Below are 288,358 nucleotides of genomic sequence, written 5' to 3'. Positions count from 1 at the left end.
AAATAGTAAAATAATTAAAAAAATATAGAAAAAAAGGTGTCAAGTGTTTTAAAATTTTAGGGAATTTTAAGGATTTATGTCATAACCAAACTACTGTATTTTTTGGACTATAAGATTTCCCTAACTACAAGCTGCAGTCCAGATTGAGTCATCAAAAATGGGGGGAAATTATTTCACAAGTATAGCACTGCTTCATACACTCAGCTCTGTGACATACATTCACTCACAGAACTATGCTACATCGATCCAATTAATTACACAGCCCTTCTACATCCATCTTCTCTCACACACATAGCTGTGTTACATTAATCCATTCACACACATATTTCTGCTACATTAATTCACACACAGCACTGCGACACTCATTCATTAATTCACACAGGCGTGCTACGTCCATTCACTCTCACACAGCTTTGCTACATCAACCCATTCACTCACACACAGCTCTGCTACATCCATCCATTCACCCAGCTCTGCTATATCCATAAATTCACACACATCTTTTATACATAGCTAGTCCCAGTTTTTTTTCTTCCCAACTGCTGGCTTCATATTGACCAGCATCATGAAAGGGTTTAACCGGTTCGCGACCGCCCGGCGTGTAATGAATGAGGAGGAAAATCCCCATATACTGCCATACAGTAGTATGGCAGTACATGATAGGATCAATCAGACAACCTAGGGTTAAAGTACCCTAGGGAGTCTGAAAAATAGTAAAAAGAAAAATAAAAAAAAGTTAAAAAAAAAAATTATAAAAAAACCCCCTAAAATTTCAAATCACCCCCTTTCCCTAGAACCGACATAAATATAAATAAACAGTAAAAATCATAAACACATTAGGTATCGAAGCGTCTGAAAATGCCCGATCTATCAAAATATGATAACGGTTTTTCAATGCATTTAACCCCGTAATGGATAATAGCGCCCAAATTTGAAAATGGCACTTTTTTTACCATTTTGAAAAATATAAAAAAATCTATAAAAAGTGATCAAAAGGCCGTACAGTCCTAAAAATGATATCATTGCAAATATTATCAAATTTTGCAAAAAATGACACCACCCACAGCTCCGTACACCAAAGTATAAAAAAGTTATTAGCGCCAGAAGATGGCAAAATCAAAAAAATAATTTTTGTAAATGTATTAAAACATTATAAAACCTATACAAATTTGGTATCCCCTTAATCATACCGACCCAAAGAATAAAGTAGACATGTCATTTGGGGTGCTCAGTGAAAGACGTAATATCCAAGCCCACAAGAAAATGGCGCAAATGCGTTTTTTCACCATTTTCACTGCATTTGGATTTTTTTTCCCGCTTCTGAGTACATGGCATGGAATATTCAATACCATCACTATGAAGTGCAATTTGTTTAGCAGAAAACAAGCCATCACACAGCTCTTTACATGTAAAAATAAAAAAGTTATAGATTTTTGAAGGTGGGGAGTGAAAAATGGACATGAAAAAACAGGAAAGGGTCCTTAACCGGTTAAGGAACTTACAGGGATGAAGCATGTGATCAGTCACATGCTTGTGACATCACTCTTGGGTTCTGCAGTTATTTCTCGCCTTGGGACAGGCAGGACAAGGGAGAGAGTGGTGCAGAAGTACTTTTCTCTTAACCCCTTAAGGACGGAGGGTTTTTCGGCTCATTTCTCGCTCTCCAACTTCAAAAATTCATAACTTTTTCATTTTTCCGTGTACAGACCTGTGTGAGGGCTTATTTTGTGCGTAACAAATTTTACTTTCCCTTAATGTTATTTATTTTAACATGCCGTGTACTGCGAAGCTGAAAAAAAATTCCAAATGTGGAAAAATTGAAAAAAAACCGCACGTGCGTCACGTTCTTGTGGGCTCAGTTTTTACGACTTTCACTCTTCGCTCCAAATAACATGCCTACTTTATTCTTTGGTTTGGTGCGATCGCGGTGATACCAAATTTATATAGGTTTTATTGTGTTTTAATACATTTTCAAAAATTAAACGAATGTGCATAAAAAAGAAAAAAAATTTTTTGCCATCTTTTGACGCTAATAACTTTTTCATACTTTGGCGCACGGAAATGGGTGAGGGGTAATTTTTGCGAAATGAAGCGACGTTTTCATTGCTACCATTTTGAGGTCTGTGCGACATTTTGATCATTTTTTATTTCATTTTTTATGTTATGTAAAAAGGTGTTTATATTTTGATAGATCGGGCATTTTGGGACGCGGCGATACCTAATATGTTTGTGATTTTTACTGTTTATTATGTTTTATATCAGTTCTAGGGAAAGGGGGGTGATTTGAACTTTTAATATTTTATTAATTTTTTTATTTTTTAAACTTTTTTTTTTCACTATCTTTTAGACCATCTAGGGTACATTAACCCTAGATGGTCAGATCGCTGCTACCATATTCTGCAATACTTCTGTATTGCAATATATGGCATTTTTGCAGCACATTCATTACAATGAGCCACTGGCTCATTGTAACGAATCTGCAGCTGCCAGATAGCCTCGTGTCAAAAGAAGACACGAGGCTACCATGGCAACCGATCGCTGCCTCCCGATGACGTTCGGGGGCGTGGTGATCGAAAAACATTTAAAACATCTTTTAAATGCCGCCGGCGACTTTGCCGGCGGCAACGGGGGGATTAATAGCCGCGATCGGTGCTAGCACCGACCGCGGTTATTAGCGGTGGGGGTTTTATGCATTATGCAAAAACCCCCACCTTTGTATGAAGAGGACTCAGCCCGTGAGCCCTCTTCATACATCCCTTACACCTCTGCGCCGTAGAGCTACGGCGCAGAGCGTTAAGGGGTTAAAGATAGGGTGGAGGGTTGATATTTTTCACTTCGCTGCATTTGTTTTGGCTCAACTTCCTCTTACCATCCAGACCCTTTTTCGTTTTTGCATTTCCATTTTTCACTCCCCACCTTCACAAATCTTAAGATAATAGTATAGAAAAGAAGTATAGTATAGAAAATAGTATAGAGAGAGGATGTTAAAAAACAAAAATCCCACGCAATGTAATCTTTATTGTACAAACAATGGTTAAAAACAGCTAAAAGCACACAAAATATGCATACAGATACAATAAATCCCTCATAAACGTACGTATGTGCACAAATATGGTACAATATAAAGGTAATGTATGGAAAACCAATACACAGATCTGTATGATTTTTACAGTTCTAGGGAAAGGGGGGTGATTTTAATTTTTATGTTTCCTTTATTTATTTAATTTTTTATTATTATTTCTTGTTTTAACTATTTTTCAGACCCCCTAGGATACTTTAACCTTGTCTGATTGATCCTACCACATACTGCCATACTACAGCATAGCAGAATATGGGGATTTTAATGATCGAGTATTACAATATGCCACTGGCATATTGTAACAAATGATCAGAAACTATACAACCTGGGGCTGTCATAGCAACAGATGGTCAATCCCTAATGACGTCAAGGGGCGGAATAATCTAAGCCTAGATGGCGGCGCCTACACAAACACTGATCACTGATGTCACTGGTGGTTGTTTGCTGCAATATGCAGCAAACACTTACCTTGTTTGGAGAGGGCTCAATCTGTGAGGGCTCTATCCCTATAAAGGGATGTGTAATTACTGTCAGTCAGTAATGTTTGGTAGGGAAAAACTTTCTAATGCATATTTATTGAGGCCACTCTTTATAGAAGAGATCATGGCAGAACCTTGGGAACTTCACAGTAGCAGCTTGGATGTAACTTGGAGCCATTGGTACTTAGGATGGAATTAATTAATAATGTTGCTTTCATTTGTCTAAGTTTTTTTAATTTAGTGGGTGTGTCTTAAGAAGAAATTTTAATTGCAAGTAAAGGTGGATTTTGGAGAATTAGGTCCAGCAGTTTCATTACTTTTGTTTTGTAGGTTCTGCTATTGAGTAGATCAACTTTCAAGATTTTATGTGTGCTATATTAGGATCTAACAACCTTACACATATTTTTGGGTATGTTGAATTTATATATGAATAATCTTAATTTTTACTTCTGGAGATAAGCTGCTGCCGGAGGTGATTGGCAGTGACGTAAACCCACACATTAGAGAAAAATCTATTGATTCACCTGGTTTAGCCAACCATGAAATCTGTGTGTAACCTCTGGCATTACACCATTGGAAAATCAATTGCCTGATACTTTTGTGTATGAAGGTCTGGGAGAGGTGAGTGAATTCAGTGGATATTATTACTTCATTTGATTATTACATATTGATGTGCTATTTATGTTTCTTCTAAAGTATTCTCCATCAGCTTACTAATCAGGATTACTGTAAGGATTGTAAAATTCTCAAGATTGTCTTGAAGTTTTAACATAGCAATATCAGAACAATATTTGTAATTCTGTGTAACATCCAGGACCCATATTTGCCTCCGTCACATCATATGCAATGAGTATTCTGTTTTTTAGAAAGCAAACTAAGTCAGCAGGCGCCCAGCTACGACAGTGGAGCTGAGTCCATCTCTAGTAAGATTTTGGCTCTCCCGCTGTCAGACGAGTCAGTAGGGGTCCTGCTGAGAGGGAAGATTTAAAACAGGTAATGATTGAACCAGCCTGCAAAATAAGTCAATATGAGACACTCTCATGTTTTCAAATGGTAAAAAAATCTGAAAAATGGATGTAAGGAGTAAGTCATGGATATAAAAAATATAAAATATTCTCCCAAAACAGAAAGATCTTTATTTTGTGTATATGGCCACAAATCAAAATTATGATTGCTATACAAGGGAACATTATTTTATATCTTATTTGTACGGGCTAAATTCTATAGATTTTAATGACTCACATCATAAACTTACTATTCCCATTGGATCTCCCAACTGCAATGAAACTAGAGTGGAAGACACCAGTGCAATGGAAATAAACACACACAAGTAACTGGGAGAACATACAAACTATGTGTATCCAGTGCCAACTAACTAAGCCAAATTAGATAAATAAATTTATAAAGGTTCTAAAAAATTCAACACTTTTCTTTGAACCGGAGTACAAGTTGACGCATGTACAAGTACAGGCGGTCCCCTGCTTAAGGACACCCGACTTACAGACGAACCTAGTTAAAGACGGACCCATCTGCCCACTGTGACCTCTGGTGAACCTTTCTGGAAGCCTTACTTTAGGCCCAGGCTGCAAATAACAGCTTTCAATTGTCTGTAATGAAGCTTTATTCATAAGCCTTGGTCCAAATACTGCAAAAATTTTAAAAACCCTGGGGTTAAAAACACTGGGGCAAAAAAAAAATTCTGGATCTACAATTATAAAAGATACGGTTTCGACTTACATACAAATTCAACTTAAGAACAAATCTATGGAACCTATTTTGTATGTAATCCAGGGACTGTATGTACAAGCAAACAGGTACTGTATAAAAACTACTTATTTTACTGAAGATCCACAGAATACAATAAAGGTGATAATTGGCCATGTATTTGGATTATTTAAGAGAATCTTTTTGCATTTGGTTGAAATAAAGTTTTTTGACCACCCTTTCCCCTTTTTCCCCAACATTTAACATTGCATATTGTCACACAGGTACGGACCTATCACGTAAGGTAAATTTAGGAAATGTGCTGTACATGGAACCTGAGCCAAGATCTCAGGTATTATGGTTGGAGATCCTAACGTCTAATTTGCTGATTTTCTTTAAACAAAATGTATTATTCAAAAATCAGCTTTATCTCACATGAAAAGAATGTTCTTCTACTCCTTTGCGGTGGTGGACTGCTCCTCTGTAGCCACTCCCAGGGGACAAGTGCCTAGTCACACAGCACATGGCATTGAAAGGTAATATATAACATATCTTTTTTTCTGTAAAACCTATTATTACTATTATTACAAATTCGGCAGTGTATGTGCAGCACCCTCCATGTACTGTGCATATACCTTTAATTGTTATATGTTGAATAAAGAAAGGGGGCTGGCCTACCAAGGTGAGAGAACAGCACAGGATTACGGGAAGAAGAAGGGAGAAGTTAAGAGTCAGTCAGAGTTAGTCAGTCTGAAGAGTTCAGAAGGAGTCTGAAGCAGCATGTCCTAGAGGAGACAGACAGGAGAGTCACCGAGGAACTAAGCTAAGCAGACACAGAAGCAGAGTGTATCAGCACAGCAAGCAGAGGTTGTGCTTATGAGGAGCAAAGCGCAGTGCAGCTGAGGAGCATATTGAGGAGCACATGGAGAATCATATTGAGGAGGATACCTCACCAAGATGGCCGACATTCCTACAGTTCAAGTTCAAATACAAGTATGCAAGTGTTTATTTGGCACCGCTATCATCATAAGGCAAGTGCTATATACCTCCTCCTCCATTCACCCCCTGAGAGCCAGCCCTAGTCAGGAAGGGTTCATAACAACGCGCGAATATTATCCCGACTGGCGTCACAAACATTTCCCTACAAGTCATTTCCTTCCCCCTTTTCAGGGAGCATAGTGGTGGCCTCTGGTCCCCCGTCAGTACCCTCGGCCTAAGGGGACAGGGAGCAACATATGTACTATACTCGGGGAGTGCTAAAAATGGGTCTCCTAGTGACAGGTTCCCTTTGAATCGAGTAGACATTAAAAAGATAAATAAGCATCTGTGTTTCATGTATGCATGGAGCAGGATGGCATGCAGGTGATATGTCACCTCTATTAGTCTGCTAGAGATAGCTAAGCTGTATCCAGCTACAGTATTTCCAGCATTCATGATGAACACAAGAGAACACACCTATACCTACACACAAGATGTTTTCCAGGGTAAGTCAGGATATTCATCACAATATTTTACCACATTTACAGATGATGGCTAGTTGAGCAAGATATGGCTGGCTCAACATGGCCAAATTGAGAATGTCTGCTTGTCAGCCTCATTCAGCTGGTAGAGGGGGTCTCAAATTGGAAAGTGCATACATATTTTGGAGAGACAGCTCATTTCAGACTCACATAACTATTTAAAATCTCATATCAACTGAGTCAAATCCTGCTCAGTTTTGCCAAATGTCTGTATCTTCAAACAATAGTTCTGTAGTCTTCAAAGCTGCTGAAATGCTATACACAGGACTAAGAGATTCTCTATTTAACTTGGTTATAGGAAATGGAAAAAAAAGAACCATTTTATTATGATAACCAAATCAGCTTCAAAGGCTCCTCTAGCGATGGGTGTACAAATTAGACATGGCAATCAGAAAACCATAGGGGACTGACTGGGCCTTCTTATGTCTGGCTGAGCGCTAACCCTGCTTTCCTTAATAATCTTCAACAATTCCGCCAGAGGACAGATAAAACACAGTCAGCAGCGGGTACACCTCATTGTCCCATGAGGAGAGAAGAAAGAAGAAGGAGTGGAAAGTTCAAGTGTAATTCTCTCTGTTTTCCATACAAAAAGAAGTCTGCTTTTAAATTTTTTAGAAAACTTTTACATTTTACTTATTGTTCAGGGACAGCTGTTGTCGTACATAAAGGAATGATTCAAGAAATAATTCTAAATAGTTTGAATGGAGCCCTGCATAAATCAGCCACCAAACAAGCCCCATAAATCCAGCCCTAGATCATTACCCTAAATCCGGCACAAAACATCAAAGAAGCTTGAGAAAGATGATGGGGCACATTTACCAAGGGCCGTGTGCCAGTTTCCTGTTGGATTTTGCACATTCTTTTAGTTGCAAACTGCTTGTACAGGTATTTAAGAAGTGTTTGCACCACATTTGTGTCACTTGCAACCTTTCTATGGTGCTGCTGCACTATTCTCCACCCAAAACAAATTTCTGCACTGAAGAGGGTGTTCCGGTGCTCAGTCGGACCGTGCACCACATTTATCAAGCAGTTTCAGAAAGGATTGTGTTGCACACCCCATGTTAAAGGCGCACCAAAAAAAGTTGGTGCACTCTGTCGGGGCAGTGCAGGGAGCACCAGATTCATGAAGAACGGGCACCAGAAATCTAGCATTTGGCACCCCCTCCACACTGCACAGGCAAACTGCATATAGTACAGACTGAAATGTTCTTAGTAAATATGGGCCAATATGTTGAAACCTTGCATCATTCTTTGAATAAAGGACACCTCACTTTTGGATTAAAATTCTAATGAGTCATGCACCTTTTTTGTTTTGCCTAAATCAAGCACTTCACCCCTTAGCTGGTATAAGTCAATATATTCAATATACAGGCGGTCCCCTACTTAAGAACACCTGACTTACATACGACCCCTAGTTACAAACGGACCACTGGATTTTGGTAATTTGCTGTACTTAAGTCCTAGGCTACAATAAACAGCTATACCAGTTATCAGAGGTGTCTGTAATTCAGATGTATTGTTTATCCTGGATCTTATGACAATCCAACATTTTTAAAATCCAATTGTCACAAAGACCAAAAAAGTTTGACTGGGTTTACAATAATAAAGTATACAGTTCCGACTTACATACAAACTCAACTTAAGAACAAACCTACAGACCCTATCTTGTACGTAACCCGGGGACTGCCTGTATATAACTTTGTTTTGACCGTCACATTCAAAAGATAAACAGTTTATGTTTTGAAAACACAGCAAAATGAATTGCAAAATTATTCATATGGCTTGAAGTTTTGAATGTTTGAATGACATATGCTTTTCCCATTGTCAATGTTGTGTTTTTTTCTTCATAACCAGCTGCTTCTTTCATATGTGTAATTTTGATTATTACATGAGTTTTCATTTTACACCATTCACTGCATAGAGTAAATGATGATTATTTGGCATTTTTTTTTCCATATACCGGCTGCCCCCCACTTAACCGGTTCGCGCTGCATGGAGAGGGCTCACGGGCTGCGGCGATCCATCTCCATGGTAGCCTCGGGTCTTCCGAAGACCCGAGGCTATTTCGTTTTAACCCCTTCATTACAATGTGCTGATAGCACATTGTAATGAATGAGGAGGAAAATCCCCATATACTGCCATACTTTAGTATGGCAGTATATGATAGGATCGATCAGACAACCTAGGGTTAAAGTACCCTAGGGAGTCGGAAAAGTAGTATAAATAAAAATAAAAAAAAGTTTAAAAAAAATAAATTATAATAAAAAAACCCCTAAAATTTCAAATCACCCCCCTTTCCCTAGAACTGACCTAAATATAAATAAACAGTAAAAATCATAAACACATCAGGTATCGACGCGTCCGAAAATGCCCGATCTATCAAAATATGATAACGGTTTTTCAATGCTTTTAACCCCGTAACGCAAAATAGCGCCCAAAAAATCTATAAAAAGTGATCAAAAGGTCGTACAGTCCTAAAAATTATATCATTGAAAATATTATCAAATTTAGCAAAAAATGACACCACCCACAGCTCCGTACACCAAAGTATAAAAAAGTTATTAGCGCCAGAAGTTGGCAAAATAAAAAAAATTATTATTGTACAGGAGGTTTTAATTTTTGTAAATGTATGAAAACATTATAAAACCTATACAAAATTTGGTATCCCCTTAATCATACCGACCCAAAGAATAAAGTAGACATGTCATTTGGGGCGCTCAGTGAAAGACGTAATATCCAAGCCCACAAGAAAATGGCGCAAATGCGTTTTTTCCCCATTTTCATTGCATTTGGAATTTTTTTCCCGCTTCTGAGTACATGGCATGGAATATTTAATACCATCACTATGAAGTGCAATTTGTTACGCAGAAAACAAGCCGTCACACAGCTCTTTACGTGTAAGAATAAAAAAGTTATAGATTTTTGAAGGTGGGGAGTGAAAAATGGACATGAAAAAACAGGAAAGGGCCCGGTCCTTAACCGATTAAGGACACCCGACCCACAGACAACCCCTAGTTACAGACGGACCTCTCTGCCCCCTGTGACCTCTAGTGATGCTCTCTGGATGTTTTACTATACTCCCAGATTGCAATGATCATTTGTTAGGTGTCTGCAATAAAGTTTTATTGATAATCCTTGTTCCCATCACAGCAAAAAATTTTGAAAATCCAATTGTCACTGGGGCAAAAATAAAAAACTTTGTCTGGAGCTAGAATTATAAAAAATACTGTTCCAACTTACAAACAAATTCAACTTAAGTACAAACCCAAAGGACCTATCTTGTATGTAACCCGTGGACGCCTGTATTTTAGGTAGAGGTTTTGTGATTAATCAATGGAATAAGTACACATACTGGGGCTCATTTACTAAAGCCCCTTCCACACTGGCGTTTTTCACGCGCGAGTTCTGCACGTGCATTTGACGCGCAGAACTTGCATTGCACTCTGTCCCATTGTATTCAATGGGTCTTTCTTCATTAGCGTTGTTTTGCACGCGCGTGCTTGCGTTCGTTTTCACGCGCGTCAAAATCGCAGCATGCTCTACTTTTGCGAGTCACGCGCGTTTTTCACGCCCCATTCAAGTCTGTGGAGATGCATCAAGAACGCATTGCACTCGCAATCATTGCAAGTGCAATGCGAGTGCAATGCGTTTTAAACGTAAGGGTTGCTAGGTGACCAGAATAACAGTATTTCCCCTGCTCGCGAATGATCATTTAATTAAAAAAACACAATGAAGAACAGTGAAGAATAGAATAAAACCAGTGAACACAGTGAAAACAGTGACCACAGGATCATTTAAGAGAAAAACACAGTGCAGAACACAGTGCAGAATAGATTACAGATGTTCGGCACATCTGCTTACTTGTCGGGAGATACACGTGGAACGGTGCGAACAAAATAGCATGTGAAGAACAATATATATGTGTGAAGAACACATTGCAGATGTATTTAAACATCTGCAATGTGTTCTTCACACACATATATATTGTTCTTCACATGCTATTTTGGGCGCACCGTTCCGCGCGTATCTCCCGACAAGTAAGCAGATGTGCCGAACATCTGTAATCTATTCTGCACTGTGTTCTGCACTGTGTTTTTCTCTTAAATGATCCTGTGTTCACTGTGTTCACTGTTTTTATTCTATTCTTCACTGTTCTTCACATCTGCTAACTTGTCGGGAGATAATATACACGGGGAACAGTGAAGAATAGATCGCAGATGTTTGCAACTTATCAGAAGACATTCTTTTTCAATTAAATAACACATTTTAATCCCAAACCATGGTCCCTTTGAAAAATGCTCGAGTCTCCCATTGACTCGCGCGTGAAAAATGTGCCGAAAACGCAAAAAAAACGCTAACAACACGCGCGTGAAAAACGCAAAAACGCTAATTACTCCAAGGAAAAATGGAACAAAAACGCAGCCAAAAACGTCAGTTTTTCACGCATTGCACCCTGACGTGAAACGCAACGCTAGTGTGGAAGGGGCCTAAGGGTCGCGTATCGCACTTTCGCCAGACTTTGCACCTTTTTCGTGGGATTGCACAGCTTGGACAGGTATTTACCAGGTGTCTGGGGTGGGATTTGTGGCACACGCAATCGGATTTTGGCGCAGCTGCGCTGGCTTCCATGCAACACAAATTAGGGGGCGTGGTGTCGGACGATCTGCGGAATTTAACGTTCAAATTGTGTCGCAATCCAAGCACTTACATGCACCAGGAAGAAGAAGGTGAACTCCGGCAGACCGGAGCGGGGAAGCGACACATGCAGGATATCGGACGCACAATCTTAGTGAATCGCGGCACAGTGCATTATAAACGGACAATGTACTTTCTGTGAACTCCGTGGACTGGGTAAGTAAATGAGCCCCACTGTTGTTGATAGAAGCTCTTACTGCTTTCCACGGTGCTGAAATCACTAGAGCTGTACAAAACAACTATAGCTATTATTATTATTATTATTATTTTTTAATTATGGTGCTATCCAATCTTATAACCAACTAATTATGACCTTCAAGATTATTTCCTTACATTTCAGTTTTAATTATTCAGGAAATAATCATATGAAATGTGCTCTTTGGGTCACATGAAGGTTGTGAAAGGTGGCAGGGGTATATCTTGCCCCAGTTTTTCCCTTCTCTGATGTTGTCTGCTTTAAATGAACTGCATATATGGCTGAGCTATTTTGCATCTTATATCAACCATTGTAAACCATCCTTAGTTCATGTAGTTCATGTACCAAATGCTGTAACTGTAAAAGCAGGGATGTTGTAGGTGCAATCGTAGTGTAGGCAATCCATTAGATGTGATCTTTTGTAGAAAGGAAAACACCCATCTTTATTAATTAACCAAAGCAAATCCTTTTAGAACTTTTAGGGGTAAAAATAGTTATGGTTAATATGGTAAAACAAAAACAAATTAGATTATAAAGAAATATGTTTTCTTGTGCAAAAATACATATCATAAATCTATACTAACATATAATTCATAATATTCATACCCCACAAATTAATAACAATTTTTAATTATATTATATGTGCATTCCATGATCAAATTCTCCATAGAGCAAGTTGTCTGAAAATTTCAGTTGTTTTAGCACTTGAAATTTGAAGGCTTGGTCACTGATACGAAACTTTACTAGGGTAAGTTCTAGACCCTTAGAGGGTTACCCATGTAGTATTTACCCCAGTAAAATCTCTCTGTTGCTGGTTGTAGCTGTGGGTGGTGAGACCCACTGGCAGCAGGTCTCTGGACTTCCTGTGATATATTGTGTCCTGCTGGACATCCACACTCCCCATCAACCACTGTTATGGGAGTGGTTTTCATGAAGGGGGCAGACCACCGGAAGTCTGCAGGACACAGTATGTCACAGGAAGTCCCAAGTCCTGCTGCCAGCCCACGGCTACTACCAGCAACAGAGAGACTTTACTGGGGTAAATACAATATGGGCAATGTGACCCCCGGCTAGCACCAGCAACATTTTCCTGGGGTCAGTACAATATTGGTGACCATACAAGTATTGTACTTACCATGGTAAAGTTTCTTATTAGTGGCCATCCCCGTGTACCTTTAACCCAGTATACTAGAAAGTGGGACTGAAGACTACAGTAATAAATGTAAAGCGCTAAACACATGAAAAACCCCTATGTATAGAGTCTACACAAAACCATGTGTCAGGTAGCAAAAAAGTATATCTTTATTAATGAATCACATATATACAACAACTGATCAGTCAAAAAATAAAAACAATTATAAAAAGGAAAAAAGCCAAGCTGTGACCCTATAGTAAAAAATTCAGGAGAGACAAAGGCACCTGATAATGCTGTGTTCCTTTAGAGCCCTGTTCAGACCACTGTCCTGTAATCGATACTAGCATATGCATACACAGAAACATGCATAGAGCAAGTGAATAGGTAGGGGATGAAAAAATACAACAAAGAGTATTACTTGTGTGATACACTCAAAAATGGCCTATACAAACGCCAAAGAGGCTCCTATGCACGTCCACGGCGTACAAATATAAGTATTGGAATCAAAAATACAAAATAAGCCTTGTTCGTGGATGAAATTACCATATACTCTCGGAGTATATGGAGTGCACAATCAGTAATGTGCCTGTGCAAAAGTACCTGTGTAATTGATGACATCGCACCGGCAGCAGGGACGTGCCGGACTTCAAACATGGCGGCGCCCATGTTTGTAACGTTGTCTATGACATCTCGTGTGAAGTGACATAACGTCACTTTCCATCTGACTGAATCACGTTTGCGCAGTGATGGCAAACCTTTTAGTGGCCAAGTGCCCAAACTGCAACCCAAAATCCCCCATATTTATTGCGAGGTGCCAACCAAAAATTAAAGCAGTAATTTATTGCTCCCTGTTCTTCAACATGTTCGATCATATTGGCCTCTTGAGGACAAGATGGAAAATTTACATCATTTTAGCTTCTTTCCAGTGTCCCTCTGTACACAGAATTGTGGGGCCAGCAGAAGGTCTTCCAACGATAATTTGGCCCTGTCTAATCATTCTCCCTCTTCCTATATACCCAGGTAGTGAAGTAAGTATCACTTAAATATATGACTGAAAGCAGCATCTTTTAAGTTGCTTGGAACTGCCGGAAGATTCTTTGAGTTGTGTCTGGTGTGCTGGGGTGATGGCCTGGGTGCCCACAGAAAGGGCTTTGAGTGCCGCCTCTGGCACCCGTGCCATAGGTTCGCCACCACTGATTTAGCGCATGTGCATTAGTGTCCTGTATGGTTAACGATGTGTGACATGTTAGTACATCACACTTCAGGATGAGCATTCTCCATAAAGCTTGGGGTCTTATAAAGGGCCGGTCGCTGGTTGAGATGGGGTGATGATCTTTTGACAAGACAGCCTTTGGTCTTTATAAGGCCCAAAGCCGTATGGTTTCTGAAGATCTGTTACAGTTATATATATAAATATATTTAGATATAGATTATGTGTATAATCCCCATATATTGCCTAATGGCAGTATATGGTAGGGTCAAAAATAGTAAAAAAAAAAAAAAAAATTAAAAGTAATAAAAAAAAAATACAATAAAAATTCAAATGACCCCTTTTTCCTACAAGTGATATGAAAGTAAATAAACAGTAAAAATCATAAACATGTTATGTATTCCCCATGTCCAAAATGCCAGATCTATCAAAATATAATCACGGTTATTCCCTGCATTGAATCTTGTAATGGAAAATACTATATAAACATTTATCAAGGTCACTGTATTTTGAAATGATTTCCTACTTCCCAGTACATGGCATGGAGCATTAAATATAATCACTACAAAGAAAACAATCCCACCTGCACCCACCTGCAGCTCTTTACATGGGAAAAGATTTTTGGAGGCTCTCCATACAGGGCATGTGTCCGTTTTATTATACATGGCCTGAAAATGGAGTGAAACTGTAATCAAATATTTAAAAACTAAAAAATATTTAATATTTCGTTTAAAAACTAAAACTTTTTAAATTATCGTCACCTCTGCTGATTGCTATAATGGAAAAAAGCATCCAGATGTCCAAATTGTCCCCCTTAAAATTTGGAATTTAAAGCAATCCAAAGGTTGTACAGTTCTCAAATTAGTATCAATATAAATATCTGCTTGTCCTGAAAGAAAATGTATTAAGCTGTATAAGTGTAAGTATTAAAAAGCTATGTTATGTACAGTTTTTCCCACATACATCCTGATATGGATCTCCAAATGGAAAACAGACACACAGCATAAATATTTGGTCCATGTCCAGTTGTGGTAATGATTGGACCTACATTCAATGTATGGAAAATGCCTCAGCATTGCCTGTAATGTGCAGTATTAGGGTTTGTCTGTACACTCTGGGCACATGACTGTGAATGTAGAGAGCTTCCTCATTAAAAGCCCTCCAGTGTACACGTATACAAGTATATATAGGAAGGCAACCTTCTGAATAAAACATCTTTTGCTAATATAACTCATTTAATACAGAAAGCTCAGCGTGAGAACATCACAGTTGTAATGAATTATGCTCTCTAATATTTCCTGCCATTTAACCATTTCTATCGGGAGCTCACACTGGACCCTGTGCACACTGCTATTAACTTATATTGGCTGGAGATATTGCTTAGTCTTGTGCTGAAGACTATGGAGAGATTCATTAAAAGGGGCTGCTAAAATGTCAGCCTCCTATTTGTCCATGCTTGTAAAAAAAACACACAATCACAGAAAAAGAAGAAGAAAATAAAAAGCCCATAATACTAAACTTTTAATTTATTATCTAAAACTGGGTTGCAGAAGGTGTTCCAAAATAATTTACTAAATACTAACTGGGAGTACGCTAGGCTATGACTGACTATCCCTTAAAAAGAATTGCCACTCTGAAATTTTAATATCTTTCTTCTGATCAGCTGAACTTCATCGCCCTTTGGTAGACATTGGTGTCTCAAGTTGGTGGAATGTGGTCATGGCCCCAAAATAGTTGGGGCACTTTGAGTGACAGAGGTAGGATGTTGTAGGAAAGCATTATATAAGCAATATTTATATATTATTATTTAATGAGGAGGGTCTCAACGGATTAGGGAGCAATAGATTATAATTTAGTGTGAGGGATTACGTTATTTATACATTTGTATCGAGTCATTAGCAATTAATTATAATTACGGAGCATAAAATGAATAATATACCATATATTCTCAAGTATAACCCGAGTTTTTCAGCACAATTTTAGTGAAAACCCCCCACTTGGCTTTTACTTGAGTATAAAAAAATCCTTACCAGCTAACCCCGGCATCCACTCTTCCTAGAGGCTCATCTTCTTCCTGCATTTTCCAGCTTCCCGGCAGTGTGGACGGAGGCACGTCTATGCTCTCTGCCCACACAATGTCACCGCCTGATTATGTCATAGTAGGTGCATGACGTGCCTCTGCCCGCACTGCTGGGAAGCTGGTATATGCAGGTAGAAGATGATTCGCTGGAAGAAGAGGACGTCGGGGTGAGAGCTGGAGGTGAGTACTAAGTTTGTTATTTTATTATGTGGGGCTCTGCTGGACATTTTATTATAGAGGGGGCTCTGCTGGACATTTATCTATAAAAGGCAGGTTTTGCTTGACATTTAATCATTAAAGAGAGGCTCTTCTGGACATTTAATCATTAAAGGGAGGCTCTGATGGACATTTTATCATAATTAATGGCGCAAAGTGTAGGAGACTGCCTGAGCGATCACCCAGCCGAATGTCAAATCCCACACTGCAGACCACTGCAGGAGACCCTTGTACTAACCACTTTTGTATTCTCCTTTTCTCATACACAGCCTTTGATTGAGTAGTATACAGAGGATAGAGTCAGCCGCTGGTCTGCTGCCTCTTTGCATCCTTGTGGTCACGTGACTGAAGACATGATTGTCGGGATGCCTGTTGGGGCTGTCCAGTAGTAATTGTCCCTGGAGTTTGATGGTAGATTTTTTTTCAATACTATTATAATGTTTGATTTAGGGTAACACTTTGTTACAGTCAGAAAAAATTTCTAGAATATAAAAAAACATTGGCTAACACTGGGGAACATGTATCTTAGTCTTTTTTGTGTATAATTAAAACTTTTGGAAGGTCTTTTTTTGTGCCTTATGTATGATCATGTCTTTTTACTTGTGATACATGTTTAGTTTTTCCTATTCTAGCAGGTGCAACTTTTGACTGTTTTTGGAGACTTTGTTGCAAATGTCTCAAATTATATGCAGGAGTGGACACTACTGTAAATTTTGAATTTGAGGCCATGGCCTGCATTTTTAAGCACTCTAGTCACAGCCCAGGGAGATGACAACATATGCAGGCCTGGTCACACATGGCATTTGTGATGTTTTTTTTAAAGCATTGCAGAAACGCATGCGTTTTACAATTTACCATGCCTTTGGTTGGTTTGAAAGCATTCATTGTTAGAAGTGTAAGGACATGTGGTAACATTTTCACAGCTGCTTACACTTCCAGCAATGAAGAAAAACTGCTTCCTAACCAGCCAAACGTATGGTAAAATGTAAAACCCTTAGATGTAACCAATACATTTCAATAAACTGTGAATGCAAAATTTATCAATTAAAAAAGAAAAAACAGCCCAACCTTTCAATGTCCAGCAGGTTCATGTCCAAAATGTTATACATTTAAGGTATGTGAATTAATTCCAATTTAAATGTTGAAACAGGGTCCTAGAAAAAGAATCCTTCCAGACAAAGGTGTACTTGAGAAACCACAGCAAAAGTTGCACTGAAATGTTGCAAAAAAAACTAAAAGTCGCAAAAAAAGAAAAAAACAAGCAGAAATAAAGATACATGTACAGATACAGTAAAAAATGATAGAATTTATAAAATGCTGCTAAAATGTGTAAAAAATGTTTTCCTATTTTATAAGCTTTTAATACAAAAATTAATAATAATATATTAATAATAATAAAATGAGAATCCTGTATTTCTCCGCAAAAAACACCAAATGAATCTCATCGCTAGTCCAAAAATGAACCATTAAAAGAACACATGCAAAAAAACGGAGAATTGTGTTGGAGGTGCAAATTACCCTGGTTATGAACCAGTTAATGGAAAGGAGGCAATGTATACATTACGATTCATTGGACAGCTTTACAATCATATATCATATCATACAAATTCAGTCGCAATAAGTCATGTCTGGGAGAAGTTGTCATGAAGGTCTGGACCTGAAACAGCACCTGAAGAAGTTAATAAAATCCTAACCCTTTTAGTGCCTGTCAGAATTATATGAAGCACATTGAGAAAATGTAATGTACACTGGGATGGGGAAAGGTAGGGGGCACAAAATTTGCCTATATGGTCGCCGAAATTTTCCAGTGGCAGCCATAACCATAAATAAACATTTCACACTGTGCCATATTTTCTAATACAGACATATCCTTTAAATATTGAGGCTACTATGTAACTCGGACCTGACCCTCTTCCCCTTGTCAACATGTCAATAGAACATAAAGCAGTACATTCCAAATAGTTTCAGATTTTACCCTGTATTTTCCTTTGTAATAAGATAAGTTAAAAGTTAATGAAAACATGGTGAACATCTGGATATCTCACTAAGGACTTCCCCAATGAGAACTGATAAAAGAATGTAACAAATGTAAAAGTAGGTAAAAAATGCAGATGTTCTGTATCAGACATGAAAAAGATCTTCCTGAGTTATAGGTTCTGAAGATGAATTGGAGCAAAAGGTAAATTCTGAAGCTTTGATCTTCTTGGAGCACTACTGAGAATTAATTTACATGCTTGATTTCCCCATTCCCCGATCTTCTCCTCTCCCTCATGTACAGGTGAATCATAATACATTATGGCATATTCAGGCTTTCACATGATAACAATTGCACTGGAAGTTAAAGATCTTTAGATGTGATACTTGTGTTTTCTTTGTAAAAATGGTAATGATAAAAAACTTGTATAAGAACATCAGCAAAATTTAAAGTCATGCAACAAAATGTCTGTTATGGATGTTTCCATCAATTTCCTCTATTTTTATATATTATTCTATAGCCCAGGCCAATGTATTATCTCTATATGATACATGTAGACTTACATAAATTAAATGAAAATAGGATATTCTAAAATTCCATAACATTTGACAAGATATTCTTTATTTTTTTCTTTTACAGTATTTCATAACTGAGCATAATTTATTCCATGGTGCTGTATATTCAATAAGGGGTTCACATACATTACATTAAGACAAATGCAAGTACAAAATAAAAAAACTACTGAGATCTGGAACAAGTGGAAGGAGTTTAAAGAAAATGATAGCAGATGTAGTGTGGAATTCATACACAATGGGGCTCATTTACTAAGGGTCCGCGGACCGCATTTTCGTTGGGTTTCCCGCATTTAACACAAATCGGTGGGCAGGCCGTCGGATGATCAGACGGATTCGGACAACGCACTGGATTTAACATTGCAAATTGTGTCGCAAGACGCGCACTCACATACACCGGGAAGAAGAAGGTGAACTCCGGCGGACCTCAGCGGGGAAGCGACACATGCAGGATATCGGGCGCACAATATTGGAGAAATGCGCCAGACTTCATCTTCATCGGACAGTCTGGATCAGGGATCGCGACAGACGGGGTAAGTAAATGTGCCCCAATGACCATAAACTGGCAGGCTTCTATATAACAAAAACATTCATCCGGTTCTTACCTGTTTGCGACACTATTAATACTACTATGACTTGCTCTTGGATTCAATTTTATGCATTGGGAATTATATTGGTAATAAGTAAGGGGTGAGCGAACCTGAACCATAATGTTTGGGTATGTGCTGAAGATTGTGGTTTCGGGACCCTGAAGCAGGACTTCAGACAGAAGTTCAGGTCCGGCTTTCAGGCTCATCTCCGCTGACTACATACACGTTCGGTGCCATCATCATGTATTTTGAAATTTAAATGGTTTACCAGTGGTGTAAGATAGTGATTAGCAATCCTGTACCTTTAAATGCCGCTGGCATTTTAAAGATTAGCATCTGCGATCAGTGCCAGCCAGTGGTGTAATAAAATCCCAGTGGGCCCTAGTGCGAACTTAATATTGGGCCCCCATATACCTAAACCCTCGCTGCCGCCCCATCCTGCTCGTTATACTTTAGAATACATGTATACCGTATATACACTCCACAGACATTAGAACACTTACACTATCTATTCATTATAATCATTTATATAAAATCAGCACCATATGTACTCTTCACACACTATATTTACACTATACATTCAAATACACACACCATATAAGAGAAACACTCAAGTATAGATGCACATAAATATATATCCCCACACCAACACCCACATACCTGAAAAATACAAATAATATTGCAGAAATGAATACACCAGATACATAAATATATACCAGCTTAAAATACTCGTATACTGCACATTACTATATAGCACCAAAAAATGACTGCACACCAGGGCTGCCATAAGGCTGATATAGAGATCGTTTACTGTAAAACTCAGTCGTAGCTCCGGCCTTCTACCTCTGATCTGTCTTAGTCTTCATCTTTGTGGCTCCTCACAGATGACTATTCTTCTCTACCAGTTATAGAACTTTGATAACTTCTCCCTGGACTCATCGCTACAGAATTCACCACAAGTCATCTTCAGCTATGGGCAGCACATCTCAAAACCTCCCACCTAAAACACCACAGTCACTTACAGTATAATGTCACATAGATAAAAACCATGTCCTAACATACTTCCCCCAAAGGTCGTTCAAATGAGCCCTTTCCAAGTGACTCCCCCACCAACACGGTGGTCAGCTCTAAGACCACTAGCTGGGTTAGGAGTGTTTGACTCCCTCTACTCTTTGGGACTCTGCAGTATCAGTATTTCCAGCACACCGATGCTGCCTATAATGCGTCAGGAGACAGGACAGGCAGGAAGGTTGAGGCACCCTCCTTCTGGTAGAGGACCCGGGACTCGCACCCTGGATGGCCACTCTATAATCTGGCCCTGGCTCTAGTGGATGGTGAAATATGGAGCCTGAAAGTCAAAAGTTCAAATATTACTGTATTACTTGTCACTGTTTATGGGGTCACGCTTTGTATTTAATGGGATAATGGGTGACTGTATATATTTCATGGTATATGGGGGCAGTGTATATATAATTTCTGTTATATGAGGGCAGTGTATATGTTTCACCTTATATGTAGGCACTGTAAATATTTAATCTTATATGTGAGCACTATATATTGCATGTTATATGGGGCACTCTACACTCACCGGCCACTTTATTAGGTACACCATGCTAGTAACGGGTTGGACCCCCTTTTGCCTTCAGAACTGCCTCAATTCTATGTGGCATAGATTCAACAAGGTGCTGGAAGCATTCCTCAGAGATTTTGGTCCATATTGACATGATGGCATCACACAGTTGCCGCAGATTTGTCGGCTGCACATCCATAATGCGAATCTCCCGTTCCACATATCCCAAAGATGCTCTTTTGGATTGAGATCTGGTGACTGTGGAGGCTATTTGAGTACAGTGAACTCATTGTCATGTTCAAGAAACCAGTCTGAGATGATTCCAGCTTTATGACATGGACCATAATCCTGCTGAAAGTAGCCATCAGATGTTGGGTACCTTGTGGTCATAAAGGGATGGACATGGTCAGCAACAATACTCAGGTAGGCTGTGGCGTTGCAACGATGCTCAATTGGTACCAAGGGGCCCAAAGAGTGCCAAGAAATTATTCCCCACACCATGACACCACCACCACCAGCCTGAACCGTTGATACAAGGCAGGATGGATCCATGCTTTCATGTTGTTGACGCCAAATTCTGACCCTACCATCCGAATGTCGCAGCAGAAATCGAGACTCATCAGACCAGGCAATGTTTTTCCAATCTTCTACTGTCCAATTTCGATGAGCTTGTGCAAATTGTAGCCTCAGTTTCCTGTTCTTAGCTGAAAGGAGTGGCACCCGGTGTGGTCTTCTGCTGCTGTAGCCCATCTGCCTCAAAGTTCGATGTACTGTGCGTTCAGAGATGCTCTTCTGCCTACCTTGGTTGTAATGGGTGGCAATTTGAGTCACTGTTGCCTTTCTATCAGCTCGAACCAGTCTGCCCATTCTCCTCTGACCTCTGGCATCAACAAGGCATTTCCGCCCACAGAACTGCCGCTCACTGGATGTTTTTTCTTTTTCGGACCATTCTCTGTAAACCCTAGAGATGGTTGTGCGTGAAAATCCCAGTCGATCAGCAGTTTCTGAAATACTCAGACCAGCCCTTTGGCACCAACAACCATGCCACATTCAAAGGCACTCAAATCACCTTTCTTCCCCATACTGATGCTCGGTTTGAACTGCAGGAGATTGTCTTGACCATGTCTACATGCCTTAATGCACTGAGTTGCCGCCATGTGATTGGCTGATTAGGAATTAAGTGCTAACGTTACCTAATAAAGTGGCCGGTGAGTGTATATATTGCATGTTATATGGGGGCACTCTATATATTGCATGTTATATGGGGCACTCTATATATTATATGTTATATGGGGGACTCTATATATTGCATGTTATATGGGGGACTCTATATATTGAATGTTATATGGGGGCACTGTATATATTCCTGTTATATTTGTGTATGTATGTATGTATATATTTTACCTTATATGTGGGTACTGTAAATATTTAATCTTATATATGAGCATGGTATATATTGCATGCTATAAGGGAGCACTCTATATATTACTTTTTATATTAGGGTACTGTGTACATATAATGGGCTACTGTCTCTCCCTGCATGTGTGTGGGTGGGAGCCCAGCTAAAATTTTGGTATGGGACTGGTCATTACTAGCGACACCGGTGATAAATAGTGTACACAGAATTCTGGCAATCACTACAAATAGACGGTATAATCAGTACTCTCACTGTCTCTCCTATAAGTCCTGTCAGGATTTACTATGCTTTTACCTCAGACATAATATAACCCAGTGTACGTGACCCAGCTAAATGGCCTGCCAGGTTCTTTTGTATCAGGAAGACTTTTCTATGAGCTTTGGCATTTAAAATAATTACCACGAATAACAACAAACGTTTTTAATGTTCCCTGGATCTGAACTAATTATAAGGAGCTAGTAAGTTATAATTCAATTCTGGTAACTTGCTCTGGATGGCACAGCATGCCTGGATCTACAACCTGGCATGGGCATACACAGCACCTTGGATATGGCTTCACTAGCTGCCAAGAGAGCAGAGGCTGGGCAATATAGTGGATATAGTTATAAAGAATCAGAAACTGGGAGGATTCGAAGGGAACAGTGGAAACTGGATATGTTTTTTTTACATGACAAGAGCTATTGATTTAGTTTGTGCACCAGACATGTAGACTTCCTTTAACTCATATTAGGTTGAAGTGAGTTTTGTGACATTTTTTAGCACATATGCACTTTTGCGACTTTTTTGCGCCTAACACAACCTCCATTCAAAGTTCACCATGGTTTCTATTACAGATGTGGAAGTTGCGACTTTTTGAACGAAAACCACAAAAATTTGCAAATTCACTTCTCAGATGTATTAAAAGGACAAAACATGCTAAGACACATCTGAGCAGGAGAAAAGCAGAAAAAAAAACTAAGCCAAAACTAAGATACAAGTGCCCTATGATGTCTTATGACAGGAAATTTATAGAACACTAAGTAAAACACTAAGAAAAAGCCAGCCGTGCCCCCCTTCATACCTCTCAACGTCCCCCGGTGTAGAGATGGGGGAATCATTGCAAGTGATAGCAAATTGCTAGCATTTGCGATTATTTCAGGGCTTCTAGGTCACTTTTGTGGTGTAGAATTCCTGATAAATACACCACATTCTTTTTATGTTGAAGTATACCGAAGACTTTGCTTCACTTGTATGATAAAATGAGGTAATGTAATTTACTAGGCTTGGAAATGTTTTGCAGTTAGAGTGCTGCCATCTTGTGGTTAAATATGCATCTAACATATAAAATCAGACATGTCCTACTCAAAAGCCTCATCTACAGTTGGGAATCTGTTAGTTCTGGAATAGTTCTACTGGTTTGGCTTTTATCCCACAACATGACTTTAGGCTTTCTGAAAGTCATGCTTGATGGTAAGGGGGCGGTCTTACAGGGTAGCTAAAAGAGGCATGGTTTTCCTTTTCCCATCCTGTAAAACTTATTTGAATATTTCCAGAATGTAGAATATACAAAAAATAAGGCAGCCTGATAAAGGTGATAATCCACCAAAAACGGGCCCCCGGATCAATTGTACCAGTGTCAATTCCCGGAGGAAGGGGAGGGCAGTGTAGCCGGAAGGGGGAGGGGGAAGTGTAGCTGGAGGGGGAGGGGGGCAGTCTGTCTACAGGGGGAGGGGAACCTCAGAGATTCAAGTACCTAAACAGGAGAGAAATGGGTTGGATTATTTATATATATATTATATATATATATGTACATATATATATATATATATATATATATATATATATATATACACTCACCGGCCACTTTATTAGGTACACCATGCTAGTAACGGGTTGGACCCCCTTTTGCCTTCAGAACTGCCTCAATTCTTCTTGGCGTAGATTCAACAAGGTGCTGGAAGCATTCCTCAGAGATTTTGGTCCATATTGACATGATGGCATCACACAGTTGCCGCAGATTTGTCGGCTGCACATCCATGATGCGAATCTCCCTTTCCACCACATCCCAAAGATGCTCTATTGGATTGAGATCTGGTGACTGTGGAGGCCACTTGAGTACAGTGAACTCATTGTCATTGTCAAATTCTGACCCTACCATCCGAATGTCGCAGCAGAAATTGAGACTCATCAGACCAGGCAACGTTTTTCCAATCTTCTACTGTCCAATTTTGATGAGCTTGTGCAAATTGTAGCCTCAGTTTCCTGTTCTTAGCTGAAAGGAGTGGCACCCGGTGTGGTCTTCTGCTGCTGTAGCCCATCTGCCTCAAAGTTCGACGTACTGTGCGTTCAGAGATGCTCTTCTGCCTACCTTGGTTGTAACGGGTGGCGATTTGAGTCACTGTTGCCTTTCTATCAGCTCGAACCAGTCTGCCCATTCTCCTCTGACCTCTGGCATCAACAAGGCATTTCCGCCCACAGAACTGCCGCTCACTGGATGGTTTTTTTTTCAGACCATTCTCTGTAAACCCTAGAGATGGTTGTGCGTTAAAATCCCAGTAGATCAGCAGTTTCTGAAATACTCAGACCAGCCCTTCTGGCACCAACAACCATGCCACATTCAAAGGCACTCAAATCACCTTTCTTCCCCATACTGATGCTCGGTTTGAACTGCAGGAGATTGTCTTGACCATGTCTACATGCCTAAATGCACTGAGTTGCCGCAACTTGATTGGCTGATTAGAAATTAAGTCTTACCAAGCAGTTGGACAGGTGTACCTAATAAAGTGGCCGGTGAGTGTGTGTATATATATATATATATATATATATATATATATATATATATATATTCTATACATTTCTTTTATTCTTATTTATGTCTATTTAATTTATGTCTATTGCTAATTGCTTGTTATACATGTGACACATATGTACCATCTTTTAATCTGATATTGACCGCATCTAATATGGGTTATTATAATACTCACATTGATCCAGTCCCTCTGGTTCCAGCACAGTACTAGTGTTCCCTGTCCCCATGGCTATGTCTGAAACATCATTCAAGGTAAGGTGAGGTAAGCAAGAGGGGAGGAGTGAAAACACATCTTAAAGGCACAGCTCACAAACCCTATTAAAGTACAATAGTACCCAAACTTTTACCCCTTTGCATCTAATAACGTCAGCCCCCAGTCTAGGGGTACGTTCCTTAAACAGTCAGGTGTACCCCACAAACGTGTTCCAATAAAAGTGAAAAGTCCATCCCATATAAAATACTTGCCTTGAGACTTTAAAGAACCTCTGGTTAATGTGTAGATTGTTCATTTGTAATATATCTGTTACCACTGTAGATAAATATTTCCAGATATGGGGGGAGATTTAGGTTTCATAAAATCCCTGAAATAATCACGATTCCTAGCGCAGAGCATGGTATAACAATTATTTACCCCGTATTTGCCATGTTGGGTGGCAGAGTGGGCTGACCCCGTGCATGTGCACATGCTGCAGCCTGCACCCATTTTTCCCTTTTTCAGTCTTAATCAGCAAAAGAAAGTGAGAAGGTTCCGGTATGGCCAGTACTGGTGTGGTTGCAGTAGATTCATACAGCCACTAGATGGTAGTGCTGCCCCATTATTAATGAAAGTTCGACACTAAGGGGCACATTTACTTACCCGATCCTGCGGAGTTCACGAAAGTGCACTGTGCCGCAATTCACTAGGATCATGCGCCCGATATCCTTCATGTGTCGCTTCCACGCTCAGGTCCGATGGAGCTCACTTTCTTCTTCCTGTTGCATGTAAGTGCAATTTGAAACTTAAATCCCGGACTCAGTCCGAATCAGTCGATCGCCCGGTGGCTCGCCCCCCGATTTCTGTCACATGAAAGTCGGTGCAGCTGCGCCACAATCCAATTGCGTGCAACACAATCCCAGCCCAAACTCCTGTTAAATACCTGTTAAAGCTCCACAAATCCCGAAAACCGCGAACAATCCGACGAAAGTGCGATCCGCCACCCATAGTAAATAAGCCCCTAAGTGTTGGTGAATAGACCAGTGCAGTGAGTTAGACTCCATGAGGGTTATTTATCTTTATTTTTCTTCCTGCCTTTTCTGTCTTTTTTTAAATATTTTTCAGGCGCATTTCAATTTTTGCACCTTTTTGAGGACATTTTGAAATGTCCGTCGAACATTTATTTTTAGTTAGTAAGACACATTTATCTTCTATTCCAGAGGTGCTAAATGTCACAAATGGCATTTATCATTTCAAATTGTCAAAAATTTCCGCCATTTTTTGGAAAAAAAAAGCCTAAATGTTCTAGTTGCCCATGGCAACAAATCAAAGCTCAGATTTCATTTTACCACAGCTGTTGCGAATCAACTAAGCTTTGATTGGTTCCCATGGCCAACTACAACAATTTACCTTAGACACTTCTGATAAATCTACCCCACGGTTGTATTCTGCACAAGATAAATCAAGCTGGGTGATGTATCTTTTAGTTGGTTTAGTTTATCTCTGATATTTTGATGCTCAGTATGAATATTCTACCACCCGGGTCAGGCCACACCCTTTTCCCAGAGGCCATGCCCCTTTGTCAGACAAGTCAGAAAACGTCCCAAAAATGGTCTAAAACCCTCAGTAAATGCAGCACACAGGTGGAAATTATTCCAGAATTCTGGTGTAGACAGGTTGATGAACTAAGTACTTTCTGGATAGTTTCAGCCCTTGTGACTAGAAAACAGGAGTTATGCAAAAACACGCAATAGCAAATACAGCAGGGGCGGACTGAGAATTTAAGTGACCCCGGCAAAAACTCTTTCTATGGGCGGGATCAAAACAAGTAGGCGTGATCATGTGATGTGGGTGGAGTTATCAAACTCCACAGAAACCCAGCTTTCCCACTACAATAGTATATTTAATTTTTTACAGTATACTGTATATGGTTATGAAAGGTACGGTATTCTTCATCAATTTCCTTTAGATTCAGTTCTGGTTTAATACATTGATATCAGTACAATACAACCGGACTGGTGCTGGAAATCTGGTCTTGGAAAATATCCCCCACAGTTAAAAATAAATACGTGCCCACAGAACATCTGACGCCATTCAGGTGAAAGGTTTTTTCTCAGAAGAAGCGAAGGGCATGTTTTTGTTCCAACTATTTTGCATTTTATTCTATTTGTTATTTAATTAATTAATTGTTTCTCTAAAAATAAAAGCATGGTGTAGTGTCCATTGATGACTGGTTATGTTTTGCGGGGACTTAAAAACTCTGGGTCAAGAGCCTAAATATTCTAGGCTTAGTTTACAAGTCCCTGTAGTCTATATTGTACTATCATATACCATTTGTATTTTAGTAATACATATTTATACTATAGGTGATTGTTGGGGTCTGCTACCTGGCAGTACCTGTTGTCTCATCTGGGATATACTATTTTATTATTTTTATTATATGAATTTTTAATCATGTATTTCTAATAAAGTTTATTTCTTTGATACAAACTGTGATTATATTTCAGGCTATATTCACATGAACGTATGGGTGACGTATGTACGCCACAAGTTACGTCCCCCATAGACAGCAATGGCCACACGGAGCAATACCGTAATACTCCGTACACTGGAAAAAGATAGGACATGCCTTATCTTTCCCTGTGTTTACAGCCCGTACGCCGTGCATCTTTATGGAGAGGGGAGGGGTCACCCCTCCTCCTCTCCATCGCGGCGGACTTATCCCCGCCGGGCTGCAGCCGTATGGGCTTTCGCTCGTCTTCATGCAGCCTTAAGTGGGATGTTTTGGCAAAAGGGATTAATGAATTGGCACACGAACTAAAGGGTTTAAAACTCTCTAGACTTGTTTTTGGCTGCACCCTTTTTGTGCCACAAATTGAACCAGAAAATGAGTCTGAAAAATAGAGGCGCCAGAAAACTGTTGGATTCACATGCGGCACCCCAACTTCGCACCCAAAAAAAGAAAAGGGGGAGAGTGTCGGCAAACCGACACTTCATAATTAGAGATGAGCGAGCACTAAAATGCTCGGGTACTCGTTATTCGAGACGAACTTTTCCCGATGCTCGAGTGCTCGTTTCGAGTAACGAGCCCCATTGAAGTCAATGGGAGACTCAAGCATTTTTCAAGGGGACCAAGGCTCTGCACAGGGAAGCTTGGCCAAACACCTGGGAACCTCAGAAAAGGATGGAAACACCACGGAAATGGACAGGAAACAGCAGGGGCAGCATGCATGGATGCCTCTGAGGCTGCTTAATCGCACCATTATGCCAAAATTATGGGCAACAGCATGGCCATGACAGAGTGACCGAATGAGGCTAGATAGCATCTAAAACATCAAATAATTGACCCTGACACTATAGGGGATGGCATGCAGAGGCAGCGGCAGCGGCAGCAGCGGCAGGCTAGAGAGTGTCATGGCAACATACCCTAAATGGACTCAGGCTTCAAACCAATGGGTGGCAGAGAGGAACCAAAGGAGGTGAGCAAGAAGCACTCAAATAATATCGGTACATGATAAAAGTTTGCCAGTATATTTTGTGGATTACACAGCAGGGTGGCGACAAAGTTAACATGGAAGCCATGAAAACAATCCAAAATTCTGCCTGACACAGCTCGTTTGATAAGGGGACCATGTATGGAGGCAGTGAACTAGTAGTAGATTAAAGGTGCTGCAGTTAAAACTATGTTAGTTGGATCTTGGCATGGAGCTGGCGCTCCGCTGCCAGGCGAGCTTTCGCCAATCCAAGCCCCTGTCTCTAGGTTACTCCCCAAACAGCACTTCTAAGAACCTTTTGTATAAGATCAAGTGTAGTAGCGTTCTTATAAGTTTGGGATATGGCGGGTGAGGGGAATGTAAACATCTGCGCAAGAAGCGCTGAAATAATATCCGTAAATGAAAAAAGTTTTCCAGTATATTTTGTGGCTTACACAGCACGGTGGCGACAAAGTTAACAAGTTTGATGTGGAATGCCCTGTAATAGCTCTTGGGCGGTGTGCCTTTTATCACCTAGGCTCAGCAGTTTGAGCACCGCCTGCTGTCGCTTAGCGACGGCACTGCTGCTGTGCCTAGAGCTACCGACTGATGGCGCCATGCCCACGGATGGTAACTCGGAGGAGGAGGAGGTGGAGGAGGGGTGGGAGGAGGAGGAGGAGGCATAGTAGGCCTGAAACACCTGGACCGAGGTAGGCCCCGCAATCCTCTGCGTCGGCAGTATATGACCAGCCCCAGGGTCAGACTCGGTCCCAGCCTGCACCAAGTTAAGTGTAGTAGCGTTCTTATAAGTTTGGAATATGGCGGGTGAGGGGAATGTAAACAGATGCGCAAGAAGCGCTGAAATAATATCCGTAAATGGTAAAAGTTTGCCAGTATATTTTGAGGATTACACAGCAGGGTGGCGACAGTTTGTTGTGGAAGCCATGAAAACAACCCAAAATTCTGCCTGACACAGCTCGTTTGATAAGGGGACCATGTATGGAGGCAGTGAACTAGTAGTAGATTAAAGGTGCTGCAGTTAAAACTATGTTAGTTAGTTCTTGGCATGGAGCTGGCGCTCCGCTGCCAGGCGAGCTTTCGCCAATCCAAGCCCCTGTCTCTAGGCTACTCCCCAAACAGCACTTCTAAGAACCTTTTGTATAAGATCAAGTGTAGTAGCGTTCTTATAAGTTTAGGATATGGCGGGTGAGGGGAATGTAAACAGATGCGCAAGAAGCGCTGAAATAATATCCGTAAATGGTAAAAGTTTGCCAGTGTATTTTGTGGATAACACAGCAGGGTTGCGACAAAGTTAACAACTTTGATGTGGAATCCATGAAAACAACCCAAATTTCGACCTGACACACCTCGTTTGATAAAGGGACGATGTATGGAGGTAGCTATATGGACGACTTTTGGAGGTAGCAATGGAGACAACGTGTGGAGGCTGCTATGGAGACAATTCAATTTGGATAGTGCCTGTATGTGGCAGTCCAAAAAAGTTTTCAAACCAGAGGAGCAGGTAGGTGGCCCTCCAGAAAAATTTAATAGATTGAGTGCCTGTATGTGGCAGTCCAAAAAAGTTTTCAAATCAGAGGAGCAGGTAGGTGGCCCTCCAGAAAAATGGAATAGATTGAGTGCCTGTATGTGGCAGTCCAAAAAAGTTTTCAAACCAGAGGAGCAGGTAGGTGGCCCTCCAGAAAAATTGAATAGATTGAGTGCCTGTATGTGGCAGTCCAAAAAAGTTTTCAAACCAGAGGAGCAGGTAGGTGGCCCTCCAGAAAAATTGAATAGATTGAGTGCCTGTATGTGGCACTCCCAAAAATTGTTTAAAACAGAGGACCGGGTCGGTGGCCCTCCTGAAAAATTAAATGCATAAAGTACTATAGCTAGAGCCAGTGGGCCCTGTCAAAAAATAGCCAGTTTCCTCTGCTTTACTGTACAAAGAGGAGGAGAAGGAGGAAAATGAGGAGGAGGAGGAGTGGATAAATTATTCAGGTTGAGCTTCCTTCACCTGGTGGAGATTGGAAATTAGGAGAAATCCAGGCTTTATTCATCTTGATAAGCGTCAGCCTGTCAACGCTGTCAGTTGACAGGCGTGTACGCTTATCGGTGATGATGCCACCAGCTGCACTGAAAACCCGCTTGGACAAGACGCTAGCGGCAGGGCAGGCAAGAACCTCCAAGGCGTACAGCGCCAGTTCGTGCCACATGTCCAGCTTTGAAACCCAGTAGTTGTAGGGAGCTGTGTGATCATTTAGGACGATGGTATGGTCAGCTACGTACTCCCTCACCATCTTTCTGTAAAGATCAGCCCTACTCTGCTGAGACTGGGGACAGGTGACAGTGTCTTGCTGGGGTGACATAAAGCTGGCAAAAGCCTTGTAAAGCGTACCCTTGCCAGTGCTGGACAAGCTGCCTGCTCGCCTACTCTCCCTCGCTACTTGTCCCGCAGAACTACGCACTCTGCCGCTAGCGCTGTCAGAAGGGAAATACTGTTTCAGCTTGTGCACCAGGGCCTGCTGGTATTCATGCATTCTCACACTCCTTTCCTCTCCAGGGATGAGAGTGGAAAGATTTTGCATGTACCGTGGGTCCAGGAGAGTGAACACCCAGTAATCGGTGCTGGAATAAATTCTTTGAACGCGAGGGTCACGGGATAGGCAGCCTAGCATGAAATCTGCCATATGCGCCAGAGTACCAACGCGTAAGAATTCACTCCCCTCACTGGCCTGACTGTCCATTTCCTCCTCCTCCAACTCCTCCAACTCCTCTTCTTCTGCCCATACACGCTCAACAGTGAAGGACTCAACAATGGTCCCCACTTGTGTCTCGCCAACATTCTCCTCCTCTTCCTCCTCATCCTCCTCCACCTCCACCTCCTCCGATATGCGCTGAGAAACAGACCTAAGGGTGCTTTGGCTATCAACAAGGGAATCTTCTTCCCCCGTCTCTTGTGAGGAGCGCAAAGCTTCCGACTTCATGCTGACCAGAGAGTTTTTCAACAGGCCAAGCAGCGGGATGGTGAGGCTGATGATGGCGGCATCGCCACTGACCATCTGTGTTGACTCCTCAAAGTTACTCAGCACCTGACAGATATCAGACATCCACGTCCAATCCTCATTGTAGACTTGAGGAAGCTGACTGACCTGACTACCAGTTCTGGTGGAAGTTGACATCTGGCAGTCTACAATCGCTCTGCGCTGCTGGTAAACTCTGGATAACATGGTCAGTGTTGAATTCCACCTCGTGGGCACGTCGCACAACAGTCGGTGAGCGGGCAGTTGGAGGCGGCGCTGCGCTGCCCTGAGAGTGGCAGCATCTGTGCTGGACTTCCTGAAATGCGCACAGATGCGGCGCACCTTCGTGAGCAAATCAGACAGATTGGGGTATGTCTTGAGGAAACGCTGAACTATCAGATTTAACACATGGGCCAGGCATGGCACATGTGTCAGTCTGCCGAGTTGCAGAGCCGCCACCAGGTTACGGCCGTTGTCACACACAACCATGCCTGGCTTCAGGTTCAGCGGTGCCAGCCACAGATCAGTCTGCGCCGTGATGCCCTGTAATAGTTCTTGGGCGGTGTGCCTTTTATCGCCTAGGCTCAGCAGTTTGAGCACCGCCTGCTGTCGCTTAGCGACGGCACTGCTGCTGTGCCCAGAGCTACCGACTGATGGCGCCATGCCCACGGATGGTCTTTCGGAGGAGGAGGTGGAGGAGGGGTGGGAGGAGGAGGAGGCATAGTAGGCCTGAAACACCTGGACCGAGGTAGGCCCCGCAATCCTCGGCGTCGGCAGTATATGACCAGCCGCAAGGTCAGACTCGGTCCCAGCCTCCACCAAGTTAACCCAATGTGCCGTCAGCGATATATAGTGGCCCTGCCCGGCAGCACTCGTCCACGTGTCCGTGGTCAGGTGGACCTTGTCAGAAACGGCGTTGGTCAGGGCATGGATTATGTTGTCTGACACGTGCTGGTGCAGGGCTGGGACGGCACATCGGGAAAAGTAGTGGCGGCTGGGGACCGAATACCGAGGGGCGGCCGCCGCCGTGAGGCTGCGAAAGGCCTCGGTCTCTACTAGCCTATAGGGCAGCATCTCCAGGCTTAGCAATCTGGAGATGTGCACATTAAGGGCTTGGGCGTGCGGGTGGGTTGCACTATATTTGCGTTTTCGCTCCAGCGTCTGGGGTATGGAGAGCTGAACGCTGGTGGATGCTGTGGAGGATCGTGGAGGCGACGATGGGGTTTTTGTGGCAGGGGGCTGACTATGCTGACACAGGGGAAGGAGCAGTGGTGTGCACGGCCGGAGGTGAACGCGCTTGTTGCCACTGAGTGGGGTGTTTAGCATTCATATGCCTGCGCATACTGGTGGTAGTTAAGCTATTAGTGGTGGAACCCCTGCTGATCCTGGTTTGGCAAATGTGGCACACCACAGTCCGTCAGTCATCCGGTGTTTCCTTAAAGAACCTCTAGACTTCTGAAAATCTAGCCCTCGCCGCAGGAGCCCTCGCCACGGGAGCTTCACTAGTTGACACATTTGGCGCTGATGCACCAGCTCTGGCCCTGCCTCTCCGTCTGGCCCCACCACTGCCTCTTCCAACCTGTTCTGGTCGAGGACTCTCCTCCGTCTCAGAAGCACTGTGTTCACCCGGCCTCTCAACCCAGCTTGGGTCTGTCACCTCATCATCCTCCGATCCCTCAGTCTGCTCCCCCCTCGGACTTCCTGCCCTGACAACAACTTCCCCACTGTCTGACAACCGTGTCTCCTCATCGTCGGACACCTCTTTACACACTTCTTCCAGTACGTCAACAAGTTCATCATCACCCACAGACTGCGACTGGTGGAAAACCAGGGCATCGGAAAATTGCTCATCAGCAACCGGACAAGTGGTTTGTGACTGTGGGAAGGGTCCAGAAAACAGTTCCTCAGAGTATGCCGGTTCAAATGGCAAATTTTGCTGGGAGGGGGCAGACTGGGGGGGAGGAGGTTGAGGTGCAGGAGCTGGAGGAGTGCCGATTTCGGTGACATGGGTGGACTGCGTGGAAGACTGACTGGTGGACAAATTGCTCGAAGCATTGTCGGTAGAGATGAGCGAACATACTCGTCCGAGCTTGATGCTCGATCGAGCATTAGCGTACTCGTAACTGCTCGTTGCTCGGACGAGTATTTCGCCCGCTCGAGAAAATGGCAGCTCCCGCCGTTTTGCTTTTTGGCGGCCAGAAACAGAGCCAATCACAAGCCAGGAGACTCTGCACTCCACCCAGCATGACGTGGTACCCTTACACGTAGATAGCAGTGGTTGGCTGGCCAGATCAGGTGACCCTGGGATAGACTAGCCGCTGCCCGCGCTGCTCGGGTCATTCTCTGTCTGGATGCCGCTAGGGAGAGAGATGCTGCTGCTCAGGGAAAGCGTTAGGGTGTTCTATTAGCTTACTGTTAGGCAGGAGTGATTCTAAAAGAACCCAACAGCCCTTCTTAGGGCTACAATAACGTTATAATTTTTTTTTTTTTTTATTTGCAGCTAGTACCATATTGTGAGGAATTAGCAGGGGGACTTGCTACCGTTGTGTTTAGCTCTTAGTGACACACATATCCACCTCAAACACCAAAGTGGGAAAATTTATTAGGGGTTTGAGTAGAATTAGGCACAGTCTGCCAGTTTCTTTTTATTTTACGTTTATTTTTTTCATAACTCAGCGTCATCTCATCTGGCATAGTAGTGTGCTGTAATACTTGGCTAGAAAATAGCCATAGGAGAATACAAACGTCTTAATTACGCCTACAGTAGCGTTATATATATTTGATTTCTGGTTGATCTGCTGGTGGCTGTACTTGCTGCAGTGCATCTACTATCAAATTGGGAGCAATTTGGAGTCAGACTTGCGACCACTGTGTTTTAGTGACGCACATATCCATCGCAAAGACCGAAGTGGGAAAATTTATTAGGGCCCGGGGTTGTATTTCAATTAGGCACAGTCTGCCAGTTTCTTTTTATTTTACGTTTATTTTTTTCATAACTCAGCGTCATCTCATCTGGCATAGTAGTGTGCTGTAATACTTGGCTAGAAAATAGCCATAGGAGAATACAAACGTCTTAATTACGCCTACAGTAGCGTTATATATATTTGATTTCTGGTTGATCTGCTGGTGGCTGTACTTGCTGCAGTGCATCTACTATCAAATTGGGAGCAATTTGGAGTCAGACTTGCGACCACTGTGTTTTAGTGACGCACATATCCATCGCAAAGACCGAAGTGGGAAAATTTATTAGGGCCCGGGGTTGTATTTCAACTAGGCACAGTCTGCCATTTCCTTTTTTATTTTACGTTTATTTTTTTCATAACTCAGCGTCATCTCATCTGGCATAGTAGTGTGCTGTAATACTTGGCTAGAAAATAGCCATAGCAATAGGATAGCATCGTTTGGTTTTAAAAACTAAAAAACACAAAAAAAAAAACAAAACAAAAAAAAAAAGTTAAAAAAAAAATACAAGTTATAACTCTCATTTTCAAAATGTTTAACCCGAGGGCTAGGGGTAGAGGACGAGGGCGGGGACGTGGGCGTCCAACTACTGCAGGGGTCAGAGGCCGTGGTCCTGGGCGGGGTGAGACACCACCTGCTTATGAGGGAGCAGGGGAACGCCGCAGAGCTACACTCCCTAGGTTCATGTCTGAAGTTACTGGGAATCGTGGTAGAGCACTGTTGAGGCCAGAACAGTGCGAACAGGTGATGTCGTGGATTGCCGACAATGCTTCGAGCAATTTGTCCACCAGTCAGTCTTCCACGCAGTCCACCCATGTCACCGAAATCGGCACTCCTCCAGCTCCTGCACCTCAGCCTCCTCCCCCCCAGTCTGCCCCCTCCCAGCAAAATTTGCCATTTGAACCGGCATACTCTGAGGAACTGTTTTCTGGACCCTTCCCACAGTCACAAACCACTTGTCCGGTTGCTGATGAGCAATTTTCCGATGCCCAGGTTTTCCACCAGTCGCAGTCTGTGGGTGATGATGACCTTGTTGACGTAGTGGAAGAAGTGTGTAAAGAGGTGTCCGACGATGAGGAGACACGGTTGTCAGACAGTGGGGAAGTTGTTGTCAGGGCAGGAAGTCCGAGGGGGGAGCAGACTGAGGGATCGGAGGATGATGAGGTGACAGACCCAAGCTGGGTTGAGAGGCCGGGTGAACACAGTGCTTCTGAGACGGAGGAGAGTCCTCGACCAGAACAGGTTGGAAGAGGCAGTGGTGGGGCCAGACGGAGAGGCAGGGCCAGAGCTGGTGCATCAGCGCCAAATGTGTCAACTAGTGAAGCTCCCGTGGCGAGGGCTCCTGCGGCGAGGGCTAGATTTTCAGAAGTCTGGAGGTTCTTTAAGGAAACACCGGATGACCGACGGACTGTGGTGTGCCACATTTGCCAAACCAGGATCAGCAGGGGTTCCACCACTACTAGCTTAACTACCACCAGTATGCGCAGGCATATGAATGCTAAACACCCCACTCAGTGGCAACAAACGCGTTCACCTCCGGCCGTGCACACCACTGCTCCTTCCCCTGTGTCAGCTGATAGTCAGCCCCCTGCCCAGGACCCTGCCACAAAAACCCCATCGTCACCTCCACGATCCTCCACAGCATCCACCAGCGTTCAGCTCTCCATACCCCAGACGCTGGAGCGGAAACGCAAATATAGTGCAACCCACCCGCACGCCCAAGCCCTTAATGTGCACATCTCCAGATTGCTAAGCCTGGAGATGCTGCCCTATAGGCTAGTAGAGACCGAGGCCTTTCGCAGCCTCATGGCGGCGGCCGCCCCTCGGTATTCGGTCCCCAGCCGCCACTACTTTTCCCGATGTGCCGTCCCAGCCCTGCACCAGCACGTGTCAGACAACATAATCCGTGCCCTGACCAACGCCGTTTCTGACAAGGTCCACCTGACCACGGACACGTGGACGAGTGCTGCCGGGCAGGGCCACTATATATCTCTGACGGCACATTGGGTTAACTTGGTGGAGGCTGGGACCGAGTGTGACCCTGCGGCTGGTCATATACTGCCGACGCCGAGGATTGCGGGGCCTACCTCGGTCCAGGTGTTTGAGGCCTACTATGCCTCCTCCTCCTCCCACCCCTCCTCCACCTCCTCCTCCGAACGACCATCCGTGGGCATGGCGCCATCAGTCGGTAGCTCTAGGCACAGCAGCAGTGCCGTCGCTAAGCGACAGCAGGCGGTGCTCAAACTGCTGAGCCTAGGCGATAAAAGGCACACCGCCCAAGAACTATTACAGGGCATCACGGCGCAGACTGATCTGTGGCTGGCACCGCTGAACCTGAAGCCAGGCATGGTTGTGTGTGACAACGGCCGTAACCTGGTGGCGGCTCTGCAACTCGGCAGACTGACACATGTGCCATGCCTGGCCCATGTGTTAAATCTGATAGTTCAGCGTTTCCTCAAGACATACCCCAATCTGTCTGATTTGCTCACGAAGGTGCGCCGCATCTGTGCGCATTTCAGGAAGTCCAGCACAGATGCTGCCACTCTCAGGGCAGCGCAGCGCCGCCTCCAACTGCCCGCTCACCGACTGTTGTGCGACGTGCCCACGAGGTGGAATTCAACACTGACCATGTTATCCAGAGTTTACCAGCAGCGCCGAGCGATTGTAGACTGCCAGATGTCAACTTCCACCAGAACTGGTAGTCAGGTCAGTCAGCTTCCTCAAGTCTACAATGAGGAGTGGACGTGGATGTCTGATATCTGTCAGGTGCTGAGTAACTTTGAGGAGTCAACACAGATGGTCAGTGGCGATGCCGCCATCATCAGCCTCACCATCCCGCTGCTTGGCCTGTTGAAAAACTCTCTGGTCAGCATGAAGTCGGAAGCTTTGCGCTCCTCACAAGAGACAGGGGAAGAAGATTCCCTTGTTGATAGCCAAAGCACCCTTAGGTCTGTTTCTCAGCGCATATCGGAGGAGGTGGAGGTGGAGGAGGATGAGGAGGAAGAGGAGGAGAATGTTGGCAAGACACAAGAGGGGACCATTGTTGAGTCCTACACTGTTGAGCGTGTATGGGCAGAAGAAGAGGAGTTGGAGGAGTTGGAGGAGGAGGAAATGGACAGTCAGGCCAGTGAGGGGAGTGAATTCTTACGCGTTGGTACTCTGGCGCATATGGCAGATTTCATGCTAGGCTGCCTATCCCGTGACCCTCGCGTTCAAAGAATTTATTCCAGCACCGATTACTGGGTGTTCACTCTCCTGGACCCACGGTACAAGCAAAATCTTTCCACTCTCATCCCTGGAGAGGAAAGGAGTGTGAGAATGCATGAATACCAGCAGGCCCTGGTGCACAAGCTGAAACAGTATTTCCCTTCTGACAGCGCTAGCGGCAGAGTGCGTAGTTCTGCGGGACAAGTAGTGAGGGAGAGTAGGCGAGCAGGCAGCTTGTCCAGCACTGGCAAGGGTACGCTTTACAAGGCTTTTGCCAGCTTTATGTCACCCCAGCAAGACACTGTCACCTGTCCCCAGTCTCGGCAGAGTAGGGCTGATCTTTACAGAAAGATGGTGAGGGAGTACGTAGCTGACCATACCATCGTCCTAAATGATCACACAGCTCCCTACAACTACTGGGTTTCAAAGCTGGACATGTGGCACGAACTGGCGCTCTACGCCTTGGAGGTTCTTGCCTGCCCTGCCGCTAGCGTCTTGTCAGAGCGGGTTTTCAGTGCAGCTGGTGGCATCATCACCGATAAGCGTACACGCCTGTCGACTGACAGCGCTGACAGGCTGACGCTTATCAAGATGAATAAAGCATGGATTTCTCCTAATTTCAAATCTCCAGCAGGTGAAGGAAGCTCAACCTGAATAATTTATCCACTCCTCCTCCTCCTCATTTTCCTCCTTCTCCTCCTCTTTCTACAGTAAAGCAGAGGAAACTGGCTGTTTTTTGACAGGGCCCACTGGCTCTAGGTATAGTACTTTATGCATTTAATTTTTCTGGAGGGCCACCGACACGGTCCTCTGTTTTAAACAATTTTTGGGAGTGCCACATACAGGCACTCAATCTATTCAATTTTTCTGGAGGGCCACCTTTCCGGTCCTCTGTTTTAAACAATTTTTTGGGACTGCCACATACAGGCACTCAATCTATTCCATTTTTCTGCAGGGCCACCTACCTGCTCCTCTGGTTTAAAAACTTTTTTGGACTGCCACATACAGGCACTCAATCTATTCCATTTTTCTGGAGGGCCACCTACCTGCTCCTCTGGTTTGAAAACTTTTTTGGACTGCCACATACAGGCACTCAATCTATTCCATTTTTCTGGAGGGCCACCTACCTGCTCCTCTGGTTTGAAAAATTTTTTGGACTGCCACATACAGGCACTCAATCTATTCCATTTTTCTGGAGGGCCACCTACCTGCTCCTCTGGTTTGAAAAATTTTTTGGACTGCCACATACAGGCACTATCCAAATTGAATTGTCTCCATAGCAGCCTCCACACGTTGTCTCCATTGCTACCTCCAAAAGTCGTCCATATAGCTGCCTCCATACATCGTCCCTTTATCAAACGAGGTTTGTCAGGCCGAAATTTGGGTTGTTTTCATGGATTCCACATGAAAGTTGTTAACTTTGTCGCCACCCTGCTGTGTTATCCACAAAATACACTGGCAAACTTTTACCATTTACGGATATTATTTCAGCGCTTCTTGCGCATCTGTTTACATTCCCCTCACCCGCCATATCCTAAACTTATAAGAACGCTACTACACTTGATCTTATACAAAAGGTTCTTAGAAGTGCTGTTTGGGGAGTAGCCTAGAGACAGGGGCTTGGATTGGCGAAAGCTCGCCTAGCAGCGGAGCGCCAGCTCCATGCGCATCATGCGCTTCTTGCGCATCTGTTTACATTCCCCTCACCCGCCATATCCCAAACTTATAAGAACGCTACTACACTTAACTTGGTGCAGGCTGGGACCGAGTCTGACCCTGGGGCTGGTCATATACTGCCGACGCAGAGGATTGCGGGGCCTACCTCGGTCCAGGTCTCAAAGGCCTACTATACCTCCAAATCCTCCCACCCCTCCTCCACCTCCTCCTCCTCCGAATTACCATCCGTGGGCATGGCGCCATCAGTCGGTAGCTCTAGGCACAGCAGCAGTGCCGTTGCTAAGCGACAGCAGGCGGTGCTCAAACTGCTGAGCCTAGGTGATAAAAGGCACACTGCCCAAGAGCTATTGCAGGGCATTCCACATCAAACTTGTTAACTTTGTCGCCACCCTGCTGTGTAAGCCACAAAATATACTGGAAAACTTTTTTCATTTACGGATATTATTTCAGCGCTTCTTGCGCAGATGTTTACATTCCCCTCACCCGCCATATCCCAAACTTATAAGAACGCTACTACACTTGATCTTATCCGAAAGGTTCTTAGAAGTGCTGTTTGGGGAGTAGCCTAGAGACAGGGGCTTGGATTGGCGAAAGCTCGCCTGGCAGCGGAGCGCCAGCTCCATGCCAAGAACCAACTAACATAGTTTTAACTGCAGCACCTTTAATCTACTACTAGTTCACTGCCTCCATACATCGTCCCCTTATCAAACGAGCTGTGTCAGGCAGAATTTTGGATTGTTTTCATGGCTTCCATGTTAACTTTGTCGCCACCCTGCTGTGTAATCCACAAAATATACTGGCAAACTTTTATCATGTACCAATATTATTTGAGCGCTTCTTGCTCACCTCCTTTGGTTCCTCTCTGCTACCCATTGGTTTGAAGCCTGAGTCCATTTAGGGTATGTCGCCATGCCACTCTCTAGCCTTCCGCTGCTGCCGCTGCCTCTGCATGCCGTCCCCTATAGTGTCAGGGTCAATTATTGGATGTTTTAGATGCTATCTAGCTTCATTCTGTCACTCTGTCATGGCCATGCTGTTGCCCATAATTTTGGCATAATGGTGCATTTAAGCAGCCTCAGAGGCATCCATGCATGCTGCCCCTGCTGTTTCCTGTCCATTTCCGTGGTGTTTCCATCCTTTTCTGAGGTTCCCAGGTGTTTGGCCAAGCTTCCCTGTGCAGAGCCTTGGTCCCCTTGAAAAATGCTCGAGTCTCCCATTGACTTCAATGGGGCTCGTTACTCGAAACGAGCACTCGAGCATCGGGAAAAGTTCGTCTCGAATAACGAGTACCCGAGCATTTTAGTGCTCGCTCATCTCTAATTGTCGGCAATCCACGACATCACCTGTTCGCACTGTTCTGGCCTCAACAGTGCTCTACCACGAGTCCCAGTAACTTCAGACATGAACCTAGGGAGTGTAGCTCTGCGGCGTTCCCCTGCTCCCTCATAAGCAGGTGGTGTCTCACCCCGCCCAGGACCACGGCCTTGACCCCTGCAGTAGTTGGACGCCCACGTCCCCGCCCTCGTCCTCTACCCCTAGCCCTCGGGTTAAACATTCTGAAAATGAGAGTTATAACTTTAATTTTTTTTTAAACTTTTTTTTGTGTTTTTTTTTTTTTTGTGTGTTTTTTAGTTTTTAAAACCAAACGATGCTATCCTATTGCTATGGCTATTTTCTAGCCAAGTATTAAAGCACACTACTATGCCAGATGAGATGACGCTGAGTTATGAAAAAAATAAACGTAAAATAAAAAAGGAAATGGCAGACTGTGCCTAATTGAAATACAACCCCTAATAAATTTTCCCACTTCGGTCTTTGCGATGGATATGTGCGTCACTAAGCGCAAAACACAGTGGTCGCAAGTCTCACTCCAAATAGCTCACAACTTGCTAGTAGATGCACTGCAGCAACTACAGCCACCAGCAGATCAACCAGAAATCAAATATATATAACGCTACTGTAGGCGTAAGTAAGCCGTTTGGATTCTCCTATGGCTATTTTCTAGCCAAGTATTAAAGCACACTACTATGCCAGATGAGATGACGCTGAGTTACGAAAAAAATAAACGTAAAATAAAAAAGGAAATGGCAGACTGTGCCTAATTGAAATACAACCCCTAATAAATTTTCCCACTTCGGTCTTTGCGATGGATATGTGCGTCACTAAGTGCAAAACACAGTGGTCGCAAGTCTCACTCCAAATAGCTCACAATTTGCTAGTAGATGCACTGCAGCAACTACAGCCACCAGCAGATCAACCAGAAATCAAATATATATAACGCTACTGTAGGCGTAAGTAAGCCGTTTGGATTCTCCTATGGCTATTTTCTAGCCAAGTATTAAAGCACACTACTATGCCAGATGAGATGACGCTGAGTTATGAAAAAAATAAACGTAAAATAAAAAAGGAAATGGCAGACTGTGCCTAATTGAAATACAACCCCGGGCCCTAATAAATTTTCCCACTTCGGTCTTTGCGATGGATATGTGCGTCACTAAGCGCAAAACACAGTGGTCGCAAGTCTCACTCCAAATTGCTCACAATTTGCTAGTAGATGCACTGCAGCAAGGACAGCCACCAGCAGATCAACCAGAAATCAAATATATATAACGCTACTGTAGGCGTAAGTAAGCCGTTTGGATTCTCCTATGGCTATTTTCTAGCCAAGTATTAAAGCACACTACTATGCCAGATGAGATGACGCTGAGTTATGAAAAAAATAAACGTAAAATAAAAAAGGAAATGGCAGACTGTGCCTAATTGAAATACAACCCCTAATAAATTTTCCCACTTCGGTCTTTGCGATGGATATGTGCGTCACTAAGCGCAAAACACAGTGGTCGCAAGTCTCACTCCAAATTGCTCACAATTTGCTAGTAGATGCACTGCAGCAACTACAGCCACCAGCAGATCAACCAGAAATCAAATATATATAACGCTACTGTAGGCGTAAGTAAGCCGTTTGGATTCTCCTATGGCTATTTTCTAGCCAAGTATTAAAGCACACTACTATGCCAGATGAGATGACGCTGAGTTATGAAAAAAATCAACGTAAAATAAAAAAGGAAATGGCAGACTGTGCCTAATTGAAATACAACCCCGGGCCCTAATAAATTTTCCCACTTCGGTCTTTGCGATGGATATGTGCGTCACTAAGCGCAAAACACAGTGGTCGCAAGTCTCACTCCAAATTGCTCACAATTTGCTAGTAGATGCACTGCAGCAAGGACAGCCACCAGCAGATCAACCAGAAATCAAATATATATAACGCTACTGTAGGCGTAAGTAAGCCGTTTGGATTCTCCTATGGCTATTTTCTAGCCAAGTATTAAAGCACACTACTATGCAAGATGAGATGACACTGAGTTATTAAAAAAATAAACGTAAAATAAAAAGAAACTGGCAGACTGTGCCTAATTGAAATACAACCCCGGGCCCTAATAAATTTTCCCACTTCGGTCTTTGCGATGGATATGTGCGTCACTAAGCGCAAAACACAGTGGTCGCAAGTCTCACTCCAAATTGCTCACAATTTGCTAGTAGATGCACTGCAGCAAGGACAGCCACCAGCAGATCAACCAGAAATCAAATATATATAACGCTACTGTAGGCGTAAGTAAGCCGTTTGGATTCTCCTATGGCTATTTTCTAGCCAAGTATTAAAGCACACTACTATGCAAGATGAGATGACACTGAGTTATTAAAAAAATAAACGTAAAATAAAAAGAAACTGGCAGACTGTGCCTAATTGAAATCAAACCCCTAATAAATTTTCCCACTTTGGTGTTTGAGGTGGATATGTGTGTCACTAAGAGCTAAACACAACGGTAGCAAGTCCCCCTGCTAATTCCTCACAATATGGTACTAGCTGCACTACTAGTGCCAGCAAGCCCAGCCACAAGCAAATAAAAAAAAAAAGTATAACGTTATTGTAGCCCTAAGAAGGGCTGTTGGGTTGTTGTAGAATCACTCCTGCCTAACACTATTCTAATAGAACAGCCTAACGCTTTCCCTGACCAGCAGCAGCTCTCTCCCTAGTGGCATCCAGACAGAGAATGATCCGAGCAGCGCGGGCAGCGGCTAGTCTATCCCAGGGTCACCTGATCTGGCCAGCCAACCACTGCTATCGACGTGTAAGGGTACCACGTCATGCTGGGTGGAGTGCAGAGTCTCCTGGCTTGTGATTGGCTCTGTTTCTGGCCGCCAAAAAGCAAAACGGCGGGAGCTGCCATTTTCTCGAGCGGGCGAAATACTCGTCCGAGCAACGAGCAGTTACGAGTACGCTAATGCTCGATCGAGCATCAAGCTCGGACGAGTATGTTCGCTCATCTCTATTCATAATTTAAGGTGCAAGAGGCACAGAAAGTTTTCCAAAATACTATAATAATTGACCCCTATTGAGTTTTTTGGCAAATGATGATAATCTCCATTGTCAGCACTTCAGGAACACTACAGTTTTTAGAACAGCTCAGTCTTTGAAGCGTGGACAAGGCTTGATGTTAAGGACTGAGTGTGGTTACTTATTAGATACAAGTGGCATAAACAGGGCATGAGCAGAAAATCATTATTCACTGAGCAGCACAAATATAAAACAGAAACACAACCACTGCATAATAGTACAGTATAGAAAAAATATTATATTGGAGCAGGCATAGCTACATTACAAGTAGAACAATTGTGCATCGGTGGTGAAAAGGACATATCCTCCACCCCTGCTAGGTTCTTCCTGTTTGTTAAAATTTGTGTAACAGAAAGCAAGAAGAGCTGCAGGGTGATTTGCAGGTCTATGTAGCGAAAATGAAATGGGTCATTATAATATAAGTTAATATGTAATTAGTTGTTATGTAATACTTGCTCCCCATAGCAGAAAAATGTTGTGGACATAAACTATAATGAAGAATTAAAATTCTGTGTCTTCTTTAATCAGTCGACACAGACACTGGACAGAAGATGACCGCTGGTCACATGTCCACATCACATGTCCTGCACCTGCCTGTGCAGGTCATGTGATCATCACCATGTTTGGCTGTGGTCGGTTGATTGCAGTGGGTTTTATGTCACTGAGGGGGCAGGGCCTATCATGATTAATGGACAGAACGATCGCCAATGAGAAGAGAAGCTTAAAGGGGTTGTCCAAGGCTTATTAAAAATACAAAAGGGAACTTGAGAAGATCTGCAAGAAAGAATGGCAGAGGATCCCAGGTGTGAAACATTTCTTGCATCATTCCCAAGAAGACTCATGGCTAGCTACTAGCTCAAAAGCTGCTTCTACTCAATACTGAGCAAAGGGGCTGAATACTTATGACCATGTGATATTTCTGGATAATGGAACCATGCTGAGCCATGAAAAAAAATGATTTGGAGGGTGTGAAGCTACTAAGTAATATACTGGTAATAGCTTATTAGGCCAATTTCTGATGACAGGTTAAGGGGCAGAATCCAAATAAAAATACTGCCGAAGAAACCCCCCACCATTCAATGTATTTTCACAATTGAGGCTTCTACTAAGTCCATTTCAAAGAATTATGTCAATTTGGATAGAAAAACAGCATGGGATGAAGGCTCAACGGTGACCAAATCCTGGAAGTAAGCTGTGCCAATTGCAGCCGATACCTCATACAAAAACTTCTTTGAGCCTTTACTACAATAAAATATTCTACACTTTCATACACTATATGAAGGTGCCAAGCAGGAAGGTTATACCAAGCATCTTGGAGAAATAACCACAGATCTTCCGTATAACTTGCTCAAATCCTTTTACCTTTTCATTTAATTTCATTTAAAAGGGCAATTAATGACAAAAAGAGGGCATTTAAAAAATATAAATCAATCAACGGAGAAGACAGTAGTCTGGCACCATCCGACCACAATAATACATGGATCCCAATAACAGTCCGGCAGGGGTCTTGACAGGGTGGTAAGGCCTTCTTGCACAACTCGGAATACGGTGGTGCTCAGCAAGAGCAAAGATAATCCAAAATAGAAAAATATAAAAGAGTTCAGCGGCACTCACCAAAACGGTGCGAAGAGTACTTTATTGAGGTGTGTACAGGTACAGAGCGGGGCCAGGCGACGGGCCGTTTCACGCTAATCTAGCGCATTATCAAGCCAATCTAAGCTCAATAAAATCAATGTGTACAAAGCTTCTGGACCAGATGGGTTACACCCCAGAGTTCTTAAAGAACTCAGTTCTGTTATTGCTGTACCACTGTCTAAAATCTTCAGGGATTCCGTAATGTCTGGTGTGGTGCCAAGTGACTGGCGCAAGGCAAATGTGGTGCCAATATATAAAAAGGGCTCTAGAACTTCGCCTGGCAATTAGAGGCCTGTAAGCTTAACTTCCATTGTGGGGAAAGTATTGGAAGGGTTAGTAAAAGACTACATACTGGAGTATGTGACATCAAATAGAATAATAAGTGATAGCCAGCATGGGTTTACTAAGAATAGAAGTTGTCAAACTAACCTTATCTGCTTTTATGAAGAGGTGAGCAGATGCCTGGATGGAGGAGCAGCTGTGGATATTGTGTTCTTGGACTTTGCAAAGGCATTTGACACTGTCCCTCATAGACGCCTGATTGGTAAAATTAGGGCTATTGGTTTGGCAGAAATCATTTGCAATTGGATTGAAAACTGGCTGAAGGATCGTATCCAGAGAGTTGTGGTCAATGATTCATACTCTGAATGGTCAACAGTTATGAGTGGTGTACCTCAGGGTTCTGTGCTTGGCCCACTACTATTTAATATATTTATTAATGATATAGAGGTAGGAATTAATAGCACTGTGTCTATTTTTGCAGATGACACCAAACTGTGTAGTGTAATACAGTCTATGGAGGATGTTCATAGGCTGCAGGGTGACTTGGACAAACTGAATGTTTGGTCATCCACTTGGCAAATGAGGTTTAATGTGGATAAATGTAATGTTATGCACCTGGGGGCCAATAATCCAAAGGCAAAATATGTCCTTGGGGGAGTAAATCTGGGAGAGTCCCTTGTTGAGAAGGACCTGGGGGTACTAATAGATCATAAATTGAATAACAGCATGCAATGTCAATCAGCTGCCTCTAAAGCTAGTAGGATCCTGTCATATATCAAAAGTGGTATGGACTCTCGTGATAGGGATGTAATATTACCACTATACAAGGCACTGGTTTGGCCCTACCTGGAATATGCTGTCCAGTTCTGGGCACCGGTCCATAAAAAGGATGCCCTGGAGCTGGAGAGGGTTCAACGTAGAGCCACAAAAATGATAAGGGGTATGGAGGGTCTTAGTTATGAGGAAAGATTAAAACAACTAGATTTATTTAGTCTGGAAAAGAGACAACTGCGAGGGGACATGATTAATTTATTTAAATATATGAATGGTCCATACAAAAAATATGGTGGTAAGTTGTTTCAGATTAGATCAAATCAAAAGACGAGGGGCACTGTCTCCGTTTGGAGAAATCAAGGTTTGAGAACTGTCACTCTGTGGAATAGCCTGCCTCAGGCGCTGGTCACAGCAGGGACAGCAGAGAGCTTCAAGAAGGGTCTAGATGCCTTTTTACACCTAAATAACATTGATGGTTATGTTATACAGAATTGTTTCCCCTAAATCCCTTCCTCATCCAATCCCTTCCCTTCCTTGGTTGAACTTGATGGACAAGTGTCTTTTTTCAACCGTATAAACTATGAAACTAAACTATGAATCCCAGACAAACCAGATGTTGTTGAGATCAGGGCTCTGTCGGAGCCATTTATCACCTTTAGGACTGCTTGTCCTTCTTTATCCCAGCTGTTATGAGCCATACCATTATGACACCACATCCAAAATAATAGGATTTGAGGCATCTACAGCTAATGTTTTTTCTGATGGTTTTGGCACCACATTTGGTTCCAGATAATACAGAACCTCCTAAAATGCTTTGTATAGTCAATGCCTGGATGGTTCTCTTTCAATTGTTGTTTCATCATGAGAAGGGCAAAGAAAGTTGGGGCCCTGGTCAAAACTGAAAGTGGGCCCCCAAAATAAAACTATTTTATGAATGGTCACATTCAGTAAGAGGGTCCTTTAGCCCTTCACAATAATAACACTTTGTAGGTTACATACAGTAGAAAGGTAAGTATCTGTAATATGGGACTGTAGGGGAATTTTATAGGAGATAGACAAATGAGAGGTAGATTGATGATAGATACATAGATAAATAATAGATAGATTTTTAGATGCAGAAATATTAAGTAGATTATATATAGATAGATATGAGAAATATATACAGTAAAAGAGACCTATAAGATCATGTGATAGTTAGATGGATAGATAATAGATAGGAGATAGAAAGGTGGATGGATGATATACAGGCAGTTCCCTACTTAAAGGGAACCTGTCACCAGGGACCTCATTTTTCACTAAAGACAGATTGTAAAAGCCCGTGACACCTGCAGTGCAAAACTGCCTCTCTGCCTTTTCTAAGCATTTGCTTTACAATATAATTGTGTGTTATAACTTACCTTGCTCCCTGACAAAATCCTGGGGTAGTCACAGGGGCTGGGCTTTGGTTTGGATGCATTTCAAAAAACAACATGTGGCTTGTCTGTGTTACCCACTCCTCAGAGCTTGACCCCCACCTTTGTGCTCCTGTACAGCTCCTCCTCCTGCTTCTTCTCAGAGGTTACAGCCTGGTCATCCTGACATCAGTGGGGGAGGGACAAGCTGTACAGGAGCACAAACATGGAGACAGCCTGCAGCTCAAACAGGTCACATGTTGTTTTTTGAAATGCATGGAAACTAAAGTCCAGCCCCTGTAACTACCCAAGGATTTTGTTAGGTTGCCAGAGTAAGTTATAACACACAATTATATTGTAATGCAAATGCTTAGAAAAGGCAGAAAGGCAGATTTGCACTGCAGGTGTCATGGGCTTTTACAATCTGTCTTTAGTGAAAAATGAGGTCCCTGGTGACAGGTTCCCTTTAAGGACACCCGACTTACAGACGACCCCTAGTTAACCCCTTCCCGCACCTTGACGTGATACTATGTCATAGGATGCGGGTCGTTCCCGCACCTTGACGTAGTATCACGTCATGGCGATCACCCGGGCACAGAAGCTGAGCCCTTGCGATCGCCGCGGGATCCCAGCGGTACGCGGTAGCTGGGATCCCGCAGTAACAGCCGGGATCGCGACTATCGCGATCCCGACTGTTTAACCCTATAGACGCCGCGGTCATAGTGACCGCGGCGTCTATGGTGCATCGGCGCGACGATCGGCACCCTCTGTGCAGGGCACGGAGGTGCTGATCGTTGCCATGGCAACCCTGAGGCCCAATCAGGTCCCCTGGGTTGCCTATGGCAGCTGCCTGCTAGGATTGTGCACTGTGCACGATCTAACAGTGCAGCTGTCAGCCTATGCAGAATGCATAGGCTGACTATGTAATATGCTGCAATACATTAGTATTGCAGCATATTACAATGAACAAGTGATCAAATGATCACTTGTTCATGTCCCACCCTGGGACAAAATAAAACAGTAAAAAAAAAGTTTAAAAAAAATGTGCAACTAAAAAAAAATTATTTAAAAAGAATAAAAGTCCCCTTAAGTCCCGTCCCATGCAGTAATCAAATAAAACATAAAAAAAATGAAAATCACCAAAAAAACATAACATATTGGGTATCACAACGTCCGTAACAACCCGTACAATAAAATAAAATGGTCACTGAACCCGTACGGTGAACGCCGTAAAAAAAACACAAAAAAAACTCACAAAAATTATTAAATTTTCACATCTGACCGCATAAAAAGTGCATAAAAAGTGATAAAAAAAGTAAAATGTACCCCAACATGATACCAAGAAAAAGTACAGCTTGTCACGCAAAAAATAAGCTCTAAACCAGCGCTGTAAACAAAAAATATAAATGTTCTGCCCGTTGTTACATGGCGATACAAAAACAAGCAAATTTCTCACAAAATCAGTTCTATATTCTGCAAAACAAGTTAACCATAAAAAAGCCATATAAATGGGGTATCGACGTAATCGTGATGACCCGTAGAATAAAGATAACACATTATTTTTATGGTATGGTGAACGTCGGGGGGATAAATGCTAAAAACCGTAAACAAGAATGATTTTTTTAACCACCACCAAGAAAGAGTTAATAAAATCTGATTATTAGCTATTCGCCCCCCCCCCCCCCAGTAAATGATGTACCTGAAAAGTGGATCTCATCCACAAAAAAATAATCTCCTATATGTCCAAATTACAAAAAAATAAACATTTTATAGCCTGTAAGATGTGACATTGCAGATCTGCTCTGAATGGTGCCTCCTTCCGTTCTATGCCCGGCCGTGCGGCCGTACAGCAATCACCACCACATATGGGGCATCCTCTGACTCGGGAGACATTGGGTATCAAACTTTGTGGAGTTTTTTGTCATTTAATACTTTGTGACGGTTTAATTTTTGGCCAAAATTAATATATTGTCTAAAAAAAATGATAGCTTGTAAATTAGACCTCCATTTTGTTTTAACCACTGTGAAGCATCTAAAGGATTAACATACTTCTTAAAGTTGATTTTTTTACACATTGAGGGGTGTAGTTTCTAAAATGGCGTGATACATGGGGTTTTACTGCTGTTTAGGCCTCTCAAAAGTCAGTTAAAGCTGAGGAGGTGCCTCTAAATAAGGGTTTTGGCGTTTTTCCTAAAAATGAGAAAAATTGCTCCCAAAATTCTGATTCTCCTAACAACCTAGAAAAGAGAGAAGATGCATAAAACCCTCCGCCAATATACAGCAGACATTCGGGAAATGTTAGTTATAAAGTTACTTGGGTGCTATGACTATCTGCCTGAAAAGCAGAACATTTTGAACTATGAAAATGAAGAATTTTTTGAATTTTTTGCCAAATTTCAATTTTTTTCATAACTAAACACAAAAGATATCATCAAAATTTTAATATTACTTTGAAGTACAATGTGTGACGGTAAAACTATCTCAAAATCCCCTGGATATGTTAAAGTGTCAAAAAGTTATAACCTCCTATAATGACACAGGGCAAATTTTAAAAATCAGGCCTGGTCCTAAATGTCTAATATGGCATAGACACGAAGGGGTTAAAAGCGGACCCCTCTGCCCACTGTGACCTCTGGTGAAGCTTTCTGAATGCTTTACTATAGTCCCAGACTGCAATGATCAGCTGTAAGGTGTCTGTAATGAAGCTATATTCATAATCATTGGTCCCATTACATCAAAAAATGTGAAACTCCAATTGTCATGGGGGCAAAAAAAAAAAAAATGTCTAGAACTACAATTATAAAATATACAGTTTTGATTTACATACAAATTCACCTTAAGAACAAACCTATGAACCCTATCTTGTACGTAACCTGGGGACTGCCTGTAAAGATAAATAGATAGATGAACATGACATAGACAAATTAAAGAAGATAGGAAACTCTATGGATAGATGACAGATATATATATACAGGAGATATGTGATAAGCATCTTCACCCAGGCATTCAACCAAGGGGCATCAAAAGAGTAATACATCCTCTGCTCACAAAAGTCCACATGCAGGGGGGCCCTTTAGGATAGGGGACCCAGGGCAAATGGCCAGTTGGCTGCCCCCTAACGCCGATGCCCCCTATGTTCAATATATGATAAGAATGCTTCATTTCTAAGGCAATGTTTCAAGATTTTACCACTTTCAACTCTAAGTTCACATTGCGTGCTATGTGTTGTGAATACGAGATGTCATTGCATAGATTACATGACCTTGTGCTATGGATGGTATCATCTTAAAATCAATCAAGGGAATATTTTAATAGAGTTGTCATGTTCTCTATCTGCGTGGAAGTTGTTATGGAGTGTTTGAAGGAAACCTCCCTTCCTGAAAACGAAGCGAAGGGTTCAGAAGACTGAGCATCAGGAAATGAAAAACGACAACAGAGCAGATTCAGCCTTCTCCAAACTGGAATAAACTGGACCATATTCAACTTGAACTGACCTGCAGTCTCTGCACACAACCAAACTAAATCTCTGTAAAACAAATCCATCTAGTATTATTAGGATGAGAATCATAGGGCTTCTCTACAAATAGATACACTACATGGACAAGTGCACTGGGACATCCATTTTATTCATTTCTTGTATCTCAAGAAACTCTATGGAGTGATGGATCATGCCTCTCCATCTATGAGTCTGATGGTTCAGTCCAGTTTTGGGAAATACCAGGAGGTTTGGTTGGACGAGTTTCCCGTAGAACAACTTGACTTGTCCACACAGACCCTGGATCTCATCTCCATTACGGTTTTGTCCTATTTGGACACTAGTAACTTTTTCATACTTCAGAACTTTATAAAGTGTAATTTTCTGCACTACATCATGTCGTTTACATTGCTTCCATTTTGGGGACAATATAACTTTATGATAACTTTTTATTACCTTTTTTGCTGTTGCAAAATGGTGAAAAAGTGGTGATTTAGATATGGGTCCGTTATTTTGCGTTACGGGGTTCACTGCCAGGAATAACTGTTTTTATATGTTGACAGATCGGAACTTGTGGGATTGCAACAATACCTAACATGTTTATGATTTTATTTGTTTATTTATTTTATATCAGTTTTAGGGAAGGGGGATGATTTGAATTTTTAGGTATTTTTAAACTTTTTTATTCTTATTACTACTTTTTAGACCCCCAAGGGTTAAAGTACCTGATCATTCCTACCACATATTGCAATACTACAGTGCCTCAGGCACAGTGTTATAGATCCTGCCATGACACGCCATCTTCATACATCCTTAATGGCATTAGGACATATATAAGTATAATTTTTTTTAATTTTTACATTTTGTACCCCCTGAAACCCAAATTAAAAAAATCCTTAGCAACCCCTTTAAGTTGAAAATCAAAAGTTCTACCCAGTACAATAAAGTGCAATTCGATGCCAAAATTTTATTCAACCTTTATAGTCAGAGGTTGGAAGTGGCTCAAGGATAAGAAAACATTTTTAGAAATTCTGCATTTCTGGGATTTGTTTTAGTGTCTCCATTTTAAGTGTGCTTTGTAGTATTTCCATAATAGGAGAGCCTGGGAAGTGGCAAATAAAGTTCAAAAATCTTTTGTCTATTGTTCTAATGAGATAAAATCATGAAGTGCTTGGTTTTATGTATTGTTACCATAGAGATTCTAAAACCAGAGACTAAAAGGTAACACGACCCATAAAAAATACTGGCCCATGTTAATTAAAGTGTTTATGTCAGTTTTCTGTCTTACTCTGCATTTAAAAGAATGTGCAAACCGTTTGTACATGTATTTCATAGTATCATAGTTTATACGGTTAGAAAAAGACATCGGGGCACATTTACGTTCCCACTGGAGTCCACCGAAAGTGCATTGTCCAACGATAATGCATGGTGCCGCGATTTACTAAGATTGTGCACTCCTATATCCTGCATGTGTCGCTTCCCCGCTCAGGTCCGACAGAGTTCACCATCTTTTAAGTGGTGCGTGTAAGTGCATTATCTTGTGACACAATTTGAAAGTTAAATCCTTAGACCGAATCAGTCGGATCATCCAACAGCACCCCCTCCCAATTTGTGGTGCATGGAAGCCAGTGCAGCTGTGTCAAAAACGATCACGTGCGGCACAATACCAGCACAGACACCTGTTGAATACCTGTCCAAGCCGTGCAGTCCCCAAAAAAGGTGCAAAGTCCGATGAAGGTGAGCAGTGCGACCCTTAGGAAATGAGCCACATCAAGTTCAAGCAAGGGAGGGAAAGAAGGGAAGAGTTTGGATGAGGGAGGGATTTAGGGAGTACAATTTATGATATGTCTGTGCCAGTTTTATGTCGCAGCTACACAAAATTCTGGATCATTCCGGTGCCGATTCGGACCATGCGCCACATATATTATAGCAATTTGACAGAATTGTGTTGCATGCTAAATGTTAACGGTGCACCTAATAAAAGTTGGTGCACACTTTCCAAGCAGTGCAGGGAGCACCAGATTAATGAACATTGTGCGCCAGTATTCATCTTTCTGCCGCACACCACAAATTAATGAGGCACTACTTTTGATAAACATGGGCGATTGTTGATCCTGATCACACTTTCATTAGACAATGTAATCACTGGAAAAAACAAATAAAAAAGATGGTCATTGTAAAACAAAATATCAGCAGGTTTAACTAATATAAAGTAGCGTCACTTCCAAGTTCTTCTGGGCACCCTCAGCATTTTCATATCTTTTTGCTCTTTATGGGCTTGTTTTTGTAAAAATCAACTAATGAATATTTTAAAATATGATAATGACCATAAACAAAATAAATCACTTGGCTAGCCACACAGCACTAACACTTCGGGTCTCGAAACCATTGCTTGTGAAAATATGTGACCCAGCACCCCTTATTCCACTCCTCCTTTGTCCCCTGGTCCAGCCAGAGAGCCAGTGACATCAAAAAGGCTACAGGGGCATGTGCAGTCGGCTCTTCTTTGCTCACCCAGCTGCTATTCTGTAAGTGAAGCCACTTTCATGTTCTCTTGCGCAGTTGCACTGTGGAGCAGCCCACCAGCATGTATGGGAATTGACAAGATCCTGGTGACATCATCGGCTCTATGGCTGAGGCGACGACGATGGAGAAGGGAAATGTGGACTGCTGGGGGCATGCATTAATGTGAAGCCTACATTTGTGGGCTCCACTTTAAGATGCTTTGAACTGTTGTTTAGCTTATATGATTTGACCCATTTCAATTTCTCAGTTGACAACTTTGGAGGAAACTCCAATTTCACAAAGTATTCCCTTTTTAAGTATTCATGACATTACCACAAAATATGTCATGGATATCTGATGCGTTCAGGATCTTTGCTCTCATCCCTTACTCATACCTATGTATCAATGATTTATAAAAGTCCGGTACATATTTTCTGTGTTACGGTAAAGTGCTGCTATAGCCCTCACGTTTAATCAGGACAAGTTCCCTTTTTTCTCAGCCCAATCAAAGTTTATAGAGGAAGGGCATGAATGGCATTTTATAAAGTATGCAATTTGAATTCTTTGCACAACTATATAATTGGTGTTGCGTGCAAAGCAGAAAACCGGTTCCATCAAATTTAATATAGGACATTTCTCCATTAGTCAATGTTGGAATGATTCGGCAACATATAAATGAGAATAATCCTGGAAACAAGTTCTGTTCCCTGCTTTATGTGTAATATTTCATATTGACATAGTAATTAGATCTGCACTGTAGATCCCAATTTTCCTTTCCACTCCACAAGTATATGAAAAGGTCAAATTTTAGGATATCCTTGATTGTGGTCAGGAAAATTATTCAATATGCCTAGGTGATGATAATAATAATGGCTTTACATGTTCCCATAGATGTTATCCCTTCGTAGGATCTGCAGGGGTAAGCTGAGGACTGCAAGAGTCAAATCCAAAATCAATCATAGTTAAGTTTCTAAAGTGTAATAATGTATTCTCTAGGGCTACTAGACAATGCTGCTGCTTTCAGCCACATTCCTGTAATGTTATATCTGCATATCTTAGGACTGCAGGAACCGCTATAATGAATGTTGATTATCAAAAATACTGCTGTTAATTCCCTGCTTCATTTCACACAGTCATAAAGATCAAAGATGAAACTGTGGCTTCTTGTAGTCACCACTAGGGGGAGCACACCGCATATAGATTTATAAGGCAACTACTGTGGAGTAAGTAGAGCTATGCAGGGAGAATTCCAGTAAATATGTTTTCGTTTATATACTTTTCCAATATGCTTTTTGTATCAATTCCTCACTGTTCTCTAGATCTCAGCTTCATTGTTTATTTCCAGTGGACATAAATCTGACCATGGTCACACAGGTGCACGGCTTGTCATATCACACAGCTCTGATTACTCTCTGTGATATAATGAGCCGTGCACCTGTGTGACCATGGACAGATTTATGTCCACTGGATGTAAACTTAGAATCTTTCTATAGAATGACAGCAAGCAGAGATTTATAAAACTGCTAGGAATTGATACTAAAAGTATATTGGAAAATCATATAATTTTTCATCATACAAACAATAACATTAATTTGTTGAAGTAGGAACACCCCTTTAACTCTATGGGAAGATTAATAAAAAAAATTAATTGCATTTCTTTAAAAAGCATAGTCTAAGCATAGACAAAACTGTGAAATGAATATTTGTGCATGCTGATTTTTGTTTGATTATTTAAGGCTAATGGGTGACAAATCAGTCACACATACGTTCTAAATGACTCTTTCCATGGTAGAATATCCTACTGTAGAGATTCATTGTATTTCTCTGCGTAGCTTTAGCATTTCTTCCCACCTTTTGTTTATCACAAACAGAAAAATATAGACAGCGTACCAGGAAAAGTAAAGAAAGTGAGTGAGGAGGTGCTTAGGGATCCATTCACATTCCAAAAAAGGTCTAAAACCACTGTAAAGGATAAGGTGAAAATCCACAATGGGGCACATTTAATTACCCGTCCGGTTGCACCGCCGATCCGGACAGTCTGACGAGGATTCGGAGCTGCCGCGATTCACTAAGATCGTGCGTCCAATTTCCTGCATGTGTCGCTTCCCCGCTGAGGTCCGCCGGAGTTCACCTTCTTCTTCCCGGTGCATGTGAGTGCTCATCTTGCGACACAATTTGGTTTTTAACCCCTTAGCGACATGTGAAGTAATAGTACGCCACATGTCGGGTCCTGGTACATGGAGAGGGCTCGCGGGCCCTATAATACAGAATATTATAGGATCGTACAGACACCCTAGGGTTAAAGTACCCTAGGGAGTCTGAAAAATAGTAAAAATAAAATTTAAAAAAAGTTAAAATAAAAAAATTATAATAAAAAAACCTAAAAATTCAAATCACCCCCCCTTTCCCTAGAATTGATATAAATATAAATAAACAGTAAAAATCATAAACACATTAGGTATTGCCGTGTCCGAAAATGACGATCTATCAAAATATGATAACGTTTTTTCACTGCGTTTAACCCCGTATCGGAAAATCGCGCCCAAAGTCGAAAATGGCACTTTTTTGCCATTTAAAAAAAAAATTTAAATTCTATGAAAAGTGATCAAAAGGTTGTACAGTCCTAAAAATGATAACATTGTAAACATCATCAAAATCCGCAAAAAACAACACCACACACAGCTCCATACAAATTTTGTACAGGAGGTTTTAATTTTTTTAAATGTATGAAAACATTATAAAACCTATACAAATTTGGTATCCCCGTAATCGTACCGACCCAAAGAATAAAGTAGACATGTCATTTGGGGTGCACAGTGAAATCCGTAAAATCCAAGCCCACAAGAATACGGCACAAATGCAATTTTTTACCAATTTCACTGCATTTGGAATTTTTTTCCTGCTTCCCGGTACACGGCATGGAATATTAAATACCACCATTTTGAAGTGTAATTTTTTACGCAGAAAATAAGCCATCACACAGCTCTGTACATGGAAAAATTAAAAAGTTACAGATTTTTGAATTTGGGGAGTGAAAAATGAAAACGCAAAATCGAAAAAGGGCCGCGGCGGGAAGGGGTTAAATTCTGCCGTTTGTCCGAATCAGTCGGCTTATCCGACGCCAACTTGTTGCATGCAAGTCGGCGACGATGTTCCACAATCCGATGGCGTGCGCCAAAAACCCAGGGAAATTCAGGGCAAATCGGAAAAAAATGCAAAAGCCGACAGAAATGTGTTAGGCGGACCCTTATTAAATGTGCCCCAGTGTCTTTATTCAGTACACAGAAACGTTCCAAACTACTGTACCATGTAGTCTTTGTCGAGCCTCTTTGCTGTGGTTTTTCTACCTCTTCACCTTTTGGTTATGCTAGGTTTATCTCCTCTCACAAGAATGACGGCAGAATGAAGCAACATCTTGTAAAAATACTACCTACAGGTCCCATACAGTACATAAGGAATGATCTGGTGGCCGCTGTGAGATAGACGCCAAACCAGCAGCTAGCTCACGGCTGCCATAGACATGCATTGCATATGGGCACGGTGCAGTGAGCACACATTTGTCTCACTGCACCATGTTTGAGCCGGGCGGTTGCTCCGCAAAAGATGGGGCAGGTCCTATTCCTGCCTGGATTACAGCGTGGCTGCTCAGATTCTCTATGATGAGGAGAGGGGTGAGCAGCACTCATCCACTCCTTGTCCAGCTGACCAGCTGGCTAATGGCTCAGGGCACACATCTGCTCATGTGGACGTGTGCAGAAGCCTAAGGTATAGATATGTGGGGACATTTACTTTCAACTTACGGAAACAATGGAAAACTGGCAGAATATTTTGTCCCGTGCTGTGCCTCTTGCGGCCTCTTGCGGAATTGTGCCGTTGCTTTTGAAATGGGCTTTCCAGTGCTCAGTTGGAGTGTGTGCCACATTTAACATGCAGAAACCAGCCCACAGACCTGAACTAAACCCAATAGGAAACCTCTGGAAAATCGTTGGTGACAAAGTAATGGCCAAGAAACGGTCACAAAACTGTGTAAGAGACTTGATGAAGGGTAGACCAAAAACACAAACAGAGCAGTGTTAGAGACTAGTGATGTCCTGCGGCTGCAGATGTGCAAAAGTCATTGAAAGTAAAGACATTTCCTACTGATTGGTGACTGTTGTAACCCAACAGAAAAAAAAATTATTATAATTAGAGATGGGCGAATTTCAGAAAAACTTCGGTTCAGCACAAATCCGAAGTTTACGGTGATTTGTGGGAATTTTTTCCCCCTTTATTAGCAAAATTGCCGCGAGCACGTGTTACATGGGGCAGAGAACTTTGGGAAGAAGAAAGGAACACCCTCGATCACATGTGCAGACACGTAAGGCAATCAGCGACTGCTGTGATGTCACTGCACTATAAAAACAGACGGCCATTTGCAATCTTGTCATGTCACACCGCATGTGCTGTCTCTGGTGTCTATGTGCTTGTACTCAGTAGCTGATGGAGTAATTTTTTCTCAAAGTCCAGGGTGTCAGTTTTTGGGGGTTCTGTATTCCACAAATTTCAATTCTTTTTTGTTGCTAAAGTAGATATTAAGAAATCCGTGTCGAATCCACATAGTTGGTGGATTATTTTTTTCTTAAAGTCCAGAGTGTCAGTTTATGGGGTTCTGTATTCCCCAAATTTCAATTCTTTTTTGTTGCTAAAGTAGATATCAAGAAAGCAGTGTCAAATCAACATAGTTGATGGAGTGATGTTAGCTCAAAGTCCAGGGTGCCAGTTTTTGGGGTTTTGTATTCCCCAAATTTCAATTATTTTGTGTTGCTAAAGTTGATATCAAGAAATCTGTGTCAAATCAACAGAGTTGATTAACCAATATGTCAGACAGAGAGGTAGCAGGTGGACAGGCACAGGTCGCAGCACAGTATGGAGACGTCGCAGCAGGGGTGACTCTGTGAGGCCAGAACTGCCATTGTCATCTAGCAGCAGTGTGTCGATGAACAACCCAAAGGTTCTCGATTGGTTGACTAGGTCATCCACTTCCTCCCAAATTACATCTGACAACCCCTGCCAAGAGTCTGTGGGTTCGTCAGATACAACCCTTAGTTGGCATGGCCCAGGAGCAGGTCAGCGGGCTCTACCTGTCCTCAACCAGCCTCAGTCCTGTTCATTTCCCTCAGCCAGAGATCTACTTGGTGGTCTGGGTTCAGCGCCACTATACAGCGAGGACGAAGTGTTTGAGGACAGTCAGCAGCTGCTTGGCAGTGAAGAGGTGTGCAGACTTCTGCTGCTTTGTGCAGTAGGCGGGAAAGTAGGGATGTGGAGAGTGGCACGGTAGGTTATGTTGCACTTGCAAGTAGTCAGGCTGTGCATACTGAGACCGTTGAGGAGAATAGCAGTGACAGGGAAACACAAATCGATGATGATGTAGCCAGGTGAAGCAAGGGTTTCATCATCATCGTCAAGAGAACAGGGAAAGAGGGTGTCAGGCAGCGAAGCAGGCAGCAGGTAGCTTCTGTGGCTGTGTGGCAGGGTGGCAGCAGTGCAAAGATGGGAGCCAAACGGCCGCGGGGTACAAAACCCACTTCGCAGGTTCAAGTAAGCAGTGGCACAGAGGTTCATTGAGGCAGCGGCGTTAGTAGTCACTCAGTGCAGAGTGTTAGCGGTAAAATCACCAACTCGGCAGTGTGGCTGCTATTCTCATGCCATTCTGATGCTGCCACCCGCCTGATGCCACACATCTGCTGCCAGTTGCTCTATCTGCCTCCCACAATCTTTACCAGGGACTGATTTGTCACCCACCTCCACACTCTGTCATTGTGCCATTTTCTGACCTCCTGCTGCTGCTACTGCTGCCGCCCACCTCCACACTCTGTCACTGTGCCACACTGTGGCCTACCATGTTGCTGCCTCCTCCACACTCTGTCATTGTGCCACTCTGTGGCCTACCATATTGCTTCCACCTCCAGAATTTGCCAATGCTCCGCCATGCGCTGCCATCTAATACACAGATTAGACTGAATAACCAGCACCCAATGAAGGGCTGGGCAGAATATGAGGCAGTAATGGACACTACCTCCAGCACTGACTGGTTCAGCCATCCATCACTCAAACCGCAACTGTTGACAAAACAAGTTCAAAGGCACACCCAGCTTTCCCTAGATCAGAAATGGAGCTGTCAATCACAAGCAGCTCTGGGTGTGGTTTTCCGGCAAGAAACCTGAAACCAGATCCCATCAGAACAATTTGCGACCTCTGACAATATCATCCAAATTTTTCCACTAATTTGAAGTACAATGTGTGACAAGAAAACATTCTCAACCTTATCTGGATATGTTAAAGCATTCCAAGATAATAAGCAGTTATAGTGACACAAGGCTGATTTAAAAATCGGGCTTGGTCCAAAAGACCTAAAGTGACATGGTCTTTAAGAGGTTAAAGAACTTATTTGCAAATCATGGTGGAAAAATAAGTATTTGATACATAAAAAAAGTTGATCTCAATACTTTATTATATCTTTTGTTGGCAATGACAGAGGTAAAATGTTTTCTGTAAGTCTTCATAAGGTTGGCAGATACAGTTGCCGGTATGGTGGCCCATTCCTCCATGCAGATCTCCTCTAGAACAGTGATGGTTTGGCACTGTTGTAAGGCAACACAGACTTTCAACTCCCTCCAAAGGTTTTCTGTGGGGTTGAGATTTGGAGTCTGGCTAGGCCACTCTGGGCCCTTGAAATACTTTTTATGAAGCGGCTCCTTCATTGTTCTGGTGATGTGCTTGGGATCATTGTAATGCTGAAGGAACCAGCCATGTTTCATCTTCAATGTCATTGCTGATGGAAGGAGGTTAACACTCAAAATACACAATACATGTCCCCATTCATTCTGTTTTTTACACCGATAAGTCTTTCTGGTCCGTTTACAGGGAAACATGATGTGGTCACCCCATGCTTCACAGTAGGAATGGTGTTCGGCATCCACTCTCCTCTAAACACGATAAGTTGTGTTTCTACCAAACTTTGGTTGACCATAAGGTCATTTATGGAAAGTGCTTTTACTAAACATGAGAGATTGGGGCCAATGATTGTAATAGAAATGGAGTCACAAAAAATACAGCATGAAATTCAGAGTTTGGAGAGTTATAAGGATGTTAGAAAAGTAGATTTTTTGTTCAACGATAAATGTAAATTCTTGTTTATGGAAAAATAAGACATCCCCTGAAAATAAGACCTAGTGCCTCTTTAGGAGCAAAAATTAATACACTGGGGGTCATTTACTAAGGGCCCAATTCGCGTTTTCCCGATGTTTTAGCCGAATATTTCTGATTTGCGCCGATTTCCCCTGAATTGCCCTGGGATTTTGGCGCCCACGATCAGATTGTGGTGCATCGGCGCCGGCATGCACGCAACAGAAATAAGGGGGCGTGGCCGAACGAAAACCTGACGGATTCGGAAAAACCGCCGCATTAAAAAAAAAAAATCTGTTGCGGAGCTTGCACTTACCTTCACTCAGCCCGGCTCGGTGAACTCCAGCACGTTCCGATGCTTTTCAGCACAGCAGCGCCACCTGGTGGACGGCGGAGGAACAACCTTAATGAATCCCGGCCGGACCCGAATCCGGCGCAGAGAACGCACCGCTGGATAGCGAATGGACCGGGTAAATAAATCTGCCCCATTATCTTATTTTCAGGGGAAACAGGGTAGATAGATATGAGATAAATAGATAGATAGATAACGAATGGAAAAGGCAGGCAGCACTCCAAGGTTCAAATCAAACGTGAGTGATTTTTATTGAAACGGGTAGCGACGTTTCGGTGTTGGACACCTTTTTCAACAACGAAGGATCAAGCCGAAATCCTTGGAGGCATTGCACCCCTCCTTCTCAGGAGTCACTTTACTGTGCGGACTTGAACTTTTTCCATTTTAGATAGATAGATAGATAGATATTCAAAGTTCTTTTATAATTTGAAGTCAATTTTTAGGAATATTTTAGGAAAATTTGATTTTGAAAGTGACCTCACATGAACTTAAAGAACACACTTACTTTAAGCCTTTTCAGAGCAGCTTGGTCAGTGTCATGAATCAGAGACTTGGGAAGTAAAGCATGGATTCTCATTTAAGAGGCTGTCGTTTTGAAGACTAAACGGTTTGTCTGATACTGATGTATGCTCTCTTGTTGAAAACAGGTTGTTTTTTAACAGATGTCAGCATTTATTATTACACGTTAATAGGTCACTACAGAATAGCTATTATAATAATACATTTTAATAAATAATTAATAAATGTTTTTGGATAGTGTTATAATTTATATAGTCCTAGGATATGACTGTGGTGTTGGAGACAAGCTGCCAGCTTCTACACTATGGTAGATTGATATGGAGCACAGACATAATATATTTGGCACACTGCTGTAGTATATGTGTCCCAAAAAAGAAAAAGTATTATTTTGGTGCACAAGATAAAACATGAGATGGAAAGTCCAGGTTGTTGGTGTTTATGTCATTTTGGTCAGTAAGCAATATTAAATCCCTCTCACTGAGTGGTGTTAGTGAGAGCACCATGGGGTTTCTGTGCTACATATTAATGAATGAGGGGTTGCTGTATTATATATTAAAGAGGAAGGGAGCCACTGTATTACATATTAAGTAAATAACCTGGGGTGCTGCATTGCCACATATTACGTACTGTGAAGGGTTGTTGGTGCTGCATATAAATTAGGAGGGGCTGCATATAAATTAGGAGGGGCTGCATATAAATTAGGATGGGCTGCATATAAATTAGGAGGGGCTGTTTGTAAATTTGATGCACTGGTGTGTTTAATGTAATGCTGCCCTTCCCCTCTGTGTAATTTCTGCAGAATTTGGACGCCTTTTACAGCAAGAGCATCATTAAACAGGCAAAAGACGCAGCCTGTGTAACTGCTGGCTATTGAGGGCTGTATGACTATTGGCTACCAGGGTCTGTGACTGTTTCACTACCAAAATGGACTAGGATCTGCATTTTGCAACAATGCACTGTGATGGAAACACACATTTACTCTCAGAGTGCCTAAAAATGTGAATGAAATCAAACTTTTGGGGAAAATTTGTCAAACTGGCTGAATAAAATTTTTGAAAGTTTGGCTCCTCTCTAGTGACCGCTTATTAATATAACTTTTAGGAATTAAAGAAATATAATGAGGGTTCAAATTGGGCTCTTATGCAACATGCTAAAACTTAGCGCCTACAATAACATGAGTTGTAAATACTGCCCTGCCCCGTGCCTTGTGTTTTGGCCCAAGCAATTCTCGTCTATTCTTACGTCTAGTCTCCTTTGAGCAGTGGAAGTTGAGATGTGTCTGCCACCGCTTTCTTGTAAATGATATATCTGATCTGAGGTTGTTTTAATTTGTGGTTTGCTAGGCTGAATGTATCCTGTGCAGTAGAGGCAACTCCTCATGATCCCTTTCTCCTGAGACAGACCACATGGGAGCCAGTTTCATGATAGCATTTCATTCTCTATATGGATGCACTTGAGGATATATATTTAGGCTGCATTCATGCGAAAGAATGCATATGTCCACCACGATGGAGAGGAAGAGTGGTGACCCCTTCTCCATTGCGATGCACGTCGCACGTAACACAGGAAAAGATGGGACATGTCCTATCTTATCCCTGCGTACGAAGCGGTACAGTTCCGCAAGCTTGCGGCCGTATATATACGTTACCCTACGGCCGTGTGAATTCAGACTTACTTGGTTTCAATTTAAAAGGGGAAGAATACTTTTTTTACATACTTGTATAGTTGCAAAGTGTCGATTACTTCCAAACCCTGCTGCATTTTAAGTGGTCAAACTCCAGAGTTTTAGTTTACTTTCACTTATTTCATCATTATTTTAAAAAAACTAATTTAAATTACACAATACTATTCGTCTTTCTAAAGCAATTTGCATGCAAAAGTCCATATTGTTTTCAAGGAAGTCGTAAAGCTCACTGAAACGTGAACAATACTTTCTCTGCAGGATACACTGGCAGACACACTATAAATAGAGAGTCCTTTTGTTTGTCGATGAATTCTTGGGTCGAAATGGAATGCAAATTATGCAAAAAATCAGACATGGTCTGGAAAGGGGTAGAAAAGACCCCAAATGTTGTTTTTTTTATACAGACAATAACATTTGTGCTTAAAAAAATTGACTACCTCTATTAGCAGCTTCCTGTTTAAATCACACCTATAAGTCTTTATTATCTCAAGTTTTCTCTTTCCTAGATTTAGGATGCTATGATCTTTTCTGTATAACTGTCCATTCCAAGGCTGGAATGGAATATAACTATTTTCAGTACTATGGAAAGTTTGTTCTTTGATGTGAACAGGATGCCAGACACGCAGAAAGTAGAGGAAGGCTGGGCAGTTGTGTGTGACTATAGGTTATGCCTAAATCTCACAGGTCATGAAGAATTATGCAAGATGACAGGATTACCAGGAAAGCGGGTCACATTTAATGCTTGGGCACAGCTTTCATTTTTTTTTTCCAGACCAGACACAGGAACTGCCAACTGTTGAGCTGGCGTCGTGGGCTTCCCCATGTCTTTTGTAATTTGAGAATAAATCACGAGAGGAAGGTGATATAAGGATATATAGTGATAAGAGTGATAAGTAGTAAGTTGTTATCCGAACCTCCATAAAGGTTGCACACTCATACATCAACCTTCAGAATAAAGAAATTAAGACAAGTTGTAAATATTCCTTACAATCAATCTAGTGGGGTTGCCGGCTGGTTGCATAATGCATTTACTGTATATGTTGGATCCTGTAGACCAGGGGGGCAGTTTTTCTATCCACTCTTTCTAGATAAGGTACCTGCTACTTTTACCTCTTAAAATATTTCATAATAGGGTAACCTTTTGGCGCACCACAAAGTAACTGTGCATGGCAGTGGCTGCAGGGCCGATTCCAGGCTTGGAAGCCTTCTCCTGATCCCCTGCTACATTTGGCCTACTCAATTATTAGACAAATCTTTAAACAGCACCCTGAAAAAAAATTATGACAACATTACTACACAGGCTAACACTGTCTCACACTAGTAGTCAGTCAGTTACACAGACATTAGTGACATATAGTACCTTACAGGTGCCGAACAGCTTGCAGTCATGGTTTATCACTGTTGCATTCATGGTCAGATGTCTTCAGCTCTGTGCAGCATATTTCCACACTGCACTCTAAAAATACCAGTTACTTACAGTATAATGTCACCTGGATAATACAGTACTTACGTACATTCAAAAATCCCTAATTTTTTATTATTATATATGCATTGAGATATGTTTTGAAACTCGGTGCAATCACACAAGGCATATGCATCATCGAACACATATGTGTAAATTATTTATTTAAGTAACAACATGGGTTTTATGTTTTAACATTAATAATAAGGATTATCAATGTAAAACATATTTTAATACTAATATAACAAGTATGCATTTGATGATGCGTTTCTATCAATGCATTCCAAATCAAAATAGAAACACATCATGTGAACTCAACCTTTATAGTCTATATACAGTCCCCAACCCACAGTCTATATATATCGCCCCCCACACAGTGACTATATAAAACCCCCACATACAAACTATATACAGCTCCCCACACAGTGACTACATACAAACCCCCACACACAGACTATATACAGCCCACACACACATTATATACAACCCCCACACAGTGACCATATGCAGCCCCCCTAGTTTATATACAGCCCCTCAGTTAACATACAGCCCCCACACAAAGACTATATACAGCCCCCCACACAGTTTATATACAGCCCCCACACAGTTTATATACAACCTTCCACACACAAACTATTTACAGCCCCCCACCGAGTTTATATATAGCCCTCCCCATGCACAGACTATATACAGCCCCCCCACACACTTATATATAGACCCCTCCTCCCCACACACACAGTTTATATACAGGGTCTGCGCTGCTCTGCAAATCAATGGCATCTGTGAGACACAGATACTTTTTGTAGAGTTTGGACTTTCCAGTGGCAGGTTCATACTTGTGGTGGGTGATTCAAGTGGCTGTCCAGATCACTCACATTACCAGGGGCAATTCTTCTGCCTCCTGCAGGGCTCGTTCATCTGCCACCTGAGGCGGGATTTTCATGCTTCCTCATGGCAGATGTGGCCCTGAGTGGCTAGTATATTACTGCACATAACATGTTGTTACATGACATATAGTTACATGCTTGCCTGGGTTCAGAAACTGACCCATGGAATCTCACAAGTATTATTGGGTTGTTTCATCTTATGCAGAAAGAGTTAGTAAAATCAGTCCATAGGTTATGGGAACCCCAAATGGACACTACTAAACAAGTACAACTTACGTTGTAAAAGACGAAAAAAAAAAAAGGAAAAATAAAAATGGCTTTTAGAACATGACTAAAAAAAAGGAAAACGTGGCTGGGCCAAACCTTGCTATTCCCTCTAGGGGTTAAAGCAAAACACAAACAAAACAAAAAATGACCACCTATAGAATATAAAACCAAGAAATGAAATAATATAAAAAGAACAAATAAATACATCTACCGTAGAAGGCACGTTCTCATGGGAGTTACCATTCCCCTTGTCCAGATCAAGTGTCACATCCTATTAATAGGGACAACATTGATGGAGTTTTTTCCACTATGCACACTTAACCCTATCCATAAAATAATAATATGCAACTTATCGATGTGGGACGTAATACTGGGACTCCAATATGGGGCATACGAGTCCAGTTGCGTGGAGCACTGTCACACATTCTCCTCAGGTCTGCCAGGACCACTGTCTAATATAGTCCCAAAATAGGGACAGCTCAAGTAAGCAAGGGCTTGTGAACACAGGGGATCCCAGTGGTGGGATACCTACAATAATGCAATTAATACCTTTATTATCCAACATTATTATGCAATAGGAATGCAAACAGTTAAGTCTTTTTAATGTGTTATGGCCAGTCCCTATCTCTCATTTCATCCATCTCCATTATTCTTTTCCTTGTAGGTCCACTTAGTGTTTCCCCATTCTGGACTTTAGAACAGCATTGTCAGCATTTGATTGCCAATATGTTCTGTGTAGAAGCTGTGAATATCACTTAGGTTTGCTGCTTCTGCTGATGGAGCTGCTTCCTGCTACTAAACAATGGGATTTCTTACACATAAAGAGAAAGATTTCACTCTGTTAAGACAGACACAAAAGCATTAACAATGACCACATCACCCCAGCTCTCACTGCCAACTGGCAGACAGCCAGGGATACTCCTGAGAGTCTAATATAGTCCGAGCCCATCGTTCTATGATCCCTTCTTCCTCCAGAACAATCTGATACTTAAGAGGAACAGCTCCCAGAGGTTCAACAAGCCTCACAGGACACTAGGACAAGGCAGCCAACCTCTGAGATAAGACGCCATGCGAACAATGGAAGGAATTGGATGGGACCTTGCTGTATTCAACACCACCCAAACGTGAAAGAATAGGGACGAGTAAGAGAGCTGAGACTTAACCAGCAATAACAGGTTCAGATATGAACTAGACGTAGAGTCTTTTCCAAGTTTACGTCTAACTAAAGTAAACAGTTAGATATATATTGAGTGAAGCCGTACCAGACTATCTGATGTTTATGGGGTAGTACATCTGTAAGTTTGGAGATCAAAATATTGCTTTATGCATTTTGTGAACAAAGCAAGACCGTGTGGCAGCACCAGATTAATGAAGGTGAATCATGAACGTGGCACCTCCTGCACACTACACATAGTGCAGTTTGCACTGTTCTTAGTAAATGTGCCCCTCTAATCTTTCAATGATAGTGCAAACTAGTGGTCAGATATAGTGATGGAAATTCCGGCTCTTCTTAGTGAGCTGGCTCATTAGGCTCCGCTTACTGAGAAGAGCCAGATCTTCTGGCTCCTGAATGGCTCCCTATTAAATATAGGCCAGTCAATCAGGCCAGTCAATCACCAGACACCACTCCACTTTTAACCCGATTGAATTGCCGGTTAGGGGCAGGGCTAAGGAAGCCACTGAGGGGAGCCGGCTCGCGTCATGTGCGAACAAGTGCCGGCTCATCGCAAACGACACATCACTTGTCAGATAGAAAGAAGTAACAAATTATGGCAACATCATGAATAATCACCATAGTTTCATAATTTATACGGTTGAAAAAAGACACTTGTCCATCAAGTTAAACCAAGGAAGGGTAGGGATTGGATGAGGAAGGGATTTAGGGGAAACAATTCTATATAGCATAACAATCAATGTTATTTAGGTGTAAAAAGGCATCTAGACCCTTCTTGAAGCTCTCTGCTGTCCCTGCTGTGACCAGCGCCTGAGGCAGGCTATTCCACAGATTGACAGTTCTCATAGTAAAAAAGCTCTGTCGTCTCTGGTGATTAAACCTTGATTTCTCCAAACGGAGGCAGTGCCCCCTCGTCTTTTGATTTGATTTAATCTGAAACAACTTACCACCATATTTTTTGTATGGACCATTCATATATTTATATAAATTAATCATGTCTCCTCGTAGTCGTCTCTTTTCAGACTAAATAAATCTAGTTGTTTTAATCTTTTCTCATAACTAAGACCCTCCATACCCCTTATCATTTTTGTGGCTCTACGTTGAACCCTCGGTGTGGCCGAACCAGTGCCTAGTATTGTGGTAATATTACATCCCTATCACGAGAGTCCATACCACTTTTAAGACATGACAAGATCCTACTAGCTTTAGAGGCAGCTGCTTGACATTGCATGCTGTTATTCAATTTATGATCTACTATGATCATTCAGTTTGTCCAAGTCACCCTGCAGCCTATGAACATCCTCCATAGACTGTATTACACTACACAGTTTGGTGTCATCTGCAAAAATAGACACAGTGCTATTAATTCCTACCTCTATATCATTAATAAATATATTGAATAGTAGTGGGCCAAGCACAGAACCCTGAGGTACACCACTCATAACTGGTGACCATTCCGAGTAGGAATCATTGACCACAACTCTCTGGATATGATCCTTCAGCCAGTTTTCAATCCAATTGCAAATGATTTCTGCCAAACCAATAGACCTTATTTTACCCATCAGGCGTCTATGAGGGACAGTGCCATATGCCTTTGCAAAGTCCAAGAACACAATATCCACAGCAGTTCCTCCATCCAGGCATCTGCTCACCTCTTCATAGAAGCAGATCAGGTTAATCTGACAACTTCTATTCTTAGTAAACCCATGCTGGCTGTTACTTATTATTCTATTTGATGTCACATACTCCAGTATATAGTCTTTTAGTAGCCCTTCCAATATTTTCCCCACAATGGAAGTTAAGCTTACAGGCCTGTAATTGCCTGGTGAAGTTCTAGAGCCCTTTTTATATATTGGCACCACATTTGCCTTGCGCCAGTCACTTGGCACCACACCAGAAATTACGGAATCCCTGAAGATTTTAGACAGTGGTACAGCAATAACAGAATTGAGTTCTTTAAGAACTCTGGGGTGTAACCCATCTGGTCCAGGAGCTTTGTACACATTGATTTTATTGAGCTAAGATTGGATCATGTCTACATTCAGCCAGTCTAATATATTACAGGATGCATGACCCGCACTGGCACCACCCACGTCAGAAGTTCTCTCTTCTATTGTATAAACGGAGCTAAAAAACGTATTAAGAATCTCCGCCTTCTCTTGGTCTCCAGTCACCGATGGCCCATTTTCAGAATAAAGGGGTCCAACCTGTTCTGACCCATATTTTTTTTGCATTGATATACCTAAAAAATTTCTTGGGATTACCATGTAATATAGAACGTGTAGGCAAAAACTCAAGAGTGTTTTAATTAAGACTGTGTTTAAAGTGACCACTATCCAGGAAACAAAATTTTATTATATACTAGAGAGCACACACAGCATTTGTATTATGGTTAATATCTCTGTTCTTATTTCAACAGAGTAGTAGTAACATCTATCTTAATATTTTATATGACTACTACCCATGTGGAATGATCAGGACAGTAGGCAATCTTATTCCATCCGCCTTGAACAATCATTTCTGTGTTTACTTTAAAAAAGCCAAAAAACAGAGCACTTCGAAGGGGATCACCCACCAGCAGATGATGAGCTTCTTCCTGTGCATGTATTTTTATGAGGACTTGGCAGTCGGTCTGCACTTCCCTAGGAGGGTCCTGTTTATAATAAAGAGATCCCATATACAGATAAAATGAGTGGACTTACAGGGGATCCTACCAAGTGGGAAGGACAGTATAGCGGGCACTTCCTTACTTTATTAAGCATTCTAATACAATGGCAGTTTATGCAGGCTGCATCCTTCTGTAGACTGAACACGTGGATTCATGTTGAATTATTATAAGTTGTGTGTCAGGTTAAAAAGACACTTAGCTAGTTAATGCAATATTATTTCAATAGAAGGTACAAAAGATTACTCCATATTTTATTACATTTACAAAGGAACTCACACTACCCTCATAAGCTCAATATCTTTGCATCACTGGTTCCTAAACATTTTTTCTCTAGCCTAATATCAGATATGTGTTCACAGCATGGGATGACTGTTTTGATATTTTGATAGCTCGGACATGTTTGAACACAGGAATACCTGACATGTTTATGATTTATTTCAGGCCCCGTGGTACCCTTGAACCCTGGGGGATCTGATCACTCATACAGTATACTGCAATACACATGACTCTAATGGAGCCTTCTGGACCAAAGCTATGGGAGCCCCTTACAGGCTCCCAACTATCATATCAACAGATTGGTGTTCTCCGATAAAGTTACAGGGTGTGCCGATCAGTGCCCAATATGGCGGTGCCCAGAATGTATGGATAGAGCCCACCAAAGGAACTCTTGTTTGGGGCCACCCTTTATGTTAAAAGAATGCCAGACTACTCCTAAATGAAATGTAACACATACAAATGATAACGCACAACACGTTGGGCCAGAAACATCTTACATTAGACAGTGCAGTTATACCAGACAGTCTTCTACTGCACCAGATTTATCACAGTGTCTGATAATGGATAATAAATTTGACCTAGTATGAGGTTATCTCAGGGCTGTACATAAGGAATCCATGGGGGTGAAAGGGGCCGTATTTAATAAATCATGGCTGTTTGGTATGATAACATTTAGGGAACAGGAGACTTTTTTAGTTTCTGGATTTTTAATGACGCCACATGCGTTCACTACAAAGGAGCCTTCTGAGGGTCACCCAGGGGTCTACTGAAACCTGGAGCCGACCCTGGGTTGTCTATTCTAACTTTGCACATCCTATTATTTGGTTTAGTTAATACCAGAAAATATGTCTGACTTTGGGGCACTGTTGAAACCCTTGTTATACAAGACACCAAAGCATCTAAAATCTGTATTGTCAAGCTCAGTACACAACTGCAACATCAGGGCTGAGGCCTTTGCTCTGGGTGTTCTGTAAACAGGCTCGGGCCTACTCAGGTGGGCCTCTGCCCTGTGGTGACTGTGACCCAGCAGTCACCTGACTACATCAGCAGTTAGCGGCAGGTGTCAGTTGTATAATTCAGCAGATTCAATGTCTATTGCCCTGAAACATTATTGATAATTATTATATAACCTGGTAACAATATATGTCCCAATACATAAACTTTTTATCATTGTCAGTTGCTATATTATATTTGCATAATGAAAGGAGGGTACAAGAAGCAAAAAGGTGGGTTGATCATTACAGTCGGTCACTGGGTTACATACAAGATAACTGTTATAGATGTTTATTGTAGCCTGGTGCTAAAGTACCGTAAATTAACAATTACCAGAGGTTTGTTTGTAACTAGGGATCATCTGTGTCAGGTGTTCTTAAGCAGGGGACTGCCTGTACATAGTTAATATTTTACACAATGGTCTTTAATGCATTTCTCTTCCTCCACAGACATATGTCATAATATTGGGTGTAGTTTTCTCCACTGATCACGTTATAGTTGCTGGAATAACATGGTCTGCACCACGTACACTGAAACCTATTTGTACCTGCTTAGCTATAAAAAATGTCGAATGAATGAAAACTAAGAAAACTAGGAGTCAGAATGCATGAAAACACACAGGAAAACACGTCTTAGAACTGATAAGAGAAACAATTGCAATGTCCAATCCCATTTTGTGGCAGTTTAGGTTATGTAGTCTTTAAATGCTTAATACATTTTTTAAGACTAAAGTACAAGTAAGTTTATATCTTTTAGAGGAAAGTGCATCTTAATTGCCTTACTTGGCCCTTATTATGCTCTCTTCCCACTGTAAAAGTGGTGCTGAAGTCCATCTTGCTAGCAAGATAAAAGGAAGCACATAGAGGTGTCTCATTACAGTTTTATGCAGAGAGGAGGGATAAGGAGTTAGTTCAAGTTAACTCCTTGCTTCAAACTGATATAATAGTACGTTGGTGTGCGGCAAAGGTTTTATAGAGATGGCTCACAGGCTCAGCTCTCTCGATACAGACCAGGTGTTAACTGATATTTTCTGGCACAGATCGCAGGTGTTAACCCTTTACATGCCATTGGCAAAGCTACCAGTGGCATGTAACAGCCAGCAGCACACGCGCACCTTCAATTTACCTGTGAAGTCATTGGGGAACAACGATCCATCGTTATGATAGCCTTGGGTATTTATTTGACACATGGTTACAGATCATACAAAAACGCCATATACTGCTATACTGTAGAATAGCAGTATATAGTAAGATCGATCAGACCCCCTAGGGATAAAATATCCTAGTGGGTCTAAAAAAATGTAAAAGAAAGTAAGAAAGAATTATTAAAAAAAAAAACTTAAAAAAAAAAACTCAAATCACCCCCCTTTCTCTAGAATAATGTAAAAATAAATAAAAAATAAAAATCATATTGTCACATACTAATAGTCCCAATCTTTCAATGTATAAAATTTGTTATTCACAGCGGTGAACCCCGTAATGAAAATAGTACCCAAATGCCACTTTTTTGCCATTTTGCACAAATTTTTTTTAAATAAAAAGTGATCAAAAAGTTATACAGTCCAAAAATGAATGTAGACGTCATCATGTACTGAAAAAAATGAGACCTTACACAGCTCCATACTTCAAAGTATGAAAAATTTAGGGTCAAAATATGGCAAAGTGAAGAAATGTTTTTTTGTACAAAGGTTTTTATTTTTTTAACACCTATATGACTTTAGTATCAGCGTAATTTCACTGACCCAAAGAATAAAGGGGAGTTGTGATTTGAAGAGCACGGTAAAAGCCATAAAACAGAGCCCACATGGAAATGGCACAAAATTTGGAATTTTAAATATAAAGTTAAATATTGCCACTAGGAAGTACAATTTGTTATGCAGAAAACAAGCCCTTATAAAGCTTTGTACATGAGAAATAAAAAGTTTGGGATTTTTCAAGAAGTGGAGCAAAAAATGGAGACTCAAAAATGAAAAAGGGGAATTGGTTGGAAGGGGTTAAGTAACAGCAGCTATCTCTAAGGCCCCTTTCACACTAGTGTTTTTCATTGCATGTGTTCTGCACTTGTTTTTGACATGCAAAACTCCCTTTGCACTTTGACCTATTGGGGGTCATTTATCTTTAGGACATATCGTTAGGACATTTGATTTGTGCGTGTCTGTTCTTGTTTTTTTCTGGGTTTTGTACATTATTATTATTGTACATTCACACGAAGGTATGGGGGACATATATACGGCCGACATATGGATGGCTGACTAGTGGCTAGCTGACAAAATGCACCTCCCACTTGTTCTGGATACTGCACATATATACGGCAACATAGGGTGCACAACGTATGCAGCACATATTTAGCTCATATTTCGTACATTCTCATTGACTTCTATGGGGCGTACGGAACAGAATGAGTGGAGTTCTGTAAACGGTCCTGACATTTCTGATGGCAGCCCTCCATTAAGGGGTTGCTGTTGGAATAGCACACAGTGGGGCAGATTTATCAAGCTGTCTGAAAGTCAGAATATTTCCATTTACCAATCACAGCTCAGCTTTCATTTTACCAGTGCTCATGAATATTTTAAAGGGGAGCTGTGATTGGTTGCCAGGGGCAACTAGAAATATTCTGACTTTCAGACACTTGATAAATCTGCCCCAGTATGTCTAAGAACAAATCTAAACCACTCACCACTTTCAAGTCAGAACAATCATGACATCACAATAATTAGAACAAAATGACTGACCTATTGTACTACTAAATACACTGCATAGGATCTATGGCAATGCCACAATATTTCACAGGCCTTAGCTTAATTGGAAAGCCAGTTATCTCTATATTTTGCAAGGGAAGGGAATGATACAGGAGAATAACCAGGTTATAAGTAGAGCCAATGTGACCAGGAGAAAGGACCCATCATAGATAGATCCATTCAAATGTGAGCAATAAAGTTTATTATTTTAATTATTTTGTAAAATAAAAATATAACAAAATATTGTACCGCCCTGTTCTGACAACCCTAGACTTCTATAGTTGCTTCAAATACCTATAAACAATACCAAGCAAACCAAGACTTGTATTGTAATGCTGTATCTGCATACCCATGTTCTCTGTCTGTATCTGCCGGAACCCAACATCATTCTTAACATAATCTAATGGCATGCAACCATTTCTGTTTATTTTCAGTGAAATAGGACTATTATGCCGAGACGTGGTAAAAAAAACACAATTACATAATGGCGTGAAGGAAGACATGTACAATGACTGCACACTTAGTATTGTTACTTTCAGGGTGAAGTAAAGGCTGGCTGCTATGTATAATTTTCCATGTCTGTGACTGCAGTATTTGCGCTCCGATCACCTGGGGACTGACACATGTGTGAGAACGTGGGAAATTTTTTTTCGATTTTGAACTTTTATTTAATATGGACTTGACAAAGTATGGTAAATATACCAAGAAAGCATATGGTGTGCTTATTTGTGTAATTATAAGTAGAGATGAGCGAACATACTCGTCCGAGCTTGATGCTCGTTCGAGCATTAGCGTACTCGAAACTGCTCGTTGCTCGGACGAATACTTCGCCCGCTCGAGAAAATGGCAGCTCCCGCCGTTTTGCTTTTTGGCGGCCAGAAACAGAGCCAATCACAAGCCAGGAGACTCTGCACTCCACCCAGCATGACGTGGTACCCTTACACGTCGATAGCAGTGGTTGGCTGGCCAGATCAGGTGACCCTGGGATAGACTAGCTGCTGCCCGCGCTGCTCGGATCATTCTGTGTCTGGATTCTGCTAGGGAGAGAGCTGCTGCTGGTCAGGGAAAGCGTTAGGGTGTTCTATTAGAATAGTGTTAGGCAGGAGTGATTCAACAAGAACCCAACAGCCCTTCTTAGAGCTACAATAACGTTATACTTTTTTTTTTTTTGTTTGCTTGTGGCTGGGCTTGCTGGCACTAGTAGTGCAGCTAGTACCATATTGTGAGGAATTTGCAGGGGGACTTGCTACCGTTGTGTTTAGCTCTTAGTGACACACATATCCACCTCAAACACCAAAGTGGGAAAATTTATTAGGGGTTTGATTTCAATTAGGCACAGTCTGCCAGTTTCTTTTTATTTTACGTTTATTTTTTCATAACTCAGCGTCATCTCATCAGTGTGCTTTCATACTTGGCTAGAAAATAGCCAAAGGAGAATCCAAACGGCTTACTTACGCCTACAATAGCGCTATATATATTTTATTTCTGGTTGATCTGCTGGTGGCTGTCCTTGCTGCAGTGCATATACTAGCCAATTGTGAGGAATTTGGAGTGAGACTTGCGACCGCTGTGTTTAGCGCTTAGTGACGCACATATCCATCGCAAAGACCGAAGTGGGAAAATTTATTAGGGGTTGGATTTCAATTAGGCACAGTCTGGCAGTTTCTTTTTATTTTACGTTTATTTTTTCATAACTCAGCGTCATCTCATCAGTGTGCTTTCATACTTGGCTAGAAAATAGCCAAAGGAGATAGGAGAATCCAAACGGCTTACTTACGCCTACAATAGCGTTATATATATTTTATTTCTGGTTGATCTGCTAGTGGCTGTCCTTGCTGCAGTGCATATACTAGCCAATTGTGAGGAATTTGGAGTGAGACTTGCGACCGCTGTGTTTAGCGCTTAGTGACGCACATATCCATCGCAAAGACCGAAGTGGGAAAATTTATTAGGGGTTGGATTTCAATTAGGCACAGTCTGGCAGTTTCTTTTTATTTTACGTTTATTTTTTCATAACTCAGCGTCATCTCATCAGTGTGCTTTCATACTTGGCTAGAAAATAGCCAAAGGAGATAGGAGAATCCAAACGGCTTACTTACGCCTACAATAGCGTTATATATATTTTATTTCTGGTTGATCTGCTAGTGGCTGTCCTTGCTGCAGTGCATATACTAGCCAATTGTGAGGAATTTGGAGTGAGACTTGCGACCGCTGTGTTTAGCGCTTAGTGACGCACATATCCATCGCAAAGACCGAAGTGGGAAAATTTATTAGGGGTTTGATTTCAATTAGGCACAGTCTGCCAGTTTCTTTTTATTTTACGTTTATTTTTTCATAACTCAGCGTCATCTCATCAGTGTGCTTTCATACTTGGCTAGAAAATAGCCAAAGGAGAATCCAAACGGCTTACTTACGCCTACAATAGCGCTATATATATTTTATTTCTGGTTGATCTGCTGGTGGCTGTCCTTGCTGCAGTGCATATACTAGCCAATTGTGAGGAATTTGGAGTGAGACTTGCGACCGCTGTGTTTAGCGCTTAGTGACGCACATATCCATCGCAAAGACCGAAGTGGGAAAATTTATTAGGGGTTGGATTTCAATTAGGCACAGTCTGGCAGTTTCTTTTTATTTTACGTTTATTTTTTCATAACTCAGCGTCATCTCATCAGTGTGCTTTCATACTTGGCTAGAAAATAGCCAAAGGAGATAGGAGAATCCAAACGGCTTACTTACGCCTACAATAGCGTTATATATATTTTATTTCTGGTTGATCTGCTAGTGGCTGTCCTTGCTGCAGTGCATATACTAGCCAATTGTGAGGAATTTGGAGTGAGACTTGCGACCGCTGTGTTTAGCGCTTAGTGACGCACATATCCATCGCAAAGACCGAAGTGGGAAAATTTATTAGGGGTTGGATTTCAATTAGGCACAGTCTGGCAGTTTCTTTTTATTTTACGTTTATTTTTTCATAACTCAGCGTCATCTCATCAGTGTGCTTTCATACTTGGCTAGAAAATAGCCAAAGGAGATAGGAGAATCCAAACGGCTTACTTACGCCTACAATAGCGTTATATATATTTTATTTCTGGTTGATCTGCTAGTGGCTGTCCTTGCTGCAGTGCATATACTAGCCAATTGTGAGGAATTTGGAGTGAGACTTGCGACCGCTGTGTTTAGCGCTTAGTGACGCACATATCCATCGCAAAGACCGAAGTGGGAAAATTTATTAGGGGTTGGATTTCAATTAGGCACAGTCTGCCATTTCCTTTTTATTTTACGTTTATTTTTTCATAACTCAGCGTCATCTCATCTGGCATAGCAGTGTGCTTTCATACTTGGCTAGAAAATAGCCATAGCAATAGGATAGCATTGTTTGGTTTTAAAAACTAAAAAACACAAAAAAAAACTAAAAAACACAAAAAAACACAAAAAAAAAGTTAAAAAAAAATTAAAGTTATAACTTTCATTTTCAAAATGTTTAACCCGAGGGCTAGGGGTAGAGGACGAGGATGAGGGCGGGGACGTGGGCGTCCAACTACTGCAGGGGTCAGAGGCCGTGGTCCTGGGTGGGGTGAGACACCACCTGCTGATGAGGGAGCAGGGGAACGCCGCAGAGCTACACTCCCTAGGTTCATGTCTGAAGTTACTGGGACTCGTGGTAGAGCACTGTTGAGGCCAGAACAGTGCGAACAGGTGATGTCGTGGATTGCCGACAATGCTTCGAGCTATTTGTCCACCAGTCAGTCTTCCACGCAGTGCACCCATGTCACCGAAATAGGCACTCCTCCAGCTCCTGCACCTCAGCCTCCTCCCCCCCCATCCCATGAAAATTTGGCATTTGAACCGGCATACTCTGAGGAACTTTTTTCTGGACCCTTCCCACAGTCACAGACCACTTGTCCGGTTGCTGCAGAGCAATTTTCCGATGCCCAGGTTTTCCACCAGTCGCAGTCTGTGGGTGATGATGACCTTGTTGACGTACTGGAAGAAGTGTGTAAAGAGGTGTCCGACGATGAGGAGACACGGTTGTCAGACAGTGGTGAAGTTGTTGTCAGGGCAGGAAGTCTGAGGGGGGAGCAGACTGAGGGATCGGAGGATGATGAGGTGACAGACCCAAGCTGGGTTGAGAGGCCGGGTGAACACAGTGCTTCTGAGACGGAGGAGAGTCCTCGACCAGAACAGGTTGGAAGAGGCAGTGGTGGGGCCAGACGGAGAGGCAGGGCCAGAGCAGGTGCATCAGCGCCAAATGTGTCACGTAGTGAAGCTCCCGTGGCGAGGGCTCCCGCGGCGAGGGCTAGCTTTTCAGAAGTCTGGAGGTTCTTTAAGGAAACACCGGATGACCGACGGACTGTGGTGTGCAACCTTTGCCAAACCAGGATCATCAGGGGTTCCACCACTACTAGCTTAACTACCACCAAAATTGCGCAGGCATATGAATGCTAAACACCCCACTCAGTGGCACCAAGCCCGTTCACCTCCGGCCGTGCACACCACTGCTCCTTCCCCTGTGTCAGCTGATAGTCAGCCCCCTGCCCAGGACCCTGGCACAAAAACCCCATCGTCGCCTCCACGATCCTCCACAGCATCCACCAGCGTTCAGCTCTCCATACCCCAGACGCTGGAGCGGAAACGGAAATATAGTGCAACCCACCCGCACGCCCAAGCCCTTAATGTCCACATCTGCAGATTGCTTAGCCTGGAGATGCTGCCCTATAGGCTAGTAGAGACCGAAGCCTTTCGCAACCTCATGGCGGCGACCGCCCCTCGGTATTTGGTCCCCAGCCGCCACTACTTTTCCCGATGTGCCGTCCCAGCCCTGCACCAGCACGTGTCAGACAACATCATCCGTGCCCTGACCAATGCCGTTTCTGACAAGGTCCACCTGACCACGGACACGTGGAGGCTAGGACCGAGTCTGACCCTGCGGCTGGTCATATACTGCCGACGCCGAGGATTGCGGGGCCTACCTCGGTCCAGGTCTTTCAGGCCTACTATGCCTCCTCCTCCTCCCACCCCTCCTCCACCTCCTCCTCCGAACTACCATCCGTGGGCATGGCGCCATGAGTCGGTAGCTCTAGGCACAGCAGCAGTGCCGTCGCTAAGCGACAGCAGGCGGTGCTCAAACTGCTGAGCCTAGGCGATAAAAGGCACACCGCCCAAGAGCTATTACAGGGCATCACGGCGCAGACTGATCTGTGGCTGGCACCGCTGAACCTGAAGCCAGGCATGGTTGTGTGTGACAACGGCCGTAACCTGGTGGCGGCTCTGCAACTCGGCAGACTGATACATGTGCCATGCCTGGCCCATGTGTTAAATCTGATAGTTCAGCGTTTCCTCAAGACATACCCCAATCTGTCTGATTTGCTCACGAAGGTGCGCCGCATCTGTGCGCATTTCAGAAAGTCCAGCACAGATGCTGCCACTCTCAGGGCAGCGCAGCGCCGCCTCCAACTGCCCGCTCACCGACTGTTGTGCGACGTGCCCACGAGGTGGAATTCAACATTAACCATGTTATCCAGAGTTTACCAGCAGCGCAGAGCGATTGTAGACTGCCAGATGTCAACTTCCACCAGAACTGGTAGTCAGGTCAGTCAGCTTCCTCAAGTCTACAATGAGGAGTGGACGTGGATGTCTGATATCTGTCAGGTGCTGAGTAACTTTGAGGAGTCAACACAGATGGTCAGTGGCGATGCCGCCATCATCAGCCTCACCATCCCGCTGCTTGGCCTGTTGAAAAACTCTCTGATCAGCATGAAGTCGGAAGCTTTGCGCTCGTCACAAGAGACGGGGGAAGAAGATTCCCTTGTTGATAGCCAAAGCACCCTTAGGTCTGTTTCTCAGCGCATATCGGAGGAGGTGGAGGTGGAGGAGGATGAGGAGGAAGAGGAGGAGAATGTTGGCGAGACACAAGAGGGGACCATTGTTGAGTCCTTCACTGTTCAGCGTGTATGGGCAGAAGAAGAGGAGTTGGAGGAGTTGGAGGAGGAGGAAATGGACAGTCAGGCCAGTGAGGGGAGTGAATTCTTACGCGTTGGTACTCTGGCGCATATGGCAGATTTCATGCTAGGCTGCCTATCCCGTGACCCTCGCGTTCAAAGAATTTATTCCAGCACCGATTACTGGGTATTCACTCTCCTGGACCCACGGTACAAGCAAAATCTTTCCACTGTCATCCCTGGAGAGGAAAGGAGTGTGAGAATGCATGAATACCAGCAGGGCCTGGTGCACAAGCTGAAACACTATTTCCCTTCTGACAGCGCTAGCGGCAGAGTGCGTAGTTCTGCGGGACAAGTAGCGAGGGAGAGTAGGCGAGCAGGCAGCTTGTCCAGCACTGGCAAGGGTACGCTTTACAAGGCTTTTGCCAGCTTTATGTCACCCCAGCAAGACACTGTCACCTGTCCCCAGTCTCGGCAGAGTAGGGCTGATCTTTACAGAAAGATGGTGAGGAAGTACGTAGCTGACCATACCATCGTCCTAAATGATCACACAGCTCCCTACAACTACTGGGTTTCAAAGCTGGACATGTGGCACGAACTGGCGCTGTACGCCTTGGAGGTTCTTGCCTGCCGTGCCGCTAGCGTCTTCTCTGAGCGGGTTTTCAGTGCAGCTGGTGGCATCATCACCGATAAGCGTACACGCCTGTCGACTGACAGCGCTGACAGGCTGACGCTTATTAAGATGAATAAAGCCTGGATTTCTCATAATTTCCAATCTCCACCAGGTGAAGGAAGCTCAACCTGAATAATTTATCCACTCCTCCTCCTCCTCATTTTCCTCCTTCTCCTCCTCTTTGTACACTAAAGCAGAGGAAACTGGCTATTTTTTGACAGGGCCCACTGGCTCTAGCTATAGTACTTTATGCATTTAATTTTTCTGGAGGGCCACCTACCCGGTCCTCTGTTTTAAACAATTTTTGGGAGTGCCACATACAGGCACTCAATCTATTCAATTTTTCTGGAGGGCCACCTACCTGCTCCTCTGGTTTGAAAACTTTTTTGGACTGCCACATACAGGCACTCAATCTATTTCATTTTTCTGGAGGGCCACCTACCTGCTCCTCTGGTTTGAAAACTTTTTTGGACTGCCACATACAGGCACTCAATCTATTTCATTTTTCTGGAGGGCCACCTACCTGCTCCTCTGGTTTGAAAACTTTTTTGGACTGCCACATACAGGCACTCAATCTATTTCATTTTTCTGGAGGGCCACCTACCTGCTCCTCTGGTTTGAAAACTTTTTTGGACTGCCACATACAGGCACTCAATCTATTTCATTTTTCTGGAGGGCCACCTACCTGCTCCTCTGGTTTGAAAACTTTTTTGGACTGCCACATACAGGCACTATCCAAATTAAATTGTCTCCATAGCAGCCTCCACACGTTGTCTCCATTGCTACCTCCAAAAGTCGTCCATATAGCTGCCTCCATACATCGTCCCCTTATCAAACGAGGTGTGTCAGGCAGAAATTTGGGTTGTTTTCATGGATTCCACATCAAAGTTGTTAACTTTGTCGCCACCCTGCTGTGTTATCCACAAAATATACTGGCAAACTTTTACCATTTACGGATATTATTTCAGCGCTTCTTGCGCATCTGTTTACATTCCCCTCACCCGCCATATCCCAAACTTATAAGAACGCTACTACACTTAACTTGGTGCAGGCTGGGACCGAGTTTGACCCTGGGGCTGGTCATATACTGCCGACGCAGAGCATTGCGGGGCCTACCTCGGTCCAGGTCTCAAAGGCCTACTATACCTCCTCCTCCTCCCACCCCTCCTCCACCTCCTCCTCCTCCGAATTACCATCCGTGGCCATGGCGCCATCAGTCGGTAGCTCTAGGCACAGCAGCAGTGCCGTCGCTAAGCGACAGCAGGCGGTGCTCAAACTGCTGAGCCTAGGCGATAAAAGGCACACCGCCCAAGAGCTATTACAGGCCATTCCACATCAAACTTGTTAACTTTGTCGCCACCCTGCTGTGTAATCCACAAAATATACTGGCAAACTTTTATCATTTACCGATATTATTTCAGCGCTTCTTGCGCATCTGTTTACATTCCCCTCACCCGCCATATCCCAAACTTATAAGAACGCTACTACACTTGATCTTATACAAAAGGTTCTTAGAAGTGCTGTTTGGGGAGTAGCCTAGAGACAGGGGCTTGGATTGGCGAAAGCTCGCCTGGAAGCGGAGCGCCAGCTCCATGCCAAGATCCAACTAACATAGTTTTAACTGCAGCACCTTTAATCTACTACTAGTTCACTGCCTCCATACATGGTCCCCTTATCAAACGAGCTGTGTCAGGCAGAATTTTGGGTTGTTTTCATGGCTTCCATGTTAACTTTGTCGCCAGCCTGCTGTGTAATCCACAAAATATACTGGCAAACTTTTATCATGTACCGATATTATTTGAGCGCTTCTTGCTCACCTCCTTTGGTTCCTCTCTGCCACCCATTGGTTTGAAGCCTGAGTCCATTTAGGGTATGTCGCCATGCCACTCTCTAGCCTGCCGCTGCTGCCGCTGCCTCTGCATGCCGTCCCCTATAGTGTCAGGGTCAATTATTGGATGTTTTAGATGCTATCTAGCTTCATTCTGTCACTCTGTCATGGCCATGCTGTTGCCCATAATTTTGGCATAATGGTGCGATTAAGCAGCCTCAGAGACATCCATGCATGCTGCCCCTGCTGTTTCCTGTCCATTTCCGTGGTGTTTCCATCCTTTTCTGAGGTTCCCAGGTGTTTGGCCAAGCTTCCCTGTGCAGAGCCTTGGTCCCCTTGAAAAATGCTCGAGTCTCCCATTGACTTCAATGGGGCTCGTTATTCGAGACGAGCACTCGAGCATCGGGAAAAGTTTGTCTCGAATAACGAGTACCCGAGCATTTTAGTGCTCGCTCATCTCTAATTATAAGCTGCCCTCATCTCATATGGTGCTTTGTATTCTCTCAAGTAATGAAGTAATGTAGCAGCAAATCCAGTGATATTACTCCAAGTAAACCCCCTGAACACTGCATAGTGTGAGTATACAGGACTATATTGAGTAGCCTGGCAGCTTTCATCCCATTTAGGAGCATTCAGCATTTAATAGGTAAACCAGAAGTGAAGCAGTTCTGTGCAGTCTCTGCACTAATGTTTTATTATTTAAAGGGGTATTTCGGGAATATCAACGTCTCACATAAAAACCCTTGATGATATAAATAAATGAATACAACAATACTCAATGTCATTAGGCACAAAACTGAGCTTAAATAATTTGATTTTATGATTTACAAAATTTAAGGCCTCTCTAAAGAAGGTGGAGTTATCACCAAGATGGCCGCCACTGGAAACTACAAGTTCCATGATCCTTTAGTTCTCAGTAACTCTTCCTGCCTCTTATGCTCTGCTCCCAGTGATGATCTAACAGGTTTTCTTGCTCTGTTACCATAGTAATGATGTGTAACTGCCATCACCACAAAACCGGCCATACTGGGTGCACTGCAACCAACAGACTACAGCCAAACATAGTGGTGATCACATGACCTGCCCAGGAAGGTGCAGGACATGTGATGTGGACATGTGACCAGCCGCCATCTTCAGTCCTGCAACGGACCGTGCGGAGGAAATTAACGGACTGATTAAAGGGCCAGTAGCATTTTAATTCTTCATTACAGTGTATGTCATCAGCATTTTTCTGCTAACGGAAGCAAAATTTTAAATAACAACTAATTACACATTAGCTTACATTTTGAGTGCCCATTTGTATTTGAATTATGCTGATTCCTGGAATACCCCTTTAAAAAAATCTATAGGTCATATCTTTATTAAAGTAGATGGCACCTTGCCAGGAGACTCACCGAGTTACAAGGAGTGTGTTTTGTCTTCTCCAATACATCCCTCAGCTCCCTCAGGGACCAGTCTCTCTCAACCTCCTTATTACCCCCACCCTGATCTGGGGTTTTTTTTTGTGTTATTTATTAAAATTCATATTTTGAGCTCTTCAGTACAGACCTGTGGTGCCAGATTGCACAACAAGTTTAAACCGGATGTAGCAGAAATACTTCCCCTAGCATCCACTGAGCATGTACATGGATCAGCACTATAGCATACTGCAGGATATGTATGTGCATACGTTATAAGAACATGCCAAGAATGAGGGGATAATAGATGGAGGAGACATGACTTCAAATATGGACATCGGGCACACGACCTTAATGAATCGCCGAGAGACCCGAACCCTTGTCAGAGAACGCACTGCTGGATCGTGACAGGACCGGGTAAGTAAATGAGCCCCTATATGTGTAAACTTACCTAGTGATGGATATAATAGAAGCTAAATGAGTAAATACTGAACCTTTGTTCATAACCTAGGGACATCCATTTTCTTCAGCTATCCAGTGTCAAACTGCTTGTATTAGCAAGATGGCAGAGACATGTTCTGTGGACATGTCCTTTCTTTGATATCCATACATTGTTTCTGGTTAGGCTGCTACTATCAGATCAGCACAAGGATAGTATGAATGGTGCCAGAGCTATAACAATGAGGTTACTCAGTGTCTTTGGCATCTTTGCAAATATGCTAAAAACTAAGTTTGTGCTGCACCTTGAAAAAGGTGGTGTATTCGTGATGTTAGGCTAAGAAGACTTTAAAAATGCCAATTAAATGGAGTTTCAGGCAGACTGAAAAGTAGTTTTAAAAAAACATAATCTGAGATTCCATGTGATTGGTCGTAGGCATTCCCAGCCATTACTTCCCGCATTGAGACAGAAACAGGAATTGAAAATCATCTGGGACCTAACAGATCTTACTCCATATTATATGGAAGTTATAATATTCAACCATCCATGTGTATGACAATATGACAAGTTTAGTTGGTTTTAAGTCCCCATAAATCACTAATAAACAGTACAGTTCAGCGTTATTTTGCATGAAGAAATTTGTACTTACAAGTTTTAGTGCAGTCGGGATGATCTTATGATCCTTGGAGTTTAATGATGTCATCTCAACAAAGAAAGGGTTAAAAGTGCTATTAGAATCTAATATTGTTCTTTGTCGCACGTAGCTAGCGCAGACAATAAGGCTCTGGGGAATGCCTCACCCAACATCCAGGGCAGGTTTTGTTTAAAAGTTTCCTGAGACATCTATTAACCCTCATACTGCCAAAGATATGACTATAAGTATTTTATAGCTGTGTTTATATTTGCATAGAATTGATTTATGTGAATATGTGACAACATCAGGACACTATTAGTTATATAAGATTTCCAGGGGGTGGAAGAAGAGGCTGTATTCCTCTATATAATTTATGTAGATTGCCTCATTGATTGTAATTTTTATGTATTTTTAAGAATAATGTAAAAAAGTTCTCCATTTAATCGATTAATGGAGACCTTTTGATTGGTTTGTGCTTATTTAAGGCAACCGAAGTAAGGAAGTAGAGCTCCAGTGTACATCATCAGCTAGAGCATCTAATGAGACGTAAGGAATATGTTAGACTACTACTGTCTACCATTAGATTATGCAAGTGGTGGTGGTAAATAAAACTATGACTTGTATGCACAGGCTGTTTATAAATACTTGCATATGATTGTAAGTTAGATTCTGGATAAATGTCTATATTTCAATATTTTACCTCATTTCACATGGGGCCCATATACAGTTGGAGTGATTTTTATTGCATATTCTACAAGTTGGGTTGGTTTTGAATATTCTGAATCTTTGAGTTTTATAAATGTCATCCACATTTTTTTTGTGATATTGCAGTTTTGTATGTTTATTCGGAAACAAAAATGCATGATGCATTTGTTAAAGAGATTTCAATTGTTTACTGTTTCTAATGTTGCAAATTTTTTTGATTAAAGGAAACCAACCACAAGGAATCTACCATCTGAAGTAGATCTTACCTAATCTTTAATTTGGTAATCCCAGAGTTATATGTAAATTAGCTGCAGAGGCTGCTGGGGCGTGGAGTAGCCATGCAGGCACAGGATAATAATGTTAGGTTAGGGGCCAGGATTAGAAAACTAAAAGGTTATGTTAGAGCCCGGCAGGAGGAATCTACCATCAGATCTACTTCTGATGGTAGATTCCTCATGGTAGGTTTATTTAAAAATACCCCACTATCTGTCTGCATGGTTACAAATTTTAAGCAAAACTTTATGTACTGATAGTTAAATCTTGCAGTTGTGCCCTGTAGCATGCTCACATCACTTCTAAGACTTTATTCTCTACATGCAACAAAAGAATCTGACTTATGCCACTGTATAACCACATAGCGGGATGTATTGCCAATAGGCTCCCACATTGAAAAACTTAAGTCTTGCAATTATCAGGGACAACTGTTCCTAGGAAAGGTTATTCCCAATAATTGGCCAATGTAAATGTGTAAAGGATTCATTGACAGATGAGCAATCCCTCATTTGTCAGTACATTCACTTCCATGATAATTCCAGGATGGTTACATCTTCATTAATTGTTCCCCCTTCTGCTTATTGTTGCGTTGCAAGTATTTGTTACCCCAGTGATCAAACCTCTAGGAAATAAGTGTCCTATGAGGTGCAAACCCTTTCAAAATTTTGTACACTTTTAGTTTTTAAAGTTTCATGTTCAGTTTGTTGGATAATACCAATTTATTTCACCATTTTTCTCTATTTTTAAAGTCTGTGCTATCTAAGTAAATTAAATGCAATGACATTAATCTTCTGTCATTTTTTTTAAAGATTGTATAGGAAATGCTTTCATCAATGTCCTAAAACTCCAATAAAAGTTCATCTCCGATGGATGTTTGTTTAACGACTGAACAAAAAGTGAAATTTCCAGTGAAATAATACTTTTTCTTCCGGTGACATTAGGTGATACTTTTCTCTAGTTCTTTGATGTTTAGTCCCATAGGCTTAAATAGAGGATGTCATCCTTTTCCTGAAATGTGCCTTTTTAAACATAAGTGGTTAATAAAGGATGTTTCCAGGGAGGATATTCCCAACACAGACGAATGTATGATTGGCCCACCTCTTCAGGCAGGAAAGCAAGCAAAGATTACAGACAAATATATAAGGGCTTCCCTCCCTGCTATCCCCAGTGATCTCAGGTTACATTGGCAGCATTCACAATGAGTACACTGGCAGTGTACAGGAACGTCTATACGGAAGAGCAGTTTCAAAAGGTCTATGGCACATCTAAGGATTTGGAAAGGCCTCCGCTGACTTTAAAGGAGAAATTAGCCAGGAGCTGTAAATGCTCAACTCATAGTCTCCATACTTTGCTTAAGCACAGGATCCCTATTGTAGGCTGGTTACCCAGGTACAAACTGAAGAAATGGATTCTAGGAGATCTTATTGCAGGCCTGACTGTTGGCATAGTGCATATCCCACAAGGTAAGTACTAAGCTTCCTTCATTACTATCACAAGATATACATCTTTTGACTTGTTTCTGACATTTGGACAACCATCCTTGGTCAATCTGCCTTACAGCAAATCTATAATAAGTTTCTACATAAAAATAAAAAAATGGGAAATTAAGATTTTTTTATTGCCCAATTTCATATCTCTCCATCTATCATTTATATACTAAACAACAAGAACTGGAGCTTTCCCTAGTTTTATAATCACATTTCCTTTTATTTATGATTTTGATATTAATCTAAGTCGGTCAGTGGTTTTACACTGGGTCATATTATGACCAAACAACAAAATAATTTATAATTTAGCTTAATTTTGTATTGGATTATTTCAGCTAGATGTAATAGTATGATGTTCTTACACCTGAGATGGTCCATTAATGTGCAGTATTTTTATAAGGAAAAAGACTTTGGGGGGATATATATGATCTTAGAAGCTTTAATAAACTGTCCATCTACTTCTCAGTTCCTATTATGGTAGAAATGTATCATAAAAGTATCAAAAGCTATTTTTAAAAATACAATTTGTGTAATTCTAGATCCTAAAGCTTTATTCAACTTTTTATAAAGCAATTTTATATCACATATACAAACTTTTATATTTTAATTTTAACTTTGCCCTACTAACATGGATATCTCTACTAATTAATAGTAAATCTCTGAGTGGTCATGGAAATTAAGCTTAAAGTGGAAATCTATTCTAGAAATCTTCATCTTTTGTGCTTTACTAGAGCATCTGAAAGCATTCTTGAACCTTCCTTAGGTTAGAAAATGCTAAACACTTACAGCTTAAAGCCAAAGATATACTGGAGAATAGTCAACTACTTCCTTCAGTGCTATAGACAGTGAGTGGAGTGGTAGCACGTGTGGCCTTCCTACCACTCCATTTATATGAGGTACAATGGACCCAAGGACATAGAGGAGACTGTGCCCCTTTCTCCTTACACCAGTCATAAGGATTTCACAGACAGAACAGAACCACAGTACAGAAGACAGGACTCATTATAGTAATATATGAGGCAAGAGATACTCGCATACATGCTACTCCAAATCGTGATTAAGTGGGGAAATAGGGACTCCATACTCCATCCCATTCTCTGTACTATGGTCAATTCATTAAATCTGAACACTGACTAAACTACATACAGTAATTTATACACACATATACACACATATGGTACATTATGCATGCATACATATGGCTATAGATTATCATACACCCATATATAAATCACATAATATACCAATATTTAGTACATTATACACCCATATTCACTCATACGTATACATGCCTATGCTAAACTATACATCATAATACACTTATATGGTACATTATACACCAATAAACACACAAATGGTGCATTATACACTGATTGACCCCTGTGCAGATCTTATGACTGCTTGTAGTTATGTCCCTGAATGGACCCCGTTCCCATGATCTGCGAGATCTGCACCACTAGTAACTCAACTAATCAAAAATTGAAGGACAGGGTTACTCAACAACTCACAGAAACCTTGCAACTTCACTCTCCACCATGTCCAATCCTTCCTTCTAACCATTTTAATCATACTGTCAGAAGTGCACTAGATGAGAAGGCACTGATTTCTATCAGAAATTTTCAACACAGATGCAGTCAACTTTGGCACATAGACATTTTCTTTGGCAGTGCTCTGGGAGTGCTGAATGTCTGTGGAGAAAATTGTGCTCAGAACCTATAGCTCTGCCCTTCACCTTGCTAAACAGGTTTATTTCACTATAAGGCTCTTCGATACTCTTCACAACTTACTAACATCAAAGGTGCAGCCACAGGCCTTGGGGATGAAGATCTGGCCGCTATCTCCATTAATTCCCCTTCCCTCCTGTTCCTCACCATGTTCCTCTTCTTTTGAGTCAGTCACAGAGGAGAAAGTGTCTAGGCTCGTTTTCTCTGCTCGCCCCACTACCGGCATCACTGTCCCCATCCTTTCACACCTTGTACAGTACCTTTCCGCTGCAGTCACTTCTCCACTCACTAAAATCTTTAACCTCTCTATTCTGGTGTTGTCTCCTCTTCTTTCAAGCGTGCGGTTGTTACACCATTACTAAAGAGACCTTCTACTAACTACCAACCTGTCTCTAATCTCCCTTTCATCTTCAAACTCCTGGAAAGTTTGGTCTATTCTTTACTAAACCGCTATCTCTCAGCTAACTGCCTCCTTGATCCCATACAATCTGATTTTCACACAATGTATTCCACTGAAACTGCTCTAAAGTCTAAATGATCTCCTCACTACTAAATCCAAAGGTGGCTTTTCTCTCCTCATTCTTCTGGATATTTCAGAAGTGTCTGACACAGTGGACCACCAGCTCCTCCTCAGGATGCTTCGCACTATTGGCCTAAAGGACACTCTTTTTTTCCCCTATCCTATCTCTCTGAATGCACTTTCAGTGTATCATTTTAAGGATCTCTCTTTTCTCCTCTTCCACTCATCTGCAGGTTTCCAGTCTCATCTTTATGCTGATGATATCCAGCTAAATTCTCCATGTAACATCTCCACTTACTTCAGAACACTAGTGATTGTCTCTCTGCCATCTCTAATATCATGTCCTCTTACTTCTTGAAACTTAATCTTTCTAAGACTGTCTGTGGGGTCACTATAACAGAGAGGTAGCAGGCCCGCTGTTTTGGGGTTGTGCTGGACTCTGACCTCTCCTTTGCACTGCATATTGAATCTCTTGCTCGTTCTTATCGCATGAATCTCAGAAACATCTCTAGAATCTGCTGATTTCTTACAATTGAAACCTCCTTAATTGTTGCTCTGATTCACTCTTGACTAAACTACTGTAACTGCCTACTAATCGGTCTTCGACTCACTAAACTCTCCTCTATACAATCTATTCTTAACACTTATTGTGTCCCCCAATGACATTGAGAGACATGATGTCAAAACAAAAACAAAAATTTGTATAAAAGGTACAGGTGCAGGATAGCGTAAAAATGGTAATTGTAATAAAAAAGTATAAATTACATACCAATACAGGTTAAAATTATATATATAGTCAGTCCATAGGGTAATACAGTGTACTGATGTAGTGTAGTCTGTCACATTTCCACTAGCTAGAGTACAAGTAGCATAAGAACTAGAAATGAAGTGGTAAAAGGTCTACACTCCTGCTCCAGGAATAACGCCGTCCCCTAGGCACGTTTCGGCTTGAATCGTCTTCGTCTGGCCCAGACTAAGACAATTTAAGCCGAAATGTGCGTCACTGTGTAAAACTCTGGAACACTGTAAAACTGCAAATTGCATATTGGAATAAATAACTACGCTCTTTAGAATTTTCTTTCTTTTTTGAAAAATTCAGAAAAAAGTTAATTAAAAAAATTAAATATATACATAAAGATAAAATGCCATATATTAACAATTCATTAATTATTAATAATTAATGATTAAGGAAATCAATTGCCCACTCATATTATTGTTTTTATTTGACAGGAGCTGTTTTATAAAAGTTGTTTTATTTGTACCATTGGGTTTGTCATGTAATACTTTCATTATGCTCATGTATAGACACTTGATAAATTTGTCATAAAGGTGTAAATGTATTTCAAGGATGGATTTACTGCGCATTGAACTCTTTGCATAAAAATAATATACATCTAAAAGCAATAACAAATCAAGGACAAAAAAAGACCAAAAATATCAGGCATGAATGTGCCTCTCTGTATTTATACAAAACTGGGCAAACCCTATAATACACGTGGCAACAAATGTCATAGACCTGAGTTCTTAGACATAGCGGAAACCATGCAAAAGCACCTCTTGTATACTATGGAGGGATAAGTAATGTTTCTGATTGCAGGAAGCTGTTGTATACACACCCATTGATAATAATACACAATAGTATTACTCTTTTACAAGGCTTTGAATTGTGTTAGTAGTATGGTTCCCATATTTCCGATGGAAAGCAGCATTACCATATCTATAAAAAAAAAACAATAAACTACATGTAACAGGTGTAACAGAAAATCTAAATCTTTTGGCATTTTTAACCACCTCCTCCACTTTTGAAAAGCAATAAGTAAAGTGAGTGTTACCTGGTTATTTATCAATGAGCCTTTTTGTAAAGTATCAAGATTCTCACTCCATTAGGAATGCGACATAGAAAGAGGAACTACATCTCTAGGACAGAAGTTTGAGAGCTAAATATGCCTTAAATGTATCAGACACTGTGCAACATTGTAAATTTGGCAAAAATTACTGCAACACAGAGGCTGATATATTGATGTATTACCACTGTCCATGTAACTGTGGGGGTCTGATCAGTTATCCCTCTCTTATTGTGACTGATGATGAAACCTGTTGAATGGATCTCTCCTAGGAATGGCATTTGCGCTGTTGACATCAGTGGCTCCTGTGTATGGACTTTATACATCTTTCTTTCCTGTTCTGTTGTACATGTTACTTGGGACTGGACATCATGTTTCCACTGGTGAGAAAACTTCTTAACTTCAGTTTATTAAATGTTTTGTTATTAGCACTAAATATCTTGGGGTTTCTTAAACTAAATAAAACCAGTAAAAAGTGATACATAAAGTATGTGGGTAAAGGCAAGGACTTTCACTACACCATAAATTTACACCATAAAACGTTTATATGTTTTAGTGACATATAAAGCATGTACTGATGAGAGACCAGGATAGTTACCTGTACAAACCCATATCAAAATACCTAAGTATATGTTGTTTTCCGATGTTGACCCCCAGGTACCTTTGCTGTGGTAAGTCTCATGACTGGCTCAATCATTGATGAACATCTTCATGAAAACCCATTGAACAGAAACCTCACCAGTGAAGAACAATCAGAAATATATGCTCGTAGAATAGGAATGGCGGCTGCTATTGCCTTTCTAATGGGACTTGTCATGGTAAATTTTATACTGCCATCTAATTATATATATATTTTGTACTTACAAGTATGTTCTTTAGTTATTTCCAGCTTTGACATAAAAATATAAAAGATCATTCTCAGATAATGTAGTAATACCACAAGAAATTATTGTTCTTCAATAAAAACCAAATAAATAATTGTACAGAAATATAAAGTACTAATTGAGTACAATAAAGAAGGCTCCGTCTTGGCTAACTCTGCTTTCTTCTCTCCAGGTCATCATGTTTGTTCTGCAGTTAGGCTTCCTGTCCACATACCTGTCTGAACCTATAGTAAAAGCTTTCACCAACGCTGCCGCTTTTCATGTGACCGTTTCTCAGATCCAGAACATGATGGGACTCCCCCTCCCTCGTGCTACTGGATCCTTCACAATTTTCAAGGTGAGCTCTGTACAGTATCATGGCTTCCTCCATAAGTAACATAATTAGGAGCTTCTCAAAAATGAAAGATCACTGGGAAACAAGCATACAATGTCTGGAAAGCTTATAAAAACCCCCGAAACATATTAAGGTTTAAGTCAATAAACTTTTCTTTTCTTTACAGACACTGGTTTCAGTCTTTACAGCTGCCCATATGACGAATGTTGCAGAATTGGTGATATCCATGCTTTGCTTAGCCGTGCTTATCCCAATCAAAGAACTTAATGTGCGTTTCCGAACAAAGCTCCGGACACCAATACCAGGGGAGATTATTATGGTAAGTGATTGATGGTAGATGTCCCAAACTTACTTGCTTGTGTTTTTGTTTAGGGGATGACATCGCTTTTTGTACGTTCAGGAACAGATAGATTATCGTAAAAAACAAACAAAAATATTTTAATGAGTTGGAAGTACTCTGGTCTATGTAACTGCAGCTCCTCTTGGCTTCACCACATTATAATGTATGCCCGCCCCCTATGTATTCATTGCAGCCCACTCCTGCCTGCCAATCGTGATGTCTGCGGATCGGCGGCGGCGAGACCAGGCTGTAAAGAACACAGAGGAAGCTTGCATACATTATAAGTTGGTGGCGCCGAGAGGTGCTCCGGTGATGTAGAACGGAGTGCCTAGGGGTTATTTTAATATATTTATAAAGTCTTTTTTATGATATGTCCGTTCCCAGGCATATAAAAAAACAATATCATCCCCTAGACAAAATAACGAGCAAGTAATTTTGGGACATCTACTGTCAGTAAATCTGATGGTAGATGTTGTTAAAGGATAAACATCTAAACATGCCAAAGCCAAATTGTAGTAGAATTGAAAACTGTGGAGCAGTGGAGGGATCAAATCCCTAAATAATTATAAAGCTTTCTCTTGTATTAAGAGGGTTCTCAAAGCAGATCATGTCTATACCAGTAGTTGTGGATCTCTGATGAGCAGTTTGGTAGCTTTATGTCTCATTCTATCATAAATAGATTAATATTCTTTAATACATCAGCCATGAATGTACTTGATTGAAGAATTATACAGAGCATGCGCAGGTCTGTTTATATTATAGAGTAAACTTTGTTGTTATACCTGTAGATACAGGAAACATACTCAAGAAGAATTAATAGGTTATTTGGGAATCAGCCCTCAAGAAAAAGACCCTTAATGGCAAGTTCTTAGGGACTAAGAAGAATAATTATTGTGTTGGTCCCAATGTGAGGTTTTCTGGTTGTGTGATGGACCTGTTCAATCCTATCTACATATCATTACTTGAGTAAAGTTGAAATATGTCTATTTTATTTATTTTAATATTTAGTATGGTATTTTCTACCATGGTGCGGAGCCTTATGTCCATTGGATATATTAGAATCTTGCTAACATATAATGGAACTATCTGTAACCAATATTTTATACAAAAGTGCTAACCACTACAATTTAGCAAAGCACACCTGCCTTTAAGGGAGGAAGTTATAATGACTGTGATTTGTTTTAATGGTTTATGAGAATGAGAATCCTATCCATAGAAATGTTCAACAGAAAAAGAGTTACACAAAGCACAATAATACAAAATTATTAAACTTTAGTATCAAAGTACAAATCCTTACAATATTCAAAAACGCAATATATATTTCTATGTATTTCAGGTTCTTGTAGCTACTGGAATAACATTTGCTTCCTCTCTGGACAATCGATATAACGTGCAGATAGTTGGCAGTATACCAGCAGGGTAATAACTACAAATATCAAATTTTTTATATTTTACATGTATTTACTGCATAAACACCCAGAGTATAAATAAAAGAAGCCAACACTTCAGACAGTTATTTCTTCTGGTTTCCCTATGTACCTTCATATGCAGTTTGGTGATCTAACATGCGAGAGAGTACAATACAATACAATACAATAGAACTTTATTGATCCCCTGGAGGAAATTGTTTTGTACTTAGTGTTCCGGCAGTTGTTACACACAGAGACAGGCTTAACGTTACAGTTACTTACATACACTACGAGAGGCATGTTCTTACATATTGCTAGTTCCTTAGTTGCAAACAAACACTTACAAGATAGTACAGTTTCACAAAACCACACTGTCCGTAGCTCTAATTCTGCAAAGTACCTCTGCTTGAGATGCCTGGTTTTGGCTCCTACCAGAACCATGGTGGAACAGGGTACCTCCTGACTTGCAGTAAGGCACTGGTTTTGATAATTTACATTTCAGATGCTCCGATGATGCCATTACTGGTGCTCTTGACCGCCAGGATCCAGTTCCGGCGGCTCTGTTGCACCAAATCATGTGACATGGAGCCCCTGCTGATCGACTGGGTACTGAAATGGGGGTTACAGGCTAATTGCCAAGCTAGTGTCACAAGGCAGAGAGTGGAGGGGGTAGAGCCAGAGCAGATGAACAGGCAGCCACCTACCTGCCATTCTTGACAATACATTCTACTAAGTACAACTGCAAGTCCACCAGATTTTGATTAGGTTAGTCGGAGGACAGAGTTGAATGATGTAACTTTACTTTTTGCAAGAGGGTAAAGTAAATTGTGTTTGACAAGTACTTGCAAGTACCTTTTGTTCACTTTTGGTTCAATTCTGGTCTAATTTTTTGTGCACTTAAAAATATGCACTGTTGAACAAGGTCTGAGAAGGTCTTTTCCACAGAAAAAATTGGGTATGTTAAACTCCAACTTTCCAAATTTCCCCAGCATCCTCCTCATAGATTGTAAACTCTTATTCATATTGTATCATCTGACCATTTTATTACTCTGTAATATTTTGTATGTATATGTTCCCCATGATCTGTAAAGAATTGTCTAATAGATTGTAACTATATCAATAACAATTTATTTTTATAATCTGCTTTTGGGAAAGAGTCAAGAGGCCCTCATAAGAAAGTGATGAAAGCAAGAGGTGTCTGACAGTGGTCAGTGAAACAAATGATGACCAGGGCTGTAACTTAAGGGGGTGCTGTAGCCATTGGGCCCAAAAAGCTTAGGGGGCCCATAAGGTGTCATTTTTCCATATGAGAAAACTAGTACAGTAAACCATATATTTTAGTCAGGGGCCTGGCACAGACTTTGCAGTAGGGCCCTTCATTTTCAAGTTACGCCGATCATGATGGCTGCCCAGTTTGAAAATGTAGTTGAGTTTCTTATCTTGCATAATAAATGGCAACATTAATGGGCTAATTCCTATGTATACCCTGAAGCATATATTATATCACATATACAGTAGATACATTATAAATCCTTCCTGCTACATTACTCCTTTACATATTAAAAAGATGTATATTATACATAATAAACTCTCATGAGAAGCGAAAGCTAATTGTGACGTTATTATAAAGTGATTTATTCAAAATATTGACCTAAGTGTTTTTAACAGTTTCCCAGCCCCCAAGCTTCCTGCACTGGATATTATTCCTAATGTTATTGGAGACACGATTGCCATCACATTCGTGGGTTATGCTGTGTCTGTCTCACTTGCTATGATCTACGCAGAGAAACACAGATATAGCATTGACCCCAACCAGGTAAAGCCATGGTATTATTTGCTTAATTGTATAACTTTTATAACTTTAAAAAAATTCCTCCCTTTTGAGGGCTTTTTTCAAATACAGTAAGCTTCTCTGAGTGTATACAAGTAGACCAATAATTGGTCATTCCATAACTTGTATACGGAATTTATCACCCTCTTTGCAGGTGCAATGTATAATTATTAGTTTTCCCTGAGGTGGTGAAGGGAGGTGTAAACTTGCTTCCATGTCGTAACCCCATACCAAGCAGAGAGATTAAAGGAGATCCTGCTCCTCTTATCCAATTGCACACTCATAAAGAGAAGCAGCAGCAGTACATTGGTGAAGTACACCACTCTCTAGAATCTGGAGAACTGTCTCAATTCATCTTTCTGCCCCTTTCTCCAGCAGCAGTATTCCATCTACATAGACTTTTTTTGGGCAGCTTTTAACTTGACCCCTTTTGTAAGATTTAGAAGTTCATTCAGAGTTCATTCAGTTTAAGAAGTGGGGTAGAATATTGGAGTTTGTTAAATATTAAAGGTGTCTCAAAATGACATACTTCCGTAGATTTGCTTATTATTTAGATTTATGCAGTTTGTAGAAGGTACTATGGCCCACATTTTTCTGTCTGATTTTGCACTTGAAAGAACGTGAAAACTGCTTGCACTTGTATTAATAAAGTGTCTGCGCCAGTTTTGTGTCGCGGCTGCACTGTGTCCGACAAAGGGGTGTTTGTGCTTAGTGCTTAGACCATGCTCCACAATTCTGCAGCATGAACAAAGTGTGCCAAAAAAAAAGGTGCACACTGGTGCAGGGGGGAACCAGAAAAACGAAGATTGTGCGCCAGAATTCATGAATTTGGCGCACCCTGCACACTTTACAGGCGAATTGCACATAGTGTAGTTTGCACTGTTTTTAAAAATGTGGGCCAGTGACTATCTAACGAGATTTTCCCACAAAACAAGTCGGTGGAGGTCTCAGTAACTGATCCCCGAGATGACCGGAGGAGGCGCTTGTCCATGGTCTGACTGCCCCATTCATCTCTATGGAACTGCCGGAGATTGCCGAGCGCCACGCAGTCCAACCATGTGCAACTGACTGATTCGGTCATCTCAGGGAGTGACGAAGGATCCGACTGGGTACATCAGACCCCCGTTCATCTGTTCTTGTCAACTCCCATCACTGATACCCCCAACCGATCCACAGGATAGGGCCTAACATGTTTTGTGGGAAATCCCCTTTATGTTAAATTCAGATCCTGGTATGAGATACCATCTACGTATCTGGGGTAGATATGTGTTTTATGAATTTAATGCATTTTTTTATCACAAATAGCAGTATGTTTGTTAACACCTGTGTGTTACACCGTACAACTGTATATACCAGCATTAGAGAAGCGACAACTTACTTCTATATTTTCATTGTCAAAGGCATGATGATGATATTTTTTTTACCATTTAGTGAAGGATTTTTTCCTGATAACATGATATTTATTTAGGAATAGAGGATGTCCTTGGCTGGATTCACAGATGTGTCCTTACAACGTAGGGCACAGATATATGCCACTGTATACACAAACAGCCTGGCATCGATGTTCAGACTGTCTCCCGAGTGATGTCACTGACCTTATATGGACAGTGACATCGCTGGAAAACCTCCCTGAGCGTACACTGAGCAGAGGCCAGGGGGATACAGCACTGCTGCATCTGTCCCCATATGCTTCTATGGCCACCCCTGAGCATATGTAAGTAGCTCAGCAGGGGGAATAGGATGGAAAATTGTATCATTAAAATGGGGTGTGAATTTAACCACCTGATAGTATTAAAGGAAAACATGAAAAAGTATTGCATTCTTTAAAGCATCTTTACATTTGTAGGAGCTGCTGGCTCATGGAATATCAAACATGGTTTCTTCCTTGTTTAACTGCTTCCCCAGCTCTGCTACATTGGCTACGACAAATATTCTTGAAAGTGCTGGAGGGCACACTCAGGTAATGTTACATGTATCTACAGCTCTTAAAGGGGATGAATACAACATGATATATGTCTGATTCAAGTAGAATAAAGCCAAATATTTTAAATTAAATAATACTGTGATAGTCTAGATACGGTCTAATAGATGCTTTGCTGTCTGACTTTCAACGTCCTAATAAATCAAATATTTGGGTTAGAATGTAAGACACTAACACATTAATTTATCTATATTTTATTATTTTAGCTATCGGGGTTGTTTACCAGTGGTGTGGTGTTTGTTGTTTTGATGTGGGTTGGCCCACTGTTCAACTACTTACCAAAGGTAAGAAAGAAAGAAATCTTGTTAATTTGTTAAGTTAATTTGTTCTATTACCTTTACAGCTTCTGTTTAATGATGAATGCATGAACAATTATGATTCAATAAAAACTTAATTTTAAAAGGAGCCTGGCACTTCCAAAATATTTGACAGTCTGTCCTTCCTATAGCTGTAAGACAGAGAATGGATAAAAATGTCAATCCCGGCTAAAGGAGAAGTTATTCCAGATAAGAGAAGCTACTTTAAGTTCATAAAAATGCATATGAAAAGGCACCTGTCACCAGATTTTCACTAAAAAAAAAAGAAAAATAGCCCCTATTCCCATAAAATAAAGTTTGTAAACCTATCTGGCTCCCTGCCAAAAACAGCAGGGGGTCCCAAGGGCATGTGTCAGGGCATGTGTTATTCATGCACTCCCTGTGGCAGTTTTGAGCAGAGGATGACATCAACAGAAAGGAGAGTGGATAAGGGACTTGCTGGCACACATGAGCTAAGAGAAACACTCCCTTGCATGAATAAGACACAACCTTGGGACTCGCTGCTCATTGTGTCAGGGATATGAACTATGTCAATTTTAGCTAAAACTGTGTGCACAAGAGTTAGTATAATGCTATGGTAACCAATTATTAGGTTTATTTGTGAAAATCTGGTGACAGGTTCCCTTCAAATGCAGGTTGATTTCCAGTAGTGCTGTCCCAACCACAGCTGCATGCCTGCTACAGACTGAAACTCCTGCTATAGGAGGCGTATGGTTGTGTTCAACTCATCAGCACAGAGGCTGGTAGTGACCTACTGCATAGCGGTGAGGGATGAGAGAGGTAAGTATTAGGCTACATTCACACGAACGTATGGGGGACGTATATACGGCCGACGAATATACGGCCGATATACGTCCCCCATACACTCCTATGGGCGCACGGCACCCTACGGGAGCGGTACGGTGCAGCACACGTGCGGCACCGTACCGTTCCGTACCCGGGAAAAAGATAGGACCTGTCCTATCTTTTCCCGTAATACGGGGCCGTGCGCCATAGGTTGCTATGGAGAGGGGCGGGGGTGAGCTGCGCTCACCTCCTCCTCCTCTCCCCGTACACTGCCGTTGCCCGCTACGGTACGGTACGGGCGGGCAACGGCAGTGTGAATATAGCCTTAGAAGTTTATTATTTTTACAACCCCTCCAGAAAAATATACTTAGAAAAATATGTTATTTCAGCATTTTTTAATTGGTATCTGATGACCAGATATTTTTTGTTCATTTAAAAAAAAAATTTATATGAAATATGTACAACAAATAATTTGAAATAATAATTCAACCTTCTACTTAAATAAGCATAATTTAAGTGAAATAGATATTAAATCAATTCCTCAAATGTAATGAATGTCTACATACATGTTCTATCACTATACTGTGTATGATATCTCCCCTATTTTTCCAGGCAGTGCTTGCATGTATAAATGTCGTGAGCCTCAGACAGATGTTCCTACAGTTCCAGGAGCTTCCAGAATTGTGGAAAATTAGTAAAACTGACTTTGTGAGTATTCTTTAATATTTCCATATCATTGAGGCAGGATAACATGCCCATAATAATTTACAGCAGATTTTGGTATTAAAAGAATAAAATCAGCACCAACTTTCATGGCTGCCATCAGGAATTTCAGCGCTCTAAACAGGAAATTTATATGCACCACCAAATCACAATTTACTATACAAATGTCATTGTTACACACTCTAGAAAGTTATTGACACATGAATAGATGGCATCTAGAAGATTACAGGTGACTTGTGTTTCTTCAGATCCAGACCTCCATGGCTGCTGAATGTGTCATCTGAAAGTCTCTTCAGGTCCTTGTTGCACATCTCCACACTGCACACCTAAAAATATCACAGTCACTTAGAGTATAATGCCAACTGGATAATAACTATGTACCCCACTATGCTCATAAATAATGTATTCTTCCAGCAACTGACCATTTTGGGCCCCAGCACGTATCATATGTATATAAGTATGTCCCTAACAGCACATTGTGCCCTCTTCATAAGTCAAATATGCACTATGACCTCTCCATAAATTATAATAGACAATCTGCCCATTAAACAAATTATATGGAAACCCCTGACTAAAATTATATACTGTGGCCACTAAATAAATAATTTCATATATAGTCCTCCTTCCATTATTTGAGGGAACTTAAAGGTCCCCATAAAATTGTATACAGTAATCCCTGGATTTGTTACATTATATACAAAGCCCTATTCAGAATGAATTACCGTATATCATATGCATCTCGCTGCTCCTACCGTAAATATATATAAAACACCTAACAACTGACAACACCTAAATTAATTATAATATATATCATACCTCTCCATACTAAATATATAATATAATAATAATGTAAACTGACTGTCATAATATTTTTGGATGCCCCTGACAAAATGATAATACTAAAATATAATTGTAACCCTAAATAATAAGTAATAAAACTACCTGACTACAGGTGCTGCCCCATATTCCTTTAGACATCCTGCCACTTGCATCTATTGAAAGCACAAGATGCTGGGGAAATACCCTGCCACACTGTTAACCTAATCAATGGTACCATTGTTTTAAAGGGGTTGTCCACATTACAGCAAATGATTAATATTGTTTGTGTAACAAAAGGTTATTTTGTAATTTTGTGAATTCTTCACGGTTTTGTTATATTGTGAATTCTTCACGGTTTTCTCGATCTCTGCTTGCTGTCTTCTTGCTGTCATGCAACAGGAAGCTTCATTGTTACTTCCTGTAGATAAACACCAGTCCATGGTCATGTGTTGTCTCACAGGTACACTGTGTTATAAAGAGCAGTGCACCTGTGTGACACCACATGACCATGGACTGGTGTTTATCTACAGGAAGTAAACAATGAAGCTTCCTGTTGCTTGACAGCAAGAAAACAGCAAGCAGAGATCGAGAAAAACCATGAAGAATTGATACAAGAAGTATATTGGAAAAGTTTTATAACTTTTCATTATACCAACGATATCAATTATTTGCACAAATGCGCTTAAAGTGGAGAACCCCTTTAAAGTTACCAGAACAATTGATTGTTTCCAGAACTATTAGTTTAAATCCCCACTCCCCTGTTTTGGCCAAATCAAAGAACTATAGGAAATAGTCATATTGATTTGACAATTTTCTTGATTATTTAAGTGTTCAGTAATTTATATGAATTTTTGTTTTGTAGTCTGTTTGGGTGGTCACGTGGTTGGCTGTTGTCATTCTCAATGTGGAAATGGGCCTCGCTGTTGGTGTGGTTTTCTCTATGATGACTGTAGTTTGCAGAACACAAAGGTAAGCTTCTCAAAAATCAAATACTTATATAGAAGGGGTTCTCCCGAGGTTGAAAAATATGGCTACTTTCTTCCAAAAACAGCGCCACACCTGACCATGGCTGGTATTGCAACTAAGCTCCATTCATATCTATACAGCTGAGCTGCAGCACCTGTAATTTTGGTATATATTGTGCTTTCTATGGTGTGGCGTGTGTCACAAAGGCAACAGGTACTGTAAATGATTTATTAATTTCTGATATATGAATGTGTGTATCCTTGTTGAAATAAAGTAAATCCGAATCTGAAAATCAATCCTATAAACTTGAAAAGAGACTTTAAAAGTCACATTCAGAAGTGTTCAGAAGTGTTTTAACCCCTTAAGGACGCAGGGTTTTTCGGCTGATTTCTTGCTCTCCAACTTCAAAAATCCATAACTTTTTCATTTTTACGTGTACAGACCTGTGTGAGGGCTTATTTTGTGCGTAACAAATTTTACTTTCCCGTGATGTTATTTATTTTAACATGTCGTGTACTGCGAAGCTGAAAAAAAATGAGGAAAATGTGGAAAAATTGAAAAAAAAACGCACGTGCGTCACGTTCTTGTGGGCTCAGTTTTTACGACTTTCACTCTTCGCTCCAAATAACATGCCTACTTTATTCTCTGGTTCGGTGCGATCGCGGTGATACCAAATTTATATAGGTTTTATTGTGTTTTAATACATTTTCAAAAATTAAACGAATGTGTACAAAAAAGAAAAAAAATGTTTTGCCATCTTCTGACGCTAATAACTTTTTCATACTTTGGCGCACGGAGATGTGTGAGGGGTCATTTTTTGCGAAATGAGGCGACGTTTTCATTGCTACCATTTTGAGGTCTGTGCGACATTTTGATCATTTTTTATTTCATTTTTTATGTTATGTAAAAAGCTGTAAAAGTCGCATTTCGGACATTTGGGCGCCATTTCCCGCCTCGGAGGTCACCGCCGGCCGTAACCGTTTTTATATTTTGATAGATCGGGCATTTTGGGATGCGGCGATACCTAATATGTCTGTGATTTTTACTGTTTGTTATGTTTTATATCCGTTCTAGGGAAAGGGGGGTGATTTGAACTTTTAATATTTTATTAATTTTTTTTATTTTTTAAACTTATTTTTTCTTTTTTTTTTCACTATTTTTTAGACCATCTAGGGTACATTAACCCTAGATGGTCAGATCGCTCCTACCATATACTGCAATACTACAGTATTGCAATATATGGCATTTTTGCAGGTCATACATTACAACGAGCCACTGGCTCATTGTAACGAACCTGCATAAACCATGTAGCCTCGTGTCAAAAGAAGACCCGAGGCTACCATGGTAACCGATCGCCGCCCCCCGATGACGTTCGGGGGCGTGGCGATCGAAAAAAAGATGGCGGCGCCCGCGCGCCGCCATCTTTTAAACGCCGCCAGCGACTTTGCCGGCGGCGTTTAGAGGGTTAATAGCCGCGATCGGTGCAAGCACCGACCGCGGTTATTAGCGGTGGGGGTTTTGTGCAAAATGCAAAAGCCCGTGAGCCCTCTTCATACATCCCTTATACCTCTGCGCCGTAGAGCTACGGCGCAGAGCGTTAAGGGGTTAAAGTAAAAGTAAAATTTTATGTGACAATCAAATTCCTAACTTCTTTTTCCAATGCCCTATGGCTAAAAATGTAAAAAATGTGTGCCTACAATCAACTTATGGTAAGACTGGGCGGGAAGTGAATTAGAAAAAGCTATTGTTCTCTTATATAACTTACTAGTGAAAGGTTGTCAACTTGGCAACTAGCCTAAGCATTGCTAAGGCCCCTTCCACACTTGCGTTTTTCACTCGCAGAAAGCATTGCACTCTGACCCATTGGGGGTCATTTACTAAGGGCCCGTTTCGCGTTTTCCCGACGTGTTACCCGAATATTTCCGATTTGCCCCGATTTTTCCCTGTATTGCCCCGGGATTTTGGCGCACGTGATCGGATTGTGGCACATCGGCGCTGGCATGCACGCAACGGAAATCGGGGGCGTGGCCGAACGAAAACCAGATGGATTCGGAAAAACCACTGCATTTAAAAAAAAAAAAAGTGATGCGGGACTCGCGCTTACCTTCACCAGGAATAGGCCAGTGAACTTCAGTGCATTCCGGAGGGCCTCGGCGGACTTCAGCGCAGCGCCACCTGGTGTATGTCGGAGGAACTACCTTAGTGAATCCCGGCCGGACCCGAATCCACCTCAGAGAACACGCCGCTGGATCGCGAATGGACCGGGTAAGTAAATCTGCCCCATTGTAATCAATGGCCTTTTTCACACTTGCATTTTTTTTCACGCATCTTTGGAGATGCATCAAAAACGCATTGCACTCTGAGAGACATGTTTTTCAAGCATCAATTGCCATAGAAAAGATAGAGCTCAGCCCTGAGTCCTTTTCATGAGCGCTATCTGCATGTAAAAGAAGCACTGAAAATGCATTGAAAACGCGTGTGTAAAACTGAGACACTGAACAAACTCTGACTGAAAACTGACTGAACTCTGATGCAAAATGTCAGTTTTTCACTGACTAAACCCTGATCGCACCCTGATCAGACTCCTACATGATCTGCAACGCAAGTGTGGAAGGGGCCTTCAAGGAACCTTTCTTCAGTGTGTATGGATTACAGTTAGGCTGCATTTACACAGACGTATGGGGGATGTATGTATGGCTGCAAGCTTGCGGGCGTAGACACATTCCCTGTAGACGACAATGGGCACACCGAGCGATTTTACACTGCTCTGTACACAGGGAAAAGATAGGACATGATATGCTGTACGCCGTGTATCTCTACGTAGGGGGGAGGGGTCACTCCTCCTCCTCTCCAGCGCGCCAGACGTACGGACGGGCAGGCATACGTTTGTGTGAATTTAGCCTTAGGCTACATTCACACGATGTATGCCTGCTGTAGCGCAGTACGGCGGGCATACATCGGCGCTGCGGACAGGAGCAGGGGACATGTCCTATCTTTCTACGGGCTACGGAACAGTACGGTGCCGCACGTGTGTATATACCTCCCCCATACATTTGTGTGAATGTAGCCTAACATGGAAAGGTAGGCTTCCTTTCTCTCTTGCACAGAGCTGTATGAGGGCTGGATTTCTGTACAACAAATTGTACTACCTAGTGTCAGTATTTAATATTTCATGCTGTGTACAGGAAGATCCAAATGAGATGAATTTGACTAAATAAACGCATTTATCTAAATTTTTTGTGACCACTTTTTTTACAACTGCCCTTAATTCTTTGGGAAGGTACGATCACAGAAATACCAAATGTATATACGGTACATATGTATTTGTTAATATTTATTAATATTTATAATATTTGTCCAGAAAGATTCAAACAATTCAGATCAATCACTTTTTCATACTACAGTGTATGGATTGGTGTATGGTGCCATTTTTTACAGAACAAGTATTTTCATTGCTACCATTTTGCACAACCTTTTTTATATTAATTCTTACATTTTTGGTTTTTGTATTTTGATCGGGAATTTTGTGAAACAGTGATACCTAACAATTGTACGATTTTATTTGTTTATATTTATATCAGTTATACGAAAAGGACGTTGGTATGGATGAAAGAATGTATGCAAATGAGCCTGAGGGGCTCCAGGCTCCATTAACACCTAACTCCAGGCTCATTTGCATGCAGCCCTTCATCCTGTTGGTAGATGCTCTTTAAAAAAAATTTGAAAAAAAGGTATCAATTTTATATATTTTTTGTAATTTTCACTTAAGTATCATTTTATCATATCATTTCAGAGCACAATGTTCCGTTCTAGGAAGGGCTGTCAATACAGAAATATATCGACCTATTGAACAAAATGACAAGGTACATACCTTAATACTACAAAGAACACATGTCCCATCATTCAGTGTTGATATTTATTTAGTGAAACAGTTAGACTATTTAGAGCCGAAATCACTGTTCTTGTGTAATGTTCATTAGTTGAGTGTCAAATAATAAACTAACATAATACTGACCTTTTACATTAGACTAGACCAGTGATGGCAAACCTTTTAGACACTGAGTGCCCAAACTTCAACCAAAACCCACATATTTTTCGCAAAGTGCCAATGTGACAATTTAAGCAGTAACTTATTACTCCCTGCTATTTCACAGGATTAAATTGTATAGGCACCTGAGGGCACCAATACAGTAGAAAGAAGGAGAAGAAGTCTGGATTATCATTGTAGCTTCCTTCTAGGGTCCTGGGCTGCCTGGGACTGCAAGAGGCCTTGAATCCTGTCTGGCGAACCCTCCCCTAGGGTGATGCTGAGGGTGCCCATAGAGAGGGCTCTGAGTGCCACCTCTGGCACCCGTGCCATAGGTTCGCCACCACTGGACTAGACTGTATTACAATGTCCCATAGTGGCTGATACTGGTTTACATATCTGGCTGATCGTAAGACTGACTATCCTGACTATCCTATCCTGACCCCTCTGTCAGATAAGCAGGAGATTTGCCATGTGGAAAGCATGTACCAACTTTGGGAGTGGAGTAGCTAAGCTGTGAATATGGTGTTGCTGATGCTGAGGAAATGCCCCAGGTACACAACTGCCTCATTATACTGGGAATATCTGGAAAATTGCATTATACACAGAAATGATGAAGTGCAGTATGATGGAAATCACAGAGCAAATTAGCAAATTATTACTCGTGGGGCAGTTGCTGATTGTGGTGGTATCACCACTGTGAACCCCTCTAATCACAAAAATGGAGGTCCCTTGTTCCCCCGAATAACTGCAGCAGCGGATCATGCCTGTATGATGCCAGAGATGTCTGAGCACTGAATTAAATACTCCTTTGATATAGTGTCTGAACACAATGGGGGGCATGTATCTTTATATAAGCTTGTTTTTTTTTCTTTTTTTCAACTTTTCACTGCAACTTTTGCTTTTTTCAAGTACACCTTTGTCTGCACCTTGTGCAGTGCACCTTATGTGTCTTTATTTTCCAGATGTTCAGTGCGACTTTTCACTTATGTATCACTTTTTTTTTGCTTACTTTTGTAACTTTTTAGGTGCAAATCTGCACGTGGTCCAGGGCAGGTGCAGAGGAAGGTTTTTTTGTTTTCTTCAACCCTGTTTTAACATGTAAATTGCAATTAATTGATATGCTTTATGCTGCGTTCACATGTGGCGTTTACATGGATTTTTAAACGCGTTAACATGGTTGTGGCGTTTACATGGATTTTTAAGCGCATTGCAGAAACACATACATTTTACCATGTGTTTAGATGTGTCTTTTAGATACATACCATATACACTGGAATATAAGCCAAAAGGGCAACCCTACCTGAGCTAAAATCCCGGGGTGTTACTACATAACCCATGTGACAAAGATAAGGTATGGCAGCTAAAATTACTGCCATACTAGAACTTTTTACGCATTAGTATGAGAATACACTCATAAGATTTTAATGAATTAACAAAAGTTAATTTTTACTACTACACTCATATCTTTTTTTTCTAATTTTTTTTTCCCGTGCCCCCCCCCCCCCTTGTTTTGTCATTTAAAAAGGAGTGAACAAGTAAGGTAGCTGCCAAGTGCGTTCTTGGGCCATTATTAAATGGACTGAAAACTTGTTTTTACACGCATGCATTTTGTATGTTTACCATGCATTTAGCTGGTTTGATCCTGTTTGTCTTGACTTCTAGAAGTGTAGGCAGCCGTGAAATTAAAAGCAGAAAAACGCATGGTAAATATACAAAAACGCAACGTATTGCATTTAAAACGGTCCAAGAATGCCCCGTGTGGCAGCACCCTCAACCAAGGATCATCTGGCAGGTAGACAGTGATAGGAAATCCATGGGGGAGATTTATCAACGCTTCTATGCCAGATTTTGGCGTAGAAGTGCGTATATAATCGTAAATTCCTGCACACTGCTAGAAATTGTGATTATAATAGTAACTACACCATCTCCAGGCCATGAGGGCATGGAGGGGATGTAGAGGGGCACAGTGGCTGGTGGAGTGGACAGGCATGTATTGGCAGGTTTTTTGCTTGCAGGTTTTTCAATAAAACTATGCCGGGTTGGACTTGGTGTAGTTTTACCTGGTCTAAGCCTGATGTATCCAGTGGGACACGTGGGGGCGCATGATAAATTTCCCCCATGTCTTTGGATGGAGTTTCTGTCTGGTATCCTCATTGCCTTCAGCCAGAATATACAGGGACATATTCCTCTGCACAAGGAGGAGGACTTGTTCCAAGCCATAATTATAGCAATACATAAATCACACCAGGAATAATGCGTTCAGCTAGAGGGCGTTCCTCTAACAATGGCATGCTCCAGCTATAAATGTCCAGTTTCTTAAGACAAAAGAAAAAACTGCTTCCAAGATCCACTGCCAAAAATGATAGACCCTTTGTCTGCGTTCTTGTTTTTAGTGTTTTGAAATCCCAGGCGTGAAGATCCTGTCTTATAACTCCCCCATTTACTACGGCAACAGGGACATCTTTAAGGAAACAATGAGCAGGATCGTGGGGCTGACGCAGGAAAAGATAAGGAGGAGAGAGAAAGCATTAAAAGCCATGGAGCAAGGCAGGAAGATGAGTGTCTCCGTTGTGGTAAGGTTCAATCTATGTACACACAGTAGTCTGTACTCGACTTTGTCCCCTAGCTAAGGTAACTTTTACATGGTCATTTTTTTGCACCAGTATTTCTATGCCAAAACCAAAAATTTGGTCGGAATGGCAAAGTTAATACCATCATAAATAAAGAACCCACCCCCATGTACAAATAAAAAATAGAATTTTAGTGATTTTTAACAGTATTTTATTTTATAGGATACAGGAATTGCAAATCCAGTTTATCATCCTGGTGGGAGCAGCATAAAATTAGAACAAGGTACATTAAAGTTTATTCATATACATTGAGAAATATTGCCGTAAAATAGAATACACAATGGGAAATACAATGTTGTTTTGGATAAAAACCATTGGTAAATTCACTGGTGACTTGCAGAGCCTGTGCACATTATTGTGATTGTCAATATCTTCATTTTTATCATTCACTTTTGGTTTTAAAATTAGTTCTTAACATCACAGACTGAATGTGAAAATTTGGCTACATTTTCATAAAAAATCTAAACAAAATTGGTCACCTTTATGCTTAGCCATGTTTTGTTTTTCTTTTTTTATAACTCATACTCATCCTGTCACTCCCAATAAGGAAAATTTGCTAAATGAATTAAAGGTCAGGCATCATGGTTGCCAACTAGTATGTAATGCTGCTGTAAGGGAACAGCTTGAATAGACAGAAAAGAAAGAGCACAAGATCTTTTACCAGCTATCCCTACCTAATTGCCAAGTCTACCCTAAGCGGCAGATGACAACTGGTCGACTTTCCTTTCTTGTGCCAAAGTGGAAATACAGACACAAGACAATACAAACATCAAAAAGAAATTGAGAAGATACAAATCAGAACCAAGAGGACACATGCTGTACAAAAACAATAGGCAAACTGGCAAAGGGTCAATACTAACCAAAGTATATCCATATATAAATCACAAATCAGAACATCAAATGTAAAAAAATATACCGTATATGAAAAATCTTTATTTAATCTACATTAAGGCAATCAATGCAATATTGTACTGATGGCCTCAATATGGATTAAATAAAGATTTTTCTTGTTTTTGCTTTAATAAGATTTGATGTTCTGATTTGTGATTTATGTATGGATATCCCATGTACTTTGGTTGGTATTTATTGTTTAGTGCAGTATGTACAATTTGAGCTAATAGTTTATTTAGTATAGGGTCAGAGATAGATGTTACGGTACTATTCATCTTTTTAAGTTTGGGTTCTCATCACACTGCCTCCATGAACACTGATTGAATCATTTCAGACTATGAAGGGGCATTCCCCAAAGTGGTAGCATCCAGTCGTCGACTAATGTTTGATTTATCCTAACTGCATTGGTAGCATATTAATCCTAATGCAGTGGACTTTTAGCCAACTATTTATTTAATCAAAAAGTACCATTTTTTATATGCAGACACTGAAATCAAGTCACTAATCATTGACTGCAGTGGGATTATATTTATTGATATTGCTGGAGCTCGTCTTTTTATACAGGTAAGTGGATGATTGATCAATTTAATCAAATTGTGTAATTTAGTATATTTGCCTAAAATACGTGAAGCAAGAAGCTTTAGTAAGCAAGAATAGTACTAGTAAATTGGTAGCACCTTATAGTATTGGAGTGAATAATGAAAAGAACATGAACGTGACTAACTAAGGATTTCTGGACAAAAAGTGCACATAGAAAAATAAAAAAAAAAAGTTTCAACAATATTCCAATGTTTTTTGGGATTAGGGAAATTGTGCTTTGATACATAAGAATTGCCCCACTGTGTCCATGTTATATAAACTACTGTGGGATTTTTTGTATTTTGGCTGCAAATCCCCTTATGACCCCAACCTTAATGATCTTCAAGGAAATATACCAATTGTTTTTATGCATTGTGAGCCAAACATACCTTGAGAATTCTGTAGCTACACTGATGCAGAAACATATTTTGTTTAATCCCTGAACCGAGTGGTTTTGCTAAAAAAAACAATTATTAAATTCAGGACCTTGGGAAAGCTGGGTGCCTTCATAAACACAATACACATGTAGCTGCCTGAACTGTCCAGACAAGACTAATCAACCTGAGCTGGATGGCTCAAACACAGCAGCTGGTGGATGCAATGATTGATTACTTCTGCTTGTCAGGGACAACACAGTGATGACATATTCTCGGCTTATGCTGGGCAGGAGCAGGACAAGGCTGGAACAGTGCATAATTAAACAAGATATGTCTCTGCATCAGTGTAGCTACAGCATTCTCAAAGTATGTTTGGTTCATAATGGTAGATTTCCTTTAAGTATGGGCATTGTAGGGATTTATGAAGGGTGACTTCAATTACATAGGAAGTTATCTCAACTGCAAGTTCATGATACAAACATTATTCAGAACACATCCATTTAGGAATCAACAACTTTCCTGCCAATTCTATGTATTTTCTGTATGAAAATATGAATGTACACATAGAGTACAGAGGGTACAGGTGCTCCACAAGTTGTCTTTTCCCATATTAAAATACCACTACTATAAATGATACATCATAGTTGGGGGCCTCATATGGATGTTGCATTGGGACTCCAAAGCTTTAAGTTACGCATCTGAACACACTCTTATGGCACATTTAGATGTGATGTTTGGTTATGGTTAAAATCCACAAATTACGGTGGTGTTTAACATGATTTATTGGTATTTGCAATATTCTAAATAGAAATGTCTTGTATGAAATGTAATATTGTGTGCTTCTCATGTTATTCAGATGTGTGTTGAGTGTCAGAAGGGTGGCATGCATCTTCTTCTAGCTGGATGCAATGGTAAGTATCTACTCACTCTTTATCCCTACCACTTTTAATGTAATAATTTATTATGTTACATGATGTTAGTGAACTGGAAATCAGATATGGTGTCATGTTATTACATAGATGATTTGGTCAACCATATACCGTATATAGTACTTTTCAGGACTACAGCGACAGAACTATGTAACCATTGCTGAAGTCACACAAATTATGTAGACTGTGGTATAGATACCAACATTTGGTGTGAACAAGGACATGCATTCACCCCTGTACTGGGGGTCGTAATCTGGTCGCATGATTTGCGACCAGATCACGGACCCATAGACCTCCATGGCTCCTGGTTATGGTGTGGTGAGCCCACAATGCATCACCGCACCGTGACCGAGTTGGGAGGCTGTGCCGCAAAGTATAGGACTTGTCCTATACTTTGGTATATATGCGGTGCGGCCACTTGTTTACCTATGGGGGGAGGAGGGGTGAAGATTCACAGCAGTGGGAATGAAGCTTAAAGGGGTATTCTCACCTGGGCATTCACATTCAGTTTCATTAATCTGCCATATATAAACATTTCTTCAATTAGATTTTATTTAAAAAATGTTCCTGCTCTAGAGGCTCCCTTTACTACGGAAGAACTGGCTCATGTCATTAAACACCTCCCCTCAGGCAAAAGCCCAGGCCCGGATGGATATACGGCCCCGTTTTACAAAGTGTTACAAGACACCATTGCACCATGCCTACTCAAAGCATTTAACTCGATATCTAGCACTGTTTCCTTCCTCCCACCTCTGCTTAGAGCTCATATCACGGTTATACCTAAAGAGGGTAAGGACCCTCAGTTGTGCCCCAGCTATAGGCCTATATCACTCATCAATGTAGATGCAAAGATTTATGCCAAACTTATCGCGAATCGTCTGGCACCGCTCCTGGGATCCCCAGTCCGCCCGGACCAGGTTGGATTTATCCCCTCCAGGGAGGCTAGGGATAACACACTAAAAACCTTCTCCCTCATAAGTTACGCTAAGAAAGCCAACATTCCCGCACTCTTGCTTTCCCTTGACGCAGAGAAGGCCTTTGACCGGGTGGACTGGGGATTCCTTGAGGCCACTCTGTCAGAGCTGGGGCTGGGCCCTTCAATGATAAACCGTATTAAAGCTCTATACGACCACCCGCAGGCCCAAGTCAGGGTAAATGGCACCTTATCCCCACAATTCACCATCAACAATGGGACAAGGCAGGGATGCCCGCTCTCCCCTCTCCTCTATGCCCTAGTCATAGAACACCTTTTAATCGCATTCCGATCTAACCCGGGTATAGAAGGCATCCGAATTGGGGGCAGACAACACAAATGTTCAGCGTTTGCAGATGACGTCCTACTATATGTCACAAACCCATCTTCCTCCATCCCCCATATTATGACTACACTCTCAACCTTCGGACATTTCAGCAACCATAAAATAAACATGTCAAAATCAGTAGCAATGAGCATAGGACTACAACCAGCCCTTGTAAAATCAATCAAAGATCAGTTTCCCTTTACCTGGCAGACCGAAGCCATTACCTACCTGGGCACAGCGATCCCTGCGGATTTTGATCATATTTTCCCCCTTAATTATGGCAAATTCCTCCGCACTCTCCAAATAGATCTCTCCAAATGGAAATCCAAAAAATATCTTGGATAGGTAGACTAAATTGTCTAAAGATGACTGTCCTCCCTCGGCTGCTATTTCTCTACCAAACCATCCCTTTGGCACTCAAGTCCTCTTTCTTCAATAATTTGTCTAGTATTCTGAGTCGTTTCCTTTGGTCCTCCTCTCCCCCGAGAATAGCGAAAAACACGCTTTTCCGTCAGAAGTTGCAGGGTGGTCTCGGCCTCCCCGACTGTAAAGGATACTATTATGCCACAGTCTATGCTCGTGTACTAGACATGTTTCACCATAAAAAAGAGAAATTATGGATTAGAATAGAAACGGCCCAAACACCTACTCCACTTCAATCCCTCCCTTGGATAAACACTTACGCTACCCACGAACACCACTTCGCGAAAATGCCGTATGTCACGGAACAGATCTTAAGAACCCTTAACAAAGCTCCCAAGGACTATCGTCTTTTTGACTGCAATGGTCCTCTCACACCGGTCACTGACAATCCGGAGTTCCCCCCAGGGGAATCTACTGCTTTTCTTGCACCCTTAAGGTCAGACAACCCACTTCTCTTTAAAAACATACTGAATGACACAGGTATCTCCCCCTTAGAAGACTTACTCCCACAACAACAACTAACCAGTCGCTCCAAATGGGAATATACCCAACTGAAACACTTTTATCAGACTACTAAACCTAGTATGCAACTGCATAGAGGGACAACCCCCTTTGAACAATTGTGCTTAGCTCCAGCCCCCATCCTTAGACCAATCTCCGCAATATATGCACTATACTTGAACAAAACGGCCGACGACACACTTCCATTTATAGAAGCATGGCACAGGGAGTTGGACACGACTTATAGTACAGAGGACTGGGAAAAATCCTTTGAACTATGCCACAAACTCTCCATTTCCAACAGGGCTCAGGAGACTAACTACAAAATTATCTCCAGATGGTATTGGGTTCCGACCCGACTTCACGCAATCCATCACTCCTGCCCAGCCGAGTGTTGGAGATGTAAACAGGCAACTGGCACCATGACACACATCTGGTGGGAATGTCCAATTCTTCAACCCTTCTGGCAGATGGTCATTAGATTGATCCTCAAGGTCACAGGTCTCAATCTACAAAATGATCCGTCCCATCTGCTCTTCTCCATGATCCCCTCCAAATCCCGCACAACCAAACGTCCCCTGTGGGGTTTTCTACTCATTGCAGCACGGGCCCTGATCCCGAGGCTATGGAAGTCTGGGCGAATCCCTACAGCAACTGACCTCCTACAGAAGATACTGTCGATCCAGAGGATGGAGGAGCTTACTGCTGATTCCCATCTCACAGTTGAGAAATACCTCCAAACCTGGGGACCATGGCTAGACTTCCACCGCTCCCCTGACTTCTCCGCCTTTCAGTGAGAGGAGGCCCTAACCCCTAAAGGGTCATAATGTGGTCACGCCACACCTGGCTGTCTTGCACCTCCCTTCCATTGTTCCCACCCCCTTTTCCCCTCCCCCCACCCAGTGTGCCCCCTTTGCCCCTCCTAGTTTATATAAACTGTTACTTTGTTTCTGTCTCGCAATGACATATGTTGAACCGACCGCACAGCGGTTTTAATAAGTTAATACGGGTATCTCCCACCTTCTGCTAAAACTTCCCATTCAGGAGGAGATGAGATACCCCTCTTTGATGTTGTCCATTGACTCTCTGACTTTCAGTTTCTCTAAGTAAGCATTTATGTGATCATTTCGACCGCATATTTTTGTTCTGGTTTTCAATAAAAACCGTTTAATGATAAAAAAAAAAATGTTCCTGTGTGAAGATAATTTCTCATAAATGTAGTTATATGGTCCCTTAGAAACAAGACTGTGTTCCTTAGATACGGCCACCTCTGTTGGAGGGATTGTACAAAGATACAAAAGGTTATTGTATATGAAATGTCCGAGGAGTTACTGCAGGTCCCACAGCCGTCCTGTGGTAATGATCGCTGAATCCAGGGGGTCCGGCAGGACTCAATAGTGCATGTCTGGCCACCGCTGCCAAAATGTGAAGTGGTCGTATCCGAGGAAGCTATCTCGTTTCTAAGGGACAACATGGCTACATATATGAGAAATTATCTTCACACAGGAAAATTTTCTTTAATAACACCCAATTGAAGAAATGTTTAACTATGGCAAATGAATTAATTTAAATGTAAAGGCCCAGTTGGGAATACCCCTTAAGGCTGATCTCACACACTACATAGATCTACTGTACACTTGGCCGATCAACATAGAACTGTATGTAATATAACACCGACATAATGGAAGAAGTTCATAAAAGAGGTTCATAAACCAGACACACCTAGCCAAAATAACAACACCTATTACTATGAAATTGCCAGATCCCATAATTGCAGCATTTTTAGCATCCAGCATCCACCGTGTTAAATTTGGTGCATAATTCACTGTGTAGTCTAAATTTACAGGGCAAGACTTATTTGAAGTGTCTAAGAGCAAACCTAATCTAGCTGCCAATCAGAGCTCATATTTAATTTTACCACAGCAGTTTATAAAATGAAAGCTGAGCTCAGATTGTTCTGAATCTTTTCAATTGCCCCAATGTGATATGCATTTTCCTTTAGCCATATAGTGTTCCTGTATGTGTAACTAATGTTATATCCTGCAGTAACAGATAATAATAGCTTATTTCTTAATATTTTCACATTGGGAGACTTTTACTTTTTCTATTGATTTACTTCACAGTTTTATTTTGGTATTTACATCAGTATTTGGAAACCAAAACCAGTATAATTTAAAGATTTGCATAACTTTCATGTTTAGAAGCCCATCCTAGTTTATTTTTTTTTCTTACAAACACAAGTGAAAATAATGATAAAATACTGGAACGTGCATATTACATTACACTTGGTTTTTCATGTTAGCTTTTATTAAATCTAAATGTCTGATTTGTGTTTTTGCTGTCTAGCAAAGGTGCTTCGAACATTAGTTTCTATTGGGATCATGGATCATCTGAGTGAACAGCAAGTCTTTGTGACTGTACACGATGCTGCGTGTTATGCCGAGCAGAACATGGTAAGGAATATTTAAAATTATGAATTAATTATAGATATTTAATAGGCTTCACAGAGTCTAAGATTGAAAGTATATTATTACAGCATGTAACCCTAAATAAATTCTATATCATTGCCAAACATGATGGTACCAATCTATATGTACAAGGAAAGGATAGCTAACATAATAACTAAAAAAAACTATTCAATTTCCTATGTCTGGTAAAATTTGGAAATTCTGTAATACAGTGATACAAGGTAAGGGAGATTACACAGAGGTGAGTTTGGCCCATAATATTTGGTCCTTGCATGGCTGGATTTATGGCCCCAAACCTAGTGCAGCTGTAAAGTAGAGAGACATGGACATGAAACAGATTGAGGCCCCATGCACACGGCCATATGCATTTTGTGGTTCTGTTTTTGTGTCGATTTTCCAGTCGCAAAAATGGGCAACGTGTCACCTGTTTGTGGCATGTTCTATTTTTTACATTGTGGTCTGACAGTTGACAGTGTGGTGAGACCAGATACATAGCCTCGTTTCCCCTTTTAAAGTCAATGGGGGCGTTTTTTCACCTTTTTTTATGTAAACGTGTGTATGAGGCCTGATTGGGTCAAACTTGCACATCCCTGTGCAATGAGCCTAACAATGTCCAAGCAACAAATGACATTTCCCTGATACCACTTGTGTAGTCGTACTTGCAGAGTGAATGCCTTATCCAAGTGGACCCTGAGTAGACATGAAAAAATGGAAGGAGTTTATCAATCCCAACAGCAGCATTTTACATTGTTGATTTATTCAATATAGGGTTTTGAGAAAATTTACTGACTATTACTGCTCACCCCCGCCCCTCCATAGGGAAATATGTTGCACTGCGCCGGAGCCGAGAAAAGATAAGACATGTCCTATCTTTTCACAGCTACGGAACGGTACGGTTCCACACCGTACCACTTCTGTACTGTACCGTGCGCCCATTGCCGTCCTATGGAGGACATACATCCGACATATATAGTTCCCCCATACCGCCGTGTGAATGAGACCTTAATGGGGAAACAGTATAGACAAAACACAGCGGAGTAAATACTATAGTACAAAATACCTATGTATGTTATGTATGATTAGCCATAAAGTATAACTTTGTTCTGCGGCTAACACCCTTATATATGGTACTATATTCAGGCCAATTACAGGGGAGCGCCATTTATAGGAAAAGTCCTTCTTGATAATGTACTTGCAAATGTGAAAACAATCTCCAGACAAGCAAACCATCACTTATTTGTCAGATGATTGCATCTGCTGTGGAATATACTAGACTGTCAATGTTAACTGTATAGAGATGGTATCTAATTTCATTACAAATTTCCATTAGTCGACCTCAAGGGGATTTCTTCCTGTGTCATGTCTGATTTATTACTTTATGCGATTCCCAACAGGATAACCTGACTGCCAAGAGCCCCATGGTTTGGGTGTGAGAACCTTCTTTTATGAAAATCCGGATTGAAGTTACACAAATCTACTCAAATAATGAAAAGTCCTAAATATGTGGGACATTCGTTAAGGAATTGGATTCTAGGTTTTATCGCATAACCATGGGATGAAGGATAATGAGACTGAGTGTTATGGAGAAAGTTATTGTTCTCAACGGGAACAAGTGACACCCAAACGCCTCTGTTAGGTTATAAAAGACTTTTTTTTATAAAAGACATGAACTGAACAATGATGTCCAACATCATCTGCAAGGTTTGGCACTTGGCAAGAGAAATCTTTCACTTCCAAGCTGGAGCATCCATTCATGATACTTGTAGTACACCTTGGATGACAATAAATCTTTAGCAGGTTATTGGACTTTATCTTATATAGTCATCAGGATATGCCCCTACTTTATGATAGGTTGGGGCCTGACCACTGGAACTATCCTGAGAATAAAGGAGCCACAGTGCTGTGCAGATGGGTAGAACCCTTTAATATGAAGCTTTTCACAATCATTTTAGGTTTTAAAATGTGCTAACCAATAAGGAAATATTCCCAAACCACTGTTGTATTATAAAGGGGGACAAAGTTGTTGTGTCATATTGCATCTGAATACTGTATGTGCTAAGTTTTTCATGATTGTTTATTGAAGCCAAAGAGCACTTGAAGATTTAGGATTATTGAGGCATTGCATTTAGAATAAAAATTATTTCAAGATAATTCCTGTTTTGTGTCCACAGTCTTTATACTATACCACCCTCTGTGGTCCTATCCTGCTGCTATGGGTTATTCTCATATCCCAGCCTCCCAATGGCTAATCCATAGACAACATATGAACAGCCTTATAGATCTGCATAGGTTTTGTATACAATAAATGAAAGATTTAGCATTTCTGTTATGTCTGTAGAGGGAAGGTCAAAGTTTAAACATAATTTTGAAGGAATTCTATCCTATCCACTTAATGGGGTTGTCCACTTTCAGCAAATATTTGATATGGTTTGTTTAAGGAAAAGTTATCCAATTTTCCAATATACTTTCTGTATCAATTCCTTAGGGTTTCTGCTTATTGTCCTGCTAAAAAAGCGTCATGTTTTGGCTCATAGTAACAAATCTTCAGAAACCATGCAGGCTGTCACGGCAACTATTCGCCGCTCCCCGATGACACTGGCAGCAATCAAGGGGTTTACACCTGTGGATGTTAGCAATGGGTATTTGCTGCAATATGCAGCAAACCCCATGTCTTATCAAAAGGGCTCACCTAGTAAGCACCCTTCATACATGATTCATAGCTCACTGACGGATATATCCGTCAATGAGCGTGAAGGAGTTTATGAAACCTATTTTACAAAAATAATTTTAGACAAAATGAAGTTCAGTTATTGCCACCTAATATAGTTATTTTAGTGAACTGTGTGAAGTCACTATTCTGATCACTGTGCCATTCAAAAGGAGAAGACGCTCAGATCATTATGCCTGTCCGAGAGAGGGGGGGTTCAATGCCACAATATCGCACCCCTTTTTCAAACTAGGAGGAAATGTCTAAAAACTGTTTAAAACCCTTAATGGAAGTGGCTCAAGCATTTCAGGAAGTTTATTGGTGGCAGTTACTCCAGGATTCTGGTATAGCTTGATACATTCCTACCATTGTGTCAACGAATTTACTTGTATAAATATAATTACCCATAAAAGAAGTAATATAGTCCCTTGGTTATGGAGTTGTCCTAGGCTATGACCGTCGCTGCTGCAGTAATTGTACCAAGACACAAATAGTTTTACACATAAAAAAGTGAGTAGTTACAGCATGTCCCACAGCCGTCATATAATGAATCCTTAATCCTGGTGGCCAGGATAGTCAATAGTGCAGTCTCAGCCACCATTACCAGTTCATGGGGGGAGGGGGGTCATATCCAAGGACAGCTATATTGTTTATAAAATAACAAACATATGGGGAATGTGTGAAGTGTACTTCTTTCTACCCATGGCCCATGTAAGGTACTCCTGTTCTGTCCTCTTCTTGAAGTATGTGAACTGCACTGTTATCCGCCTGATCTTCATCCCTGTGAACCCCTCAGCTTATACCCCTAGCCTGGAACTAGAACAAGTGGGATGAGGTGCAGTAAGCCCCTTAACGACTTGGCCTTTTTTAGTTTTTTCACTTCTATTTTTCACTCACCAACTTCAAAAATCTATAACTTTTTTATTTTTCCACATAAAGAGCTGTGTGATGGCTTATTTTCTGCGTAACAAATTGCACTTCATAGTGACGGTATTTAATATTCTATGGCGTGTACTGGGAAGCGGGAAAAAAATTCCAAATGCAGTGAAAATGGTGAAAAACCACATTTGTGACGTTTTCTTGTGGGCTTGGATTTTATAGCTTTCACTCTGCGTCCCAAATGACATGTCTACTTTATTCTTTGGGTTGGTACGATCACGTGGATACCAAATTTGTATAGGTTTTATAATGTTTTCATACATTTAAAAAAATTAAAACCTCCTGTGCAAAATATTTTTTTTTGATTTTGCCGTCTTCTGGGGCCAATAACTTTTTCATACTTTGGTGTACGGAGCTGTGGATAGTGTCATTTTTTGCGAATTTTGATGGCGTTTTCATTACTATAATTTTTGGGACTGTGCAACCTTTTGATCACTTTTTATTAATTTTTTTATATTTTTCAAAATGGCAAAAAAATGCCATTTTCAACTTTGGACGCTATTTTCCGTTACGGGGTTAAACATAGTGAAAAAACATTATCATATTTTGATAGATCGGGCATTTTCGGACGCGGCGATACCTAATGTGTTTATGATTTTTACTGTTTATTTATTTTTATATCAGTTCTAGGGAAAGGGGGTGATTTGAATTTTTAGGTTTTTTTATTATAATTTTTTTTTTTTAACTTTTTTTTATTTTTACTTTTACTATTTTTCAGACTCCCCAGGGTACTCTAACCCTAGGTAGTCTGATCGATCCTATCATATACTGTACTGCCATACTACAGTATGGCAGTATATGTGGATTTTACTCCCCATGCATTACAATGTGCAATTAGCACATTGTAATGCATGGGTTAAAACGAAGTAGCCTCGGGTATTCGGAACACCCGAGGTTACCATGGCGACGGATCGCCACTCCCCGTGACGTCATCGGGGAGCAGCGATCCACGACAAGATGGCGGCGCCCATGCGGCGCCATCTCTTTGAAGCCGCCGGCAGCATTGCCGGCGGCGATCGAGGTGAAAACACCCGCGATCGGTGCTAGCACCGATCGTGGGTGTTACCGGTAAGCCTTTGCTGCAATATGCAGCAAAGACTTACCGGCTATGGAGAGGGCTCGGCCCGCGAGCCCTCTCCATGCACCGGGACCCGGCACGCGCCGTACTAGTACTAGTTAAGACCTCCCAATGCTACAGCATTTGTCAAAGTAGAATTAGCAAGAACAAAACCAAATTTATTTTACTACATTATGAGACTGTAGTTAATCAGATATATCATAGAAAGAAAAACATTACAAATAATAGCCCACAAACTAAAAAGACAGACCAATAAGGCAAACGTCATGACATCAATGGTGCAATTATTTAATAAAAAAATTATAATGTACAATAAATATCAAAACATAAATATATACAACATTGGATACAATGATAAATCTTTCATAAAGCAAATAAAATTGCACAATCACTTAGTAAACAAAAAAATCGATTCAGTCTCCCTTGCTGTAAATGAATGCAGAGGAATTATGATGAATATACAATCACTGGTTGCTCAGTAAATCCGATAAGAAACCAAGACTGTGCAGTTACTCATAGATTTAGTATTTTACATTAACCAAGACAATTTACTCTAGGCAACCGCAACGCTGAACGTTCCATCTGTGGTAAACAAGAATCCAAATGTTAAGATGACTCCAGCCATCTTAATGGTTGACTTTCATAGTTTACACTATTGTATTACAGTATGTGGGTAGAACTTATGACACAATTGGCCCGGAGTACTATGCCTTGGGCATCAGTGCAAGATACAGAAAAGTAGCATTTTCTGGCAAAAGACCTTCTGGCCCTTTTAGTAGTTTCTTCCACCAGCCATGGAAGGAGATTCTTTCCACCTGGTACCAGCATCTGAAAAATGAACTCATTACTCAACTTCCAGTGGCCCCTGTGGCTCCTCTTCTCCCCTCTATTTCAGCAGTAGCTGAAGTCCATGCACTCTGCTCGCATACACACTACGCCTCACAACATAATTTTGTGAAAGCAGCAGAGCGCAAGGATTTGCCTCTTTCCACGCTACTGCTGAAGAAGAGGAGCTGCGCGGACCACCGGATGGGGAGGTTAATATTTTTTTATGTGCGGAATATCTATTAACTGAGGGGGGTGGGGTGCAATGTGCTAGATAGCGATATAATGGTGTGGGGGCAGTGTGCTTGCTACCTATATAATGGGGGGCAGTGTGCTGGATCCCTTTTATACTGAGGGGCAGTGTTCTGGATACATATACTGGGGGCAGTGTGCTGAATACATATATACTGGGGGCAGGGTGCTAGATACATATAAGTAGGGGGCCCGTTTGCTGGATCCCTTTATGCTGGGCTCATACCGCTGGATACATATATACTGGGGGACTATGTGTTGGATAGCTATATACGAGGGGGAAGTTCAGTGTGCTGGCTACCTATATACTGTGGGGCGAGCAGTGGGCTGGCTACCTATATAATGGGGGCAGTGTGCTGGATACAGTATAACCTGTGCCAGAAAACTAGCCTGGGACTGGCTAACATTTATATTCTGATTTCTGACCCAATCTGCCCAGTAACTACTATGTTTCAGTGCAAACAGAAGGAAGCGACAAGTGAAAACTGGTGACAAGTCTGATACATAGAATCAAGCATAAATCATATGCAGTTGTGACTTTATAGACTGTAAACGTGACTCTCCAAAAACATGACATAGATTTTGAGATTACAAGAGATTTTGGAGCAAAAAGGTAATTTCGGTGAATTTCCATGATTCATAGTATTGACAGCACAGATGAGGTAAGAATACCGGATATATGGTTTTATTTAAACCCGGATAAAGCCTTTAAATAAAGGTGAATGATATTTACATGTTTACATGAGGATTTGATGGAAAATAAGAGTTACTTCATTCGGCCCATTTAAAAGGGCTATTTTTGATATCCGCAGGATAGGTCAGTGTCATTTTAGTGAAGGTCCCGCAACAGAACCCCACATAAGTCAACTGTTCCAGACATACATAGCAGTATCTAAAATAAAATGAGAAACCAAAAACTGAAAATATGGAATGCAATGATAATTGTAAACCTATTAATATGAATTTCAAGTGTAACATTATAAACAAATATGCCAATTGTCCTCTCAATTAGAGCAAAGTAGCTGTGAAATTGGACTGCTCTACAAAGCAGTGGACTCAAGTAGTGGACTAAGGTGGGTTCACATGGGTCGGCACCTGTAATCCCAGTACCATATATGAGAACTATGCTGGCTGCTTCTACATGCAGTTTCTTACATACTTTTTACCATTAATGTTATAGAGGTTCTGTCCAATGAGAAAGCTTTCTTTCCACCATTTAGCATCATTCAGTTCTCAGCAAAACTGGTGAAAGATGGTAATCCATAATTTATGACCACACAATCTTAAAAAACATTGTGCATGGCACAAAATTCATTTAGGACAGATCACCGGGGTTGTATGACACGTTTTAATGCTTTATCCACTGCAGGTTTGGTGTACCGTACATCAAAAAATTTGCCACAAAAAGAGGACAATCTAACATTGACACATTTGTATCTACCGCTACTCATACCCCTTAATTAAAACTTTGATGTCAAACACACAATAAGAGTAACAGGAGCCCTGTTCCCCTTTGGGATCCCCCTTTTTGGCTGTGGAATGTCCCTTTGATATAAATTGCACCATTTGTAAAGCGTAAATGACAATATCTCTAACTATCATTGTGATATAGATAAGACATGTGTTATTAACCTTTTCTGTTTTAATTATATTAAAATATCATTATTCCCAAAAAATAAAATTATGGGCTTCCAAAGGTTTACATGATCTAAATAGGCAGAAAGTAAAGACACATAAAGGGTGTGTATCAAAACGGCTTTAAAGTAGAATTTTCCTTGTTGTGCTGTAATTGGTTGCTTTGGGCAACAACTGCTGTTTATTTTTAGACAGTTCTGATTAATTTTCTCCATAATTTGTCAACCTTGTTGTCATTAGAGTAACTACGGCCTAACAATTATTAATGAACAAAAGACATTTGTTTGATATTTAAAAAAAAAATGTTCCTGTACAGAAGACTGAAGCGCAGTAGACTTGAATTGACTCTTTATGCATCCAGAAACACTGGATGCACAATCCATAATCTGTGACGGATTCCACCACAATCCTCTATCCCCAGGGTAAGTGTCTTTTGTCTTTAAAATCAAGAGTCATGAGTAACAGAAGTGTCACTAAACTAAACATGTCCTAAGCATATCCGAAAACCGAGAAATACAAGTAATTTTATACAACTCTTCCAAAATGATAAGAAGAATGAGTGCAATGGCTGAAGCAGACAACTAGGAATCAGTCACTAACGCCTTGTCTTTTCCAGTGTAACTACCATCAAGGCCCACATAGGAAACAAAAACAGTCCAAAGGGTCACAATTAAGACCAAATTCTTCCAATGTGAACCAATCACACCTCAGCATTGATTTTCTCAACATCAATGATTGATTACAGGTAATGAAGGCAATAATAAATAACATAAAGAAGAAATTAGGGAAAATGGAGACAGCCTGCTGCCCCCCAGACTTCTCATACCTGGTCTATGTAACCAAGCTGAAAGAACTACCATATATGCTACATAGGCCATTAAGCGATCATGAAAAATGCCAACAACTAGATTGAAGGTTTTATATTATATACCTGGTGTCTGAAGCTCCTCTGTCCCCATGACAACACTTCCGACCTGTAATTGAGTTTTGCTAGTCACATAATAGATTTGCTGCACAACAGGATCAACAAAGTGGGTCATTTAATTTGGATCCAACTTTTTTATCCAATGGGAAGAGTGTCATGTAACACATCAAGCTTATTGAAAATTTCACATGAAAAAAAAAAAGGTGGATTTAAATGTATTATTTCCTAAATGATTTACAAGTTTATGACCACTTATAAAATGTGTTCAAAGTGCTGCTCATTGTGTAGGATTGTCAATGCAACCCTCTTCTTCCACTCCTGACACACTGATAGCAACAGCGCAGAAGAAATGCTAGCACAGGCTTTCAGAAGCTGCACATCTCGTATCTTCACAGCATATTGTGACACAGACAATTGCTTCAGATGACCCCAAAGGTTAGAGCTTTCCCACATAAACAGCTGCCTAGAAAGGTGTCGTGGGCCAGTTGAAGGTCACCAAGGTTGCCCGATCTGTCCCCCGTAGACATTTATCTTTGGAGTTACCTGAAGGCAATAGTCTATGCTGTGAAGATATGAGATGTGCAGCATCTGAAACAACGGATAATGGAAGCCCGTGCTAGCATTTCTTCTGCGGTGTTGCTATCAGTGTGTGCAAGAAGAGGATTGCATTGACAAACCAACACAATGGGCAGCACTTTTAATACATTTTATAAGTGGAAATAAACTTGCAAGTAACTCAGGAAAGAAAAAAGTTAAGTTAAAACCAAGCACAACATTGTGCGAATTTCTCCATAGGTTTGATATGTTACATGGCCCTTTTCCGATTGGAAAAAAAAGTTGGATCCAAAATGGCCGACTTCAAAATGGCCTCCAATGGTCAGCATCCAGCTTGAAAGGTTTTCCTGCTCTTATACACTAATGTACCAAGAACAGGAAGTTGATATCACTACCCATTCCCATTTTATTTAGGTGTATCCATATAAACATCCCACCCTGAAGAAGTATCTGGATGCTACTTGCATGCCTAATACAATGATGGTAGATAGGAATGTATTGGACAATAAGATTAGCAGCCTCCATTCAAGAAGATTAAAGCACTGATTGTAAATCATATTAAAAGTGGCAACTTGTTTCTGGAGAAGATCTCGTTCCTGAGAATTGCTATGATTTGCCTCCTAATTTCTTATTTGTTGTCTTATATAAGAGGAACCATTGCTAATGTGATCATTGCTCACCATTTATTGTATTGGTCTGGGTAAAGGGTGATTGAAACTGAAGTCTATTAAACAGGATCTAGAGGCAATTATCCCCCCCCCCCTCCTCCCCCATTGGTCTGGGTAAAGAGCGATAGAAACAGGATCTATCAAGTAATCAACTGGATCCTAAAGTCAACAGGATCCAGAAGTGATTGCTGATCATTGATCTTCTGCCCCCTTTTTGGCCTGGGGAAGTGGTGGTACAAACAAGCCCTTTTTTTAAGCTACTGTACAAAATGTACAGCAACAAGATATGCATTGTATTTTTGTCTATAAGTCTGAATAAAGTTGTAACACAGAGCAGAAGTGTTGCCATAGGAGCAGACTGCTTACTGTCATATCATACGTCAGTGCTCCCCACAAATGTATTACTAAGTTTCTATATAATCCAAATCTATAGCAACTATGGACTGGCATATAGTTCAGTTATAGCAGTATATAACAGTCTCCTGTCTAAAAGTAAAATGGAAAGGGTGATGGAAATATAAAACATCAAAAAGTTACTTATTATTTGCACAAATGAGGTTTTTGACCAGACTGCAACTTTTTGATGTCCGGCGAGACTTTTAAACGGTGCATACAGCTGATAAAACATTTCTCATATCGCGTAAACTCTCATATAATACTTGTTGTAGTTCTTTAAACACACATATAAAATCTACAAATGTAGCAAAGTTGATCTTGCATACGACCAAACATTTGACATTAAAAGACCATCGGGACGGTCAGGGCGAGGTTTGCTGCAACTAGTGACTTAGCTTCCATTTAACCTTTGCTTGAATAAAGCAAAATCTTGAAACAACATCTATCAGTGCAAAACTTTCTCCTACGTATTTAACATTGCAGTTACACAAGAGTCATGCTAAGTCATTGCCATAGGCCGTCCCAAATTGTTAAGCATCACTTTCTAGTTGGAAAAATACAGGTGCAATGTAATTGGGTATTGGCATCTTGTACGATAGGAGTGGGGATGGCGGTTTCATGCTAGAAGCAGTTGTATCACTATTTATCTATACTGAGTATGCACACAGTGATGTAGACTCGGTGACGCTCACACAAGTGCAGCGCTTCTGTCATTGGTCCTTAGCAAAGGACCAGATTTCAGCATCAGCCTGGCCAAATGTATCTTCATCATTCAAATTCTCATTAACTGGAAGTCACATGACCCGGAACGCGATCAGTTCCACGAAAAGAGCTGCTGGATTGCAGACGCTAAAAACCAAATGTCCCATTATTCTCAAACAATGTATGTCAGAGCACTATCTACGTGCTGGGCATTAATTCCTCAAGCCCATACTGTATGTTCCTTTGTTGAATATGTTGGTAGAAATATTCTACAGAAATATCACTAATTTGATTCTGAATGCAGCATTTGTAGTAAATCGGGAACAGCCAGTTCCTTCAAGGTGTCAGAAATAAAATAAAACATCACTTTTCCTTCCCTGAGTTCTCTAGTTGCCAGTCATGCATTTTAGGCGGTTCTTGAAGTAAAAGAGTTTATGTTGAGAAGTGACGGCATGTGAAGATTTGGGATATCGGAATTTCGAATATTCCTTATCAGTTTTTGTCTTAGACCACGGGAGTTGTATTTTGGAGGCATGGTCAACAACAACGTCATCACAGGAGCCCACATGAAGAGCGCCGAGGCCATCTATAAAGAATTCTAGAAAAAAGACAAAATTAATAAGTGTTACACAGCGTAGAGAAAACACACTTATAGAAACTACTGGGGCAGATTCATCAGTTTAAAAAAAGTAGACTTTTGGATCTACTTGATTTACAAGATATAGACCTAGGAAAGCAGGAAGATCAAACACCCAATGGGGCAGATTTATCAAGCAGTCTGAATGTCAGAATATTTCCAATTGCCCATGGCAACCAATCACAGCTCCCCTTTAAAATATTCAAGAGCACTGGTCAAATGAAAGCTGAGCTGTGATTGGTTGCCATGGGCAACTGGAAATATTCTGACATTCAGACTGCTTGATAAATCTACCCCAATGTGTTTCGTCAACAAGACCTAGTCCATAATAGCAGTCTCATTACTGCTCGGTATCAGTAATCTGTATAAGACCACCTAAGTATAGCGAGTGGTATCTTACAAATTGGTCACAACCTCAAATACGGCCCAAATTTTCCCTGATGAAGGAGGATGTATGTGTCTACCACAACACAGTGAACAGAACTATACAGGTCAGGGATATTATTTAAGTAAATAACACCTAAAATCAGTGGGTTAATGCGACCGGGCCCGACAAAGGACGGCTGGCGGACTGTGGGCCCTGTCAGATGTGAGGAGGATACAATTGATTACAATAGCGGCGCATGCAGGCAGATGCACTCCTATGCATCATGCCCGTGACATCATCAGAAGCGCTAACACCACATCATACAGTGTGTGCGTGGCAGCCATACCGATGGACGTGCATCTGCCTGCACTGCTGCCAGGGGAAGCCGTAGGATCGCTGGGTGTGGTTTGTTAGGGGGCCCCTGCTCACATCTCATTAAGGGGGCCTCTGCTGCCATTTCGTTAAGGGGGTGTCTGCTGACAATTAGGGGGGCATCTGCAATATTTATTAAATGGATATTCTCATGATTAATTATTTGGACATATCCACAGGATATGGTCCCTTCTCTAAGAACCGAACCAATTTGGAGGAATAAAAATACCTATCCACACATAGACAGTATTCTGAGACCAGTTGTAGGGCCAACCATCAAGGGCAGTAGACAAGCCAGCGGAAGCTGTGTACGAAAGCCAGCATCTTTCAGTATGTAGTCACCAAAACTTACCTAAATGTGCAACAACCGACAACTGAGGATCAAAACCAACTTTTAAAATCTTGTCTGTCCTTCCCAGGAAAAAGTTGACTACACCATCTGCCACCACGCAGTTAGGGAAGCCCTCGATGACATGATGGTAGCCCTGAAGGGTCTTAAGACAGTCTCCTTCCTTGTCTCCAGGAATGACATTAATTATTTGCCGGTATGTTGTGTAATATCCTGTAACTTCTCTCACAGCGCCACCAACCTAGAAACACATTTTCAATTATTTTTAAATATTAAATATCCATGACCATTTCATCATAACACTTATCATATAAATATCTATTTCAAGTCGATAAAACATCAAAGAGATGTGATACTCTCTCAAAGCAAAAGGTTAGGGATTGAGCTTACACAAATTTAATCCTTCACTTACCTAGATGCAGATTATGACGGCCATGGGCCCAGGGCTATATGAATATATTATCACCCTACAAGTCTGAAATCACTTCCTACATATTGTACTAAAATCAGCTTCTTGGGGAATGGAGGTTGCGTCCCTTCTGCCTGCTTTCAATCTGTGGGTTCAGGACCTTTTGAGGACCTTCAAAAGTCCTGAATTTGCTCTTGTGTACATGTGTATTGAGAGCAGGAACAGATGTACAATGATATCATGGGTGAAGGCCCTTCTTAGTATAAAATTTGGTGGGTGGTTTGGGCTACGGCCCAAACCACCTATGTTATAATCCACTGCTGCCCTTACCATAGGTAATTTACAAAATTTTACATTTTACAAATTTTTCCCTTATTGCTAAATATTATTATTACTAAATTTCACATCGTTATTCTATAACAATGTGAAAAAGTGCAAGCACCATGGGGTCTCTAGCTGTGTCTCATACTAATAAAATGTAGAACAGAAATGTGCTAAAAGCAAGCTCCTTTTACGTATGTTATGTCCCAATCTGCCACTAGATGTCACTACAACACTATCTGATGAGCTCATTACTGAACACTTGGGAAATCACAATGACACGCTAGAATGATACATTAGTGTTAGATCAATAACATAAATCAATGAGGCTCATTTACTAAGGGTCCGAATCGCACATTTATGTCGGGTTTCCCGAATATTTCCGATTTGGGACGAATTGCCCCAGGATTTCGGCACACGTGATCGGATTGTGGTGCATCGGCGCCGGCTTTCACGCGACAGAAATCGAGGGGCGTGGCCGTCGGAAAAAAAAAAATTGTGTTGCAAGAATAGCACTCACATACACCGAGACAGAGGAGGTGAACTCCGGCGGACTTCTGCGCAGCAGCGACAACTAGTGGACTAGCGCACGGACCTTAGTGAATCCCGGCAGAACCCGAATCAGCGTCGGAGAACGCACCGCGGGATCGCAAATGGACCGGGTAAGTAAATGAGCCACAATATATTATCAATAATAAAAGATCTTTCCAAAGTGAAGTCTATGTCTGTGAATTTAGCAGAGTACCGCAGCAGTCACAGCCTCATGCTCAAGAATAGCACGTATGTGGATCCTGCATTGAAGGATGACTTTATCTGCTCCGCCATGGGGGTGGTTACTCACCAGATCCAAGCTTGTCTTCTCTAGGACATCCACTAGCTTCTCAATCTTTGTTTGAGGACAAAAGATGAAATCATCATCAACCCATAAGACATATTTTGTGGACACCTGGGAGACGGCCAGGTTTCTACCAGCAAACCACCCCTGGAATACAAGAAATTTTGGTAAATTAATGAGAAAAGAAGCATGACATGGCTCATCTAATGATATTGAGATGATTAACATAGTAATGACCTCAAACAAGTCTGAAGACTATTTCAGGTTTGTGTTCTGGTTATTATTGCCCCTGTGACATTCCCATAATATCCTGTCTGTCCTCTCTCTTCAGATGTTCCTTCTGGTTGTTAATGCAAGTATAAAGATGTAGACTATGCTAGCCTTGCCATCATGACGGAAAGGAACCATGATGGATTAGCTGTGATACACTCATAGGGGGAGATTTATAAGAAGTCTGAGGTAAAACTGGTCTAGTTGCCCATGAAAACCAATCAGAGCTCAGCTTTAATTTTATAAACAGCCGTGGGAAAATGAAAGCTGAGCTCTGATTGGTTACCATGAGCAGCAGTTCTGCGCTAAAAGACTTATGATAAATCTCCCTCATAGTGCCAGGTTATGCATTTTTACAGAATCCATGATTGATATGATGATCATTTGCAGACAAAGAAAGAAGGATGTTAGGAAACAATGTAAGCAAAACACTTTCTCTGAATTGTTGAAAATCACTTTTACTGAACTATGCAAAGGTTGTTGAAAAGTTAAAGACCACTTAAAATATTGCAATATGCCAAAGATATAGCGGAGGTATACTGGAAAAACATATTCCAAATTCCAATCCTATTAAACGCTTCTAAAAAAGAATTCTGGAATTATGTTGAATGTGTGCAGTCACTTCACAGCAGCAGATAGGGAGAAGGGAACCATTGTTACATAATATAGGACTTTTCATGGCATATAAGTTATAATGCGTCATGCTGTATTTTAGGCCTGCTCAGATAGGTCATTTCTCCATGCTGTCATTGTTGTCAATGTAACTTTTTGTTTGCGTAAAGGAAATGGCAATGTAAAGAAAATGCAAGCTGGAAATCACATGGAGATATATATATACACACACACACTCGTACATATACATACATACATACATACATACATACACATATATATATATATATATATATATATATATATATATATATATATATATATATATATATATATATATATGTAATACATCAATACTGTACCTTCTTAAAGGGCATTATGTAGTGTTCAATGAATGGTCCCTCGATCTTCTGCGGCTTCTCACTGTCATCGGCAATTATGATAGTTATTGTGGGATAAAATTTCCTGATGCTGTCAATCAAATCCTGCAGCTTGTCATAGCGGAGGAATGTCTTAGTTGCTATAGTGACCAGGGAGCTGATATTATATTTTGCTGTGGAACAATACAAACATATTCAGTATTCTGCATGCAGGGTAAATATCACATGCCACAGTGTGTGCACGTCACAGAATTGTAAAACGGATCTGGTATTTGCTTATGTGCTAGTGAAACATAACTGAAGCTGGAATATCTAGGAGAAATCAGAGGCCCCTGTTAATAGCTAACCAGCAATGGGAAATCATTTCCGCTATACCAAGTCCTTTAATGATTTTTCTTTATTTATTCTTATGTACTCTCGTACACTCCAAAATTAAGGGATTTTAAGGTTGGTCAATTGTTTCCTTAAAGGGGTATTCCCACCTGGCTGCACTGAAACAAAGAGTGAAACAGGGGTTTGAATACTTTCCATACCCCCTGCATGTCCCGGGTCATCAGCTCGGCACCACATACAGCAGAAGAATCTGGTGCTTATTATTGTTTTGACTAAGAGGTAACAAGGTGGAGAGGGGGCAACACAATGAAGGGGATCTGCTGGAAAAAGTGCACAGTATAAAGGGGAGCTACTTGGGAGGCACAGTATGAAGGAGATCTGCTGGGAGGGGGAGGTACAGTATAAGGGGAGCTGCTGGGGCTCAGCATAAAACGCTCCTAAGCTGGGGGGGGGGGGGGCACAGTATGAATGGGAGCTCAGTATAAAGGGGAGCTATTGCAGGGGTACAGTATGAAAGGGAGCTGCTGGGAGACCACTGTACAAAGGGGAGCTGCTGGGAGGGCACTATGAATGGGAGCTGCTTGGGGACACAATATGAGGGAGACATGGGGGGGCACAAAGGGGTGGTCCTAAGGGTGTGTGGAGTAAAAGGTACACTGCATCTTTTGTCCTTGTTTCGCCACTGTAAAAGTTGGAAGGTATGCCATAGCAGCACTATTTCTAGGTGTGTGAGGAATAAGTAGTGAAGGATTAATTGGTAATGGGGGAGGTAGCTTACTTTGGAAAAGAGATCTTGAGGGGACAACAGGAACAGGAGTGGGTATGGCGAGTGGGACCTCTGCAATCATTGGGTCCTATAAGAATATTGTGGTTTGGGAATGGTGATTGGAAAAGCTAAGAGGATAGTAGAAGAAAGAGATCCTTAACTGATTTTAGGGAGCCTGTGACATTGTTTTTGGGGTTGTTCAGCTTTTATGAATCCCCAGTTTGTACCCTAGTTTGTAAATAATGATGCAGTACCCTGAAGGTGGAATTTGGTGAGGGTAAAGCCAGAAATAGGGTGAGGGTGTTGAAGGACTATCTAGTAAATGGCACTAGGACACAAGGAAGGTCATTTACTAAGGGCCCGAATTGTGTTTTCCCATCGGTTTACCCGAATATTACAGTTTTGCGCCGATTTTCCCTGAATTGCCTGCAAGTAATTGGATTGTGGCGCATCGACATGCACGTGACGGAAATCGGGGGGCGTTGCCGTTAGAAAACCTGACGGATTCGGAAAAACCGCAGTATAAAAAAAAAAAAAAAAAAAGGGGTTGCTTGACACGCGCTTAGGGTAGGACAGTGAACTCCAACTGACTTCAGCGCAGCAGCGACACCTGGTGGACATCGGGCGCACTACCTTAGTGAATCGCCGGAAGACCCGAATCCTCCACAGAGAACGCGCCGCTGGATCGCGATAGGACCGGGTAAGTAAATCTGCCCCAAGAAGTACAATTCACTGTAACTTGGACCCAAACTGTTGTTGGGATCAGAGGTTTCTAGCATCACTTATGGTATTACTGACAAGGATGCAGTGGTCAATGTTGGCATTTAGAATGGTTTATAAGCTGGGACCTGACGGGGGTGTAAATCACTGTTAAAGTCACCAAAAGTGGCAATTTCTTTTTTTTTCAGCACACACTCGAATATATTGAATATATGAGGTTGTTCTGATCTGCAGGTCTGATCAATGAAAGTGACTTATACACTTCCCTCTTAAACAAACACTGCATAGAATAGGAGATTGTTTTATTTCCTAAAACTTTTTAAGTAGCTCATTAAATATTTCATAAAATAGAATTACTTAGAACTCAAGACCAACTTTATTTCAAGTACTGTACATTTCTGACACTTGACATACCACAGAAACAAGTGGCTGGACTGCGGCTGGTGAAGTAAGAAGATCAGATTGTAGAGCATAATGGTGGGAAGAGTAACATTGCTACATTTCCCATCCTCCAGGGAGCAGTCATGTCACGTCACGGTACAGAGGTATAGAAAGAATAATGAAGCAGCCTCACCCCAACTCATCTAATCCATATCCCAACACATGACAATCCACTGAGAATTCATCAGCAATCTAGTAACATAACCCCCTCATCATTTGCCATTCACCACTTGCTCTGTAATCCTCTTATTATCTATACGGAGAACACTTATTATTCAGACTTCATTTTATGACAATTGATAATTGTCTGGGCTGACTAGGATGGACCCTGGGGTGCTTTAATTCTGCCATGGGCCTGGGCTATATGCATATTGTAGCCCCTACAAGTTGTCATTCACTTCCTGCACATGGTAATTATCAATTTCAGAGCTAGGCTGTATGCGATTTTGTTCTAGTGCAAAGTCCACCACAATACCACCATTAAACAAGAGCCTGATCCCGTGCCAGGAACCAGGTGCCAGGGATACCTTTCTTGGATTTTCACTAGTAATATGGTTTTGTGAAATCTATCTAATATTGATTCAGATCACACTTTCTACACACGACCACCAATGTATTATAAACCTACAATAGGTAAGCAGGTAACTTAAAGGACACCTGTCATCAGGTCTATGTCACTAGTCCTGTCACTACTACCTGTTGGAGCAGCTCACAAGGATCCCATCCCAGCCTTTATCTAGTTATTTCATACATTAATCATTGCAAAATCATCTATTTTTTATAATGTAAATGAGGCTGGTCACATGGTCAGAGGCAGTGATGTCAGCCCTGTTCCCCCTCCCCTCTCCTCCCCCTGCTCATGTCTGTGTGTAATGTATAGTAAAGCATGGCTAGTGTGTGTGCTGTATCTGCTGACATGCTGCATCCTCCTAATATACAGGTGAGAGACACAGACATCAGCTACACATGAATCTGACATGTTCTGCTGTAACATGGCTGCCTGGAGCTGCTGTATCTCTCCTATACACACACATGCACACACAGGCTGCAGGGTCCGCCAGCACCAGGAAGCACATCATTATACAGCCTCACATCATTATACAGGCTGTCAGTCATCCACTGGGGGTGTGGCTGTGCCTCCCACTCATGAATAGAGTGGACAGCTTGAATATGCTAATGCTTCATTGGACATTTCACAGGTCATTTGCATACAGCTTTAGGACCTCATTGCTTAGGTTTACAGGCATGTAGAGGGACAATGAAGGGATAGAGGCAATGCTCTCTAATGGCAGTTTATGAAAATATATTTATTTAAGGGGGGTTATTTTGCATGATGGGTTCTCTTTAACCCCTTAACGCTCTGCGCCGTAGCTCTACGGCGCAGAGGTATAAGGGATGTATGAAGAGGGCTCACGGGCTGAGTCCTCTTCATACAGAGGTGGGGGTTTTTGCATTTTGCACAAAACCCCCACCGCTAATAACCGCGGTCGGTGCTTGCACCGATCGCGGCTATTAACCCTCTAAACGCGTTTAAAAGACGGCGGCGCGCGGGCGCCGCCATCTTTTTTTCGATCGCCACGCCCCCGAACGTCATCGGGGGGCGGCGATCGGTTACCATGGTAGCCTCGGGTCTTCTTTTGACACGAGGCTACATGGTTTATGCAGGTTCGTTACAATGAGCCAGTGGCTCATTGTAATGTATGACCTGCAAAAACGCCATATATTGCAATACTGTAGTATTGCAGTATATGGTAGGAGCGATCTGACCATCTAGGGTTAATGTACCCTAGATGGTCTAAAAAATAGTGAAAAAAAAAAGAAAAAAAAAAGTTTAAAAAATAAAAAAAATTAATAAAATATTAAAAGTTCAAATCACCCCCCTTTCCCTAGAACGGATATAAAACATAACAAACAGTAAAAATCACAGACATATTAGGTATCGCCGCGTCCCAAAATGCCCGATCTATCAAAATATAAAAACGGTTACGGCCGGCGGTGACCTCCGAGGCGGGAAATGGCGCCCAAATGTCCGAAATGCGACTTTTACACCTTTTTACATAACATAAAAAATGAAATAAAAAATGATCAAAATGTCGCACAGACCTCAAAATGGTAGCAATGAAAACATCGCCTCATTTCGCAAAAAATGACCCCTCACACATCTCCGTGCGCCAAAGTATGAAAAAGTTATTAGCGTCAGAAGATGTCAAAAAATTTTTTTTCTTTTTTGTACACATTCGTTTAATTTTTGAAAATGTATTAAAACACAATAAAACCTATATAAATTTGGTATCACCGCGATCGCACCGAACCAAAGAATAAAGTAGGCGTACACTCCAAAATTAAGGGATTTTAAGGTTGGTCAATTGTTTCCTTAAAGGGGTATTCCCACCTGGCTGCACTGAAACAAAGAGTGAAACAGGGGTTTGAATACTTTCCATACCCCCTGCATGTCCCGGGTCATCAGCTCGGCACCACATACAGCAGAAGAATCTGGTGCTTATTATTGTTTTGACTAAGAGGTAACAAGGTGGAGAGGGGGCAACACAATGAAGGGGATCTGCTGGAAAAAGTGCACAGTATAAAGGGGAGCTACTTGGGAGGCACAGTATGAAGGAGATCTGCTGGGAGGGGGAGGTACAGTATAAGGGGAGCTGCTGGGGCTCAGCATAAAACGCTCCTAAGCTGGGGGGGGGGGGCACAGTATGAATGGGAGCTCAGTATAAAGGGGAGCTATTGCAGGGGTACAGTATGAAAGGGAGCTGCTGGGAGACCACTGTACAAAGGGGAGCTGCTGGGAGGGCACTATGAATGGGAGCTGCTTGGGGACACAATATGAGGGAGACATGGGGGGGCACAAAGGGGTGGTCCTAAGGGTGTGTGGAGTAAAAGGTACACTGCATCTTTTGTCCTTGTTTCGCCACTGTAAAAGTTGGAAGGTATGCCATAGCAGCACTATTTCTAGGTGTGTGAGGAATAAGTAGTGAAGGATTAATTGGTAATGGGGGAGGTAGCTTACTTTGGAAAAGAGATCTTGAGGGGACAACAGGAACAGGAGTGGGTATGGCGAGTGGGACCTCTGCAATCATTGGGTCCTATAAGAATATTGTGGTTTGGGAATGGTGATTGGAAAAGCTAAGAGGATAGTAGAAGAAAGAGATCCTTAACTGATTTTAGGGAGCCTGTGACATTGTTTTTGGGGTTGTTCAGCTTTTATGAATCCCCAGTTTGTACCCTAGTTTGTAAATAATGATGCAGTACCCTGAAGGTGGAATTTGGTGAGGGTAAAGCCAGAAATAGGGTGAGGGTGTTGAAGGACTATCTAGTAAATGGCACTAGGACACAAGGAAGGTCATTTACTAAGGGCCCGAATTGTGTTTTCCCATCGGTTTACCCGAATATTACAGTTTTGCGCCGATTTTCCCTGAATTGCCTGCAAGTAATTGGATTGTGGCGCATCGACATGCACGTGACGGAAATCGGGGGGCGTTGCCGTTAGAAAACCTGACGGATTCGGAAAAACCGCAGTATAAAAAAAAAAAAAAAAAAAGGGGTTGCTTGACACGCGCTTAGGGTAGGACAGTGAACTCCAACTGACTTCAGCGCAGCAGCGACACCTGGTGGACATCGGGCGCACTACCTTAGTGAATCGCCGGAAGACCCGAATCCTCCACAGAGAACGCGCCGCTGGATCGCGATAGGACCGGGTAAGTAAATCTGCCCCAAGAAGTACAATTCACTGTAACTTGGACCCAAACTGTTGTTGGGATCAGAGGTTTCTAGCATCACTTATGGTATTACTGACAAGGATGCAGTGGTCAATGTTGGCATTTAGAATGGTTTATAAGCTGGGACCTGACGGGGGTGTAAATCACTGTTAAAGTCACCAAAAGTGGCAATTTCTTTTTTTTTCAGCACACACTCGAATATATTGAATATATGAGGTTGTTCTGATCTGCAGGTCTGATCAATGAAAGTGACTTATACACTTCCCTCTTAAACAAACACTGCATAGAATAGGAGATTGTTTTATTTCCTAAAACTTTTTAAGTAGCTCATTAAATATTTCATAAAATAGAATTACTTAGAACTCAAGACCAACTTTATTTCAAGTACTGTACATTTCTGACACTTGACATACCACAGAAACAAGTGGCTGGACTGCGGCTGGTGAAGTAAGAAGATCAGATTGTAGAGCATAATGGTGGGAAGAGTAACATTGCTACATTTCCCATCCTCCAGGGAGCAGTCATGTCACGTCACGGTACAGAGGTATAGAAAGAATAATGAAGCAGCCTCACCCCAACTCATCTAATCCATATCCCAACACATGACAATCCACTGAGAATTCATCAGCAATCTAGTAACATAACCCCCTCATCATTTGCCATTCACCACTTGCTCTGTAATCCTCTTATTATCTATACGGAGAACACTTATTATTCAGACTTCATTTTATGACAATTGATAATTGTCTGGGCTGACTAGGATGGACCCTGGGGTGCTTTAATTCTGCCATGGGCCTGGGCTATATGCATATTGTAGCCCCTACAAGTCTGTCATTCACTTCCTGCACATGGTAATTATCAATTTCAGAGCTAGGCTGTATGCGATTTTGTTCTAGTGCAAAGTCCACCACAATACCACCATTAAACAAGAGCCTGATCCCGTGCCAGGAACCAGGTGCCAGGGATACCTTTCTTGGATTTTCACTAGTAATATGGTTTTGTGAAATCTATCTAATATTGATTCAGATCACACTTTCTACACACGACCACCAATGTATTATAAACCTACAATAGGTAAGCAGGTAACTTAAAGGACACCTGTCATCAGGTCTATGTCACTAGTCCTGTCACTACTACCTGTTGGAGCAGCTCACAAGGATCCCATCCCAGCCTTTATCTAGTTATTTCATACATTAATCATTGTAAAATCATCTATTTTTTATAATGTAAATGAGGCTGGTCACATGGTCAGAGGCAGTGATGTCAGCCCTGTTCCCCCTCCCCTCTCCTCCCCCTGCTCATGTCTGTGTGTAATGTATAGTAAAGCATGGCTAGTGTGTGTGCTGTATCTGCTGACATGCTGCATCCTCCTAATATACAGGTGAGAGACACAGACATCAGCTACACATGAATATGACATGTTCTGCTGTAACATGGCTGCCTGGAGCTGCTGTATCTCTCCTATACACACACACATGCACACACAGGCTGCAGGGTCCGCCAGCACCAGGAAGCACATCATTATACAGCCTCACATCATTATACAGGCTGTCAGTCATCCACTGGGGGTGTGGCTGTGCCTCCCACTCATGAATAGAGTGGACAGCTTGAATATGCTAATGCTTCATTGGACATTTCACAGGTCATTTGCATACAGCTTTAGGACCTCATTGCTTAGGTTTACAGGCATGTAGAGGGACAATGAAGGGATAGAGGCAATGCTCTCTAATGGCAGTTTATGAAAATATATTTATTTAAGGGGGGTTATTTTGCATGATGGGTTCTCTTTAACCCCTTAACGCTCTGCGCCGTAGCTCTACGGCGCAGAGGTATAAGGGATGTATGAAGAGGGCTCACGGGCTGAGTCCTCTTCATACAGAGGTGGGGGTTTTTGCATTTTGCACAAAACCCCCACCGCTAATAACCGCGGTCGGTGCTTGCACCGATCGCGGCTATTAACCCTCTAAACGCGTTTAAAAGACGGCGGCGCGCGGGCGCCGCCATCTTTTTTTCGATCGCCACGCCCCCGAACGTCATCGGGGGGCGGCGATCGGTTACCATGGTAGCCTCGGGTCTTCTTTTGACACGAGGCTACATGGTTTATGCAGGTTCGTTACAATGAGCCAGTGGCTCATTGTAATGTATGACCTGCAAAAACGCCATATATTGCAATACTGTAGTATTGCAGTATATGGTAGGAGCGATCTGACCATCTAGGGTTAATGTACCCTAGATGGTCTAAAAAATAGTGAAAAAAAGAAGAAAAAAAAAAAGTTTAAAAAATAAAAAAAATTAATAAAATATTAAAAGTTCAAATCACCCCCCTTTCCCTAGAACGGATATAAAACATAACAAACAGTAAAAATCACAGACATATTAGGTATCGCCGCGTCCCAAAATGCCCGATCTATCAAAATATAAAAACGGTTACGGCCGGCGGTGACCTCCGAGGCGGGAAATGGCGCCCAAATCTCCGAAATGCGACTTTTACACCTTTTTACATAACATAAAAAATGAAATAAAAAATGATCAAAATGTCGCACAGACCTCAAAATGGTAGCAATGAAAACATCGCCTCATTTCGCAAAAAATGACCCCTCACACATCTCCGTGCGCCAAAGTATGAAAAAGTTATTAGCGTCAGAAGATGGCAAAAATTTTTTTTCTTTTTTGTACACATTCGTTTAATTTTTGAAAATGTATTAAAACACAATAAAACCTATATAAATTTGGTATCACCGCGATCGCACCGAACCAAAGAATAAAGTAGGCGTGTTATTTGGAGCGAAGAGTGAGAGTCGTAAAAACTGAGCCCACAAGAACGTGACGCACGTGCGTTTTTTTTTCAATTTTTCCACATTTGGAATTTTTTTTCAGCTTCGCAGTACACGGCATGTTAAAATAAATAACATTACGGGAAAGTAAAATTTGTTACGCACAAAATAAGCCCTCACACAGGTCTGTACACGTAAAAATGAAAAAGTTATGGATTTTTGAAGTTGGAGAGCGAGAAATTAGCCGAAAAACCCTCCGTCCTTAAGGGGTTAAAGGAGTTTTCCATTAACATGTAAAACCCCCATTGGGCTGGGGGAAAGGTAAGCAAAAGAAAACACATATTTACCCTGCTCTGGCTCCAGGTTCATGTGTACCTCCCTAAGTGTGTCCCTAAGATCCCAGTGGGGGTCACAGAATCATCATCCAATGAGTGACCTCCTCATATGCTTCACTCATTGAATGAAGCAGATCTTGTGACCCCCAGAACTTCTAGTCAGGCACAGGGCCAAAAAACAAAAGTACCAGAGAGATGTGGAAGCCAGAGAATTGTAAGTATGAAGTATAAGCAGAGATCTATCTAGCTACCTTTATTATCATTGCACTGATGATAGAATGGCACATAAAAGTATAGAGTATGTAAAGTATGTGGAAGAGACAGCCACCGCCTTCTAGTGCAGCCTCTTGTCTGTTTACTATGATCATATCTGATCAGAAGGGGAGGGTGAGACAGTGTAACAGTATACCTCCCCACTTCCTGAGCGGCCAAAGAGGGACAAAAGTTGTGGTGCGCTATGCGCACCGCAGAAGTTTTCCCCCCTAGGCCACGCCTTTTGTGCCACCCCTTACCTCCCACACAGTATAGCTCCCCCCTCCAGCAGATCCTCATAATGTGTCCTCTTCTCATAATAATGTGCTCTCTCCAGCAGCTCCCCATAATAATGTGCTCCCTCCAGCAGCTCCCCATAATAGTGTGCCCCCCACCAGCAGCTCCCCATAATAGTGTGCCCCCCACCAGCAGCTCCCCATAATAGTTTTCCCCCTCCAGCAGCTCCCCATAATAGTGTACCCCCCACCAGCAACTCAAAGAAAAAAAGACAGCAACCTATGTAATTACCAAAAGCTTTTTTGTTTGATGCACGCAGCCCATAGTGCATGCTTGACAAAGATTCATGGCGAATCGAAACGTTGCATTTTTTTCTATGCCTGTGTGAATAAAGGTTTAACCTTTTTTCATTATATTGGATGCTGTGGCTTTCTCTTTTTTTTATTCCTCCAGCAACTCCCCATAATAGTGTGCCCCCTCCAGCAACTCCCCATAATAGCGTGCTCCCTCCAGCAACTCCCCATAATAGCGTGCTCCCTCCAGCAACTCCCCATAATAGCGTGCTCCCTCCAGCAACTCCCCATAATAGCGTGCTCCCTCCAGCAACTCCCCATAATAGCGTGCTCCCTCCAGCAACTCCCCATAATAGCGTGCTCCCTCCAGCAACTCCCCATAATAGCGTGCTCCCTCCAGCAACTCCCCATAATAGCGTGCTCCCTCCAGCAACTCCCCATAATAGCGTGCTCCCTCCAGCAACTCCCCATAATAGCGTGCTCCCTCCAGAAACTCCCCATAATAATGTGCTCCCTCCAGCAGCTCCCCATAATAATTTGCTCCCTCCAGCAACTCCCCATAATAATGTGCCCCCTCCAACAGCTCCCCATAACAGTGTTCCCCTTCCAGCAGCTCCCCATTATTGTGTGCCCCCTCCAGCAGCTCCCCATAATAGTGTGCCCCCTCCAGCAGCTCCCCATAATAGTGTGCCCCCTCCAGCAGCTCCCCATAATAGTGTGCCCCCTCCAGCAGCTCCCCATAATAATGTGCCCCCTCCAACAGCTCCCCATAATAATGTGCTCCCTCCAGCAGCTCCCCATAATAGCGTGCTCCCTCCAGCAGCTCCCCGTATTAGTGTGTCCCCTCCAGATGCTCCCCATAATAATGTGCCCCGATCCAGCAGCTCCCCATAATAGTTTTCCCCCTCCAGCAGCTCCCCATAATAGTGTACCCCCCACCAGCAACTCAAAGAAAAAAAGACAGCAACCTATGTAATTACCAAAAGCTTTTTTGTTTGATGCACGCAGCCCATAGTGCATGCTTGACAAAGATTCATGGCGAATCGAAACGTTGCATTTTTTTCTATGCCTGTGTGAATAAAGGTTTAACCTTTTTTCATTATATTGGATGCTGTGGCTTTCTCTTTTTTTTATTCCTCCAGCAACTCCTCATAATAGTGTGCCCCCTCCAGAAACTCCCCATAATAGTGTGTCCCCTCCAGCAGCTCCCCATAATAATGTGCTCCCTCCAGCAACTCCCCATAATAGTATGCTCCCTCCAGCAACTCCCCATAATAATGTGCTCCCTCCAGCAACTCCCCATAATAGCGTGCTCCCTCCAGCAACTCCCCATAATAGTGTGTCCCCTCCAGCAGCTCCCCATAATAGTGTGCTCCCTCCAGCAGCTCCCCATAATAGTGTGCTCCCTCCAGCAGCTCCCCATAATAGCGTGCTCCCTCCAGCAACTCCCCATAATAATGTGCTCCCTCCAGCAACTCCCCATAATAGCGTGCTCCCTCCAGCAACTCCCCATAATAATGTGCTCCCTCCAGCAACTCCCCATAATAGCGTGCTCCCTCCAGCAACTCCCCATAATAGCGTGCTCCCTCCAGCAACTCCCCATAATAGCGTGCTCCCTCCAGCAACTCCCCATAATAGCGTGCTCCCTCCAGCAACTCCCCATAATAATGTGCTCCCTCCAGCAACTCCCCATAATAGCGTGCTCCCTCCAGCAACTCCCCATAATAGCGTGCTCCCTCCAGCAACTCCCCATAATAATGTGCTCCCTCCAGCAACTCCCCATAATAGCGTGCTCCCTCCAGCAACTCCCCATAATAGCGTGCTCCCTCCAGCAACTCCCCATAATAATGTGCTCCCTCCAGCAACTCCCCATAATAGCGTGCTCCCTCCAGCAACTCCCCATAATAATGTGCTCCCTCCAGCAACTCCCCATAATAGTGTGTTCCCTCCAGAAACTCCCCATAATAATGTGCTCCCTCCAGCAGCTCCCCATAATAATTTGCTCCCTCCAGCAACTCCCCATAATAATGTGCCCCCTCCAACAGCTCCCCATAACAGTGTTCCCCTTCCAGCAGCTCCCCATTATTGTGTGCCCCCTCCAGCAGCTCCCCATAATAGTGTGCCCCCTCCAGCAGCTCCCCATAATAGTGTGCCCCCTCCAGCAGCTCCCCATAATAGTGTGCCCCCTCCAGCAGCTCCCCATAATAATGTGCCCCCTCCAACAGCTCCCCATAACAGTGTTCCCCTTCCAGCAGCTCCCCATTATTGTGTGCCCCCTCCAGCAGCTCCCCATAATAGTGTGCCCCCTCCAGCAGCTCCCCATAATAGTGTGCCCCCTCCAGCAGCTCCCCATAATAGTGTGCCCCCTCCAGCAGCTCCCCATAATAATGTGCTCCCTCCAGCAGCTCCCCATAATAGCGCGCCCCCTCCAGCAGCTCCCCGTATTAGTGTGTCCCCTCCAGATGCTCCCCATAATAATGTGCCCCGATCCAGCAGCTCCCCATAATAGTTTTCCCCCTCCAGCAGCTCCCCATAATAGTGTTCCCCCTCTGGCAGCTCCCCATAATAGTGTGCCCCCCTCCCTCACCATCTCCCCATAATTATGTGCCCCCCTCCTCAGCAGCTCCCCAATAATGTTCCCCCCTACCCGAGCAGCTCCCCATAATAATGTGCTCCCTCCAGCAACTCCCCATAATAGCGCGCCCCATCCAGCAGCTCCCCGTATTAGTGTGTCCCCTCCAGATGCTCCCCATAATAATGTGCCCCGATCCAGCAGCTCCCCATAATAGTGTTCCCCCTCTGGCAGCTCCCCATAATAGTGTGCCCCCCTCCCTCACCATCTCCCCATAATTATGTGCCCCCCTCCTCAGCAGCTCCCCAATAATGTTCCCCCCTACCCGAGCAGCTCCCATAATAATGTGCTCCCTCCAGCAACTCCCCATAATAGCGTGCCCCATCCAGCAGCTCCCCGTATTAGTGTGTCCCCTCCAGATGCTCCCCATAATAGTGTTCCCCCTCTGGCAGCTCCCCATCATAGTGTGCCCCCCTCCCTCACCATCTCCCCATAATAATTTGCCCCCCCTCCTCACCATCTCCCCATAATTATGTGCCCCCCTCCTCAGCAGCTCCCCAATAATGTTCCCCCCTACCCGAGCAGCTCCCCATAATAATGTGCCCCCCTACCCCAGCAGCTCCTCTTTTTACCATGATACAATGGAGCAGATTTACTTACCCGGTCCATTCGTGATACAGCGGCGCGCTCTCTGCAGTGGATTCGGGTGTTCCTGCGATTCACTAAGGTAGTTCCTCCAATGTCCACCAGGTGTCGCTGCTGCGCTGAAGTCCGCCGAGGTCCGCTGGAGTTCACGATCCATTGCCGGGTGAAGGTAAGCGCGTGTCCAGCCACACTTTTTTTTTTTTTAAATGCGGCGGTTTTTCCAAATCCGTCGGGTTTTCTAATGGCCACGCCCCCCGATTTCCATTGCGTGCATGCCGGCGTCGATGCGCCACAAACCGATCGCGTGCGCCAAAAACCCGGGGCAATTCAGGAGAAATCGACGCAAAACGGTAATATCCGGGTAACCCGACGCGATTCGGGCCCTTAGTAAATGACCCCCAATGTTCTCTCCAGCAGGAAGTTGCCGCTGTGTCCCGGGGAGGAGGGGAAGGGCTACATGTGAAGTGGAGTCGGAGCAGTGGGAAGGCAGGTTGCTGCAGGGTCAAGCTCATCTGCTCTCTCTGCATTCCGCCTCCTGGTCCCAAGGGCCAATTCTTGTTGGGATGTTGCGAAGATGTGCAGAACACAGCGGGGCAAACCGGGACAAACTCCTGAAAAACCAGGACTGCCCCACCGAATCCAGGGCAGTTGGGACCTATGTAACAGCCTGTGAAAATGTGGCATTGAGGGGCTCCGGTATAAGAAAATTGCCACAGTCAAGGTGCCCGGAGCTATGAGTAAGTGTCCCTTATCATGCTTGATTTAAATGGTAAATTAACTATAAAGATTAACTTTTACTTCTCAATTTAACAAGCCTGATATGTGCCTTGCAACAATTCTGTCTGAGCTCCTTGTTTAGTTCCTTACACCTCATGATTCTCATGTGCTCTGACATGCACTGTGAGCTGTGAGGTCTTTTATAGACAGGTGCTTTTCCTAATTAAGCTTAATCAGTTTAATTAAACACAGCTGGACTCCAATGAAGGAGTAGAACCATCTCAAAGAGGATCAGAAGAAAATGGACAACATGCAAGTGAAATATCAGCAAAGGGCGAGATACTTGTGATACATGTGATATTACAGTTTTTCTTGTTTAATAAACTAGCAAATATATCTACATTTCATTTTTCTTTCCAGTCAAGTTGGGGTGCAGTGTGTACATTAATGAGCAATAAAAGAACTTTTTTGTCTTGCAATAAAAGAAAGTGTAAAGGGGTCTACATATTTTCCATACCCACTGTAGGTTCATTTTAATTTCAAAGTGTTACTTACATTTTGTAGGTCCCATGTCATATAACTTAGGAATAGTGGGATGACGGACCTTGATGGTAAATGTTGCAGTATGTCCATCACTCTGAAACTGGACTGAAAAGCAAGGAAAAAGAAGAAGTGTTATATTGTTTTCAAAGATATTTCATGGGAAATTTACAAGAATACAGAAGATACATTTAATTTAACAGGACGGAAGTGTATTCATACACTCTTAAAAAAAAAAAAAAGTTGTCATCAACCACATATCCTGAACAGTGATACAATTGCAATGATTTTATTCTATTTTGTGGTGAAGGTGTGCGGCTTTACTATGATTACTGTTTGGCGGCTTGCAACTAGGAAACTAGTACAAGACAAAGTTTCACATGCAAAAGAAAATGGCCATTCCAATATGTAAAATAATATTAATCTTTATTTATATAGCACCATCATATTCTGTAGCGTCATATGAGTATAAGCCGAGTTTTTCAGCACAAAAATGTGCTGAAAAACTCAAACTCGGCTTATACTGGAGTCAAGAAAAAATTAAGTCGAAACTCAACTTTCCGGGACCCCCCACAGGTCTTCTCTTCTTCGGTCCGCACTCTGATGTCAGCAACGGCTGATGTTACAGCTTTTTAGGAATTGGGCAAATGGGGGCTGGTTAACTACTGGGGCAAGGGGCTGGCTATATACTTGGATAGGAGGCTGGCACACTGCTGCCATCTTCTCTACAAAGTCCAAAGTCAATGAGACTGCAGAGAAGCCTGGAACTTGGTATCTATTTGGTGTTTGCCCAATAACAGACAGGGGGAGGACATAGGATGGATAAGTAGAAAGAGTTGACGTTTCATGCAGTTAGCGAGTGTGATAGGCTTGTCTAAAAAGATGGGTTTTAAGAGCATGTTTGAAACTTTGGAGCTTAAGTATTAGTATGATAGTCCGGGGAAGGAGATTTCAGAGAATTGGTGCAGCTCGGGAGAAGTCCTGAAGATATGTGTGAGAGATTCAAATTAAGGTAGAGATTAATCTAATATCACTGGCTGATCGAAAAGCATGGGTTGTGCGATAGACTGAGATAAGACAGGAGAGGTAGGGAGGTGCAGCATTCTGAATAGTTTTGTGGATGAGGGCGATTGTTTAAAACTGTATTCGGAAGGAGACATTGCTACATTAATCTTTTGCATATGAGAGAGGCTCTTTGACTCTTTGTTACTCTGCCACTAGCACATTTATTTTTCCTGAACTTCACTTCACACTGCACTATGGCACATATTCCACAACTTTCTTGAACAATCAAGTACAGAAAGACTCCACTGGTACCCTCACCACAACCTATACAGAAAATCCCCGGATCACATCAATGTTCTATCCCTAGATCGCAATTCACCAAGATGACACTACTATACATGGACCTGGAAGTAAAGAGAGGATAGACAGATTTTCTGAACATGGCTTTTACCATGTGATAATAAAAATAGTCCCACTGGTTCAGGGGATAAAATTCACTACATAGCCAAAATTATTCTAAACATCAGATGTGACCATTGGTGTGTGCTTTACCTAATATCAACAAATTCAAGAACCCTCTCCTTCCATGTTACACATCTTTCAATTAATTTTGAGACAATGGAGCTCATTTACTAAGGGTCCGCGGACCACATTTGTGTAGGGTTTCCTGACGATTCCCGTGTTGCACCGCATTTAAAAGGGGTTTTTGGCGCATGAGATCGGAGCTCCAACTTTCATGAAACGTAAATTGAGGGGGGGGGGGGGTGTGGCCATCGGACAACCCGACTGATTCAGACGAAGCAGCATTTAAAATTCAAATTGTGTCGCAAGACATGCACTGGGAAGAAGATGGTGAACTCCGGCGGACCTGAGCGGGGAAGCTACAGATGCAGGAAATCGGGCACACGAGCTATGTGAATCGCGGCACAACGCAGGATCGTCGGACAGTCCGGATCGGGGATAGCGTGAGGAACGGGAAAGTAAATGTGCCCCTATGTATTTTTTGCTAGAGAATCATTTGTTTAAAGGGGTTGGCCACTTTACAATAAATCTCTTCTATAAAGCATGTCTTTGCATGTATAATGTACCTATGTCTTTGCCTCCTTTGATAGCCTCAGCCTTTCCCTGTTCCCTGCTCCAGACCAACCTCATGGCATCACCCACTGTACCTTTTCTCTAACAGCTCGTCCTCACTGACAGAGGCGTGAAGATGGGAGGGAGGCAGGATGAGTCTTAACTCTCCCGCCGCAGCTACTTCTAGTCAGGAGAGCTCAGACATGTAAACAAATAATCATTGGAAGTCTGCAACCAGTACAGAAGTAACAGAACTGCTGAATCACTTGATGAACATTTAGCTATCATAACATGCTACTGTCATGCCTCATGTATCCTTTCTTGTTGGTAAGCATACCATCAGTCCATACAGTCATGTTCATCTACCTCTTAGGTTTCCCCATATTCTATACTCCAAACTGTCCCCTAATCTTCTACATGTCCAATATTATTTCTATACTTACCTAAGTCCTTTCATTATCTCCTACCCAGTGTAGTTACATTACTACTGCCATTACATTTTATATGACACACTGGGGCACATTTACTTACCAGTCTGCTGGAGCTCATGGAAAGTGCATTGTCCGACTATAATGTACTGTGCCGCGATTCACCAAGATCGTACACCAGATATCCTGCATGTGTTGCTTACCCACAGAAAAAAAAACTGTAAAAGCCTAATATAAATGCCCTAAGGAGTCATGGGATTGGAGAAGAGTCACTCTGGGTTGACCCAAACGGATTTGACTAATGTCCCATAGAGTACCTGTTCTATGGAATTACACCATTAGGGGACATCCTAGCATGACTCTCCCCATGCAATTCCTAATGGGTCATTTGAGTGCAGTGTACATTTCTTCATAAAACTAAGTCACCCAGAAAATAGAAGACCATCATTGTGATCCCGACACAAGTTTGTGGAACTAAATCCTAATGTCATGTCCCCTTTAACCCTAGGTATAGAGCGTCTTCACTTTAATTGAGAAACTTGTCCATTTGTTAGAATAATCACGGTAATAGTCTTTATTACAAATTCTGAATAGCTCCAATTATCAGCAATGCTCACATTACAAAATGCAACATGGTCTCAACACTGAAAGCTCAAGTCAAAACATGAAGGAGTATTGTTCGCCCAACATTCCTATTTACGGTTTCCATGGAGCCAATATAGACTGAAAGCCTCAGAGCATAATAGAACAAATCAGAATCCCAAATTACTTTGCCTTGTTATATGCGTGACAACCTACTAAGACATTGGTAAGTTCCACTTATATATCACAGGAGTCGAAGCCAAAGATTGTTACTTATATATTTTCAAGTCCAAGTCAATGGGTTACAGTAATAGACAGAAGATTTTTATATATACCCCTAAATGTAATATTGCCCACCATAAAAGATAACTCACCGGTGTCTGCAGTGTTTGGGTTGAACACTGTGTTGGAATAAGAAACTAACTGAAGCTGGCGGTTCAGATTATCCAACAAGGAGCTACATAACGTTATTTGTTTTTCTCCTGCTCCCTTTATTGTGACACTGTCAACTTCTGCAGCCACGTTAAGGGTCCCTAGGGTGCAGGACAAGCTCACCTGAAAAAGAGAGAAAGGTGCCTGTGATTACATAGTTGGCGCACATTCAGCAGGTGTTATCTCTGTACAGGTGGTAGTGCTGTACAGATAATTTACCAAACAAGGGGAATCTCCAAAGGTACCCTCCTCCAAAAACATTAAAACCAGCAAAACTCATCCCCGATTTCATCCGCGCCGTACAATGGGAAAAGATAGAGCATGCTCTATCTTTTCCCGTGTGTGCACCCGTGCGCCGCTGTTTTCTTTGGAGGGGAATGGGTCACCTTCTCTCCAGCGCATTGCGGTATGCACTATGTACATTTTATTTAACTTGGAGACACTGCATGTAAATATAATTCAGACAAACTGCTTGCATATGCAAATGTGAGGCATGGCATATCTTTCATTTGGCAGCAGTGCATGTATTTTATTTGGTGACACTGTAGGGCACATTTACTAAAAAAAAATGTACGTGCATGAGGCTCGAGATTCATGAACTGTGGTGCCCTTTCCGCATGAATCTGGCTCCCCTGCACTGCCCCAGCAGATTGCACAAAATTTTCTTTGTTGCACCTTCAACCGTGTGACGCACCTCTGCTGGACTTTGCATGATAAATGTGGGGCATGGTCTGACTGAAGAATAGTGCAGCCGCACCCCAAAAGGGTTGTATGCAATACATATGTGGCACGGGCACTTCTTAAAAAGTGTGCGCCTGCATCTATATCATTTAGAGGCATTATGATAAAACAGAAACACTTAGTCACAGTGCCTGAATCGGAGTGTGGTAATCTCCAAATATTTGTTCTCCTTGCACAGGCGAAGGGAAGAGTGAGAGCAGTAGGTGAGTGAGACATGTTCTGCACATTGTAACAGCTTGTGAATCAGCAGCACTGAGGCTCTTGCTTATTAGCATAATTTTACAGTTGATTTTAGTTCGAAGGAGGCCATGGATAGCAAATATAAGAAGATTTACCACAGTCACAGTGCCTGGATTTATGAGTAAGTGCCCCTGGTTTATCATGATGGATTTTGATGGTAGATTTTCTTCAAGTACTGAGGTCATTTTGGCATTAGTGATTAAATCCTACACTGCCTAATTCAAAAAAGAGCTCCTAGTCTGGTGTGGGATCAATTAAAACTTTGTTATGAGGCACAATCACTTCTAGTCCTTGGGCTCAGTCATAAATACTGTAACAGAACAGACATCAGCACATAAGTAGAGCACTAGAACCAAACACTGTATATATACAGTAAATATGATAAAATGATACAAGACTGCCCACAGTTGAAAAGGGCCTGTATATTTATTTCAAACTGACATTTATCAAACAACCAGGGGCATAACTACAGGGGTACAAGCCACTATGGGCCCCGGCAACTGGAGTTTTGGGTATGTATATGCTGTATGTGTGTGTATAATTTATATGGTATTATATGTATATATGTGATGTGTATATGCTACATAGGTGTATATGTGCAGTGTGTATATTGTATTTATGCTATATGCGTATATATGCTGTATGTGTATGTATATAAGCATACAAATGTGTGTATATATGAATGTATAAAATGTATGTATTTATATATGTACATTCACACATGAATTACATAGGGAGAAATGGTGTCCCATTCGGAAGTCTGCTATGGGGCCCTGCCTCTCCTAGTTGCCCCTGCAAACATCTCAAACTTCTGATTTGTTAATATAATAATTTGGAGAGATTATTTATACATGCAGTGAGGGCTGCCCAGCAAGCTGGTTACTGAGGGGAACAATACAAGTCTGAAGCAGTTATAGGGTACAAGCTATGCCTAAAGAAAATTGTATATAGATATATATTTGAGGCACAGGCAGTGCCATACCTTTCCATTGGTTGTCTATGGTATGGGCATATATACTCCCATGGATGTATTGTAAATAAAAGCTTATAGGGGCTGACATTCCTGGTGTGAGTAAAAGTTGCCCACTTATAATAACAAGGTTATGTATCTGCTTTGTATACAGGATATTACATAACATATAAAAAATGTAAAAACAAAAACCTGTTAACACTTCCCATGCCAAAAATAGCTTGCAATGTCTGGTTAAACCTGTCCTCTCCCTGCATGTCCCTCCCTCTACTGGTTAATATAATGACTGTTTTCGGAAAGATCATACGACTATGCTGGTAATGTTTCTCTCCTTACACAACCAAGGAAAGTCAACGGATTACTCATTTCCTTCTGAAGGCGTCTATAATATGTGCATACAAAGTAATCTCCATGAATCTTAAATTATAGATAAGGGGTTGTCCAGGTTTTTGGACGAAGACAAAAAAGTATGTAAAACACCTACCAAATGTGGATCATTTTGGTACAAATTTCACCAAAAATGTGTAATATTAGATTTTTACATCTTGTAAACACATGCCAGCGTTCTATTTCCGGGCACGTGTGATATTTGCAACACTTGGATTGAATTAGCACTCCTTTCCAGCCCTCTTTCTTTTTTCTAGTATTGAAGTATTTACAATTATGTGATTACGTGAATGTTTGTGGTTTGGCAGTTAATTGTTGCAAAGTAAGCAGAAATCATTCCTGATCAGTCAGTTTTGCTCAAAACAAGCCAATTCCCCTTGTAACAACTATTCCAGACAGACCTGAATAGCCTGAAGCTGCTGAGATGTCATTTCTTTACCAGGCCTTGAACAATAATGTATTGTATATAATAAGAGTCTCTTTGATGGGGGAATGAGACATGTTATGGGTCTTCTTAGGCTCCAAGCCGTTTACCTTTTTCATTAATCTATGAGACATGTTAGTCCATAAATTGTGGGGCAGAATCAGCATTGGACTGGCCCACCGGTCATCAGATCACATTCATCTCAGGGCAGAGGCCTAGGCCTTTGCCCAGGTTGGAACACGGTCAACTCGGAGCAATCACAATATAGTCATTACATTCGCCCACGCCTGTTCACAGAACATTCAGAGGCTCTATCCCGAGATAACTGATGATGTCATCTGCTGGTGCTTGCGCTGAAACACAATCAGGTCATAATAATGCTGGTGCCCAGAGTATACTGTGAGCCGATGCGGGTGAATGACATGAATGGGTCCCTCTGGGCACTCTTTTTCCCACTGTGGGGGACATTGAGACTTTATAGATGTAGGGGGGCATGTTATAGGCAACTATGGGGGCACTGTGTCTATGTTTGCTTATTTAGGGCCCCAGTGACTAGACTGACATTAGGGCCCCTCTGGGTATTTTGCCTACCGTAGGGTGCCAATAACTATTTAAGCTACAGGGGAGGGGGCTGTGTCATTATGGCTTCTGTGTGGGCACTGTTACTATACTGGCTATGATCCCTGTGACTATTTTGACTAAAATGGAGACCCTGCGACTATTTTGCCTACTGGGTTAGCACTGCAATTGTAAGGCTGTTGTGGGGGCCCGGTGACTATATTGGCTACTGTGGAGGCACCGTTACTATATTGGCTATTGTGGAGCACCATTACTATTTGACTAATGTGGGGGGCTGCTATTACAATGATGTTATAAGGGGCCCTGTGACTATTTGGCTCCTACGGGGGCACTGTGACTATATTTGGTATTGTGGGGACACTTATTATATTGGCTACTCTGGAAGCCATGTGACTTTATTGGCTACTGTGGGTACCCTGGGACTGTTTGGAAATTATGGAGGCCCTTGTGACTTTATTGGCTACTGACGGGGCATAATTGGGATCTCTAGGGGACCAAGAGAACAGTATTATATTTGTGATTAGAAAGTGTAGGAGATGGTTAAGAAATGAGGAAACCTAAAATATTTGTGTTGAAAAATCTGCACAGAAGAATGGAAGCTGGAAGAAGCTGACATGGAAGGCCTATACAAGAACAATATGAAAGAAAATTTATCTCATCAAAGTTCTTTTATTACCCATGAGCTTACATGTATCTCTATGTGTAATTAATGTTAACTACCGAGCTACTGCAGTGGTACACAGTCATACATTGGGTTCCATGGAATCTTGAGGACTGTTGCTGTCACTCAATAGTTATTATCAATCAGCATCACAAAAAGTCTCTGTGTAGCCCATGACATATTGCCAACCATATCATTTTCCATGTCCATTGTATGTCCCCAGTTATAAATGGACATAGTTAGAGTATAAATCGAGCACAGCCCTGTGATAGGAGAGGTTATAACAACCAGTTGTCAAGCTTAGTTCTAGTACTGTATTTATGTACCAAGCCTGGTGCTGGTGCTACACTTTATAGCAAGCTTGGTACTAAGATAGGCAGTATATTTTTTAGATACTTTGGCTTAGTTATCATAAGTGCCCCAGAATCTGGAATATTTTCAACCAACCAACTAATAGGAAGTAAGAAGTAAGGGTAGATAGTCTTCCACTATGTCAGATTTATCATCCAGCATCAGATGCTTTTATAAATCTGTGCAGTATACGACTCTTTCTACACTGTGTAATGTTAGATGCTTTTAATAAATCTGCTACCAAAGTGTTTAGTACTGAGTAACATGTTTTACCCAATAATTAGGAGTAGGTATATTTTTTCTAGTAACATGATCGGTGGGCCTCAAAAAGGATTTACTCTAGTAGGTCCAAGGTACTGGGCAGTATTCATAGAAAACCCCTGTTTTAGGCTTCATTCAAACGATGTATGCCCGGGTATACATCAGCGCTGCAGAGAGGAGTAGGGGATGAGCGCAGTTCTCCCCCGCCCCTCTCCATAGGATTATACAGAGCATTGTGCCATATTCCGTACAGGGCCGTGAGCCCATAGAAGTGTATGGGGGACGTATATACGCCGGCAGTATATATGTCCCCCATACATTCGTGTGAATGTAGCCTAACTAAAGTAAAATATACAAAAAACAATATTGGATAAGACTTAACCCTGTGCAAATAGGTAAGTTCCAAGGATAATACTAGATCTCGTGCTGTGAGATCAGAACCTTTCCAATAGGAAACTGAGCTATATAACAGTTGAGTATTATGGCTGTGCGCACAGTGGGAGAGAGGCAAGTACTTTTACTATGTTTTTACCTTGAGAGTACTATATATAAATCTATCGATATCTATATATATATATCTCTATCTATCTATCTATCTATATATATATTACATAAAGTTATTATTGCTGACCCAGAACATGTATTAACTGATACATAACACGTTATATGTATTTATTGATTATGCACTGTTTACGCATTAATTAATTATTGGGGGAAGCACTGAGCAGTGTTCGGTTCTGGTGCTCTACTTCTGTTTTGGGGCCTAATTCTGGTACTGAATTTCAGAGCCCGATTCTGGTGCTGGATTTATGTTTCTGAGCCTGGTCCTGGAACCCAATTTCTTTTTGAAGCCCAGTTCTGGTGCTGTTTTTCTGTTTCAGAGCTTAGCTCAAGTGCTGTATTTATGTAACAAGCTATTATAAGAATTTTGGAGAAGCACTGTATATACTAACTCAAATGGATACTATAGCATACAGTATAATTCATCTGGATGTACTGTATTTATATATTTATTTGGAAGGGAAATATTTTTTAAATTTAATTAATTGAGGTGGGGGCAATATATAGAACTTAATTACCATAGATAAAACGACATAGAAACTGCACCATTACACATACAATGGTGCAGAGATCACGAACAGGAGAGTGAGACGGTAATATCAGGATGTGCATATCATTCCCGTACGGATCTCATTAGCCTATTAATACATTTTGCTACCGTATGCTGTGTACACATTATTACCCCCTCAGTTTTCTAATGAATCTCCGGTGTAAAGAGGAGATGCGGAGTCCCACTTGCCAGTCTCAGGCAACCAATTCTTTTAACCATTTCATATAAACATGAAAGAATGATAGCAATTACAAATAAAAAGCCACATCCTATGGAGAATGTGCACAGATTCAGGAACACCTTATACAGTATCGCTATAATGTGGATGGTAACTGTGGCTGTATAACAGACTCATACTGGCACACGGTCCCACAACTCCTACGTACTGAAGTAGTTTACACCACTTTGAGATATATAGAAAAAAATCCTTACCTCGTAATTCTGTTTCTTTTTCAGATCTAGTAAACCAAGTCCTGCAAGAATAAAAGCATGTCTGAGGAGATCATTTTGTCTACCAAAAATATACTTCCAACATTGTGGGGGTGTTGGACTTTATTGATGGTGCGCCTGCTAAATGCCTGCTAAAACGTCTAGGTTCATATATAAGGCGCACCTGATTATAAGGATGAATGACCAGCAGGTGGCAGACCTGTGCACAGTTCAAGGCAGCTGTTGTCTGTAAGTACGGTTCATATATAAGGCGCACTGGACTATAAGGCGCACCTTTGATTTCTGAGAAAATCAAAGGATTTTTTGTGCGCCTTATAGTCCAAAAAATACGGTAATAGTAAGATTATACAGTGTATGACATTCCAGGTTTCAGTGCCGGGTCTATAGGAGAGGCGAACAGGGAGAGACCAAAAAGCGCTCATAGAGTAGTAGTTTGTACAACATTTGACAAATTCAGATGGGGGAGGAAAGAATGAGGCTCACCAGATAGAGTTGTGCAAGTTCCAGGCACAACACTAGTGGAAGGCTTGAGCTGAGTACCAATCAGGTGCTGCCCGTTGACGGGATCAGCAGAGCGCAGTAGCCACACCGGTCTGGATCAGATGCATGGGATGATGGGGTGATTGTCACTATGGCGCACACTAGTAGTTAAAAGTGATTCGGAGAGTACTTCACAACAAATCTGTTTATTGGATGTCTCAGTAACACACCGCGTTTCGGAATCAAAGGCGATTCCTTTTTCAAGTGAGGAGAGACTAGAAGCTCAGGTCTTAAGTGTCTTTCCAGCACTGCAATTTAGCTGGCTGACAGGGACTCGTTTCTGTATGATGCAAGCACCCCCCTACTGGGATCAAACCCACCTAGGGGTATGTTTCAGCAGGCCGCATATGTTAGTGTGCAGCCAGCCTAAGGGTGATAGCACCCGTGGCATTCCGGCAAAAAAACACATGCGTTTTTTGAAAAAACATCAATTTTTTACAGGTTTGACCAATTATCTTAATTCAAACTGGTCAAAAACACATGCGTTTGATGGACTGCTTAAAAACGGGCCAAAACCGCCACTAAGATTTTACCACAGTCAACATGGTAAAGACCAGAACAAGTGCCGTGAGTCACACACCTGGTATGAGTATTGTCTTCAGAGGACGGACTTCCACACCCTGGAGAGGGTATTGCAATGGAGAATTTGCTTCTGCAACAATAATCTTGTCTGCTGGACTATATGATCTGAGAGAGAAAACAAAAGATAAGTCACAGATTAATCAGCTTTTATATACAATATTTATCTTTTTCTGACAAAATTTTTCATTTGTTGAAATTCAAAGCAAAAAGTCACTAGGAATGTGATTTTTAGCTGGTGACAGGTTCCAATAGTCTATGCTATGCTCATTTTAAAAAAAAAAGTCTTTGTCAGCATTCTGAATCATTTTAGGAGTTTATACAAGTTAAATTCACACTATCTGGCTCCCTGCCACCAGCGTATGCCAAAAAACCAGCGTATGCCAAAAGGTTTCCACGCTGGTATAGATGGAGCGTTTTTTTGTTCATTTTTTACTCCCCACCTTGGAAAATGTAGAACTTTATCATTTTTCCATGTACAGAGCTGTATGAGGGCTTATTGTATTTCTTAGTGATATAAAGTCATTCTATGCTTTGTACTGAAAAGCAGCCATTTTCTTGTAAGCTCATTTTTACGGCTTTTACTGTGCGCTCCAAATAACACATCTAATTTTTTCTTTGGTCCGATCACAGGGATCTTAAAATGTATACAGGTTTTGTGTTTTAATACATTTTTTAAAATTAAAACCTTATTAAACACAATTTTGTCTCGCCATCTTCTGACGCTAATACCTTTTTCATACTTCGGTGTACGGAGCTGTGTGAGGTGTCATTTTTTGTGTGAAATAAGCTGTTGCTGCTACCATTTTTAGGAATGTACAACCTTTTATTCACTTTTTGTTAATTTTTTTTATATGCTGTAAAATGCAATGTTTCAGGGTTCTATATTCTGATCGGACATCGGACATTTTGAGACGCAGTGATACCTAATGATTTTACTAGTTTATTTATTTTATATCAGTTCTAGGGAAAAAAAATAGCACATTGTTACAGATCTGCAGAAACAAGACAGACCCTATTATGTATGTATACTTCAAGGAGCGTTAAGAGGTTAATTACATTGACAATTCAAATGTATTAATGTGTGGCACAAGGTCTGTTTCTGGCACCCCATTTTAGCAGGTTTTGCACGGTGATTTTATAAAGTATAGCACAGCCTTAATGTATTTGGCGCACTGTAAGATGAACACATGAGCGTCACCAACAACAAGCCATATTCATGAAGGTCTTAGAAGTTGGTAGACTTGCGTTTGGTATGTGCCAAAAAGGGTGTTGGGAAACCATAAGTGCAGGAAAAGTGTGGGGATTCAAAAGCTGCACCCAAATTGTTTGACAAAGAAAAAAAGTTGTGAGGGTTGGAAATCTAAGGTTTTTGCGGCACCAACGCTAATCTGTTGGAACAGGTGCAAAGTAAAAAAATATCCTGGGATTGCTCGACAAAAATCATGCACAAAACAGTTAATAAATGTGCCCCATAGAATTGGGAAATGTTTTTGAATCCATTATCAGGCCTTGTAGTATACCATGCCGTGTAATATGTCTGAATACAGCAGGTTCTGCAGTCATAAAGATGTCCTTATCCCTGAATAAAGGATAGAAAATTCATACTAGAGCTTATACATGTCATACAAAAAGGTTTCTCACTGAAACCTCTACATAATCCTCTTACATATGCCACAACAGAAAGGCTTCCTGTAAACTGACTTATTGAATGGATGGTCGGACTAATTTCAATAAAAATAAGAAAACTATACAGTATATATCTAGCAAGTGAAAGTCCAGCAGATTATACGCATAAAAGCATTATGACAGTCCACAGAATTCAGCTTTCCTCTATTTGGTGTAATGATACTAAGCCCAGTAAGGCTGTGTTCAAATTCCGTACTTTGGACACATCCAGCGTGAAATATACTGGCAGACGGAGGCCTCATTCTGGCGTCCATCTGCTCAGTATACGTCTCATCTTGCTGGGAACACAGGATAAAAAAGCGCAGTAAACTGCATCCTATTTCCTGTTGGAGAAAAGAAGAATACATTCAGCGGAGGCCATTAGGGGCTATGCCCTGGCCTATCCCAGGCCTCTGCTGAACATACACTACCGTGTTCCCTCAGTTTTCTAGCTGTCAATATATGTAGGTATCCTGAGCACCAGGAAATCACTCCTCCTCTCACTTTCAAAGCTGGTAGAGATGAGGAGGGCGGATTTCACTGTATAAGCATAGAGAATATAAGCATACAGTGAGATATGCTGCTGCCCTCCATGAAAACAATATGTCCAACAACAGAGGGAAAAACAGGATGTAAATGTAGCCTAACCAGTGAGGAAATGGATTGCGAAGGGAAAAAAACTGATGTAAAAGTAGCCTTAGGGTGATGCCACATGTGGCATTTTTAACGTGTTTTTGGCCCGTTTTTAAGCAGTCCATCAAAAACGCATGCGTTAAAAAAAACGCATCCGTTTTTGACAGGTTTGACCAATTATCTTAATTCAAACTGCTTTAAAACGGGCCAAAAACATGTTCAAAACGCCACGTGTCGCATCACCCTAACCAGTGAGCAGATGGTTCTTGAAATCATGTGAATCTCCTTTAAGTGACTTTCACTTGCAAATACCAGGTACAAAGAACACTGATAAAGAAACCTTCAAGCTTGGCGGGCCCAGGTTATTACAATGGCCAGCAGGTAGTTATTAATTTCTAATGACATAAAGTATACAAATTACGTGACTTATTATTTGTACAGAGGGAACTTATGACAAAGTTTTTTTAATAAGCTGGCAATTATTCATCACCTGTCATCGAGTGTCTGTCAACATTTCTGTAACTACTACCTGTTGGAGCAGCTGGCAATCCATTCCCCCAGCCTTTATCTAGTTAATTCATACATTAATTATTCTAAAATACTATTTTCTTTATTATGTAAATGAGGCTGGTCACATGGTCAGAGGCAATGTTGTCACCCCTGTTACCCCTCCCCTCTCTTCCCCCTGCTCAGGTCTGTGTGTAATGTATAGTAAAGCATTGCTAGTGTGTGTGCTGCATCTGCTGACATACTCTCTCCTCCCATACAGCCAAAAGTTTTGAGAATTATACTAGTCTACTGCATCAGGTTTTATAATGGCAATTTGCATATACTCCAGAAAATTGTAAAGAGTGATCAGCTTAACAGAAATTAATTGCAAAGTCAATATTTGCCTAGAAAATGAACATTTTCACCCAAAACACATTTCAACTTCATTGCAGGCCTGCCTTAAAAGGAGCAGCTAACATCGTTTCAGTGATTGCTCCATTAACACGGGTGTAGGAGTTGATGAGGACAGGGCTGGAGATCAATCTGTCATGATTAAGTAAGAATCACACCACTGGGCACTTTAAAGGGAGGCTGCTGCTTGGCATCATTGTTTCTCTTCTGTCAACCATGGTTATCTTTAAAGAAACGTTGCACTGCACAAAACTGGCCTAACAGAGAAGAGTATTGCAGCTAGAAAGATTGCACCTTTGTCACCAATCTATCGCATCATCAAGGAATTCAAAGAGAGAGGCTCCATTGTTGCCAAAAAGGCTCCAGGGGCCCAAGAAGGACCAGCAAGCGCCAGGACCATCTCTCAAAAGTGTTTCAGCTTCGGGATTGGGCTGCCAGCAGTGCAGAGCTTGCTCAGGAATGGCAGCAGGCTGGTGTGAGTGCATCTGCACGCACTATGAGGTGGAGACTCTTGGAGCAAGGCCTGGTGTCAAGGAGGGCAGCAAAGAAGCCACTTCTCTCCAGAAAAAAACATCAGGGACAGACTGATATTCTGCAAAAGGTACAGTGGACTCCTTTCTGATTGTTTGGAACATCTGGAAAACAGCTTGTTCGGGGAAGACAAGTTGAGCGATACCACCAGTCTTGTCTCATGCCAACCGTAAAGCATCCTGCAACCATTCTTGTGTGGGGCGGCTTCTCAGCCAAGGGAATCGGCTCTCTCACAGTCTTGCCTAAAAACACATCCATGAATAAAGAATGCTACCAGAATGTCCTCCAAGAGCAACTTCTCCCAACCGTCCAAGAGCAGTTTGGTGATCAACAATGCCTTTTCCAGTGTGATGGAGCACCTTGCCATAAAGCAAAGGTGATAACTAAATGGCTCAGGGAACAAAACAGAGATTTTGGGTCCATAACCTGGAAACTCCCCAGATCTTAATCCCATTGAGGACTTGTGGTCAATCAGCAAGAGGCGTGTGGACAAACAAAAACAAATAAATTGTGACACAATGCAAGCATTGATTGTGCAAGAATGGACGGCTATCAGTCAGGATCTGGTCCAGAAGTTAATTGAGAGCTGCCACGGAGAATTGCAGAGGTCCTGAAGAAGAAATATTGACTTGCTGCATTAACTCATTCTGTCAATAAAAGCTTTTGTTACTTATAATATGAATGCACTTGCCTTCTGGTTTTAATGTGTGTTTGTCAGATGTTTTATCACATACAGACATACAACAGATCATGTGACAATATAATATTTGTGTCATTCTCAAAACTTCTGGCCATGACTGTAAACATGTGTGAGACACGGACATCAGCCACACAAGTACCTACATGTTCTGCTATACACAAGTGAGGGACACAGACAACAGCTACACAAGTACCCGACATGTTCTGCTAGACAAATGTGTGAGACACATACATCAGCTACTATCGGACATGCTCTCTCCTCCTATACACATGTGAGAGAAAATAGACATCAGCTACACAAGTTCCTGACATGTTCTGCTATACACATGGCTGCATCCTGGAGCAGTTGAATACACACACAGGCTGCAGGGGGTGTGACCGCCAGCACCAGGAGGTATAGAGAGGAGCCAGCACAAGGAGTATCACATCATTATACAGGCTGTCAGTCATGTGTATAGGAGTATCTCATACACACAGGCTGCAGGGGCCACCAGCGCCAGGAAGCACATGGAGAAGCCATTACACCATTATACCTCACATCATTATACAGGCTGTCAGTCATGTGTATAGGAGTATCTCGTACACACAGGCTGCAGGGGCCGCAAGCACCAGGAAGCACATGGAGGAGCCATTACATCATTATACCTCACACCATTATACAGGCTGTCAGTCATGTGTATAGGAGTATCTTATACACACACAGGTTAATGGGGCCGCCAGAACCAGGAAGCAAATACAGGCAGCACCAGGAGTGTCACATACAGGCTGTCAGTCATGCACTGGGGGTGTGGCTGTGCCTCCGGCTTATGAATAAGCTGGGCAGCTGAACAGGTTAATTTATTGGCCCTCTCTCAGGTCATTTGCATACAGCTTTAGTACGTGATTGTTTAAAGGACATTTACCACTAGGATGAAAGACTGTATACAAATGAACCTGAGGGGCTCTTTTTCATTTCATCATCTTCCCTTATTCCAACTCTTTGAATTCTTTACACCTCAATAATTGTGGATTTGGGGTCTTTCTCTAACCACCTCCACTCCTGAGCATTAAATTATTCTAGTTACATCACCTGATAAGCGCTAGACTCTCTACTGTCAGGTGAGTGGTGCAGGCTGTCTGCTCCAGCCTAGGACCACCTGATCTTAGAGGGTCTAAAATGCTTATTGGGTGCTGAAACTAACTGTGAAGGTAGCTCCGTGCTTTCACCATTTCTTTGTGTGCCGCTCCACTACAGATGCAGCATGAGACCAAAACATTGCTGCCAATGATCAGTTTGCTTCTTTATTGTTAATCCTTTTTCCCATGTCAACCAAAATTTAGAATATCCAATTGTATTCTTAAAACACACAAACCCAATCAAGGCATAAGGGTATAATAAATCATTCACACTACGATAACATGTTGCACCTGTAAAATGAAAAACTGCATAAAATGCATGTACCAAACTGCGCTGTGTGAACGCAGGTACAATAGTGTATGGCTAGTTACCTCATCAAGAACTTTTTATATTCCAGCTCTCTTCTCTTGTGTGTTTCATCAATCCCTAATGGCACCATAGATGCAGTGAAGTTCACGGCGTAAGGTTTTCCTATTAATTCCTGTCGGAAGGGAATGTCCAGCGTTGTCTCGGCTTCGCATTTGCAGTTGCTCTTTGGCAAAAGTCTGTGGAATTAAACAACAAGCCAAAAGCTTTTAGACAACACATGAAGTCATTATTAATTCTTGAGCATGAATATCTAAAAGGGATTTTCTAAGAATGCCTCCTGTCTCCAGGCATGTTATTTGTATGGCTCCAAACAGCTAATTATCGTGAGGACCAGGTGTCATCCTCCCCCACCCCCTCCATAGTAAATTATCCAGGGCCTATCTATAGGAAATGCAATTCAGGTGCAGGGAGGACAAGTTATTCCTGAACGTAGATGTAGTTTGACCGAAACGCTTGAATTTGGGAACTAGTTTGTACTGCACCAGTTATACACATGCTGCTAGTTTCCAAACACCTCCTGACTGAAGAGCAAAGCAAAAAACAGATAAAATGAAGAGCACAAACACGAAGCCCAGGAGCACATTCTGACAGGTCATATGGGGTATAGTTTAGGAATGTTACACTGACTCCACCACTACCTTCCTTCACAGGACTACAATTCAGCAACTTTACACCCACTGCACACAAACATCCTCGGTGCGTGGGATAGGACAAGCACATAGGTCCGTTTTCAAACACCAAGCCTGTTTGTCCTTAGGATGGAACAAGAATAATATTGTGTTCTCTAACAGCTTTTATGCATTAGTTCCATTGTACACAGGACAGACTCTGTAATGAAAATCCAAAAGTCCCACATATGCTGCTGTCTGCTCAATTAGTCCCTTTCGCAATCGGTGGGAGTCTCAGCACTGAGACCCCTAATGATCTGCAAGTCAGACCCTATCCCATGGATAGGCCCTAATTTGTCTTTGTGGGAAAACCCCTTTAACAAAAACGTTACTTGTTTTGAGTTTTTTTAGGTGCATTTGGTAATCTTGGGCTTTGCAGTAAGAGCACATTCAAACTTATGCCCTGTTTTTTTTTTTCAGGCTCATATGCATAATATTTAAAGCCCTTTTTTAGCTACTTATGCCCTTGTTTTTAAGAACAAAACAGCAGATCCCGCCAGAGGGGGCAAAGACCAGTATGTCTGTATGTTTGGTTTACAATCCCTGATCTGGTGATAGATGTCCTTTAAATATATAAATACATATATATATATATTATAATATACTTTATATTTATTATCCATGGCCTCCTTACAGTATGCAAAGAGAACTTTCCCCTCCCAATGTGTGAGATTACTTCAGACCGAGGGAGGGGGAAGTGCTGCGAGAACAGGAGGGAGGGTGAGACAGTATAACAGCCTGTAAGGATACAGCACAGAGAGGCTCTGATAGAGCACTTTTTGCTCATTAGCATAATAGTAATGATTGATTTTAGAAGGCAGGAGACCATACATAACACATAAGAAGACTACCATAGTCACAGTGCCTGGATCTATGAGTAAGTGTCCCTATTTAACCTTGATTGATTTTGATGGTAGATTTCCTTTTAAAAAGAAATCCCCTTATGGAGTTTTTATTAATATATTTTGAGGTCGGAAAACTATATTTTGACTACTGTGTATTACATAAAGTAAGGTATGAGGGTATAGTTTAGTTTCACCTGGGTGTATCAAAGTCTGAATAATAAAATGTGACTTGTAAAGTGCCACCAAATATGTGACAACCTAAAAATGACAGGTCAGGAGGCATTCTCCATTTTTCTATCTACTATTAGATTTGACTAAAAGAAAAGAATTTCCTTCTTCATCCTTAGTTAAAAGCCACACGAGCGCTCAGTCTGGGAAAAGTGGACTCTGCGCTGGTCAGATATTTTACAGACCAAACACATTGCTAGGAATGGTTCTACTTGTGACATATAAAGAATGGAGTTATCTGTTATCATGTTATCATACATACATACTGCATATCACTTTGGTGCTCCTCAGCACTGAAGTAAGTACCTGAAATCTGGTCCATTTTTCAAGGACCGAGCATGGTTACATGGTCATGGTCATGTTTCTTCAGACAAATTCACTGCATGTGTATGGTAAATATACATACCCAGGACTGAACCAAGGACAGCTGAACTGAACTGAACAGTTGCTCAGAAAGTGAGCTCAGAACAGGGGACCAGTAATTCTGGAGAAACCAGTCTGTCGAAACATAGTCCTTCATGTGTAACCTGCCTTATTGCACTGCTGTTGGGTGTAGATGAAATCGTATAGAAAAAAAATCACTTACATTGACCCAGGAATAATGCAATGGAAATGCATTATACTGCATACAATCATAATAGTAATAGTCTACAATACAGAATACATACTCTAGCACTTCAGATTTCCATTTCAAGGATATCCCAGCATATTTCTCAAGTGGCTGCAATGGGCTGTTATCCAGTAGATCCTCAGGGGCTTCTCTGTTCCAGACAGCTACCACCTTATCAGACTTGGTCCACATGTGGAAGCAGAAAAAAGACATAGGCACCAAGACTGCCACAACAAAGCACAGCTTTCTGTTCACCCGCATTCTGGAAAAAAAGATAGAAATTGTATAAATTCTTAGATATATTGATTAAAAAAAAAAAAAAAAAAACAACAACACTCGACAGAATAAAAATGTTAGACCTGATGGAGTCATAAAACTGATGTATACAAGTTCATCAATTTCTAGAGGGTAAATGTACAGGCCTCACATATTCACATTTATATCTAAATAATACATTTATAATTATGTCAATACAGCATCCAATTATAAGAGAATCATTATTCCTCGTCCCCCCCCAGCTCTCCAATGGTCTTCCAGTCGTATGTTGACATGCAGATAGCATGTAATCTCTGCAGCCAACACATGGTTAAAGGGGCCACACACCCAAGTCATAGGAATGTAGGGATGTGGAACCTCTCTGAGCCTCTTGCACCTGAATTTATGAAGTGTCGGCGCAAAAATATTGATATTTTCTGAATCTCGACTTCTTCTATTTTTGGGTGTGACATTTTGGCACCTCTTGTGAATCCACCAATTTTCTGGAGCTTCTCTTTTTCTGACACTTTTTTGGCGCAAGTTGTGGCACAAAAGAGCCACTAAAAGCTGGTCTAGGGAGTTCTAAACATTTCAGTCCCTGCGCAAATTCATTAATCCCTTGCGCCACAAACTTACATCCTGAAAAATACAGCACTGTTCTAGCGCCAACCTGCACCAAAATTAATAAATGACCCTCAATTTCTAGTAGTGACTGTTTGTAGTTAGTGTTGGTATCAAGAATCTTTTCCTACATACCATGTTTCCCCTAAAATATGACATCCCCCGAAAATATTTTGTTCAAGCTTAAAAATATAAGGACTCTCCTGAAAATAAGACAGCAGCCATTACTGCAGCTCCCCCATGTCATACATTAGTATTAGTAGATCATTTAGATACTACAAGAGGCTGTAACATAGGGGAAGAAATCATGGGATAAAATCAGTGACTGCTGCATTGCAAATGGGCTACGAGTAGCTACTTGGAAAAGAAAGAGTCATTTAAAGGACATCTACCAGCAGGATGAAGGATTGTAAACCAAGCACACTGACATACTGGTGTGTTCCGCTCTCCCTGCCTCTGAGCAGCTCCGCCCAAGTGATTGAAATCATGCGCCGGACTTCAGGAGATCCGGTCAATTATGTCCCAGGACGCAGGACCATAATTACAGTGAAGGGGACGTTCTAAGGCAAAGAAAGTTTGACTTCAGTGTTAAACTCTCTGCCTCCTTGACTTCATAAAACCAATTTACATCTTGAGTCAAAGTTGATTTTCTGGATGATGCCACCACTTCAGGCCATTAAAGAAACATCATCAAGAAGCTGCTCAGCTGCTTAAAAACAGACTGGTAGTGGTTTATTAGGCCAATTTCTGATAACATGATTTCTGATGATTTCTACAGTTCCCTTTAAGGAAAGTGCTAAAAATGAGAGATTGGGGCCAATGATCCTCATAGAAATGGAGCCACAACAAATTGAGCATGAAATTCAGAGTTTGGAGAGTTATAATGATGTTAGAGAGGTTGATTTTTTTGTTCAACAATAAAAGTGAATTCTTGTTCATAGAAAAATAAGTCATCCCCTGAAAATAACACCTCTTTAGGAGCAAAAATAAATATGTAAGACATATTTTTGGGAAAACATGGTAGTAGATTATGATAACACTAAATTTCCACAATAGGGGATTTACAATCCTTTCCAGTTTGCAGCAGACGTATATTGCAACTATGATAAACGCTGGGTTATTATGGTGAAATGTCATTGAATCTCCCTAGATTGCTGAGAAATGACGATTATTGGCTTATATAACATCAATGTGATAGTATTTATAGAACCATATAGGAACCATAGGAAGTACTGAGGAGAGCTTATGTGGGGTTTTGTCTGGTATCTGTTAGTAAATTTAAATAATGTAACAATGAGCTTCTGTTATTGTTATGAATCGCGACATTGTAAAGCATTTATGTTCCCAAAAAGTGGATCCAACAAAAGATCATTCATCCTGATGGCATTCTAGAAATAGAAATAGTGTGGACGGGACAATAATAGAAGTCCTTATCTTCCATTGTTTATCGATTCCTGAAGTTCTAGCATGTCTGCTGCTTGAAGAAAAGAAGGTGAGGTACGCCAGGTAGTATTGTGCCCGGTTTTTCATGATCTTCTTACCTGTATTCACGGATTAGTTGCTGTGACAGCTTTGTGTAACCATTAAAGGCATGTTTTATAGTTTATCATCCTAGTGCAGATGATCCTGTATTCCATGTTTATCCCTGGATGTCTCGGAATTATATATATTATAATAATATTATATATAATCATTATATAAGTATTTAAGTATACATTTACATTTTTTTAACTGTTGGGCTTTGCTACCTGGTAGTACCTATTGTCTCACCTAGGATACACCATTTTATGTCTGTAATTTTAGTCATTTTTAATCATTGTAATTCAATGTCATTCTAATAAAGATTTCACATATTTTTGTGACATAAATTATGATCAGATTGGTTTACTGGTTTTTCGGTGGTTTGGTATATGGTTAAAGAAAAAAGTCAAGCATGATAAACCAGGGACACTAAGGCCCCTTCTACACTTGCATTTTTCATGTGCGTGTTCTGTGTGTGCTTTTGACGCGCAAAACTTGCATTGCACTCTGACCCATTGTAGTCAATGGGCTTTTTCAGACTTGCATTTTATTTCACGCACACATGCATGTTTTTTTTTAACGCGCGCTTAAATCTCAACACGCTCTACAAGTCACGCGTGTGAAAAACGCACCATACAAGTCTATGGAATTGCATCAAAGACGCATTACACGCTGAGACACATGCAAGTGCAATGCATTTTTCATGCATTAATTGCCATAGAAAAGATAGACCTCAGCCCTGAGTCCTTTTCACGCGAGTTATATGCGTGTGAAAAATTCATTGAAACTGCATTGAAAACGCGCATGAAAAACTAAGACACTGAACAAACTGACTGAAAACTGATTAAACTGATGCAAATTATCAGTTTTTCATTGACTAAACCCTGATCGCACCCTGATCAGACTCTGATGTGATCTGCAACGCGAATGTGGAAGGGGCCTAGCTCATAGACTCAGGCACCGTGACTGTGGTTATCTTCTAATATTTGTAATCTGTGGCCTCCTTTCTTCTAAAATCAACTTTAAAAAATTATGCTAATGAGCCAGAGAAGGGCTCCGGGGGTGTTTCGGGAGCCCCTCTGTGTTGTAGCTACATAGGCTGGTAGTGTGAATGAGCATTTCCCCCCTACCACTGTGTGCCTGCAACTCACTGCTGCTGAAGAATGCCACATACCATCTCAGAAGTGGTAAATTCATAAGAATTGCTAGGAACTGGCCCTGTGCCCACCAAGGGGTCTCTGCTCCTACCTGTGGTTTGTACCTACTACCCCCTCTTGCTTTTCCTGGGCATTGTTTACTTTACCACTACCCAGGCCCTATATACTGTATTGTCTTATGTGGATGTACTGGTATTGATTTAATGTCTGCATGTACATAGAGATTTATCAGCATCTTTGATTAAGGTAGAAAGCTTTGCTTTTGTCTGTTTGTTGTTCCTGTACTGTCTACCACTCGTTCCCATGCATGTCTATAGGGGACATAAGTTTTACATTTTTATATGTGTATAATAAAGGTTATTGCAGTATACTCAGTACATTGTATTTGTTTTTTGGTGTATGCCTGTGCCCACCATGTCAATTACTGCTGTGGTTTTTTTTCAAAGAAATTATATGATAGGTGGGAGATGAGCTTCAGGGAGAGGGGTCATATAATGACAGGCTACATGTTAAATGCTTGGGGGTTTAAAGGTGAAGGGTAGGGGCAAGTCGTGACATACAACTGCCTCAGGAGTCAGCTTTTGACATTTGTGGAACCAAATCAGTTCTGTACCTTTAGATATGTGTTGAAGGGATGGAAAAAAAAAAAAACACGCTCATGCATTCATAAGTGGGAGTGTGATGGGTGAGGCTAGTACAAAGGAATGTACCAAGTGTCTTCTAGTAAGCAGTCACAGATCTGGGCTCTCTGAGGCAAGTTTAGACATGGATCACTTCTAACAGTGATAAAATTCTTCTCATCACATATGTTAGCACTGAAGATACATTTACATGTATGCAGTATGAAAAACGAAAAAGAAAAAAAAAGGAAATCTAATTTTTTTTTATTTGAGTTGGGCTCTAACACAACGAGAGGCAATTATTATCGGCTTTGCGCCAGATTGTTTGGCAGCCGCTATTTTTTTTGGTGCTGCAACATGTGTGCCATATTTATTGTATGTTGATGCCACAATTTAGCTTCTTTTCCAACACTCACAACTTTCAGCTTTTTTTGGTCTCTCAGTTTGGGCACAGCTTTTTAATCCCAACACTATTCCTGCAATTTAAGTTTCCAGACACTTTTTTGTGTCAAGTCTACCAACTTCTAAACCCCTTCATGCATGTGGTTTGACATTCCTGATGCTCATTTGTTCTTCTTACAGTGCGCCACAATATAAAATAACAGTGTAAAAAAAATAATAAATGACCCCCAATATTTCAAGCTGCCAGTTGAATTAGTTCGGTCCAAAACAAACACCTGTTTATGGAGAAGTTATTAGCATAGAGCTAATGTTTCCTCTTTGACTGTGTTCACATGTGGTTTTTATGCTGAGTTTTGAAACACAATGCAAAGGTTTGCGGGAGATTTGCCAAACCGCATGTTAACAAGCAATTAGGCAAATCTCCTCAAAACAGCCTTTGCATTGTATTTCAAAACTCAAACTCATTTGTGAATACAGCTTTAGTCTCCTTAAAAGGGGTTGTCCGGTCATCAACATTGCCCCACATAAGCTCCCCCCCCCCCCCCCATTTAATACACTTCAATAAATGAAATTAAATATTATGGCCTGTTTTATAGTTATCAAAATCATTTATTTCACCATATATTTATTTGTTTATCACCCCCCCATCCTCTCGGTAACAACAGAGTCCCCCTGTCCTCTTCTGTCGTGCATGCATGCAAATTTCTCTGTGGTGGGGTGACTTGTTCCCCTGCATCTCCTGGGATCATGCTCAAACATGAAGGACACAGTCAGCCATTGTGAGAATACTGACGTGACTGATCGTACTCATATGCATGTTTATCGTCTGGACGGGCACAAGCAGCTTTAAAGGAGAGGATGATGGCACTTGAAGTGTGTAAGATAAAAAGAAATGTAAGATGAAAGACCTGTTAAAGTATGGGAAGGATGGAATGTGTACATAACATGTAAAATTGTGAAATAGAGGCTTTAAAATTTTTTTGCATATAGTAGCCAAAAAACCCCTTTAAGTGAAAGTGGCTGCAGTACAATGTACAGCCACACGTGTGTGTTAATAAACAATTGGGTGTTGCGATCCCTCTGTTCCACTGATCTCTTACCCACTTCTCAGTCATTGAAGAACTGAGCAGACCATCAAGTTTTCCCCTTTATAAATCTCATTTATAATAAAAAGCCACACTTAAAAAAAGAATAAATGATGGTTGAAAAATAATAATAATCAATTATGGGATTATTCTGTAAAACACATAATGTGAATAAGGCCCCACTGCACAATTTATTTGTATGATATGACAGTCCGGAACCATTTATAGAATCAGTCACATAAGTCTACCACCCATTCATTTTAGGTACCAGTGGGTAACCCTTTGTGGTGACCACTAGGGGTCTTCGCTGTCAGACCCTCAGCCATCAGAAAGCCACTTTAGGCCCAATTCTTATGTTATACATATTTAAATTTCCCAATTTAGGGTGTTGATAAGAGCATATATAGTTTCATATTTTGTTCACACATAATATCAGTTTGGGTTTTTTTTCCGCTGCACCCACGCTGGAAAAAAGTAGAAGCAGATGTTTCTGCAGATTCCACCCATGAGATTACAGTGAGTGAAATCTATTGTCTCTTTAGCCAGGAACCTGTAACAGCAGACACTAAGGCTCTGCTTACATCTCTACTCATCACTTCTGCTGTCCTGCATTGCTGTAGGATCAGAACAAGAAACATTCTGAAGGTTCTACATCCCTCTCCTGATGGCCAAAATACATAGACCCCCAAAGTTGTGCCATGTGGTATATCTGTAGCCTTTTATAGAAGTGATACCCCGTGGAAAAAAGTGCACACAGACGGTCACAACCCTGATGCATTAAGAACAAATTTTGTATAAACTTTTAATAGCCAAACTAATGTATTATCCCTGAAAAATATTGCAATTTCTGGTGCACACCAGAAAAGGGGGCCTGGCGAGGCATGAAACAAGGCAGGCCATGGTGGGGATGCCTTAACCAACCAAATTTATTATAACTTGCGCCAAAATAACTTGTAGTTTAAAGCTAAAATCTATGGCAGCCTAGACCTCGTGTCAGGGCTGTAGAGTCAGGGTCGGAGTCGGTGACAATTTTGGTGGAGTCGAAGTTGTGATAAAATAGACCGACTTAGTCTTCACAAACATATAATACATTCTAAAAATGTCTATATTTCCTCTGATTAAATCTTTTTATTAATCATTAGTACAGTGCGAGATTTACATGGCTATTCTATTGTTGATCTAAGGATTTAGACCCGGGGGAGAACAACATTAATTTGTCTAAGGATCATGGTGTCATACTGCTCAGACTGCATCAGTAACCAGCACCATTGATGGCCCAACCACAGTATAGCACAAAATACCTCCCAGAAATTATACATACAACAGTACAGTAATACCACCAGCAACCAAATACTGCATTCAGAGCACATAATAATACTGGAGTCCCCCAACAGCAGACAACTACCAGAACAAGGAGAGTGATGGGGTGCTACACCAGATAACCTGGCCTCTGTAGTCACCAGACCTGTATCCAATCGAGATGGTTTGGGGAGAGCTGGACCGAGTGAAGGCAAAAGGGTTAAAACGTGCTAAGCATCTCTGGGAACTCACTGGGGCACATTTACTTGCCCGGTCCTGCACGTTCCCCAATTCGGAGTGTCCGACGCTCATGCACTCTGCCACCATTCACTTACATCATGCATGTGTCGCTCCCCGCTCAGGCCCGCCGAGGTCCACCTTGCGACACAATTTTAAAGTTGAATCCCACGCTCTGTCCGAATCAATCAGATCGTCAGACGGCCCACCCCCCACCCCCCCATTTCTGTCACATGAAAGCCGGTGCAAATGTGCCAAAATCCGACCACATGTGACACACTACGGAAAAACCTGACGGAAATGCGGCCAACTGTTGGAAGACCATTTCAGGTGACTACCTCTTGAAGCTCATCAAGAGAATGCCAATAGTGTGCAAAGCATTAATCAAAGGAAAAGGAACCTAAAATACAAGACATATTTTCAGTTTCACACTTTTTTGTTAAAGAGGACCTTTCACCACCTCACACATATGAAGATTATCATACCATCCTGTAGAGGCTGCTGCACAGATTCAGGCGCTCTTGGAATTTTCCTTCTAGCCCCCACGGTTGCGGAGATATCATTCCGAGGTTCTGACCATTGTAATCTGTGTTTGGTCAGAGAGGAGGAGCTGGGGCTGGAGGTGTGTGTTATGCTAATCTTCTCGCGTACTGTCCAATCAGTGGGCGGCAATGTCAGAGAAACGATTATGAATATTGATCTGTGAGTTTTTTTCTATGTTCATCTAATGGTTGTGTTCACACACATTCCGCTAATATACTGTTGACATTATGTTTACAATGTTTCGGCAGTTTTGCATGTGGTTGCGATTACGCGGCGTCTGCGCCAGTTGCGATTACGCGGCGTCTGCGCCAGTTGCGATTACGCGGCGTCTGCGCCAGTTGCGATTACGCAGCGTCTGCGCCAGTTGCGATTACGCGGCGTCTGCGCCAGTTGCGATTACGCGGCGTCTGCGCCAGTTGCGATTCGCTGCATTGTCTCACATTTATGTTTGCGTTTATGCATACGCACCACGTTTTTATGTGCATGCAGTGTTTGAGGTGCGTTTATATTTTCTGTTTATGTTGAATTTGCGTCATGTTTAACCCCTTAAGGACGGAGGGTTTTTCGGCTAATTTCTCGCTCTCCAACTTCAAAAATCCATAACTTTTTCATTTTTACGTGTACAGACCTGTGTGAGGGCTTATTTTGTGCGTAACAAATTTTACTTTCCCGTAATGTTATTTATTTTAACATGCCGTGTACTGTGAAGCTGAAAAAAAATTCCAAATGTGGAAAAATTGAAAAAAAAACGCACGTGCGTCACGTTCTTGTGGGCTCAGTTTTTACGACTTTCACTCTTCACTCCAAATAACATGCCTACTTTATTCTTTGGTTCGGTGCGATCGCGGTGATACCAAATTTATATAGGTTTTATTGTGTTTTAATACATTTTCAAAAATTAAACGAATGTGTACAAAAAAGAAAAAAAATTTTTTGCCATCTTCTGACGCTAATAACTTTTTCATACTTTGGCGCACGGAAATGTGTGAGGGGTAATTTTTTGCGAAATGAGGCGACGTTTTCATTGCTACCATTTTGAGGTCTGTGCGACATTTTGATCATTTTTTATGTTATGTAAAAAGGTGTAAAAGTCGCATTTCGGACATTTGGGCGCCATTTCCCGCCTCGGAGGTCACCGCCGGCCGTAACCGTTTTTATATTTTGATAGATCGGGCATTTTGGGACGCGGCGATACCTAATATGTCTGTGATTTTTACTGTTTGTTATGTTTTATATCCGTTCTAGGGAAAGGGGGGTGATTTGAACTTTTAATATTTTATTAATTTTTTTTATTTTTTAAACTTTTTTTTTTCTTTTTTTTTTCACTATTTTTTAGACCATCTAGGGTACATTAACCCTAGATGATCAGATCGCTCCTACCATATACTGCAATACTACAGTATTGCAATATATGGCGTTTTTGCAGGTCTTACATTACAATGAGCCACTGGCTCATTGTAACGAACCTGCATAAACCATGTAGCCTCGTGTCAAGAGAAGACCCGAGGCTACCATGGTAACCGATCGCCGCCCCCCGATGACGTTCGGGGGCGTGGCGATCGAAAAAAAGATGGCGGCGCCCGCGCGCCGCCGTCTTTTAAACGCCGCCCGCGACTTTGCGGGCGGCGTTTAGAGGGTTAATAGCCGCGATCGGTGCAAGCACCGACCGCGGTTATTAGCGGTGGGGGTTTTGTGCAAAATGCAAAAACCCCCACCTCTGTATGAAGAGGACTCAGCCCGTGAGCCCTCTTCATACATCCCTTATACCTCTGCGCCGTAGAGCTACGGCGCAGAGCGTTAAGGGGTTAAGCTTACATAGCATTCGCCTTTATGTCGAGTATTTTTGTGTTTTTGCTTATGTAAACGGCGCTTGCGTTTACTGCACATTCACACTTACATTTACATTCCATTTGCATTTATGTCTGGTTAGTATCATGTTTACGCTTATGTGGTATATGAGTTGATGTCTCGTTTGCACTTACGTTTACACAGCGTTTGCGTTTCTGTTTACATTGCATGCGTGTAACATTGCATTTTTGTAAACATTGTGTAAATGCAATGTCATCAGAATATTAGAATGTGTGTGAACATAGCCTTTAGATGCAGATAGAAAAATTACATCTCACCACTGACAGTATGAGAGTAGATTGGCATAACACACGCCCCTGGCTCCTGCCCCAGCTCCTCCTCTCTGACCAAACACAGATTGCAATGGTCAGATCTCAAGACTAATAACTCTGCAACCGCTAGAAAGAAAATAATAATAATCTTTATTTATGTAGTGCCATCATATTCCGTAGCGCTTTACAAATCATAGGGGACAAATATAATAAAACATGACAGAGCACAAAACATTCATATGGAACAAAAGGAGTGAGGTTGTATATATACAGATGTATATGTAGTATGATTTCTAACTCTTACTACACTATTCGCTCTAGGCTTGTGCTGGGAGCCAACACAAATATTCTGCTGGCAGAGCGACTTCTGCTGCACATACAGGATACATTGCAGTTGAGAAATATTGTTGTAGGAATCTTTTCAGTGCCAAGAAATTAAAGATGTTCTGGCATATGAATGTTTTTCACCGTTTGCATTACTGCTTTATAAATAGGCTTTCAAGTACAGGCAGTCCCGGGGTTATGTACAAGATCTGTTCCGGAGGTTTGTTCTTAAGTTGAATTTGTATGTAAGTTGAAACTGTATATTTTATAATTGTAGATCCAGACAAAAAATTTTTGTGCCCCCGTGACAATTACATTTTTTTGCTGTATTGGGACCAAGGATTATCAATAAAGCTTCATTACAGACACCTTACAGCTGATCATTACAGTCTGGGACTATAGTAAAGCATTCAGAGAGCTTCACCAGAGGTCACAGGAGGCAGAGGAGCCCGTTTGTAACTAGGGGTCGTCTTTAAGTCAGGTGTCCTTGAATAAGGGAACCGCCTGGACTTTTTTCATTGGATCAAAAAGAGGGTAGAGAGCTTGAGTAAGGGTTGACATGAATATTTCTTGGGGTTCAGATATATTCAAAGGCGTGAATATGTAAATCAATAAGTAAGGCTGCATTCACACTACAGTATGGGGGACGTATATATGGCCGATATACGTCCCCCATACACTTCTATGGGCTCGCGGCGCCCTACGGGAGCGGTACGGTGCGGCACCGTACCGCTCCGAAGCCCGGGAAAAGATAGGACATGTCCTATCTTTTCCCATATTACGGCGCCGCGGCCATACATCGCTATGGAGAGGGGCGGGGGTGAGCTGCGCTCACCTCCTCCTCCTCCTCTCCCCGCGCTGCCGTGTGCCCGCCGTGCTACGGTGCGGCGGGCTCACGGCAGTGTGCATGCAGCCTAAGTCTATGTTCATTTATTAAAGCAAACCTGTCACTAAATTTACACAGTAGAGTTACAATATTTGAAGAAGATAGAGCTCTGTAAAGTAATTAATAGTTATTAATACAGAGAAGTATAGTTTAATATTTCTGAAGGATTTGTGGGCCTGAGCTGACAAATGAGGTTAAATGTAAGATAATGTATTTGGGTCGAAGAAAGTAAAATTATAATTAATGTTTTAAATGGTAATTTTTTTTGGCAAAACTGAAGGGGAAAAAGACTTGGGGGTATTGGTGGATAATAATTAGGATTAGTCCACTGAGTGTGCTGAAAAATTCGCTAAAAATACATTGCTAAATACTGGGTGGGCAATACAATGCCAGCTGTATTCTATCTGAATACAACTTCTGAAAATCAGGAACAAATGTGACGTGAACCTTGCCAGGAATTACATGATTCACACACAGATTTATTAGTGGAAACTCCTGAAATAGCTTGCACAGTCTAGTAAGGAGGTAAGGAGGGCAGCTTTTATGCAAAAAACGACAGCTACTAAGTATTAGCTATTATCTCGGAGCGGAAATCCAAGCATTCCAGGCTATTGACTTCTCAGCTGAGAATACATTTATATACAGATCATATTATCCATCCACTCTCACCAGTTATATGCCATATGTTGAACTGTATGACACCGATTAGCGGCATTAGAAGTGTAAAGCCGTGGATTAATTTTGCAACTTCAGTCAATGTTTGTTCTAGATATACTAAATGCTTTTCAATACTGATCTCATTGCTATGTGTAACTACAGGTGGTTAATAGGGTATTGACAATGCCTTAAACATTACTGAGGGGAACCTTATCAATTTATGGCTACACGTCAGATTTCATGTTATGTGTATGTGTTTATTGACTTTGCATCAAAATACCCGAGTACATATATGAAGGTCATATTTACACATTATATGTTTTACTGTTGTCAATATATATATATTCCTTAATGTCCTGTGTTTTCCTATACGAAGAGTTAATATCCACCGTTGTAAGATAGAAGAGACATAGTTCAGGAGGACATTTAACTAATTACCGTAATAATAATAATAATAATAATAATAATCTTTATATAGGGCCAACAAATTCTGCAGCGCTTTACAAATCAATTAATAATCAGGAGGTTATATAAAAGCACATTTTTGTCTGAGAAACCCAGCATTTCGTTTGTCTCTCGTCTGGATAAAAGATCAATACTCAAGTTGGCTCCCTGTGGCCTCTATACAGAGAAACTAATATCTCCCTGGCTGTACACAGGTTCACCCCATTTCGTAACCTTGACATTCAAAGTATCCTGGCTGTGTCATCCTGTAGGCAATCATGGGTATGATCTACCTCTTGAGCGTGAACAAAACCATGGTATTTCCCATTTTGGGGTTGGACTTCTCCAAAATGACAGACACTGACAGCCCAATAACATGCAACACTAGCAATGCCAAGGTCAAGACGTTCAGTTCCCTCTACAAAAAGGACAACCTGATAGCAATAGATGGTATGTCCATTGCTTAGGAGCGGAGTCCCAATCCAATTCTTCCCATGGACAAGAGAGCCGAGTTCTTGCAGTTCTTCCCAGGTGGCTTGGAACATCCTGGTTTTCTTTTGCTCCGGAATTTGTGAATTTGGGAGCTAGCACCTTACAAGGACCTTCTGTTCTATGAAAGTTTACTTCATGCCAACCTTTCTTATCTACATATGTTGGTCTGGAGAATGAGAGGGATACTCTAAGACATTAGGGGTTTTCTGAAGCAGTCAGAAGTACCCTCTTAGTTTTCAAGTAGCCAAATACAATGTTGTTTTATTACAGAATTCCAAGAATCCAATGGAAGTCTGCTCTCTCCTATCTTTTCTTCAAAAAGGTTATGAAAAAGGTCTAAAACCCAACACTTGAAGATGCAGGTTATAGCTATTAATGCTTTTTTGAAAGGGATTTTCTTAAAATATCCTCTGTTCTCTAGATTCCTGAAAGGAGTTCAGAAGCTGAGAACTGTATCAATACTTGCCATCTCATCCTTTTTTTTTTGTTACTAACCCGATAGGATCACTGCATTTATCGACATTGGAAACCTGTTTTTGGCTTATATTTTGGGCAAGAAGGAGATGAGTATATAGGTATATTGTACTGCATGTAAACATTCAATATCCATCTTATGTTTGTCATTTAAATATTTACTCTTCGTGTGCTTAGAGACATTCTAAGAGTTTTGATGCACAAAAAGAGTAGATATATACAGGCAGTCCCGGACTTACGGCCATCCCAGATACGAACAGGGCCCTCGGTACTGCACGCATACATGTTCTGCTTCCAACCTTTAAGACCTCCATTGATATTGGAGGTTACTGGACGGAGCCCAATGCTGTCTCTGATTGAGCAGAGGAACAGGCAGGAGCAGTGCAGGAAGATGCCAGGGAGCCCATACAGATACTCACCAACGCTCGAGTCATTAGTCACCAGATACCAGCGACTTGTACTTCTTCCTGCGCATGAAGATGTGCAAGCCAGCAGTATCAGAGGTTATGGGTAACTAAGGATGCTTCCGCTGGTGCGATCTCACACTTCCCGAGTTAGCAGTCAGCGGGCAGAGTATACCCACAGCCCAGACTACAGCCAGGGTTAAAATAGTCTAGCCCAGATTATACCCCGGGTACACTTTGGCCAGTGCCAGATTATGCCCAGGGTATAACGTGGCCTAGGCCAGAGTATATCCCCCAGGACAGAGTTTACCCCCATAAGTAACAGTGTGATATACACAAGAATTACTTAAAGATACTGTCCACTTTCAACAAATAATTGCTATTGTTTGTGTAAGGGTGAATTCACATGGCCTTCTGAGGGGACGTATATGGCCCCATAGCTGGCAATAGCTGCACGGCGGGGATACAGTGCCACACATGTTTGGCACCGATCCGGGCAGCACACTGCAAAAAGATAGAGCATGCTCTATCCTTCGGCTCTATCCTGTTTTCTATGGAGGGAGGAGGGACCACCTCCTCCTCCTCCCCAGCACACGGGCATACCGCGTGTGGATGAGCCCTAAGGAATAGTTATACATTTTTCCAATATACTTTGCGGTTTTCTATATCTCTGCTTGCCGTCATTCTATAGAAAGTTTCTACATTTACTTCCTGTGAATAGAAATTTGTCCCTGGTCATGTGATGGACACACAGGTGCAAGAGAAGTTAATACCAAATGTCTCTGATTACTCTCTGTGATAATAACGGCTCGTGCGCCTGTGTGACATCACATGACCATGGACAGATTTCTATCCACTGGAAATAAGAATAAAAGCTTTCTTAAACAGGAGAGCAAACAGAGATCTATAAAACCGCGAGGAATTGATACAGAAAGTATATAGAAAAATTTAGAAACTTTCATAAACCATATGAATTATTTGCTGAAAGTGGAAAACCCCTTTAATTTTTCTATATTTTGTTTTGAATTCAGCTCTAGTAAGCATACCTCCCAACATTTGTGAAAGGGAAAGAGCGATCCCCCTAAGCCACACCCCCAAATCACTCCCTGGCCATGCCCCAAATTTTAGCCATATTATAATAATAAAAATCATCTCAATAAAAAAAAAATTAAATTATCCTCATTGGGATTTGAACCCAGAACCTGCAGTGTCCATGTACAATAATGACACAGCGCCTCAACCAACCGCCTATAACCTCTGTGATTATCTAGGTGTATAATTTTGGTAACTAAGAACTATGACTAAGGTTACACTGTGACACAGATTTAATGCTTTGGTATATAGGGAGGGATCTTCTCAGAAATTATTGTAATTATTGAGACTATTATTATTATTATTATGGAGATTATTATTATTGAGATGATTATTATTATTACTATTAATAATAGTCTCCATAATAATAAAAATAATAACATTTATAATAATAATAAGTTTAAATAATTAACATAAATAATCTCTGAGAAGATCCCTCTCTATAGATCAGTAAGTCTGTGTCACAGTGTAACACTGGCAGATAACACTTCTTAGTTACCAGAAATCCTCAGCTCTGTATCACTGGGCAAAACTTTATTTAATTTAATTAAATAAAGAGCTTGTGTCTGGGGAAGCCCTGGAGACCATATATGGACAGATGGTGATCTGACCTGATGACGTGGTCCCTGCTCTCCGGCTAAGCCGACACTTCTCTGAAAAGGATTCCCTGCCCGATGTCTGCTCTGGGGAACCCTAGGAGATGCAGTGACCATATATGAACAGATGCTGATCTGAAGCGGATGACGTGGTCCCTGCTCTCCGCTAAACCCGACACTTCTCTGAAAAGGATTCCCTCCCGATGTCTGTAGAAGCCATTCTGTACTGTGAGTTCAGGCTTTCAAAGTATTTACTATGCGGACACAGCGCCGGGACACAGCGGGAGCAAATCCGTGACAATCTCATAGCTGCCCGTGACTTGGGGCAGAGGTAAGAAAAACGGGACTTTCCCGGCAAAAATCGGGACGGTTGGGAGCTATGCTAGTAAGTTAAGCATTTCAAAACGCTTCATTCCCACATTCTTTTCTGTGCAAACTGCCTGCACATGTATTTAAGAAGTGTCTGCGCCACCCTTGTGTCACACGTGACCGTTTTGTGGTGCGGCTGCACTAGGCATCATGCCACACAAATTTCTGCACTGAAGGGGGCCTTCTGGTGCTCCGTTGCGCCACAATTATCATGCAAAGTCCAAAAGAAATGTGTCGCACATCCCATGTTAAAGGTGCACTCTGTCGGAGCTGAGCAGAGGGTGCCAGATTCATGAAGAACCTTCACCAGAAATCCTTAATCTGACACCCTATGAACACTTCACATAGTACAGACTGCACTGTTCCTAGTTAATGTGCCCCATAGCGTTCAGATTGCTTTTACATAAACATGGTTTAAATAATGTGATGTTAAAGCAATGTAAATGCAATGTTAATGAAAAGGGTGTGAGTGCAGGCTAATATACGTAAGCACTACGTGAACTCAATAAGCGTGTAAACATGTTCAAATAGCATTTACATAAACATGCTTCACATCAATGTGGTGTTCAGACAATGTAAACAAGATGTAAATGAAAAGTGTGTGAATGCAGGCTAACATTGGGTTCACATAGTGCTTACGTAAATATGGTATAAACATTGTGTTCACATTGCTTTTACAGAAACTTGTTCATTTTATACCCCCTGGTACGCAGATTATCTCTAGGCAGGGCCAGCGCCAGCACTGGGCATACCTGGGCACCACATAAGGCTGTACATGAGGAATCCAAGTTAGTGAGGGGGCTGTATCTACTGAATCCATTGGAGGTGAGTGGGGCTTACATAAAATAACCATGAGGGAGCTGTTTGGTATGATAAACTAGCGAATATGTTAGGGAACAGGCTACTGTTTGAGTTTCTAACTTTTGAATACAGCCACGTGAGTTCACTGCAAAGGGGCCCACTGAGGCTCTGTCTGCTGGTTTTAACGCAAAAAACAGATCAGACCTGCCACTATCAGCTATCATGATATTATTATAAATCTCCCCAATAAAGTACATCTGACCACTTAGTGTGCTGCCCTCATGTCCTCTGACCTCTGGTGGCACAATCCCCATGTGAAAAAGCTGCATGTTTAGATGGGGATCTACTCTTAGGCTACTATTACACCACCATGTGTTTGCCCAGGAAGAGTACAAGGTGTTGTGGTGCACGGCCGTAATCTTTTCCATGCACAGTACGGTGCCACGTGTGTGTGCTCACCATACCGCAGCCAAGTGCCATAGCCGTCTCTGGGGGGGTATATCCAATATACATCACCAAAACGGGCAGAGTGAAATGGGCCTTAAGCAAACTATTGTCGGACTACATTACATATAGCTAGTATCAAAGCTTTAAACACATAATTGGGGGAAATTTATCCTCAATTTAGTGGCAAAAATTGTGCAACAAAACCAGTTTGAAAAATAGAAGAGCTGGAAAAGTGTCGGATTCACAAACAGTGCCACAATTTTGTGCCAAAAACAAGACAAGTCGTGAGTTTTGGAAATTGTGGCTCGGACACTTCATAAATAAGACACGAGGTGCAGCAAGGAGGGTAAAAAAACTATACTATACAATATCCCAGTATAGTAAGAAGCTTGAGCTTGACCTAACTGTATGTCAGATCTTGCCTGGCATGGAATTCTGCTATAAAATGTGCAAGGATCCTGGTGAAGGTCATATAAAAAGTGCTGCCACAGCACACACCCCACCTATTTGGTGTAGGTGGAAATTCACAGCAAGAAATTGTCATGGCTTCAATGCAATGAAAATTTAGCAAAAACCCACAATGGACATAAACCAGAAAACTTCAACTTATAAAGGAGAGAAAACCAGTGAAGAGATAACATCAAGGACCAGATGGATAGGACCTAGGTCATTTTATACCTCCTGATATAGAGTTTATGCCCAGGGGTATATATTCAGGTCTGGGAAGGGGGGGGGTTAAATTCATGGGCGGGTGGCGTATAATCTGGGATGGGGTCACTCTGGCCTGCTACACAGGAAGAACTATAAGCCAGAGTTTGCGGGTAACTAAGGAAGCAAACTCAGCAGCTAATGGATCCTCAGTTACCCGCAACCCGTGGTTGTACTATACATGATAACATATCAGGGCAGGGATGACAAACAGACGGCAGCGGAAGCTCTCAATACCAGCAGCTATTACAGTACTTTATTATAAGAAATACAATCCGCTCGTATCGGAGGTTCTGGTAAGGATGTGAACTCTCCATTTAACGCTTCCTTATATCCCCACAACCTCCGCTACCAGCGGATTGTACTTCTTCATTGGCACACTTGCAGAGGACCTTTATTATGCTGCGATGGTGACTCTTTTTGCCCCTGAAGTCCATGATGGCGGGTAACTAAGAACTAAGGACATATGTACTAGTGAGATCTCATGGCATCACAAAATGATGTGTCCTTAGTCACCCTTGATTTTGATTAGCTACTATAGTTACTTCTACTACTAGCCCATTCATTATTAGCTGTCTAGAGTTACTGTATATATAAAAAAAAAAATATATCAGTTCCAACTTACATACAAATTCGAGTTAAGTAGAGTCCTATGGTCCTTTTCTTGTACATAACCCGAGGACTGCCTGTAAATGAATAAATGACAAGTAAAACTAAATCTGTCTTGTTTTTCCTCCTGCTCTGTCATATGATCCCTGCAGATGACATTATATTTTCATAGTGACAATTTCCCTTGAAATATCTTACAGTGCACTTATTTTACTCCAGTGTGAAGGGAAATGCTATTTCCACAGATACTCTACTAGGTATTTTAGAGGATGTGGTAAAAGATATTTGTTGAAACAATTTGGTTAAATTCTGAACCAGAAATTCTGGCTAAAGTCTGGGTTTGGGGACCCAAACCAGCAAAGTTCAGCACAGGTACGAACTTTGAGGTTCTGGTTCGCTCAACACTAGTCACAACATCTTGTACCTACCCTGACCTGTCTAGGTACTCCTTGCTTCACTACACAAATACTGAAATGAGTCGTAAAGGGATCGCTCTTATGATCTTTCTTCCACCTAGGCAGGGATTCTTTACTGTAAGAGCAGTGAGACTGTGGAACTCTCTGTCGCAGGAGGTTGTTATGGTGAATCATTTGTACATGATCAATTGAGGCCTGGATACTCTGGAGAGTAGAAATATCCCAAGTTATGGAAAATACATTGTTGTATGTGGCAAGTTTTTCCTTTGCAATGGACGAACACTTTAGGATAACAGGTTGGATTTGATGAAGAGCATATACCCTGCATACTATGAGTCAACTCATTTCACTATTGTTTCAGGTATGGTTGGGTGTTGGATCTTGATAATATCTCAAGTAAGCCTAGTATATCATGTCAGAAATAAAGACAAAGTTCAATTATCGGGACAAAAAAAAAAAAAAAAGGGAAATGTCAACAGAGATCATTCCATCATATGATGGACACATATGGATACTGATGTACCTCATTGATTATAATGGGCTTATCAGTTTTATATTGAGGTATTGGTCATTTTGCCAGACAAAATACTGCAGACGTGTCAAAGATGATAAGCTGAGTAATAAGCCATTGTGGTTGTGAAGTATGTTTGTGAAATGCAAAACAAAATAAAACCATAGATATGACAAAATACATACAGTACGTGTACAAGGAAATAGGATTGATCATCTCATTCAGGTCTTTGTAGAACTATATATTCAATCTAAATACTTAGATGATTAACACATTTCCAGCCACGCCATGATGACGGTTATCTAGTTACAAAGCAGGAGGAACACATTCAGGAATGCTATAGAATCCTCACAGTTCTGGCAGAACCAGGGAGTAAGAGTTCTGCTTACGGAGATGTTGCCAAATAATTTCGCCTTGCAGACGTGTGGAGACTTATGATTGTTGATGCTCCACTAGGGAATATTGGGAAATAAGCAATTACATTTTTCCGGATGGAATACGATGTCGGATTAAAGCCAAACCAGTATATCTATTTGCATATTACCCAGTTCTTGCAGGAGGCAAATACCGAATTCTGCACTTAAAAATCCCTGCAGCAACAAAATCGCTGGATAAAATGCATCAGAAATCAGCTGTCCCTGTAAATCGCTGCGGGCTAGTCGCCTGCAACATTGCTGTGGCTTATTCATAGTGATTTTATCCAGTCTGTGCCTAGGCGATTTACCATCCCAATTGTAGAACTGCTAGGTTTGTTCTGAGTTCTAGGTTTGTTCTGGGAAAATCCAAGCAAGGTTCTTGATACAAACCCACAGCTCAAAACATTTGTGTGCAAAACAAATGCAAAATGATAAACAAAGAATCCCATAGTAATTATTACATCTTTATTCCAAATGCCTTAAAAACTGTTTATGAAGACATGACACAACATGTGTGACACGGGGCTGGTGCACCGCTAAACCAAAACCTGCATCTCACCACAGAAATTGCACATTTATGGGGCAGATTTATCAAGCTGTCTAAAAGTCAGGATATTCTTAGATGCCCATGGCAACCAATTACAGCTCAGCTTTCACTGTATCAGTGCTCATGAATATGTTAAAGGGGAGCTGTGATTGTGAATATTCTGGGGGGGGGGGGGATTTACCAATTCTGGCGCAAGCACAACTGTCTGCATCAGAGATCAGTCCCCGAAAGCACAGCCCGATTAAACTGCCAGTATTAAACTGGCGCACGGCTGTTAGTAATTAATGGGTAGACCAAACTAATCAGTCATGCGCCATAAAAATGCCGACATCAGTTAGATGTGCGCCAAAATCTTACATGGTCTGCGCCTTAATTTTGCTCTGTGACCATTTTTTCCTGGTCTATTGTCTACCTAAAAATGGTAACAAGAAACACATAAATGTGACGGATAATGTGGAATAGTTAGGCCATGCCCACTTGCGCCATAAAAAGACGGAGGAGTCTGGATAGTCGGAAACATCTGTTCTTTCTGGCGCAACCTCATTATAAATGATCCGCAACAATTCTGTGCCAAAAAACCCGTAAAATCCCGGCAATTTTTGGGCGCAGATACGATAATACATGTCCCCCTCTGACTTTTAGACAGCTTGATAAATCTGCCACTTAAATATCATCACCAGTCAAGAAGCAACCCCTTAAATAGCCAAAATAGAAATAAAATGCCAGTATACAGCGGCAATAGCCAACCCATTCTGTAAATAAAGTAATGGGGTGTTTCCACTCCTGCTCCCCCAGCCAAAAGTTCATCGAGATGTAAAAGCAGAAGGTATTGGCTGATCTCCATGGGCTGTATATGTGAGTGACCAGCGTCTTCATTCTCAGTGATATTTTACATTGTAAATTTAGGAAAATCTGCCTCCCTGAGCATTTGCATGTTATTTAACTGTGAAATTGGATCCATAGTAGTGTTTTTTTTTAAGCTGAATTACCTCAGAAGTCTGGAAAAAATGAGTGAGATGTCCTATAAGCTAGAATAGAGGCCACAATGTTATCCAAGAATAACTAATGTGACTAATACATAGCTGAGTCATTCAGATGACACAGCCCACAAGAGTGTAACCTCACAGGGATAGATTTATCAAAAGTGTGTAATAGTGAGACTGTAAGAGATTACACTAGACAGTTGTATGCTATGCCCGATTTATAACTCAGTCTGATGCTAAATCTGAAATAAAAGAAAAATATTTTTTTTTACTCTGATTAGTTAGGACCAGAAAAAAATCCCCCAGAAAAAAGGGGGGATTCCTTGCATCATATATCACTTTGATGCTCGGAGTTCTGTCCTCTCCACTGTGATTGGTTCATGAAATCCAACAAGCACATGAATCGTGATTGACAGACCAATCACAGTTGTGTGCTTCCAGCCCAAGGCCTTATTAATATGCAAGTATAGTTGGTGCTACATTAAACGTAATACTTTTTAATTGATGTACTCACACGGCCAGAAAGCAGCGAGTGCAAAAAAAGCAGGAAATTATCTGTCCATCACAGCTAAGAATATCTGAGTTGTGTCTATATGGAAAAGAGTTTTTCACAGTTGAGATGCTTCTGTGTGGCATTCGTTTTTTCACATTGGCTCATAGGGGGCAGATTTATCAAGCTGCCCAAGTGCAGTTTGCCTGTGGTAACCAATTACAGCTCCCTCTTAAAATATTCGTGAGCACTGGTAAAATGAAATCCATGGGCAACTAAGAACATTCTTACTCTTAGGCAGCTTGATAAATCTCCCCCATAGACTATAGCGTAATTGGCCATATTTGGCTTTAACAGACTGACCATACAATCCATTTAAAGAAATGGCTGTGTGAATAGGTCCATTAAATGTATTTATTTCTGTCCGTCCATGAATAAGGCTTATTGCAGTCCATACTCGTATTATAACATTATACAGTGCCCAAATAGGGCTTTTTAGATTTTGTTACTTCTGGTTACTTTGGTTTCATGTGACCCTATTTACCTTGCTGTGTGACAGGGAAATGAACATTGAATTATTGTATGGTTTGAGCAACATAGCGGTTATAAACTGGCTGGCTGCATAGTCAAATCACATTCAATAGCGATTGACTAATGCAGAAATCCGCTCTTCTGCCAAGGATCATTCCCCAGATAGCAATCCAATAAGAGCGACATACTAGCTACACAGAGAAGATGACTTGTCCCACATCTGTGTATATTGCTACAGATCAGCTACTGTCAGCAGTCGTAATGGAAGGGAAGTATTTAAGGGACCTGTAATCAGGAGCCCTTTTTCTGGCTCCCTCATGTCCCCATAGAGAATAGTGTACACATTGCCAAATAGTTATTATAGTAAAACTAGCTTTTTCTTAAAAAAATAAAAAGATAAGTTAGATCAAAGTTTACCTTTCTGTATGCAAAGCTGTGTCCCAGTCCCCTGGGAGTGACCAGTGAGGAACGTTTCCCCTCACCCTTGGGAAACCGCTCCATCATGCATCGATTGCAAATTAAAAAAATCTCCCATGTCCCCCATATAGCTTTCCCCCTAAGGACGTCATACACGTCTGCCGCCTCACTGTCCACTCCCATAGGACTAGGGACACAGCTCTGCATACTAAAAGGTCTAACCTTCATCTAATTTAGCTTTTTTTTCAGAAAAAGGCAGTTTTACTATAAAAACTCTTTTGCAATGTCTACACTATTCTCTATGGGGACATGAGGGAGCCAGAAAAAGGGCTCCTGAGGACAGGTTCCCTTTAATGTAGTCATGTCAGCCTTGTTGACTTTAAAATATCTCAGATTGTCATATCTGGACTACATGTTTCTGAAGACTGTGCCAAAAACAGGGACATTACCTTGGCGCTGCTGTTCTGGCAAGGAAGCGGGGACTTCCAGGTCCATGATTCAGACACGAACACCTGATGAGACCACATTCATCGAGCTGTCTAAAACACTAGAATGACGATGAACTGGAATGGTGTCAGACTGGTATGTTTAGGTCTCACCCGTAAAATCCAGCTCTTGGGGCTTGCCACTGTGCAGTCACATGCAAAAATGAACTGACTGATTCCTAAAATTCCAGTCTAAAGTCCTCTTATTTGGTGAGCCATATTAATATACAAATATCTGAGGTATAGTAGGTTCACCTTAAAGGGGATGGCTACTTAAAGCTTCACTTTACATATCAAGAAAGCACAGAGGAACTTTTAATAGCTGTATATTGGTAAATTACCTAATATCCTGCCCCATCCCCCACACATTACAAAAAAAATTATGTAAAGTGGCCAACTCCTTTAACTGATGACTGGCCCACCAAGAATTCATCTGTGGGCCCTCATGATCTTTATGGTGTATGTAACTGTATAACCATACATAATGATCATTTTCCTATACGTGAAGAGGGTAACAAGTGTATTTTGGGTAGAAATTGAATGACATTACAGGAAATACAGGGTGTGGTCACACGTTGTAGTTAAAACTAAATCGCAATTAGTTTTGGGGTGGTTTTAAGTGGTATTACTTATTTTTTAATCAAGTGAATGACAGCAAATCAACAGGTGAATGACAATTGTGGAACAGGTTTCTCCTTCAAAATCAAATTCACCCATTCAGCTCATGTCTTTCACCTTTGAAATTGACAAAACGGCCCCTAAAACCACCTCAAAACTAATTGGGATGCAGTTTTAACTGCAACGTGTGACCGCACCCACAGAGTTTGACTAATTCTGCAAAATACTAGACACACGGGGATGATAATATACACAGGAATATTCTGCAGGAATCAGTTAAATTATTAGAAAAACTAAAAAAAAGGAATAACAATTTTTGCAGCCAAATATCAGCAGTCCAACATTACAGTAAATGTGAGCTGAAATTGAGATTTGGGTTTCTGTGACCTCTACATAGCAAAGGAACACACTGGGGCACATTTACTAAGGGTCCGAATCGCTTTTTTCCGCCGAGTTTCCCGAATTTTTCCAATTCGCGCCTAATTGCCCTGGCAATTGGATTGTGGCGCATCGGCGCCGGCTTTCACACCACAGAAATGGGGGGCGTGGCTGTCAGAAAACTCGACGGATTCGGAAAAATCGTGGAATTTAAAAAACGAATTGTGCTACAAAATCTCACTCATGCACCGGGAATAGGTTGGTGAACTCCAGCGGACCTCGGCGGACTTCAGCGCAGCAGCGACACCTGGTGGACATTGGGTGCACGACCTTAGTGAATCGCCAGAAGACCCGAATCCTCGCCAGAGAACGCGCCGCTGGATCGCGACAGGACCAGGTAAGTAAATGACCCCCACTGTATTAGCAGTAGAATCACCTGGCACAAAAAACTGCCAAAATAGGCTAGGTTTTGAGAGTTTAACATGCCTTGTCCTACCCTAGTCCTCAATGGTTATTACCCAAAGCAAAGGTTGAATTCTACAGCAGAAATTGACAGATTTTTATATGCATCAGATCCCACTGTAGTGAAGAGTCATATCATAGAGCTGCTCATGTTTATGACATGCACTACCATTCATTTATAGTTATATATTTATAGTAAAATTTTATTAATGCTGCTGGGTAGCTCCCAGCAGGGTGAATACAGTTATAGGCAAGTGCTTTTGCATCCAACTGCATAGAAAATGCCATATCTATTCTACGCCATCCTGCAGAGTGATTTATAAGGCCACTAGAGTCTATGGTGACATATGCAGATTATCCCAGCAGAGCATAAACTCAGGGAGGTCTTGGTGATGTCACCATAGATGTCATGCTTGAATAGCCTTAGCCTTATAATTTATTGGGGGGTGTACAACTCCTGGCATCCTTATTTAAAGCCACCAGGTTCAAGAACTGCTTCAGTCCTTTAATTGTTAATTCAGATATAGCACCATACACATGGTTGTGGCTGTGCCCAGTACTGCAGCTTATCCTATCTACTTAAACCTACTATCAAAATCAAGCTTGATAAACAAGGGGCAATTGTTATCCATGGCCTCCTTCCTTCTAAATCAGCTTTTACATTATGTTAATGAGCCAGAATGGCTCTGGGGGTGTTACCAGAGCCCCTCCGTGTTGTAGCTTCAAAGGCTGTTTGTACAAGGACCCCCCCTCCCACTGTGTGGAAAACTTCCTCTGCTGCTGTGAGATCACATCAGGTCAAGGAAGGTGAGAACTGCCAAGTTAGCAGAGGGGAGGGGAGACAGTGTAACAGCCTGTGAAGCTACAGCATGTTGGGGTTCTGGTAATGCCTCCCAAAGCCCCTCTGACTCATTAGAATAATTTGTTTAAAAAAGGAAGGATGCTGAGAGGTATTTTACTTCACTTCCAGGCAGGGATGTAGTTATATGTGGGGTACTTTGCTAAGATAAATAAGTCTTATAAGAGCAATTTCTCCCAGGTGCACAGATTCCCAGAGGAAGAACACCGGACGTGACATGCAATATAAAGGTTAGTGGCTACCTACACTCCTCCTCGTCCTTCTCTTGTAACCTAACCTCCAGAGTAAACCCTATGCATGCTCTTACCGCAGGTAAGAGAAGACAAAGTTACTGGCTTTGCCTAACCTGCCCTTTCCTGTTGTATCAGAGGTGGTGGGTAGAGACTAGTTTCTATGATAAATACTGTCACACAGTAAGGAGAGGACTTTAGAAGTAAAAGTAAGATCACATAAGTGAAGAGAACACAGCAAGCTGAACATAAAAAGCTATCTGTAAAGATACAATTAAACTATTAAAGGAACGCTACCATCTCTGATCTACCTATTAAGGTAGATTCCGTGGTAGGTTCAACTAATGAACAACATGGGAGCCCTTTTTAGGGTTAATCCTTGAGTGGTCTGTAACTTCAAAAATCTTTAAAGAGGCTACTGGGATGTGGAGTAGCCGCAGCTAAATCTACACGGCCCGGCTACTCCACGCACTAGAAGCCTCTTTGGATCCTCCTACTAAGATCTGCACTCGTCCGCGCTCTGCGCAAGCTTAATTGCTATGGCTTCGGAGCCAAGTACGCGCAGCCGCCAGCCCTGCATAGAGAGTCAATGCAGAGCGCGGACGAGTGTGTGCAGCTTCCAGGAGCTACACGCTGAAGGTTTCTTAGTAGGAAAATCCAAAGAGGCCACCAGGGTGTGGAGTGGCCATGCCGTGTAGCTTCAGCTCTGGCTACTCCACGCCCCAGTAGCCTCTTTCAGATATTTGCATATTAGGGCAATAAACGTTACAGGCCACTCAAGGATTAGCCCTAAAAAGGGCTTCCATGTCATTCATTGGTTGAACCTACCACTGGATCCACCTTAATAGGTAGATCAGAGAAGGTAGGTTTCCTTTAAGGCCTGCATCTAGTTCATTCCTCTCTTAAACCCTCATATTCGCTTTCCTCGCCATCACAAATTTTTATGTAAAAGAACATTCAAGTCTAATACATCTGGCTCTAGCAAGTCAGAACCGGCAGAGATTTAAAGGAGTCATCTGGGATAAAAGATTTTCAGCCACTAGCAGAGGATTCTATAAAAATACACATATCATTGACTGGGCTACAGAATTCACCTTTAACAGCTATGAAAAAACAGAGAAGAGAGGAGAGTTTAGTTAATGATTAATTTTTCACAATTTCCAGCTCAAATCCCTTTAAGAGTCAATAATGGAGTGGGTAGATAAGAGGAGAAAAAGCAGTTTTTTTGCACACAAGAAAGTAAGTAAAGTTTCCAATTTGCACTTGTACTTTCTTAATATGTTTATTTTTTGTTTTATTTCATTATATGTTAAGTTTTTTTTTAGTGGAAGAGTTAAACATATTTGTAGCTCACACAGGCCTCATATTTCCCAGGGTTTTTTTTTTTTACAATCTCCAGTCACATCATATTTGTCTAAGAACTGGCACTCGGGAAAACAATCTTATTCTACATAGAAATCCGCTTCATCTCTATCCAGTGAGATTACACAAGAAATCCAGTCCTTCTGAGGACACATGCCTGCTTCTTCCATAAAAGGACTACATCAACCTCTTACATTTATAGTTTTTAGACATGACCTTAGAATAACTCATTCCAGCGAAGTATATCAAGATGTATCATTTTCAAGGAAATCCGTAACCCCCCGACCTTGGTCTTTCTTTTACTCCTCTTGAAACATGAATTCTGTTATATCTGAATGGCGTCCGTCTATGACTAGCTTCTCCAAGTAACAGCATATTGTAATATTGGGCTACATTCATACAGAATTTGAAGAATAAGCAATACATGACTAAATATATGCCAATGACCGTATTGGAAAAAATTTTGAGGCCTCGATTTTACAGTCGTATCAAAAGCAGCATGATGAGGCGTCCTTTAGGGAATGGTCAGGCAATGTGACCCTGTGGGAATCAGTAGAAAATAAAACGGAGACGCCCCAGTCTATAGATCATCAACAGACATGATGTCATTATCCCAAAGATGAGATACCTTTTAAGATAAGATAAATGGAGACTAATGACCGTGTAGCATAAGCCTTATCAGTGGATAAATAAGAAATAGATAGCAGTGACAGTCCGGCTGGACACCGGTATGGGCAAACAATATTAATCTCGACTGTAAATATTAACCAGTGACACTGAGGAAGAAGAAGGGGAACTATATAAATGAGAGAAATATTGTAAGAAAACATTGGTAGCCTGCTCGAAACGCAGCAATTGTTCTGACAGGTTCTTCTGGAATACCAGAATACTGGACTGTAGGACTTATGTTGGAATAAGGGACTGCAGATAGGCTTTATAGACCAACAACCCCCTTATTGATCCAAGATTGTTTCAAATATTTGAACTGCTATTACTAGATTACTGAAGTGGAGGACCATAAACCATAGTATACATAGCCTATAGAACAGTGATGGCAAACCTATGGCACAGGTGCCAGAGGTGGCACTCATAGCCATCTCTGTGGGCACCCAGGCAGTCACCCCAGCACAGAGTTTTCCAGACAATTCCTGGGACTGCAGGAAGAGGAAGTAGGTGTAGACAGGGATAGATTATCATTGGAGCTTATGCCATGATTCTTCTTTCTCAAGGGGACCCTGGAGGAAAGCTACATTGATTATCTGAATATCCCCTTTATTTAAAGGGCTTTTCCCACAACCAAAAGTTAGGCCCAATCCACGATTGAAAGCTGTGGAAGAGCAAGAGCAATAAGTTAATGGTTAAATTGCCCTGTCGGCACTTATGAGATTATAAAAAAGTGGGTTTTTGACTCTAGATTTGCACTCGGCCTCTAAAAGGTTCATCATCATTGCTATAGAACATGCACAACAGGTAGATATGCTTTATAAAACCAATTACCAAATATAACTTTACTGATATCTATAATAATTTTACATGCATAGGATATACAACATGCAGAGAGCCCAACTACCAATCTATTGATTCAAGGAACGTCTAAATGTAAGTGTGTATACACACTGCTGGATACGCAGAAGGCTATATCAGACTACAACAAGCAGCTTATGCGCTGTTATACACCGTGCATGCAAATATTAGCTATATATAATAGGAAGAGTTAACTTGGTTTATGATATTGATGACAACGTGCACCCCACTGCTCAGAAGTACAGACCTGTCTCTGACGTGTAATCAGGATATTGGAAGCTGAGCAGCAGTAACCTAGTACAATGAGCTGTATATTGTGCTCCTATACTAAGAAGGTGTAGAGTCAGCTCACCTGAAGATCATGCAGCAGCTTCTGGTAAGGTTGGAGCATGGACAACTCTTGTTCCCAGTCCAGCACAAGCAAAAACATGTAGCGGATCCAGCTTCACACAACCATCCTGTGTATGTCTGTGTTCTCCTACATGTTCATCTGCCTCTGTGAATTTTTAGAGAATATGAAATAAGTTGCTACGTTTTTACTGACCCTGGATGGTTGTGTGAAGCTGGATCCGCTACCTGTTTTTGCTTATATTGGGCTCCTGTCTCCGTGTTTGTTCTGGTGTCAGGGACAGCTGCAAAATATCTGTGGGCTAAAAAGCAAAAGCTATATAAATAAAGAATTATTATTTTTAAAACGGTATGTGCAGATAGAGGTTTTGGTGCATCATGGGTATGGCCTTAAACTACTGTGCACCCTTGCTTGACCATTTTCATGATCCATAAATTATTCCTTGTCCCCTAGATTCTTCGTGAATGGCCGGGGATTGTGACATTTTTTCTGGTTTCTGACCCACACATGTTAGTATAGCAATGGTGGTGAACCTGTGGCACTCAGAGTCCTTTCTGTGGGCACCCAGGCCACTGCCCAAGCACAGAGTTGATCAGTCAGGACTCATGTGGGGAAAATAATTTAATGCCCCTGCTCACTTCGGCAAGAAGACCGCAGGGGGGATTGTTTTTAATTGTAGCTATATATGTACATCTAAACATACCGCTCACACACACACACACACACATATACAACCATGCTAGTAACGGGTTGGACCCCCTTTTGCCTTCAGAACTGCCTCAATTCTTTGTGGCATAGATTCAACAAGTTGCTGGAAGCATTCCTCAGATTTTGGTCCATATTGACATGATGGCATCACACAGTTGCCGCAGATTTGTCGGCTGCACATCCATGATGCGAATCTCCCGTTCCACCACATCCCAAAGATGCTGTATTGGATTGAGATCTGGTGACTGTGGAGGCCATTTGAGTACAGTGAACTCATTGTCATGTTCAAGAAACCAGTCTGAGATGATTCCAGCTTTATGACATGGCGCATTATCCTGCTGAAAGTAGCCATCAGATGTTGGGTACATTGTGTTCATAAAGGGATGGACATGGTCAGCAACAATACTCAGGTAGGCTGTGGCGTTGCAACGATGCTCAATTGGTACCAAGGGGCCCAAAGAGTGCCAAGAAAATATTCCCCACACCATGACACCACCACCACCAGCCTGAAACATTGATACAAGGCAGGATGGATCCATGCTTTCATGTTGTTGACGCCAAATTCTGACCCTACCATCCGAATGTCGCAGCAGAAATCGAGACTCATCAGACCAGGCAACGTTTTTCCAATCTTCTACTGTCCAATTTTGATGAGCTTGTGCAAATTGTAGCCTCAGTTTCCTGTTCTTAGCTGAAAGGAGTGGCACCCGGTGTGGTCTTCTGCTGCTGTTGCCCATCTGCTTCAAAGCTCGATGTACTGTGCGTTCAGAGATGCTCTTCTGCCTACCTTGGTTGTAACGGGTGGCGATTTGAGTCACTGTTGCCTTTCTATCAGCTCGAACCAAACTGCCCATTCTCCTCTGACCTGTGGCATCAACAAGGCATTTCCGCCCACAGAACTGCTGCTCACTGGATGTTTTTTCTTTTTCGGACCATTCTCTGTAAACCCTAGAGATGGTTGTGCATGAAAATCCCAGTAGATCAGCAGTTTCTGAAATACTCAGACCAGCCCTTCTGGCACCAACAACCATGCCACGTTCAAAGGCACTCAAATCACCTTTCTTCCCCATACTGATGCTCGGTTTGAACTGCAGGAGATTGTTTTGACCATGTCTACATGCCTAAATGCACTGAGTTGCCGCCATGTGATTGGCTGATTAGAAATTAAGTGTTAACGAGCCGTTGGACAGGTGTACCTAATAAAGTGGCCGGTGAGTGTAGATACACACATTTCCCTGACACCAATGATTTATGAGTGTATATATTTATACATATAAATAAATAGGAAGCCAAAATGTTTTCCATAGTCCACCCAAGAAAATGCATTTGCTTATTTCCCAGAATCCCCCAGTTAAGCCTCATAGTTTATACGGTTGAAAAAAAACACTTGTCCATCAAGTTCAACCAAGGAAGGGTAGCCACATATCTGCAAGGCGGTCTTAGTTGGCAAAGTCTCCATAAGCAGAGCTCTTACTTCCCTACCCCAGCATGTACAAATGTGACATTGATTTCTATGTTAAAGGAAACCTACCACTTGTAGTGGCAGGTTTCCGATGGAAATACCGGGCACCAGCTCAGGGTGAGCTGGTGCCGGAGCTTATTTTAGTTAGTGTTTTAAACCGCGATACCGCGGTTTAAAACACTAACTAAAATAAGCTCCGGCACCAGCTCACCCTGAGCTGGTGCTCGGCATTGCCATCGGAAACCTGCCACTACAAGTGGTAGGTTTCCTTTAACTTACCTGACACATAATAACTGAACTGTTACAAAATAATGCTGTACTGATAACATCAGCTTTCAACATTTCACATGCAATACCCCTCCCTCTCCACTAATCTTTAGCTAGCAGTTATGTCTCAGCCTATAAAATGTTGTGCAAATCTTTTGCTTAAGTTGTCATCATACCCAACACGTGTAAGTAGGGCAGGTACAACGAGTTATTAACAGAAGCAACTAGATAGTAACAAATAATTACAACATATGGATGCTGCATTGACAAGATCAGCTTTCAGCATTTTACATGCAATACACCCTCCCACTCTGCTTTGCACTCGGCTCTGGCCAGCAGTTATGTCTTAGCCTGGAAAATTGTTGTGCAAACCTTTTGCATAACACGTGTACAGTTTGTCATCATACCCAAAACGTTTAGGCAGGGCCGATATCATCAACCAGAAATGGGGTAACTTCTAACCCTGAGAAACTTGTGTCAAAATGTCACAAAAAAAGGAAATGGATCTTTACTCACAGACGTTTTAGGAGAAGTGAGGGTCCTCTATAACAAGTTATCAACTGAAGAAACTAGACAGAAACCACATAAAGGCACACCTGAGTAATCACACGTATATTTCTCTTACTGGATGCTAAAAGCATGTTATTTATTTAAGTAGATGTATGATATAGATGTATAGTTTGTACTTCCAGCGTATTTGCACTTATACAGTACATGTTTCTTATCTTTTTTCCTGGAACTTTAAAGGATTGTAAACCAAGCACACTGACATACTAGTGCGTCCCCCCTCTGTCAGTATCCACTGTTCTTGTAGCTGCTTATGCCCTTGTTTTTAAGAAAAAAAGGTTGTAAAAATTATGCTTATCAGTCTGAGGGGGTTCCCTCAAACTCATTTGCAGAATGTTTAATACCTTTTTTTCTTAAAAACAAGGTCCTAAGAAGCAAAAAGTAGAGTGGATCCTGCCTGAGGGGACACAAACCAGTATGTCAGTGTGCTTGGTTTACAAACCTTCATCCTAGTGATTGATGTCCTTTAACCAGAACCAGTTTGACTTTACCCCAAGTGCCACAAAACCAGTTTAACTTTAGGTGTCTTCCCAATTTTCAACTGTTATCCTGTGTAATAGAATCTGGACTATGCTACACTGAGTTCAAAAAGTGGGTGAAACATGGAAGTCTATGAGGAGAAAGGTTAGTGTGACAGCTAAGGAAATTGTGATGTTGAAGATGTTATCACCCAATAAACACGAGTTTGGTCATTAGTCAGTGATAGCCTGCACATTACATAGGACAATTCCTCTACAAATGTTCGTTTCCCTTTACTGGCCTGAAAATTGGCACATGTAGTCAGCACTTATGACAAAAATCCAATATCCACATAGAGGATTTATCAGGATTAATACTCACAAAGGCAGTATATTTGCATGTGGTTTCATAGACGGCGAAGTGCGGCTGGTTACTATTATTTTAATGTTGAATATACTCATACTATGTAAATATGCAATAAATGGGTTGACTCTTCTTATTTTTGTACGATTTACAAAAAATTATGTGTTAGCCATCCAAAGAACTTACAGTATATTATATATATTATACAGAATCTGTAGAATAATAGGTACAGAAACTGTATACAGGTAAACACCATACATAAAAATATACTCCAGGCAGATGGATACTGTAGAAAAAGACATTATAAATTGATAGGTGTAGAACACACACACACACACATATATACATATACATATATACATACATATACATATATACATACATATATACATATACAACAGATACATGGATATTTAAAGGGAACCTGTCACCAGGGACCTCATTTTCACTAAAGTCAGGTTGCAGAAGCCCATGACACCTGAAGTGCAAAAATGCCTCTGCCTTTTCTAAGCATTTGCATTACAATGTAATTGTGTGTTAAAACTTACTCTTGCATCCTAACAAAATCCTGGGGTAGTCACAGGGGCTGGGCTTTGAATATATAACAAGAAAAAGCGATGCAAAAAATATGGCAAAAAATGTACTTTATTAAAGGGAACCCGTCACCACTATTTTCACAAATACAGCTAGTGACAGGTTCCTATAGAGCTCTAATAACTATTTGACACCCTGCTTGTAGCTAAAAATTATGCCCCTGAGATTCCCATATATTCAACTTTATAGTTTTATCTGGTAACTAAGCATGGCTACATGTAGTCCAGGTGGGAGTGGCCTCCTCGGGCTGAATCCAGCAGCTCCTCCCCATCCCTATCTCTGTATGCTGCTATAATGTCATGTGACCAGGGTGACATCGCAGGTCCTATAGCTTTTGTAGCATTAGGAACTGTACACTAAGCATATATGTCATGAAATCACAGCATATTTTATCACATGAAATCACAGCAGGCGGCATGGAGAGGAGTAGAAGTCCATGGAGGCTGCTGTGATGGTTTTATGTGGTCAGATATGTACATGGGGTATAGTTTTCATATTAAGTAGCTCAAGGACCTTTGATGATGTCACCCTGGTCACATGACATTAGGCCACGCCCCCGTGGACTCGCTCCAAAGCTGCATAGATACCAGGCAAGATTATAACTCTGATTTTATGGGGATCTGAGGGGAACAATTTTTAGCTAAAAGCAGGGTGTCAGATAGTTATAAGAGCTCTATAGGAACCTGCCACTACCTGTATTTGTGAAAATAGTGGTGACGGGTTCCCTTTAAGTCAAATGCAATGAATAACAAACACTAAGAGATACACAAGGTCTAAAATCACTTAAAAAGTGCTACCATGAGCACGACTGTCCCCAGAAGGGTCAGGGAACAGAGTCCCAGACCCGGGGGTAAGCCACAGGCGGACAAACACCCTCCCTAAGTAAACCCCCAGTTCTGCATGAATACGGCAACCAGATCTTAAGACAAATACTAATATTGAAGTTATGTTACCTCAAGCAAAAAAGTATATATATAAGGAGTGAAAAAACCTGAGTAGGTGCGAGGCAAAGCAGATGGGGGAAGAGGGTGAGCCGGCTGTGGAAAAGGAACCCCACGCGTTATGTCACGTCCTCGTGACTTCCTCAAGGGTGATGGCGCTGTAGTGTTCTGTCCCGCTTATATGCCCAAGAAATAAAAAATTACCTTAGAATCAGGTGGAGTGATGGCGGCCATGCAAAGACGCTGTATGTCTGTTGGACCGGAGAACCGGAAGTCCCATTATGCACAGGCGCCATATACAGGTAGTGGCGGATAACATTAAGGCGCATGCGCCAAGTGGCGAATGGGTGCAAGTCAAGTAAACCATTCCAGGACCATCAGTATGCGCATGCGTCCAACAAGATTATGCGCACGCGCCAGAACAACAACAAGTGTTCAACCCTGGACCCAATAGCCAGTGAAGCGCCGGTCAATTGGCGCCCAAAAGTATTAGGTGCGCGCTGTAGTAGATGCTATGAATAGAAGCAGTGCAAATTAAAAGAGGTAACGACTTGTGTATAGATACGAATAAAACATGATACAACCTAAAGTATACGGCACAGTTGTGTGGGTTGGGAAAAGAGAGGAAAAGGGCATAAAAGCGGGACAGAACAGGGACAAGGAACACACATACATACAAGAGATACGTGTCTCTTAGCATAGGATAAACAAATCAATATATGTCAAAAGTACGATAAACCAGTGGAGCCAGCAACTTAAGGAATAAATACAGGTAAATATAGAAACAAGGAGAAGTAGTATTAGTTAGTCCAAGCAAAACACCAGGTTATGAGGAGTTACGGAGAAGGAGCCGTTAGAAGGGATGATACTTTCAGCATGAAGACAATTTTTCACTCGGAGATGTCATGATGACCATAGGGAGCCAGGTAAGCAGTGAAAGCAGGGGGCTGGACTTTGGTTTGGATGCATTTCAACAAACAACATGTGACTTGTCTGAACTGCAGGCTGCCTCCATCTTTGTGCTCCTGTACAGCTTGTCCCTCCCCCACTGATGTCAGGCTGTGACCTCGGAGAAGAAGCAGGAGCTGTACAGTAGCACAAGGGTGGGGGCCAAGCTCTGCGGAGTGAGTAACACAGACAAGGCACATGTTGTTTTTTTGAAATGCATCTAAACGAAAGCCCAGCCCCTGTGACTACCCCAGGATTTTGTCAGGATGCAAGGTAAGTTATAACACACAATTATATTGTAATGAAAATGCTTAGAAAAGGCAGAAAGGCAGATTTGCACTGAAGATGTAATAAGCTTCTGCAACCTGTCTTTAGTGAAAATGAGGTCCCTGGTGACAGGTTTACTTTAAAAAGATACTTAGGAAATATTTCATGTAATTGATATTAATAACTAATGTATGTAGATAGATACCATAAATTGTTAGGCATGATAGAAAAAGAGAAACTGTAGATAGAAAAGATAAAAGAAGAATCGATAAAAGCAAAGATAAAAGATCGATAAAAGCAATAAGTGACATGTTTTTAATAGAAATCCTTTTGAGGCCTTGTTTGAGGTCCCTTTCCAAATTTAGTACAGTCAAATCTCTAAGTATATAAATGAGTTAGCAGACAATTACTATTAATTGTAATTAATTATAATAAAATATACACAGAACCCTACACTTCCTTCTCTAGTTACTGATCCTGACTGTTGTCTTGGTGTTTGAATGAATATACTGTATTTACTCAGTGTTTCGTTTCGCTTCTACATACACAGTCACTCCAAAAATGCCCAGCCCAATAAGCCAAATGCATCTGAAGGTATAGAAACCAACACCTGCTGCACTGCTGGAAATATCGTACAGAGATACTGCCTTACAACATCCACTATGACTAGTACAGAATATACCCCAATATATATACAGGAAAAAAGATATCTTACAGGATGCAAATGTATTAGAGGTTATCTTCTGTTGTATCTAAAGTTGCAAATTAGGCGAATGCCGCACAAGGCTGGTTTCTTCGAAATTATGACTTTTTGAATTATGAATTGTGTCATTTTGTACAAGGTACAAAAGAGGAAGCAGCGAGGCTTCACATGTTCAAAATTATAGATACTAATAAAGCCAAAATAATTCCACTGACTATATCGCAGTCTGTGGGTTCTTCAGGAAACAAAACTCGCTAAAGGTTCAACAGTATATTTGGGTGTCTGCAGGACCTTCATTTTTGATAAAATCTGCTACTTGTAAATGATCCTCCAGCATAGATCTAACCCTGGCGTAAGGCGTCATGCACACAGAGGACAGTTTGTAGCCTGTATTGTGGGTGGGGGAACACGGTTCACCATGTCCATAGGAACTGAATGGCGCCAAAATACAGGCATGAACAGGACCTGATGTATAACTCACATGAATGGCCGCACAGCTCGCTCACACTGCGATAAAATAAGTTTTTTGCACCATAACTGTGCACAATTGACCTGTATGGGGCCCATGAGCTAGCCAAATAGTCCCTTTAAATAGTGAAATATTTTGCATCAGTATTTGATGCAAAACCAGGAGTGGGTCCAGAAAACTAAAGAGACACAGAAGATTCCATTATACATTTTCTACGTGTAGGTTCAACTTTTGCTTTTCACTTTCAAATACTGATGCAAAATACTGATCAATTATTGACCGTGTGAATGTGGTCTGAGGGTGTGTTCACACATGGCGGTTTTGGCTGCGTTTTTTTTTTTTTTTTTTTTTTACACGTTACTATGTTTGGATGGTTTGAAAGCGTTTTTCTTCATTGCGGGAAGTGTAAGCAGCTGTGTCCCAATGTTAAAGAGGACCAATCACCCTGAAAAAAAACGCACTAGGAGCCGCTTTCTAAAGTAAGCAGCTCCTAGGGCTAGCCCATTATTAGCAGTGTTAAACTGTTAGATATATTAGAACCCACCGATAAAGTTAGCAGACACTACAGCGCCATAGCCTGAGAACGCAGGACCGAGCTTACAGCGGTCAGGCATATTCATGAGGGGTGATGAATAAGCCATAGCGCTGTGAGCTTGGTCCGGCGTTCCTATTGTACGACGCTGCAGTGCCTGCTAGCTTTATTGGAGGGATCTGAGGGTGACAGGTCCTCTTTAACCCAGTTGCTTATACTTCCAGCAATAATGAAGATGCTATCAAATTGCGCATGGTAATGTGAAAAACCACATGCGTTTTAGGGATGTGTTTGTGTGAACGCTCCCTGAAAGAGATTAGATACATATATTTCTTCAACAAATCTACCAGGTGCCAATATAACTCCACAAAGCATCCACAAAAGACTCTGCTGTATGGAAAAGCCCATGTGACGGAGGTTCCTGACATCACAGCAGGTAGAATGGTGACTGTGACCGTATTTGTTACTCTAACCCCAACAAATACAAGAAAAAGGGTCTTTCTACGTTATGTAAAGAATCAGCCCTGCGACTCTGCCCTGCCCTTACTTTCCAAGTCTATTGACTACATAGATAAGAGATAATAACAAAATCACTTTAGCACGTCCTTCCACTTATCAAGTGTAAACCCTCTGACACACATCCAGAATCCTGGGCATGGCAGCTAAAGGGCACCGCACGTGTACAGCCTCAGGACTTTGTATCATGTTGTAATAATAACACAGCTCTGTATCATCCTCCTATGTTACATGATTATATTCCTACTATACAAATCTTCACATTTTTACTAAAAATGTATCTATTATATAATAAAGTTATCAGTAACTGAATATACCCAGAGGAGACGGTCAGGATACTAGTATTAAAGTTACTCTGCACTTGGTGTATTTTATTTTTTTTCCACATTCTTGCTAAATATGTCAAGTGTTTATGTGGCTTTTTTGTTGTCACTCTTTCAACACTTTTTTGCAGTTTTTGAATTCTATACAGAAATTCTATGCATGTCTGAAATGTCTCTGAAACGCATTTATTAAAGTTTGTAAAGCAGTTAAAAGACTACTTAAAAGATTGTGACTATTGGAAGGATAGGGGCCACAAGAAGGAATAGAACCTACGTTTTCTACAGCCTCTGTATGGATCTGTGAAAAAAACATTCATGTGCATGGGTCCATTGAAATTAACGGTTTTTGGCGCACGCAATCGGATTTTGGCGCAATCGTGCCGACTTTCATGCAACACAAATCGGGGGCATGGCCATCGGATAACCCAACTGATTCAGACTAAGCGCGGGATTTAACATTCAAAATTGTGTCGCAAGCTTTGCACTCACATACACCGGGAAGAAGAAGGTGAACTCCGGCGGACCTGAGCGGGGAAGCGACACATACAGGAAATTGGATGAACGATCTTAGTGAATTGCGGCAGCTCCGAATGCTCGTCGGAAAACGCACCTCACTGATCGCCCCGGGTAAGTAAATGTAATGAATTATTTCAGTAACAAAGTAGTAATAAACAGATCACGTCTGCATTGGGAAGATTGTATTCCGCAGCAGATAAATGACATGTCTGCTGTGTGTGTTCCGGATTTGGAGAAATCCCATATCCTTCACTGCTGGATTGTTACGCTGTGGATATCCCCCCACATAAGTTCTGTGCATAATTGGCATTGTGTGCACACAGCCTTAGGGTGGTTTTAGTCTGAACATTTCTGGAGAAAAATGTAGGCTCCTTTTACCATTATTTCTGAAACCTTTGACAATATGTTATATTATAGAATTTTTTAGGGGGAGGTTTGTCTTATTTGTTTTTCCTTTGATGTCCTTCTCTCCTTTTAAATATCGCCATGTGCGAACTAAATGAATAAAACATGTAACCATAAAAATCAAGAACCAAATAAAAAAAACTAGAACAATGAAGCCTAAAAAGAACCACAGGAGGAACAGAGACATTATGCAGACATTTCAGAAGGTGGATCCATGATCGTGTAAGGCAGAGGCCATGGGTTATAACCCCCCAGGTTATTATGGGTTTATCCAAGTCCCCATCAGTCTATGATATAAGAGACAGCATGTATCCAGGTCAGATAAGATTGTACATATAGAATATAGAATACTATTCCCAGCACATTGTAATTGCACATAGACTGGATCCATGACATCCCTGCAGACCTTAGATCAGATCGTGTATGATAGAGGATATGATGATAATCCAGCATATTGCACGCACAAGGATTAGATGTTGCAGATTACACAGACCGGGTCATCGCCCTGCACTGCAGCATCTCGGGCATTGTACACACATGACATGACAGCTCCACACAATGGAGCCCAGCTCAATCCCTGCACAGACAATGGCGCATCCTCTCTACACCCCCGGTAGGTACCTGCACTCATGTCTCACCCCATATACATCCTATACACGACCTGTCCGCTCCTTACCTCCGTCTTTGAGGAATATACAGCAGCCCCTGCGATTATCTCTCACTCGCATCTGTCTCTGTTTCCTCCCTGCTGCAGCAAAGCCTATTATTCAGATTGCAGCACTAGAGCCTCCTGTGGCGAGCAGGTGAACTGCAGGCGGCAGAGAGTGGAAATGGAGATGCACACCCTGCACAGCCCTGAAGAAATGCTTCATATGGTTCTAGGTATTATTGTGTGGAAGTAAGGAAGGGCTCTTTACTTCATATTTGCCTGTGTTGCAATTATAATTTAATTTCAGATTATAATATAGGTGGTTTGGGTGGTAGCCCAGGACCAAGCCTTCTTGGCCCATGGCCACCTAAACCAGCCACCAAATTTTATACTGCGAAGGACCTTCACCCATGAAATCCTCGTAGATGTACACAAGAGCCTTTTCAGGACCTTTACCCACAGCTGGAAAGCAGACAGAAGGGACACATCCTCTTCATTCTAGAAAGGCCTAGTAGTGGAGGCAGCCGTGATGGGGGGTACAGGTAACGGTAGGGTTAATCCGGGGGACACTGCTGGTGGGCGGTATATCTAGCAGGGGACACTATCCAGAGTATCGCTATCCCATGCATCTATATCTGGGCAACGCTCCTCTTCCTCTTCGACGCGACTGAAGTCGAAAAAAGACAAACTCCCGTCCTTTTGTTGAGCTGGGTTAATGTCACACAGCCCAGGCCGGGTCTATGAGGGCCTGTGAGAAGTGAAGCAACAATAATTGGGGAATCACGGGCTGGAGAGGTGCATTGGGAGAAACCACCTTCGCGGATACTCTCAACTTACCGGCCCTCATACACTTTCTTCAGCTGTGTTTTTTGCTATTTATGTTTTGCAATTAGGTTTGTAATATTAATATGTGACATGTTATATTATAATTTGTTATGTTAAATCCTGTTATTAAATAAGCTGCTGTGGCCGCAACTTTTGTACAGATGAAGTTTCGAATCGTGGTTAGTTTGGTTGGTTGGTTAAATGGGATTACTGGCTTCTGGGAGTTTTAGTCAAAAGAGTATCTGGAGTTGTGAGCTGTTGCACATGTATGCATTCCTGTGATTTTATGGAATAAATAAAGCATGCAGTATCGCTTAGTAGTGGACGTGTGATGATATCTGTTGCTGGATCAAGTTTTTCAGTTCAAGTTCCTGTTTCACCATTGCTGTCAACCCTACCTGTGTTCCAATGGCACAGATAGTGTTGCAGCCTCCCACTATCTGGAACGACAGGAAAGACCTGAAAATTTAAGAATTTGCTGCTCATCTGGTTGGGAGGTATGTATAACAAAACAGCTTCAGATTGACTCCAGATTAAGTCCTGTTGTATCTGGCACCAAAACATAAGCAGGAGCTAGCTCTATAGTGTTGGTAATCATAGTGTTGGTAGTCAGGTTCTTCTCAAACCTCCAAGCATATTTAGAGTGTCATGCCCATCGTGTAGTCTGACAGACTATACTAAAACTGTAAAGTCAATGGTGCCTTACGTACCAGTATTTTTTAACCTTCCAGGATTGTAGGAGGCTAGAAACAATGGTGATTGGGATTCACCAATTCCAAAAAAGACCTATGTCATGGTAGGTTCCAAAATACTTACAAAAAAACCGAATTTCTCATTCCCTGTTCCTGGCCGGGGTTTCAACATTAACTGAACTGAAATTAACAGGATGTACTTTACATATACACATATATATATACACATATACGTACACATTATATATATAATACATTTCAGGACCACATAATGTCACTTCTATGGGACTCTCTTTCCTATGTTGTCCCTAGACCTGAGGAAGCCAATGTTTGCCTGAAGTAGGTTTTTTACTATCAATTTGTCTTGTTGTGCGTTTTTGGACTTGGGACAAATTTATCCGTGCCCCAAACTACCAGGACTAATACTGCAAGGCCCCCATGTGAGCTGACTCTCCTTCCTATGTTTTTGTGTGTAACACTAATATCCACAGAAGGTTTCTTATCAGATCATTGCCCAATACTGTGCATGGGTTCCACTTGTTTTACTTCTCCCCTAGTTATTCCAAACAATAAGTGAGCTAATAGACTACTTGACTAAATGAATTCATTATTCAGACTTGGCCACCATTTTTCATAGCTAGATTGTCCACTTTGATGTGCATCAATCCATTTTAGGCACATTTGTTGTTAATCTAAAGGTGGATTATAATCTCCCACCACAAATGTGGACCTGGTGAGAATTATTTGGGTCGGACTGTACCTTTGAAAGAAAAGGAGAAATTTGAACCAGGCTTACCGCAAACACTGGTCCTTTATTGTATTTGAATGACATCATCCAAGGGTAAATCCATAAAACAACACCACTACTAAGTCTATGCCTCTGAATCAACATCTTCAACAGATGCTATTGATTCCCAGAGCAGCACAGCAAGGATACCTCTTTGTGCCTTCTCTCTATGACACGGGTGGAAGAACCTGGTGAAGAGGCAGCTGTAGGATTTCCAGAATGTATTGTATTATTATTGGCTACAGCCTGGGGGTGCTCCATTAAAAATGATTGAATGAGGAGGTACAATATATATATATATATATATATATATATATATACCGTATATTCCGGCGTATAAGACGACCCCCCTACTTTCCTGTTAAAATATAGAGTTTAAGATATATTCGCCGTATAAGACTACCCCTTTTCCAACGCATACAAAACACCGGTAAAAATTAAAATTATGCCCCCCTCCCAGAAGCCATAATTAATGCCCTGCCCCCCCCCCCCCCCCCTCAGTAGCTATAAATATTATATATTTATGCAGGCACAGCTTAAAAAATAATGAGTATGTGCTGTGTGTATATTTAATTATAAGAGGGTGATTAATATATATGTATGAGGGGTGCTGCATATATTGATAATGGGGTGCTACATGTATATTCAGTCATTCATAAGGGGATGTTATATTTATGAGAGGTTGCTGCATATATATTCATTCATGAAGGCTGCTGCAAATGAAGGAATGCATGAGTGGGTGCTGTATATTAGGGGCTCTTTCATGCTATATGTTATATGTTTGCAGTACATAGATTCCTTAATAAGGGGGAGCTTGTTGCCGTATTAAAGGGAATTAGTAGTAAGTAGGTGGTGTATGTAAGGTGAGCGGTATGCAGTTTGGGGCTGCTGTATATTCTACAATAAATTGAGGGTGCAGTATGTATTATAAATTATTTCAAAGGGGACTGTATTATATCAAAATTAAGGGTCACTGTATTTATATATATATATATATATATATATATATATATATATATATATAGCAACATGGGGAGAGAAAAAGAACTGGACCGCACATCCACACAATGATCTATTGCCGCTAGGCTACATTATATAACGAACTCGTGGATCTTAGTTACATTTTGATCAAATTGTATAAGCCCACCAACCACTTCACAGTGACCTCTTTATGGTGGGTCCTTACGCTATTATATGTGGCATCACATGGCGTCCACCACCACTGCAGCACAGCGCCGGCAGGGACCAAGTCCCGGTTGCCCCCCAGCACCCATACTGGCAGGCATAGCCCCCATGGCTACGGGCTACGGGTCCCCACCACCATGTGTGAACAGGTGTTGAATACTCACTGTTCCATGTGGTTTCAGACACTAGCTGAGAGGAAGTAGGCGGTCCCTGTATGCAGTCTCCTGCTAATTTAAAAACACCTGGGGCGAATGGGGCGGAGTTGCCCCCCCAGCACCCATACTGGCAGACATAGCCCCAATTTGGTCTCAGACACTAGCTGAGAGGAAGTAGACGGCCCCTATATGCAGTCTCCGCTGTGCTGCAGCGATGGTGGACGCCATGTGATGCCGCACATAATAGTGTAGGGACGCACCATAAAGAGGTCACCATGAAGTGGTTGGTGGGCTTATACAATTTGATCAAAATGTAACTAAGAACCTCGAGTTCGTTATATAATGTAGCCCAGCAGCAGTAGATCATTGTGTTATGTGCGGTCCAGTTCTTTTTCTCTCCTCATGCTGGTTTAGTACATTCTATCACTTCATTTATTTTGTTTTTCTTGGTACCAGCACTCCGCCCCATTCAACCCAGGTGTTTTTAAATTAGCAGGAGACTGCATATAGGGGCCGCCTACTTCCTCTCAGCTAGTGTCTGAGAGCACATGGAACAGTGAGTATTCAACACCTGTTCACATGGTGCGGTATAGCATGGCGTCCGCCTCTTCTGTGGTGCGGTGCTGGTGGGGACCCAGAGCCATGGGGGCTATGCCTGCCAGTATGGGTGCTGGGGGGCAACCGGTTCTTGGTCCCTGCTGGCGCTCTGCTGCAGTGGTGGTGGACGCCATGTGATGCCGCACACAATAGCGTAGGGACGCACCATAAAGAGGTCACCGTCAAGTGGTTGGTGGGCTTATACAATTTGATCAAAATGTAACTAAGAACCTCGAGTTCATTATATAATGTAGCCTAGCGGCATTAGATTATTGTGTTATGTGCGGATGTGCGGTCCAGTTCTTTTTCTCTCCCCGTATTGATATATAAGTGATAGGTCAGAGAGCCAAGTCTCTCTAATGAATATGGCGTGACTGCATTATGTGAGGGTATTAGTAGTTGATGTTATTTTTTGCTTGGAGTGTGGTTGCTTTCTTAAAATTTGGCTGGTTAATATATTAGACATGATGTAGTGGGGGGTTAGAGGTAGCAGAACACATCTGGCTCTGATATTGGTTCTCCCCTTTCCCCCTTTCCCAAAAACAGAAAAAAACATAACCATAAACATTTTAGTTTCCCATGTGTCCCAAAAATGTTAGATTTATGAAAGGTTTTTAAATGATTATTCCCTGCAGTGAACCCTTTAAGGGGACGTTGTGCTTTGGTTGCATTTTCATTGCGTTTTAAAACATCTCAGCTGTTGTAATGCGTTTAAAAAAATTACATTACTGTTAACGTTTCCTTTTACAAAACGCATTCTAAACGCAATGTTAATGCATGTGTTAACATTGCATTAACAAATGTAAACAGTAATGTAATTCGGCAAATCATCTCTCCTCAGCTATTGTAATGCATTTCAAACGCAGTGAAAACGCAGAACAAAACGCAACGTGTGAACGTGCCCTAAGGGAAAAAAGGCCATATGTCCGAATTTCCAGTTTTCTGTCATTCCGCCACACTTAAAATATATAATAAAAAGTGATGCAAAGGGCATAAGTCCCCAAAATGGTATCAGCTTGTCCTGCCCACCAAAAAGGCAACCTTACACCGAAATATGAAGTTATTGGGGCACATTTACTTACCCGGTCCCTGCGCAATCCCCGATCCGGAATGTCTGATGAGGATGAACTCCGCCTGATATCCTGCATGTGTCGCTTCCCTGCCCAGGTCCGCCGGAGTTTACCATCTTCTTCCCGGTGCATGTAAATGCTTGGCTTGCGACACAATTTCAAAGTTAAATCCCGCGCTTAGTCCGAATCAGTCGGATTGTCCAACGGGCCGCACCCCCCGCATTAAAGCCGGCGCTGAGCCAAAATCCGATCGTGTGTACCAAAATCCTCTGCTAAATGCGGGGTGGATCGGAAATCGTCAGACTATCCGACCAAAGTGCGGATGCAGGACCCTTGGTAAATAAGCCCGTTGTCGTCAAAATATGGTGAAATGAAGTGAAAGGTAAAAGTATAAAATAAAAGTATCTCTGTAATCGCACTGCCCAACGAATAAAGGGTATCTGTCTTTTGGAGTGCACAGTGAAAGCTGTTAAAACAGAATAAGAACACTAGAATATTTTTTTATCTTACATTCTTATACTAGGAAGTGCATCTATTTCTTAAAATGAAAAAATTAAAAAGCTGAATGGAGAGAATAAAAAAACTGAAATGCAAAAAGAAAAAAGGGCATCGAAAGCAAGGGGTTAAACCACCACTGTTTAGTCAGCAAAACTTTTTCAACACTTTGTGCTACTCTTCCATATGATTAGACAAGATGAGATGATTCTACTTACACACATCAATAAGCCTTGGGTATCCTTGACACACATAAATGCCTGCCTACTCTGGGAGAGGTTGAGACTGTGAACAAAAAAGGTCGGTTTCAAAGCTGTGCACCCATGTATCTCCCAGGGGTGTAACTACAGTAGTAGCAGCTGCTATGGGATCTGCCGTGTCAGGGGGCCCAGCCATCTGACCTGCGACATTGAAGAATATAGCATGTTCAACACTATACACATATTATGCTGCTGGGTGTTGCATAATATATATATAACAGTTTCCATCTTTTACAGTACACAGCTGAGCCAGCACCTCAGAGTTCGGAGGAGTAGGAAGAATCAGCAGGACGCGAGGACGAGGGATCTTCCATCTCAACTTCCCCCATATGTGTGTATGATTGTATAAATGTATAGATGTGTATGTTCTGTGTATGCTGTATCAATGTATCTATATGGGATATGTGTGTATATTTGATGCGTATATTCTCCATATGTGTATATGCTGCATGGGTGTATATGGTGTGTACATGCTGTTTGTGTGTGCATATACTATATGTCTGTACATGGTACTGTATGTATATATATAGTGCATATATACCGTATGTATGTGTGTTTATACTGTATAGACGTGTATATATATATTGTGTTTTTATATATTGTTTGTGTAATAATATGATGTATATATACAATATTTTGTGTATTTGATGTATAAATACTGTATGTAAGTGGGTATAAGATGTGCATATACTGTATGTATAAGTGTACACATGTATATATGAGTGCATAAATGTATGTGCTAACAGTGTATAAATGTCTATGTGTATGTGTAGATGTGTGTGATTGTATAAACATGAGTGTAGAAATATGTATATTTTTTAAGGAGGAAAGGGGCCCCATGCAAAAATCTGCTATGGGGCCCTTCCTCTCCTAGTTACACCCCTGCGCTTTGACCTTTAGTGTCCATCTTATTAGACTTGTGCAGAAAGCAAAAAAAAAGTGTCATTTTTTTAATTTGCTGTCTGAAAATATATTAACAGAAGATGCCACATTTACGATTGACATAAAATTATTTGCTTTTTGACTTCTCCCAGCCCTGTTTTATACGTGTGTTGCCCTGCAGACATCAATAATTTCCTTCTGGGACCAGAAGGACCTATTACATATTGGTCTTTTTGGTGGTGAAGCACTGACCTATCAGTTCAATAAGTGTAGGCCATCTGTCGGCTTTCTTTCACTTTTTTGTGCCATCTGTGACCACTAATCAAAACTATTCTCCCATTGGCTGTATTTTTTTGGGTGATGAATGATGAGACATTCTGCCCCATATTCAGAGCTGTTGTTATAGTAGGCTTGTCTCCATCATGTGCTGAGATTTATTTACTCATTTAAACCTGTATCTAAATATCCTTACAAAAACTCTTGCCTCACCAGCCTTACTAATACTTCAGGTATAGTTAGCACTTTTATGGTAATTTTTAAATGTATTCTTATTATTTATTGTCATTGTGAATAGCTCTGTAAATAGACACTTATGCCTTTTTTTGTAATTTTTTTTATTGATTTTTTTTTAAATTTTTTTTATTGTAATCCATTGTAACATTGTAAGACATTCACATACTGGTGTGCGCCCCCTCGGGCAGGATCTGCTCTTTTTTTAAGCTTCCTATGCCCTTGTTTTTAAGAAAAAATGGCTTTAAAAATCATGCAAATGAGCCTGAGGGGCTCCAGGCTCCATTAACACCTATGGAGCCCGGAGCACCTCAGACTCATTTGCATAATTTTAAAAGCCTCTTTTGGTAAAAGCCAGGGCATGAGAAGCTAAAAGAACAGCAGATCCTACAAATCCTACCTGGTGGTAGATGTCTCTTAAGGTTTTAAAGGAACACTACATGGCCTACTGAGTCAAATATAAACACAACATACAAACACCATAAAACAGTGTAGTACCACTTTAACCAAAATCCTATTTAACCAATTTTTTCATCTAATATTTAACCAACAACCTACTACTGCCCAATTAACAAAAATCGGGAATAACGACAGTGAGGTAATATGCAGAGCCCATAGATACAAGAAAGGAGACCATGGCCATTATCAAGTAGCTTCAAGACATTCTACAAGATCTAGCAAAGTGGGATGGTCTTGCTGCGGCGGGGTACCACCAGGTCGTTCCACAGGTACGACTAGCCCTCGTTGGCAGCCAAGGTCAAGGTGCGTTTGCAGGAGACTTGTGGTCAGGTTCAGGCACAGGGTCAGGGCAGGCAGCAGAGATGCAAGGTCAAGTCCAATCCGGCATCAGCAAAGGGAGGTCCAGGCAGAAGGGAAACGGGAACATGGGAACGGACTGGAACACACAGGAGCACAGGAACGTGGGAACTCAGGAGCAGGAAAACGCAAGAACATGGGGAAAGAAACACGGGCTTGGGAGCTTTCTCAATGGCATAGGCTCAAAGATCCGGCAGGGTGTACAGGGAGCAGATTTATATAGAATTCTGGGAAATGGCCAGCGCCAATTAATGGTGCACTGCCCCAGGGGCGCGCGCAGACGGCCCAAGGTCTGGAATCAGGCGCGGGGAGAGGTAAGCTGTACGAGCACCATATGGAAATGGGAGAATAATAAAACTTTTTTGACAATTTTTTTTTCACTTGAATGCTATGAATGCCTTGCTACCCCTTAAGAGGCATTGGCAGCCGCGACACAAAAATGGTGCAGACACTTTATAAATACATTTGCAAGCAGTTTACACAATCTTTTCAGTGCAAAGTCCTACAGAAAACTGGCATAAACACTTTAATAAATAGGGCCCAATATTCTGAGATCCATCATTTTACACTCTTTTTCACTCTTTATAAAGTTTATTGGTCTGATATAAATACCCACATATAATTTGATAGCATGTGACATTTGTGCATCGTGCAGTAATAAGGAAATGTAGCCATTGTAAGGAGTCATTGGGGGGAATGTATTATTGTTGGTTACAAGTTCTTTTTTGTGTCGCCCAACTTTTGTGGTGGCTGGCCTTAATTTATTTGGCGCACCTAAGTAAAGTATATGTGCGTGAAAAAATATCACTCCAAAACCAGGAAGCGGTATGAAAGATGATCAAATCCAAAAGAAGATGATTTTCCAGCTGAGGAGATATCCAGGCAAAGTTCAAGCTTTATTGGTTATTTCCACAGTACATCTTATTGCTAGGATAAAAGTTGACATTTTTCTGGCAGCATACTGCCCTTAATCGTGACTGGATCCAGCCAGGAAAGTACCAAAAAGTTATCCAAAAACAGGTCTAAAATCAAAATAAGTGAATTGAACCAGTTGGGAACCAAAAGACATACTAAGACCATGAAACAGACAAGCCATGAGTGTCAAGAAACCTAGCTTTTTATGGCACCTACACTCTGCAAGTCTGAAACTGGTGCAGAATACAGAATCCAAGCCCTCGCCACTATTCTAAAATTCTGGCATGTAGGAGGCCTGCTTTTCATACTGCCCTGGGCCTATTGTACTGTTAATCCACCACTGGTGCAGGATCCACAAATCCATAAACTAGTATGGATGTAAATAAGCAGGGATTACTAAGGACACTGAGGTTTAGGAGATATATCTGAGATAGATACTCCATTCGTTATCCATTGCAGGAAGCCAAAGAAGAGAGTAAGACTGTCTATTCTCAGGTGCCATATGGTCTCCGTATTCTCCCTGTCCTGTACATTTGGAAAATGTTGTGTGGTCTTGTATGTGTGAGGTTTGTAGCTGCTACCTGATTTTTTTAATTTTTCTTTTCTTCTGATCTGGTAACAGGGACAAGACCCTAGAATAAGTACCTGGGGTCAATCCATTAGGTCATTGGTTACTTACTAAATACCCCAAGGAAACCTTTCTGCCCTCATGACCCTAATATTTCCCTATAAAGACAATGGCTAACATGCCCCTAGTGTAAATTTGTTCTGTGTTCTTGGACTCATGCATATCTACAGACGCATTCTATTGAAAGGGAACCTGTTCTTATTTTTTCCTTTTACAAGTTTACTTTAATTTTATGTGTAAGATGTGCAGTGCCAAGATCAAGATTCTAGAGAATCTCGGAAGATATGAATAATGTCTAGTCTATAATATTCTACGCTGACTGATGTGCTATCACTAGCAGTATATTTCTTATTTGTGTAGAGAGTGCAAGTCTTTTGTTTAGTATATATTGTAGCTAGATATAGCAGGAACAAGCGCAGTGGTGCATGGGAGAAACAGGGTCGGGTAAGGTTTCACATTAAAGCTGTTTATGGCAACATAGTAGGGTAATATAAATCAGAACTGGAACAAGCTATTGCTGCTATAAACTAGCTCTAAAGTTTTATTAAGGAACATCTTTAAAATATTCCAGACAGCCAAATCATAGCTCTACTAAAAACAAACAGAGAGGTTAAGTCATACTACTAGGCTCCAATGCCAAACCAGTATCAGGCCGCCCAACTTTATCGTATAAACATAGTACTAGCCTCTTCATATGGGGAAAAGTCAATATAAACGCCTTTGCAACTAGAGGTAGGGAATGGGCTACAGCCACGTGTGTCCTCCTCCCTGACACACAACAGAAAGGATAAAAGTGAGATGTAATGAGGGAGTAGGCTATTTAACAAGGGTGAACTACGACCACTTTCCCTGTGCTTGGCTTGCTGAGGCGACAACTGCATGAGTGCATGAACTCGCTGTCTTCTCTCCTGGAAGTGGACAGAGTCAGAGCCTTCCTCCAATCCCACAAGCTTCCAAAAGCTAAGGAGAAAAAGTCGGTGGTATCAGCAGTGTCCAACATCATCATCCTTCCATCTCCTAGCCATTTTCTGGTGGTGCAATGCCGAAAGTATACCCTTATTACAAGTTATTCATAATTGGGCTGATACTCGGCTCCCACACCAATAATCTTTTCTGAGCCCTATAAATGGGGACACTAAGTCAATAGAAGTTGACTCTATGTCCCAGTTTTACACAGAATATCAGCTGCAGTCGCGGTCTAACAATGCAGAGTATACCCTCAGACTAGACTATACCCTGGGTTAAAATGGTCTAGCCCAGATTATACCCTGGTATACTTTGGCTTTGCCCAGATTATACCCAGGGTATACCCCCCAGGTCAGAGTATACCCCCCATCAGTAACAGTTTGATACACAAAAGAATAAATTAATTTTTCTACATTTTAATGGGGATTTAGCTCTGGTAAATTAAATAAAAAATGTGTTTCCAAACACATAACAACCACTGTCAGGCTTCATTCCCACATTGAGGTTTTCTGATGCAGTTTTGTAGCAGCAGCGGATCCTAATGGGTGAGAACATATAATGGAGATGCTGCTCCTCCTCTTATTTTTTCTCCACTCCAGGTTTGGACATCAAATAATGAATTCTTTCAAAAGCCCACATTCTTATCTCGGCAGTCACATTGCCACATATAGAAATTTCTAAAATTACATTTTATTTAAATAATAATAAATTTATGTAGTGAACACAGATTACGCAACGCTGCACAAAGCATGTCAGATTGGTCCCTGTCCCCATGGGGCTTACAATCTAAACAACATTATGAGTGTGGGAGGAAACCGGAGGACCCCCGGGCAAACACGGTGAGAACATACAAACTCTTTGCAGATGTTGACCTGGGTGGGATTTGAACCCAGGACCCCAGTGCTGCAAGGCAGAAGTGTTAACCACTCAGCCACTATGACGCCCTATGTGAAGACAATTTCTCATAAATGTCATTTGATGATTTTATGTCCCTTAGAAACAAAATAGTTGTCCTAGGATACAACTGTTTTCAGACAGGTGGTATAAACATGGCTCACATTTATTAACTGGCCTGTTTCAGTTTTTTTTTAGACTTTGAACAAAAATACATGTGCAAACTGGTTACACATGTATTTATGTGGTGTTTTCCAACAGTATTGTGTCGCAGCTGCACTATGTACACCGCCCTTCATGGGCATTCCAGTGCAGATTCGCACTAGCTGTCATATTTATGTTGGCAAAGCTGAGTGCACCAGAAAAAAACTTGCATTCGGTGGCTGCCCAACTGAGCAGAAGAAGCTCTCAGGGTGAAACCATGAGCAGCCAAATCTGCATTTTATTTGTTTCTCAAGGCCTTTTTTATTTCCAACTTTGTGAGTATAATAAAATGTTTTTTATTATTGGTGCTAAAAACTCTGTTGCTCTAGTGTACTCTTATTCACCTTTGGAGGAACCAAGTGACGTGTGAGTATCCAAAACCCTCACAGGTGCGGCGTGGTTGTCGAGATGGTCCTGAGGGGACCAGGATCATCCTGTGAACCAGACTAGTATGGTCAACTACCTCAAGGAAGTGGCTGCATAGTAGAAGATTATCTATATTCTAAAATCCTGATTTGGAACCCTAAAGGATTTGTGGAAGCGTTTGTGGACTTTTCGCTTCATACTTCCTCTTGCACCATTGTCTTCTATGTTAGTGAGGTTCTTTTGAGTCTATAATTGTTTTTTGGATTGTCTGGTATATTTATGTCTAGTTTTAAGAAGTCGGTTTAAACTGTCTTCACATTGCTGTGTATATAAGTCATATTATCTGGCAGTACAAAGTTGTTTCATTCTGCTGTATTCGTCCTCATTAGAACATCCCTCATCAGGTGCATGCCCAGGTAGTGTAGGGAGGTCATACAGGCACCTGGAGGCCACACACTACTGGACCTCATTTCCTTGTCTTTATCAATTTCCACTGAAGTATCATTCCAAATCCAGACCACCATAGGATATTCATTTTGAATTACATTGATAATTTTTGTGCTTTATAGTTCTTAACGCATTCGACTAAGTAATACTTGCTGATATCATCATATGTATGCGTAGGGCGGCATCTGCCATGAGGCAGGGGGAAGTCCCTGCCTCAGGCGGCAGATTGGGAACCCCTTTTAGGAGCGGCATTTTGCCACCGGTAGCACGGACAATGGCTGGCAGGTCCGTGCTACCTGAAAAATAAATGACATTGGTGCGTTTGAGGTGCCGATGTAATGTATAGGCAGAGCGGTGCAGCACAGCTCCACCTGTGCACAGCGCTCTGCAGGACACATCCAGGCATGCATGATGGCTTCCCTTCACAGACAATGCAGCTGCCAGGGGGAGAACAGAAGGCAGCTGCAGGGGAGCGCCAGGGCTGGAGCTCGGAAGTAAGTACAAGGTTTTTTTTGTTTTTTTTTCTGGGGCACAAGGCAGTGTATACAGGATGCAACATTTTTAAGTTTTGCCTCAGGCAGCAAAAAGGCTAGAATCGGCCCTGTATGTGCGTGCCCAGCGGGCACGGAGCTGTCCCTACTTGCCCACAGGAGTATAGGACTTGCGGGGGGCATCGGAAAGGTGACTATTGAGGTTTTTTTTTTTTTTTAAAGACTTGAGTTCGGTATATATATATATATATATATATATATATATATATATATATATATATACGTATAGGTTTACAAACCTTTCTAACAACTCTATAACACAGAGCCCAGATAAGATATTAACCCCCTCTATATACAGGAAGCTCTGTGTGGCTGTCGTGATTTGATGCTCCTCTAGGGGGAGATTTATCAGAAGTGTCTGAGAGCAGAACTGTTCTAGTTGCCTGTGGCAACCAATCAGAGCTCAGCCTTAATTTATAAACAGCTGTGGGAAAATGAAAGCTGAGCTCTGATTGGTTGTGGTGGGCATCTAGAACAGTTCTGCTCTTACACACTTTTGATAAATCTCCCCTTCATAATTAGAGTCCAAAAGATATGGTAAGATTGGGTAAGGCACAATGTTGACCATCCTCTCTTCCCACGGACAAATATGCTACATGAACTAATTAATGCAAATCATCTTTGATCCAGACATATCCTACAGGCCATTGCTTAACAACACAGCTATTTCAAAGGGATGAGAGAAAAATTAATTATTCTATAATAACTTGTTATTGTTGAAGCAGAAATGTATTTATCTCTTTGCACTTAAAAGCACAGTCAGTAAATTAGGTGAAGCCTCCAGTTCTCTCCTCCATTTCCCTATTGACTGTGCCCTGGGAAAGTGCTTCCAGATAATTACTCAGAACAGGTGTGAGCTGCTCATTACTGAATTGGCTTGTTAACACATTGCCTGCCGTAACGAAGAAGACTCCAGCTCCACACACACCCGTGACATTACCCATTATACCGTACGTAAATAGGTTGTATCCAGTTTTATGGTTTCTTTAAAGGGGTTGTCCACTTTCTGAAATAATTGATATTGATTGTTTAATGAAATGTTGTACAATAGTCCATATACTTTATTAATTATTCAAAGTTTTCTAGATCTCTGTTTGCTCTCATTCAACAGGAAGCTTCATTGTGAATAAACATCGGTCCATGATGTCACACAGGTGGGAGGCTAGTTAGTATCATAGAGAGTAATGGCTGTGTGATAATAACAAGCCTTGCACCTGTGTGACATCACATGACCATGAATCTGTTTCTATACACATAAACTATGAAGATTTCTAAAGCTTTCTTCTATGCAGAGATCTAAAAAACCATGAGAAATTGATACAAAAAGTATTTTGGAAAATTGTATCATTTTTTTTAATTGGACAAACCATATGAATTATTTGGGGACAACCCCTTCAAGTAGCTGTGGTTTTAATGTAAGAAAATAGTCTCATCCTTATTCGGATTCATTCACATTCCTATATCAATAGTCTATGTAAAACAATATCTATATAAATATACATATATAATAACAGGGATTCATTGAACTAACTGAAGATTGTGAACAGTCAATGAGCTAATATGTGTTATGTTATAGAAGCTGCTAGAAAAACAAAGCTTGAGACTGTATGTGGAGAAACAAGGGGATCTTACATGATCATATTGTGATCAAATTTTACATCACTTATACAATAGTATAAGCAAAAATGTAAAAAAAAAGATAATTATAGCAGACATTTGAGAACAATGCAATTTTTTTCCTCTTTCAAAACAAACATTCTCTCAATAAAATCATTTCACTACAGAAACTATTGAGAGGTGAGGGCAGGGTGAGAAGGGGAGGATAGACAAAGGCAGAGACAGCTGCTACAGCTACACAGTGGTTTCAATATGGCGTTTTCCATATGGGGTTTCCCCATGAAAGAAAGTTCTCAAATATTAATCCCTTAGTGATGTTTATACAAGGAAAATAATTTTAACCCTTTACTATGCAATTTTAGTCAGTTTTATTGATGTTTTGGGTCCTATCATTTCCTAGACAGGTCAGTGTAAGAATCCAGAGTGTGGGTGGAGACTCTCTAAGCAGACACCTCATGATCCCTCTAGTGCTGAGAAATGCTGTTTGCTAACAATGTGCTTATCTATGCTATGGGTTTATCTATGCTTTCATTTAGCTTCTGTAAATTTTACTAGCATCTGACACATAGAAAAAGAGAGATGAGACAGATCCGAAATGAATGATGATGAGTTCCATGAGATGGCTATAAAACACAATGACACTCTCAGCTTTGCTAACTCACCTAATCAATAAAACACTCAGCACTGCTATAAAGACTTTATCTGTCTCTAGTTTGTAGAGTAAGTCTCTGCACACTGCTTGCTGGCAGTATGTGTCTGTGTCTTTAACTGGTCTTGTAATGCAGGTAGGAGGGACTAGATGCAGAGAGCACTTCAGTATGCAGGCACAAGAAGCTATTCATGAGAAGAATCTGACCATAGTCATAAGATTTACAGTGGTATCCAGGGGCAACCAAAATTGTAAACAGCAGGACTGATAGAAACAGGTTGGAATTATATCTGTGAAATGCTGACTTTTTGTTAATAACAGTGAAATAGAGAATGCGTTATTTTGTTATCCTGGGTATGTTTAAGAATCTTGTCTTTGGAATACCCTTTAAAGCAGTGTAACCGGTGCAGATACAACCTAGGCAAGGAGTCTTAGGGAACCGGTAGGATTCCCTAATTACTGTTTTCCTTCCATAATTACTGTTTTCCTTCCATATCTGGGTCCATTACAGTTTTCAGTCAGATTTAAATGAAATAAATATTATCAGGGTGGTCATTTCATATGCAGACAAGTACCTGAAAAAAAAAATGAAAAGTTACAATATTGTAAAGTAATGGCATTCATTGGTGCACATATATTGTAGGTGGGCATGTATCAAAATTAACCTAAAAAAGATCCCCTTTGCTACAGTTGACACCAGCAGAACAAATTTTTGTGAGATTTTGAATTTTCATTTTCTGAGGGTAAGATGTTTAATCTTAAAAAGGCCACATCTTTTCAATGCCCTGACTACAAGCTTTTTTTTGGAAAGTGGCGACGGAGGCACAAAAAAACCTCTATTTGAACAAAAGTTTTGTGCAAATGAAGGAGAAAAAGACGTAAACCTGTGGTTTGCAACTTTCCCTATGCCAAAAATGGCATGATACAAGCGCCCCGTAGTGTCTAAAAGTTAGACAGATGTTTCTTATCATAGCCCTGCCACTGCTCTGGCGCAGCCCGATACATCGAGAGGGTACGGCCACTGACGTGGCACAGAGGCCCTGATAAGCTTTCTTCTATGCAGAGATCTAAAAAACCATGAGAAATTGATACAAAAGGTATTTTGGAAAATTGTATCATTTTTTTAATTGGACAAACCATATGAATTATTTGGGGACAAACCCCTTCAAGTAGCTGTGGTTTTAATGTAAGAAAATAGTCTCATCCTTATTCGGATTCATTCACATTCCTATATCAATAATCTATGTAAAACAATATCTATATAAATATACATATATAATAATAGGGATTCATTGAACTAACTGAAGATTGTGAACAGTCAATGAGCTAATATGTGTTATAGAAGTGTCTAAAAGTTAGACAGATGTTTCTTATCTGCCACTGCTCTGGCGCAGCCCGATACATCGAGAGGGTACGGCCACTAACGTGGCACAGAGGCCCTGATAAATATCCCCCAAAGTCTTACACTGCACGTTATCAAAGTGTCTAGTGCTCAATGATAAAGCTTCCTGAATTTAAGGCTTGATTCACACTGCCATTGCCTGCCATACCGTAGCAAGGCGGGCACACGGCAGCACGAGGAGAGGAGGAGGAGGTGAGCGCTGCCGTTTTTCATGTACTTGTTTGTTATGTCACAACCCTTTTTCTGTTCTAGCCAAAGGTGCACATTTACTTACCCGGTCCCTGCGCCATCCCCGATCCGGATATCCTGCATGTGTCGCTTCCCCCATCAGGTCCGCCGGAGTTCACCTTCTTCTTCCCGGTGGATTACACTTTTCAAGTTAAATCCTGCGATTTGTCCAAATCCGTCAGATCGCCTGACTGCCCGCCTCCCGATTTATCACATGAAAGCCGGCACCAAAATCCGATCGCGTGCACCAAAAACCCCTTTTAAATCCCTGTCCCAGCGGCACAAAACGGAAATCGTCAGGATGGCCGACGAAAGTGAGGCCCTTAGTAAATGAGCCCCAATGTGTCTAAACCTAGTCTACAAGTGTCTAAATTTAGTGCTAGGCATTTATTAAACTGATTGATTAATTTGTCCCATTTTCTATATATTTTTGAAAAATTTCAAGAAGAATTGTTTGGAAATGTCTCTGAAGCTATAGGGTCAGTACCGTACTGATATCCTACACAGCATTTTATTCTTCCCTTTATTTGAAACTGTACATCTCTCATTTCCCTTGAAGTGACTGGGATCATGCTAAACCTATTAGTCAGTAAGTGTTTTACAATGATTTCTATGATCTTGACAAAATGTTCTAACTTGTGAGGAATGGATGACTAAACTGTAATTATGAATAGGGGATAAGTGAATAATAATCTGTATATAGCCAGAGGGAGTCCCCTGCTATGTAGCCTGAAATGCAAAGAGGCAAAACTATTCTGAGATTTACTAAAGAATCTAGTATTATTCTTCATGTCCCATCCTGTGTGTTCCTAGTCCAGTAGAAAACCTTTAGCCAAATAATGTGCCGGAAATAAACTTAGTAAAGCATCTATGGTAAATGTACAGTCTGTGCTATAAATATACAGAAAACTGTGAAGCTGGGGCCATATCCACAACCAATGTGGAAAGTCCACTGGTAAATAATACTACTATATGGCAGACACTAAGGGGACATTCTTTAGTTGGCGTTTTACTGTGTAGGTTTGTAAGACAGAACCACACAGTTTTAGGGCCTCAACTGTGCAACATAGTGTTTGGGAGCACTAAGGATGGGCATTATGTGGGAGCAGTAAGAGGGCATTATGCCATGTGGGAATGTGGGGAAGATTAACCTATAACTTTTTTATTTTTCCATGTAAAAAGCTCTGCGATGACTTGTTTTATGCACTTCAAATTGCACTTCATAGTGATGGTATTTAATTTTCCATGTCGTGTACTGGAAAATGGTAAAAAAAATTCAGTTAAAATGGTGAAAAACCGCATTTGTGCCGTGTTCTTGTGGGCTTGGATTTTACAGCTTTCACTGTGCGCCACAAATTACATGTCTACTTTATTCTTTGGGTCGGTGTGATCAAGGGGATACTGTACCAAATTTGAATGAATGTTTTCATACATTTACAAAAATTCAAACCTCCTGTACAAAAAATGTTTTTTTGATTTTGCCATCTTCTGGCGCTAATAACTTCTTCATACTTCATTGTTTGGAGCTGTGGGTGGTGTCATATTTTGTGAATTTCGATGACGTTTTCAATGCAACCATTTTTAGGACTATACGACCTTTCGATCAGTTACAGGGTTAAACGCAGTGAAAAAACGTTATTATATTTTGATAGATCGGGCATTTTCGGACGCGGCGATACTTAATGTGTTTATAATTTTTACTGTCTACTTTTCAGACTCCCTAGGGTACTTTTACCCTAGGACAGTGGTGGCGAACCTGTGGCACGGGTACCAGAGGTGGCACTCAGAGCCCTCTTATGGGCACCCTTGCCATCACCCCACGGTACAGTTTGCCAGACAGGACTCAAGGCCTCATGCAGTCCCAGGACCCCAGAAGGAAGCTGCAATGAAAATCCAAACTTCTTCTCCTTCTTTCTACTGTATTGGTGTCCTCGGGTGCCTATACAATTAAACCTGTGACTGAGTACGGAGTAATAAGTTACTGCTTAGATTGTCGCATTGGCACTTTGTGAAAAATACGTGAGTTTTGGTTGTAGTTTGGGCACTCGGTGTCTAAAAGGTTTGCCATCACTGCCCTAGGTTGTCTGATCGATCCTATCATATACTGCCATACTACAGTTTTTCCTCCTCATTCATTACAATGTGCTGGACACGCAGTTGCATGCGCTGTTATTATAACAAAGAACAATTAAAACGTTGTGATGATATCGGCTCATGCACCTGCCTGTATATAACATGACCATGGACAGATTTAGATCCAAATGAAGTAAACATAAAAGCTTTCGATAGTGGGACAGCAAGCAGGGATCTAAAAAATGATGAGGAATTGATACAGAAAATATATTGGAAAATAGTATAATTTTTCCTTACACAGACAATATCAATTATTTGCTGAAAGTGGACAACCTCTTTAATATTCAGTAGATTTTCTGCCTCGAAATCTACAAAGATTACATCTGCTGCACACCTGTCCCGTGTGGATATTCCTTCAAGGGATTGTGACCTAATATATAAAGTTAAGTGTGAGTGTGGGTGTATGTATGTAAGTCTGCTAAAGGAATCTGCACCATCATGTTTAGAACACCCCTGCCGATGCAAAAGGTTAATAGGTGTTGCGAGTAGCTGCAAGTAGCTGCCTGATGAGACTGATCACCTCACTAGGAGGTCTCCAGCATGGAAATATGTTAGACAGCTGTAAGTCTCTGCCTGGGAGGCTAAGTGTTAATTGTATTGTCCAATTAAATGCTTCGTACTTGCTGTCAGGAAGGAGAAAGCTGGTTGGACAAGTGCTTGCTACCTCACAAGGGGAGGTTGTAAAACCACTTGTGGATGGGAGCATCCCTGGATAACGGGCACTTCATCCTTCTTCCCCAGGGATCCCCACCAGGGTCACCCCAGGGAGAAACCTACTCTGTCAGCCTTTCCATCCATTTTCTTACGCATACCACCTACTGGAGATCACGTAGGCTGTAGACGAGGCCTCCGTTTCTGATACCAAGCCCCGTGATTATTGCTGTCCCCAAGGCCGCACTAGCCAGCCATTCCAGTATTCCCCATTTTCCTCCAGCTTCCTAAAAAGGTCAGGCCCGGTTTGGGATGTTGCATAATCACGGAATTTTCCATAGCCGTTCTCTGTGACTTGGGGAATGTCATAGACTCAGTTATGACCTGAAATTTTCATCCCACTCTTTCCAAAATACACTTATTAACCTCCATATAGAGGAGCCATTGTCTGCTGCCGCTGCTGTGACAGGTAGAAGCCGAGCCGTGATTGGTTGCTGTTTTGCTACAGGTCATTAATATGAGCTCTGAGCTTTGATTGGTTACTATAGGCAATACGTTTAAGACGCTTATGAATGAGGTAAGATGGATAGGAAAACAGAGATAGGGGAAGGTTTATCAGAAATGGCTGAGGTCATCTGTAATTTTATAAACAGCTGTGGAAAAATGAAACATGAGCTCTGATTGGCTGCCATGTGCAACTAGAGCAGTTTAGCTCTCAGACACTTCTGATAAATCTCTCCATGGACAAAGTGACAGAGAGAGAGGCTCAGAGACAGAGGCAGTCAGAGAAAAATACAGAGATAGTCAGAGACATTCACAGTTAGAGAAAACTGCAGTCAGAGACAAACAGAGGTAGTCAGAGACAGAGCGAAACAGTCATGCACAATTTGTTTAGTTCTCATGATGAAATGCTCTCTGTTGGTGGACTTGGAAACGTGCCAGGATTTATGTGAGGGCATACTAGGGACCTCTTGTTCTCATAGGGACTCCCAGGGTTTGTCCTTTTGAGGGCAGGAGTTAAGTTATGGGGCTAGGGACAGTACAGCCATAGGGATATCTATGTGCAGTGCCTTATCCTTTCCTGGCCGGAGATGGTGGTATATTATATCTGTTGCCCATATCTATTCTTGCTTACTGAAGACGTGTAAGAACTGCTCCGTTAATCGGTGCACTGCATTTGGGAAAACTCACAAATTATACCTGCTTCTTTGTGTATAAGTCTTATCAATTGTGTATGGAATACCTTTACTTTAGAATAATTAAAAGTAATGCTTTATGCGCTTTTCACCTCTTCCAATTGTGGCTTTTAGAATTAACATCAATTGTTCCACTACTTTTAAAAGCATATAAATGCAAACATGGCTCCCTGCCTACTAAGTGGTTGATGGGTGCGTCCGAGTCTCTGTGTCATCTTCATGTGTCATCATTATCACCTGTTATTCCCTGGGGTATTGACATACTGAACTTGTAGCGATATGTGTGGGGTCTGCTCAGGTAAAAAGGCGGCATGACCCTTGTACCCCCTACCGCTGTCTTTGCCAGGCGTCTATGTTTTTTTCATATGTTTCGTCATTATCAATGTATGTATTGCTTCCTATAGTGTTTCACGGGCCTCTAATTTTATATATGCACTGTACATACTGGACACCTCTGTTTCCTGGTAGTGTGTCTGGATGGCAGCTCTCCAGGAGATGCACACTGGACTTACTTCTCACCATGTGCTCCCGCCCACCAGGGATTTATATGCTCCCCTGGTCAGGTGGCAGCAGTCTCCAATCAGCTTCCAGCTCACTTTACAATAGTACAAAGGATATCATTGGTTAATAACTGTCACGGGTGGTCCCGCGATCCCCGTCGCAGGTCGCGGGCTCACCCGTGCCTTCGGTCCCCCCCCCCAGCGCGCCGCAAGCGCCACTCACGGGTCCCGGCTCCTGTCCCGCCGGCATCGGCTCCGTCCGCGGCTGCTCCGTCCCCTTCGGCTGTGCGCACTCGTCCCCGACAGCTAGGGCGCGCGCGTGGCAGGTTCTGCAAATTTAAAGGGCCAGCGCGCCACTAATTGGCGCTGGTATTTCCCCCTTAAACTATTTAACCCTGCCTCTTCCTGTTACCCTTGCCGGATCTTTGTGCCTTGCGCCCTAGAGAAAGCTGTATTTGATGCCTTGTGCTGTTCTTGAGATTTCCTGTTGTGACCCCAGTTCCGTTTCTGACTACGCTCCTTTGCCGCCTGTCCTGACCTGTTGCTACGACTCTGACTACGAACCTGTGCTGCCCGTCCTGACCTCCTGCCTGACCCCGACTACGAGATTGCCTGCCGATTCTGTACCTCGACCTTGGCTGCCACTGCGGACAAGTCACGCCTGTGGAACGACCTGGTGGTACCACGCCGCAGCAAGTCCAACCCGTTTTGCGGCGGGCTCTGGTGAAAACCGGGTGCCACTTAGACTCCGGTCCCAGGTAGTGGCTTGTGCCATCGTCCGCAGTGGTTCAGAGGATCCACAACCTCTAAGCCTGACAGTAAGATCCGGCCATGGATCCCGCAGAGGTGCCGCTTCCTACTCGGCCGACTCTGGCTGCCATCGTGGGTCAACAATCCCGAGAGATTGTCGCTTAACGCCAACAGCTGGAACAGGTTACCGCCATGCTGCAGCAGCTGCTGGCCACCCAGCAGCAACAACAGGTTCCTGAGGCCGCTCCAGTGGCTCCCGCTACCACGGCTTCTCTTCCCGCTGCTGAACCGAGGCTACGGCTGTCTATGCCCGGGAAGTATGATGGTGATCCCAAGTCTTGCAGGGGTTTCATAACCCAGTGCTCCCTGCATTTTGAGTTGATGCCGTCTCAATTCTCCACGGAACGATCCAAGGTGGCCTTCATCGTCAGCCTTCTCTCTGGTAAGGCCCTGGCCTGGGCTACTCCTCTCTGGGACAGAGACGACCCGGTCACAGACAATCTCACTACATTTCTGGCGGAGTTCCGGTCCATTTTTGAGGAACCTGCACGGGCCTCTTCTGCCGAGACTGCGCTGTTGAATCTCCGCCAGGGGGGCTCATCCGTGGGAGAATATGTGGTCCAGTTCCGTACCTTGGCCACGGAACTCTCCTGGAACGATGCGGCCCTGTCCGCAACCTTTAAGAAGGGACTTGCCCCTCATATTAAAGACGCTCTGGCCGCTCGGGATCTGCCGTCTACCCTGGGTGGTCTTATCACCTTAGCCAACCGGATTGACGTGCGATTTAGAGAGCGTACTGAGGAATTACGCCTAGAGCAACCGCAAGTTCGCACACGACGATTTCCTCGCCTGGCTCCTGCTTTTCAAAGACCGCTCCAGCCCCCTGATGTACCACCCGTGGAGGAGCCTATGGAGGTGGACAGGCTCAGACTCTCTCCCCAGGAGCGTATCAGAAGGCGTCAGGGAAACCTCTGCTTCTACTGTGCCAGTCCTGGACACTTCCTGGGGTCTTGCCCAATCCGTCCCCAACCTTCGGGAAACGCCAGCACCTAGGGTTCTTGGGAGAAGCGTCCCTAGGTGTGAGCAAAGCTTCTCCACGTTTGATGATACCGGTGCTTCTCAGCGTGGGCACCGGCACCCAGATCCAGGTCTCTGCCTTCTTGGACTCAGGCTCTGCGGGGAACTTCGTGGATGCCGCCTTGGTCTCCCGGGATCACCTTCCTGTGGTCCGTCTTGAAAGGCCGTTGGTCATCTCCTCCGTCAGTGGACAAATCCTTTCTGACCCGGTCCACTACCGCACCAAGCCACTGTCTATGCAAGTCGGTGTGCTGCACAAGGAGAGCCTGTCCTTTTATGTGCTTCCACGTTCCACATCCTCCATCCTGTTGGGTCTACCATGGTTGCAGTTCCACGCACCCGTTCTTGACTGGAAGACGGGGGAGATCCTTCGGTGGGGACCCGACTGCCAATCTCGCTGTGTGGATTTGCCTCGTCCTGTGCCAGTTCTGGTCTCTTCTGTGTCCCTTAAGGCCCTGGAGGGTCTTCCGGCATGTTATAAGGACTTTCGTGATGTCTTCTCAAAGAAGCAAGCTGAGACGTTGCCACCTCACCGTCCCTACGATTGTCCTGTGGATCTGTTGCCGGGCACTTCTCCCCCACGGGGTCGTGTGTATCCGCTTTCTGTACCAGAAACCTCAGCCATGTCGGACTATATCCAAGAAAATCTGCAGAGGGGATTTATACGCAAGTCTTCCTCCCCGGCTGGTGCAGATTTTTTCTTTGTGACCAAAAAGGACGGGTCACTCCGACCATGCAAAGACTATCGCGGTCTTAACAAAATCACGGTTAAGAACCGTTATCCGTTGCCATTGGTCACTGAGTTGTTTGACCGCCTTCGTGGAGCCAAGATCTTCTCCAAGTTGGATCTTCGTGGGGCTTACAACCTCATTCGTATCCGCCAAGGGGATGAATGGAAGACCGCTTTTAATACCCGTGATGGACACTTTGAATATCTGGTGATGCCGTTCGGACTCTGTAATGCACCAGCCGTCTTTCAGGAGTTCGTGAATGACATCTTTAGAGACTTGCTTTATGTCTGTGTGGTGGTCTATCTGGACAATATCCTTGTGTTTTCTCCGGACCTTGAGACCCACCAAGTCCAAGTACGGCAAGTACTCAGTCGATTAAGGACCAATCGTCTCTATGCCAAGCTGGAAAAGTGTCTGTTCCATCAGCAGAGTATTCCATTTCTCGGCTATGTCATCTCGGACAAAGGCCTTTGTATGGATCCTGCCAAGCTGTCGGCGGTTCTTCAGTGGCCTCGCCCAGTGGGACTGCGCGCTATACAGCGATTTCTGGGCTTTGCGAATTATTACCGCCAGTTCATCCCATGTTTTTCCTCTCTGGTGTCTCCAATTGTGGCGCTTACCAAGAAGGGTGCCAATCCCCGACTCTGGCCTTCGCCAGCTGAGGAGGCCTTTAAGAACTTAAAATATTTGTTTGCCTCGGCTCCAGTCCTGGTGCGTCCCGACATTGAAAAGCCTCTTCATCTGGAAGTGGATGCCTCCTCAGTAGGGGCCGGAGCAGTGCTCACGCAGAAGGGTCCCAAAGGCCGCACCGTCACCTGTGGATTCTTCTCCAAGTCTTTTTCCTCCGCAGAGAGGAATTACGGGATAGGAGATCGAGAATTATTGGCGATCAAGCTTGCCCTAGAAGAGTGGCGTTATCTCCTGGAGGGAGCTCGGTTTCCGGTCAGCATCTATACAGACCACAAAAACCTCCTTTATCTCCAGACTGCTCAGCGACTCAACCCACGCCAAGCTCGTTGGTCACTCTTCTTCGCCCGGTTCGATTTTCTCATTCATTTTCGTCCGGCCGAGAAGAACATCGAGGCAGACGCCCTTTCTCGTGCTTCGGATGTCGTTGGGGAAGAACCGGTTCCTCGTCATGTTATCTCTCCTGACCGACTTGTACTGGCCGCGCCAGTGGATCTTCGTCTATTACCTCCTGGCAAGACATACGTACGACCTGCGCTACGGAGGAGAATTCTGTCTTGGGGACATTGCTCCCGTGTGGCTGGGCATCCTGGGGTGCAGCGTTCTATCGCCCTCATTACCCGATTCTACTGGTGGCCAGACCTGGCCAGAGATGTCCGGGATTTTGTGGGTGCCTGTACTTCCTGTGCCCGGAATAAGCCTTCACGTCTTAAGCCTGCTGGTCTTCTTCTGCCGTTGCCGATACCCAGCTGTCCATGGACTCATATTGCTATGGATTTCATCACGGATCTACCATCTTCTTCAGGCAATACCGTCATCTGGGTGGTGACTGACCGGTTCTCTAAGATGGCCCATTTTATTCCTCTGCCAGGTTTGCCAGCTGCTCCATGTCTTGCCGACCAGTTCTTTCACCACATCTTCCGACTCCATGGACTTCCACGACACATAGTCTCTGACCGTGGAGTACAGTTTGTCTCGAAATTTTGGCGTTCTCTCTGTAACCAACTACAGGTGAAGTTGGACTTCTCTTCCGCCTATCATCCCCAGTCGAACGGGCAGGTGGAGAGAGTTAACCAGACATTGGGCTGCTATCTACGCCACTTTGTTTCTGCCCGTCAGGACGGTTGGTCCCAATTGTTGCCTTGGGCGGAGTTCTCCTATAACTCCTTGGACTCTGCATCAGCGGGTTCCGCTCCATTTTTTGTCAACTATGGACTCCATCCTCGCCCACCTCTACCTCTACCCATGGCTTCTGATGTTCCTGCTGTTGAGGAGTTGGTACAGGACTTAAAAACCATCTGGGAGCAGACCCGCCTTTCCTTATTACAGGCTTCGACGCAAACTAAAATTCAAGCCGATAAAAGACGCAGGCCTCCCCCCTTCTTCTCTCCTGGTGACAAGGTTTGGCTGTCCTCCAAATACGTCCGGCTTAAAATTCCTGGCTACAAGCTCGGTCCTCGTTTCCTGGGTCCCTTCGAGGTGATGCATCGCATCAATCCAGTCTCCTATAAGCTGCGCCTTCCTCCCACCATGCGCATCCCGAACTCCTTCCATGTCTCCCTGCAAAAGCCCGTCATCTTGAACCGCTTTTCCCGACAGCTGTCTCCTCCTGCTCCGGTGGCCGACTCCTCTGACATCTATGAGGTAAAGGAGATCCTTGATGCCAAGACTGTAAGAGGTAAGCGGTTCTTCTTGGTTGACTGGAAGGGGTTCGGGCCGGAGGAGAGAACCTGGGAGCCCGAGGACAATATCCTGGACCAGGACCTCCTGCAGAGATTCCTCCAGCCCAGAAAGAGGGGGAGGCCGAAGGGGGGGGGGGGTACTGTCACGGGTGGTCCCGCGATCCCCGTCGCGGATCGCGGGCTCACCCGTGCCGTCGGTCCCCCGCCAGCGCGGCGCAAGCGCTACTTACGGGTCCCGGCTCCTGCCCCGCCGGCGTCGGCTCCGTCCGCGGCTTCCTCGTCCCCTTCGGCTGTGCGCGCGCGTCCCCGACAGCTAGGGCGCGCGCGCAGCAAGTTCTGTAAATTTAAAGGGCTAGCGCGCCACTAATTGGCGCTGGCCTTTTCCCTTTAACTATTTAACCCTGCCTCTTCCTGTTACCCTTGCCGGATCTTTGTGTCTTGCGCCCTAGAGAAAGCTGTATTTGATGCCTTGTGCTGTTCTTGAGATTTCCTGTTGTGACCCCAGTTCCGTTTCTGACTACGCTCCTTTGCCGCCTGTCCTGACCTGTTGCTACGACTCTGACTACGAACCTGTGCTGCCCCTCCTGACCTCCTGCCTGACCCCGACTACGAGATTGCCTGCCGATTCTGTACCTCGACCTTGGCTGCCACTCCGGACAAGTCACGCCTGTGGAACGACCTGGTGGTACCACGCCGCAGCAAGTCCAACCCGCTTTGCGGCGGGCTCTGGTGAAAACCGGGTGCCACTTAGACTCCGGTCCCAGGTAGTGGCTTGTGCCATCGTCCGCAGTGGTTCAGAGGATCCACAACCTCTAAGCCTGACAGCGACTCAACCCACGCCAAGCTCGCTGGTCACTCTTCTTCGCCCGGTTCGATTTTCTCATTCATTTCTGTCCGGCCGAGAAGAACATCAAGGCTGACGCCCTTTCTCGTGCCTCGGATGTCATTGGGGAAGAACCGGTTCCTCGTCATGTCAGCTCTCCTGACCGACTTGTACTGGCCGCGCCAGTGGATCTTCGTATATTACCTTCTGGCAAGACATATACGTACGACCTGCGCTACGGAGGAGAATTCTGTCTTGGGGACATTGCTCTCGTGTGGCTGGGCATCCTGGGGTGCAGCGTTCTATCACCCTCATTACCCGTTCTACTGGTGGCCAGACCTGGCCAGGGATGTCCGGGATTTTGTGGGTGCCTGTACTTCCTGTGCCCGGAATTAGCCTTCACGTCTTAAGCCTGCTGGTCTTCTTCTGCCGTTGCCGATACCCAGCTGTCCATGGACTCATATTGCTATGGATTTCATCACGGATCTACCGTCTTCTTCAGGCAATACCGTCATCTGGGTGGTGACTGACCGGTTCTCTAAGATGGCCCATTTTATTCCTCTGCCAGGTTTGCCAGCTGCTCCATGTCTTGCCGACCAGTTCTTTCACCACATCTTCCGACTCCATGGACTTCCACAACACATCGTCTCTGACCGTGGAGTATAGTTTGTCTCGAAATTTTGGCGTTCTCTCTGTAGCCAACTACAGGTGAAGTTGGACTTCTCTTCTGCCTATCATCCCCAGTCGAACGGGCAGGTGGAGAGAGTTAACCAGACATTGGGCTGCTATCTACGCCACTTTGTTTCTGCCCGTCAGGACGATTGGTCCACTCTGTTGCCTTGGGCGGAGTTCTCCTACAACTCCTTGGACTCTGCATCAGCGGGTTCCGCTCCATTTTTTGTCAACTATGGACTCCATCCTCGCCCGCCTCTACCTCTACCCATGGCTTCTGATGTTCCTGCTGTTGAGGAGTTGGTACAGGACTTAAAAACCATCTGGGAGCAGACCCGCCTTTCCTTATTACAGGCTTCTACTCAAACAAAATTTCAAGCCGATAAAAGGCGCAGGCCTCCCACCTTCTTCTCTCCTGGTGACAAGGTCTGGCTGTCCTCTAAATACGTCTGGCTTAAAATTCCTGGCTACAAGCTCGGTCCTCGTTTCCTGGGTCCCTTCGAGGTGATGTATCGCATCAATCCAGTCTCCTATAAGCTGCGCCTTCCTCCCACCATGCGCATCCCGAACTCCTTCCATATCTCCCTGCTCAAGCCTGTCATCTTGAACCGCTTTTTTCCGACAGCTGTCTCCTCCTGCTCCTGTGGCCGAATCCTCTGGAATCCTCTGACATCTATGAGGTAAAGGAGATCCTTGATGCCAAGACAGTGAGGGGTAAGCGGTTCTTCTTGGCTGACTGGAAGGGGTTCGGGCCGGAGGAGAGATCCTGGGAGCCCGAGGACAATATCCTGGACCAGGACCTCCTGCAGAGATTCCTCCAGCCCAGGAAAAGGGGGAGGCCGAAGGGGGGGGGGGTTACTGTCACGGGTGGTCCCGCGATCCCCGTCGCGGGTCGCGGGCTCACCTGTGCCTTCGGTCCCCCGCCAGCGTGCCGCAAGCGCCACTCACGGGTCCCGGCTCCTGTCCTGCCGGCATCGGCTCCGTCCGCGGCTGCTCCGTCCCCTTCGGCTGTGCGCGCGCATCCCCGACAGCTAGGGCACGCGCGGGGCAGGTTCTGCAAATTTAAAGGGCCAGCGCGCCACTAATTGGCGCTGGTATTTCCCCCTTAAACTATTTAACCCTGCCTCTTCCTGTTACCCTTGCCGGATCTTTGTGCCTTGCGCCCTAGAGAAAGCTGTATTTGATGCCTTGTGCTGTTCTTGAGATTTCCTGTTGTGACCCCGGTTCCGTTTCTGACTACGCTCCTTTGCCGCCTGTCCTGACCTGTTGCTACGACTCTGACTACGAACCTGTGCTGCCCGTCTTGACCTCCTGCCTGACCCCAACTACGAGATTGCCTGCCGATTCTGTACCTCAACCTTGGCTGGCAAGTCACGCCTGTGGAACGACCTGGTGGTACCACGCCGCAGCAAGTCCAACCCGCTTTGCGGCGGGCTCTGGTGACAAGCCCAGGTAGTGGCTTGTGCCATCGTCCGTAGTAATTACTTAGTTTCCCATCTTACAGACCTCCTAGTGAGGTGATCAATCTCACCAGGTAGCTACTGGCATGAAGAAGGATATTTATGCAACACTTATCCTTCCAATGCATTGGCAGGAGTGTTGCAAATACAATGCAAGAAAACCCATAGGAATCACCCCATTTTCAAATCTGCCCCCCTCAAACTGCTCTAGCTGGGACAAAAATTATAGACACCAAGCATAGCCACTTGAAGTGAGCCTGGTATGGATAAAGATAACTCGTCCTCAATAAATTAAAAAATTGCTCTCCAAAAATGCCCAAATCCGGGCAGGACCAGGCCATATGCACAAAATCGCCTCCTTCTTCTGCGCATCAGTGACAAGCGGGGTTATCTCTCACTTTCAAGAGGCTTGGATTGGCGAAAGCTCGCCTGGCAGCGGAGCGCCAGCTCCATCTCAAGATCCAACTAACATAGTTTTAACTGCAGCACCTTTAATCTACTACTAGTTCACTGCCTCCATACATTGTCCCCTTATCAAACGAGCTGTGTCGGGCAGAATTTTGGGTTGTTTTCATGGCTTCCACATCAAACTTGCTAACTTTGTCGCCACCCTGCTGTGTAATCCACAAAATATACTGGCAAACTTTTATAATTTACCAATATTATTTCAGCGCTTCTTGCGCATCTGTTGACATTCCCCTCACCCGCCATATCCTAAACTTATAAGAACGCTACTACACTTGATCTTATACAAAAGGTTCTTAGAAGTGCTGTTTGGGGAGTAGCCTAGAGACAGGGGCTTGGATTGGTGAAAGCTCACCTGGCAGCGGAGCGCCAGCTCCATCTCAAGATCCAACTAACATAGTTTTAACTGCAGCACCTTTAATCTACTACTAGTTCACTGCCTCCATACATCGTCCCCTTATCAAATGAGCTGTGTCAGGCAGAATTTTCAGGTGTTTCACCAGATACATAGTGGAACTCGGCCCATCTGTCGCCGCCATGCTGGAGACCTGAAGTTGCAATCATAGCAGCGCAATATGGATGCCCCATACTGTCGCTCGTAATCATGCAACCATTTCCGTAAAAACAATTAAAAATAGAACCACTATGCTATTCCATTATTCCTAGGTGAAATATTCAAACGACCCGGCCTGATTTGAAAATTATAATTTTTTCAAAGTAAACGCTTCTGGCCCCCAGGCCCATTTTGGGTGGGGAGGAGCCGAGAGACAGGGGCTTGGACAGGCGAAAGCTCGCCTGGCAGTGGACCGCCAGCTCCATCCCAATATTAGGCTGCCTCAGAGGCATCCATGCATGCTGCCCCTGCTGTTTCCTGTCCATTTTGCCTCCACGATCCTTCACAGCGTCCACCAATGTCTCATTTCAACTCTCTATACCCCAGACGCTGGAGCACGAGAGGATATGCAGCACATCATCCCCTTATCAAACGAGCTGTGTCAGGCAGAATTTTCAGGTGTTTCACCAGATCCATAGTGGAACTCGGCCCATCTGTCGCCGCCATGCTGGAGACCTGAAGTTGCAATCATAGCAGCGCAATATGAATGCCCCATACTGTCGCTCTTAATCATGGAAGTCGTCTTCATGGCTGCCTCCACATGTCGTCCCCTTATCAAAAGAGCTGTGTCAGGCTCATTTTTCGGGTGTTTCACCAGATACGTTATGGAACTTATGTCGCCACCATGCTGTGTTATCGACTAAATATACCGTCAACCTTTTGTTCACATAGGAAATCATTTCACCTCCTTTGGTGAAACCTGAGTCCATTTAGGGTATGTCACCATGAGACTCTCTAGCCTGCCACTGCTGCCGCTGCCTCTGCATGCCGTCCCCTATAGTGTCAGGGTCAATTATTGCATGTTTTAGATGCTATCTAGCCTCATTCGGTCACTCTGTCATGGCCATGCTGTTGCCCATAATTTTGGCATAATGGTGCGATTAAGCAGCCTCAGAGGCATCCATGCATGCTGCCCCTGCTGTTTCCTGTCAATTTCCGTGGTGTTTCCATCCTTTTCTGAGGTTCCCAGGTGTTTGGCCAAGCTTCCCTGTGCAGAGCCTTGGTCCCCTTGAAAAATGCTCGAGTCTCCCATTGACTTCAATGGGGCTCGTTATTCGAGACGAGCACTCGAGCATCGGGAAAAGTTCGTCTCGAATAACGAGTACCGGAGCATTTTAGTGCTCGCTCATCTCTACTTGCGACACAATTTGAATTTTAAATCCTGTGGGTAGTCCGAATTAGTCGGGTTGTCTGACTGCCACGCCCAACAATGAAAGTCGTTGCGATTGTGCCAAAATCCGATCACGTGCGGCAAAAAACCCTGTTAAATAGTCGTGAAACCCAACTGAAATGCGGTCCACGGACCCTAATAAAATGTGCCCCAATATCTTTTTCCCATTTCTAACAAGATGGCATGGCTTCCTTTTTAGCCCACGCCTGAAGTATAAATTTAAATATATGTGAAATTAATTTCTTAGTGACAGTGGTTTCTCTCAGAAATTCTATGCAAGTACTAGTGTGTACTGTAAACCTATTCCTATCACCCGATCTTATATAAGCATAATAGAGTTGAATGAACTTAAAGACAAAGCTCCTATCACCCTCTCCAAACTGTAACCGCATTTCTTCTAAATTTAGTATCTGTGCTTCTAATAAAATTTGTGAAAGAAATATCAATCCCTTCTGCCCTCAATATTTCTTCTCAGTGAGAACTCTAAATTTATCAAAATTAAAATGATCCCAAATAGGTAAAACTGAAAGAATCCCCTTCAAGCCCAGAATCCCTTTTAATGCCTTCCACACCCTATCCAATATCATAGTATCATAGTATATAAGGCTGGAAAAAGACGCAAGTCCATCAAGTCCAACCTTTAAGAATTAAATAAATGTTTTATCCCCATAACCTGTGATATTTTTTCTCTCCAGAAAGTCATCCAGGCCTCTCTTGAACATGTACATAGAATATTAAATGGAGAAAAGTCTCTGGCGGGCGCAGCCCCAACGATACCGCCGACAGCCCAACGCGTGGCTCGACTCTCCAGGGGCAGGGGTGATCACGGCAGGACTTTCCAGCGGTGCTCATTCAATGTATATAAGAAGATATCCATACATAAACATAGAAAGAGATGACGGCACTCACCGGTTCCAAAAGCATGAAAAGCGTCCTTTATTGGTGGGGAAGCATGCAGTGGGGTAAACAGACAGGTTCCGGCAACGGGGCCGTTTCACGCACTGTGGCGCTTTCTCGCGCCACAGTGCGTGAAACGGCCCCGTTGCCGGAACCTGTCTGTTTACCCCTCTGCATGCTTCCCCACCAATAAAGGACGCTTTTCATGCTTTTGGAACTGGTGAGTGCCGTCATCTCTTTCTATGTTTAAACATGTACATAGAGTCCGCCATAACAACCTCCTGCGGCAGAGAGTTCCATAGTCTCACTGCTCTTACAGTAAAGAACCTTTGTCTATGTTGATGGTAAAATCGCCTCTCCTGTAGGCGTAGAGGATGCCACCTTGTCCTGTTCACAGGCCTAGGTATAAAAAGATCTTTGGAGAGATCCTTGTACTGTCCATCAGGTATTTGTACATTGTAATGAGGTCTCCCCTCAGTCATCTTTTTTCTAAACTGAATAATCCCAAATTTTGTAATCTGTCAGTGTATTCTAATCCCCCCATTCCCCTAATAATCATGGTTGCTCTCCCTACGTAGGACATTAATTATATCCCAGGGTTAAACACTTCGCCATCCAGTGGTAGCAATAATGTCTTCTCCCAATTTATTTTAGGACGGAAAATTGACCGATCCTAGTGACTAATAATGATTTGAAGGGCATCATCCCAAACAAACCCAAAATCACCTTCCGTAATGCCTTCACCTTAAAAAGTATCCTTGCACCTAGCAAACTGAGATGCAAAGAAAATCCTAAAAATAAAAATAAAAAAAACTATAGGTGAAAAACAGTGGCGTAACTAGAGTCCACTGGGCCCCGGGGCAAAATTCCTAAAGGGGCCCCCACCTACCAAAATTTATTAAACCCATCATCATAAGGTGAGTACACCCTCTGCCATCTTGGAACTTTAGTGTCCCGCTATCTTTTAAATATAGCACTAATTAATTTGCTCACACTTTGGATTAGTGCCCACCTACTGCTATTATTTTCACTTTCCACTTCCTTGCCAAGACTAAAGTTTGGGCTTCACTCAACAGAAAATGCAGTGTAACATCTGTGGCCCCCCCTTCCCCTCCGCAAGGGCCCGGTCACGGTTGCATCCTCCCTGCGACAGCGATTGTTACGCCCCTGTTGAAAAAAAGGGAATTAGTAAGTGTGGCCATAAGAAATGCCTCTGTTGTGATATGTTGAATGTGGGGATAACATTGTTTAAATCACTTCATACAGTGGAAATGTTATATATTAAACAATAGCTCACGTGCACTTCCGACTTTGTACTTTATGTCATAAACTGTGCCTGTGGGTTCCAATACTTGGGCCGTACCATACAAACACTTCGGATCTGGATGAATGGCCACAGGCATAAAACCAAAGTGGGAATTCTAAAACAATGGGGATCATTTACTAAGGCATTGCGCATTTTCGTCGGGTTTCCCGAATATTTCCGATTTGCGCCGAATTGCCCTGGGATTTTGGCGCACACGATCGGATTTCACACGAAAGAAATTGGGGGCGTGGCCGTTGGAAAACCCGAAGGATTCTGAAAAACTGCAGAATTTAAAAAAAATAAAGTGTGTCGCAAGAATAGCACTCACATGCACCGGGACGGAGAAAGTGAACTCCGGCGGACTTCAGCGCAGCAGCGACACCAAGTGGACATCGGGCGCACGACCTTAGTAAATCCTGGCAGTACCCGAATCAGCGTCGGAGAACGCACCGCTGGATCGCGACTGGACCGGGTAAGTAAATCTGCCCCAAAATCTGAACATCTGACAATGGAAAAGAACTGTTCCTTTCCTTTGTGCTTGGCGATCTCCGTCAGCTCCATAGAGATTAATGGAACGGTCATGTGCAGCCTTCTGCTCCATTAGTCTGACGGAGCGACGAGGGGTCCGATCACTGAGACCCCCACTGATAAGCAAGTTAGGCCCAATCCTGTGGATCGGGCCTAACTTTTGTTTGTGGGAAAACTGCTTTTGTTCCCTGTTACAGGAATACTAGCAGTCTCAGCTTCACATGCAAAACACATTGAAGCAAATCTGTGAACTCCATAACGGTGAAACCAATTACTGAAGCCGCAGTAGAGTTGGTATTGTCTTTTTCTATGTATTTCAAAGGGCAATTCATAAAACGCTGTGGAGCAGCGACCTCTAGTGGTACATCACATGCACTAACATCTACCTAATGCATAACATGTTACACTATGCCCTCATGCACACTGACAACATTATTTCTATGGTTCTATGGGCTCATACATACTTCAAGATGGACAAGGAAAAGTCAGCTCACCTGGACACTGTGGTTGGAGTTTAGACAACTGCAGCAGCACGGATTTCAACCTTCGCTCAAAGGCACCATACAGAGATTTAGAAAGACACGATCCAGCTTCTATATGCAGTATCATAAAATCTTCAAGGTTTATTTTGTACAGCTTAAAAATAGGGAAATATCCCACATAGGAAACATATATGGAAAAGAAAAAGAAAAAACGGTCTGCAGGCAAAACCTACGCGTTTCAATAAAACATCTTAATCATGGCTTAGCGTTTGCGTTCGCTACCCTGACTTATATTCCCCTAATGAGCTGGTGTCATGTGACTACCAGTTCCGTTCCGAAACGGGGGAATGAACAAATGGAAATGAAGGCATATTGTTTATCCAAGTACATTTACGTTTTATACTTATGCCTATCTATCCACTGTTCTTAGACACAGAATAAGAGAAAATGATGGTGATGCATTTGAAAGGGTTAATAGAAATAGATCACGTCTTGGCGACTATTCATACCTGTCGGGATGCGGGTTTGTAGGAGGAAGATCCAGAAGGTCTCCCGCTTAAGGAGACTTCTTCTGTGGTCACCTCCCCTTTTAGGTTTACTGACTTTTTCAATGGCTACCACTTTACAGGTCCCGCAATTCCCCATATGTATGTCGCGGAAATGCCTAGACAACGCAGACACATTGACTAGAAGCGTCAGATATGCGCCTGCGTATTCTAGTTTTTAGGGTGTTCGTAGTACATCCTACATACTGTAGGTTACATTAAGTGCAGGTGATAAGATAAATAACATAGGAAGTGTTACAGTTTATATATCGTTTAATTTGGTATTCTTCCCCCGTTACCACTGATGTAAATATTTTGGTGGGTGTTAAATATGAGCATGTTATGCACGTATTACGACCACATTTATAGCAACCCTTCACTGATAACCAGTGTTGGTTTGCATCTTTTTGCCGTGTACTTGAGAACATGCTCGGGGAAAGTTGCATTGCCAAGGTAGGAGCTTTTTTAGCTGTAAATCGTACTCCCGAGTTTAAAAGAGGATACAGTGTCTCATCCGTCTGTAATATTGGGACATGTTTTTTAATAATAGAAACAATATTTTGATATTGGAGACTAAAAGTAGTAGAGAAGGTTAGTGAATTTTGTTTACCCGGCTGTCTTTTTTTCTACAAAAATGTGGAGCCTCAATGGGCGGCAAATGTTCCCTTCCCTAGCAAACATTTATATGGGAAGATGGGAGGAGCTTTTTCTTTTTTCAGAGTCAAAATTTTTTTTTCCCCCATATCAGGTGGTATGGTCGTTATATCGACGACCTGCTCCTGATATGGGGGGGTACTACTCAAGAGGCCATGGATTTTGTTGACTACAGAAATGGGAATGATATGAATCTAAAATTCACTTTTGTGCTAAATCCCAATTATATGAATTTTTTAGATATCACCCTAAATAGTGGTAGCACAATAACTATTTCCCCTTATTATAAACCAACTGCATCAAACTCCACACTTCAGGCAGATTCATGCCACCCAAAACACATAATCAAAAATATCCCCGTAGGGGAATTAATTAGACTCAAAAGAAATTGCACAAAGAACACTGGGGGTCATTTACTAAGGGCCCGATTCGCGTTTTCCCGACGTGTTACCCGAATATTTCCGATTTGCGCCGCTTGTACATGAATTGCCCCGGGTTTTTGGCGCACGCGATCGGATTGTGGCGCATCGGGGCCAGCATGCGCGCGACAGAAATCGGGGGGCGTGGCCGAACGAAAACCCGACGTATTCGGAAAAACCGCCGCATTTAAAAACCGAAAATGTGTCGCTTGGGGAGCGCTCACCTTCACCTTCTATGGGATGGTGCATTCCGGGGCGTTAAGATTATTTTCGGCGCTGCAGCGCCACCTGGTGGACGGCGGAGGAACTACCATCTTAAATCCCAGCCGGACCCGAATCCTGTGCAGAGAACGCGCCGCTGGATCGCGAATGGGCCGGGTAAGTAAATGTGCCCCACTGTCTTTGAGCAAGAGAAAAACAAATTATTTGACAAATTATCAAAAAGACAATATCCTCAGTGGATGTTAAAACGTGCTGACAATACAGTAAAAAACATCCCCAGATCTAATTTACTAAAAACGGAAAAAGAGAAAAAAAGACAGCCGGGTAAACAAAATCCACTAACCTTCTCTACTACTTTTAGTCTCCAATATCAAAATATTGTTTCTATTATTAAAAAACATGTCCCAATATTACAGACGGATGAGACACTGTATCCTCTTTTAAACTCGGGAGTACGATTTACAGCTAAAAAAGCTCCTACCTTGGCAATGCAACTTTCCCCGAGCATGTTCTCAAGTACACGGCAAAAAGATGCAAACCAACACTGGTTATCAGTGAAGGGCTGTTACAAATGTGGTCGTAATACTTGTATAACATGCTCATATTTAACACCCACCAAAATATTTACGTCAGTGGTAACGGGGGAAGAATACCAAATTAAACGATATATAAACTGTAACACTTCCTATGTTATTTATCTTATCACCTGCACTTAATGTAACCTACAGTATGTAGGATGTACTACGAACACCCTAAAAACTAGAATACGCAGGCGCATATCTGACGCTTCTAGTAACACCGCAGTCAATGTGTCTGCGGTGTCTAGGCATTTCCGCGACATACATATGGGGAATTGCGGGACCTGTAAAGTGGTAGCCATTGAAAAAGTCAGTAAACCTAAAAGGGGAGGTGACCACAGAAGAAGTCTCCTTAAGCGGGAGACCTTCTGGATCTTCCTCCTACAAACCCGCATCCCGACAGGTATGAATAGTCGCCAAGACGTGATCTATTTCTATTAACCCTTTCAAATGCATCACCATCATTTTCTCTTATTCTGTGTCTAAGAACAGTGGATAGATAGGCATAAGTATAAAACGTAAATGTACTTGGATAAACAATATGCCTTCATTTCCATTTGTTCATTCCCCCGTTTCGGAACGGAACTGGTAGTCACATGACACCAGCTCATTAGGGGAATATAAGTCAGGGTAGCGAACGCAAACGCTAAGCCATGATTAAGATGTTTTATTGAAACGCGTAGGTTTTGCCTGCAGACCGTTTTTTCTTTTTCTTTTCCATATATGTTTCCTATGTGGGATATTTCCCTATTTTTAAGCTGTACAAAATAAACCTTGAAGATTTTATGATACTGCATATAGAAGCTGGATCGTGTCTTTCTAAATACATACTTCAAGGGTTTTTTAATGTATGAGCTGACTGGCCAAGCCATAAAGGAAATCTTACATCAAAATCCATCATGATAAGCCAGGGACACTTACTCATTGATCCAGGTACTGTGACTGTGGTAATCGTCTTATATTTGGTATCCATGGCTTCAATCCTTCTAAAATTTTAAAATTATACTAATGAGCCAGAAGAACTATGTGTGGTGTTACCAGAGCCCCTCTTTCTAAGCATTTTCCCCTTCCCTCTGCCTGCTGTAATCTCACACAGTGGGAGGGGGGAGAGTGAAGTGCTCCTGCACAGTGTAACAGCCTGTGAAGCTACAGCATATATGGGCTCTGGTAACGCACCTACAGCACGTATGACTCACTAGAATATTTTAAAATAAAATTTTAGAAGGAGGGAGGCCATGGATAACAAATATAAGATGATTATCACAATGACCACCATTGCCGGGATCTATGAGTCTGTGTTTGTGGCTTGATAACATCAAGAGCTTGGAACTCCTTAATGAGGCAAAGAATAAATTCTTTTTATTGAGTTTTAGGTATGGCAACCCAAAATAGTGCCACATTTCAGTCTAAAAATGACCTTTATCAGACACGGGTTTCCGGAGGTAAGACAAAGTATGAGAATGGCGGTAAAAAAGCTAGCAGGCACTTGAGGGGGAGGAAAGAGCGATGTGATCTGCCAGAGAAGAACACACCACCCTATCCTGCTCCTTCTGTACCTGCTAGTTTTTTTTACAGTTTTACCTTTTTTTATACAGACGACCCCTAGTTACAAACAGACCTCTGTATATTGGTAATTTACTGTACTATAGCCCCAGGATACAATAATCAGCTGTAACAGTTATCACAGGTGTCTGCAATTATGTTTTATTGTAAATTCTGGTTCTTATGACAATATTTTTTAAATCCAATTGTCACAGAGACCAAAAAAAAATGTGTCTGGGGTTACAATGATAAAGTATTACATACAAATTCAACTTAAGAACAAACCTACAAGAATCTATCTTGTACTTATCCCGGGGACTGCCTGTACTGAGACCCAACCAGGTTGAAACAGTGCTGTCTACAGTTGTTCCTTCTGGAATATATAAACTGGTTTGGCTTAAAGAGAACCCGTCATGCAAAATAACCCCCCTAAACTAAATATATTTTCATAAACTGCCATTAGAGAGCATTGCCTCTATCCCTTCATTGTCCCTCTACATGCCTGTAAACCTAAGCAATGAGGTCCTAAAGCTGTATGCAAATGATCTGTGAAATGTCCAATGAAGCATTAGCATATTCAAACTGTCCACTCTATTCATGAGTGGGAGGCACAGCCACACCCCCAGTGTTTGACTGACAGCCTGTATAATGGTGTGAGGCTGTATAATGATGTGCTTCCTGGTGCTGGTGGCCACGCCCCCTGCAGCCTGTGTGTGCATGTGTGTGTGTGTTTAGGAGAGATACAGCAGCTCCAGGCAGCCATGTTACAGCAGAACATGTCAGATTCATGTGTAGCTGATGTCTGTGTCTCTGTATATTAGGAGGATGCAGCATGTCAGCAGATGCAGCACACACACTAGCAATGCTTTACTATACATTACACACAGACATGAGCAGGGGGAGGAGAGGGGAGGGGTAACAGGGGTGACATCACTGCCTCTGACCATGTGACCAGCCTCATTTACATGATAAAAAATAGATGATTTTACAATGAATAATGTATGAAATAACTAGATAAAGGCTGGGATGGGATCCTTGTGAGCTGCTCCAACAGGTAGTAGTGACAGGACTAGTGACACAGACGTGATGACAGGTGTCCTTTAAAGAGGGTTTCCCACAAATCAAGTTAGGCCTATCCACAGGATAGGGCCTACCTTACTGATCGGTGATCACGAAAACAAGGGGTCTCAGTTACCTCAGTTAGACCCCTCGTAGCTGCGGGAAAGTAAGGGGGCTGCATTTCAAGGTAGCAAAAAGAGGCATTGTTTTCCATTTAATACCTTGGAAAACATATTTGCATATTTCCCAAATTTCCTAGTGGAGCATCAGTGACTATAAGTCTCCACATGTCTATAAGGCGTCCTTAATTGGTAAGCTCTCTATAAGGAGACCTCTTACCGTCTGACCCTAGCGTTTTTTACTGCCATTCTCATACTTTGTTTTACCTTCAGCAATCCGTGGATAATGAAGGTAATCTTTAGACTAAACTGTGGCACTATTTTGGATCGCCATACCTAAAACTCAATAAAAAGCTTTATAAATTCATGATTGATATCCTCCTTGTACACCCTCTAAACCCCAAGTGATGTGTACTTATCTACAAGCTTGGGTAGTGTGTTCTGCTGGGATTATTTTTGGAAAATAGCAAAAGAGAAAATAAGATTTTGAGAAAAAAGTGGTGTAAAATACTCCCAAAAAGTTGTATGTATCATCTTGTCCCACAACAAACAACACTTGACAGAAAAAAATAGGTTTTATGTGGTAATATCATTTTTCTCTTTCTCAATAAATGTTTTTATGGTGTTAAAATAGTAAAATATTTGAAAACTTTGACATTGATATCACACAGTGAACGCTTTGTCCTACCAAAACGTAAGTGTAAGGCCACAACTTGCAGTGGCAGTAAGGGGTTAATGACCTCAATATTTGGTGACAATATCTCCCCTCACAGCCTCTTGTATACAGGACAAGGTATTCCCGCAGCCTAAGGGTTAAATGTTGCACGTGACGCCTCACAGCTTCTTTCTATTGGCTCAAGTCATCATTTATTCCATCCTATCAGTGTTTCAGTCTTGGAGAGTCAAAACAAGCCCACGCCGGCTCTCCTTCAGCCTATCAGGGGTGACAGAGTGGAGTGATTGACAGAGAAGCCGACCAATGGAAACACATATTTGTGCGGGTGCACCCTCTATAGGTGGGACACAGATCAGGAAATATTCTGCAAGAGGTTAACCGGGAGTGACAGATAACTGGACCAATAGCAGCCTCGGCTGTCAACGTCCTGACCATTCAGGATAGAGCTAATGGCGAGTGGGCGGGTTACGGGAGTTTAGAGGAAGGTGCATGTAGTTGTCCTGCGGGAGAGAAGATGGCGGTACCCGGGGCTTGTGTTGTATTTGCAGCTTTGTGGCTGTTGTGTGGAGGGGCATGGGCGTCTATAGGCTTCCTCAACCTGGAAGAGCTGACGGAGATGAAGTATGGGATTGAGATCCTGCCGGAGCCGGTGATCAGGGGCCAGGTAATGCGGGAAGTAGCGCTGCAGCAGCTGTCACTGCACTGTGATGGCCCCAGGACGCCTGCTACACGTGTGTGCCCTCTACTGCCACCCATCCTGGTGCACCTGCTCATTCACCTGTGACCTGACCACCGCTGTCATGTGACAGGTTGCCAGCCCTGTGGCCGGCGTGGGCCAGCGTGGGCCCGCCCTGTTCCATGCCTTTTATTGTAGTGCCAAATGGACGCTATGATGCTGTGATGGATCCGGTTGGTAACCAGCGGACTCCGTTCCATTATAATGTATCTTGGTCACCAGATGTTGCTGGCGTTATGTTATATGGCGAGTGGTTGGTAGAGCCAAATGTGGGCACCACTGTGCAGTAAGGATGAGCGGACCCGATGTTTGGGTTCAGCTGCCTGACACATACATATTTCCGGATCGGCTACCAAACAGCAAATCCAGCAAATGAACACAACCAGTCATGGCTGTGATTGGTCAGGGGTGTTGCCTGGCTTCATTCGCTTACTTCAGCAAGTCTTAATTGTAATACATTTTTATTACAATTCCTGCCAGTTTAGTTTTCAGGTGCGTCACAGATTTTCAGCTCTCCAGCTGTTTTATCTGTGTATGGTCACAAATTCACTGAATTCCTTACCAAGCATGAACTTTAAATCTTATTCCGGATTCCTAACATTATTTTCAGATGGCTCAGTCCTGCACACATATGCTCCAATGCAGAAGTGGATTATAATAGAGGCGGCTTGGGTGGTTGCCTGGGGCCCGAGCCTTCTAGGGGGCCCTCCACATTTTATACTGAAAAGGACCTTTACCCGTGAAATCCTCGTACATCTGCCCCTGCTCGATACACATGTACACGAGCCATTTCAAGACCTTTGGAAGCAGACAGAAAGGACACATCTTCAATTCCACAAGAAAGTTGAGTCTAGTACCATATGTTGGAAGTGAATTCCAAACTTGTAGGGTCTGTAATATTCATACAGCACGGGGCCCTTGGCAGTCTTAAAGGACATCAGATTTACTGATGGTAGATGTCCCAAACTTGCTTGTCTGTTACATTTGTTAGCGGAAGACAACACTTTTGTTATATCCAGGAATAGCTTAAGGCTGATGTCACACATGTTGTTTTTGGTCTGTAATAAAGCAACTGTTTCACAGCTGCCTACACTTCTAGAAATGAAGATAAAAGGGCAGCCAAACGCATTCTTTAAACCAATCCAAAAACATAACCTGTGGCATCACTCCTTTATAAAAATATTGAAATGAGCTGGAGGTGCTCCAGCCTACGTTGCCCAAACGCTTCTCTGCTCCATTGCCTCCTAATATATGCTGCCCCCTCTGTGTACATGGCAGACTGGTCACGGGTGCTGATCCGCAGACGGGCACCAGGCTCCCATTAACACGTGCCAGCTGTTGGTACTTGCTGCAAGCACTGGGCCATAGAGGACCAATATTTATATGATTGCATCCTGTGTCCATACATTCTTTCCTTACTCCATCAGATGGATGTGTCTATTTAATTTTATTTTATGGGTTTATTTCTTTTACTTTCTCAGGTTTGTTATAGTTTTAGGTATATTTAGATTTGTGGTCTCTAATTTGAAAAACAGAAGTGCGCAGATGGTTTCACTTCCTTCATACTGGTAAAATGTTCACACTTGTTGTGGTGAAATGACCGGAGAGCACTATTTTCTTTATTTGACCAGTCGCCTAGTAAATGCCAAATGGTGAAGTGGCATTCGGCTTCATTCAGTGTTAACTTCTAGCTTGGGGATAGGTGATTGCAGTTTCCATCACAATCCAGTTTTAATATTCTGATATTCAAAGGAAATCTACCATAAAAACCAAGGATGATAAACTAGAGACACTTGCTCATAGATCCAGGCACTGTGACGATGGTAATCTTCTTATATGTGTTATTGATTACTTCCATCCTTCTAAAATCAACGTTTAATATTATATTAATAAAATTAGCCAGGAGGGATAACGATGCCCCTTCATGCTGAAGCTTCACAGGCTGTTACACTGTGCAGAAGTACCTAGCCCTTCCTCTGTGTGCTGAAACTTCCTCTGCTGCAGTGAGATTATATCAGTAGGAGGCAGGGGGAAGTGCTATGGGAGCACAAGGGGAGGTGTAACAACCTGTGAAGCTACAGCACAGCGGTATTGCCCCCCAGGAGCCCTTCTAGTTCATAAGCATCAGTTACTGGACTCGGCAGGAAGGTGTCACTTCTGAGGCCTGTGCTTCGCTTCGGTGGTGACCTGCCCTCCGAAGGCCTGTGTATAAGATACAACAAAGTTGGAATATCTGAGCCTATTATGTATTTGTACTTGCCCTAGTAAATTTTGTTATTAGTGGCCAAACCCTTTAATGTGATTTTTGGTGTAGTCTGTTATACAATTTTAGTATATTTGTCCCACTATGTTTATTATCAGAATCCGTGATACGTAATGTGATCAAAGCCTTAGGTGACGTGTTAATGTTTCATAGTCACATTGAAGATAAGGTTGGAAACAGACAAGTCTATCATATCCAACCTATCATTTTAAATTGTGGATTCTGAGGATGTAACAAGCCCTATGAGGCTGATTACCCCATATTAGAGAAAAAAATCTTTTTCACTGGAAAAGTAATTAGAGCTAGAAATCTAGTTCTTATAACTTGTAATATTATAATGTTCACAAAAGGCGCTGAGCCCCTCTTTATTTTTTTCGTTACCTTACAGAGCAAAGCTGACAACATTGTTACCATTGCCTCAAAATATAAGCAGAATTATGAATGTAAGCTTCCGGCGGTGGCTGTGAAATTTCATCAGGAGAAGGAGGACGACCCTCAGACCTACGCAGGCCTTGGAATATCGGAGCTTCTGAAACCCATGGACGCAGCGCCTTGTTTGACTAAGGTATAACTTGGTGTACCGCACTCTCATCTATACGGCTGATTTATTATCTTATACATTTGTTACTTCTTACCTGCATTACCTATGCTGTTACCTGTTATTTGTTTTTCAGACCAAAGACTGGTGGACTTATGAGTTCTGCTATGGAAAACATATACAGCAGTACCATATTGAAGGTATATTGACTATCCTAGCAGTTTGTATCAATTCAGCATGTAATAATTAGTAGAAACAGCAGTGAAACATGGAGTGAATAGTCTGTGTGAACACTAAGGGTTAATAGCTTCTCTGCACTGTGTGGAAAGTGCAGAGTAGAAGGTGGAACTGCTGAGGAGTGTGTGGTGCAGAGAGACGGAGAAAGTTCTGAAGAATCACAAACTGGACATATTCTTTGCTGGAGACTTTCATCCGCAGCACTGAACACATTGAGCTCCTGCGCTCCCCTGCATCTTGATCCCGGCACTTGTCTTTTGCTAAAGTTGACATTCCGGGATCACCTAGAAAAGAAGCTTATAATTAGCAGCTCAGAGCCCAAGGAAAAGATGTCCAGTGCTAATTATGCACGCCCTCTACCATGCTAGGAGGTGCAGGGGGGGGGCTTGCATAATTAGCAGCCCAGAGCTTCGGACATTTCATCCCTGCACTCAATGCTGCTAATTATAAGCTTCTTTTCTAGGTGATCCCGTCGTGTCAAGACTAGCAAAGGACAGCTTAAGCGATTTAAGCTTGTTCTTTTTGGTGTTTTATCTTATCAATTATTGATGTTTATCCCTTCATACCGTGGAAGACTGTCTTTAGTGGGGAAATAAAATGTTTTCTTATGGTACCCTACAATAATGAGATACTACTTAGAAAAGCATGCAGGGACTCCTTTACCGTATCCATAAGGAATATATAAATTCTGCAAAAATAGTTTTAATTTGTGCAAATTAGCGCTCGGCACTCATGTGCACCCGGTGCTCTAATAATTTATTCATGCCTCCTGCTAATTTTATATCCCGCCCTCTCTTTGATTCCGCAGTTGCATGAGTGTTCCTGAGAGCCGGGTGCTGTCACTGACTCTCAGGAACACTCATGCATGCGCAGTCGGCTCCCTTTACTGCCCTGCCTCCCTCAGTGCTGGCACAGATGCCTGTTGTGGGGGAGAAGGCATTGAGGGAGCTGATCACGCATGCGCAAGTGTTCCCAATGGCTGGGTGATGTTGCCCCGCTCTTGGGAACGCTCGTACATGCGCAGTTCACTCCCTCAATGTGCCGCTGCCTTCTCTGCAGTGCGGCTGCAAGCACCAATGCTGGTTGTTGGAGGGTGGGCATTGAGGGAGCCAACTCTTGGGAACCTCATGCAACAGCTAATTCCGAGTGAGGGAAGGAGGATATAACATTAGCAGGAGGCATGAATAAATTATTAGAAGAGTGCCAGATGCCAAGGGTGATGTGCACAGGAGCGCCCGGTGCGTATATTAAAAAGACGATTTTGCTGAATTTACATTTGTTTTATGAATTGAGTAAAGAAGTACCTTCATCAGCGCACACTGCTAAATATGAGTGTGCTTGGCTTACTACATGCTCTTCCAAGTTTATATGGACATAGATTGATGCTGTGATATAATGCTATGACTGATGATATTAATAAATATTTCTGTCCCTCCAGAATCTGAAGTAAAGGGAGATGTACTGTATTTGGGCCACTATCAGTCAGAGTTTGACTGGAACAATGAAACTGCAAAGGTAAGTTGTGTGTGACCTAAAAACTGTAGAAAATGCTTGGAGAGTATTTAAGCAAAGCATAATTGTGCGATATAAATAATGGGGCTTATTAATGTGTCTGCAACACAATTCTGTCATAATGTGCACTAAAAACCTGTCTGTACCACATTTATAAATGGTTTTAGACCGCCAATAGGAGTGCCAGAAAACTATTTTAACACAAGGAGGCGTGGTCTATGGAAAGGGGTGTGGCTCAGTACCAAAACCATCCGAGTGCCAAAATGAATGCAGTTTTCTGGCTTAAACCAACTAATGGGAGCTGTGAAGTACGACTTGACAGTATTTATACTACGACATATTTATAATCCACGATCAGACTCTTATATGAATCTTGTGCAGAAGAAGACTGTCTAACCCTGCACTGCTTTACCTTACACCACTTTTCATAAATCTGCCCCAATGTCATGGTAGGCCTTACCCTATATGTACATATTTAAAGGGATTAACCCCTACCTGTATTACATTGTATATTTGCTTTGTAATTTGATACATACAGTTGAGGTTAGGATATATAATACAGCAGACACTTACCCCAGACGCCATTGGTGCCTATTCAAAGTTATTGGCACCAAATCCCTATTAGGGTTGCACAATGCTTCAAATACAGTAGTATTGCAGTATATGGTAAGAATGATCAGACCATCTAGGGTTCATATACCGAGTACATGATACTTTTCAGGGTTTTCTTATTTTACTCAAAATTTGGGTATCGATGCAACCCTAATCCTTATCCAGCTTTTGTCGCTGTGGCTCTTTCACTGTGCAGTGATTGTTATACATAGGTTTAGTGTTGATCCTGCACACCCGATACAGCGGCGGCTGTGCTCTGTATTAGTCACATGACTGCACCACTGAGCCTCTGTATACCATCTCAGGCTGGCGGTGACGGGTGGTAAAGAAAGTCATTTATATGTAGTAGGGGACATCAGATTGTGTTGGAGTTACTGAAAAGTCTCCCTGGAAATGTGTGTTGTAACTCAATCACCTGTGTCGCTCTGCTGACATGCGTTGTACTTTTTATTTTTAATTATTATTTAGGCATCAAAACACCACAGATTAAAACGTTACCACAGCCAGATGTATGTGAATGGCTCAAAATGTGACCTGAACGGCAAGCTTCGAGAAACTGAAGTCAGAGTAAGTCTGTGATTTTCTGCTGTCTGTCTGTGATTTTCTGCTGTCTGTCTGTGATTTTCTGCTGTCTGTCTGTGATTTTCTGCTGTCTGTCTGTGATTTTCTGCTGTCTGTCTGTGATTCCGTTTCTCTTTAGATCATTGAGTTCAGAAGTTTAAGAATCTTTCAGCTCCATACTCTGCCTAGTGGCTGGAAGTCATTATTACAGTTGCATCTCCCATTGAAGTAAATTGGAGCCAAACTTTGAGTTCCGACTTCCAGCCATCAACAACTTCTATGGGCACTTACGCGAGGCAAATCAGCTGATCAGGGTGTGGACTGTGAATGTTAAATATTAGAAAACCCCATTAAGAGCTTCCTCTGCAACAGTTATGTACTGTCTCTTTAATAAATGCAGTTCATTAGGTTATCTCTAGGAAATGATTATTAGCCTCCTTATCATTCTGAAGTGGACAGAGCTCAGAAGGCTTTCAATATGCTGCTCACTACAGGGGAAAGAAGCGGAAAAAAGGGAGAAAATCTGTTTAACTTAATGAAGTTTACTATTATCACCTACTCTATTCATTTCTGCAATAAAGAAAATTGCTTCAAAGTTTGATTAGTCTTTTCAAGTCTTTTACAGATTCTTATTCTGTATTTGTGTTTGAATGTTACCTGCTTCTGTAAAATGGTTATGTGACTTCGTGAAAACTATAACGGGATGTATATTTATTTGTCTTTTCAGTTTGTGTGTGAGGAAGGCTCAGGAGATTATATTGCTCGTGTGGATGAACCTCAGTCTTGCACTTATGTTCTAACCATTCACACCACTCGTATCTGCAATCATCCATTCCTGCGCCCGCCAACCACTGGCACACCACAGCCCATCAGATGCCACCCTGCTCTAAGCCCTGAGCAGTATGTAGAATATGTAAAAGCACAAGTGTGTAAGTGTAGCAGTTTTTTTTTTTTTTTTTTCCTCTAAGGTTATTCCAATTTCTGAAGTTGGCCATTACTAAAGTTGTGCTTTGACTTATTTGGCCTATCCAGAGATTTGAAGAGTGGTAGGGCGCATTCACAGCCTGAATGGGATTCCCCTTCTCCTAATTCTTGGGTTCCTGTTTTCATCATTGGGGGGGGGAGGTCCCAGATGTTGGACCACACCGATTTTTGGAAAGTTATTTCCGATGCTGTGGATTGCGATAGCATCCGAAGTTGGGAAATCCCCTTTGAGTAGTTATCTGGCCTCTATATTAGTTTTGATACTGATGACCAATCTGCAGAACAGGTTATTATCTTTTGATCAGAACCTAAACGCTGGATATATCCGGGAACGTATTTTAAAGTTTTGTGATTAAATCTGCTGGTAGACTTTCTTGTAAAGTGTTAATATTCAAATATTGAGTCTGTTTCTACGTACAGGCGGTCCCCTACTTAAAGAAACCCAACTTACAGACAACCCATAGTTACAGACGGGCCCCTCTGCCCACTGTGACCTCTGGTGAAGCTCTCTGGATGCTTTACTATAGTCACAGACTGCAGTGATCAGCTGTAAGGTGTCTGTAATGAATCTTTATTGATAATCCTTGGTCCAATTACAGCAAACATTTTGAAACTGCAATTATCACTGGGGCAAAAGAAAAAAATTTGTCTAGAACTTCAATTATAAAATATACAGTTTCGACTTGCATACAAATTCAACTTGAGAACAAACCTCCGGACCCTATCTTGTATGTAACCCGGGGACTGCCTGTATAAGCCTTTGGGTAACTGACCCCTCTATTACTTTTTCAGACATGTAAAATATGTATGGTTCCAGTCTTAATCTCACAGTTATAAAATGGCCTTATCTTTACAGTTGACACAAAGCGAATAGTGGAGGAACTTTCTGAGGAATTGAAGACCCTTGATCTTAAAACTTCAGCACCAAAAAGTACAGATTCTTCGGATCAAGAAAAACCTCCAAATACATCAGAAACCAAAGAGGAGCATCAGAAGGTGGAAGGTGGTAAGTGCGAACTCTAATGTAGTGAGGCCACTGTTTTGTACGATCTATAAAACACTGTATTTAGGTTTATACGTCCAGAACCTCATTTCCCCTTATATCTGCTATTGGGTAACATTGGGGAGACCCTCCTACACGTCACATTGCAGACCGGCCATCCTCTTCTTGCTTACGGAGAGGTCAGGAGTGGGGCACTTATATCTTATTGTGTCTTTATAGACTTTTTAGGTTGACAGGACCAGCTATATGTCACTGCAGTAATGACAATATTCTGCCCAAACATGCAGCAATGCCAAACCCAAAAAGCAAATCTACCTGTGTAGCCCTTATCCCAGCAGTGGTAAAATGTAGTCATTGCCACCATTCATTGCAGATGTCCTAATGCTGCCCAATGTGTCCTGATGCTATACATAAATTACAATAAAAATACTTAAAATGTATTCATTTTGAGAAATGTATTTCTGAATTTTTGGGACCCACCAAATCACTCTAGTAAGAGAGACCTGGCTGTAGTACGTGGCTCCATCATAGTCACACAAAGATATATCAATATTCTCTGCTCCTCGTGCCTGCAGATTCTGCTGGGTTTTTAATGTGGAAGTTTTCCCTTTAATCTTCTAGACAGATGGGTGCATTGTGCCCAATATAATTTTATTTATTTATTTTTTTACAAGAATCTGAAAGCACCAAGGACAAACCTGCTGGGAATCTAGAGCAGGAAGAAACTGAGGCTGATTTCTGGAATAAAATAGTACAGCGACAGGCACCAGAAACACAGGCACCAGAAGCCGATCCTACGGTAAGCATGGAATTGATTTTTAGAAAAGTTCCTACTATTACGATATTGTCACTTTTTATATGTTTACCCTATAGCAGTGATGGCGAACCTTTTAGAGGCCGAGTGCCCAAACTTCAACAAAGACCTACTTATTTTTCGCAAAGTGCCAACACAAAAATTTAATTTGTGATTTATACTCCATTCTCTGTCACAGCTTTCATTGATACCAGCACCTGAGGACACCAATATGGCCGAAAATAGTCCCAGGTACAACTGTCACATTAAAATAGCTCTGTGCACAGCAAGTCCTGGGCTGTCTGGGACTGCAGGAAGATACCTAAAGTCATCTCTGGTGATGGCCCGAGTGCCCACAGAAAGGGCTCCGAGTGCCTCCTCTGGCACCAGTGCCATAGGTTAGCCATCACTGCCCTATAGAAACTGTTATAACATCTAGACATTTCTGAGAAAGCACATGTGGCTTACCACATATGCATAGCTAGTATTTCCTCCAAATATTTAGGTGGCCCACCTATATTCCCCTCAAGTATTGTGATTATCTTGTCTATTTGTTATGTCAGGGAGGGGTCGTGCGTGCATGCCCTTAGACAGGGGAAGGGCTTGGAAGTGCATGTCCTTATACAGGGGAAGGGGTTGGGAGTGCATGTTTTTACTCAGCGGAAGGGAAGGGGTTGGGGGTGCATGTTTTTACACAGCGGAAGGGAAGGGGTTGGGAGTGTATGTCCTTAGGCAGGGGAAGGGAAGTGGTCGTGAGTGCATGTCCTTATACAGGGGAAGGAAAGGGGTTGTGAGTGCATGTCCTTGCAAGGGGGAAGGGATTGGGAGTGCATGTCCCCTTACACAGGCCGAGGTTGCCCATTCAGTGCTTTTGTAAAAGGACACGCTGTCCTGTCAATGTTGTAATGTTTTACAAATTTCTAGAAAAAATGGCAGAAAAGTGAAGTGCAGAGTACATTTCTGGGATGACTCTCAACAATCCTGGGAAGTAGTCCCAATGATAATGCCTAGAACATCCAGTATTTAATTCTCTGGTGTTTAGTTACCCCACTCTGCTAGTGTTGAATCACTTGCTAGGTCAGGGTATTGGGGTATTGGGACCCTTTGTGATTTTAAATGTGTTATTTCACTCAGTACATTTACATTGAGATATATATAGTAACTTAAACCCTAGTAAAAGTAAAATTTTGATGTTGGGATATGGGTAACTAGTGACTGACTGCACAGTCTTTTGGAAAAATAGTTTGAATTCCCTGCCGAACATTGGTACAATTGTTAAGTGCTTTTTAAAGTTGGCACAAAACTCTAACCTGTGATTGGTCCTTCTATTCATTTTTATTATTTTTAGGGAAAATCCTAACTAAAATACCCAGTCTGTGCAAAAAAAGCAACTCCCTCCCTTTATTTGAAACCGGTGGGGTATACAAATTATACTGTCTTGTTGTATTTTAAGATTCAGGATTACCGTACATTCTCTGTAGGAACAAGACTATGCAAAGTATTTAGGATATGAAGAAGATTTTCCACATAACAATTTAAACCAAATTTTTGGTTTTGCCAACTTTGCAATTTAAAGGAAAATTTAAAGTGAAGAAAAGTGAAGTTATAATCCAAGTCAATCTTTGATGCAGGAGGCCGGGTAGTGGTAAGTGCAGCTGAGATGTTCTCGCTGCTTCCGGGTTCTCGTGCCGCTCTGTGTCCTGACTCCTGACATTGGTTGTATGCATCGAGGTCAGAGCAGAGCGCTTGCAGGAGTATACCCAGGAGTGGTAAGTACCTGTCAGCTGTACTGGACTGCTCCTGGGTCCTCTCCTGCTCCTGGGACAGCTCTGCTCCAGGTCCTGATGCCGGCACATGCAGCCTGCATGGAACACAAAGCAGAGAGGTACATGGAGGAGAGAAGAAGCTGCAGTGTGGTGCAGGGAGCAGACTTTAGTTGTTGATCGTTTTTAGCAGAGATGCACAAATTATTTTCATCGTATGGCCGCATTGTCATACAGTTCAGCTTCAAGGGGCCTCACCTGGGACCCCCACCTTAGAAGCACCAACTACTAGTACATTGCAAAAAATACCCCACGACTTATAAATGTCATGGTACAGCAGAAACGTCTGACAATAACTGATACAGAGACTTCACATCAGCATAAATAGCGTATAGACCCCAGACCAGACAATAAAATTCAGGCCTCTTCCAACACTCCTCCTGCATTGGGTACCATAATTCTATGTTTTAACTGGTCTTTTTCTAATGCTGGTGGCAATCCGCACTGGATCCTAATGCAGGCAGGACGAGATATCCAGGGCACACAACCTGCATCGGCTCTTCTATCTGGGGCCACTTTACCTGTCTTTAGTTTTTATAAGTAACAAAGGTGCTCTCCACAGTTCAGCAATGCTGTTTTATAGAGGCAAAGCTTCGGCTTTGTAGTTAATTTGTTGATATGTTGAGTTGATTTTATACTTGACCTTTTTTTTTTTTTTTTAAACCTATCCCTAGGAAGAAACGTTCCCCAGTCTCAGTGCTCCAGATGGAAGAACAGAAGGTTTGTGCTTTTTCCGACACCTAGTCTCCTAGGCCAGTGGCAAGTCTTTGGTCTGTCCGTGAATCTCAGACCCTGCACTGCATAGACTTCACTGACTGACCAGAGTGCAGAGGACAGCACTAGATATAGATATATCATGAGTCTCATCCTATGCACTGTGGGCATTGAGATGTGTCCAGCCCATGGTACTTGATTCAGTGTTCTTATTCTTATAGACTTTGCATTCATATGTCAATTTCCGTATTGGCGACCTCTAGGTGTTAGAGATGCTAAATCCAGCATGGATATACCAGGGACACTTGCTCCTAGATCCAGGCACCAAGATTGTGATATTCTTCTTATATTTGTTAACCATGGCTTCCTTCCTGCTAAAATAAACTATTGAAATTATGAGCAGAACGGCTTGGGGTATTACCAAATCCTTCATGTGCAGCATCTTCACAGGCTGTTACATTGTCCAGAGCACTAACACCACTCCCCCACTGTGAACTAATACTCACTGCTGCCATAAGATTACAAAGGGAGGGGTGAAGTGCTGAGGGAGCACTCTGGTATCACCCCCCCCCCTAAATGCCTGTCATGCTCCATAGCATAATTTTAAAAGTTGATTTTAGATGGAAGGAGGCCATGGATAGCAAATCTAAGAAGATTACCACAGTCACAGTGCCTGGATCTATGCCCCTGATTTATCATACTCGGTTTTGATGGTAGATTTCTCTTTTTAAGTAGATCTGATGGTAGGTTCCCCCTAACATTCTAAGCCCTAAACGAAAATTTCCCTAATCCTTTAATACTTCCTAACCTGATCTAAACCTTCACACTTCCAGTTTTACACGTACACAGTAGCTCCTGCACTTGCGGCAGAACGCATGCACGTATAAAGTTTAGATCAGGTTTAGGGAAAGATTGTTTAGGGCCTGGAATGTTAGTAGGAACCTACCATCAGAGATACGATAATATCTAGATTCCTGATGGTAGGTTTCCTTAAAATAAAGACAATTATGTTTAAATTATCCATGAATTATAATACAAAAATGGTGATAAAAAGCCGATTTCATGTAGAAAAATTTTTTGTGTTCCATAGGTTCATCCAAAACTCTTCGATATAGAATAATCAGGAATCCAGAGGACTTGGTCAAATTTATTGCAGATTTAAAGAAAACTCATAAAAAGGTATAGAATACCATGCTTGTTACTGCAGAAGTTAACCTCTTCATAAACACTACACGTAAATAAACTGCAGCTTTTGTGTCAAATTAAACAGGAGAAATTATTCCCCTTATATATGATACATGGATTGTGTATGGATGCTTCACACAGCCAGAGATATCCACTCCTAAAGCTGTACTAAAAAAGTAGATATTTATGTGCAGCTTTCTATTGCCGATTGTTAAGAGTGGATATTTCTGGTTCTGTAAGCATCCATACACAATCCATATAACATACGAAAGGTGAAACTCTCCTGTTGAATATCACACCAGGTTTCTAGGTGCCAGGGTTCAGGAGATCAGCCTGTCAGCTGAAGGCAGAATGTAGACGGAGCTGCAGGAAAGACTTTCGCTTGTCTTTATTACAGAAGTACATGCACCCTCTGCATCTGTAGTTGCACCTGGGAGAGGGGGAAGGTATAATACCGTACATATTTATAACCTAGTTTGGCAAAAGTTAATAAAAAAAATTCTTTTTTTTTTAACATTTGTATTCAATTATTGGCAAATTTTAAATATGTAATTATTAAAAATATCATCAAGATAGCCTCGTATGTCTTGAAAACAAAGAAAGTAGAAATGTTATGATATGTAAAGCTTTTACAGAGATATTGTCATTTAAAGAGTGCATAGCAGAATGTCAAATATTGACCATGACCTACAGGCACCAATGACCATCGGTCATAATCCACCACATGGTCCACCACTGGTATGCTGGTATGTGCATCTTAAAACCGGATACTTTTTTTTTTTTTTTTTTTTTTTAATGACTACGTTTTTAAGGCGCTACCTTAACCACTTGCCGCAATTGCCCCATATTTGCACCAATTCAAAGAATAAAGAGGTGGTTTCATTTTGGAGCGCACAGTGAAAACCGTAAAAACAGAGCTCACAGGAAAATGATGCAAAAGTGTTTTTTCACTGTTTTTTCTCTGTGTTGCAGTACACGTGCAGCACTGTACCGTACCGTGCTGTACTCGGGGAAAATATAGGACCTATCTTTTCCCGTATTACAGCACCGTGCGCCATATGTCTCTATGGAGAGGGGCGGGGGCGAGCAGTGCTCACTCACTCCTCCACTCCAGTGTGCCGACGTCACGGCGGGCACATGTGTGTGAATATAGCCTTAGTTTGATGATCTCTATATGAATTGAATGAGAATTTTCTAATTGTTTGATATTCTTGCAGGACGATAAGAGTGAAGCTGAGAATAAAGAATTACACAGTGAAGAAGATACAACCCCAGTGTCTGATACACAGGAACCAGAGGATGAAGATGAGCAGGCACTCATGAAGGAGTTTGAGAAAGAGTTAGAAAATATGCTTCTTCCCAAGTCCGATGCCTCTCGTATAAAGGAAGAGGTGAAGACTGGAATGGAGAAGGAATTTGATAGCATTATTGATGAGGTAAGTCTCACGGTCTTGATCTTCCAGGTATGGGAAAAGGTCTTAAAAAAACAAACAAAAAAAAAACCCAGTACTAAGAGGTAGAATATTACATTACGTTTAAGTTATAATAGTGTGCAAAGAATACATCAGACTCAGAGTGTGGTATCTTCTGTATTATTGAGGGGGGCACCTTCTTGACTCCCATTACCCTTTCCTGGTGACTATTGGGGCTGATGTGCATGCTATCCTCTTTCTGTGTCTATTCCTATACCATAACCTGTAGGTTCCATGTGTATGTGCTGCCCCCTTTACCTTAATCAACATAGGTTTGATGGATATGTCATTGATGTCAGCGATGGTAAAACTCCACTTAGAAAATTGAGTTTTATTTGGTGAGTGTTTGATTTTCTGGATCAATTGGTACATATGGTTGGACTGGATCTACAGTGGTGAAAAAAGTATTTATTCAGCCACCAATTGTGAAGGTTCTCCCACTTAAAAATATGAGTGGCCTCTGTAGTTGACATTATAAGTAGACCTCAACTATGAGCGGCTAAATGTGAAAACAAATCTAAAAAATCACATCGTCTGTCTGATTTTAAAATAATTTTTGCAAATTATGGTGGAAAATAGGTATCTGGTCACCTACAAATAAGCAAGTTTTCTGGCTTACAGACCTCTGGGTGCAGTCTCATGGGGCATTTTGGCTCGGACGCATGCATTTTGGCTACTTTTTTTTCTTCATTGCTGTAAGTGTAAGCTGCTGTAAAAATGTTAACATGGCTGCTTACACTTCCAGCAATGAGGAAAAAAAAAAAAGTAGCCAAAAGCAAAGTAGCCTTTGAAAACGCATGCATTCTGACGCAACCAAAACGCCACATGTGAACGCACACTATATTATCTTCTTTTAAAGGCTCCTCTATCCTCCACTCTGTTTGAAATTATCAGTATAATGCCCCTATAATTACACATGCCCCTCAGTGTATATAGGCAGCGAGCCCTCTGCCCCCTCAGTACATAGCCAGCCTCCTGTCACCAGTATTCCTAGCACATTAAAAGAAAAAACTAAAAACCTTGCTTTGCTGTTGGCCGTCAGCGGCAGGTCCTGCCCCTTCAGTATATTCCAGCCAGCCCGCTGCCCCCTCAGTATATAGCCAGCCAGCCAGCCCGCTGCCCCCTCAGTATATAGCCAGCCAGCCCGCTGCCCCCTCAGTATATAGCCAGCCAGCCAGCCTGCTGCCCCCTCAGTATATAGCCAGCCAGCCCGCTGCCCCCTCAGGATATAGCCAGCCAGCCAGCCCGCTGCCCCCTCAGGATATAGCCAGCCAGCCCGCTGCCCCCTCAGGATATAGCCAGCCGGCCCGCTGCCCCCTCAGGATATAGCCAGCCGGCCCGCTGCCCCCTCAGGATATAGCCAGCCGGCCCGCCGCCCCCTCAGGATATAGCCAGCCGGCCCGCCGCCCCCTCAGGATATAGCCAGCCGGCCCGCTGCCCCCTCAGGATATAGCCAGCCGGCCCGCCGCCCCCTCAGGATATAGCCAGCCAGCCGGCCCGCCGCCCCCTCAGGATATAGCCAGCCAGCCGGCCCGCCGCCCCCTCAGGATATAGCCAGCCAGCCGGCCCGCCGCCCCCTCAGGATATAGCCAGCCGGCCCGCTGCCCCCTCAGGATATAGCCAGCCGGCCCGCTGCCCCCTCAGGATATAGCCAGCCGGCCCGCTGCCCCCTCAGGATATAGCCAGCCGGCCCGCTGCCCCCTCAGGATATAGCCAGCCGGCCCGCCGCCCCCTCAGGATATAGCCAGCCGGCCCGCTGCCCCCTCAGGATATAGCCAGCCGGCCCGCCGCCCCCTCAGGATATAGCCAGCCAGCCGGCCCGCCGCCCCCTCAGGATATAGCCAGCCAGCCGGCCCGCCGCCCCCTCTAGGATATAGCCAGCCAGCCGGCCCGCCGCCCCCTCTAGGATATAGCCAGCCAGCCGGCCCGCCGCCCCCTCTAGGATATAGCCAGCCAGCCGGCCCGCCGCCCCCTCTAGGATATAGCCAGCCAGCCGGCCCGCCGCCCCCTCTAGGATATAGCCAGCCAGCCGGCCCGCCGCCCCCTCTAGGATATAGCCAGCCAGCCGGCCCGCCGCCCCCTCTAGGATATAGCCAGCCAGCCGGCCCGCCGCCCCCTCTAGGATATAGCCAGCCAGCCGGCCCGCCGCCCCCTCTAGGATATAGCCAGCCAGCCGGCCCGCCGCCCCCTCTAGGATATAGCCAGCCAGCCGGCCCGCCGCCCCCTCTAGGATATAGCCAGCCAGCCGGCCCGCCGCCCCCTCTAGGATATAGCCAGCCAGCCGGCCCGCCGCCCCCTCTAGGATATAGCCAGCCAGCCGGCCCGCCGCCCCCTCTAGGATATAGCCAGCCAGCCGGCCCGCCGCCCCCTCTAGGATATAGCCAGCCAGCCGGCCCGCCGCCCCCTCTAGGATATAGCCAGCCAGCCGGCCCGCCGCCCCCTCTAGGATATAGCCAGCCAGCCGGCCCGCCGCCCCCTCTAGGATATAGCCAGCCAGCCGGCCCGCCGCCCCCTCAGGATATAGCCAGCCAGCCGGCCCGCCGCCCCCTTGCGCACTGGCCGCGCACACACACACTATGACGCCACTTGCTGACATCGTAGTGTGTGCCGCCTGTCGCTCCTGACGTTCTATTATGTCCATGTGCGGGAAGGGGTTAAGACGGAGGCCAAAAAAGAATGTAGATCCATTGTTTGAAGCGCAAGAACAGCATACATTTTGTGTGCTTGTAGCCTCAGTCAATTGCTATGTCCAAGACTGCTGCACACACCTATTAATGTATCATTAAACCTTGAATGCATATGAAGCAGTAGACGTGGGTGCTGTTGGTTTTTTCTTGAGCCAAAATGAAGTTGACATGTACCATGAGTATCGCTCATTGTACAGGGCTTATACATCAATCAAAACCTGCCAGACCTGCTAAACATAGCAGAACACACCCACTGTTCTCTCAAATACATTCTTTAATATTACAGTAAGAATTAGGGTTAAGAATGAGCCACAAGTGAAAAGGCAGAACTGCGATTGATTTTGATGTTACATTTTCTTTGTAGGCGTGTATTGCTATTATTTTATACGTTGTACGTTTTCATTGATCCACACCTTACATGCTTTACAAAGATCAGGGTTATATAGGAATCTGTCATCTAATGATTGTAGCACTGGCTGATTTCCTAAAGGAATACCAGGGGGACTGTATATCATAGTTGTCTGCTCCAAAATTGTTGTTTCATGGGAAGGTTTGGGGAATAAAAAAATAAATGTTCTTCTAATAAACATTCTTCCTACATTGTAGCAACTATTTCCATAGCGGACTAATGGCTAATAGCTTTGGTACATGCATGTACTGACACATATCCTCTAGGTGGCCCTGTTGGACGTAATTTGAAATTTAGGCCTTCACAGAACCTCCTGTATGAGAACTGCTGGAGAAAGTTACCCGTCTGCCAAAACCAACTAGTCCTATCAATGCATTTATAATATCCGTGCTTTTGGCGCTCTGCTTTTTGCACCTAGTTTTCTATCTGCATTGGAGCTTTCATATCCAGCACTTACAATGATTGCCCTAAAATACTAACCACTAGTATGTGGCCCACATATCTGTCATAATTTGCACATACATTAATACATGCTGCATGGATTTGTAGCGTGGCCTAGATGCCTGACTTTTATTAAATATAAGCTGAGATGAGGTATAATTTAATAACAGTAATGTGGGATTGGTTTGCTGTTCAGACCCTTTCTAGCTATAACTGAGACTCTCTATACACTTTTTTTTTTTTTTTTTTTTTTTTTAATCAAACACTTTTTTTGAGCTTTTAAGGTTATTTTCTGTTCCTTTTTAAAGACGACCAAATACAAAGCCTCATAAAGACAGGTTGATTCCATCTTATATAGTAGGGGAGAGAGGAACCTTCCAATGGAAAGCTATCAGTTAACGATTCTGCAATTTTTAGACCATGTTTGTTAAGTAGTGACTCTCCATTACACAAATGTCAGCAACGTATCGTTGGGTACATTTGTTTAATACACCTTATTAATAAGTTCTAGCACCTCTTACCAGTATCTCCTAAGTGGTGGACAGTTTTACATCAACTGCAGCAAACCAGCCCTAGATTCCTGACCTCTACTTTACAGCCCATTTTATACAACCTTGAGGGAAGAAGTATACTAGAGACTCTCCAACACAGCAATTTAAGAAGTGATTTATTACTCCCTGCCCTGTCACACCTTTCAAGCGTATTGGCATTTTTAGGACATGAGTAAAGTAAAAAGGAGGAGGAGGAGAAACGTGCAATATTATTGTAGCTACCCTCCAGGAGCTCCAATGATAATCCAACCTTGTCCATACCTTCTCACTCATTCTGTAGTCCCAGTTAGCCGCCATGGATGTGCCACTTTAAAATAGCACAGATCATAGGACATCCTGGGTGGCCTGGGACTGCAGGAGGACGCCATAGGTCCTGCCTAGTGAACTCCATGCTGGGGGTAACGACCTGGGTGCCCAAAGAGAGGTCTTTGAGTGAGTGCCACCTCTGGCTCCCGTGCCATAGGTTCGCCACCACTGCTCCAAGGGGATCCAGATTGGAGACACAATGTGCCTCGCTAACAGAGAGGCTCTGGGGAAGGACTATGTTAGGACATCTGCTACAGCTGGCTTCTGGTTAGATCTGGACCACAAGGTCCTCTGAGAAGTTAGGGGGTGACCCAGAGAGTGGCATACTTGGTATATTTCATTATAAGTTGCATTTTTTAACCTTTTCCTGTCAGTAGTTTAGGGAATCTGACCCATCTCCTATAAAAGGGGTTGCCGAATAAAATATATGATAAAAATCTGACATGACACATTCTCATGTTCTGCTCACACTTTTCACCTCTCATTGTTGTAGGCTCAGGAGGAGCTGGAGACGGAGGGCCTGAAGGGAGAGTTTGATAGAAAACAAGCCTCTAAATCTCTTGCCACAACGCTGAACAAGCTGATCGATAAACTGGACAATAGTTACGCGGAGAAGGAGGAAGAAACCCCAGCGGCTGAGAGCAATGAGGTCGCCACAAAGGACAACCAGGATCCTGCTGCCAAAGCTCCTACTGGTAGGAAATCTAACCCTTATTACATCACATCAGTCCCTCCAGTGCTGGATATATGCAACATATTAACTGGCCCAATTGTCATGTGTTGATATAACACCAGGAAGAATAACTGGGGAATGTAGCAAGCTCTAGTAAAGCAAGGATGTACGTTTATCACTTTAAATGGGAAATTTTTAAAGCAAAGCTGACGGGTTCTCTTCATACATGTATCATGGGCTCCCTGTTCAACTGCAGAAAACCCCACAGATCAGGCCCTTCTATTGCATCCTGTGAATAGTAGAAAACCCTAAAATATTTAAATGGAACCTGTCATGCAAATAAAACCACCCAAAATAAATACTTTATTAAAAACTATGATTTTGAAGCATTGCACAAATGTTAAAAAGTCAGTTTGTAGACTTGTATGCGACTCGCCTGATGTGCGTCCAATGTCACTACTTGAGTCCAATGAAGCCTTCATATTCATGAGTTACTTCCATTTCCATGCCTTCTAGGTTCTGATTGACAAGTGTTACATAATTGCTGCTATGTGGCGTATTAAGTTAAAGCTCTGTTACAGGTTTTGGCGATTTCATGTCATGTGACCAGGGTTATATAGTCTAAGGTCTTGTTACATTTTCACAGTCTTCCCCATGCATGTATGTGATCACATGAAATCGCAGCCACCTCCATGAAGAATGGGGAGGAGTAGGAGTCCACAGAGGCATGCTGTAATCCTGCCATGATACTGTCATGTGATCAGATAAATGCATGGTAATATATAATATATTACAATATATTAATATATATGCTAATGTTAGGAGGCTAAAGGACCTGTTATGAGGACACCCTGGTTACATGACATACTGACAAGAGGCATGGGGCGAGGTAGATGGGAGGTGCCAGTCGAGCAGGGCACATCCCCTCTCATGCTAGGGAATATAAGATTAAGTTGATTTTTGGGGATTGAATGTAAACCATTTTTAGCTAAGAGAAGGGTTTTCGGTGAATAGAGCCATGTGAACCTGGCACTTGCTGAATTTGTGAAAATGTGGTGATGGGTTCCCATTTAAATGTTTTTTTTGTTTTTTTTAAATTTAAATTTATAGTTCAATTATTATTGAAAAATATTATTTTTAACTCATTATAATAATAAAACTGAATATTTATATAGCGCCCTCTTATTCTGCATCCCTTCACAAATCATGGGGCGCATATACAGAGCAATAACATGGTCAAACTATGAGGAATCTATGTATTTTGTTCTCGGTTTACATCACATTATCAAGCTAAATGACACGTTCCCTTATGGCGCTTTTGTTGGAAACGTATGAGCATTTTGGCCAAGACCCTCCTACTTGCACTTTTGGATTTGTTTAATCTTGTGCTGAACATGTGATGTGCACAGCAAACTATAGAATGAGAACTTTGAATGGTTTTATGTGACCCTGTGACCCTGATGCTTTTGTACTTCCTATTTTGTGTTCTATGCATTTTCCATGCTATGAATTATTCCCGCCCACTTCTACACTATGGAATATGATAAAGTCTTTATCTGGATTGAGTGATTTTTTTTTTTTTTTTTTTGTTTGGGGGGGGGGGGGATGGGGGTATTAGCGATGAAAATCATATCTCCAAATGCAGGAAAGGTACCTGTATATACTCGAGTATAAGCAGACCTAAGTATAAGCCAAGGCCCCTAATTTTACCACAAAAACCTGGTAAAACATATATTTTTTTTTTTTACTCAAATATAAGCAGAGTTTGGGTTTTCAGCACATTTTTTTTGTGCTGAAAAACTAGGCTTTTACTCGAGTATATATATATTCCAGCCTACTTGTCTGTGTTCCCGGATTCATTTGTACAGAATCTTTCTGAGTTTCTGTTGATTTGTAGTTGTTCTAGGAGCTCCTGCACTTTTTAGTGTTGGGTGATGATGTGTATTTGAAGCTATAGCTAAGCACTGTCTGTGTGTTGTAGCATTTGTGGGGTTTTTTTTGTTTGAACATTGCATGTGCTGCGTCTTTCAGACATTTAAGTCACTGTATTCTAAGCTGGACCCTTGGTCACCTATTTCTATGCTTTCAGACCTTCCTTTCTTTAAAGGGGTTGTACCAAATGTGATTGTTATCCCCTATCCTTGTGATTGGTAAGGATATGACAGCTGGGACCTCCACCAATCACAAGAACAGGGATTGTGTTCTCTCAAATTGAAGGAGCGGCAGGTCTATACAGTTGTATGAAATTGCTGAGCACAGCACCCGGCCATCTCTGGCTCTCTCATGGCAGTGAGTGGGCGTGCCGAGCTACACTGGCACTGCCCTAGTATTGAATGGAGAGCAGGTCGTATGTTCAACCTTCCTCTGCATCAATTTCTTCTTGTGGTGAGTGCACACCCTTGATTAGATAGTGGATAACAATCAAACTTGGTATAACCCTCTTTAACCCTTTCTTTTCTGCTGCATCTGTCCTGCTGAGTTAATGTTGTACGTTGCACAGCTTAGCATCTCCGCAACTCACCCGAACGGCCATGACCCACCAAATTTTAGTTGTTCATTTACAATAATTCATTGATGGGTTAAACTTTCCTATCACTTTCTTCACATTAGATGACCGTTCGGATGGCCGTGTAAAAGTCAGGGTCACAAAGATCCAGCGGGGCAGCTCTGTGCATCCCAAGAGAAAGGAAATGAGCAGCGAAAACCCACAACTGAGACACATTGAGAATGTTGTTAAAGATCTGCTTGAAAAAGAAGGCCTGAAAGCAGAAGGTAGGCGCCTCATGACCGTGACTGCAGGTCGGGTTCCCTTTAGTACATTATCCAGGTGCTACTGGCTTTCTGCTTCAGTCCCAAGTCTCTACCACTTTAGGCCTCATTCGCACTGCTGTATGGGGGACGTATATACGGCCGATATACGTCCCCCATAGACGGCAATGGGCGCACGGCGCCCTACGGAACGGTAAGGTGCAGCACACGCATGGCACCGTACCGCGTAAAAAGATAACGCGTCCTATCTTTTCACGTCATACAGCGCCGTGCGCCATACATCCCTATGGAGAGGGGCAGGGGGATGGTGCCATGTGCCCGCCGTGCTATGGTATGTCGGACAACGGCAGTGTGAATCCAGCCTTACTCTGTGTCTTTTTCATGTTACATTCACCAAACGGATCATAGGTTCATCTCTTGTTCTCTCCTCTTAGTTGTCATATGTTATAACATAATCTATCACAAACAATGAATTTTTGATAAATTTGTAGAAACTGCAATAATTTATTTTGCAACACTTTACATATTGTAGGTTATAAGCACAATATGCAGAACTATATGTATGGTAGGAGGCACAATGTGATGGAGGGAGTAATGTTGGATTAAAGGATTGTGCTCTAAAGATAAGTTTGGGATGTGTTTTTACTGTAACTTTATAATTGTGTCTATATGAGAAATAACCAAAGTGCCTGGTGAAGTGCATTTTGGGGAACTGATGCATCTGCAGAAAAGTCTTAGACAGTAGTGGGAGCTTTGGTTTGTGTGTAATTGAACCCTAAACCTACATACAAAAAAAAGAACAGCAGTACATGTACAGTTTTATAAGTGACTTTGAGGAAGAAGAATTACAATTTAAGGTTTCTCAGAGATGGGAAAAATATGGCTGCTTTTTTTTTTTTACAAAAAATAGCACCACATATTAATTTCAAGGCATATACCGCTGTGTTGCAGAAAGCCTTATATTAAAGGGGTTGGCTGGATGAGCTGTGGAAAAAAAACAAATTATACTTACCTTGGCCTCTTAATGGAGAAAAGCTGTGATACTGCAGACAATACAGATTGTACAAGTGGAAAAACTGGCTTTGTAATATTTAGATCATTGTACCGTATTTTTCGGACTATACAGCTGCCTGGAACTGTGCACAAGTCTGCCACCTGCTGGTCATTCATTCTTATAATCTGGTGCGCCTTATATATGAACCTAGATGTTTTAGAAGGCATTTATTGATGGTGTGCCTTATAATCCGGTGCACCTTATAGTCCAAAAAATATGGTAACCTGCAAAAAAATGCTTTTGTATTTGGAATTTATTGAAAAGTATAGTCCTTTTATTAACAATGCAGCGGACCATACATTGTAATGTCTTATCAGCAGCACTTCTTCAAGAGAACCTGCTGTAAGGCCCCTTTCACAGCGTGTTGTGGGGACACATAGACGCCTATGGTGTCCGTCAGTGCCATACCGTACTATACCATGCAAATGCATCATACTTCGCTATAGGCACCATACTCCTCCCCACCACCGGGCTGCTGTATGCTCTCCTGGCTACAGCAGGGGGTAAGCGTGTGTGTCCGTCCTCTCTGAACCCTGGATAGTAATACAGGTGGGAAACGGTCAACATCTCAGAGTCTCAACCCCATTGTGTAAGAAGCCATGATCATGTTTTCTCTTCCCAAATAGGTAAAATAGAGATTAAGATCCTTACAGGCGGCTTTGGTGATGATGATGATGGGCACTGGCTTTCAGAGGAGGACACAAGAAATCTGAAAGATATATTTTTCAACATTTTGGTATGTATGTGACTCCACACATTAAAGTCATTTATGAGATGCTGTTGAGGTTGAGCTCACCTGATACTCTATTGTTAATTCACTGTATGGGGATCACCTCTAGAAGGCACCGCTATCAGTGTTAAAGGGCTTTGCCCATGAAAGAAAATTCTCAAATTTCAATCCCCTAGTGATGCTAACACAATAAAAATCATTTTTAACCCTTTACTTTACAGTTGAACTCTGTTTTATTGCTGTTTAAGCTCCTATCACTCAGTGATGTTCCGTCCAAAATCCCAGAGTGTGGGGGGGGGGGGGAACTCTCTAAGCAGACATTTCATAATCTGTGTAGTTCTGTGAGCTGACAGTGTGGTTACATTATCAGGGTACAGGTTTATATACACTTTTATTTAGCTTTTAAACAAACATGCTACTAGTATCTGATACAGAGAAAGAGAGATTAGACAGATCAGAGATGATGAGATCCATAAGTCGCATATTGCACACAATGACACTGTTCTCCTACATCTCTGCTATTCCACAATATACTAGATCTGCTGTGCCTTTGTTCCCCATCCCAGATAAAGAACTTATCAGTCTGTAGCTTTGTACTCCTCATGTTGCTGCCAGCAGGAAGTCAGTGTCTGTGTATCAGTGTGAGCTCTGTCCTGGACTGCAAGGGGAGGGGCTAGAGTGCAGGGAGCAGAGAGAAACTCAGCTCCACAGTTGTCAGATAGAAAACCAAGATGGCTGCCGACCCTAAAGTCAGAAGATACAGGGTTAGGGCCCAGGGGCAACTAAAATTATGTACAGGCAGGTTGGCCAGGTTGGACTTGTATCTTTGAAATGCTGTATGTGTCTCACAGATTATATATAGTATAGAAAGAAAAAGGGAGTCATGTTGGATTATCTACTGGTATTTATTGAAATATAAGAAATGTCACCGTACAAGTAATGATATAAATATCTCTATAGTGCAATCTCCTATAATGCTAATATACTGCAATCTACTATACCTGAAATGGTCTGTGATCTAGAATATATCTCCTCCAAGCAGATCTTATTGCACTTGAAATTGGTATTGATCTAAAATACAGGCAGTCCCCAGGTTACGTACAGGATAGGTTCTGTAGGTTTGTTCTTAAGTTGAATTTTTATTCAGTCGGAACTGAATATTTTATAATTGTAGCCCCAGACAGATTTTTTTTGGTCTCTGTGACAATTGGATTTTAAAAATGTTGGATTGTCATAAGAATCAGGATTAGTAATAAAGCTTCATTACAGACACCTGTGATAACTGTTATAGCTTTTTATTGTAGCCTAGCGCTAGAGTAAAGTAAATTATCAACATCCAGAGGGCCGTTTGTAACTAGGGGTCGTCTGTAAGTCGGGTGTAATCATAAAAGTGAACAAATATCCGTATGTGGTAAGTTTTGACAGTCCAAAGGCAATGCAAGTCGTTAAAAATCTCAGCAGTGGGATTCTCCGCTATTGGTGCGGATGTGCAGTGTGTGATTTTATTTCTGACTACAGTAGATGTACAGATGATAAAATAGTAAAATAGTAGAATTTCTTGTGGATGTTGGAAACAGTCTGTACGGTTGTCGGTTTGCATTGAGTGGGAGATCCACAATAAGACGACTAAGCAGCTTGGCAAAACCCCAGCCTGCTGCTGCCCTCGTGATGTTACCGGCAGCTGTAATAGAAATATATACTGTACAGCTCTAGTGCGGGAGAGTAGCAATGGACTTTCTAGTTGATCCTTCAGTGTTGTACCGCTGCCCAGACAGACTCAATATAACCTGTATTCTTGTACTCGCCATTGATTGTAATATATGGGCACTGCAGATGTTCTTACTGCTGTATGGCTTTATAACTCTCATAAATAAAAATCTGGACAAATATCCAGATTACAAAACTAAAACTGGTGATTATAAGGCATATATCATGGTTACAAGGGACCCTTGAGTTCCTGCCTCATCACTTGTCATTCCCGGGATGAAGTGATTTCACTATGTTACATAAATGTAGTTAGCCATAATGAAATATCTGCCTGGCTGCATTATATTACAGATCAGACATTTAATATTTATAGTAGATTGCACTAAAGAGGTATTTATATCATAATTTGTATCTACTTATTTCATATTGAATTTGTGTGTCTGTAGTTTACAGTACCAATACAGATCAATCATTGATAAGCCATAGATCCAGGTACTGTGACTGTGGTAATCTCCTTATTTGTTTTAAAATCCACTTTTGAAATGATGCTAATGAGCCAGAAGGGACTTGGTGGGGTGGGGGTGTTACCAGAGCCCCTCCATGCTGCAGCTTCACAGGCTGTTACACTGTGTAGAAGCACTTCCTCCTGCCACTATGTGCTGAAACCTCCTTGTAGCAGTGAGATTACATCTGGCAGATTGAGGGGTGCAGTGCTGAAGGAGTTGATAGGGAGAGTGAGACAGTGTAACAGCTTGTGAAGCTGCAACATGCAGGGGCTATGTTAACGCCCCCTCCCCCTGGGCCCTTCTGGTTAATTGGCATCATTTTTTTTTTTAAAGTGGCCCTGGATAACACGTATAAGAAGATTATCACAGTGCCTGGATCTATGAGTAGGTTTTCCTGGTTTATCACGTTTGATTTTTGACGGTAGATTTTGTACGTCACACATATCTATTTACAATGTATAAAGCGGGCTCGGCTATTATGCAGCTTACACCCATGACTGGCACCGATCGTGGGTGTTAACCCCCCAGGTGATGTCGGCACTTAGAGGGGTATGCACACAAAGATAAGATTCGGGATAACTATATTCGGGATAACAAAATATCACATTCTCTTATTCACTTTTTTTACCTGTGTGTTTTCTGCCCTAGATACAGGGGTCAGAAGATGCTCACAAAGAACAGAAGCGACAGCAGCAGCTCGAGGACAATTACCGCTTTGTCTGGAACCAGAAGAACGATGATCCTAAGAGCAGCAGCTCCCCCACAGACTCTGATGATGTGGATTTCTAGAAGGCACATACACTGGACCTCTACTCCTGCCCGGTGGACTCGAGCTTTGTAACAAATGTTTTGGGATGAGTGCTGCTGGTTGCAAGCCTGGAAGGATCTGCTTCGCCTGCAATAGTTTTTTAAGCAGTGTTAGATGACTTGGATGTGTGCACAACTAGGAGAATAAAAAAAGCTATTTATATATTTTAGTTTCTTTCCTTTAGATGAAGATCATGAAGCTGGAGGATACAGCGTGTCCTCATCCCCTGGTGGAAATGTCCTGTAAAGGGGCACAACATTGGAACAGGAGGTCACGTTTTGAGCCACACATCTTCCTTTGCTATGCCCACACAAGAGTCCAATACACATAATTAAACTTCTGACGAATTTAAAGGTGTTGGGCACTTTACCCCATGTTTTTTTGTGGGAGGGCAGGATATTTTGCAATTTTACCAATATACATTTATTAAAAGTCCTGCACCGCTTTTCTAAAATGTAAAGTGAACCCCCCCTGTCTTTTACCTCATCAGCTGGCATTGCTGACCATAAAACCAATTCCCCTTTTAGGACCTTAAGTTTGTGTTATAATATAATACATACTCAAGGTCATAGACAGCAAAGTTCATATGACCCTCAATATGTGTCCAATTTATGGATGGGAACTGATGAGGTAAGAGACCTTTCTGAACCAGGGGCTTCTCTTTACATATCAAGAAGTGGAGCAGAACCTTTAATAGATGTATATTGTATCCTAATGTAAGTGTAATCGCCAACCCTTTTAAGCTTAAAGGGGTTATCCGGGTTTAAAAAATTTTTTATGGCTGGGCTGGGGAGGGCTATTTAAACATAATAAACATGTACTTACCTCCTCCGGTGCTGCCGATGTCCCGCGCCGCGGCCGGTCTTCTCCGTGTGCCGGTTTCAGTACAAGGGCGCACAGGGAGCTTCTGGCCGGCCGGAAGCTCCCATGCGCACCATCTCCCAGCGCTTACAAGGCTGAGAGATGGGGACGGATGGGAGGAGCCGTCCACAACGCGGACCGGAAGCTCCCTGTGCGCGGCTTCCGTGCCCCTGTTTGTTTACAGGGGCACGGATCGAAGTGACCGCGGCGCGGGACATCGGCGGCGCCGGAGGTGGTAAGTCCATGTTTATTATGTTTAACTAGCCCTCCCCAGCCCGGCCATAAAAAGATTTTAAACCCGGATAACCCCTTTAATGTATTCCCCTAATATTCTCCATAGCCGCGTGGCAGCATTTCCCTATAGACTCCATACTTGTTGGATTAGAAACAAAGATCATTCCATTATGCAATTATTACATTGTATGTAAAACTGGACAACTTCTTTTCTTTCTTTACATGAATTGGAATTGTATTATTCTAGCAATAATGGTTTTTATTGTCTGTTCTCCCACAGTTAATTTTGGTTTTTTTTCCCCGATGAGTTGATGAATGTAAACCAGTGCAGAGGAAACCTGGAGTCATTGTCCCTAGCAAAGAGTCGGGTTATAGAAGAATCATTTATTCATAAAAACTGCTTTCCTTTAAAGGAAACCTACCATTTGATGGGATGTATTATGAAGCAAACATACCTTGAGAATGCTGTAGCTACACTGATGCAGAAACTTATAATGTTTTAATCCATGAGCTAAGTGGTTTTGCTGAAAAAACTATTATAAAATTATAATAATGAAACTATGGCTCCTGTGCTGGGGCTAGGTGCTTTTCCTCTCACATTAATTATGCACTGCTTCACTGCTGCACCATCCTCCAGCTGCTGTGTATGAGTGATCCAGCTCAGATTGATTAGTCCTTTCTGGACAGTCCAGAAAGCTCTATGTAATGTGTTTATGAACCGCAGGCTCATAATTGTTATAATTGTTTTTTCAGCAAAACCACTCAGCTCAGGGAGTAAACAAGATATACTCCTGCATCAGTGTAGCTACAGCATTCACAAGGTATGTTTGGTTCATAATGCATGAAATCAAATAGTAGATTTCCTTTAAGGAAAGGGCAGCTATTTCATCAATGCAGAATGTAAATATTGCTGCTGTGTAGCTCAGGAACTATTTCCTCGTTTTCTATGGTTTAGTGCAACAATCATTACAAAATTGTGAACCATTGATCGTCATGGGTAAAGTGTGCGTTTATAAGAGCTGCAGCCGCTCTGTATTATACATGTGTCAGAAGGAGAATGGTTCCCGGGGGGAAAAAAAGTTACTACTGCTGAAAATGTGCAATTTTGAAATTTGTATTTGGATTTTTCATGTGAAAGGAATGATATTATTATTTTTTTTTTTTTTTTTTTTTTTTTTTTTTTTTTTTTATGGCTACTTTGAGGTTGTGAATAATTTATGATAATTCTGTGTCCCATATAGAAATATTTATTACAATAAAATGCTTTTACATATACGTTCATTTTTTTGTCATATACTGTACCAGCATTTCTCTTCTGGAGGAAGAGGACTTGGAATAAAGGAAATCTACCCTCAAAATTAAGTATGATAAACCAGGGACACTTATTCATAGATCCAGGCACCGTGACTGTGTAAACTTTATATATATATGTATATATATATATATGTGTGCCCTTCTGATTCATTAGCATAATTTTTGAATATATACATTCTAAAATTATGTTAATGAATCAGAAGGGCTCTAGGGGGCGGCACCTGTAGCTTCACAGGCTGTTACACTGCAGGCCAGGGTGTTTGGCTTCACAGGCTGATACACTGCACAAGCAGAGTATGGAGGGGCTCATTTACTTAATTTTAAAAGTTCATTTTAGAAGGAAAGAGTCCATTTATAAGAAATATAAGATTGACTACCACTGTCATGGTGCCTGGATCTATGAGGAAGTGTCACTGGTTTATCATGCTTCATTATGATTGCAGATTTTCTTTAAACAATTTTATGGGGCAGATGTATCAAACATTGGCACTCCATGGACCAACACTTGATGTTGAAAATTCACACAACTTATAGTGGACCAAATGGCTCGTCCTAGTGAACACTTGATGTTGGTCTGGGCCTGCACCATTTATTTAAAGAGTCTCTGGCATAGTGCTCCTGGATCAGTTCTAGGTCAGGTCGTGCTTGGTCTAGAACTGCACTATAACCTGCCCCTGAACCTGGCGAAGGCTATAGGTAGTGTAGACAGTCAGTTCTGCTACATATTGGGGAAATAAGAACTCTGAGCATAATCTTGATATATGATGCACAGAGTTCTATTCCCAGCAATGGTGATAAATCTGTGGCACAACGCTTGTCACAGCCATGATCATGGAATAATGTGAAACAGCCGTAAATCGCTACTTTTAGGTCAGTATTCAGGTGTACAAGCGGTGACCCCCCCCACTCCATGTCTCTCAATTAGATACATTACCTGTGAAGATGAGATTTCTTCATTCTGATTGAACTTTTGTTTTCTGCAATATGGAATGTAACAAAGAAAATGCAATGACATCTTCAGGAAGCATGTTATAGAGCAGGAGGAGCTCAGCAGATTGGGAAAGCACTATGTGCAATCAGTTGGCAGCATAGCATGGACCAACTGAGCAGATTGATACATACTCATTGACCTGTAACCATAAATGTGATATTTAGCTGGTGACCGATACCAATAGCTTATACTGATTTGAAAAAATGTCTTTCTCATTATTCTGATTTACGGTACTTCAGTATTTTATACAAGTTCAATCCTCACTACCTGGCACTTTACCTCTAGCAGCAGGGGAGGGCAGCTGCAGCCTGTGTGTGCCTGTATTTCCTCATGTATTCATCCTCTACCCCCCACCCCCCCTCCCCTGCCTGCTCAATGCACATGGGAGGAGAGGAGACTGACACAGGTTCACACAGGCTGCAGCTGCCCAGGACTCATCACACACTGCTGGCAGAGAGCCAGGTAAAGTGAATTACTGAAATGATTCTGGTGCTCACAAAGGCATTTTTAGATCCGCATAGCGTAGGCTATAGGAGCCTATCACCAGCCAAAAATTACATTCCTGGTTGTTTGAATTATTTAAAAAAAGTTTTAAGAATGTTGGGTGGGTGTTGGGTGAGATTTGCATAAAACAGTATGTAAGCACCCAGAATTAATTTTATAAGTTGGCTCTAGGCACAAAATGTAATATAGAGGTGCTAATTAGTGTATTTATACGATTCTTTAAACTGCAAGGATATTTCTTAAAAAAATGTAAAGGGAACCTGTTACCAGAGACCTCATTTTCACTAAAGACAGATTGTAAAAGCCCATGACACCAGCAGTGCAAATATGCCTTTCTGCCTTCTCTAAGCATTTGCATTACAATATATTTGTGTGTTATAACTTACCTTGTTCCCTGACAGAATCCTCTGTGTAGTCCCAAGGGTTGGACTTTGGTTTGGATGCATTTCCAAAAACAACATGACTTATCTGTGCTACAGACTACTCACCTCTTGGCCTCCACCATTGTGCTCTTGTACAGCTTCTCCCTCCTGGTTCTTCACAGAAGTCACAGCCTGGTGAGCTGACATCAGTGCAGGAGGGAGGAGCTGTGCAGGAGCACAAAGGTGGGGGCTGAGAGCTGAGTAGTCTGCAGCACAGACAAGTCATGCATCCAAACCAAAGCCCAACCCCTAGGACTACACAGAGGATTCTGTCAGGGTGCAAATTATATTGTAATGCAAATGTTTAGAGAAAGCAGAAAGACATATTTGAAATCCAGCTGTAATGGACTTCTGTATCCTGTCTTTAGTGAAAGTGTGTTCCCCGATGACTGGTTCCCTTTAACAAAAATCAGCTACTAACCTCTGAGTAGGACAGGGTGACTCTTGTGCCCCAAAGTTCATGGAAGCCTATTGTACACAATGGTAGTCGCCGGAGTCTACCTGTGAATGGAACATTGTATTTCCGAGCTGCACTTTGCTGACAGCTCTGTGACTGAGCATGAAGGACTTGTAATCCGTGATATAGTAATTTATCACTACTGTGCGTCACCAGATGGGAGAATAAAAAGTCGCCTTTCATTTCTGTATTCCTGTAAGAACATCATTACTAAGAATGTGAAAGCATCTCCTAACAAGGGTTGGGAAGCTATGGCTCAGGGGCTAGATGTGGCTCTTTAATAAATAGTGATTTTTGCTGTGTGCATCTTAAGACGTACGCAGCTATGTTACCACTGCCTGTGCCCTTTGAGTGACCAATATGACGCAGGCACTGTAGCCTACTCAACAGCGAAGAGCACGGGAGCCGACTGCAGGGAGCACGGGTAGGTGAGTAATATTTTTTTCTCTTTGCACTAGGGTAACCCATCTACTGAAGGGCATAAGCTGTGGCTACATATATACTAGCGATCATGAGGCGTGACTACTTATCTACTAGGGGGCATGTGCATATTGTATGGCTCTCAAGGAATTACATTTTTAAATATATAGCGTTCTCATTTCTATCTATAATATTGCCTCATTTCTATATACATGTTCTACAAAAATGATTTACTGTAAGAAATAAAGGAGGATTAGCAGTAAATGATCTATTCAGCATTTAATACTCTGACTATGTACGCCAGAGTATGATGTCCTCCTGGCACTCCCAACATCATATGATGCCAAGGTCTTGGGCAGGTGTTCAGTCTGGGAATCTTTTAGATGCTGAATATTTCTTTTAGATAAGAGCATTTACCCAAGTCTAATGCAGGTCGCCAGTGCCTTATAGTATACCTGAGTTTCAGATTTGGGAAGTTTGGCAAGACTAAATCCCACACTCTGATGCAAAGTGGTATTCCCATTCAATTGCCATATGTAAACATTTCTTCAATTGGATGTTATTAAAAAAAATGTTCCTGTATGAAGATAATTTCTCATACATGTAGTCATATGGTCCTTAAGAAACCAGATAGCTTCCTCGGATACGACCACCTCACATTTTGGCAGTGGTGGTCAGATATGCACTATGACTATAGAGTCCTGCCTGACCCCCGGATACAGCGTTCATTACCACAGGACGGCTGCTGGACATGCGGTAACTCCTCGGACATTTAATATTAAGAAACCTTTTGTTTCCTTGTGCAATCCCTCCAGCAGAGGTGGCCGTATCCAAGGACACAGTCTTGTTTCTAAGGGACCGTATTACTACATTTCTGAGAAATTATCTTCACAGAGGAACATTTTTTTTTTTTAATAACCTCTAATTGAAGAAATGTTTATATATGGCCGATTTGTGAAACTGAATCAGAATGGCGAGATGAGAGTACCCCTTTAACAGACTGAAATTTCAACTAGTGAACTGGACATGCCAAGTCCAGTAAAGTACTTCTAGGTTTTGTCCTGTGACTTTTTTTGTGTACACTCAGCGTATACATAGGGAAATCTCCTGACCGTATATTCTGAGCATTACATTGGCATAAGTGCTTCCGTCTGACCCCTCTGGGTTGTAGCAGGTGAAAACGTCTTTTCATCCTGTTTCCTCCTGTTGAGTGGCGTATGCACTCAGAGAAGGCATTATAAGCCTATGGGGAGTGGATGCAGTGTATTGCATCCCTCCCCCAGCCTTGCCGAGCGGGTACGTTGCTCAGCAGGATGGTGAGGGGGGCAGTGATGTCATAGTGACATCACTAGGGAAACACCCCCATTCATCAGCAGCCGAACTCCTGTAAGCATACAGTGGGATAAGCCTGTTCCATACGTCGAAATCGCCCCCACGTGTCCCCTCAACGTATGGTAACAAAACATGATGTGAACCCAGCCTAAATTGGATACAGAGCAAGTTTGTTGAACCAAACTTGTTCATAGACACCGGGCATAACTGTGGCTTTAGTACCATTATTCTGTGTTATCTGCTTCATTCTCTTTGATTTTCCTGGAGCTGCATGAGCAGCTGATTGGTGCTGCTATAGGACCCCAACTGATTTGTATAACAAAAGTTGGCATTGGTCTTTATCTGTTACATCCAGACCATTTTTAATTCGCTGGATCCAACATGATTCACTTTATTTAAAACTTTGAATTCAGCAAATGTAAAACAAGATGCTACTAGTCACAAGTTTTCTCAACCATTGAAATGACTGGTGAACTTCGCCTCCCTACACGTGGAAGTTGTAGAACCTTTCCATTTAGAATGAGTCATGTTTGCCCAGCCTTTGTTTCATTGCACAAAATCCATTACATAAAGCGACTTCTTTCAATTGCATAATTTTACTATGTAACTAGATTGTGCAATACCAGAGCCATTCACCTACTCTACAGCTAATGCACATATCTTTTATCAGCGGAGTTTGTGATCCCGGATCACAGGTTTCCAGAGGGATAGTACTTAAAATATTGCATGTGACTGAGCAACAAATGGGCTTAAAAGCAGTAGAGTCATGGCCATAAGTTTTGAGAATGACACAAATATTTTATTTTCACATGATCTGTTGCCCTCTGGTTTGTCAGATGTTTTTATCACATACAGAAATACAAGTGCGATCATATTATGAGTAACAAAAGCTTTTATAGACAGTTAGGCCCCTTCCACACTTGCGTTGCAGATCACGTCAGAGTTTGATCAGGGTGCGATCAGGTTTTGGTCAGTGAAAAACGCACATTTTGCATCAGAGTTCAATCAGTTTTCAGTCAGAGTTTGTTCAGTGTCTCAGTTTTTCACGCGCGTTTTTGATGCAATTTCAATGCGTTTTTCACGCGCAGAAAATGCACGTGAAATGGACTCAGGACTGAGCTCTATCTTTTCTATGGCAATTGATGAGTGAAAAACGCATTGCACTTGCAAGTGTCTCAGAGTGCGATGCGTTTTTGATGCATCTCCATAGACTTGTATGGTGCGTTTTTCAGACTTGCATTCTTTTTCACGCACACACGCGCATTTTTTTTAAACGTGCGTTTAAATCTCAACATGATCTACCTTTGCAAGTCACGCGCGTTAAAAAGAATGCAAGTCTGAAAAGACCCATTGGTTACAATGGGTTAGAGTGCAATGCAAGTTCTGCGCGTCAAAAGCACGCACAGAAAACGCGTGTGAAAAACGCAAGTGTGAAAGGGGCCTTAGAATGAGTTAATGCAGCAAGTCAATATTTGCAGTGCTGACCCTTCTTCTTCAGGACCTCTGCAATTCTCCCTGGCAGCTCTCAATCAACTTCTGGACCAAATCCTGACTGATAGCCGATAACACAATCAATGCTTGCATTTTGTCACAATTTGTTGGCTTTTGTTTGTCCACCCGTCTCTTGATGATTGACCACAAGTTCTCAATGGGATTAAGATCTGGGGAGTTTCCAGGCCATGAAGCCAAAATCTCTATGTTTTGTTCCCTGAGCCAGTTAGTTATCACCTTTGCTTTGTTGATCACCAAACTGCTCTTGGACGGTTGGGAGAAGTTGCTCTTGGAGGACATTCTGGTCTCATTCTTTATTCATGGATGTGTTTTTAGGTAAAGACTGTGAGAGAGCCGATTCCCTTGGCTGAGAAGCCGCCCCACACATGAATGGTTGCGTGAGACAAGACTGGTGATATCGCTCACCTTGTCTTCTCCGAACAAGCTGTTTTCCAGATGTTCCAAACAATCGGAAAGGGGATTCATCAGAGAAAATGACTTTACCCCAGTCCTCAGCAGTCCACTCCCTGTACCTTTTGCAGAATATCAGTCTGTCCCTGATGTTTTTTCTGGAGAGAAGTGGCTTCTTTGCTGCCCTCCTTGACACCAGGCCTTGCTCCAAGAGTCTCCGCAGTCTCACAGTGCGTGCAGATGCACTCACACCTGCCTGCTGCCATTCCTGAGCTCTGTACTGCTGGTAGCCCGATCCCCAAGCTGAAACACTTTTAAGAGACAGTCCTGGCACTTGCTGGTCCTTCTTGGACAATGGAACTTCTCTCCTTGAATTCCTTGATGATGCGATGGATTGGTGACTGAGATGCAATCTTTCTAGCTCTGATAGTCTTCCCTGTTAGACCAGTTTTGTGCAGTGCAATGATGACTGCACGTGTTTCTTTAGAGATGACCATGGTTAACAGAAGAGAAGAGTGTCCAGTGGTGTGATTCTTACTTAATCATGACAGATTGATCTCCTGTCCTGTCCTCATCCACACCCACACCTGTGTTACTGGAGCAATCACTGAAACTATGTTAGCTGCTCCTTTTAAGCAATCAGATTCATTCTCACAAATAATGTGTTTACCTTTCAGAATAAAATCTACAAACAAATCCCCTGCACTGCACAAGATTTGCCCCAAGCTTTGCCAATATTTATATGGGAGAATTTGACGTCAACGACCTCCTGCTAATTTGGGATGGTCCCGAAGATTCAATCTCCACTTATGTATCATTCATCAATTCCAATGATTGGGGGGTGACCTTCACCCTCAACTTTTCACCCCTCGAAATTGAGTTCCTCAATCTCTATCTTCAAGCGGAAAATGGAACAGTCTCCACAAAGACCTACTTCAAGAAAGTAGATACGAACAGTTTTCTGCACTTCAGGATTAATCACCATAGGAAATGGAAAGAAAACATTCAGCCAATTCCGGGGAATCGGGAGAAACTGCTCTGACACCACCACCTTTCTTGAACAAAGCCAGGTACTTAAAAAGAGATTCCTTGATAAAGGTTTCCCAAAATCTCTGATAGACTCAGCCCTGGAACGCACAAAGAAGTTAAAACAATCAGAGTGCCTCAGACCTGCGACAACCAATAAAACAATAACCGAAAACACCAAATCCAAGATTATCTTCATAACGACAGTGAGCACCATCGGATACAAGAACTGACAAGTTCTTCAGAATGATTCGTTCCTTACAAACTACAGTACATCCCGAAGAAACCAGCCATAATTTACAGAAACTCAAACTCTAAAAAACAGCTTAGCTCCCAGTAAATTATGGAGCACAGCCCCCCAGAATACCAGAAACTCTGTGCTTCCAACTCTAACTGGGAGCTACAGATACGGCTAATCCGGCTGCAAATGCTGTCTCAAAATTTCAAATAGAGTCAAGACTTTTAGGAGCACCACGACAGATGAATTATTCCACATTAAATCATTCATGAATTGCTCCTCCGAATTTGTTATCTATCTACTGGAATGTACCTGTGGTCTCTAATATATAGGCCGTACCTCCCAACACCTCAGAACCCGTATGAACAACCATAGCTGTAAGCAAGCCCACAGAGACCCGAGCCTTCAGGTAGGAACCCCCATCACACTGCATCTTTATGGTGAATGACCAACGCTGCAATTTTTAGCCCTAATAGTAATATTTCCACTTATTTATTTGCTGTATTTTTTCCTAACATGAAACTTATCTATTTATTTATTTACCTTTCATGTCACTCACCCATCTTTTATCTTATACAGGCAGTCCCTGGGTTACATACAGGATAGGTTCTGTAGGTTTGTTCTTAAGTTGAATTTGTATGTAAGTCGGAACTGTATATTTTATACAGTGTATATTGTAATTCCAGGCAAATTTTTTTTGGTCTCTGTGACAATTGTATTTTAAAAATATTGGGCTGTCATAAGAATCAGGATTAACAATAAAGCTTCATTACAGACACCTGTGATAACTGTTATAGCTGTTTATTTTAGCCTTGGACTTAAGTAAAGTAAATTACCAATTGCCAAAGGTCCGTTTGTAACTAGGGGTCGGGTGTTCTTAAGTAGGGGACCGCCTGTATTCAGTCCAGTTCATAAACCATCCATTTATTTTTATATTTTTTCTCCATTTATCTATGTCATTAGGCGACTATATTTTATTTATTGATTTATTTATGCATGTTCTAATTGTGACCATTCCATCTATTGATGTATATGTCTGCCAGCCCTATGAATTTATCTAAAATGTCCTTTTTTTATTTACTTATAAATGTTCTATATATATATATACAGGCGGTCCCCTACTTAGGGACACCCGACTTACAGACAGACCTCTCTGACCTCTGGTGAAGCTGAATGCTTTAGTATAGTCCCAGGCTGCAATGATCAGCTGTAAGGTGTCTGTAATGAATCTTTATTGATAATCCTTGTCCCCATTACAGCAAAAAATGTTTAAACTCCAATTTTTTTGTCTGGATCTACAATTATAAAATATACAGTTTCGACTTACATACAAATTCTACTTAAGAACAAACCTCCGGACCTTATACTTGTCCACACTCTATCATTTATATAGTTTTATATAGTTGTATACATCTAAAGTAAGTCACCGATATATTACTAATCTCCGACCATACTATCCATCTTTTTATTTCCTTGCATACCCAGCCATTTTGGAAGCCGTTCCAATTGGACTTTCTTTTTAACTTCTTTTTAGTGTGTGTATGTGTATATATTCATGTCTTTTAGTCTCATCCCACTTAAAAAAAGGAATCCTTGGAGATTCCGAAATGCGTTGTGTTATTGATATACCAAAAATAAAAAGATTTTTCACATGAAGACCGCAAACGCTTCCGTTTACTACCAGTGTGTGCCACATCGACAACAACTCCTTTACCGTCATGGTATAATTGTAATAGCTTGACTTTGTATAGTTTAATAATTTATACCTCCTCATGGACTACTTTTGGACTTGAATAATGTTGGCAGTAGAGGACTGGAACCCTGGAGCTCCTAAATTACTCCTGGTCATGGTCTGTCCCGGCTGAATGAGCTTGTGATACTTTCACTGATAAGGACTACACTTATTTTTGTCCATTGTTTTATTTGACTATAAATAACTAAAGTCCCCACTGTAACACATGTGTCATTGCGACCTTCCCTAATGATTCTTCAGCGATTGTTCCTACTCCAACAGGTTTGTTTTCTAAGATGAAACGAGTTTTAGCTTTATTGCAGGTCCAATGTCCCATTTTGAGAACAATAGTCTTGATGTATTGACTTATATGTTTGTCACATTTACAGAGCGGGATCTAGGTGGTTCTCCCAATTCTACTTAAAACTACGCTCACTGCTATCAGCTTAATATACCATTACATCTTAAAGGGAATCTGTCAGCAGCTTTCCCAGACAAAGCGGTGCGTTCTCTGTGCTGGATTCGGGTCCTTCCGGGATTTTTTAAGGCAGTTCCTCCGACATCCACCAGGTGGCGCTGCTGCGCTGAAGTCCCCTGGAACGCACTGGAATACACAGAGCCGGGTTGAGTGAAGGTAAGTGCAAGCTCCGTGACACATTTTTTGTTTTAAATGCTGCAGTTTTTCCGAATTCGTTCGGCCACGCCCCCCTGATTTCCGTTGCCGATGCGCCAAAATCCCGGGGCAATTCAGGGGAAATCGGCTTAAATCGGAAATATTCAAGTAACACCTCGGGAAAACGCGAATCGGGCCCTTAGCAAATGACCCCCTGTCTCTCTTCAGTTTCTCTGAAGCTGGCACATGTGATCCGATGACATCATCATGTGCGCCGTCGCATACAGTGCGGAGCGCCGCTTTGGGGGGAACAAGGAAAGGTGAGTTTTGGATTTTGCTTCTATGCTGCGCTCCTCGGGATGAAGCAGCATTAGGTTGAATTCACATCACATTTTTTTTTTTTTTTTGTATATAAGCGTATACATCTGGAGGAGGGAGGGGGGCCCGGGCAACATATACCACTGTATAGGCATATACATTTGAGTAGGCAGGAACATTTTGGTGCATGAAAAAAACCATGGAAGTCTCTATTACAGCCCCTTATTCTAGGGTCTCGGCAGGGGTCTCATCAGTTGGAGCAGCAGTACGGCATCCCATACACATCCAGTGGGTAGAATAGGTGTTCAGGATGTTTTTTTCTTGCAGAAACCATGTTGAAGAAGTGTATTGATTTTTAACAGAAGACATGCATTATATTGGATGTAAGAAAAAAATCTAAAAGAAAATGGAACACCAGACAACATTTTATTACACAACTGTTATTATAAACATTAATGCATTTTATTCCAAAGCACTTTACAGGTCGTGGGGACAATATACTGACAAAATAAGACATTACAGTTTAAGAGCATTGCTTAGATGTAACAATAGGAGTGAGGGTCCTGATCCTAAGAATTTACAATCTATGGCTGATTAAACAATGGCCCAGAACTGGCTCCTTCTCATCATCACTGGACACATTACAGTGGGAATCAGATTAACAATAGGGGGTCCTAGTTCTACTACAGGCAGTCTCCTACTTAAGGACACCTGACTTACAAACGACCCCTAGTTACAGACGGACCTCTCTGCCCACTGTGATCTGTGGTGAAGCTCTCTGGATACTTTACTATAGTCCCAGGCTGCAATGATCAGCTGTAAGGTGTTTGTAATGAAGCTTTATTGCTAATCCTTGGTCCCATTACAGCAAAAAAATATTGAAAATCCAAATATCAATGGAACAAAAAGAAAATTTTGTCTGGAGCTACAATTATAAACCTATACAGTTCCAACTTACATACAAATTCAAGGAACCTATCTTGTATGTAACCCGAGGACTGCCTGTATTTAACTGCACTTTTTAAATGATTAAAGTTGATCAATTCTGTTTTGCACAATGTAATAACGAACTTTATAGTTATATAGTGCAAGGAACTAGAACTGAAGACAATGGGTCAACAATGAAATGAGGATTATGAAATGAGATTCTCATAGCTTAACAAGTAAATAATTATTTATAGCCCTTTGTAAATATAATGTCACGACTTAATTTACTGGCCTTGATCATTGCTCAATGCTTCTGTAAATAGAATGTGAAAGGTGTTTACGTACAACAGCGTTTGATGAGGGCAGTATGCCAACTTTGCCTAAAGGAATGAAAATGATGGTATTGTAACCTCATCATACACCTTCTTTTATTCATAATAATCATAATATAGGCATTTTTGGCGGCAGTCCCTGGCCCAACCCTTCTAGGGGGCCCATGGTCACCCAAACCACCAACTAAATTTTATACAGAGAAGCACCTTCACCCATGAAATCCTTGTACATCTGCTCCTGCTCTCAATACACATTTCAAGGTCCTTTGAAGGTCCTCCAAGGGTCTGCATATTTAAAGTAGGTAGAAGGGACACACCTTTCATTCCCCATGAAGCGTGATTCTTGTACCATATGTAGAAAGTGAATTCCAGACTTGTTGGGGGCAATAATATCCATACTGCCCGGGGCCCATGGCACTTATTAATCCACTGCTGCATACAGTATAACCAAAGCAGGTAACATACTAACTCTGACAAAGCAATATATTTAAAAGACAAAGAGGAAAAAAAAAATGTATTTTCAAAAGAATTTACATATTTTCTGTGCAGACAGATTACATAAAAAAAATCTATGCAAGAGGAGTGGATGACTTATAGCAGCTAGGTACCACCTCACAAATAACCAACAAAACAGTGAAAAACTGCTACAAAGTCATTGTTATATGTTATAAATAATGTCTTTATGTTTTCTTAGAAAAGGAATGGGCAAGTTGATTCTAAATATTCTCCAGAATGTGTTTCTCTCAGTGAAGTTGTCTACAAGGGAGTCAATAGAAAAAATGATGGCAGCAGTACGAACCTCTAACTCTGATCATCCTATTTTCAGGGTTTGGCCACATGGATACTAGACACTATGGGGCACATATACTTACCTGTCCGACGAAGTTCCCTGAAAGTGGATTGTCTGTCTATAATGCACTGTGCCGCGATTCATTAAGATTTTGCGCCCGATATGCTGCATGTGTCGCTTCCCCGCTCAGGTCCCACGCAGTTCACCATCTTTTTAGTGGTGCATGTAAGTGCATTGTCTTGCCACACAATTTAAAAGTTAAATCCCGATCATCCGACAGCACACCCCTCAATTTCTGTCTCATGAAAGCCAGCGCAGCTGCGCCAAAATCCGATCACATTGCCAGCCTAGACCCATGTTAAATACCTGTCAGAGCTGTGCAATCCCCGAAAACGTTGGAAAGTTGGCACGTCCCTTAGTAAATAAGCCCCATTATACATTGATAACCCTTTGTCTGGCTATCTGGTCTTTGCTACAGTGAATATCCAGGTTGTCTACTAATCACCGATCTTGGATTGATGACTATAACTGCAATGGGATAATGAAAGGTTGGAGCCAAAACCAGGAGTGGTGGAACACACAGAAGCGATACACGTCTTATCATTAAACCCAATCTCTGGAAAGACTTGCACCTGTTCTGTTTCTTGGACCACTCCTGGTTATGACTCACAATAACTGATGCAAATAACTGAAGACCTAAGCGCCCTTTAAAATAGCATTGTTTTTCACATTCGTGGTTCAATGATTTCGACGGATGCCTCACAAATCCAGTGATTTCAATGGGTGTTTATTTTTTCACTGATCCGTTGAACATGTCCGTTCATTTTCACTGAATAAAAGTCTATGGGTCTGATGAAAAATAACTGATGAAACCTCAGTTTTGTTTTCATTGATGAGGCTGAGAAACCAAGTGTTATGTTTTCAAAGCAATGTTAAACCTTCAGTTTTTTTGGGGATGGGAAAACAAAACTGAAGCAAAATGGAGAAGCAACAGAGACAAAATGCAACGGATGCGCATTACCTGCGCCAATGTGAAACTGCCCTCACTGAGATGTGAACTACCTGGTGGTTCACAACTTTCCCACCTAGGTGCCTAGTCTAAGCGATTCCATGGTATTAACATTTCATATCTATGCTGCTCTCGGCTTGGCGATGGTACTGTATTTTCTTGCAGATAGTATCCTCCAAACAGTGAAGAACAAGAAAAGTCCAACCTATAAAAGGGTGAGAGTACAATGGATGGAAAGGATAAGGTAAAAATTGTTCAAAGCAACTTGAATGGGAATTTTTTAATGATTTCTAAGACAGTGGCGTAACCAGGAGAGGTTGGGCCCCATTGAAGGCTTCTGCATGGGGCCCCTTTTCCCACTTAAAAAATGTACATATTTGTATACTCACACATGCAAGTTACATTCATACACATTTATACACACAAATAGAGTGCTATATACAATATATACTCACATACAGTATATACAGACACCATACACCGTATACACATGACAGATACAGCATATATACATCACATACAGTATATGCTATATACATATTGTGCTGTACAATGCGCAGCATAACATGTATATAATGGTGTACATCCTCCATTCTGTAG

At 42.2% G+C, this 288,358-nt stretch overlaps 3 protein-coding genes across 10 annotated transcripts; 2 read left to right on the top strand and 1 right to left on the bottom strand.

Moving 5' to 3' along the window:
• Positions 1-87,331: 87,331 nt before the first annotated feature.
• LOC140117786 (solute carrier family 26 member 10-like) lies at positions 87,332-118,739 on the top strand. The gene is made up of 18 exons (XM_072134857.1): positions 87,332-87,752; positions 92,137-92,247; positions 92,522-92,682; positions 92,921-93,085; positions 93,249-93,401; positions 94,759-94,841; positions 96,500-96,647; positions 98,509-98,622; positions 98,850-98,927; positions 100,359-100,454; positions 102,151-102,257; positions 106,048-106,117; positions 108,678-108,857; positions 109,077-109,137; positions 110,290-110,369; positions 111,618-111,672; positions 116,262-116,368; positions 117,778-118,739. Exons 1-18 carry the CDS (start codon positions 87,488-87,490, stop codon positions 117,814-117,816), a joined length of 2,073 nt encoding a protein of 690 aa, XP_071990958.1. The 5' UTR covers positions 87,332-87,487; the 3' UTR covers positions 117,817-118,739.
• A 2,642-nt stretch (positions 118,740-121,381) lies between these two features.
• Positions 121,382-208,272, bottom strand: B4GALNT1 (beta-1,4-N-acetyl-galactosaminyltransferase 1). Of its 6 annotated transcripts, none has more exons than XM_072134852.1 (12): positions 208,137-208,153; positions 183,233-183,293; positions 165,112-165,315; positions 162,705-162,878; positions 156,787-156,893; positions 155,649-155,689; positions 149,434-149,614; positions 145,986-146,078; positions 131,600-131,790; positions 130,362-130,502; positions 128,794-129,031; positions 121,382-127,663 (listed from the first exon to the last, which is right to left on the bottom strand). In XM_072134852.1, exons 2-12 carry the CDS (start codon positions 183,277-183,279, stop codon positions 127,452-127,454), a joined length of 1,629 nt encoding a protein of 542 aa, XP_071990953.1. In that variant the 5' UTR covers positions 183,280-183,293; positions 208,137-208,153; the 3' UTR covers positions 121,382-127,451. The 6 variants fall into 6 exon arrangements, with proteins under 6 accessions (XP_071990953.1, XP_071990952.1, XP_071990955.1 ...); XM_072134851.1 differs by lacking the exon at positions 208,137-208,153 and adding an exon at positions 204,511-204,614; XM_072134854.1 differs by lacking the exon at positions 183,233-183,293 and having other exon boundaries at positions 208,137-208,272.
• OS9 (OS9 endoplasmic reticulum lectin) lies at positions 204,356-273,137 on the top strand. Of its 3 annotated transcripts, none has more exons than XM_072134850.1 (15): positions 204,356-204,447; positions 248,650-248,826; positions 248,936-248,999; positions 250,475-250,551; positions 251,629-251,727; positions 252,449-252,650; positions 253,562-253,711; positions 254,383-254,507; positions 256,999-257,044; positions 258,129-258,217; positions 259,441-259,659; positions 264,583-264,784; positions 267,373-267,534; positions 269,212-269,321; positions 272,177-273,137. In XM_072134850.1, exons 2-15 carry the CDS (start codon positions 248,800-248,802, stop codon positions 272,315-272,317), a joined length of 1,713 nt encoding a protein of 570 aa, XP_071990951.1. In that variant the 5' UTR covers positions 204,356-204,447; positions 248,650-248,799; the 3' UTR covers positions 272,318-273,137. The 3 variants fall into 3 exon arrangements, with proteins under 3 accessions (XP_071990951.1, XP_071990949.1, XP_071990950.1); XM_072134848.1 differs by lacking the exon at positions 204,356-204,447 and adding an exon at positions 245,657-245,926 and having other exon boundaries at positions 272,177-273,136; XM_072134849.1 differs by lacking the exons at positions 204,356-204,447; positions 267,373-267,534 and adding an exon at positions 245,657-245,926 and having other exon boundaries at positions 272,177-273,136.
• The last annotated feature ends 15,221 nt before the right edge of the window (positions 273,138-288,358 follow it).

This window comes from Engystomops pustulosus, chromosome 2, assembly GCF_040894005.1.
Source record: "Engystomops pustulosus chromosome 2, aEngPut4.maternal, whole genome shotgun sequence".
NCBI classification, from domain to species: domain Eukaryota; kingdom Metazoa; phylum Chordata; class Amphibia; order Anura; family Leptodactylidae; genus Engystomops; species Engystomops pustulosus.
Note: the sequence above shows the minus strand (reverse complement) of the source record. Positions and strands in the feature narration are given on the sequence as shown.

Coding starts and splice junctions, on each gene's coding strand:
- OS9 (XM_072134848.1), top strand. CDS start 245,777: ATGGCGGTACCCGGGGCTTGTGTTGTATTTGCAGCTTTGTGGCTGTTG. Junction 245,927..248,649: donor AGCCGGTGATCAGGGGCCAG/GTAATGCGGGAA, acceptor GTTACCTTACAG/AGCAAAGCTGACAACATTGT. Junction 248,827..248,935: donor CAGCGCCTTGTTTGACTAAG/GTATAACTTGGT, acceptor TTTGTTTTTCAG/ACCAAAGACTGGTGGACTTA.
- LOC140117786 (XM_072134857.1), top strand. CDS start 87,488: ATGAGTACACTGGCAGTGTACAGGAACGTCTATACGGAAGAGCAGTTT. Junction 94,842..96,499: donor GTTGGCAGTATACCAGCAGG/GTAATAACTACA, acceptor TGTTTTTAACAG/TTTCCCAGCCCCCAAGCTTC. Junction 106,118..108,677: donor CTATTGAACAAAATGACAAG/GTACATACCTTA, acceptor TCTTGTTTTTAG/TGTTTTGAAATCCCAGGCGT.
- B4GALNT1 (XM_072134851.1), bottom strand. CDS start 204,562: ATGCGAGTGAGAGATAATCGCAGGGGCTGCTGTATATTCCTCAAAGAC. Junction 165,316..183,232: donor TACTTAACTCGAATTTGTAT/GTAAGTTGGAAC, acceptor CTTTTTTTCCAG/AATGCGGGTGAACAGAAAGC. Junction 149,615..155,648: donor AAAAGAAACAGAATTACGAG/GTAAGGATTTTT, acceptor TCTCTTTTTCAG/GTGAGCTTGTCCTGCACCCT.